Raw genomic sequence first — 288,358 nt, forward strand, 5'->3', positions numbered from 1 at the left:
TATCTGCCCTGTTTGCCTTTCTCATCTTGCTTTGTTCATACATAGCACAATTGAAATATACTTATTGAAATCTAGTACAGAGTGATGCCTACTCTCTGGGGGTGGGGATAAGTGTATATGAGTATGTCCTGAACCAATAAGTCAGACCAAAACATGCCTCCCAAGGTCTAAGAAATTGATACTTGATTAATAATATCTAGAATATCCTTTCATATACTCCACCAACTAGTGTAAGAAATACTCCTCTGTGCATTGGTGTGGTGCATGCTTTGCTACTCAGAGTGAATTCTATCAATCAGCAACATCTGGGAGCTTGCTAGAAAGGCAGAATTTCAGGCTCCAGTCCAGCTTCCCTGAATCAGAACCTGCAGTTTAACAAGACCCCAATGTGATTTGCATGCATATTAAAGTTTGAAAAGCATTAGTGCAATTCATAAAGTTAAGGCTTTGCTCAGCTAGTGTCACAAGCTTTATATGAGACACACTGTGCTATTTCCTGGTTTAGGGAAATTTTGTCCGAGTTCTCATAGTATAAGCTCATCCTGCTCGCTCTCTCTCTCTCTCTCTCTCTATCTCTCTCTGAGACAGGACCTTGCTCTGTCACTCAGGCTGGAGTACAATCATGACTCACTGCAGCTTTGACCTCCCAGGCTCAAGTGATCCTCCCACCTCAGCCTCCCAAGTAGCAGCTGGGATGACTAATTTTTAATTTTTTTTGTAGAGAATAGTCTCACCATTTTCTCAGGTGGTTCTGAAACTCCTGGGCTCAAGCGATCTTCATGCCTCAGCCTCCCCAGAGGGCTGGGATTACAGGCATGAACCACTGTGCCTACCTGCTTTATCTCTTTAACAAGCTAAGAAATTGGACAACTGGAACATGCTTTTAGTATTTGTAATAACAGAAAGATGCAAGAAAGAAAAAGAAAAGGAGAGAGAGACAAAAGAAAAAGAAAGAAAGAAGAGAAGGAGGCAGGCAGGCTGGCCAAGTTCATCTAGCCAGAGTGGGACCTGGGCCAGAAATTCCCAAACTGTCCAGAGATAGAACTCACTGGGCAACTTCCCTCCTCTGAGGTCAACCCTTTGCACAAAGCTAGTGCAGCTCTGGGCTCTACGCTTAAGTAACTTCAAACTGCCTATCTCTTGCTGCCAGATTTGGGCTGTGGGCCATGGGCCAATTCTTGCCCATCTCTGAAGCTGTCAAAAATTCTGATTTTAATTTCTTCCTGCCTTCTCTGCCTGCATGCAAAGTCCTACTTATCTTTTAACTTAACCTAAAAGCCGACTCTCTTGTGATTCTCTGAATCTAAAGCTTACCCCAGGCCTTCAGTACCCTTCTAAGTTGACTTGGCAGGGCATGAACCTCTGATCAGTCTTCCACTGCTTGTCTCCTCTGCTCCTTCTTTTTTTTTTTTTTTTTTTTGAGACGGAGTCTCGCTCTGTCGCCCGGGCTGGAGTGCAGTGGCCGGATCTCAGCTCCGCCTCCCGGGTTTACGCCATTCTCCTGCCTCAGCCTCCCTAGTAGCTGGGACCACAGACGCCCGCCACCTTGCCCGGCTAGTTTTTGGTATTTTTTAGTAGAGACGGGGTTTCACCGTGTTAGCCAGGATGGTCTCGATCTCCTGACCTCGTGATCCGCCCATCTCGGCCTCCCAAAGTGCTGGGATTACACGCTTGAGCCACCGCGCCCGGCCCCTCTGCTCCTTCTTATAATCCAGGCTGGCCACTCATTCTTTCCCCTCTTTGCAGAGAGAAAGGTGCCAACCAGAATTCACCAGATGAATGCACCGCTCTTAGGTGCTGTGTAGACAGCATAAAAGAGGGTCTGAAGAAGAACACAGGTGCTTTATTAGAGGCTTTTTGGAACCCTTAATGAAGTTCAGTAAGTACTTCGAGGAAGGCTTCCGTACAAGTAGAGAGAAGCAGTGAGCAATGAAGCAAATAATTCCATTCTTGTGCTGCTAGGCAGCCACATTCTCTGCCTGTGTGCAGTACTTTGTTACATGCAAGATTAATTTGGCAAAGACAGGATTCTTTCCTGGCCTGTGTCTCCCGCAGGTGGCTTGGGGCAATAATACATTTATCCTATGGCTGTGTACATGAAAGATAAGGAAGAGCTCTAAAAATTGTAGCTGTCAATTCAGGGGATGGGGTTGGGGGTAAGGCAGCTGTGTGTGTGTGTGTGTGTGTGTGTGTACGCGCGCGCACACACATGCGCACACACCCACAAGTGCATTCCAAATCTTATGGGCTAGAGCAGGAGGTCTAATGGGCTTACATATTTCAAGAAAGATTCCTTTGTGTTTCTAATTCATTTGCCTGCTGATAACTGCCTTAAAATATAGTAAAACCAGTTTCTTTCATTCATTCCTTAAAACATTCATTTACACAGCAAATGTATTATGTCCTGCACACATAGAGATTAATAAAACAGTTCCTATCCTGCTTATAGACCTCACAGTCCTGCTTGCTTCAGCCTTACTCATTTATGAATTTGTCCAATTTTGCCTGTCCTGCCTGCATGCCACTCCTACCCTGTGAGGACTCTGAAGCCCCCTTTTTCCCTTAAATTAATAGACTTTATTTTTTATTTTTTGGAGAAGTTTTAGGTTCACAGAAAAATTGAGCAGAAAGAATAGAGAGTTCTCATATTCTCCTTCATTCTCTACTCAGGTTCTCCTATTATTAACATCTTGCATGAGTGTGGTACATTTGTTGCAAGTGATGAGTCAATATTGATGCATTATTATTATCTAAAGTCCATAGTTTACATTTGCATGCTTTGTCTTGTACATTCTGAGGATTTTGACAAATATATAATGTATCCAGCATTATAATAGCATATAGAACTTCTCGCTGCCCTAAAAATCGGTCTGCAGCCCCTTTGCTGTCTTGCTCTGTCTCCATGCCTCCCCTGTCCACGCAATAATAAAGGAAGGTTACACTCACTTGGATTGAAATCAAAGTCTAGCATATATTTAGGTTACCTTGCTCCACCCCAGGATCTAGGCTGACTTATCACCCAGACACCACTAAATCTTCACCGAACTTGAGAGGAACTCTACCCTGCCTCTCCAGTAGAAAGACCCAGAAGGAGATGAGAAGCTGTGTCTCTAGGCTCAGAAAGTTACAAAGAATTCACTTCGCTAACAGGGCAATTTAATTTCCTGCTGAGCTGCCCCAGGGAATTCAGGATTTTAGAAATGGCCTTTCTTTAATCTTCATGACTCCTTCCTCCTGAACAAACCTAAGTTCTTTAATGGAGCGTTTTGTGTACATAATTTTACTGGTGCTACAATGTGTCTAATAAAGTGGTAATTTGTGGATGTACAAGGTATATGAGGCAACAGCAGGGGCCAGTTTGGCAAGCACCGAAGCCAAGCCAGACATTAACCTGATTTAGAAGCTGCACATTTCCCAGGCCTGGCTCAGCTAACTGCTGCACGCTGGGCACTGGGAAACCTGTGGTTGGTTGGGAAGAGCCCTAATGATACATTTTATTTCCTTTTAAAAAAATCTTTAAAATCATTGTTCCAGGAAGGTCATAGTAATCATTCCAGCTTGCAAAATTGTATCTGAATTTGCTGACAACAGGTACTTCTGAGGTTAGGAGTGGAGAAGCCCTTCTGCAGAAGGGCATTGGTCTTTGGAAGAAAATGATAAAGCAAGATTCCCCATGGTCTGCAGGGCCACCCCTGGTGACTGTCTAGGATGCCAAGACTGTCCTTGGTTCTCATCCAAGAGCTCCTCTGATGATGTTCCGCCCCCATTCCAGATGCCAGTGAGCCACCATCTGATCCCTTCTCCGTGCCTCCCCTACATGCCCCTGGCAGTAGGTACTCCCCCCATCATGGAGCTTGTTGTACTGATTGCAATCGTCTCCTCACTTGTTCATCATCCCCACTGCACTGTAAGTTCCTTACTTACTCACTGAGTTCTTGTCAGTCCCTACAACAAGACCAGGTAAAGTACACAGGTTAGACGAATGAATGAATGAACTGAATGGTTGTGGTTGCTCTTTATCTCCCTCAATGGCATCCCTTGTGAAACAGAAGTCTCAATGCTATTCTTACTTCTTCCCTCTTCTGCATGTGCTCATTCTAGTCACCAAGTCCTATCTATTCTAATCCTAAAATGTGTGTGGAATCCTCATTGTTTTTTTTGTCCCTTCCTATGTTGAGACTTGGGCATCTCTTGTCAGGGTTGTCAAATAAAATACAAGATGCCGAGTTACATGTTAATTTCAGAAAAACAAATAATTTTTTAGTATATGTCCCAAATATTGTATGGGACATTCTTATGCTAACAATTATTTGTTGCTTATTTGAATTTCAAATGTATTAAATTTTTGTATTAAATTTTTTTATTGTGATAACATATTCATAAAATAAAAACTGACCATTTTAACCATCTTTAATTGTATAATTCAGAATTCAGTGGCATTAAATATATTCACAATGTTGTACAACAATCACCACTATCCATTTCCAGAACTTTTTTTTATCATCCCAAATAGAAACCCTGTGCTCTTTAAAAATAATTCCTCACTCTCCCCTATCTGTATCTTCTAGTAACAGCTGTTATATTTTCTGTCTCTATGAATATGTCTATTCTGATACCAATAAGGTATTCTTAATAGGAATCTTTGATGTCACTTAATTTGGCAAAAAAGAAATCTCTTCTCAAGGGAACTTTAATACTATTTTAATATTATTTTCCATGGATTTTATTTTCACAAACACCAAATTATAGAAATTTGCCAGCAAATAACTTTCATCACAGGAAATAACTTTTATTATATGAGAATATTGGCCTGGGAATATCAAAATCTATGCATGGGCACTATAAGAAAACTGTAAAATGATTTATATGTAAAATGACATTATATGAAATAAAATAAGCCAGCCACAGAAGGACAAATACTACATGAGTCCACTTATATGAGGTATCAAAATAGTCAGACTCATAGACACAGAGCAGAATGGTGGTTGCCAGGGGCTGGGGGCAAGGGAAAATGGGAAGTTGCTGTTCAGCAGGCATAAAGTTTCAAACAGACAAGATTATTGAATAAGTTCTGGAGATCTGCTCTACAACATTGTGCCTATGGTTAATAGTACTGCATTTTGTGCTTACAAACTTAAGAGAGTAGATCTCACGTTGTGTTATTATCACAATTTTAAAAAACGACCAAGAGGATTTTAAAAAGAATATATTCCTCCTCTAAGTAGACTATGGCTAGATGAGAGGCATGTAGGTAGAACTGTAGACAGTGACACAAAAGTTGTATAGAGTGGGAAAAAAGACAAAAGAGAGCTCCTCCCATCACTCCCTCCCCATATTGTGGATGGGAGAATAAGGAAAAGGGACTCTTGTTGTACTGGGTTGGTCAAATGTTTAAGCAGAGGCCAAACGGTCATCTATCAGAGATACTGGAGTAGGTTTACTGCACAGGGTGAAATGATGAAAAGATCCTATCAGCCTGGATGGATCCTGGCAGAGGGTTTGCATGCACAGACTTTAATGAAAGGACTGCTTACAGCGGCATGGCAAGATAAGGAACAAACTAGAGAAGCTGAGGCACCAGAGACTAGCAATGTGAGAAGCAATTACCTCTGTCAGAGCCAAAGAGATGGTAGAAAAAATAATTACCGGAGCCCAGGAAGAGCTGGGACTGAGTATGAAGAGTAGAGAATGAATTCGGTGTGGGCAAGCAGACAATAACAGCCTCAGCTTCTAGGAGTCTAACTCTTAAGTTTTAAGGACTACACATTCCAAGGCAAATAATTTATCCTTAGCTTTCAAGCTTAAAATGGGGCCAGGAATATTTCGTGAACCATATTAGAGTGTGACAAAAGTTGTAACCATAGATTTAGGGTTATTTTGTGGGTTAACCTCATTCCTGTCTGTAAGCATATGATAAAGTCACAATTTCAAGTCTCAGAAGGAATGGAGGCTCTAGAACCACAAATGTCAGCCACATATGTAAAAGTTTAGTAGTCACATTAAAAAAGTAAAAACAAGCAAAGTTAATTTTACTAGTATGTGCTCTTTAACATAATATAGCTAAAATATTACCATTTCAATATGTAACCAATGTAAAATTATTAAGATTTTTAAAAAATCATTCTTATTATTTTAAAAAATTTTCAGCACACCAGGGTTGCCAAGTAGATATTTTATATTCTTTTTTCATACTGAGCCTTTACATTTTATACTTACGGCACATCTCAGTTCAGACTAGCCACATTTCCAGTGCTCTAAAGCCACATGTGGCCAGTGGCTACCATACTGGACAGAGAAGCTCTAGATCCTGCCTTCTCTAGATTCCACAGAGAAGCTATGAGCAGGATTCTAAGAAGTTAGAGCTCAGACCTCAGACATTTCCTAGTGATCGGTTTGTTTTAATAAACTTTTTATTGATGTATAACATGCATGCCGAGAAGAGCACAAACCATGAGTGTGCAACTAGAATTTTCACAAACACACCTGTGTAATCAGCTCTAAGATGAAGAAAAAGAAAATTACCCACAGTCCAGAAGCGTCCCTTATGTTCACTACTGGTCACTTCTCAGGTCACTTCTCACCCACTTCCGCCAGGATAAGCACCACTCTGACTTCTAACACTATATATTTGTTTAGATTGCCCTTTAAATTCGTGTGTAATGGAAACTGAACATTGTTTTCTTTCTGGCTTTTTTGTGCTCAGCAATATGCTTGTTGTTGTGTATGTTCTATTGCTGTGTCACATTTCATTGTATGACTCTACCTCCATGTTTTTACCCATTGTATAAAGAGCATTTGGGTTGTTTCTGGTACTGCCATGAACATTCTTACATATGACTTTTGGAGAACATAGGTAGATCCTGACTGCTTTCCTGTTACAAGAAATGGAGCCTTGCCATTGTCTGCTCTTCTGTCTTTTCTCTTAGGGTTTAAAACTGCAGTTAGTCTTTGTTAAGGTAATGGCAGCAATACTTGTTTTTGTAGAAAGTAACTGTGTCTCTCATGTTGTGTATATTTTCTTTCTTTTTTTTAGGTGGTAATTGTTTTGGAATTCATTAATTTGTGTTTAAAAAGAACTGCCAGGGGAGTCAGAATAAGTTTTATTATATTTTATAGGCAACTTTCAGAAAAATAAATAAACAAAATGAACTGCTGGAAAAGGTTCACAGTAATAATCTGAACAGCTAGGAAAATACAGTTGACACTACTGAAACACTACCAAAATAATTCCAGGACGTACGTTTACTCCACAAAACAAAACCTGTTAGATGCTGTCACTGATGTGAACACTTAACTGCTTCTTACTTTTCTAAACACATAGTGGTATAATTAACAATATTTAATCACTTCTGTTCTTTCCTGAATATATATGTGTGTGTGTGTATATATATATATATGTATGATACCATTAAAAACTAATATATCTTCTCCTTAAATGCTTCTTACAGATACAACTTTAATATTTTCATTCAATAGTAGTGTAGTTTAAGAGATTTTTTCCATTCACAAGTTAAATGACAATCCACCCAAAGGAAATGATAGGTGATAGACGTGTGGTGCAAGTAAAGAGTTCGGGAATGCAGCAATGGACATTTTTAAAATACAAAACAAATCCCAGCACTTTGGGAGGCCGAGACGGGCGGATCACGAGGTCAGGAGATCGAGACCATCCTGGCTAACACAGTGAAACCCCGTCTCTACTAAAAAATACAAAAAAAAACTAGCCGGGCGAGGTGGCGGGCGCCTGTAGTCCCAGCTACTCGGGAGGCTGAGGCAGGAGAATGGCGTAAACCCGGGAGGCAGAGCGTGCAGTGAGCTGAGATCCAGCCACTGCACTCCAGCCTGGGTGACAGAGCAAGACTCCATCTCAAAAAAGAAAAAAAAAAAAAAAAAAAAAAAAAAAAACAGATAAAATTCTTAGGAGGTGCAACAAAAGCTTTACTAAGCCGATAGACACAGAACTAGAATGTTTGGTATTTTACTGGTGATATCAATGGGACTCTAGATGTTTTCAAACTGAACTTGAACTCTCATTTTAGGCTTTGTATTCTGCTTTTTCCCATTTCATTAATGACGCAAACATGCTTCAGATCCCTGAAATATTCATTATAGTGATAACCTACAGGTCACACTTAAAACACTTCCAAATTTACTGCTGGGGAAGGTCTTATGATTCATGGCTTACATCCTGTTCCCAGGTAAAAAAAACTTACAATTTTCTCAAACTGTTGATGTACTGATTAATACATAACCTACTGACATGGAAAAGGACACTTATTTGTTTTTAAATCATGAAATTTTACTGAGTGTAAACTTCATGATTCTATGTGAATGTCCTCCATTGCACATAGAACATTTTGGCTTGTATGTTGTCATCTGTAACCAATGAACATAACCTCTGAATTATACCTTCCAATGAAAAAGGACAATTGTGATATGAGCAGCCCCCTTCTCCTAAACTTTCTTATTAAAACATTTCAAGTTGTTGGTCTGGGTGCTGTGGCTCATGCCTGTAATCCCAGCATTTTGGAAGGCTGAGGCCAGCAGAGAGCTTGAGATCAGGAGTTCAAGACAAACCTGACCAACATGGTGAAACCCCGTTGCTACTAAATACAAAAGTTAGCTGGGCATTAGCCAGGTGTGGTGGTGTACACCTGTAATCCCAGCTATTCAGGAGGCTGAGGCACGAGACTTGCTTGAACCTGGGAGGTTGAGATTGCAGTGAGCCAAGATCACACCACTGTACTCCAGCCTGGGTAACAGAGCAAGACCCTATTTCAAAAAAAAAAAAAAAAAAAAGAAGTTGTAACAGACTTCAGAGTGTGCCTAACTTTTTTGGTGTGTCTTCCTGGGTTGATCTTCACATTTGACTTTCCAATAAACCTTAACCAAGTTATTTCTGCCCTAATAGCCTTAATTTTGATCAACAAAATGGTATCATGGGAAGGATTTTGGAATGACCTCCCTGGACCACCCAGCCAATTTGCAATCTTTGTGCAGGTAACAGAAATGAACTCATTGCATTTCCAAACTTGGATTCCCTTGCTGGATGCTACAGATGAGTTCTTCCCAAAATTAATGAACGTCCTGTCTTAGCCAAAGCTCTGGTTTATTGAAGCTAGTTTCCTGTTTGGCTAGGAAGTACAATGACTCTCCCGGAATGAGAGTTACTGCTGCAAATTCAACCTAAGGGTTTTTGTTGAATTCTAAGACAGGCTAAAATAGTCTGTAAATTGTTTTCCAGGAGGCTTGGGGCAAGATGCCTTTTCCTTAATGGTCACATGAGGACACTTTTGCTCCACTACATAGCTCGTCTCACTCAAAACAACCAAAATGGAAAATGGGTCATAAGACTGAGGATGTACCAGCTGGGTTTACATAAAATATATACAGTCCTTCTACTTAAATCAGTGGATTAACCTAACCCGGGATGTTTATAAGCAATAATAGCCAGAGTAGGGATCTTTTAGATATGCCTAAAACAACTTCTTTACATACAAAATTAAAAAGAAAAAACGTGGTTTTAGAACAACACAAATTATATGTGAGACTTATTTCCAATAGCACCTAAAAGCCTCTAAACTTCCAACTGTTCCCCCTCCTTCTATGTATTATCTAAACTCATTCCTTTCAGTTTATTCCCTTGGCTACTATACATCTCTTAGGCAGAAACTTTGAAATTTCACAATGCACACATTTTCTTCTCTGAAAATCGCAAAGCACATTTAAATTTAAAACAAAATGAACAAAGAGAACAAAAATCTCTTGTTAAATTGTAACTGCCAGTGTTGGAAAAATGGCCTGGTGGGAGATTATTGGATCGTGGATGTGGACTTTCTCCTTGCTGTTGTCATGATAGTGAGAGTTCTTACAATATCTGGTTGTTTAAAAGTGTGTAGTACCTCTTCCTTCTTTTTCTTCCTCTTGCTCCAGCTGTGTAAGACGTGCCGCCTTCCTTTTCCCTGTTTTCCATGATTGTAAGTTTCCTGAGACCTTCCCAGCCAATCTTTCTGTAAAGCTTGTGAAACTATGAGTCAATTACACCTCTTTTCTTTATAAATTACCCAATCTCAAGTAGTTCTTTATAGCAATGCAAGAATGGACTAATACAACATGCTTTATGTTATATGTCATGTCTATATGGTGCCAAGTTGACTAGGTTCATGCTATAATCCCAGCACTTTGGGAGGCCAAGATGAGAGAATCACTGGAGCCCAAGAGTTTGACCCTAGCCTAGGCAAGATGGTGAGACCCTGTCTCTACAAAATATTTAAAAATTAGCTGGGGGTGGTAGTGTGCAATTGTAGTCCCAGCTACTTAGGAGGCTAAGGTAGGTAGATCTCTTGAACCCAGGAGTTCAAGGCTGCATTGAGCTATGATCACACCATTGCATTCCAGCCTGGGTGACCCTGCCTCTAAAAACAATTAATACTAATTAAATGAATGAATAAATAAATAAATAAATGCTCATAAACTAGTAAGCCCAAATATTTTCCAGGTTCACATGACTTAAACCTTTACTAAACTAATTCTAAAACTTTTGGTAAAATAAAAACGTCTTTAAAATTGTTAACCTATATTTTTGCCTGGATTTATTAGTCAGATAGTTTTATATTTGTCTCTACTAGGTATTTTAAGGTATCAGGGTTTGACATAAAAGTTACAAAACCATAAGCCCAGAAAAAAAAAAAAAAACAAAATAATCTTTGTGTAATTTTTTGGTAGGTAAGACTTATTTAGAATTGTTGGTTTAATAAAAACAGCTGTATTTTCTAAGTCATTGACAACATGCCTGCATATTTAAAGTTCTTACTTAAGTAAACACCTGATATTTACAGGCTATAAAATTGGCTAACAGAAAAATAAAATAATGACTAACTTTGTCTAATATTTCAGTTCTTATAAGTAATCTAGTTAAACTATTAAATTAGGTAAATATAAATGGAGCAAATGTTTATAAACTTTTAATGTAATTTTAAATCTTAGAGTTATGTTAAATTAAATAAGATACTCATTAAATGTCTGGGTCATTTCCAGTTAGAAATTATGTTATAAGGAAATATGTTTCTAAAAATTATAAAATGGTTCTCATCTATAAATACCAATATGTGATGATAGACAAGTCAAGATTTCTTGCTTTCCTTTCTAGGAGTTGAGGTTTCCTTCAGAAGAAGAAAGTCTTTGTTTTGAGACAAAGTAATGGAGTTTATCAGATAGACAAGTGGAAGGAAATGCATTCCAGGCTGGGGGATCTTCAAACCCCATGTGAAAAGCTCCTAAGCCCCACTGTACATGGTGGATTTGGAAACATACAAAGAGCGCTTCGTGGTGGAGGATAAAGTTGAAGAGGTGTGAGGCTGGTTAGGTCCTCAGGGGCTGGATTAGGAAGGGTCATTTATGGCACAAAGACGGCTGCAGGAGGTGGATCATCAAAAGATTTGTGTAAGAGAAAGATTACTCAGGAGCAGCATGGAGCCATGATGGAGGGGACTGGAGGTGCCATGAGACCAGTGAAGACATGGGGGCCATCTCCACACATGAGATAATGGCTGTCTTGATCAGCAGCTGTTGCAGTGAAGAGAAATGGAGCCAGAGCTGTCAAAGGAGCTAGCAATGATGAATGTGGCAGAAATTAAGGGGAGGGCATGTAAGAGGAAGCCAGGTTTCCAGCCTAGGCTCCTGGTGGTGGTACCCATTACTAAGATGGACACAGGAGGAGCAGGTTTGGGAATTGAGATACTAATTTAGGTAACATGAACCCCAATGTCACTCTTTGATAACCCCAGTGCTAGTGTTACTTATGCCAGTCTTTGGTGGTGGAACAACTCAAGTCAGACCAATCCTTGATGCAATATGAAGGAGTCACATCTCAAGGCCCCACTTTCCAATTTTTTCTAACAAGTAAAAATGGTGCCCATTCACTTTTTTCTTTTTTAATTACACAACTTATACATGACTATATGCTTGTTGGAAAAATTCAAGTAATATAATTTACCCTTGCTTGGTTTATTAAATTAGCAATTCTCAAACTTTTGAACTCAGGACCTCCTTATACTCTTAAAAATTACTGGAGACCCCAAATAACTTCAGTTTATATACAGCTTTTGATATTTATCACTTTAGAAGTTAAAATTGAGAAGTTTAAAAAATACTTATTAATTCATTTTAAAAGACGAATAATGTTAACATAAAACCCATTAAATGTTAGCATAACATTTTTATTTTATTTTTATTTTTATTTTTTCCTTTCTTTTTTTTTATTATACTTTAAGTTCTGGGGTACATGTGCAGAACGTGCAGTTGTGTTACGTAAGTATACATTTGCCATGGTGGTTTGCTGCACCCATCAACCGATCACCTACATTAGGTATTTCTCCTAATGTTATCCCTCCCCTAGCCCCCCACCTCCTGACAGGCCCCAGTGTGTGATGTTTCCCTCCCTATGTCCATGTGTTCTCATTGTTCAGCTGTCACTTGTGAGTGAGAACATACGGTGTTGGGTTTTCTGTTCCTGTGATAGTTTGCTGAGAATGATGGTTTCCAACTTCATCCATGTTCCTGCAAAGGACATGAACTCATCCTTTTTTTTGGCTGCATAGTATTCCATGGTGTATATGTGCCACATTTTCTTTATCCAGTCTGTCATTGATGGGCATTTGGGTTGGTTCCAAGTCTTTGCTATTCTGAACAGTGCTGCAATAAACATACGTGTGCATGTGTCTTTACAGTAGAATGACTTATAATCCTTTGGGTATATACCCAGTAATGAGATTGCTGGATCAAGTGGTATTTCTGGTTCTAGATCCTTGAGAAATCACCACACTATATTCCACAATGGTTGAACTAATTTACACTCCCACCAACAGTGTAAAAGCATTCCTATTTCTCCACATCCTCTCCAGCATCTCTTTCCTGACTTTTTAATGATCGCCATTCTAACTGGTGTGAGATGGTATCTCATTGTAGTTTTGATTTGAATTTCTCTAATGACCAGGGATGATGAGCTTTTCCCATGTGTTTGTTGGCCACATAAATGTCTTCTTTTGCGAAGTGTCAGTTCATATCCTTGTAAATTTGTTTAAGTTCTTTGTAGATTCTAGATATTAACCCTTTGTCAGATGGATAGATTGCAAAAATTTTCTCCCATTCTGTAGGTTGCCTGTTCACTCTGATGGTAGTTTCTTTTGTTGTCCAGAAGCTCTTTAGTTTAATTAGATCCCATTTGTCAATTTTGGCTTTTGTTGTCATTGCTTTTGGTGTTTTAGACATGAAGTCTTTGCCCATGCCTGTGTCCTGAATGGTATTGCCCAGGTTTTCTTCTAGGATTTTATGGTCCTAGGTCTTAGGTTTAAGTCTTTGATCCATCTTGAGTTAATTTTGTATAAGGTGTTAGGAAGGAGTCCAGTTTCAGTTTTCTGCATATGGCCAGCCAGTTTTCCCAACACCATTTATTAAATAGGGAATCATTTCCCCATTGCTTGTTTTTGTCAGGTCTGTCAAAGATCAGATGGTTGTAGATATGTGGTGTGATTTCTGAGGTCTCTGTTCTGTTCCATTGGTCTGTATCTCTGTTTTGGTACCAGTACAATGCTGGTTTCGTTACTGTAGCCTTGTAGTATAGATTGAAGTCAGGTAGCGTGATGCCTCCAGCTTTGTTCTTCTTGCCTAGGATTGTCTTGGATATGCGGGCTCTTTTTTGGTTCCACATGAAGTTTAAAGTAGTTTTTCCCAATTCTGTGAAGAAAGTCAGTGGTAGCTTGATGCGGATAACACTGAATCTATAAATTACTTTGGGCAGTATGGCCATTTTCACGATATTGATTCTTCCTATCCATGAGCATGGAATGTTCTTCCATTTGTTTGTGTCCTCTCTTATTTCCTTGAGCAGTGGTTTGTAGTTCTCCTTGAAGAGGTCCTTCACATCCCTTGTAAGCTGTATTCCTAGGTATTTTATTCTCTTAGTAGCAATTGTGAATGGGAGTTCACTCATGATTTGGCTCTCTGTTTGTCTGTTACTGGTATATAGGTATGCTTGTGATTTTTGCACATTGATTTTGTATTCTGAGATTTTGCTGGAGTTGCTTATCAGCTTAAGGAGATTTTGGCTGAGATGATTGGGATTTTCTGAATTTAAAATCATGTCTTCTTCAAACAGAGACAATTTGACTTCCTCTCTTCCTATTTGAATACTCTTTATTTCTTTCTCTTGCTTGATTGCCCTGGCCAGAACTTCCAATACTATGTTGAATAGGAGTGGTGACAGAGGTCATCCTTGTCTTGTGGTGGTTTTCAAAGGGAATGCTTCCAGCTTTTGCCCATTCAGTATGATATTGGCTATGGGTTTGTCATAAATAGCTCTTATTATTTTGAGATACATTCCATCGATACCTAGTTTATTGAGAGTTTTTGGCATGAAGGGGTGTTGAATTTTGTCAAAGGCCTTTTCTGCATCTGTTGAGATAATCATGTGGTTTTTGTTTGTTCTGTTTATGTGATGGATTATGTTTATTGATTTGCATATGTTGAACCAGCCTTGCATCCCAGGTATAAAGCTGACTTGATCATGGTGGATAAGCTTTTTGATGTGCTGCTGGATTTGGTTTGCCAATATTTTATTGAGGATTTTCACATCAATGTTCATCAGGGATATTGGTCTGAAATTTTCTTTTTTTGTAGTGTCTCTGACAGGCTTTGGTATCAGGATGATGCTGGCCTCATAAATGAGTTAGGGAGGAGTCCCTCTTTTTCTATTGTTTGAAATAGTTTCAGAAGGAATGGTACCAGCTCTGCTTTGGACCTCTAGTAGAATTTGACTGTGAATCCGTCTGGTCCTGGACTTTTTTGGTTGGTAGGCTATTAATTACTGCCTCAATTTCAGAACTTTTTATTTGTTTATTCAGGGATTCAACTCCTTCCTGATTTAAACTTGGGAGGGTGTATGTGTCCAGGAATTTATCCATTTCTTCCAGATTTTCTAGTTTATTTGTGTAGGGGTGTTTATTGTATTCTCTGATGGTAGTTTGTATGTCTGAGGGATCAGTGGTGATATCCCCTATATGATTTTTTATTGTGTCTATTTGATTCTTCTTTCTTTTCTTCTTTAGTAGTCTGGCTAGCAGTCTATCTATTTTGTTGATCTTTTCAAAAAACCAGCTCCTGGATTCATTTAGTTTTTGAAGGGCTTCTTGTGTCTCTATCTCCTTCCGTTCCTCTCTGATCTTAGTAATTTCTTGTCTTCTACTAGATTTTGAATTTGTTTGCTGTTCCTTCTCTAGTTCTTTTAATGTTAGGGTGCCAATTTTAGATCTTTCCTTCTTGCTCTTGTGGGCATTTAGTGCTATAAATTTCCCTCTACACACTGCTTTAAATGTGTCCCAGAGATTCTAGTATGTTGTGTCTTCCTTCTCATTGGTTTCAAAGAACATCTTTATTTCTGCCTTCATTTTGTTATTTACCCAGTAGTCATTCAGGAGCAGGTTGCTCAGTTTCCATGTAGTTGTGCGGTTTTGAGTGAGTTTCTTAATCCTGAGTTCTAATTTGATTGCATTGTGGTCTGAGAGACTGTTTGTTATGATTTCCGTTCTTTTGCATTTACTGAGGAGTGTTTTACTTCCAATTATGTTGGCAATTTTAGAATAAGTGCAATGAGGTGCTGAGAAGAATGTATATTCTGTTGATTTGGAGTGGTGAGTTCTGTAGATGTCTTTTAGGTCAGCTTGGTCCAGAGCTGAATTCAAGTCCTGAATATCCGTGTTAATTTTCTGTCTTGTTGACCTAATATTGACAGTGGGGTGTTAAAGTCTCCCTCTATCATTGTGTGGGAGTCTAAGTCTCTTTGTAGGTCTCTAAGAACTTGCTTTATGAATCTAGGTGCTCTTGTATTGGGTGCATATATTTAGGATAGTTAGCTCTTCCTGCTGCATTGATCCTTTTACCATTATGTAATGGCCTTCTTTGTCTCTTTTGATCTTTGTTGGTTTAAAGTCTGTTTTATCAGAGATTACAATTGCAACTCCTGCTTTTTTTTTTTTTTTTGCTTTCCATTTGCTTGGTAGATCTTCCTCCATCCCTTTATTTTGAACCTAGGTGTGTCTTTGCATGTGAGATGGGTCTCCTGAATATAGCACACTGATGGGTCTTGACTCTTTATCCAATTTGTCAGTCTATATCTTTTAATTGGGCATTCAGCCCGTTTGCATTTAAGGTTAATATTATTATGTATGTGTGAATTTGATCCTGTCATTATGATGCTAGCTGGTTGTTTTGCCTGTTAGTTAACTAACAGGCAAATGGCTGGTACCAGTTGTTCCTTTCCATGTTTAGTGCTTCCTCCAGGAGCTCTTATAAGGAAGGCCTGGTGGTGACAAAATCTGTCAGCATTTGCTTGTCTGTAAAGGATTTTATTTCTCCTTTGTTTATAAAGCTTAGTTGGCTGGATATGAAATTCTGGGTTGAAAATTCTTTTCTTTAAGAATGTTGGATATTGGCCCCCACTCTCTTCTGGCCTGTAGGGTTTCTGCAGAGAGATCTGCTGTTAGTCTGATGGGCTTCCTTTTGTGGGTAACACGACCTTTCTCTCTGGCTGCCCTTAACAATTTTCCTTCATTTCAACCTTGGTGAATCTGACGATTATGTGTCTTGGGATTGCTCTTCTCGAGGAGTATCTTTGTGGTGTTCTGTGTTTCCTGAATTAGAATGTTGACTTGTCTTGCTAGGTTGGGGAAATTCTCCTGAATAATATCCTGAATAGTGTTTCCAACTTGGTTCCATTCTCCTCATTACTTTCAGGTACACCAATCAAATGTAGGTTTGGTGTTTTCACATAGTGCCATCTTTCTTGGAGGCTTTGTTCGTTCCTTTTTATTCTTTTTTCTCTAATATTGTCTTCTCGCTTTATTTCATTAAGTTGATCTTCAATCACTGATATCCTTCTTCTGCTTGATCAATTTGGCTATTGATACTTGTGTATGCTTCATGAAGTTCTCATGCTGTGTTTTTCAGCTCCATCAAGTCATTTATGTTCTTCTCTATACTGCTTATTCTAGTTAGCAATTCATCTAACCTTTTTTCAGGGTTCTTAGCCTCCTTGCATTGGGTTAGAACATGCTCCTTTAGCTTGGAGGAGTTTGTTATTACCCACCTGTTGAAGCCTACTTCTGTCAATTCATCAAACTCATTCTCCACCCAGTTTTGTTCCCTTGATGGTGAGGAATTGTGATCCTTTGGAAGAGAAGAGGTGTTCTGGTATTTGGAATTTTCAGCTTTTTTTTTGTGCTGGTTTCTCCCCAACTTTGTGGATTTATCTACCTTTGGTCTTTGATGTTGGTGACCTTTGGATGGGGTCTTTGAGTGGACATGCTATTCCTTTCTGTTTGTTAGTTTTCCTTCTGAAAGTCAGGCCCCTCTGCTGCTGGTCTGCTGGAGTTTGTTGGAGGTCCACTCCTGACCCCGTTTGCCTGGGCTGCAGAACAGCAAAGATTACTGCCTGTTCCTTCTTCTGGAAGCTTCGTCCCAGAGAGTCACCTGTCAGAAGCCAGCCAAAGCTCTTCTGTATGAGGTGTCTGTCTGCCCCTACTGAGGGGCAGTCAGAATACACGGGGTTCAGGGTCCCACTTGAGGAGGCAGTCTGACCCTTAACAGAGTTCAAACGCTGTGCTGGGAGGTCTGCTGCTTTCTTCAGAGCCGTCAGGCAGGGACGTTTAATTCTGCTGAAGCTGCATAGCCACAGCCACCCCTTTCACCAAGTGTTCTGTCCCAGAGAGATGGGGGTTTTATTTATAAGTCCCTGACAGGGCTGCCACCATTTTTTCAGAGATGCTCTGCCCAGAGAAGAGAAATCTGGCAGTCTGGCCACAGGAGCCTTGCTGAGCTGCAGTGGCCTCCACCCAGGTCAAACTTACCAGTGACTTTGTTTACACTGCGAGGGTAAAACCTTCTACTCAAGCCTCAGCAATGGCGGACACCCCTCCCCTCACCAAGCTCAAGCGTCCCTGGTCGATCTCAGACTGCTACTATGCTGGCAGTGAGAATTTCAAGCTAGTGGATCTTAGTTTGCTGGCCTCTGTGGGGGTGGGACCCACCAAGCCAGACCACTTGGCTCCCTGGCTTTAGCACCCCTTTCCAGGGCAGTGAACGGTTCTCTCTCTGGCATTCCAGGCACCACTGGGGTATGGAAAAAAGAACTCCTACAGCTAGCTCAGTGTCTGCCTAAATGGCTGCCCAGTTTTGTGCTTGAAACCCAGGGCCCTGGTGGAGCAGGCACCATAGGGAATATCCTGGTTTGTGGGTTGCAAAGACCATGGGACAAGTGCAGTATTTGTGCCGGAGTTCCTCAGGCTCAGTCCCTCATGGATTCCCTTGGGTAGGGGAGAAAATTCCCCAACCCCCTGTGCTTCCCAGGTGAGGTGACACCCCACCCTGCTTAGGCTCGCCCTCCATGGGCTGCACCCACTGTCCAACCAGTCCCAGTGAGATGAACCAGGTACGTAAGTTGGAAATGCAGAAATCACCTGCCTTCTGCATCTATCTTTCTGGGAGCTGCAGACTGGAGCTATTCCTATTCGGCCATCTTGCCAGCAATCTCCAACTAACATTTTTTAAATTAAAATTTTCCAAAAAACATTCAGTGAGAAGAGTGACACAGTTAAACAATGGTGCAAACCTGTCCAAAGGTTTACCTCTGTCTTCAGCTTCTTGTGATGTCACGTGTCATGTGCCTCTGGAAAACTTCAATGTACATTTGTGAGAGAATGAGAGTAACAAAAGAAGCAAATCATAGCTTTGTATCATTATGAAACTTTTTCTATGGGGGACAGGGTCTTGCTTTTTTGGCCAGGCTGGAATGTAGTGTGACTTCGACTCACTGCAGCCTCAACCTCCTGGGCTGAAGCAATCCTCCCATCTCAGCCTACAGAGTCGCTAGGACTACAGGCCACCATGCTCGGCTAGTGTTTTTTTTTTTTTTTTTTTTTTTTTTTTGTGTGTGTGTGTGTGTGTGTGTGTGTGTGTGTGTGTGTATTTTTTGTAGAGACGGTGTCTCGCTATGTTTCCCAGGCTGGTCTTGAGCTCCTGAGCTCAAGAGATCCTCCTGTCTCAGCCTTGCAAAGTGTTGAGATTATAGGTGTGAGCCTCTGCGTTGGGTCATGAAACAGTTCTGACTTTCCATGTCCCCTGAAAGGATCTTGGGGACCTCAGGACCCCTGGACTGTACTTTGAGAATCATTAAACTGTTTCATTAGGGGAGTGCTGTGGTCAGACTTCAGTAATTGGATTTCCATGGGATGCAGGGCAGCCTCAAGTGAGACAGCCAAGTCTGGCCACCTGGTTCCTCACGAAATGTAGTTCTGCCTTGGAGCAGCTTTGTGGTGAGCAAGTCAGGCAGCTCTCTGGACCTCAGTGACATCACCTGGGAAATGAAGCGGTCAGACTAGAACATCTCCAAGTTCTCTTCCTGCTCTAAAATTCTATGCATTTATGAGCCTACTTGTGGTACATGCCCAGCACATATTTTTTTAATGAATGTATGAATAAATAAAGATTACATAATGTTGTTGAAAGGGCTTTTGCATTTTATGGAAAACTGGACTAGAATGCAGAGGTCAACAACTCACATACCTGCAGGCTGGGTGCCCTGAACAAATGCAGCAGACTGTTGTGAGACTGGACTGTGGGGTCTGCGATTAACTGGAGGGATCATAGCCTTATTAAGGAAATCAAATTCAGATTTTTGTTTTTTATTAGATACTGCTTTAGACCAACAAAACAGGCTAGAGTTGGCCTGTGGGCTGTAAATTGGAACTTCTAAACTAGGTGGTTGCTTAGGTTCCCTCTGACTTGTAGCAGAGTCTTACTGGTATCTATTCCTGAAAGACCAGGTGCCTCATGCTCCCTCTGTTCCTCCTTCCAGTCTTCACCTATTCATGGAAAAGCACCTAATAAACTCATCCATTGAAGGCAGCTGCAACCAATGAGACCAATGCCATGAGATACTTGCATTTTTACAGGGTTAGTCTTAAGCCAAAATTAGGACGCTATGACAGTGGAATTCAGGCATCAGGGATCAGGCCAGAGCAAGGAGCCTTGGCCATGCTCCAAAATCCATACTACATGTGTACATGCCCAAACCTGGGAGCTGAAGCTACCTATAAAGCTCTTCTCTGTAGCATGGCTGGGTACTTTGATCATCAGAAGCATTGCTTCTGGGATTCTATGCCCCAGGGAAGTCTCACCTAAGCAGCTCCCACCTGGAGCCAGAGACCTCATTTCTAACAGGAATTCACCTCCTGCAGCTTCCCACACCCAGAAATTTGCTACAGTTAATCAGCATCGTTGATGCCATATAACAAGATTTCCCAAAGAGCTCTGCTCCTCAGGGTGGGATTTTAAAAAAGTACTGGTGAACAGCCTGGTACCTTCCCAGAAAACAGGTTGGGAGTCTGTAAACTCCTTCCTGGGTGCCCTGTCCAGCTCATCTGAGTTCTGCCAGTCTAGGTCACTGAAGTATACTAAGCACAGCCCTATTGAGCCATTAGTAAAAGAACCATAGAAGGCTGGGAGAAAGAAGAGGGGCGCTTTCAACTTCAAAGGGATGATCTAGAGTTTGGATTGATCTTCAACCAACCAGTCCTAGAGAGCGCCCTGATTTGCCAAATGCCTCCACACAGACATCACACTGAAACCTGCAGGTCTCAAAGAGAACTCCCTTTGTCTTTAAGACTTTTTCTCTGGTCACTAACGATAAGCAGAAATGGAGATGTCTCCACTAGTACAAATGAATGTGAGTACAACCAAGGTCAATACAAAACAAGCTTCAAGGATCAGGGAGGACCCACCTATTTTAATAGAGTATTGGATACACACACAAAATTCTAGGTTCAACAAAAGAATTCTGAGAGTTCTAATGCAATGGAAATTGACCTGTACTGATCACCCACATATGCCTTCTTTGTTTCTGATAGGAAGTTTCAGGAGCAGTTTTTTGTTTGTTTTGTTTTGTTTTGCTTTGTTTTGTTTTGAAATAGGGGTCTCCAACTCTTGGCCTCAAGTGATCCTCCTGTCTCAGCATCCTATAGTGCTGGGATGACAGGCATGAGCCACCACTCCTGGTCATCTCGAAAACTTTTGGTTACTGGATTTAGGAGAAGTTATGACTATATGTCATGTACCCAAGTAACAGCACAGCTGGTTGTGAGGTTTGAGCATGGAGGGTGGCAGGGCATATTTAGGGTATGAGGGGGATCATGAAGTGGATCCCTGTCCAATGGAGGAGTGAATGAATGCCTGACCCTTTAGTCATAGAAAGAGGTAGTTGTGAGTCTCTGGGACCTTTCCTCCCCTTTGCTCTGGTTTCTCTCTTTGAATGAGAAACACAGAGTGCCACCCTAAAGAGTCCAGAAGTGTCACCCATGAAACACTATGGGAAAACCCTATGTCTCGACCACAGTGGCCAGATTGTGCCCACGTCTCCCGTTTCTCCCCCAACAAAACCCCCAGACTCTGGAGCCAAGATAAGAGCTAGATGCCTGAACCCAGTATTGTCCTGAGACCTGGGCAACAGGGCCCCTGTGCCAAGCCACAGCCCTCAGAGGGTCTTTTGTTTAAAGTGCTGCCCTGAAAGATGGTTTCCTTCTGAGCTCTGGGACTGTCTGGGCTCCTCTGGGCAGATTACCCTGAGATCAGACAGCAACCTTCCTAGGCCTTTGAAGATCTCCAGTAGCATTTTCCCCCTTTGGGGTGCTCTCTAACCCTCTAGCTTGTGCATGGGGAGGTGGTCATCCAGATGTCCTAGAAGCTCTAGGACTTGTGTTATTGGGTTGTTCAAGGGCCCTCTAGGCAGCTCCAGTTCCAGGAGGGTGGCCTTGTTGACGGACTATTACTACTGGCAGACATGATATTTCTTTTGTAAGATTGGGCTACCAGAACTGTGCTCAGGTTGCTTATATTCACCTCCCACTCCTAGAGGTGGCTCTTCCAAGATCAAGGATCCTATAGTGCTGGGATGACAGGTATGTCATCCCAGAATAAGATCCACAGAACAAAGAGCACTGGGGGCTTGAATCACCTCCTGGGCTGGGAAGGGAGGGGAAGACAGAGGAGCATGAGGAGAGAGTGGAGGGAAGCCAGTTTCCTCTGTTCTTCTTTTCACTCTATCCATGATTGAAGGCTGGCTTTTCTGAGTCTCTGACGCCAGAGTTCGCTTCAGGCTTGTGGGAGGTGAGGCATCATCAGGTACTTTCCAAGTGGAGGAAAAAAATGGATGCCTGAGAGTGGATGTTCCCCCTGGGCAGAGATGTGGCTTCTTAACTTTTCTCAGAGAACTCAACCAAAGTGTCTTTCAGGACCACCGAGTTGTCCTGTTTTTTGTTGTTGCTGTTGATGATGACGGGTGAGGTTTCTAGGGATGGGACTTCTATACGCTCTATTTCACCCCGTAAAATATAAGCATGCTTCAGAACAGGCTGCTGGGCCACCTCCCCAGACGCCTCCTGGGTGCGGTCTTGAGGTTCTCCCCGCATCATTCACCGTGGGTTTAACTTGAACTTTGCTGCACTCATCACAATATGTAATTAATCTAGAAAACTTATTTGTGGTTTACAATTTATGTTCTTCACTAGATTATGAACTCTTCAAGGACAGGGACTGTCTGTCTCATTACCAGTTGACTAGAACGGTGTTTGGCACAAGGCAGATGCTTGGTAAATATTCTCAAACAATTAAATACATTATTTCATCACAGCACTTTTATTTGTTGGGTGTTTGCCCATGTGCAGTCTCTGTGCTGTGCCTTTACAATTCTTAGGTCCTGGTTATGTTGGAGGAAACCTCTTGTATGATGCTTATGTTTCCTTCCTTGAAAGGGCCTCCTGAGCTGGCACTGGCTTTCTGGTTAGCCCAGTTCCACTAATGCCCGCCAAGTGTGGCGCTCTGGTGTGTAGGCTTTGGAGTCAGAAAGACCTGGGTTTGAATCCTGGCCGACCATTTTCTAGCTGTGTGACTTCAGGCAAGTTATTAACCTTCCCAAACCTTAGTTTCCTCATCTGTAAAACAAGGACAATAACATCTACCTCATAGGGTATTCTGGTTACAGAATAAAAGTGATACTATATGTAAAACAGCATGCCTGCTGACGTACTGTAAATGCTACAGTTGTTAATATTATTTCCTCAGGGCCTGCTGAGCACCTGGTTCTATAATAACCACTACACAAAGAAGAACAAGATAATCCCCTGATCCAGATAAGAAATGGCTTAAGCTCCAGACCTGGGTGTGATGGTGAGGCAGCCTGGCCCTCAGACCTCAAATCTTGGAGCAGAGGCTCTTGGTAAGAGCAAGAGTTTAAAAACTGGGGATCCAGGGTACAGGCAACAGAGGCTAGAGCAGCCCCTGAGCTGCAGATTCTTTTAATAAATTCTTGAGACAGATGTAGTGGGAGGGTGGTGTGGACACCTGGTCAGATGCTATTCTCAAGGAGTTTAGGATCTTTTAAAGGAGACTAACAGATAAGCAAACAATAACATAAACAGGGATAGGCGTGTGGGCAGAGTACAGAGGAAGCACAGAGAAGGGAGTGATTAATTGCCAGGGGCTGGGAGGAGGGTGTGGTAGGTGTGGCAGGAACCAAGGAAGGCTTCAGAGAGGAAAAGCCCAGGATGATTTGGCAGGATGAGAAGGAATTTAGTGGGGGTGGAGACTGGGGAGCATGTGAGGCAGGGGTGGAGGGTTGGGACACAAAATGGAGGAATGAAACAAAATAATATGTTTGGGTGTTTTAAGGTTCTGTAATTAGTGTTTTATCTGGACTGTCTGGGTGGATGGGCTAAGCTGGAGGGGCATTTTGGAATCCTCCTCCAGTAAACCAGTCCTTCAACATCCCTGGCCCATATTCCTTTGCAGAGCATGGGTCCCACTCTGCAGCATGAAGCAGGTGACCTGCTTAGGTCTCTAGGCCCCCCACCAATCCCCATTTTCCTCGTCTGGACGGGTTCTGTAGGGATGCTGGTTTTAGAGTCTTACCTCCACTATTTGCCAGTTGTGGGGCATTGAGAAAATAATCCGAATTTTCTAAATCTCAGCTTCCTCATTTGTAAAATAGGGGTAAAACTTGTGCACACCCTGAAAGGGCTGTTGTAATAAGAAAATGAAATAAAGATCTAGTGCAGAGACTGCTACATAACATAGAGCCAGTGTACATTTGCAAGCATCTTATATTCATTTGTTCATTCAGTCATTCATTTGCACTTGCCTTAGTTCGCCATTTCTCCAGTGCCTTTGATGTGTCAGATCTTGGGGACACAAGAGTGAACAAGACCCAGCCCCCGTCCATGAGAAGCCTGTGTTGAGTGTGTAGGGGAGAGCAGATGAAGAGGTGGTCACTGTACTGTGTGATGGGCTATGGCAGAGGCATGCACAGCACTGGTGGGAGCTCAGAGGAAGGGCACAACCATGATGATGACTAAATGTTGAGGAGTGACCCCAGTTCCCAGAAGTCAAATCAGGACCAGCTCTAAAAGTTAAGTCAAGACCATTAGTCCTTACCCTAAAGGCCAGAGAAAATCACTGAAAACTCTCAAGCAGTGGAGAGACCTGGTCCTGTCTATAATTGGTAAGGTCACTCTAGCACCAGTCAGAGCAGTAGAGAAGCCACAGGGCTCCAGGTAGGGAATAACAAGGTACTATCAAGGGACTAGGGGCCCCAATGAGGTTTGAGAGCCATGATTTACTGTAGCAGGGCAGGGAGAGTGCTGGGCTGATGAAAGCTTGCAGTCACAGTTTGGGATATCAGAAGTCTTTTAAGGAGAATTGAACATATCTCTCAAAAAAGCAAAAAGTCTGAAGAATAGGAGAATCAATTTTGTCTCTTCCATTTTACTTATTTTAGAAAATGACACTTCAGCTAAGGCTAAGTAGAATATTATTCATTTGAATTGACTTCTCCCAGATCTAGCTAAGATAAATTTTTATTTAAATAGCCTGTATATAAATAAATTGGGAAAATGACACCCTATCCAATAAATGGTGCTGGGAAAACTGGTAAGCCACACGCAGAATAATGAAACTGGATCTTCATCTCTCACCTTATATAAAAATCAACTCAAGATGGATCAAAGACTTAAATCTAAGACCTGAAACCATAAAAATTCTAGAAGATAACATTGGAAAAACTCTTCTAGACATTGGCTTAGATAAGTAATTCATGAATAAGACCCCAAAAGCAACAAAAACAAAAATAAATAAATGGACCTAATGAAACTAAAAAACTTCTGCACACACACAAAAATAATTAGCAGAATACACAGACAACCCACAGAATGGGAGAAAATATTTTCAATGTATGCATCTGACAAAGGACTAATATCTAGAATCTACAAGGAACTCAAACAAATCAGCAAGGTAAAACCAAATAATCCTATCAAAAAGTGGGCAAAGGACATGAATAGATAATTCTCAGAAGAAGATATACAGACAGCCAACAAACATATGAAAAAGTGCTCTAGGCCGGGCACGGTGGCTCAAGCCTGCAATCCCAGCACTTTGGGAGGCCGAGATGGTTGGATCACGAGGTCAGGAGATCGAGACCATCCTGGCTAACACGGTGAAACCCCGTCTCTACTAAAAAAAAATACGAAAAACTAGCCGGGCGAGGTGTCGGGCGCCTGTAGTCCCAGCTACTCAGGAGGCTGAGGCAGGAGAATGGCGTAAACCCGGGAGGCGGAGCTTGCAGTGAGCTGAGATCGGGCCACTGCACTCCAGCCTGGGCGACAGAGCGAGACTCCATCTCAAAAAAAAAAAAAAAAAGAAAGAAAGAAAAAAGAAAAAGTGCTCTACCTCACTAATTACCGAAGAAATGCAAATTAAAAGCACAATGAGATACCATCTTATTCCTGCAAGAATGGCCATAATTAAAAAGTTAAAATAAAAAAAAAAAAGATGCTGGTGTGAATGTGGTAAAAGAACATTTATACACTGCTGATGGGAATGTAAATTAGTACAGCCTCTATGGAAAACAGAAAGGAAATTCCTTAAAGAACTAAAAGTAGAGCTACCATTTGATCCACCATCCCACTACTGGGTATCTACCCAGAGGAAAACAAATCATTACATGAAAAAGACACAGGCATATGCATATTTATAGCAGCACAATTCACAATTGCAAAGATATGGAACCAACCTAAGTGTGCATCAACTGAGTGGATAAAGAAAGTGTGCTGTAGATACACCATGGAATACTACTCAGCCATGTAAAGGAATGAAATAATGTCTTTTGCAGCAACTTGGATGGAGCTGGAGGCCATTATTCTAAGTGAAGTAACTCAGGAATGGAAAACCAAATACAGTGTGTTCTCACTTATAAGTAGGAGCTAGGCTATGAGGATGCAAAAACATAAGAATGATATAATGGACTTAGGGAATTGGGGCCAGAAGGTTGGGAGGGAGGCGAGGAATAAAAGACTACATATTCAGTGCAGTGTGCACTGCTTGGATGACGGGTGCAGTAAAATATCAGAAATCACCACTAAAAACTTACCCATGTAACCAAAAAGCACCTGTGTCCCCAAACCTATTGAAATAAAAATAGAAGTTAATTTAAAAACATAGCCTACACAGGCCCACCTTGTCCTATTGCCCTTCGTGTCATTGCACTTCACAGATATTGCGCCTTTTGCAAATTGAAGGTTTGTGGTAACCCTGAGTCGAGTGTGAGCTGACAGAAGTTTGCAGTCAGAGTTTGGGATCTCTCAAAATGTATTTCTCAGTCTATTTGTGCCATATTTCCAACAACATGTGCTTACTTCATATCTCTGTGTCACATTTTGTTGATTCTCATAATATTTTAAACTTTTCATTACCATTATATCTGTTATGTTGATCTGTGATCAGTGATCTTTGATGTTACCATTGTAATTGTTTGGGGGCACCACACACCATGCTCATATACAACAGCAAACTTAAGTGATAGATGTGTGTGAGATGACTGTGCCACTGTTGGGAACAGGCCCCCAAATTTGGCCATAAACTGGCCCCAAAACTGGCCATAAACAAAATCTCTGCAGCACTGTGACATGTTCATGATGGCCATGACGCCCACGCTGGAAGGTTGTGGGTTTACTGGAATGAGGGCAAGGAACACTTGGCCTACCCAGGGCGGAAAACCGCTTAAAGGCATTCTTAAACCATAAATAATAGTATGAGCGATCTGTGCCTTAAGGACATGTTCCTGCTGCAGATAACTAGCCAGACCCATCCCTTTACTTCAGCCCATTCCTTTATTTCCCATAAGGAATATTAGTTAATCTACAATCTATAGAAACAATGCTTATCACTAGCTTGCTGTCCATAAATATGTGGGTAAATCTCTGTTCAAGGGTCTCAGCTCTGAAGGCGGTGAGACCCCTGATTTCTCACTCCACATTCTATATTTCTGAGAGTGTGTCTTTAATTCCTCTAGCGCTACTGAGTTAGGTTCTCCACGACGGAGCTGGTCTTGGCACTCAATTGACTGCCATTCTCCTGTCACTCTCTCTCCTCGGGCCTCTCTATTCCCTGAGACACAACAATGTCAAAATTAGGCCAATTTAATAACTCTACAAAGGCCTTTATGTGTTCAAGTGAAAGAGTCGCACATCTCTTACTTTAAATCAAAAGCTAGAAATGAGTAAGCATAGTGAGAAAGTCATGGTGAAAGTTGAGACAGGCTGAAAGCTAGGCCTCTTGTGCCCAACAGTTAGCAAAGTTGCAAATGCAAGAAACATTCTTGAAAGAAATTAAAAATGTTACTTCAGTGAACATATGAATGCTAAGAAAGTGAAACAGCCTTATTGATGATATGGAGAAAGTTTTAGCCATCTGAGTAGAAGACCAAATCAGTCATGATATTCCTTTAAACCAAAGCCCAATTCAGAGTGAGGTCCTAACTCTTTTCAATTCGTTGAAGGCTGAGAGAGATGAAGATGTAGCAGAAGAAAAGTCTGAAGCTAGCAGAAGTTGATTCATGAGGGTTGAGGAAAGAAGCCATCTCCATAACACAGAAGTGAAGATAAGGCAGCGAGTGCTGATGGAGAATCTGCAGCAAGTTTTCTGGAGGGTCTAGCTAAGATAACTGATGAAGGTGGCTAAACTATACAATACATTTTTTTTTCTTTCTTTTCATTTCTTTTTTTCTTTTGAGACAGGATCTCACTCTGCCTCCCAGGCTAGGTGCAGTGGCAGGATCTTGGCTTACTGCAATCTCAGCCTCCTGGGTTCAAGTGATTCTCCCAGCTCAGCCTCTGGAGTAGCTGAAATTACAGGCGTGTGCCACCACGTTTCGTGAATTTTTGTATTTTTTGGTAGAGATGGGTTTCACCATGTTGGCTAGGATGGTCTTGAACTCCTGACTTCAAGTGATCTGCCCACCTTGGCTTCCCAGAGTGCTGGGATTACAGGCATGAGCCACCACACTAGGCCAATAAATTTTCAATGTAGACCAAACATCCTTATAGTAGAAGAAGAGGACAAGTCAATGCCTGGTTTTAAAGCTTCAAAGGATAGGCTCACTCTTGTTTTTGTTTTTACAAGATGGGGTCTCACCATCTTGCCCAGGCTGGTCTCAAACTCCTGCACTCAAGTGATCCTCCCACCTCAGCCTCCCAAGGTGCTGGGATTACAGGCATGAGCCACTGTGCTTGGTCCAAGGATAGGCTAACTCTCCTAGTAGGTGCTAATGCAGCTGGCGACTTGAAGTTGAAGCCAGTGCTTATTTACCATTCCAAATATCCCAGGACTCCTAAGAATTATGCACAATCTACTCTACCTATGCTCCCTAGATGGAATAATAATGCCTGGACAGTGGTATATCTGTTTGCAGCATGGTTTACTGAATATTTTAAGCCCAGGGCTGAGACTTACTGCTAAGAAAAAAAAATTCTTTCAAAATATTGCTGCTCATTAACAATGCACCTAGTGACCCAAGAGCTCTGATGGAAATGTATAATGAAATGAATGTTGTTTTCATGTCTGCTAACACAACATCCATTCGGTTTCTCATAGATCAAGGAGTAATTTTGAATTTCAAGTCTCATTATTTAAGAAATACCTTTCTTAAGGCTATAGGTGCCATAGATAATAATTCCTCTGATGAATCTGGGCAAAGTAAATTGAAAACCTTCCAGAAAGAATTCACCATTCTAAATGCTATTAAAAATATTTGTGATTCATGAGAGAAGGTCAAAATATCAACATTAATAGGAGTTTGGAAGAAGTTGATTCAAACCCTTATGGATGACTTTGAGAGGTTCAAGACTTCAGTGGAGGAAGTACCTGCAGATGTTGTAGAAATAGCAAGTGAACTACAATTAGAAGTGGAGCCTGAATATGTGACTGGCTTGCTGCAATCTCACAATAATATTTACATGAATAAGGTGTTGCTTCTTATAGATGAACAAAGCTAGTGGTTTCTTGAAATGGAATCTACTGGTGAAGATGCTGTAATATTGTAGAAATGACGACAAAGGATTCAGCATATTACATAAACTTAGCTGATAAAGCAGGAGCAGGGCTGGGAAAATTTATTCCGATTTTGAAAGAAGTTCCTTTGTTGGTAAAATACCATTAAACGGCATCGTGGGTTACAGAGTAATCTTTCATGAAAGGAAATCAATTGATGTGTCAAACTTTATTGTTCTTATTTTAAGAAATTGCCACAGCCACCTCAACCTTCAGTGACCACCATCCTGATCAGTCAGCAGCCATCCACATTGAGGCAAGACCCTCCACAGCAAAAAGATTGACTCACTGAAGACTCAGATGATTGTTAGCATTTTTAAAAAATAAGCTGTTTTAAATTAAGGTATGTACGTTTTTTAGACATAATGCAATTGCATACAAACTTACTAGACTATAATATTGTGTAAACATAACTTTTTTTTTTTTTTTTTTTTAGATAAGGTCTCACTCTGTCACCCAGGCTGTAGTGCAGTGGTGTGATCTTGGCATACTACAGCCTCGACCTCCTGGGCTCAAATGATCCCCCCACCTCAGTCCCTTGAGTAGCTGGGACTATAGGTGCACCCCACCATGCTTGGCTAATTTTTTTGTATTTTTTATGGTGACAAGGTTTTGCCGTGTAGCCCAGGCTGGTCTCAAACTTCTGACCTCAAGTGATCCTCTCACCTTGGCCTCCCAAAGTGCTGGGATTACACCTGTGAGCCACTGTACGTGGCCTAAGCATAAGTTTTATATGCACTAGAAAACCAAAAAATCCATATGATTCAACTTTATTTTGATATTCGCTTTATCGTGGTGGTCTGGAACCACACTTGCAATATCTTTGAGGTATGTCTGTACCATAATTTCAAATAAATATGATTTAACCCAGGATTATCTTTCTCTGCTATTGATGCATGGCATCAAATTTACCATATCTGAAAACTGGTGAATGTTTTGAGGAATGGAGTGAATATCTAGAACTGGCCATCTCACATAATAAATGCTTGATAAATGGGTTTCTCAACTTTAAAAAACATGTCAGAATAGTGTTCAACGGAGTTGGAAGTATTTGTTAACATTATTACTTACACAGGTTACTTAATCAAATTTTAGACATTGTCAAACATTTCTTGTATGTAACTGCGCGTTTTCAAAAATGAGGGTTGACATTATAATTCATAGGTTTCCTAATAAAATTTAGACACTATCAAACACATTGGGCATGGAACTGTGGACTTTCCGAAATGAGTATTACAGAACACTGCATTGTCTCATACCAGTTTCTTTTCTTTAGCTCCTATGGCATTCAAATGCTCTTTGAGTAACACCTTTATTGTCCTAGGATAAGGAAGAATTTGAGAGAGCTTTCCAGAACCCTATTTCCTTGTTTTTGATAAACTCTTTCCCTCCTTTGGCCCTCAGTAAGGAAGTTCTCTGCTACGAACAGAGTAAATGCATTGACTTCATCTGTTACAGTGACTCAGATTTCTTGACCTGATCTATTCTGCAGATCTAGTTTTTGAATCAGAAGTTAGGTAATGCCTTCTTCTGGGTTTTAATTACACGCCTTCAGTATCTTGGGCAGGAAAGTTAACTCTTTTGTCTCTTTGAGCTGTATCACTTATACCTTTTTTTTCTTCTGTGCAAAAAGGGGGGAATATGTCCTAACAATGCTTTTGATAGGCCCAAAATAGCCAGCTTCTCTGGGATATAAGCAACAAGATATTTGATTTGGGACATTTCCAAATTCCCCAAACTTTTTTTTTTTTTTTTTTTTTTTTTTTATGTGAGACAGTCTCGCTCTGTCATCCAGGCTAGAGTGCAGTGGTGTGATCTTGGCTCACTGCAACCTCCACCTCCCAGGTTCAAGCGATTCTTCGGCCTCAGCCTCCCAAGTAACTGGGGTTACAGGTGCCTGCCACCACGCCCGGCTAAATTTTTGTATTTTTTAGTACAGACAGGTTTTCACCATGTTGGCCAGGCTGGTCTCGAACTTGTGACCACAGGTGATCCGCCTGCCCTGGCTTCCCAAAGTGCTAGGATTATAGGCCTGAGCCACTGTGCCTGGCCTATTATTAATTAAGATGAATGTTAATACAAACTGTGCTATGGGACATTTATAGGGTAGCTATAGTTTAAAGAAAAAGAATTCTCTTACTTGAGACAGGTAGAAGGCATGCCAGATAGGACTTTGGCAAAGAATAGTGGCAAGAAAGCCGAAGACTGTGGGGAAATGCAAGTCTGTGGATACACAGGTTGATACAGTCTCTCTTAGAGGGCGTGAATGAGGAAGAAGGACTTTAACACTTATTTAGTACCTACCCTATGCTAGGGACTGGGATAGGCACTTTGCAGACATCATCATTTAAAAAGTTCCTTAAGAATCCCTCAATCCTTCTTCTACAGTCTCCAGCTCAATGATGTTAAGTGATTCCTCCATGCCACTAAATTAGAAAGTGGTAGGAACTCACATTCAAACCCAGGTCTGACCAACTTCAAAGGCCAGGAGGCTGTTTCCTTCATTCCATGGCTGCTCCCTCAAGAGTAACTCTGCATGGGGATAAACCTCTCTTCCAAGGTTGATCAAGGTCTCTATCAATACTGAGACTCTGGGACACAGATTAGAAGACACAGAAGAATGGCCCAGCCTTTTTCACCTGTTACTGAATTTTGTCTCCATGTGTCTGAAGGGTACTCCCCCATCATCATTTTCATTTATCCCAAGAAAGGCAGCTCCCTGTGTGGAGGTGGTGGCCGCTAACATTTTGGCTGAACTGAGCAGTCAACCTTCTCATTTTTGCTGGTAGGATTTGAGAGAATATGGGGGAGATGGTACACGAGCCAATGAAGGATTAGTAGGGTTTTATGTTGTTGTGATGAACTTTGTGATGTTAGTTTGTGGTTTCATGTAGCCTCATAAAACAAGCTGGATGGTGATTATGTCACTTCCTCTACCGTCCCGGCAGAGATGAGGCCTTCTTTAGTGCCTGGAGTATTTCCTGATGCTCCACTCAGGCCAGCTCACTTTTCAGATTTTAATGTGCTCCTGTAAGAGGTGTGGAAAAGAAAAGAAGAAGAAGGGGTGGGGGAAAGCCATCAGCCCAAGTTGTCATACTGTCATCCTGGCTGACAAATGACTGATGTCAGAGCACGGTACCGAAACTTACAGAAACAGGCCTGTTGGCTTGGGCAGTAAATAAATAAGCCAGTTACACATTTCTTGGATGGCTGGCAAAAGTGTTGTTGTCAAAGCAACACCCCCATCGAGCTTGCTTTGCTTATGCAAGTCCTCAACCTCTGCCTCTACCCCAACCCCAAGCTACCTGAGGAGGAGGAGCTGAGTGAGGGGGAGGGACCAACAGATTTGTCCCCTGTGCAGGCTGCCTGCCTGCTTGAGTTACATCCACAAATGCCTCGGAAGCAGCCGGCTGGCTGCATCTTTCTCCTCACATTCCTGGGTCTGTCTGGGCTGGTTGGCGCAGTTACCAGAACATACTACATTGGGATTGTGGAAGAATACTGGAACTATGTACCCCAAGGGAAGAATGTTATTACTGGGAAAAGTTTCACGGAAGACAAGTGAGTGAACTTAGGGTCCTTTTTGACTCCCAGGTTTGGCCTCTTTTTGACTCTGCATGGGGAAGGTTGTATTTCTTGGGTACTTGTAATTGGGGTGAGTTTATCTAGACCAAGAGAAGATGTTTTGTTTTTTTTGCTTGAAGAGCCCTAGTATGGATGGGTATGAAATTTGGAAGAGATATTCATAGCTCCATATATTTGTTGAGCCACCTATTAACAGCCTTGCCTGCGAAGAGGCATATACACAACCAGGTGTTTGACAATTTTCACCAGGCACTATTAGTAACTTCTGGGGGATTCTGTTTGTTTATTTGTTTTTGTTTTTAAATGACAACACTTGGGATGAAGATTTGAGAAATTTCAAGAATTCCTTACTGTTAAAACACAGTGTTTTCTTAGTTTGTATTTTTGGAATGAAACATCATAATTGAAGATAAGTATGCTAAGCCATGTTTTTCAATATTTAAAAGAGAGGGAAGTCACAGGAGATTTGCCTGCTATTTTCAGAGTTTCCTTGAGTCTACTTAGAGATAGCTCTTTCACTGGTAAAAAGTTTATTCCAGCTCCAAGTCATTCATACTAAGGGCAATCTCTTATCCCAGAACCCATAGCATAGCTAGGTGAGATGGCGCCACGGTATTCTATGTTCCTGATTTTTAATTTGGGGCAGAAAATAACCCTTGTTCCCTGCCCCCTCCAGGGCCTAATATCTTAACTATCTAGTTTGTTTCATGGATCTCCCTCTGAAGTCACCTCCTGACTCCAGAAGCTGCCATGCTATTTTCAACTTTGTGGTTAGTAGAACATCTTTTGAGATATTTTGGCAACCTCTGCTGGATATTTGAATGCCTGCTTCTTTTCTGATAGGCAGAACCCATTGCATTCAGCATCCATGTTCCATTTCCTAAAGATGAGTTTAGTTGATAAAATTCCGGAACAGCACAGGGCCTACCAATAAGTCTTTAAGAGCCAGGGCCCCTTGTCTTTGAGGAAAGACCAAAGATCCAGTTGGCTTGGAAATACAGCTTCCAAGTTTTCTAACAACACAAAGGTGGTATAGTCATGTTTCGTTTACCAAAGATAAGCCTATGCCAGACAAGCTGCCAAGGAAGACTTTTCCTCAAGCTTTGTACCAGGAAATATAATGTCTGCAGGGCTATTTCCAAAGGAAACTCTTGTTTGCTTTCAATCCCACATCTGCTGACCATTGGTGGTGGTGTCTTTACTGTGATGAATAACTATGGGATTGAAAGGGTACCCAAAATGCCAGGAGCCTTCTCTACAAATAGAGCTCTGCTATTCTCAGAGATGGCTCAGTAGGAAACGGTCAATGTGAGCAGCTACTGGGGATAAGAATGTTGAAAATGTGTACACTGAGTGTAATGAATATAGCGTTTAAATGTGATACTGGATTGCCTTTCCATAAGATTAACATGCACAGAAATTCTGTCTTCTTCCTAAAATGCCCATGTCACTATAACTGTGTATGGGCATTTGTTTTGACCCAAAAATTCTATGAGGGATTTTTCAATTCATTACTGCTTGCAGATATTTTTCTCATTTTATGAACCAGGAACCAAGGCTCTGAGGTTAAATACTTGCCAGAGTTTATAGAGTAAATGGTAGCACCAAACTCACATTGCTTTGGTTCCACAGCCCATATTTCTTTTCACCACACAACCTGTTTCTTGGTAAAGGTGATCCTTCCCCAGTAAATTAAAGCAACTTTGAGGGAAGCCAGGGATCACAGTAATAAGAACTTTCCAGAAAGTCCTAATTTTTGCCAAAGGCACATTTAGTCTCTTTTGTCACTCTTCCTAGAAGCATATTGAAAGGGATCACTGGCAGTCAGTGACCAAACAAGTTATCTGGGTTCATTCAAAACACCAAAGAATCATAAATACTCAAATACCACAATGCTGTTTTCACAAAGTGGGTTGCTGGAAGAAGTTGGGGCCTCTTTTGATCATTGCAACCAGAAGATGGTGCTTTGATGAAAGTACAATAAAACATAAAATTTGCTATGGTGAAAAAGAAAATAGGCATGATGAAAACAGATGGTTTGGCATCAGATTTGAGTGAGATGATGTCAAAATACATGGTCCCATATGAGAGTGCATTTGTTCTAAGAGGCGACTGGTATGCTAAGGTGTCATATCTAGAATGCCAAGGTTCCCAAACATTTCTTTCTGGTATACAAAGGGACAGAGTTTGTGTCAGACTGACTGCTAACTCTTGGAAGGGAAATCCAGGTGAGTATGCAGTGGATATTGGTTTTATCAGTGATCCCATCAGGATACTTGTTTTTATCAGCAATCCCATCAGTGCTAGTGGTCGTGTTAGGTGGCTCAGGCAAGTTCCTAAAAAGGTAGGGCTGTCATAGGTGGCTGACATTGCTTGTGGACCACAAGATACACATCCTGGGTGTATGTGAAGATGCTGTGACTGGGACATAAGTGGAGTTCAGTGTGTGTGCTCTGTGTTGTGCCATTTCCTGAGGAGCAGCAAGGAGCCATCGTGGATGATGTAATCATGCCGCTCACTCAGCCTCCTGGAGGGTGAATAGGCTGCCTTTCCGAGGACAATCTACTGTTTGGGATATTCACACTTGGACAAATGTCTGATATTTAAAGGACCAGGAGAGCCAGGTGCTCAGAATTCCACCATGAGTGGAAAGAACCTGAAATAGAAATCTGGAGACCTGACTTCTAGCACTTACTTTGCCCAACTTGGTGTGTAATCTTGAACATGTCACATAATCTCTCTGAATATCACTTTCTTTAATCTGTGTAAGAAGGGAGTTGAAATGTAATCCATAGAGTCACTTGAGAAGTGTAACGCCAAAGCATTAGAAATAATTTTGAAACTGAATGAAAAATATCTTACCTGACTTGCCAGTTCTAGAAAGATTTTTGCAATGGTGAATGAAAGGAGAGAGATGATTTGCAAATGTTCAGTCCTAGAAATTAGAGTTAGAGAAGACATGGGACTGATTGTGGACCTATGTGACAACTTTTGAAGTAATCTGTATTTTTCTTTCTCCATTTTTTCCCCTGTCCTTTAAGAATCTCCAATTCCTCACTTCATACATGAAGCTTTCCCCCATGACCCTGGCTTGTTCTGATCTGTTTCCTTCCTAACCACTCATGGAGCTTGGGGTCTTTATCATGAACTTAGACACTGCATTTTCTTCCCTCTGCATTGCCCTCTAATTGCTTGATGTACATCAGTCATGTCTGCAGCTACAGTAAAACACCATGATGATAGATAAGAAGTTTGGGCATAAATTTAATAATCCCCCTTCCCTACATGAGCTTTGTCATTGACAGTATCCCTTGGAGGATCTAGCACAGGGCAGGCATTCAAAATCATTGAAGTAAAAACGAATCACCTTATCAGATGAGTTGTTCTGGTTGCTTCATCTTTGAATAAGGGGAATGGGCAAAAATCTGGGGAAAAAGATGGTGGGTGCCAAAGTTTCGGTAATGTAAAAACATTTGGAAACCAAAGTTACGCACATCCTGATGCACAAGGATGAGATCAGAAATGAATTGAAATCATTTCACTGAGACTCTGTAGCCCTTAGATGGTGCAATTTAACTTTCCTACTTGGCACCTTTGCTTGATTATAGGGTTCAAAAATATAATTGAGTCTATAATCACTAATGTTTCCTAGAAAATATAGGATTTAGGAGTTAGATTCTATTTAGAAATATTTTCTCCAGATAAATATACTTCTCCTCCTCCCTGGAGTAAATGGGGGCACCAGGCTCCTTTGAGTTGCCTGGGGATGGTGTCAGTATTTTGATCTATTTATACCAGTCCTGCTCAGGCTCATAAAGTGCTTAATTAAGGTGTGCGTTTGGTGGTGAAACCTGGTCTTTAATGGAACTAGAGTGGGGTCATCTTATTTAAAGCCACAGTTCTTACCATAGACCCCATTAGACAATCAACACACATTCTGGCATTTTCTTCCCAGTGAAATGCAGGGTTTTCACAGATGCTAACTCATGGGTGGAACTGCGCTTAAACATAAATGAGGCTAGCCCCTGTTCAAACCCCAAGTTTGTAGGGTCTGTTAGTTGACCCAGCCACATCACTGCATCAGCCCAGTGGGTGGCAAGGGGCTTTGACTATTCTAAGAAGCAGGCCCTAGGACGGGTGTGAGAGAGAACTCACACATCTATCTGAAGAAGGACCAACTGAGGGGAAGCAGGGAGGAGACAGAGGTTTTTGTGAGCTTTGAAATAAAGAAAAGAATATCATCTGGTTAGTGCATAGTCTAAACAAATGGTAACTTTCAAACCTCAACTTCTGTCTTATCAGCACCAAAAATATTTTGTTTAGACTGATGCCATATGAATCTCTTGGAGCTGCTGTTATACCCTATATCAGTGAGTGATTGTTTCTAGCTGCCACTAGAGACTGGAGTATAATGTCTTGAACAAATTAGGATTTTGTATTCATTTGTAGAAGAATCCGGAGGTGGGCAGTCCAAGGCTGGTGGGATAGATGGTATAATAGGATCTCAGGGGCTTTCTATATTTCTGATCCACCATCCTTAATTTATGTGCTTTAAACCCTATGTGGTTTCCCTCCTCAAGCACATTCATGGTCACAAGATTGCTGCTGGATCTCCAGCCGTCATGTCTATATTCCAGGGAGAAAGAGAGGAAGGGAAAAGGTAGAAGCAGAACAATTTTTGCTGCATCTGCCTTTTAAAGGGTTCTCACTGAAACCCTACCCAACTGATTTTACTTACATCTCATTGGATATACATAGCCACAAAAAGAACTTGAAAAAATATAATCTTTCAGCTGTGTGCTTTTCTGCCTGAATAAAGATAGAATTTGCCTCTGACACTAAGAAAGAAGAGGAGCATGAATATCGCAAGGCAGCTGGCAGTCCCTGCTACCCTCCTCTACCTCAGTTCTCCCCTGTTTTCCAGGATTCACAGGCATCCTCTTAGTCCCTGTCTTCCTTTTTCCACCTCCATATGATGGGCCCCCAAGGCCTGGTTAGCAGGATCTGAAAGATAACTCATTGACAGTATAATAAGTTAGCTAAGTGTCACTGAGTATTTACTATGCTCCATGCATTGCTTTAAAAGGTTAGCACACCATGAAGTGGGGTGACCAATCTTCCGTACCTGAGAGGGAGATCAGGGGGCATCGGGAGGATTTCCCCAGCCAAGTGTAGCCCAGCCTTGGTCTGAGGGAGATGCTGTGGCAGACCAGTTTGCTGGTAAAGTATAGGGCTCTGGCATCAACTGTTACATTTAAAATTCTTGTCCTACTTTATGGGTGAGTAATTCAATCACTCTTTGCCTCAGTTTTCTCATCAGTAAAACAGGGATAGCGATAGTACTTGCTTTGAGAGTGTATTAGTTTCCTGTGGCTGCTATAACATATTACCACAAACTAGGTGACTTCAAACAACAGCAATTTATTCTCCCCCAGTTATGGAGGCCAGAAGTCTGAACTGAACGTGTTGGCAGGGCCACACTGCCTCTGGAGGTTCTAAGGGAGGGGCCATTCAGTTGACTTTTCCAGGTTCTGGCATCTGCCAGCATTCCTTGGCTGTGGCTGCATCACTCTGATCTCTGCTTCCATTTTCATATCATCTTGTTCTCTGTGTGTGTGTCTAGCCTATCTTTGCCTCTTACTTATAAGGACACTTTTGATGGCATTTAGGGCCCACCCAGCTAACCCAGGATGATCTCCCCATCTCAAGATCCTTAACTTAATCACATCTGCAAAGACCCATTTTTCCAATAAGTTTCTGTGGATGAGGACTGTGGAGTTATCTTTGGGACTTAGGATCTACAGATACTCAGACACAGTGCCTGCCGCTTGAGAGCACTTGATCAGCTCTCATGGTAGCTCTGCTGTCTCACAGGGTTCTCTGGAGAGCAGGTGCCCCGGGGGAAAGATGTTGGTTAGTCACATTTTCCTCTTTTCTAACAAAGCTTTACACTTGACCAGAAATAATCATAAATGTCATTGATTCAGCACCACTATCCCCGTTGCTGCGTCTGGGGCTCCACTTCTTCTCACTGAATCCTTATGATAGCTCTACCGCGGTCACCAGTTTACAGCAGAGGAAACTGGGTTCAGAGAGGTTAAGTCTCTTCCCCATTTTACAACCAGCAAGTGAGAGAGTTGGGATTCAAGCTCATTCTCCTTCCCCCTCATCATGCCATTTGTTTTGAAAATGCCTTGTGTATGCGCTGAAGGGCTTCTGTGGAAATGAAGAGTGAAAAGCAAGGACCCAAGACATAGGTGGTGCCAGGGGACCCAGAGTGAAAGAATGTATATAGAAGCACATCATCCAGATGCTATTAAAAATTGTTAATCTAATAGGGAGGGTGCAGCTTCACCAAATTGAATGTGCAATCTCTGTCTCCACCCTTCCTTTTGACAAGTGGCACTTGTCTCAATCTCATCCTTTTTTCTTCTTGGTGAAGAATGTTCCTTCTCAAGCTCAGACAATATTTCTTGTCCTTATTGTGACATCTTATGATCTCACAGGTTGGCTCTGACCACACTCTCTGCTAACGTTATTTTGCAGTTTATCTTCATCCTGTATTTCCCTGCCCTCTCCACAGACATGTGGGCTCTGGACAGTAGAGTTGGCAGTTAACATTGTAAAACTGTGTGTTTATTGTCAAATGCCTATGTTTTGTTTCCCAACTAGATGGTAAAACTCTTGCATGCAGGGACTGAGATTAATACATCTCGGCCCCAGCTTCTAGTTTTATGTTCCAGACATAGTAGATGATCAGCAATTGCTCCAAGGAAGCGATCGGAAAACATCCCTCTAAAAGATGCAGGGGTCATGGGATTGCTGGTGTGGTTTACACCCCTGCAAGCTACGAACTCCTGAGAATCTAACCTGGATGTCCAACTCTGCACTGTGTAGGGGATTCCCAAGGGCAGGTTTGTTCTGATAATGATTAATGTCCCCTGCTTTTGGAAGATATCTCCCTCCACAGGATTTGCCCCAGGCACTTGGCAATGTAATGTTCCAAGTCCCCATCTTGTCTTTAAGGCAGTTGCTAATGTTAACCTTCCTGGACTCACTGGATTCCTTTGCAGCAGGAAGTAGACACCTCCTTAGCTTGAGTCAAGATGTTAGAATGCAGATTGAAAATATTCTTGAGGGATAGTGATTGCTCAGCCCCTCGCTATGGCTACGCAATGAACAACTGATGGCTCACCAATGTGACATTCTAATGAATATACTCCATTTAAAATGGAGGCTGCTTCATGGGGATGGCTCCCTTGAAGTTACTTCCTTACTTTGTTTCTCGGGCAAATTTGCATTTTATAGAACTCAAAGGAGCTGGAGTTTCTGTTCTACTGTTACAAATGCATAATATGTTCTCAATGGCTGGTTTGCTGTGTAGACACTAAAACAAACTGCTTTCTCTTCTCTTACTTCTATCCCTTCCCACTTCTTTTTTTTACTTTCAAGGTTTTTTCTCCTATTAGTTAAAAAAGAATAGAGACAGGATCTCACTATATTGCCCAGGCTAGTCTTAAACTCCTAGCCTTAAGTGATCCTCCTGCCTTGGCCTCCCAAAATGCTGGGATTAGGCGTGAGCCACCACACCCAGCCTCAATAAATTTTTATCAGTTACTGTAGTTTTTGTTTTGTGTTAAGTATCTTCCTAGGGCACCTTCACGGGTCAACCCTGTCCTACTCTTGATGTGGAGTCGGTGAAGGGGAAGAAGTTCTGGGACAAGGAGGAAGCTATGGGTTCTCTTCACTGTCTAAGCAGGAGGCTCCTCCCGCAGTAAAGGAGGACAGGGTCTTGCAATAATAATTAAATGCCCCGACCCAGAAGTGACACATAGCATTTCCACTCACAGCCCATTTGCCAGAACACTACGGCCCATCTAACTTGCAAAAGCAGAATCATTGTGGTCTTCTTTGGTTAGGAGGAAAGAAGAATTAGAATAGGCAAGCCCTGAAAAGTTCTACTACAGGAATCATTTAGTGATCTTAGGAAAAATACAGATGCCATGGTCTTGCCAGTAGAAAGTCTGATTCCATCGCCTGAGAATAAAAATTTGGCAAATGTTCCAAATGATTTTGATGCAAGTGGTATATGGGTGGACATTTGGGAACCACTGCTTTAGAAAACCCAACCCCAGGCCGGGCGCGGTGGCTCAAGCCTGTAATCCCAGCACTTTGGGAGGCCGAGACGGGCAGATCATGAGGTCAGAAGATCGAGACCATCCTGGCTAACCCGGCGAAACCCCGTCTCTACTAAAAAATACAAAAAAACTAGCCGGGCGAGGTGGCGGGCGCCTGTAGTCCCAGCTACTCGGGAGGCTGAGGCAGGAGAATGGCGTGAACCGGGAAGGCGGAGCTTGCAGTGAGCTGAGATCCAGCCACTGCACTCCAGCCTGGGCGAAAGAGTAAGACTCAGTCTCAAAAAAAAAAAGAAAACCCAATTCCCCCTTGGGGTGACTATTGGCTGTATAGGTGATAAGACTGATACATGTCCAGGAATATGAAAAACAGTCAATGTATAACTCAGTGCCAAAATATGAAGCATATATAATAAATGCTGCAGTCCCTACAGGGACTCAGCAAACACTTCACTGCCCCTCCTGATACTTATTTTGTCTCTTATTTGGGTGCCTTTGCCAAATAACTCATGGTAAGACCTAGTCTTGTGGAGGTGATGGAGAAAGGTCTTGGGCAGAGGTGGGGTCAGGACATTTTAGCAGATTAAAAGCAGCAGTACGTATGTGAAGATGTGAGATGCGTGCTCCACATGCATTTGCATGTGTGTGTACTTTTGTGTCTTCATGTGCGTGGTGGGAGAATAGGGTAGAGAAGTAGAGTCCAATGTCCATCCTTCCCTGCAGGGCCTGTTGGAATGATAAGATCCTATGAATAATAGTTTTATATTATAGCTTTTTACACATCAGGCTGAACCCAGAGAGCATACCAGAGATTCTGAATTAATCCTTGCTGTGCCACCTTACTGGGTGACCCATTGTCAGCTATAAAACTGGGCAAATCTGAGGCTTATTAGCAAGCTTGGGGATGACTCAATTCTTCCTCTGCCTCTTCCTCTTCCTTCTCCTTTTGAACAGCCTGTTTAATCAGAAGTTGTATTCAGGTACTTGTTAACAGAATCCTAAAAAACAGAAGTGGTTTAAATCGATTAAAGATTTATTATTACTGCTTACATAAAAGAGAGCCAGAGGTTGGCAATCATCTGGGTCCCAGGTTCCTTTTGGCTTTCACTTGACCATCCCTAGGGTGTGATCCTCTTCCTCATTATCTCAAGATGGCTGCTGGAGCTCCAGTCATCATATCTACATTTCAGGCATGAATAAAGGGAAGAGAAGAGGATAAAAAGGGTGTCTTCCAGCTACACCTGGAGAAGTATCATTGAATGACTTCTGCTTACATCTGATTGCCTACAATTATGTCACATGACTATTCCAAGTTGCAAGCAAGGACTGAGAAATGTAACAGCCTCTATTATAAAGGTCCAGGGTCAGGCATCCCAACTTTTATATCCCATTCTCTTGCACAGAGAAGTGTAAGTCTTTGCCTTATAGAATGGGAGAGGGCTAACTCTTGCTCCTGGGTAGACACATGCAGGCTTGGTGGATGCTTGGATACAAGAGACCCAAAGTGTTGATAGACAGGCGCAAGGCTTCAGCCTCAATGCCTGAGAGGAGAGTTGGCAAGCCAGAGACTGAGCAGGGATTCTCTTCCCTCCAACTCAGTGAGCAGATGCCATGCTCTCTGCTCCAGAGGCCAATCCCCTTGCAGAGCACAACTCAATCCAACAACACCCTTTGTTGTGGCAGTTTTGTTTTTAGAAATAGAAGGCATGCAAGAGAATGTTGGCCCCTTGGTGGCCAAACAGCCTGGGACTTCTTTTTTTCAATAAAATATGAGCTTGTTTTTAGTATTGAATTTGTAGGTACAGAATAACTGCCTCTCCCATCACAACAGTATAAAAGAGAATGAATGAAAGTAAAATTCTCATCTGTCCTCCTTCCTACCTGTGGCTTCAGTCTCATAATCTGGAGGCAACACTTTGTTTCCCTGGTCACTTTCCAGATGTATTGTTTGCATATAGGTAAATGTGCATCGTTAAACACACACACACACACACACACACACACGGGATAATACTTTACATTCGGCTCTGCAATTTGCTTTTTTTTTATTAGCGTCTTGGTGATCATGCCATATTAGTACTTGTAGACCACCTTATTCTTTTCTTATGGGTATGTGGCATGAATGCCATCATTTATTTACCCAGCTGCAGTTGAAGAACATTTTGGTCTTTCCAGGCTTTTGCTATCAAAACCATTCTCTAATTTTTAAAACAGGATTCCTGTCTTGATCACATTGTTTGGATTGGAAGCTGAACCTAGTAGTTGGGGGAGAGAAAGCATTGCTGCTGCCTCTGGGAGGTCTTGCCCCATGATTCCTGGGGTTCTTCTCTAGTCAGGCCCATCTCTGGCTTCTCCATGGGGGTTCTACACCCATGGGTTCCTTCTTGTCCCAGGACCTCCTCCCTACCACGGACTCCACATCAAGGGTGGGATAGGGTTAACCCTGGGAAGGTTAATAATCGGGTGCTTTGGGCAGATAAATAGCATGGATCTCCTTCATCTATAGGAGAGGCTGAGTACTGAGGAGAGGAGAAAGTGGCCTGGTGGTGACCGTTCTTACCTCCCTTTGGCTGCAAGCAAAAAGCGGTCCACTCTACAGTTCACTGGACCAATTATCCTTGGAACAGATTTTTGTGACCACCTGTTAGTATTCGAGCATAACCTTTGGGGTCTCTTTCCCCACCTCCCAAACCCCATCTCAAACAGCTAACCAAAGCCTCCTTTCCAATGACATACAATGCTTACCCCACAGAAGTTCCAGAGGTTGCAATTTTCTCCACCTTCAATGTCATTCCCAGTGAATTTTATTCACCCTGCAATGCTTCCAGCTCCCCAGTCATGTTCCAGTGCCCTTTAGATCTAAGACCCAACTGCTCTACCCCTTAATCTGGCTCAGCTGAAGACCCTGGGGGATTCTCCAACCTCTGAGGCCAGGGCCTGCTTCATTAAAAGAGGCTTTGTTGCTGATAGTTTTGACCTGGCTTATGGTTTTATTAGGTGGTTTGGGGCAGGCTGGATACCTCAGCTGGTTAGAGAGCGGGAGTGATAATCACTTTTTAGCTTGACTTTTAAACCTTGCTGTGCTCTCTTTAAATTCTTTTCTTTTTAATTTTGCTGTGCTGTAAGCTTCAGTTTACAAATTAGAAAATGTCAAGGTGGCTGTAAACCCCATTTGTTAGCAGGTCCCAACAGTTTTTGGGAGGCATACCCAGCAAACTGAAGCCTATAAGATTGTTATAATAGCTGGGTGCAGTGGCTCAAGCCTGTAATCCCAGAACTTTGGGAGGCCGAGACGGGCGGATCACGAGGTCAGGAGATCGAGACCATCCTGGCTAACACGGTGAAACCCCCGTCTCTACTAAAACATACAAAAAAACTAGCCGGGCAAGGTGGCGGGTGCCTGTAGTCCCAGCTACTTGGGAGGCTGAGGCAGGAGAATGGCCTGAACCCGGGAGGCAGAGCTTGCAGTAAGCTGAGGTCCGGCCACTGCACTCTAGCCTGGGCGACAGAGCAAGACTCCATCTCAAAAAAAAAAAAAAAAAAAAAAAAAAAGATTGTTATAATAGGTAGCTAGTCAGGCATGAGCAGGGCAGGAGAGGGGTCTGCCTGACCAGGAATGTTAGGTAACCATCAGGCAATGGGCAGGCAGTTGTTAACTGTCTCTCTAAAATAATAATTGGTCACAGTCAGTGCCAGGGAAAGGCAGTCTCCATATAGATAGAAGAAACCTGAAACTGGTGATCAGCAGCTTCCTGATAAGATCTCAGGAGTTAGGCAAATGGGCTCAAGCAAGTTCATTGAGGGGCAAAATAGCAGAGTTTAACTGGTATATGACCTTCCAGGGACATTCCACCGGTAAGGGAAGAATGCCTCACGTGAGCATGTGTACAGCTCCGGCAAACACACTGCACATGCTCATCTCCCAAGTGCTGGCAGGCTACTGCACATACGGACAACCCATGCCAAGGGAAGAATCAGGGGAGAAGGGACTCAAGAGCCCGGAAGTATGCCAACGTATAAAACCCCAAGTCAAAAGGTCAAACTGCGTGCTTGTCTTTCAAGTTGCCCGCTTGGCCCTCTTCCAAGTGTACTTTCCTTCCTTTTGTTCCTACTCTAAAGCTTGTTAATAAATTTTCATTCCTGCTCTAAAATTTGCCCTGGTCTCTTCTTCTGCGTTATGCCCCTTAGTTGAATTCTTTCTTCTGAGGAGGCAAGGATTTAGGTTGCTGCAGGCCCATATGAATTTGCTGCTGGTAACAAGGTTCATATGTTGAATTTCTGAGAGATGTTCACTGGATATTTTCTGATGGGCATAAACTGTACCCTGGACCCAGGAATCATTAGATAAATACTTTATGTATTTTGGTTATAAGGAGGGCCTAGTAAATGAATATGGGTGGCTTATTCCCTAACCATTGCCACTATGAGAAAACAATTCAGTGTGTGTTCTCCCAGTAGTAAGATATGGTGTCATCCAGGTGTAGAGAGGACTCGAAGACTCTGGAGTACTGTGTGGCCTGACCATTTGTGTAGGGCAAGAAGAGCAACTATATGCCTGGAGTGCCCCCAGCCTCATATCCACAGGAGACATCTAGTGTGGATCATGGCATTCTTCTCTCATTGAACTCAACCTTGACTTCTTTTCTAAGCAATTGCCACCAATCAGATTTGGTGCACAAAGTAAAATTTATTGGCTATCCTGGACCTAGAGGGTATTCAAATATGGCAATCTATGCTTTTCAGCAAATAGAGTTTGCAACACTATCCCAGCTTTAGCTTGCCAATATGGGGACAAACTCACACTTGTTTGTTTGCTTTTGAGTGCCAAAGCCATTAAACACCAACTCTGCCAGGCAAGTTGCTGGGGCTTAGGAATAAAAAGGATGTTTAAAGGGGTTTTGTCTTCAATGAGCTCACAAACCAGAGATGTGCATATCTCACTGTAACACACTTTGGTGAGTACCATTATTAGCACATGAACAGAGCACTGTGTATGTAGACAGGCGGAAAAGAGGAAGAGTGTGAACCTACCTCAAAGGGTGCTTGGCAAGTAGAGAATGAGGAAGACCATGGAGGCCCAGGAAAAAGAATGTGCAGAAGTCTTAAAATGCTGAAAGGACATGGTGTGTACCAAGAAGAAAGTGTCTGATCTGGCAGAAGCACAGGGACCTGGGAGTTGGGGCAAACAGGGAGGAAATGAGGCTGGAGAGAAAAGCTGTTGCTTCAAAGAGGACTTTTTCTGCTTTGGTTTGAACCTGTGGATCCTTCTCCCCGGCTTGACTCAGGTGCCCTTTCCTCTGTCTGCCTAAGTGATTCTTCCACCTTCTAGGGTTGTTCCCGTCTTCTGCTCCACGCAGGGATGGATTCCAGGCTACTCCATATGTTGACCTCTAGCTCCATCATCCCAAAAACCTGCAGGGTGGGAAAAGCCACCATTTATTACTAAGACTGCTTAGGAACTTTGGAGTAGCAGCTGCTTCGGAGTTTGTGCCTGAGTCATTGTATACTAACGTGATCATCTCTTTGAGGAAATGCAGATGAAGCCCTGAAAAGATCTCTTTATCTTTTGGATCTATAGTGTTTTTCCCAATCTTAATGAAGCTAACAAAGATTCATTATTTAATACAAGGGCTATCAGACCTGGCGTGACTCCATCAACAGAGGAATGTGGCTGTAAACCCTATTTGTCAGCAGGTCTGCACCTTGTCAGAAAGAAGGGAGAGAAATGCAGAAAAGATGACATTTAGGTAAAGAAAGATAATAAAACTTCACCAAAGAAAGTCCCAGACTAGACAGGCAAGTAGATGCCACCCTGGGTCACTGGGAGTAGGAGGCCCAGCTGAATCAGATACTAAGGAATAACACCCTCCCCCTGAAATCAGGCATGAAGTTAAACAGAGCCCTTCTGAGCACACAGATGTAATGACTCAGTGTTCAGAGGTGGAGGGGAAGGAAGGGGCTTGATCCAGTGAGCAGAAGCAGATGAGAAAAATCATGTGGGCAGGTATGATGAAGAGGAATCAGATATGGGATCCTTACAAAATTGTCTTCCCAAGACACAGATCTGGTCAAATACATCAGTTTAAGAATCTTCAGTAGCTCTTAGTTGAAGATATAATTAAATCTAAACACCTTAGCCCAGCACTCAAATTTCTCCACAGTTTCACTCTTAGCAAATTTTCTGGTCCTATAAAGCTGCCTGTGACTTCCTGAACTGACCTCTAATTCTCTCACTTCAACACCTTTCTCAAGCTGTTCCTTCTACTTGAGCAAGGTATTGAGGTGTCTCTCCCTCTGTCCTAAATATCCATAACATGTTCTGTTCCTACAATTCTTAGCGTTTCCTTTGTGCAGGTAACGAAGGCTTTGTTCCTCTTGACTACAAACATACTTATTTAGAGATTGTACCTTTTTCATTATTGCACTCAAAACATCTGGCCCAGTACTCTGCATGCTATAAATCCTCAATCTGTACTTGTTGAAAGTCAGCAGAATGGTTTTCCAGCTTAACCAAGACTGAGGCAATGCCCATGGGATCTTCTGGCAGAGTTCTTAAAGGAGTCATGCAGGGTGATGGGGGCAGCCAGAGTCTATGACAAAGGTAGGCAGAGCCTTCCCGTTGGTCCCTCTCCAGAGTGGTCATGAAAGTATCTTTTAAATCTAATTTTATTTATTACTTTTCTTTTATACCACCACTGAAATGCCTGAAGTTCACGGAAGCCCTTAAGGGCTTGTTTCATTAGGGTGACACAATCATACATGAGTACAAACTTTATATACTTTGGTCCAGGAAATATGTCCACCTCAGAAGGAGCACTGTCCCTGGGTCTGTCTCTGGACAGAATAGGAATGCAACTGAGGTACAGTTAAAGGCTGAACCCCAAGGGTCAATGAGTTTATAGCTCCACCTGCTGATGTCTGAGGCTGGGGCTTGGGACTAGACAAGGGTGCCTGACCAAGGCATCTGCCTAGGATTCTGACTTGGAGAAGGGAGAGAAGAATCAGAGAGGATCATTGTGCCCTATGCTGAGGGAGGTGAGGGATGGGAAGAGTTGGTGCAGGACACTCTAGAGGAATTTGGGAGGCCTGAGTCATCTCACAACTTTTCAGGCTCCAATGCCATAGAATAGAGCTTCTACAGTCTTCTAGATCCAACGGTCTACCCACCTTAGAATTACCCGGACACTCACGGTGGACCTGGAATGAACAGAACTGCATGAATTGCTCATTCTGGCCCAGAGTGGGTGGCTTGAATACTCTGTTAGACATTAATTCCTTTGGGAAAGGCTGGGATAGGTTTCCTTTGAAAACAATTGGGAAGGAGAAAAGAAAAACAGAAAAAATATTAGGGGCACAGAAAAGTAGAAAAGAGAAGAGCTTCCCGATAGGTGCTTAACACAGTTTTTGAATAAATTATACGAATGATTAAATTCTTGGAACTGAGTGAAAGAATAGAAAGTGAAAGAAAATAAAATAAAAACAGAAAAAAAATGAAAAGAAACAGTCATACGATGATGAAAACAAGTAGGAGTTGATTAGAAGGGAAAAAGTCAATAGCGAAATTTAAGAGATTAGAGAAACAAACAACTCTCAGATAAACTTCCTTCTATGGTGACCTGAAGCTCCAGACTCATGTCCCAGTTCCAAGTACACAAGAAAGAGATGCTTCACAAGTCCCTAAATTTTCTCGGATTTAACCAACCAGACACTGTGGCTGTCCCTGAACTAATCATGGTGGCCCAGAGTAGGCTGGCTGGGGGATGAATGATATCAATTGGCCTGGATCACAATTCTTGCCCTAACAACAGCTTATTAGAGAAACTTGGCATGCTCCTGGGCTAGCATGAGGCACTTGCTCCATCAGTGGGACTGGGGGATGGAGCACCACCCAAAGCACAGAGAACGAGAGTGGGAAAGGTGTGCTCTCCCGCTCTCGGCACACTCCTCACTCCTCAAAGAGTGGAGTGTGGGTGCCAAGTTGCCAAAACTTTAAAATGTCTTCTACATCAACTTTTTCTTTTCTTTTATTTTCTTCGGTCAGGGACGGCAGTCCGAAGGTCATGCGTCGAGGCCGTAAGTTCCTGACTCTTGCCTCGTTGCTGTCGCGGATGTCGTATGGGGTAGGTGCGTGGCTGGCGGTCTTGTCTTTCTTTCGTCATTCATTCTGTCTTCACTTTTCTTCCTTCCTTCCTTCCTTCCTTCCTTCTTTTCTTCTTTCTTCTCTCTTCTTCCTCTCTTCTCCTTCTTCCTTTTTTCTTTTTCTTCTGTCTTTTTCTTTCTTTCTTCTTCTTTTCTTTCTTTCTTTCTTTCTTTCTTTCTTTCTTTCTTCTTACTTTCTTACTTGCTTGAGTAACTCTTCTTTGAAAGTATACTGAAGCATTACTTCCTTAAGGAAACCTCCCCTGACCTATCTTTGACTCCAGATTAGAAGCCCCAGAACGTAATCTGTGTTCTCATAACTCTCCCTTCCAGAATAGGGGCTCCTTCAAGGCAGGGCTTTGTCTTTTTTCCTCCATATCCCTAGTACTGAGGTCAGGGCTTGATATAATTAATGTTTGTTGGATAACTGAGAGAGACTAAATGCACGGACACTTGCAGGAGTGTGTCTCAGAGTAAGATGTGGCCTTTTGCCCCCAAAAGGGACACAGCTACATTGGGATGACTGCACCCAGGAGTGCTGGAGCTTTTGCTCAAGCAGAAGCCAGTATTTACAGAGCTGGAGCTAGGATGGGAGCTCCATGCTAAGCACATAGACTGAGAGTGGGGAAGGGGGCTTCACCTCTCCAGGAGAAGATTGTCTGGCAACTCCCAAGCAGTGCTATTGTTTCACGCTCCCAGACACCAGAGACTGAGTCTGCCCTACATCCAGGTTCTCAGGAGGGCATCTGGTCATCTCAAGTCTTAGAATTCTGTTTTTCTCATGTCCACTCCTTTTCTTCTATTGCACCACCCCCTTCTGGTCTCATAACAGTCTCTCTGCCCCTCAACTTTGCTCTGCCTTTTGCTCAACTCCTCTAAAACTTGCACTCCACTGCCATAGAATGGTCCTTAAACACGTGATTATCTTGTCACCCATTTTGTGAAAAACCTCAGTGCTTCCAAGATAAATTTTAAATTCTCCAACCCGGAATTAAACTTGTCAGTCTATCTCCGGAACTTACATGCATCCTTATCTCTCATTCCTCACCTCCTAGACCTGTGCATCAGCCTATAACCTGCTCTTCCCATTCCATCTGTACTGCTTCCTCCTCACTGTACATCCGTTGTCCCGCTTAGTGTCCTCAGTTTTCCCTTTTGTTATCCAATCCTACTTCTCCTTAATTCTTGCAATTGTCTGACCTCTTGTACCCATAGCATTCTTTTCCTTCTCCAAACCTTTTTTTTTTTTTTTTTTTTTTTTTTTTTGAGACAGGATCTTGCTCTGTCATCCAGGCTGGAGTGCAGTAGTGCAGTCTTGGCTCATCGCAGCCTTAACTTCCCGGGCTCAAGTGATCCTCCCACCTTGGCCTCCCAAAGTGGGATTACAAGCATGAGCTACTATGCCTGACTTTCTGCTTTTTTTTAAAATGGAGTCTTGCTCTGTCACTCAGGCTGGCATGATCATGGCTCACTGCAGCCTCGACTTCTCAGGCTTAAGTGATCCTTGTGCCTCAACATCTCAGGTAGCTGGGACTACAGGCAGCCCACCACAATGCCTGGCTGTTTTTTTGTTTTTTGTTTTTTCTTTTTGTTTGTTTGTTTTTGCAGAAACAGGGTCTCACTATGTTGCTCAGGCTGGTCTCAAACTCCTAGGCTCAAGAGATCTGCCTGCCTTGGCCTCTCAGTGTGGGGATTACAGGTGTGGATCACTATGCCTGGCCTCCCTGAGCTATTATGTTCCTAGAAATGTTGAGCCTATATCTGTTGTATCAATCATTCACTTGATGCTTAATCATCTAAGCCCATTATTTGATTACAAACTTTTTACACCCTCTAGCCACATGCTGGGAATGCAGTAAATGTGCAATGAGTGTTAGTTAAATGAAAAAACAAAGGGGAACACGTTGAGTGGAAAGCGGCAAATGTGTAGTGCGGCTTTAGAGTTCTTTGGATTTGTTTTAGTTTGGTTGTGAATACTACTCGTGCCCTTTGGCGTGCCACTTAATTGCTGAATCTCATTTCCACATTAGTAAACTGAGGATAATCTTTCCAGCCCTACAGAGATTACAGGTTATGGGGAACACCAAATGAGAGGTCATACATGCAATGCTTTATAAACTCCTAATGGTAAGCTATTAGGGCTTCTCTTTTCATTTCCATTACAAAATATTTTTCTTCTTACTTTTAGACTTGCAACCTTATTTCTTGAAAGAGGGCCCAACAGGATAGGTGGTATTTACAAGAAGGCTGTTTACAGACACTTCACGGATGGAACTTACTCCATAGAGATCCCCAAACCTCCCTGGCTTGGATTCCTGGGCCCCATCTTGAGGGCTGAAGTGGGTGATGTGATTGTCATTCATTTAAAGAACTTTGCTTCTCGACCTTACTCTCTGCATCCACATGGCGTTTTCTACAACAAAGATTCGGAAGGTAAATATCAATCCTCTATTATTGCGGTCTTGTTTCTATTTCATAAGTAAGGTAACTGTCAGAGTTAAAGAGATTTTAGGAGCACAATGATTACATGGATATGTTTGCCTCCTCTCTGTCTCCTGCATCCATCTCTGTCTACCTATTCTGTCTCACTCCTTTCTTGTTTTTTTTGTTTTTTGTTTTTCAGAGGTAGTCTCACTCTGTTGCCCAGGCTGGAGTGCAGTGGCATGATATCAGCTTACTGCAACCTCTGTCTCCCTGGTTCTAGATATTCTCCTGCCTCAGCCTCTGTAGTAGCTGGGATTGCAGATGTGTACCACCATGCCCAGCTAATTTTTTTTTTATTTTTAGTAGAGAAAATATGGTTTCACCATGTTGGCCAGGCTGGTCTCGACCTCCTGACTTCAAATGATCCGCCCGCCTCGGCCTCTCAATGTGCTGGAATTACCGGCGTGAGCCACCGTGCCTGGCTCCCCTTCATGCTTTTTCTTTCCCTTATTTCCTGTCTCTCCTCTTCCTTGCTCTTCTTTATGTTGACACAAAACTCCTCAGTACCTGCTCCACCATGCCCCAGAAGCACACCAGCTTTCTTCCTTGTCACTTACTCATGCCTGATTTGCACATTGGATAAAGGGCCACATGCTCCTTTCACCCCATAGCAGCCTTGGCTGCGGGTACGGTTTTATCAACAGAAGCTGATCCCCACTCCTTGCTTCAGGCTGCTATTTTTGGTGCTGCCTTTGTGAAGCAGTCCTGTCTTCCTTCTTGTGTGTACTTTAGGAGTTTCATTAGGGCAGTTTCTGGATTCCTCCCTAATTGAAAAATATTAAACAACTTTCTTAGACTTTTGAGACACAAGTATTTCTCCAACATCAAAAATAATTTTTGCATCCTGTATTTCATTCTTGCTCATGACCTGGTGGAATGAGTCGAAAGGTGCTGTACCTGCTAGGTGACTGCTTCTGGGAAATGTGCCAGCACAGTGTCATTAACTCTGAGGCAAATCACATTATCATCAAAGGGGAGTTTCTGGGCATTAACAAATATTCCAAGGCAGCCTAACTTGTGTGGCAGCTGCCCCAGCCATGTCTCTGTAAGCAGCCAGAGGAGAGAACTCTGATGGTGAACATACAACTGGGATTGCCCTTTGTTCTGGACTCTCTTTTCCTCCACCTGGAGTGCAGCCAAGATTTGGTAGTTCTTAGTTATTGAGGATGAGCACAAAAATTGTGTCAGGTGAACTTTAAGGTGTAACTGTGAATGCATTTTCTTTAACACAGTTTTTTTAACTTTTATTTTATGTTCAGGGGTATATGTGCAGGTTTGTTACATAGGTAAACTTGTGTCATGGGGATTTGTTGTAAAGATTATTTCATCACCCAGGCATTAAGCCTAGTACCCACCAGTTATTTTTCTGGATCCTCTCCCTCCTCCAACCCTCCACCCTCTGCTAGGCCCCAGTGTGTGTTGTTCCCCTTTATGTGTCCATGTGTTCTCATAATTTAGCCCCCACTTATAAGTGAGAACATGCGATATTTGGTTTTCTCTTCCTGTGTTAGTTTGCTAAGGATAATGGCCTCCAATTTTATCCAAGTTCCTGCAAAGGACATCATCTCATTCTTTTTATGGCTGCATAGTATTCCAAGGTGTATATGCATGACATTTTCTTTATCCAGTTTATCACTGATGGGCGTTCAGGTTGACTCCATGTGTCTTATTTATACTGCAGGTAGAAAGTAAAGCTGTACCAAGATAGTTGTTCCTGACTTTTCAAATATGGAGAAAATAGGGGCATCTTTAAGTCTAGTGGTTGTCTTCTTTCCTCCGTATGTTTCTGGAGAGCATACCTTAATAGAGCTAATGGTGTCCTGAAAAATCATTTAGGCCAGTGATTCTAAAGCTTTATAGTACCACAAATTCTTTTTTCAAAAAAATTGTGATAAAACATATGAACATAAAATTTACCATTTTAACCATTTTCAAGTGTTCAATTCAGTGGCATTAATTACATCCACAAGATTGTACAATCATCACCATGATCTATTTCCACAACATTTTCATCATCCCAAACTGAAACTATAAAGCCATTAATCAGTACCTCTCCATTCCTCCCTTTTGTTGCCCCACTGGCAACTTCTATTCTAATTTCTATGTCTATGAATTTGCCTATTCTAGGTACCTCATATAGGTGGAATCATACAATATTTGTCCTTTTGTGTCTGGCTTATTTCACTTAGCATAATATTTTCAAGGCTTAGTCATACTATAGTATGCATCGCAATGTAATTCCTTTTAAGGCTGAATAATATTCAATTGCATGTATATACCACACTTTGTTTATCCATTCATCTGTTGATGGATGCTTTGGTTGTTTCCACATCATGGCTATTGTGAATAATACTGCTATAAACATTGGTGCACCACAGATCTTTCTGACCATCTGTGAGAGCCATGAGCCCTTGCACCAGAAAAATATGTATGTGCACAATTTTCTTTTTGAGATGGGGTCTTGCTGTCACTCAGACTGGGGTGCAGTAGTGCAATCATGGTTCATTGCAGCCTTGAACTCCTGGGCTCAAGTGATCCTCCTGCCTCGGCCTCCCAAGTAGCTGGGACCACAGGCACCTGCCACTACACCCAGCTAATTTTTCAAATTTTTTTCGTAGAGATGAGATCTTGCTATGTTGTCCAGGCTGGTCTCAAATTCCTGGCCTCAAGCAAACCTCCTGCCTTGGCCTCTCAAAGTGCAAGGATAACAGTCATGAGCCACTGTGCCCAGCCTGTGGACAAAATTTTGAACCCACTTTAAAGAGGTTCTCAGGGTCCCTGAAAACATTCATAGGTCCTTAAATTAAGAACATTTCAAATGTTGCTTACCCAGGAAACCTTCTCTCTATCCTGTCTGTAGGACTCTCCCATTTCAGAAGTGTGTTGGTTTATCTCATAACACTTAATACTGGCCAGGCGTGGTGGCTTATGCCTGTAATCCCAGCACTTTGGGAGGCCAAGGTGGGTGGATCACCTGAGGTCAGGCATTTGAGACCAGCCTGGCCAACAGGCGAAACCCAGTCTCTACTAAAAATACAAAAAATTAGCCAGGAGTCGTGGCACATGCCTGTAACCCCAGCTATTTGGGAGGCTGAGGCAGGAGAGTCACTTGAACCTGGGAGATGAAGGTTGCAGTGAGTCGAGATCATGCCATTGCACTCCAGAGCAAGACTCCATCTCAAAAAAAACAAAAAACAAAAAACAAAACAAAACAAAACAAAAACAAAAGCAAACCCCACTTAATACTGGTATAGTAGACATACAAATGGCCAACAGGTATATTTTAAAAATGCTCAACATCACTAATCATTGGGGAAATGCAAATCAGAACTACAATGAGATCTCATCTTACCCGAGCCAAAATGGCTATGATCAAAAAGACAATAAAATGCCCTCCCCCAAAACACAAAACACAAATCATCACCATGATCTATTTCCACAACATTTTCATCATCCCAAACTGAAACTATAAAGCCATTAATCTGTATCTGGTTAGATACTGGCAAAGACACAAAGAAAAGAGAACACTTATACACTGTTGGTGGGAATGTAAATTAGTATAGTCACTATGGAAAACAGTATGGAGATTCTTCAAAAAATGAAAAATACAACTACCATATGACCCAGCAGTCCCACTACTGGGTATTTATCCAAAGGAAAGGAAATCAGTCTATCAAAAGGATATCTGCACCCCCATGTTTGTTGCAGCACTATTCGCAATGGCAAAGATATGGAATCAAACTAAGTGTCCATCAGTGGATGAATAGATAAAGAAAATGTGGTATATATACACAACAGAATACTATTTGGCCATAAAAAGCATGAAATCATGTCATTTGCAGCAACATGTATGGAACTGGAGGTCATCATGTTAAGTGAAATAAGCTAGGCACAGAAAGACAAATATAGCATGTTCTCACTCATATATGAGAGCTAAAAAAAAAGTGGATTTCATGAAGACAGAGAGTAGAGTGATAGATAACAGCAGGTTGGGAAGGGTGTGTGTGGTAGGGGGATGAAGAGAGGTTGGCTAATGGGTACAAACATATTGTTAGATAGAAGGAATAAGTTCTAATGTTCAATAGCGCCATAGGGTGACTATAGTTAACAACAATGTATTGTATATTTCAAAATAGCTAGAAACGAGGACTTGAGATGTTCCGAACACAAAGAAATGACAAATACTCAAGGTGATGGATACCCTAAATACCCTGACTTGATCATTTCACCTTCTATGCATGTAACAGAATATCACATGTACCCCATACATATATACACACATTATATATCAGTTTTTAAGAACTGGTACAGTAAAGGGGACCTTTTCTGTTTGCTTCCTCGTCTGTGTCTGTCTCTAAATTAGATTGTAGGGTTCCAGGAGCAGGGACCATCTTGGATCTTGCTGGGCATTGCTTCCCAGTACCCGGCCTAGTGCTTGGCATGTGGTAAGTGCTCTCTCAACACTTTTTGTGTGCTTCCCAGATCTAGCCCAAGATCATCAATACTCAGAGAGGAAATGTGCTTGGACCAAAATCTTACAGTTGATTAGGAGCTGAGTTGGGATAGACACAGGCTATTCATTACTATTCTATCTACCATTCTAGGGCTCTCTCCACTGTTCCACACTGCGCCTTTGCCTGTGCAGGCAGTTAAGCAGCACTGCCCATCCTGTGTGCAGATCTCAGCAGGCCACTGGGAAGTCTTGATTTTCAACCTTCCTGGGTCTGCCAGAGGGTTTCTTGTGAAAGTTTAGAGCAATGGCCAGGTCTTTAGTTACAGGCATGAGGGACCCTTGATTTGCTTCTCCTCACCACCATATATAGTTTTTCAAAAGGTCTGTATGTATTCATTGATAAACCTTTCATTGAGCACCCACCAGGTGCCAGACACTGATTCTGGGTCCTGAGGATAAAAGATGAATGAATCATAGGCTGTAGTAAAAAGAAAAAAATCAATAACCATAAGTATAAGGAGTTAATTTCAGTGCTCTTAATTCTGCTCCATTGATCTATATACTTATCCTTGGACCATTGCCACAATGTCTTGATTACTGTGAACTTCTAGTTAGTTTTGAAATGCAGTCGCATAAATCCTTCAACTTTGTTATTCTTTTCAAGGCTTTTTTGCTATTTAGGTTCTTTGCCTCCATATATATATTTGATCAGCTTATTAATTTTTACCAAAAAAAAAAAACAGCTAGGATTTTGATAGCACTTGCTTCGCATTAATTTGGTTGATAAATTGTAGGAAAATTCCATCTGCATTTAAAAAACAAATGGTCATCTTGCCAATATTGAGTCTTTCAATCCATGAACATGGAATTTAGGTCTTTAATTTCTCTCAATAATGTTTTAGTTTTTAGTTTACAAGATTTGCATTTCTTTTTTAAAATTTATTCCAAAGTATTTTATTTTTTCTGTTGATATTATGAATGGAATAGTTTTCTTAATTTCATTTTTGGATTGTTTGGTGTTAGTGCATAGAAATAGAATTAAGTTTTGTGTGTTGAAGTTATATTCTACTTCCTTACTAAACTTGTTTCTTAGTAGATGTTTAGTAGATTTGTTGGAATTTTCTGCATATGGACTTACACCATTGTGAATGAAGAGAGTTTTAATTCTTCCTTACCAATCTGTATACCTTTAATTTTTTTCTTTTGACTCATTACATGGCTATAACCTTTAGGAAAATATTTAATATTAGTAGTGAGACCAGATATTCTTACCTTTTTCCCAGTCTTAGGAAGAAAGCATTTTGTCTTCTTCCATAAGCATGAGGCTAGCTGTGCATTTTTTCCAGATAGCTTTTTATCAGAAAGAAAGTTTCTTTCTTTTTTTTAAATTTTGAATTTTTGTGGGAACATAGTAGATGTATATATTTATGGGTTGCATGAGATATTTTGATACAAGCATGCAATGCATAATAATAACATCACAGTACATGGAGTATCCATCACCTCAAGCATTTATCCTTTGTGTTTCAGACAATCCAGTTATACTCTCGTTATTCTAAAATGTACAATTAAATTATTTTTGACTATTGTCACCCTGTTGTGCTAGCAAATAATAGGTCTTATTAATTCTTTCTGTTTTTTATATCCATTAACCATCCCCACTTCCTCCTACCTTTCCACTACCCTTCCTGGCCTCTGGTATCCATCCTTCTATTCTCTATTAGTTCAATTGTTCTAATTTTTAGTTCCCACAAATAAGTGAGAACATGTGAAGTTTGTCTTTCTGTGCTTCGCTTATTTCACTTAACATAATGACCTCCAGTTCCATCCACATTGTTGCAAATGACAGGATCTCATTCTTTCTTGTGACTGAATAGTACTCCATTGTGTATATGTACCACATCTTCTTTATCCATTTGTCTGCTGATAGACACAGCTGGCTTCCAAATCTTGGCTGCTATGAATAATGCTGCAGTAAACATGGAAGTGCAGATATCTGATTTCCCTTTTGGGGGGTACATTAAAATGGGGTGTGTACCCATACCAGTGGGATTGCTGGATTGTATGATAGCTCTAGTTTTAGTTGTCTGAGGAAATTTCAAACTGGTCTCCATAGTGGTTGTACTAATTTATATTCCCAGCAACAATGTACAAGGATTCCCTTTTCTCCACATCCTCACTAGAATTTTTTATTGCCTGTCTTTCGAATAAAAGTCATTTTAACTGGGTTAGGAGAATATCTCATTGTAGTTTTGATTTACATTTCTCTGATGACCAATAATGGTGGGCACTTTTTCATACACTTGTTTACCATTTGTATGTCTTCTTTTGAGAAATAGCTATTCAGATCTTTTGCCCATTTTTAAACCTGGTAATTAGATTTTTTTCCTATAGAGTTCCTTGTATATTCTGGTTATTAACCCCAGATAGGTAGTTTGCAAATATTTTCTCCCATTTTATGGATTGTCTCTTCACTTTGTTGATTGTTTCCTTTGCTGTGTAGAAACGTTTTAACGTAATGTGATCCCATTGATCCACTTTTGCTTTGGTTGCCTGTGCTTATGGGGTATTACTCAAGAAATCTTTGCTGAGACTAATGTCCTGGAGAGTTTCCCCAATATTTTCTTATTGTAGTTTTATAGTTTAAGGCCTTAAAGTTTTTAATCCATTTTGATTTTATTTGATTTTTGTTTATGATGAGAGATAGGAGTCTAGTTTTATTCTTCTGCATATGGATATCCAGTTTTCCCAGTACCATTTATTAAAGAGATTGTCTTTTCCCCAATGTATGTTCTTAGCACCTTTGTTAAAAATGAGTTCACTGTAGATGTATGGATTTATTTCCAGGTTCTCTATTCTGTTCCATTTGTCTATGTGTCTGTTTTTATGCCAGTACCATGCCATTTGGGTTACTATAGCTCTGTAGTATAATTTGAAGTCAGGTAATGTGATTCCTCCAGTTTTGTCCTTTTTGCTTAGGATGGCTTTGGCTATTCTAGTTTTTTTGTGGTTCCATATAAATTTTAGGAATGTTTTTTCAATTTCTGTGTTGACTGTCCTTGGTATTTTGATAGGGGTTGCTTTGGACAGTAGGAACATTTTAACAATATTGATTCTTCCAATCCATGAACATGAAATGTTTTTCCATTTTTTTGTCCTCTTCAATTTCTTTCATCAGTGTTTTATAGTTTTCATTATGGAGATCCTTCACTGCCTTAGTTAAGTTAATTTCTAGGTATTTAACTTTATTTGTAGCTACTGTAAATGGAATTAATTTCTTGATTTCTTTTTCAGATTATTCACTGTTGTCATATTGAAATGCTACTGATTTTGTATGTTGATTTTGTATCCTGCAACTTTACTAAATTTGTAAGTTATAATAGTTTTTGGTGAAGTCTTTAGGTTTTTCCAAATATAAGATTATATCATCTGCAAATAAGGATAATTTGACTTTTTCCTGGCCAATCTGGATGTCCTTATTTCTTCCTCTTATCTGATTGCTCTAACTAGGACTGGAGGAAATTCTTTTCTGTTCCCAGTCTGTTGAGAGTTTTTCACTAAGTAAGTACTGGATTTTGTTTATTACTTTTCTATATCTGTTGAGATGGTCATGTGGCTTTTCTATATCTATTGAGATATATTATTACATTAACTAATTTTTGGATGTTAAGCCAACTTGGCAATTGTGAGATAAATCCCATTTGGCCATGGCATACAATCCTTTGTATATGCTGATGAATGCGATTTACTAATATTTTGTTAAGAATTTTTGTGTCTAAGTCATGAGGGTTATTGGTCTGTAGTTTTCTTGCGATGTCTGTATCTGATTTTGTTGTCAAGGCAATACTTTTCTCATAGAATGAATTGGAAAATCTCCACTCTTCTATTTTCTGAAAGATTTTGTAAAGTATTGGCATGGATTTTTCTTAGTATTTGATAGAATTTTTATATAAAACCATCTAAACCTGAATTTACTTTCAGGGAGGATTTTTTGTTACTAATTCAATTTCTTGTTATAGGTATATTCCAATTTTTTATATTTTAGTTAGTTTTGGTAACTTGTGTCTTTCTAGAAATTTGTGTGTTTCATCTCAGTTGTCTAATATTTTGGCAGAAAGTTGCCTATATTTCCTTATGATACTTTTAATTTCTTTATGGTCAGTTATATCACCTCTTTCATTCCTGACTTTGGCAATTAGTGTTCTCTTTCTCTCTTGGCCAGTCTAAATAAAGTTGTCTTAATTTTGTTGATCTTTTCTAAGTACCAACTTTTGGTTTCATCTATTTTGTTTTTTCTGTTTTCTTTTTCATTGATTTCTGTTCCAATCTTTATTTCTTCTTTCTGCTTGCTTTGGATTTGTTTTTCTCTTCTTTTTCTAGTTTCTTAAGATGAAAGCTTAGGTTATTGACTTGAGAGGTTTTTAAATTTCTGAGATAGATGATTTAAAATCTAAATTTACTTTTTAAGCATGGCTTTACCTGTATCTCATATATTTTGATATTTTTGTCTTCATTTTAATTCAGTTCAAAATATTTTACAATTTCCCTTGTGATTTGTTCTTTGACCTATGGGTTACTTAGAAGTGTATCATTTTATTTCCAAATATTTAGATGATTTCAAAGATTTTTTTCTGTCGATATTTAATTTAATTCCATTGTGATTGAAAAATACACTTTGTGTGATAGTAATCCTTTTCAATGTATTGAAACTTACTTTATGCCTAGCATATGCTCTACTCTGGAGAACCATCCATGTGCTCTGTAATGAAGGTATATTCTATAGTCATTGGGTGCAATGTTCCAGAGACATCATTTAGGTATAATTGGTTCATAGTGTTGTTCAAGTCTCCTATATCCTTGCTGATTTTCTGGTTAGGTGTTCTATCAGTTATTGAGAGTTGAATACTGAAATCTTCAACAATTATTGTTGAGTTGTCTATTTGTCCATTTTTTGGGGGGAAGGTCTGAGTGTCACTTATTAACAGCAGTTTATACAGATCTGTTTTCAAAGTTCAGGCACAGAACCCTGGAGAAGAGCAGTCTCTGAACAAGGAAGCCAGGAACACAGGATGTACACATCTTTGGCAGGCATGTTTAGCCCCAGAAGGATTCAATACTTCAAGTTAGAATTCCACTGGATATTTGAAAGGGACCAAAGTTGAGGGTAGAAAGAAGTCTTCAGCAGGACTCAGATCTCTGTTTAGGGCTCCTCTTGCACTGTCTAAGTCTATCCAAGTATTAGGACCCTGGGGGGCAAGAATCAGGCCAACCCATTTCAACAGAAGCAGATTCTTCAATCTGTACTCAGTTCACACTTGTTTCCACTGGTCCCACAGTTAAAGAGAATTGGCCTTATAGTAAGAGACAGACCACTTTCTCTCTGACCCTCTCTAGCACCTCTCTTCAGCTGCATCTGTGCAGGAACTGCTGGGAAAATTGAGGCCTGCCTTTTCAATTCAGCTGCATGTGCCTTTACCCTCAAATCTTCAATCAATGACAGGATGGAGGCTACCTGTGAACTTAGGCTGACAACTGTTCTCCCGAGTCCATCACACACATTGCCCTACCTTAGTTCTGCCAATTGCAGTACCTAGGTTGGAGCTACAGTAGACCTCAAATTGGGACCTAAAGCCAGTCTGCACAGGCACTCGGGAATTTTTCGTAGCAGGTGTGGATAAAAAAGTAAATGAATGTGATAATGTGAGAAGAGTGAAAGAGCTTCATTTGATAATTAGACATCTGAAGTGATTTTACTTTTATTTTATTCACTTTAAGCCAATCATGAAATTTCACAGTGATTTCTCAGGTAGGAGCAGAAGGAAGACAGTGTTAAGAATCATTGGGGCTGTGGCCCAGTTGGCCTGAGGAGGTACAGGCAGGGTGGGTCCTCACTGGGGCAGCTGGAGGGGCACAGACTGGATGTTATGAGAGTGTGAGAACTGGTATGCAATGTCATCTGCAGCTTCCGGCTTGTGCAGCTCAATCTGGCCATCACCTGTGGTGGCCAGTGAGTTGGCACTCAGCTCAGCTGCCTTGGAGACTCCCTTGGCAGAGAAGATGGCCACCTTTTTCTGCTGCTCAGACTTTTCCACCACGAATCTGGCCCTCTCTGATTCCTGCTGAGCCACTGGTTTCACTCCTACCACTTCTGTGAACTCCTTCCCAAAGGTCAGATGTGTTAAGGATACATCATCCAAGATGAACTCAAAGGTGGTTGCTTAGTCTGTAAGGTCGTTGCTAACCTGCCTTGGAGACCAGCTCTCTCTGAGTGATCAGTTCTCCAGCATCAAAGTAAGCCATCAGTAACATGAGGATCTTTTCACATCATCTAGGATGAGCTTAAAGGTGGCTGCTTGCTCCATAAGGTCGTTGTTAACCTGCCTGGAGACTAGCTCTCTCTGGGTGATCAGTTCTCCAGTATCAAAGTAAGCAATCAGTAATGCACGGATCTCTTAGTGATGTACAGCAGCACATGTTCATCATAGTCCTCTCCAATGCCGGTGAAGATGTGAGGAAGCTGGCTAGTGACAGGCTGGAAGACAATGTGCACTGTAATCTTGACATTCTGTAAATCTTCACTACCAGTGATGACTGGTGTGTTATGTGATCAAGAGTAGCAGTCAATGATAATTGGTTTCTGTACCAATAGGATGAGAAAGTGAGTTCCTTTCCCTACTGCGATGTCCTGTACTCCACGGAATCTGCCAGAGATTTAGCTCTGTGCTCAGTATCCACATAATATAAGGCAGAGCTCACCATGCCTCCTGTAACAGCTAAGACCAGGCTAAACTTGCCAATGGACTCTAATACTTTGGCAGCCATGTTTCCTTCTGCTGGACTCTTTCACAGCCAGCTTCTATTCCCTGTTCTTTAAATTAAGTCAGTTTTTCCTCCATGTATTTTGATGCATGTTTGTTAGATATGAATACATTTATAACTGTTATATTTTCCTGATATATTGACCCTTTTATCGCAACAAAATATCTTTGTCTCTAATAATATTTCTTGTCTTAAAATCTATTTTGTCTGTTATTGATACAGCGTCTTACTTTTGCTATTTCAATTTTTTACTTTCAACCTATTTGTGTCTTTGAATGTAAGACACAATAAAAGCAGCATATAGTTGAATCTTGCTTTTTTCCCCCAGTGTGACAATCTCTGCATTTTGATTATGGTGTTAGACTTTTCACACTTAATGTAATTATTTATTAGTTTGATTTATATTTGTCATTTTGCTAATTATTTTCTATATGTCTTATGTCTTTTTTGTTCCTCTGGTCCTCTTTTACTGCCTTCTTTTGTGTTGAACAAATATTTCTTAGAATAATATTTTAATTTCTGTTTATTTTGTAGCCTATATATCGAGTCATTTTCTTATTGGTTTGCCTCGGGATTGTAATATGCACCCTAGTTGATCACTTTTACCAACTAAATTCTGGCAAAATGTAGAAGCTTTGCTCCATAAAGTTCCATTCTCTCCCCCTCCTTTGTGCTTTTATTGATATCTATCTATCTATCTATCTATCTATCTATCTATCTATCTATCTATAAGTAACACCCTTCTCTAAATAAATCCAACAATATATTGTTATATACTTGGTGCTTTATATTACTTTATGACTTTTAAAAAATAAAGAAAATAAAGGAAAATATATTTATAGAACCTCTTATATTAAGTCACATATTTCCCATTCCTGGTGCTTTTCATTTCTTCCTGTGAATTCAAGTTACTCTTTGGTGACATTTCCATTTATTATGGAGGTTGATTGTCCTTTAGTATTCCTTGTAAGGCAGTTCTGCTAGTAACAAACTCATTCAGTCTTCATTTATCTAGAATGTCTTGCCTTTAGTTTTGAGGGATAGTTTTGCTGGATATAGCATTCTTGGCTCACATTTCCTCTCTGGCACTTTGGGTATATCATCTCATTGTCTTCTGGTTTCAAATGTTCAGATGAGAAGTCAACCATTAATCATGCTGATGCTCCCTTGTATGTGATGGGTCGTTTTTCTCTATCTGGTTTCAATATTACCTTTTTCTCTTTCTTTACACTTTCCATAGTTTAACAATGATGTATCTGTTTGTGGACCTCTTTGTATTTACCAAATTTTGACTCATTAGGCTTCTTTGATGTGTAGGTTAATGTTTTTCATCACATTTGGGAAATTTTTGGCCATTATTTCTTCAAATATTTATCCCATACTTTTTTTGTTGTTCTCCCCTCTTTCTGAAGACAACTGTTATACACATGTTAGTAAATACATTGTCCCACTGGTCTCTGGGGTTCTATCCATTTTCTTCTATTTCCCCCACTCTCTTTTTCAGATAGGATAATTTCTATTGATCTATCTTCAAGGTCACTGATACTTTCTTTTGTCTTCTTGAATCTATTGTTGAGCTCCTCTAGTGAGTATTTTATTTAACGTATTGTGCTTTTCAATGCCAAAATTCCAATTTGATCTTTTTATTATTTCTATTTGCTTATTAAGATTCTCTATTTGTTGAGTCGTCTTTCCCACTTTTCTTTAACCCTTTACACATAATTCCTTTTAGTTGTTTGAATGTATTATAGCTGCTTTGAAGTCTTTCTCTGCTAAATTCAATCTCTAAGGACATAAAGAGAGATAGTTTCCACTGGCTGCCTTTTTTTCTCTGACTATTAATCACACTTGCCTGTTTCTTTGTGTTTCTCATATTTTTGTTGTTCTTGAAAACTGGATTTTTTAAAGAATGTAATGTAGCAACTCTGGATTCTCATTCCTTCATCAACTCTAGGTTATTTGTTGTTGTTTGCTTGCTTCTTTGTTTAGTAACCTGCAGGCTCAATCTGTGGATTATCTTTCCTATGGTGTGTGGCCACTGAGATTTCCGCTTTTTTTATTATTTATTTTTATTTTTAAGTCTGGCTTCTGAGAGGTCATTCCTATGTCTGCTTAGCTCAGTGGTCAGCAAATGATTGGAAGCAGTTGTGCCTAAGCATCTTGAGCCAATAAATCTTATGTTCTCTGCTAGTGGATCTGTGAGTGGTTAGAAAAACAATGCTGTAGAATCCTACTCTTCTTAGCTGATGTTCAGCAGTTTCAAGCATAAACATTGCTAAATGTTTTTATTCAATTTCTAGATACCAGAATGGTTTGTTATTTTTTAAATCAATTTTGTCTAACTTTATAGTTGCTTTTTTGGGAAGAGAATTTGCTGACTTCGTTGCTCTCCTTTAATGAGGTTTTGTCTTTGCTATAGCTATAAGCTTGAAAGTCTTAAAGTCTCTGCTTAATTCAGCTTAGTGTTTGCTGTGAGCCAGACACAATGCTGGGTTGTGAAGAAGAGTAAATATACAGTTGTTGCTTCCAAGATATCATCCTAGGGAGGGGTAGAGAATGGAACTTAGAAGTAGGTTGAGCGGGTGGGGCTAACATTAGTTGAGAAACTATTTTATGTTAATGCCTGTGCCAGAGGTCTTATATACATTCCTTCATTTAATGATAAAATGAACTAGTGCTTTCTTGACCTACATCTGAAATATGCTTAAGTATTAGGAATTATTTAAAAATAAATTTTATTGGTTTTTAAATTTTATTTTTTATTTTATTTGTTTTATTTTTATAGAGATGGGGTCTCGCTATGTTGCCTAGACTAGTCTCAAACTCCTGGCCTCAGGCAATCCTCACACCTTGGCATCTCAAAGTGCTCATATTACAAGTGTGAGCCACTGCATCTGGACTGGTTTTTGCTTTAATATAAAAAAGTATAAAGCAGGGGAAAATTGCACACAATCTGATTCTTTACATACTCACTAAAATTAGTTCAAAATAGAAAATTAAAGAGAAAGTATCCTATGAACATGGTTAGAAGTTCTTGGCTGGGCGCGGTGGCTCAAGCCTGTAATCCCAGCACTTTGGGAGGCCGAGACGGGCGGATCACGAGGTCAGGAGATCGAGACCACCCTGGCTAACATGGTGAAACCCCGTCTCTACTAAAAAATACAAAAAACTAGCCGGGCGAGGTGGCAGGCGCCTGTAGTCCCAGCTACTCGGGAGGCTGAGGCAGAAGAATGGAGTAAACCTGGGAGGCAGAGCTTGTAGTGAGCTGAGATCTGGCCACTGCACTCCAGCCTGGGCCACAGAGCGAGACTCTGTCTCAAAAATAAATAAATAATAATAAATAAATAAATAAATAAATAAAAAAAGAAGTTCTTAAGAGTAACGAGGTATAAGAAGAAAAGTTAAAGCCCTGCTCGCTTGTCTTTCACTCCAAAGGCAATAATCTTAAACAATTTCTATAAATTTTTCACAGACTTTTTTTCTATACATATATTAGCATGTATGTATGTGTATATTCTTGCTCATTTATATAAAAGGGATTATGCCATAACACTTTCTGTTTTTCACTTTTTACTTTGTCTTGGAGATTTTCTCATATTAGTACATACAGTGAGACTTCCATTTAACAATTGTGCAGTATCCCATCATATGAACGTATCAGTTCAATATTGATAATTATTTAGGTTGCTTCCAGTTCATGTAATTTGAAAAAGGTTTTCAAATATGTTTCTACAATACATTATTACAAATAAAATTGCTGGTTTTATATACTTTCTTTGAATAGGAATTAGCAAGCTGTCTTCTGAAAAATTGCATATTTTACTCTTCTGCCGTTTGTTTACGAATGAGCTTCATTCTCCCACGACCCCATCAATCCTCAAAATTCTCAAACCTGATGGGTAAAACAGTTGTGTGAATTTTAAAAGCTCACACAGCCTAGAACATATATAAGCAAATAAATAGTGTTTTATACTTTCATACTGTTGATGTTACCATTGGTCAAAATCCATAATAAATTCTTTTGAAAATGACTTTCAGAACAACTTAATATGCTACCTATCTCCAAATCACTTCTTCCTTTCTATTTATACTTTATTTTTGATTCCCAATGATATTCTTCAACTTGAGTAGTGACACAAAGGCTCTGTTTGGGGATTCTCTCTCCTCATTTCAATAATAGCCTTCAATAACTCCTAATAATAATAAAAACAAGACCCATTAAGTACATTGTGAACATAAGAATTTCTAGAACAATTGTTATTTATATTGATTTGTATCATATAATCAATTCAAAATAAGTGATCTCAATAGAAACTTCAAGACAAGTCCACTCTCACTCAACTCCTGACCCTCCGTATATAAATCTCTCCATATAGAAAAGAATCTTCCAAGACATGCATTGTATTCATAGGGCTTTGAACAAAGGCAGTGTAACGTAATGCCACTCAGTCATATTTTATGGGGTAGGTCTTAAAGATACAACCATGAGCAAAAAGAAGCCTGGTATTTGCTTTAATGCAGCTTACAGTCTAACATGAGATAGAGACATTAATCAAGCAATCATACACACACACACACGATATTTATATATGTGTGTGTATATGTATACACATATACATACTATATATGTGTTTAAATATATATATAGTGTGTGCATATATACACATACATACATATACACATGTATAATTAAAAACCTAGGTAAATGCTATAAATAAATAAAATAGCTTACTAAAAGGCTACTATATATCAGGCACTGTGATAAGTGCTTTATAGATATTATATCCTACAAGTCTCAACAACTCTTAAGAGGTAGGAATTTATGATTATCACCACCTAACAGATAAGAAGCTAAGAGTCATAGAAGAGAAGGAAATTGCCCAAGCTGCGTACCTAACAAGTGATGGAGGTAGGATTCCTTTCCAGGCAGTCTAATTTTAGTGGCTGTGAGCTTAACCACTGGCTCTACTGCCCTTCTCTCAGAGTGAATGCATTTTAGAAAACTGACCCAGTCCAGGGAGTTCAGGATTGCCTGAGCCAGACCATGCTGGACCTTCTAATCTACATTAAACACATTTGACCTTCATCCCAACACTGATGGGAAGCCATGAAATGATTTTAAACAGGAAACAATAGAATTATATTTAAGATTTGAAAAGATCACTCTTGTGGTAGCTTGGAAAATGGATTAGAAAGGCAAGAGGAAGGGAAGCCAACTAGGAGGTTACTACAAAGTCCAGGTGAGAGACGATGGTAGTTCAGACTACGGATGTGATGATGGAAATCAACATAAATAAATGGATGAATTTGAGAAGAAGCAGATAGGACCCTGTGGTATTTTGGAAATAGAAAGAGAGGAGGAGGAAGAAAAATGCTTCCTTTGTTTCTGGCTTGTGGCTGAATATTGGTAGTGCCTTTTACTGGGAGTAGTGGCAGTGGCTGAGGACCGAGCTTGGGAGAGGAGAGCTAATACTCCCTGGGAAAGGTTGCATTTGCAATCTTCTTGAAGTTTACAAGTAGGGATGTCAAACAGACAGTTGAATATCAGTGTAAAGTACAGAGGTGAAGTCCTGGCTGGAGATAAACATGAGGGTCACTTGTGTGTGGCTGATTGGTGGCACTGTGGGGATGAGCACTATCAGCTGGGGAGAAAGCACAAGGCATGGAAGGAAGAAGCCAGCATTATACTTTGAGGATTTCTGACCAAAAAATGGCAGATACAAGAGAGTGAACTGGAAAAGTGGACTGAAAAAAAGTGGTCAAAGCGTATGGTGTGATGCCACATGAGTCAAGGAGGGAGGGAGCTGACAATAGTATCAAATGCCGCTGAGATAACACAATTGTTTTAAATGTCATTTGAATTTAATGGATGAGGGGCAGCTCTCTGGAGTTTTTTTCCTATGTCCTGTTCCTCTATCACATTAGATAAGTATCAAGTTAGAAAGCAGCAAACTACATTAATTTAACTTTAAGTACAAAGTTAGTTCTGTTCAAAACACTCTGTATACATTGCCTCATTTAGTTATTATATATGCTGTAGGATAGATATCAACATTTCAGTTTTACTGATAGACAACAGAGACATTGAGAATTTAAGTAACTTGCCTCAAGTCCTATAGCAAATGAATTTTAATTCAGTTATGTTTGATTCCAAAGCTCTGGCCCTCTCTACTATAGCATGTGATCTCTGTGTTTTAACTACGTTTTATCTTTTTTTTTGGAAGGAGCCCTATACCCAGATGGAACATCTGGAAGGAACAAAAATGATGACATGGTTCCTCCTGGGAAAAACTACACCTACGTCTGGCCGGTGAGAGAAGAATATGCACCTGCTCCAGCCGATGCCAACTGCCTGACCTGGGTGTACCATTCGCACATCGACGCCCCTAAGGACATCTGCTCTGGGCTAATTGGTCCCCTGCTGGTCTGCAAGGAAGGTAAAGAACTTTGTTTCCAGGTAACTAGGGAGTTGAAGTGTGAATAAGATTCAGGTCTTATTTTGCCTACCTCCTTTGCTCCACACAGAATGTGCCTCTTCTTCCAAATTTCTTTAGAAATTCTAACATGGAAGATTAATCTGAAACCATAGCAGAGGGCAATAATTCAGATTTTTGTCTAAGAATCATCACAGCATTCTGAGACTTTATAGTTATTTTTTAAAAATGATATTTCATAACACAATATATAGAAAAGTGAGAAATTTAGTCAAATGACCAGGGATGCCTTTTGCTTCATTATTTCACCCAAATAATCATTTGCTATTTTATACCTTATTATTTGACTTAGCATGTCTATACTTTGTCAATAAAATGAACTCCCTTTAGAGATAGCCAGGCTTCCAAGTATGCGATTATGAAGATTTCTGTTTTATGACTTTTCTATGGCTCTGTCATTTCTGTTAAAGCCTTTTGCTGATTTTATATTGTGGGTTATCCTTGTAGGTATAGGTCTTCACCAAACTTCACACTTACCTGACACTATTGGAAGGAAGCAAAGCTCATCTTGATTTATTTCTTTCTCTCTACTCTTTTGAATGTGCCTGATAGGTATCTTGAATAGATATTCAGGGACACGGAATGATGTGGATCGAGAGTTTGTTATAATGTTTACTCTTGTGGATGAGAATCAAAGCTGGTACCTCGATGAAAACATCAAACATTTCTGCACGGACCCTGATTCAGTTGACAAGAAAGATGCTGTTTTCCAGAGGAGTAACAAAATGCATGGTGAGTACCTCCCATGTTCCCAAACATATACCAGGCCTTTTATACTATAAGGTACTACAATGGATACAAAATACACAGAAATGTTGATCTGAGTTTGGCAAGATTTATAACTCAGTGATGACCATGATTAGAAAGTGATACAATACATGGCACATGTTTGAACCTGAAACAATCTGAGGGGGACAAAGCAGTGGATACATGCTAAATTGGGCATGCAGTGTGGACAAAGCCATAGAGCTTTGGAAAAAATGGAGGGATCAATGTTATATTGTAATTGGAAAAGAATTGGTGCCTGAGATGAGCCCAGAGCATGGGTGGGCTTAGACTGACTGGAAGGAAAAAGGAGAATGAAATCATCATCCTATAATAATCCTCTGTTTTGCAACATTGTGCTTTATCCAGTAACCATTTTCTGAGCCGCTGCTAAATTTTAAGAACTGAGTTATACATGGGGTTTAAATAAGCACTATGAATTCATTACATTTCCCAGGCATTCTTTACATCAACAAAATTTATTGAGCCTATACTATACATTGGACTCTGTATTTGTTCAAAATAGTGAACTTCTATAGTTACTTCATTAGTTGAGACAGGGCACTTACTCATGCCTGTTTTGCAAAGCAGTAGCTTAATGTAGCATTTTAAGATTTTCTTCGAGAGTTCTAGTGAACATAAAGGAAATAGTCAACCTACATATCCCACCTTATTTACTGACATATCTTCTCCTTCTATGCTTGTCTCTCTCTCATAATTGTTCTAACCAAGTTATCCTCAATATAGTCATAAAATCGTAAGAGAAATAGAAGGAGCTGACGATCATCTGACATCTCCATTTTACAGAGGAGAAACTGAGGTCAAGAGACTATCTATGACTTGTTTAAGGTCAAAGTGATCATTAGTGCCCGACAGTTTCCTGAAAGAAGTCCCATAGCAAATAAATATAAATTTGGCCATGTTTTATTCCAAAGCACATCAAGGCATGATTGTCAGTATGTTGACTATTTCCATTGTATTGCATGCCTTCTCTTTTCCTTCTAGTGGTATTTTGGCAACCTTGTGTGTAGTGATTCTACGAAAATATTTTAGGAGGAAAGGAAGTAAGGGAGAGAAAGAAAGAGGAAGGCAGGGAGGCAGAGAAAACAATGAAGGATGGAGTCAATGAAGACATAAATTCAAATCATTGCTGTGACCAGTTGTAATTCATAACCTTTACAAAATGGGAGTGATGATCTCAAATATTACAGAAAACTACTAATTGTGATTATTTAAGACTCACCTGCCCAAATAATTCCTGTTACTCTGTAGTTATTCTTTTGAAGTGAAAATGTCCAACAAAATGAAATGAATTACATAAGCAAACATAGATTATATGTATCATAAAAAGAAGCCTGTCCAGGCACAATGGCTCATGTCTATAATCCCAGCACTTTGAGAAGCAGGTATGGGAGGATTGCTTGAGGCCAGAAGTTCAAAACCAGACTGGACAACATAGGGAGATCTGTTCTCTACAAAAAAAAAAAAATTCAAACAACAACAAAAAAGTGAGCTGGGCATAGTGGCACATGCCTGTGGTCCTAGCTACTTGTGATGCTGAGGTCAGAGGATTGCATTAGCCCAGGAGTTTGAGGCTGTAGTGAACTAAGTGCCACTGCACCCCAGCCTGGGTGACAGAGTAAGATCCTGTCTCAAAAAACAAAAACAAAAAACCCTAGTCTGTATGCTGAAGTAGATGTGTGTTTGCAAACAATCCTTCAAGACTGGAAAAGGGTCAGGTATGGTGGCTTACGCCTGTAATCCCAGCACTTTGGGAGGCCGAGGTGGGTGGATCACTTGAGGCCAGGAGTTTGAGACCAGCCTGGCCAACATGGCAAAACCTCTTTCTACTAAAAATACAAAAATTAGCTGGGCATGGTGGTGGGCACCTGTAATCTCAGCTACTGGGGAGGCAGAGGCAGGAGAATCTTTTGAACCAGGAGGCAGAGGTTGCAGTGAGCCTAGGTTGTGCCACTGTACCTCAGCCTGGGTGTGACACAGCAAGACTCCATCTCAAAAGAAAAAAAAAAGAGAGAGAGGGCCTGGAAAAGGAGACCTAATCAAGTAAAGAAAAAAATTTTATTAAAAAAAATCTAGCCTATGGAAGATAATTAATATGTACAAGATTTATTGATCAATTTATTTAAATTTACTAAAATAATTTAGAATTAATTTCAGCAACAATTGCCTTTTAACTCAGTTTGAACTTAAGAAGGGATGTTGTGACTTTTTAAAGCCCTGAATCAAGTTCTTTTCTGAACTTGGTCAAGTCCCAGCTGCCATTTAGATGGTTTTAAAGTATTTGGTCCTGGACTTACGCCATAAACTTAATAAGATTCTGCCCCAGCAACATGTAGTAAAAACTGTTTTTCTCTTGGCTTTTTAAAGTAAACAAACAAAACAGTTCTCATAAATCCCTTTTAATCAGTTCCTTTTCTTTCTATCTCACTACATGATTTTGACACTTCATTAAGTAGATACTATGTGCCAGTTTTTTTGCTAGGTCCTGATAACTGTTAAGATGAATAAAACAGGGTTTCTAGTTCCAAGGAGCACAAAATCTGGTGGAGACAGCAGATATGCCAGTGAAGCATTAGGACAGAAGGTGACTGAGCCTCCTGTAAATATGAGAAGCACTCTGTTTTCTCCTGACCTCATTATTGCGTTCTCACAGCAGCTTCGAGGCTGTTTTCAGTGTGTGCTGATCTTCGCTTTCATTGAGTGTTTTTTCTGGAAAAAGGCCAATAAAAACATTTCATTTCTCTTTTGGACAATATATATTTCTAAGAGCCAGGTTTTTCTGCACCAAAACCTTACAACAAATGGTCTGCACTGGTTTTCCAGCCATACTCAAGTACGTATTACCAACATTTCTGGTCCTGGTCACCTCTGCAGGGGAGTCTCTTCCACTAGTGTGTTTCTATTTCCAGCCCTCAATGGATACCTCTTCGGAAACTTCCCTGAGCCTGATATGTGTGTTGGTGAATCCGTGTCCTGGCACCTATTTGGAATGGGGAATGAGATAGACATCCATTCCATCTATTTCTATGGTAACACCTTCATCAGCAGAGGGCATCGGACTGATGTTGTCAACCTGTTCCCAGCCACCTTCCTTACAACAGAAATGATAGCTGAGAATCCTGGGAAGTGGATGATAACCTGCCAGGTCAGCGACCACCTACAAGGTAAAAAGGACAAAGACCAGTTGATATGTTTAGAATGGTACAATAAAACCACACAGTCACCAGTGCTCATCCAATGCCTACTGTTAAATAGAGTCTTGTATGTATTGTATTTAATTAGGTAATAAATATACAGGAAAATATAATGCTCATCTCTTTGATATTCTATCAACAGGTATTTATTGACCACTCTGTATGAAAAAGGTGGAGAAGTGATTAAAAATTGATGAGACCTTCAAGGAACCTATAATCTAGTAGTTAGACATAGTTAGACACTCACAAAATGAATAAAATTTAAGGCAGAATGAGACAAATGCTCTTTGGGGGTTGTAGTCACTACTCTGGAGCAATCACATGGGCTTCCTGAGGAGTTGGCTCCTAATATGAGCCTTGAAATATGAGTAGGAACTGAATAAATAAAGAAGGAAAGACTTTCAGATAGAGGAAGCAAAATGAACTGGGAAAAACACATGTTCTCTTTGAGCAACTGTAAGTAGAGTAATAAAGTTTTAGCACTGGAAAGGACTTTCTGAATAATAAGGACCAATCGCCCCTCCAATTATTTAATTTCCTTTTGAACATCTCTTGTGAGTAGTTATAGCAGCTCACCTCATCTCTGGACTGCTCTATTGGAATGTTCTTCCTCAAATTGAGATAAAATCCATTGACCTGTAGCTTCCTTCATGGCCTATCACAGGTGCATGATAAACATTTGTTGGCTTAAATGCCTGTTGAATGACCTGGTCCTGGTTTCTTGGGACACCATACACTATGTCCTTTCTTAGCTGGACCATAATGTTCCTTACAGAGAAGTGATGACAGAAGAGCCTGGGGAGGCTCATCAGGTCCCTTAGCAAAGCTAAGAAGGTGGGGCTGTGTGATCCTTAGCTCTTTAGGCATACTAGTGACATAATCAGTGCAGTTATTTAGGAAGATAAATGTATGCATGCAAAAAGGACTTGATAGAGGAATTCTGGTCACTGGATGCTAGTTAAGAAGCATTTGACAGCATTAGAGTTCTAACATATAAAGGGTCTGCCCTCAGATGGTGAAATCAAGACAAAAAAATATGTTAATGGAATAGACACAGAAGAAACAATGTCTGATTAAATTTGGATACTAACTTCACCTAGTCACTAATAGGTACAAAGATCCAGCTGCTCAGGGCTGCTTTGATAACACATTCTTGTTCCTGTCCACCTTCCACAGTGAATCATAGCATTAGTCAACTGCAGTATCCCAATTACATTCAACTGAAAAATTAATCAGTTAATATGTACTAGATGCTCTTCTGGAAAAATAAAGATTAACAAGACAAGGTTTGTATTCTCAAAGAGTCTCATGCTGTTAAATCTGGGAAGAAACTGTAGATTTAAAATCAAGGTATTAGCAGCCATTTGAGACTAGTAAGACTGCTAAATTAGCCCAATAGTTGTGGACATAAGCTGGTATTTATATGTTCACTGAAATACAATATTTCTAAATTGCCCATGCCTTCAGAAAAAAGTTATTCTAAAAAATTAGAAAATATATATAACTGGAGGTTTTTTTAACAAGTAGAGACAGAGTCTCACTATGTTGCCCAGGCTGGTCTCAAACTCCTGGGCCCAAGCAATCCTCCTACCTTAGCCTTTCAAAGTGCTGGGATTATAGGCATGAGCCACTGGATCTGGCCCCTATACATTGACTTTAAAATCAGTAGTCCCATAATAGATATATTTTACATTCACATTTTGGTGAATATCTTCCCTATTTTCTATTTCTTAATATGTAAATATGTATGTATTTTATAAAATGAAATCAGTCTATTGATACCGCACTGTAGCTAACTTTTCTCATTTACAAATATATCAGAAACACATTTTCATGTCGATGAATATACAGCTTAGGTCATCATTGCTAATACTTTCAGTGTCCATTATAAGGAGATTACAACTTACTAAATCAACACTCCATTGCTTAACGCTTATGTTTCCCACCAATTTTTTTGCTATTATAAACAGTACTGATGACTATTATTTATAGATGTTTGCACTTTTGTCTGAAGATTTCCTTAGAAAAACTCCTAGATTTAGAATTCCTGGGTCAAAGAGTTTGATTTTTTTTTTTAAAGCTATGGACACACATTGCCACATTCTCTTTTGGAAATTGTTATTCTTCTACCCGAAGTGTACAAGTATGGCTCTTTCCCCATTCATCTACCAACCTGAGAATTATTAGTCTTTCCAATCTTTACTAATCAGTGAACATAGTATCATTTGAATACTGTTAAGGTTTGAGTACTATTTGAGTACTATTAAGGTTGAACTTTTTTTTTTCCATTTGTTTATTGGTCAATGTTATTCCTTTTGTGAATAAACATTTCTGTTCCTTGCTCATTTTCTACTGGAGATTTACTTGTTTTCATCTTTATTTGTAAAAGTGATTTACATATTAATGTTTTGTCATATGTGTCACAAATATCCCTCCTGTTGCCATTTATCCTTTTTAAAAAAACTTTCTTTATGGTCTAATTTTCTGTACAAAAGTCTAAATGTTCAATAGTCAAATCTATCAATGTTTTCCTCTATGATTCCTTTTGTGACATTTATGCCTCAGCTTGTGGTTTTCCTCTGTTCTGCAGCTGGTATGCTGGGGCAATACAACGTTGCTAACTGCAAAAGTGATATTTTCTACCCCAAGATGAAGGGTCAACAGAGGCGCTACTTTATAGCAGCTGAAAAAATTCTTTGGGATTATGCTCCTCAAGGCTATAACAAATTCAGTGGTCTTCCTCTAAATGCCTCTGGCAGGTAAGCACTCTTTGCTGGTGTTTCTAAGCCTCTGGTCAGAGAAGCATGTGTTAGGCTTTCTTTGTGATCTCATTTGCATTCCAACCACTGCTCTGATGAGCTCATACTGCATGGATGGCATAGTGCTGCAAAAGCACTGCTGAGAACTGGTAGAATATTTCTTGTTTTGTGACTTGCTGGCTAAATCAAAACACTAGATCATTCATTCATTCATTGATCAGAATTTCTTAAGTAGGTACTATGTGCAAACTCCAGTGCAAAGTGCTGTTAGAAATCCTTTGACTCCTGATTTGAATGAATCATGTTCTCTCTGCGCTCCCATAGAATATACTATTTAAAAAATTGAATATAGCAATTTATTAGATGGATCTGGACTCCTGTGACTTGTTACTATATAACCATATGCAAAGATGTCTGTGAAGATATTAGGAAATGTACAGTATGATATTAAGAATCCTTTTTTATATTTAAGTGAATGTTTTAAAAATTCTCTTTGTGATCAATCAAACATCATTTGCTTCCTTAATTGTACATTTTATTCATTCATTCATTTATTCATCCATACATTCACTAATTATTCCACCAAACTGATGCACTTGAACCCTGCCTAAAGAATTTGTGTGAACCATATGTGAAAGACTCTGATATCAACATTCTCTGTTGACTAGTATTTCTCCATAAACAGAGTAATGAGAATTAGCATTCAAAATTGTCTTAGGGGCCTTGTAGAATTCTGAAGTGCCTTCTGAAATATGAAAGATTAAACTATATTCAATCAATATTTAATGTGATATATGAAAGCACGACGTGCAAGATGACATGAGGGATACAAGGATATCTAAAGCAATAAAAAGCAGAGGGAGAAGTTGGGTTCACAGGAGTAGAGAAGTAACTGCAAGTTACAAATAAGAATGGGGTGAGTTGTCCTGGTAGTGAGTTATCTGGGTGTTCAGAGAGAGCTAAGCTAGTCATAGAGGAACTGAGACTTCAGCAAGATCTTGAGGAGTGATAGAATTTATCTAACTGAATAGGGAAGAAGGGAATTTTAGATGCAGGGGTTGATGCAAAACACCTATGGCATGGGGGGAATGAACAGATGAGACTGCAGTAACAATTTGCATAGAAGAACGGGCTTTTGCACAGAGGAATAGAGAATTGGGGTAAACGGGGTATCAATTGCAGAGGTCCTTTAATCTTTTTGAACATTATTTGATTGGCAATTGGAAGCAATTGAAGATTTTGGAGCAGGTAAATGGCAATTAAAATTACCATTTTGGAGATTAATATTGTATTAAGTGAAAAAGTAAGTGCAGTCTTGGCCATTAAAACTAATTTGTAATCACGGTCTTGGACATTATGACCATTTGGCTTACTTTTGCACTAATCTAATAGTTGTGTGTGTATATGCTGAGAAGAAAAGTAAATGAGCCAGTATCAGATAGAGGATACAGTTCAGAAGTTCATATAATGGGCCACACCCAGTGTGATTAGGACATGAACTGGGGTCATGGTAGTGGGAAGAAAGGAAAAGAAAAGATGCACAAGGAGAGTAGAAAAGGAAGAGTGCCAGAAAATTTTACAAAGTAAGGATGAATGAGTTAGGGGAATGAAGGAGAAAAAGAAAATCTACATGGCTGTAGGAGTGATGGTACCATTAACAGAAATAAGGTAGTATAAAGACAGTATTAGTCAGAATTTATATTCTCATATTCATGACTTGGAAATTTGGCATTTCATGTATATGGTTTATATGGTAGCTCTCCATTAATTACACTATTTGATTGACTAGACACTCCATTTCTTAATAATGCCAGATGTCAAAGAGCTTACTAGATGCAGAGACTATTCATATTAACATCAGGAAGAGAGAGAGGGATGCTTATTCTGCAGAGAAACTGGTTAGCTCTTTGTTACTCTGTAGAACACCATTCTGGGACTCTAATATTGGTAAACAAGGAGTTTATTTGTGCCTGCTTCAGTTGCTGGACCTCTGGGGAAGAAAGTACAATGGCTAAGAGAGAAATGAGCTTGAGTATCATCCAGCCTCTGAAGACCTTTAGGGCTGGTTGACTATTCCTGGGAACTCTGTCGAAGCCTTTACTGTCTTTTCTGGGGAGAAGGGTGGGTGAGTGGACTAAAAGTGATAGAATGAAGCTCCATAATTAAAGCATTTGGTGGATATGTTGAGAAGTGTCCTCAATCGGGTTCCTATGTCTTTTCAGTGACTCTGGTCTCTACTTCACACAAGGGGACAACAGAATAGGAGGAAAATACTGGAAGGTTCGGTATACTGAATTTGTTGATGCAACTTTTACTAAAAGAAAGAGACTGTCTGCTGCAGAAGCCCATCTTGGAATTCTTGGTACAGTAAAACCATCCCCCATGCATTGAACCCAGGGAGATGTTTTAGCGGGGCATATACATCTGCACAGAGTGACTCTTCTGCTCTACTTCTTTCTGTCTCTATTCATTCTCTTCTCTCTCTTCTACTTGATATTTTTCAGGCCCAGTCATCAAGGCAGAGGTGGGTGATACCCTGTTAGTGACCTTTGCCAACAAAGCTGACAAGGTCTATAGCATTTTGCCCCATGGCGTGATCTATGACAAGGCATCTGATGCAGCCCCAAACCTAGATGGTAAGTCTCACTCTGGACTTAGGGAGCAAACAGGATGGGTTAGCAAAGCACTTAGAAATAAACAGATCTGCTTCAAATCCTGGTCCCTTCCCTTACCTGTCCTGAGTGCTTGGGCAATCACTTAAACTTTCTGAACCTAATTCTCTCCTGTCAAATGCAGATAACAATACTCACCTCACAGGGCTTTGGAAAGGGAGGGAAATAATTTAGGACAAGGTCTGGCCCATAGTAGGTTCTTAGGAAATGTTCATTTCTTTCTTTTTTTCTCAATAATATAGTAAATTGCAAAAGTGAGCTACTTTCACAATCACTTCTTTTTCTCTAAGATGGAGAGCTTTTCAGTTGCAGGTTGCATAGGATTTTACAGGTAAAGGCTGAAGGGAAAACCTGATTTCTAATGGTTTGTTGACATCAACATCTTACACATGGTCTTTGCTCTGTATCAAATAAACAAATATATTTATAAAAAACAGTAATATGTGCTTATCATCTGATATGGCCTCTCCCCATCACAGAGTACATGGCACAGGTTCTCTAAATGTAAGGAAGGTAGCTGTTGCTCATTGGCTGTGGGAACTCTAATCCATTCATGATACTGCTCTTGGGAAACTTCTAGTTCCTTGGTACTCATCCCTGTCACTGCAGCAGACACCCTGGATTCCTGCGATACTCTTAACACTCGAGTGTGATGCCAGTTGCGAATAGGTTTTGTGGTGATGGTGAGGGGACAGAGGAGAAAGGAATGGAAGAGAATTCCCTCTCCCTGGACCCATCCTCACCCTCTCTTGCTGCGGTAACAATTCCTATACCTGTCCTCTCCTCCTTCGTCAAAATACTCAAAATGGCTGGGTACAGTGGGTCATGCTTGTAAGCCCAGCAATTTGGAAGGCTGAGGCAAGAGGATCTCTTGAGCCTGGGAATTCAAGATTACAGTTATAATCATGCCAGTGTACTCCAGCCTGGATGACAGAGCAAGACCCTGTCTCTTAAAAAAAAAAAGAAAAAAAAATGCTCAGAATGATTGTGTGTTTGTGTGCGCAGAAAGAACACTAGAACAGACAAAATGCTTGTGAACTCAGCAAACGTATTCGGCACCTTTTTGCAGAGCACTGGATAAAATGCAGAGTGAGCCTCTGGCCTTGGCTAGTAGGAAAGATTCAATGTGTTTTTTGGCAGTATGGTGTAAGGGTTAAGTTCACAGTCTTTGGAATCAGACAAAAACTGAGTTTGAATCCCAGATTTGCTATTTATCAGCTTTGTAACCTTGGGCATTCACTAAACTCCTCTATCTTGTAGTTATTTGGATGATTTCAGAGTTCAGTCTCCTATATTTCAAACTCTTTAAAGATAGGTTTCTTGCTTAATTCTTTTGGGTATCTTCTGCAAGACCAAGTATAATATATTCTACATAGAAAGCATTCCAGTGATATTTTATGAATTTTCACTAATTGTTGAATGGGCCACTATCAGTCTTTTAATATTTGTTAAGGCTGGCATTTGAGTCAGAAACTGTATGGGATTTATTAAGAAGATAATCCTTTGATTTAAACTTTCATCTCATAAGCCAGCAGATTGTGGCAGTGGCCTCCTCTGGTAGGATACACAAGAGAAAAACACTCTCCTGGTACAAAACTCTTCATCATCAGAGGGAGACACCCAGGGTTGGAAGACCCAGTCTGACCAATATAATGTTCTTGCCTGTTGCTTTGAATAATTGTTTTGTTTATATCCTCAGGATTTGTGAAACCAGGGGCGCATGTTAAACCAGGTGAAACCTTCACATACAAGTGGACAGTGCCTGAGAGCGTAAGCCCAACTGATGGTGATCCTCCCTGTCTGACCTATCTTTACTTCTCAGCAGTTGATCCAATTAAGGACACCAGCTCTGGCCTGGTAGGGCCTTTGCTAGTCTGTAAAAAGGGCATCCTCAATGCTGATGGGACACAGGTAGGTAGGCCATTGAGTGTCACCAGTTCTTCTCAGGGCTGTATGTGGGAGAGATCCGCAACAGAGCTAGAGATGAGACAGGAATAGTCAGTTACAAAAAGTGATTTATCTTTCTTCCTCTTGAAGTAGACTTCTACATAATGGAGATTTTATTTTATTATCTGGTGAAAATTTAAGATCTAAATTTGTAGTTACAAATGCCCACTCAGGAACCTAGAATCTCCGCTTCTTGTGGTTAGGATTTGGCAGGCCTCTTTTTCTGTGTGCTGCTTTTATTACAGAATCTTTAGAGATCCACATGGGACACTAATTGGAATTATCTTCTTGAACAAGGTTTCTCAAACTTAGCCACCATCAGAAATACTTGGGGACCATTTAAACATCCATTATTCAGATACTACAGACTAATTAAATCAGAATCTCCAGATGATTCCAATGTGCAGCCAAGGTTGAGAAGGAACAAGCAAGCATTTAGATGACTTCTTGCAAGTCCCAACTTAGAGATTTGAATGGATCAACTGATTAGTGTAGTGAAGCAGAGCCTTTCAAGCTATGTCTACATGACATTAAACATATTGATGAAAAGAGAAAAATACAGTCATTTAACCATCTATTTTATCCATCAGAAATAGCAAGGACATTTATTTAAATGGTATATTTTATAATTTTTGGCATTGTGCGACTCCACTTCTGGACTCAAAAGAATTTCCAGATTTAAAAAACACAAAATATCTCGATCCTATTTGGATTTTCCTTTTTCTACATGAAGGAACAATTCCAGAAATGTCTATTGCATGTGTTATAAGACAATGTTTATACTGTGCCTCAACAAGCACACAAGGCAAAGCAGAGTGATTATCCATATTTTAAAGCTGAAGAGGCTCAGAGACATTGAGTGGAATTCCAGGAAATATACCTAGTAAGTAGTGAAAGTTGGCAGTAAAACACAGGACCTTGAACATCTAGCTCTGTCCTTTTTCCAATGCATCCTCTTGCTTCCTCTCAGCTAAATACCTAAGCCAAGGAGATTAAGTGCCAGAAAATGTTTGAAAGGTAGTTCTGATTTTGCCCCTGCTGTATCCATTTAATAGTACCTTTGAGGTTTGCTGGAAGCACCTCATAGTCTGTGGGAGTTGTTGCCTAAGCCAAATACTATTCATGGTCAGTCCACTTACACAAAATTCATGAAAAAAAAAAAGTAACCTGAAACATCCTATACCCATAACTTGGCTGAGAGAGAAAACCATTTGGCCAGATGGAAAGGTCTGTTCAATTCAAGAGTTATTACTTATGAAATACCTACTATGTGCCAGGCCCTCTATAAGCAAAATGGTCAGTCCTCTTCTAGGCATGTGGAGAGATGAAAATGGAAAGAAGTGTTTGCATCTCTTTGCAGTAAATTGTCATAAACTCTCGCAGTGGTGAATGGTCAGGTGACAGAATGTCGCTTACTAAGACCCCTGGTCCTCCACAATAACCATTCAGTCAAACTCCCTACTCCCATGCTGTTTCTTTCTTTGAATCTACCTCTCTATATATCTCACACTTTAAAAAAAAAATCTGACTTATGAAAAATTAGAAAAAATTTGCAAAGAATCCTCATATACCCTTTACCCAGATTCATTAACATTTGATCTCATTTGCTTTATTATTATCTCTCTTTGTTTTTATGGGTGATTTTCTGAACTGTTTGAGAGTAGGTTGCAGACATAATGTCTTTCAGTGTGTGTTTCCTAAAAACAAGGACTCTCTCTGACATAAACAAAGTAAAATTATCTGAGTCAGAAAATTGACCTTAACATTGTCAAATCTACATACATTTTAAAATGTTGCTGATTGTCTCATTGATGCTCTTTATAGCAAAAGAAAAACATGTTTTTCCTGGTCCCAGGTCTGATGTAGGATCAGGCATTGCATTGAGCTGTCTCCTCTTTCCCCCATGATTAATTTCTTTTTCTTTTTTTTTTTTTTTTTTTTTGAGACGGAGTCTGGCTCTGTCACCCAGGCTGGAGTGCAGTGGCCGGATCTCGGCTCACTGCAAGCTCCGCCTCCCGGGTTCACGCCATTCTCCTGCCTCAGCCTCCTGAGTAGCTGGGACTACAGGTGCCCACCACCTCGTCCAGCTAGTTTTTTGCATTTTTTAGTAGAGACGGGGTTTCACCGTGTTAGCCAGGATGGTCTCGATCTCCTGACCTCGTGATCCGCCTGTCTCGGCCTCCCAAAGTGCTGGGATTACAGGCGTGAGCCACTGCGCCTGGCCTTAATTTCTTTAAATTTTTTTATTTTTAATTTTTGTGGGTACATAGAATATGTATATATTTATGGAGTACATGAGATGTTTTGCTATAGGCATGCAATGCATAATAACCACATCATGGAGAATGGGGTATTCATCCCCTCAAGCATTTATCCTTTGTGTTACAAACAATCCATTTATATTCTTTTAGTTATTTTCAAATGTACAATTAAGGTGACTATAGTCACCCTCCCCATGATTAATTTTATCACAGGGCACCAGGCATGATTTTTCTAAAGTGCAAATGAGATCAAGTCACTTTCCTGTTCTACACCTCCGGTGGTTTCCCATCACACCCAGAATAAAAACCAACACTATTTAGACATGCCCCAGCCTCTTGGTCCCACAAGTGGGCACCACACTTCCTCATGCCCACTTATGCTCCACCCACATTCTGTTCCTCTCACAGGTCAAGCTTGCCTTTGACTTTGGGTCTCTATACTAGGCTCCTTATGCCTGGAATGTCTTCCCCTGACCTTTGCATGGCTAACTCTTCTTGTCACTCCTCAGAGAAGGCTTCTCTGATCACCAGGTTAAGTCAATCTCTTTTATATCACCTGATTTTGCTATCACTTACCACCATAAGATAGTTTCCTTGTTTATTTATTTGCTTATGTGTATAGTATGCTTCCTCCTACAAGAAGATAAGTGCAGTGGAGCAAGGACCTTGCCTATCTTATCTTCCTTTCCTAGAACAATGCATGGCACATTGTTGACATTCAACAAATATTTCTGCTTGAATAAATGAAATACAGGGTAAGTACTCTTATCCCCAAGGTTAAGAAGTTTAGTTAGCAGAAAATGCCATATTACACACATCTTAAACATTGTGTGGCCTGCAAACAAACACTGAAAATTCCGGTACGACCTCATTTGCAAAACTAATTTTCCTTATCCACATTTCAATACTCAGAGTTGTGTGATGGGTTATGGTTTAGACCTCTCACCTTTCTTCCCTGCTGCTGTGGGAGCCTACTATATACTAACTTATATGCTTTTCACAAAATAGCTGTGTACTGCAGACACCAGCCACTACTCAGATGTTCCATATATATATATATAGAGAGAGAGAGAGAGAGAGAGACACACATAGATATTTATTATGAGAAATTGGCTCATATGATTATGGAGACTTGTAAGTCTCAGCACCTGCAGGCTGAGTCAACAAGCAGGAGACCCAGAAGAGCCAATGGGGTGGCTCCAGTTAGAAAGCTGACAGGCTCGAGAACCAAGAAGAGCCAACATTTTAGTTTAAGCATGAAGGCAAAAAGAAGACAATGTCCTAGTTCAAGGGCAGTTGGGCAGGAGAAATTCTCTCTTACTTAGAGGAAGGTGAGCCTTTTGGTTCTCTCTATTTAGGCCTTCAACCAATTGGATGAGGTACAATCATGTCAGGAAGTACAATCAGTTTTATTCAGTCTACTGATTCAAGTGTTAATCTCATCCAAAAACATCCTTCCAGAAACACCCAGGATAATGTGTGAGCAAAAATCTGGGCACACTGCAACCCAGTTAAGTTATACATATATTCACCATCACACAGGGTTCTGTCACCTTCCTTCTAATGTTTTCTTGGGCTAATTTCACACCCTCATTAAACCCAGTTACTCTCCAAATACCTGTCAACCAATGAGGTTCTTCAATGCAACTCCTTTCAATTGTTCACTGTACTGTGGTCAATTGCAGTCACACCTAATAATAACAGCACTGAGTACTTAATATTTGTCAGTTGTTGTGTTGAGTGCTTTAGCAAAGTCATCTCATTTAATCTTCACAAAAAACATGATGTGGGGACTACTATTGCCCTCATGTTGCAAGTGAGGGAATTAGGGCTTAGAGAGGATAAATCACTTGCTCCAGGCTTCACAGTGGGTGAACAGAAGAATAGCATTAGAACCTAGGTTTTTCTGTTCACATAGCCCATGATCTTTTAAAATACATTTTGATCTTTTATGTTCTTCAAATTTTTTACATTTTATTCCGAAAACTTTCAAGTCTTCATTGTTTTCTTCTGTAACTCATGCTCTTACACCACTGCCTTCTAAAGCATCATGTAATTAAGGAAATAACTATATGTAAGGGATAGTAGGAGCAAGGAGTACTCACATCGTTGATGAGGAGTTAGGAAAGCATCACAGAAGTGGGCAGCTAAGCAGAGCCATGAGGTTGCTTAGTGGTTTGCAAGAGAAAAGAGTGGCAGACTATGAAAGCTGAGGGAATACGTGCACGAAGGGCAGAGGGATGCAGAACATAGCAAATGCAGAGGGCAACAAGGAGCTTGGCCTTGCTTCAAAGTGCCAGAAGGAAAGAGTCAAGAGATGACGCCAAACAGGTAGGCAGGAACCAGAACACCATGAGGTGAGACTGTACTGTCCAACATAAGGAGAGAGATATGGTCAGATGATATTGTTGAGGGTCCCTCCAGAGCATGCAGGAGGATGAAGGTGGCTTGGGTGGGGAGCATCTTAGAGACAGGAAGGCCTTGAGGGATGGAAAGGATGGTCACCTCCATTCTTCACAGAATTAGAAACAACAACTTTAAAATTCATATGGAACCAAAAAAGAGCCCATATAACCAAGACAATCCTAAGCAAAAGGAACAAAGTTAGAGGCATCACAGTACCCGATTTCAAACTATACAACAAGGCTACAGTAACCAAAACATCATTGAACTGATACAAAGTCAGACACATAGAGCAATTGGACAAAATAGAGAACTCAGAAATAATACAGCACATCTACAACCATCTGATCTTTGACAAACCTGACACAAGCAAAAAATGGGGAAAGGATTCCCTATTGCATAAGTGGTGCTGGGAGAACTGGCTAGCCATATGTAGAAAATTGAAACTGGACCCCTTCCTTACACCTTATACAAAAATTAACTCAAGATGGATTAAAGACTTAAATGTAAAACCCAAAACTATAAAAACCCTGGAAGAAAATTTAGGCAATACCATTCAGGACATAGGCACAGGCAAAAATTTCACGATGAAAATGTCAAAAGCAATTGTAACAAAAGCAAAGCATGACAAATGGGTTCTAATTAAACTAAAGAGCTTCTGCACAGCAAAAGAAACGATCATCAGAGTGAACAGACAACCTATAGAGTGGGAGAACATTTTTGCAATCTATCCATCTGATGAAGGTCTAACATCCAGAATCTACAAGGAACTGAAACAAATTTAAAAGAAAAAAAAAAACCATTAAAAAGTGGGTAAAAGACATGACCAGACACTTATCAAAAGAAGACATTTATGCGGCCAATAAAACTATGAAAAGAAGCTCAATGTAACTGATCATTAGAGAAATGCAAATCAAAACCACAATGAGATACCATCTCACGGCATTCAGAATGGCAATTATTAAAAAGTCAAGAAATGGCAGATGCTGGCAAGGCTATGGAGAAATAGGAACACTTTTACACTGTTGGTGGGAATGTAAATTAGTTCAACCATTGTGGAAGACAGTGTGGTGATTCCTCAAAGACCTAGAACCAGAAATACCATTTGACCCAGCAGGCCCATTACTGGGGATATACCCAAAGGAATATAAATCATTCTGTTACAAAGATACATGCACACATATGTTCATTGCAGCACTATTCACAATAGCAATGACATGGAATCAACTGAAAAGCCCATGTCTTTTGACAGACTGGATAAAAAATTGTGGTACATGTACACCATGGAATACTATGCAGCCATAAAAAGGAATGAGATCATGTCCCTTGCAGGGACATGGATAGCGCTTGAAGCCATTATCCTTGGCAAACTTAGGGCAGGAACAGAAAACCAAACAATGCATGTTCTCACTTATAAGTGGGAGCTGAACAATGAGAACACACGAACCTAGGGCAGGGAACAACACACACTGGGGCTTGGGGTAGGGTTGGAGGGAGGGGGAGCATCAAGATAAATAGCTAATGCATGCTGTGCTTAATACCTAGGCGATAGGTTGATAGGTGCAGCAAACCACCATGGCACATGTTTACCTATGTAACAAATCTGCACAGACTGCACCTGTATCCCAAAATTTTAAATTAAATTAAAAAGAAAAGAAAACCTAGTCATCTCTCTTGGTGAGCTCTAAAGGAAAGCATACTGCAGCAATCTGTGATGCTGTGTGGTCAGATAAGCTCAAATAGACTGTTTAGGAATACACACAGTGGGAAGTCATATCCACCGTCCCCTCACTGCCCTCTCAAGTTAACATAATTTAGCTAAGTCTCATCAGTTATATGAATTCATTATTTCACTCAGAAATGTATACTGAGTGCCTGCTTTTCCAGGCATTTTTCTTGGTGATGCAGGTACAGAGAGGAATCTAAGGTGTTTCTACCTTCAGGAAACTCACATTGCAGTAGGAAAAAGTTAAAAAAAAAAGACTTCATAAATAAAATACAGTTTCAGGTGGAGATAAGTGTTATGAAGAATAAAATAGGGTAAAGTGAGTGAGTTTCTGGGCAAAAGATGGTGATTAGTTTAGAAGGGTGATTAGGGAAGACCACTCTGAGAAAGTGACATGCAGAAAAGTGAATTGAGGAAGGGAGTTCCTCAATTCATGTTCCACAGCACACGGAAAGACCCTGAGGCAGGAATGAGGTTGGTGTGTTCATGGAAGGGCAAAAGGCCAGGGTGCCTGGAGCAAGCTAGGAGGTGAGTACAGGGAGATGCAGTCAGAGAGAGAGGCTGGGCCAGGGCTTGGAGGTCAGGGTAAGGAGAAAAAGTCAGTGAGGACCAGCCTGGTAACAGAGGCCAAAAGAGCAGAAAGTCTTCTGAGCAGGGGCTGATTTCCTTGGAGGATGGATGTAACCAGAAAGACACGTTTTCTGGATGGGGAACAAATTCATCAGAGCAATATTCAGTATCCTGATTTAAAAATGACCTGGGAACTCTATAGCTGATGTTGATCTACCCTAACGTATTAATACTTTGTGTAGGGCCGGGCGCGGTGGCTCAAGCCTGTAATCCCAGCGCTTTGGGAGGCCGAGACGGGCGGATCACGAGGTCAGAAGATCGAGACCATCCTGGCTAACATGGTGAAACCCCGTCTCTACTAAAAAATACAAAAAACTAGCGGGGTGAGGTGGCGGGCGCCTGTAGTCCCAGCTACTCGGGAGGCTGAGGCAGGAGAATGGTGTAAACCCGGGAGGCGGAGCTTGCAGTGAGCTGAGATCCGGCCACTGCACTCCAGCCCGGGCGACAGAGCGAGACTCCGTCTCAAAAAAAAAAAAAAAAAGAAAGGAAAGTAATTCCGTGAATTCCTCCAAGCTGCACTTTTTATGTATTCATTTCTTTCTTCTCTGTAGAAAGGAATAGACAAGGAGTTTTACCTACTGTTCACAGTCTTTGATGAGAATCTGAGCAGATATTTTGATGAAAACATTCAGAAGTTTATCTGGCATCCCTTCAGCATTGACAAAGAAGATAAAGAATTTGTGAAATCCAACCGAATGCATGGTATGACAAATGACTTTCCCTCCTGTAAATGAAAGGCTGACTTGCATTCGAAGTGAAAATGATTGGTGTGTTTTAATTATCTTAATTTGGGTTTCTTGGGTATTGTTCTTGGTCACAAGTAAGTTATTTCATGCCTTCAGCTTTAGATGGTATAGTGAAACCTCCCTATCTCTCAGAGATGTGAAATTTAATACTTCTAGAACACTTTATCAGCCTTAGATGAAGGAACACAAAATTTAAACTAGCGGCCCTGCGTAGTGGCTAACGCCTGTAATCCCAGCACTTTGGGAGGCCAAAGTGGACAGATCACGAGGTCCAGAGACTTAGCCTGGCCAATATGGTGAAACCCCGTCTCTACTAAAAATACAAAAATTAGCTGGGCATGGTGGCACGCACCTCTAGTCCCAGCTACTCAGGAGACTGAGGCAGGAGAATCGCTTGAACCTGGAGGCAGAGGTTGTAGTGAGCCAAGATCGTGCCACTGCACCCAGCCTGGGTGACAGAGTGAGACTCTGTCTCAAAAACAAACAAATAAATAAATAAAATAAAATAAAATTTAAACTAGCCAAGTTCACAGTACATCATAAATGTATAAAATTACTGACAAACTACTCTCCCTTGGGTTCACAATAACATCAAGTTGGAAAACCAAAGTGATAATAGGAGATAATCATTACATAGCAAAGTGTCTGTAATTAAGTAGTATGAATGACTTAATCAAGTAGTATGAGTGACTGGTGAGTGTTAATTTGTGAAATACCATCTGTTCCTATCCCAGATCTTCATTTGAGAGGAATTACTTAATTCTCTCTCCCTGTCTCTTTTTATCAAGTGTTACAATAGCAAACCACCTGCTAATTGCTTGTGAGTAACACAGGATGCTCATTACTCTTAGGCATATTACCTAAGATAGCAGAGTAATGAAAGTCCAAACTCAGTGCCTGCAAGAGTGTGCAGTCAATAAAAGTGCCTGAAGCAAGTAACATAAGACAACAGGTGCTAACCTGCTTGTTTTAGGACCCAGCATAAAATCCATTTATTGCCTTTTAAAGCATTATGGAAGAATAACAAAATAGCCCTTAACCTCCTTTCCTTGCATGGAAGTGAAAAATAGTCCAAGGTTACAAGTGCCCCATGGCAACCAGGTCACAGACCCTATGGTCCCAGATGCTCATTTCCAACAGAGTCCCCTGTTGTGCCAATGGAAAGCACAGAGTAGTGCATTTTCAGTGTCATCTTCTACAAAAGGTTTTGCTGTAACTGAATAGGAATATTGCTTCCAAACTTCTCAGTAGAGAACAAAAAGGGGAAATTAAGGTAGAAATAAGGAAATATAGCAGTTTCTTGGTGGAGAGGCTAAATTGTAAAAGAAATTTATCATGAGAGGTCTTCATTTTAAAAAATAGTAAACAACTGAATGAACTACGTCAAATCCAGCCCCACCCTATTTTGGCAATGTGAAACTACTTTCATATTTAGAAATACAGTATGTAGTCCAGGCACAGTGGCTCGTGCCTGTAATCCCAGCACTTTGGGAGGTCAAGGTGGGAGGATCACTTGCGTCCAGGAGTTCAAGACCAGCCTGGGCAACATAGTGAGACCCCATCTCTACAGAAAATACAAAATTAACCAGGTATGGTGGTGTGCACCTGTAGTCCCAGCTGCTACTCAGGAGGCTGAGGTAGGCGGTAGGAGGTAGGAGGATCTCTTGAGCCTGGGAGGTTGAGGCTGAAGTAAGTATAATGGCTCCACTGCACTCCAGCTTGGGCAACAGGGTAAGACCCTCTCTCTCTTTCAAAAAATAAAATAAATAAATAAATAAATACAGGATATATCGTTAAAACAAAGTTCAAGGAAAATAATGCACCTTAATTCAAATGTCACATTGATTATAAATTAAGTTCTAGCTTCAGTCTTGCTTGCAGGGAGTGGAAGGAAGAGAGCAACAAAGCCAAAAAGAAAGGGCCTGACATGGTACACAATGCTTTGTGTTGTGTTTATTATAGAGCCTGTATTCAAAACATGTTTGTTGAAAGAAAGAAAGGATGAGTGAATGTTGTAGAAAAAGAGGCTTTAAACAAGCATTCCAAGGCAAGAGAAGATTCTCCACCAGCCAGTCAAGGACTGAATTTATTAGCACCTTGATTTATACTCAGATCTCATTAACATTTGATGGACAAGATTTAGATCATTCATTTGCAAAGACATTATCAAAGTTTTTTTTGTTTGTTTGTTTTTTTCCCCCAGAAAATGTGGTGGTGTTCTCAGAAGCACCAGAATTTCTTGAAATTTCTACTAATAATCCCAGATCTGAGTACAATTACCAAGCACCACTGGTTCTGCAGGCACAGAAATATTAGGATAGTACAAAAGTAATTGCCGTTTTTGCCATTACTTTCAACGGCAAACACTGCAATCACTTTTGCACCAACCTAATAAAAAGTAATTTTATTTGATAATGGGATTATAACAGAAGGTCATTCATGTGCATGATAATAGTTTTGTCCTACTATAGGCTTAGTAGAGAGTAGGAGGGGGGTAGAAATATTTATTTCTCCAAGAGACATCAAGCATGAGACACAGTTATGTGCATTCACCCGTCGGACATTGCTGTTATATCATGGCATTCATCCCCATAGGGTGAGAATGTGGTTTCTAAGTTCTTCTCAAGGCACTGCTTCAGATAGCCACTATCAATGGATTGGGGTTGATGTCAAAGATAAAAACAATTTGCCACTCTGGAAGCACAGAGGGTCTTCATATCTAACTAATCATTGTTTATTAATAAAGTCCCTCCAGTAATTGTGTTGGGGTAAAAAAGTGCAAGTTATCATAAAGCAAATTTATTTACTCAAAGGCTAACCTCATATAAGCTTAAGTACCCCCTTAAAAAAGCCCTCTCCACTGAACACACATGCACATATACTGTCAATTGATTAAAAAATCTTTCAGATAATGCTGAATCCGTGTAATCAGTAAAAGCATGTCTGATAACTTCTAGAATCAAATGCAAAGCCCACTGGCAAATGAGGGTCTTGTAGAATTCAATGAATTAATAATGAGGAAGAGACATTTAACAAGGGAGATCATAGGAAAATAACCTCAAAAGAAAAAGATTTTCATATCAAGAGCCTTAGAGAAGAGTACGGGGAAATTATTTCATAAACAATCTGATTTATCCCTTAGTCATTCTTAGAACTAGTGTTCTTGCATATGTGTTGTTAAAGACAACATTTTAATAATTTCTGTATATTTTCATTATTCATTGTTAATTTTGGTCTCCAGTTTAAGTGGATTCACCATGTGGCTTTTCCCTGGTACTGTTTATTCTCTGAAAACAAGGATCTTTTGTAAACAGTTGACATATTTGAAGCTCCCCTGCCCGATACACACTGATGATTTTTCACTATCTTTCTTCTTCCATTTAGCTGTTAATGGCTACATGTACGGCAACCAGCCAGGCCTAAACATGTGTAAAAAGGATAGAGTTTCCTGGCATCTGATTGGATTGGGCACTGACACCGACATGCATGGAATTGTTTTTCAAGGGAACACCATCCACCTACGAGGGACTCACCGAGACTCCCTGGCCCTGTTTCCCCACGTGGCCACAACAGCATTCATGCAGCCGGACCACGCAGGTAAACTTGCTGGGTCCATCTCAGGTGACCAGATTTCTACCTTCAGGCTCATCCACTTACAGTGCTTCCGCAGAAGAAATTGGCAGACTTTGTGCACTTCAAGTGGTGTAGAAATAGATATAGTCTTGATTAGAATCAGAGAATCCTGAATTATTAGTCCAAACACACAGTATAAGGGACAGAAGGGAAATATCTAAAATAGCATCCACAAAACAGAAGTGGAAGCCCTCTAAAGTCTTTGGTGCATAAATCCTAGGAGAATGTTTTTGATTCACAGTCCATAAAAATTCAGCCCTGATAAAGTGGACATGTTTTGCTCTCATTGAGCATGAACATAATTTCAGTTGCTTCTCTGAAGCATCTACCAGTTATGGACATCCCAGTGGATGCTTCCAGATTATAGATGTAGGCATAATTGCAGCCTGGTCTCTCTTCCATAGGTACTGATAACTGCCTTTTGATTGGGGGGCTTCTCTGTTTTCATTCTGTTGGGCACCCTTGGTTTTCCCACAGGGCAATCTGCATTGGATCTGGAATTTATGGAGACCCCTGTATAATGCCAGTACCTGGAACTTCTTCTCTTAGAGATTCCAAGTTGATAAGATAATTGGGGCGTTTTCATAAAAGATCTAGAGCAACACATGGTAGCATACGCTAATCATGCATGAAAAGTGAGGAGAACAAGCCCTATAGACATTGAACGTGTTTTTCCAATCCCATTTTTTCATCAGTCTTAGCAAGAAACCAATATGCTACCTAAGATGAGTACTTGCTGTTTACTAATGGATGTTCTACTTCTTTGCTTTCCACTGGAACTGCAGTTTAGATGTCTCCATGTCATCAGTTAAGAACTTAAGGTTTGGGCTTCAAAATCTTTGCCTAAGGACTGCCTGAGACTAGGAGCTCCATAGTCTTTTCTATGTGAACTTTTCCTAGTGTCCAATCTCTGTATATTAGTATAGTTGATCAATTATGAATTACTCAAATCAAGGGATGCCTTGGACACAACTTTTTTTTAAATACACTCTTCAAGACCAAAGAGAGGAGGGGATTGGGAAATAGCCAAATCATTTTAATCCATAGAAATAGGCACTCAAAGTTAGAGCTGCCCAGAATAATTTTAGAGATGGAGCTACTTATTCTAGTGCTTTGATTATTACTCCATATGTCCTATAGGTTTCTAAAGAGCTTCACAACAATGTTTTCCAGTTTATGTTTGGTGATAAGCATAAATCTATTACTGCTTAAAAGCTTAGCCATTTTACCAAATTCCTGTCCCTTACCTATAAGTCAAGAAGGAGGGTGTTCAAAAGTGGGTAGAGTAGACTATAGGCTGCAACTCAAACATTTCCATGTTCTTCTATTTTTATTATCATTATTATTAATTTTCTTTTCTTCTTCATGCTACCTTGTGTAAGATCCTCTTTGTTCTTAGAGGAGACAATTCCTCAACTATTGAAGTGCCATGATCAACACATAAACAATAGGCTGCCTGGAAAAAAACAAATGCAGAGACAGTCTTTCCAAGTCTGTCTTCAAAGGTGTCTTCTCTGTGGTTTCGTATAAAGACCCTTCCTCATGTGTCCTCATCAGTGCCTGGGTGTGCGTGGGTACACTTAATCAACCCATTGAGTATTCACTCATCTAAAAGGAGTAACTTGGCGATGGTTAGACAACAGACTTACATGTATAGCAAGATAGAAGATACCTCTGTACATTGTAGAAGGTTAAAGAAAGGCACACTCCTCCCTCACCTCTAAAAACAGAGGCTACTAGAGAAAGGGAAGGAAGAGTTATTGATCCGATATTTTCATTGAGAGTGAATATCTTCAATAATTTTATTTGTCTTATGTGATTTTTATGGTGAGTTCAGTTAAGAAATATCTATCTGATGCCAATGCATCTAGAAAATTCAATCTAAAAATTACATAACTGTTGGTAGACATGATTGTTGGTATTATGTAGAAAAATTCAGTTGATTGATTTTCTGTTTTCTGTTTCCTTTTCATTTAGCATTACGTAGATCTACCACTGGAGATGAGAAACTTCTTTGCCCAAGGGCTTAATGAAGTAATACACTTGGCTTTAATGATAATAATACCTTACATATTTATTGCACTTTAGAATTTATGAAATTGTTTAGGGCAAAATACTCATCAGAAACGTGGCTTAATTTGAACCTTGTCTAGGATAATCATCTTACTGGTAATTAGTTGTTTTTAAACTGGGCTAGGTTAAGATAGTCATTGGTGGTTTTCCAGGAGTGACTATCTTCTAATAGGTGTGTATTACAGGGGAGACCCAGAGAAGTCATTTCTTGGTAGCAATATTGTAAGTTTCTTTTTTTATTACAAATGAATTTTGGACAGGATCTTTCTCCCCACAGAAGTAAATATATTCAAAGTAATTTATTCCCCTTGGGGTCTGATTTTAAACTACTAGGCAACTGGTATTTTAAAAATCCACCTAACTGGTTATTTTGGAATAAAATATGCAGGTTTGCTAAAAACAGACCATCACCAACAAAAATACCGAGCACCACACTCAATGCCGAGCCGTTTCTCTTGCAGGTATTTTTAAGGTGTTTTGTGCCACCATGCACCACTTCCTGAGAGGCATGGGTCAGATCTATGAGGTCAACAGCTGTGACAACAGGGACCCTTCTGAGCAGCCACACGGGATGATAAGAACTTTTTACATCGCCGCTGAAGAGGTAGAATGGGATTATGCCCCTAACAAAAACTGGGAGTTCGAAAAGCAGCACTTGGACGCAAGAGGGGAAAGGTACCACAGGCGCCGCCGCCAGGGCTCTTCAGTGGGATCGCGCATGCTCCGCAGGTCTTTAGCAAGTGTGGCTCCCTACAAATTCCCAGGTTGTGTCTGCGCTGGTCACTATCACATGTAATTGGGACTCCTGAAAAATGAAAGTAGAAGAAAAGTTCCCTTCCCTTGGAAATCATACAGTCTAGGGTGGAAGTCTACATGCATTTATTAAATACCTACTATATGCTAGGCATTGTGCAATGTGCTGGTAAAACAGTGTGGAGGATAGAGAAGGTCCTTTCCCACACAGAATTCCTGGTCCACGGTAAGACTTTAGAACAAGTATATGGAGTGAGGCAGTCACTATGAGAGGGGAAGGGTAGAGTGCAGCAGGAGATATGGCAGAAGCACACAGCCCTGTCTTGAGGAAAGGTAGGGAGAAGGTCGGTAATCAGGGGGTGCTTCTGGGAGGAAGTAGTCTGTGAGTTGGGACATGAAGAGTAGTCCACTTGAAGAGGAAGGAAGCATGTTTGTGGCAGAGGGAACAACCTATGTAAAGGCCTGGAAGTGAGGGAGAGCACATCATGTTCAATAGAGTAAATGTTTAGAATGACCAGAGCACAAAGCGTAGCGGGCCAGTGATGGGAAGTGAGGCTCAGGAGGTGGCAAAGGCAGATAGTGAGGCTTGAGAGTCAAATTGAGGAGTTTGGCAGCGGGAAATCATAAAAATGCTTGAAATCAACATGATTAAATGTATAGCTTAGGATCCCTCTGACTGCAGTGTGGAGAATAGAGGGCAAGGAGGAGTACAGGTGGCAGGGAGAATGGTTAGGAATAATTCCACCCAAGAAAGGTAAGTGATACAAGTGGCTGAGATGAGAATGCAAGCTCCCTCAGTGGAAGGAGACGGAAGGGGTGGGTCTCACTGTATTTTAGAGATAAAATTAATAGATTTTAAAAATCTGTCTTTTGTGATGATCTGCCTTGGCAATAGATGAAATGTACTATACATGTACGGTACACATACAATCTATCCTCGCTATTTGTAGATTCTGCTTTTGCAAATTTGCCTACTTGCTCAAATTTATTTTTAACCCCAAAATAAATTCCTGTGACATTTTTGTGGTCATTTGCAGGTACATATAGGGTGGCAACATTTTATGTTGCCTGATGCACACATTTTCAGCTGAGGTCAAACAAGGAGTCTCTCTGCCTTCTTGTTTCAGCTCTCATACTGTAAACAAAATCCTTGTTTTCAGACAATTTAGTGCCATGTTTTTTGCATTTGTGTGCTTTATGTTGATGCTTTCACTGTTTAGAATGCCACCCTAAGCAGAGTGCTGAAGCAATGTCCTGAATGCAAGAAGCCTCTGATGTGCCTCATACATGTGAGAGGGACTTTGTTCCTGCATGAGTTATAGTGCTGTTGGCTGTTGAGCTCAGTGTTAATGAACTCAACAGTGTTAATGCTGTTGAGCTCAGCAATATATATTAAATAAAGTGTCTTTAAAAAGAAACAGACATAAAACAAGGTCATATGTTGATCAGTTGATGAAAATATTGTGACCAGAGGTTTGCAGGAACCTAACCCTATATTTCCCCTAGGAACAATGGTTCAGTCTTTATTAGTCCAGTTATCACAATGACTTCTAGAACATAACTAGGGTGAAGAACAAGTATCAACTGTATCTATCTATATATGTATATGGGTGTATGCACAATATATGACTACAGTCCTTCTTGAGATCTTTCAAAGTGGAAAAGTATTACCACGTACAGAAAGGTGCAAATGAAATCTGGAGAAACTCAGGGTGGTAGAGGGTGGATGTGTGTGTGTGTGTGTGTGTGTGTGTGTGTGTGTGTGATGACACACACAAGCAGATGCATGTGTGTAAGGTTAGATGGTCCCAGAAGAGAGGTGCAACCTCAAAGGATCCTTAGGAGTCTCTGAGGTTGGCCCTACTCAGTGCTTCGCAGAAGATTACAACAGTGATTTCCAAGGGTGGGCCATGAACTGGTGCTGGGCTGCCCATATCAGAACTCAAGGAGCTTTAAAGTGCAGATTCCTGGCCTCACTCCCAGAAAGTCTGGTGCAAAAGGCCAGCTCCCCAGGGAGCACTTGATCACAGCCAGGTTTGGGGAGCACTTCTCCAGAGTACCCCTGAATCACTTAGAAGCACTCAAAGCTTTTCTGCTTTCTGACAACTTTAATTTCTGATGCTTCTGATTTGCAGACATGGAGATATATTTATGAACCGCACTGAAAACTGGATTGGCTCTCAGTACAAGAAGGTGGTTTACAGGGAATACACGAATGGAGAATTTGTGGAGATCAAAGCCCGACCACCACGAGAGGAGCACTTAGAACTCCTGGGTATGGCACAGATTTCAGGCGTGCACTGTCAGCCCCAAGCATGTGCATACACACACACTCATGTGTTCTGTTAGACTTGTGGCTGAGAAAGGATAGAAGAAACAGAGTAGCTTGACTGCATTCCTCCAACTGCAATATTTTCCTGCTCTACAATTATCAGGGAGTGTGCTGAGTGCTCAACTCATATAAAAAATAGTCATAATAAGACTACCAGATAACACACAAATAGGAATCCATGACATCGGGGCAGTCTAACTTGTGTATGATACCCTAAAGCTTCTTTCCAACCCCTATACTGTGCCAGGAAGTTTTAATTTGAAATAGTTTGATGTGTCAGAACAGCAGGCAGAATGTTTCCATAACTTCTTAAGGTCCTGGGTTATCCATGCACAGTGCTATTGCAACACACCATAAACATATTTATGACAAAAGAAGAGCTCCTATGTGAGATGGGGCCAAGGGAGAAAGGTCTGGCTTTCTCCTTCCTGAAAGGTCCCTCTCAGTTCAGGAGGCCCTTATTCATGGCCTTCTCAGAACCTGAGCTGCCGGACCTGGCAATGAGATAAGCTCTTCCTGCTTTCCTTCTCCACTTTTCTTCATGGGAAGTCACCAGCTCTGACCCCATCTTGGGGATAAGACCTTAAAGCAGAGGGCAAATCTAAGGGACTTTTGGAAATCCTGCTCCACTTTTGAATGCACAAGGTAACTTATATAAACAGTATGGTCTTACACAGTGCTTTCCAATATTAGAATGAGGCCCTACAACTCCTAGCTTGATAAATTGTTAAATTAAATGCCCCATCCATGTAATACATGTGGAGGTGTAGTAGACCCCACACGTCCACAGTCTACTAACATTCACAGATAAGCTTGTTTGTCTCATCAAATGAGTGAGTCAGCCCTGATCGAGACATTCATTCATTTGAGCTGTGATGTTGACAGAGCTTTAAAGACACTGAGGTGCTGGTCCTGCTGAGGGGTTTGAGGTGTGCCTCTAAGGCTCTTTGGTTTGGTTCTTCTCAGCAAAATGACACAAATGAGTTGAATTCATGAGAGGCAAGCCCATCAGCACTTCAACCAGGGAAATGTGAAGCCTATTTACTCATTTTCTGCAGCTCAGGGAGAGGCTTGGGCTCCTCAAACTGGGTGCATGGCAGGCACACTTCAGTTCATTACTATTCCCTGATAGCGACCTCTCACGCTCTGAATCAGTACCCATTCGCTCTTACTCATCAGTAATCATTTGCTCTTACCAACCAGTATAGCAAGGCATGTGCAATTCAGGTGGTAATGAGTACACAAATAATGATTTTAACATACACATACATAGGCACTTGTTTCTAACTATAACCAAATGTACTGTTTAAGAACATGCAAAGCATTTTCTTCTTTTTTTCAGCCCAGTCCACTTGCCTTCAGGTTTTCTTTTCTAATTTTGCCATTAAGGGGAAAAAAATGAGTGATTTTTAGAACTTCCTGATTCATGTTAAATATTTTAAGAAAATTTTATTTATTTATTTTAATTTAATGTATTTATGTTTAAGAAATTGAGAGAAAATTGAAAATAATAACAGTCCAACAAATTTTAGATTTACATATACCTTTCTCAGAAAAACAATTAAAACCATGGCTTGAATCAGCAAGGAATTGATATGTGTGGCCAGACCACCAACTGTGAGTGTATCTCCCTGTGAATGTAGAATGCACCAAATACCCAAGAGAGAGCCATAGGGATCAGGCACTTCTGCAATGGGAGTCTACTCACCATGTAGCAGTGCACAAGTCATGCTGCTACAGGCCCTCTCAGCCAGGTGTAGGCTCATCTCCATTGGCACACAGCCTGGTTGCTTCCAACAGAAATGCACACATCAGAGGAGCTGAAGAGTGCTTGTCTCCTTGGGTAAACAAAAATTGAGAAACAGAGTTAGACGTGCATTCATGAAGTCACTGTATTAATCATAAATCAATACATAAATGATTTTATTTCACTCTAATCTTTCAAATTCCTTTTATACACATTTCACTGGATCTTCATTATTATTGTCATCCATTTACCAGATAATGAATAATTTCAGACTTATCAAAGGTTATACACAGGGAGAGTACAACCGAAAGTCACCATATCATGTGGATATGGCTTTTCCTGGAGATGATTTCTCAGTAGTAAAAAGTTAAGCATTTACTGAGTACTTATGGTGTATCGGTGCACTGAAGTAAACACTTTTACATACATTATCTTATTCAGTTCTTACTATAATCCCACACGAAAGTTATTACTAAACCAATGTTACAGATGAGGAAACTGAAACTCAGACAGATTACATCACTTACCCAAGGCCCCTCTAATAAATGAAGGAGGCAGAATTTAAACCCATTGCTAAAGACTACATGATATTTAATACCACACGATGTTGCTCTCTAAAACAAAGTAGATTTATATATGCCTTTCTCAGAAAAACAACTAAACTATTTTATTTGGCTCACTACTGCCTATATTTAAATTACACTAATGTTGAAAGAGCAATAATAATGCATACAGTCCTGTGTTTTGCCTTTAGGCCCAATGATTCATGCCGAGGTGGGTGACACCATCCTGATCATATTTAAGAACAAAGCCAGTAGGCCCTACTCCATCTCAGCCCAGGGTGTGGAGGAGATGGATAGTGGAAAGCAATTCCAAGTGCCCATGACAAAACCAGGTAAGTTGCGTCAGAGATCTGCTCCGTCTTGAAGAAGAACACTGGAGTCAACTCTTTTCTGACCTCAGAGGGGTCTTAAAGAGCTCATCTTAATGTCAATGTGTTTCAGCCATCATCTAGTCACTCTGGTATGAGATCATCATTCATCCAAGGACCAAATGTTTAGGAATTTCTAGGGCTCCATTAGGAACCTCCATTAGGGACCCCATTATCAACATCCCCCACCAGAGTGGTACAATTGTTGTAACTGAGGAACCTACACTGACACATCCCCTAAAGCCCATAATTTACATTAGGGTTCAGTCTTGGTGTATACACTCTAAGGGTTTTGACAAACGCACAACCACATGTATCTACCATTGTAGTCCTACAAAGAATAGTTTCACTGCCCTAAACATTCTCTGTTCTCTGGTGTTTGTTTTTTCCTCTTCCTTAACCCCTGACGACCACTGATCTTTTTACTGTCTCCATAGTTGTTCTTATAGTAGCTCCCCCTTATCACGGTTTTGCTTTCCTTGGTTTCAGTTACCTGAATCAAACTTGGTCTGAAAATATTAAGAAATTTTGAGATAACTTCAATTAGAGACTATAAAAAGATATTTTGAGAGTGAGAGAGAGACTACATTCACATAGCTTTTATTATAGTGTACTGTTACAATTGTCATATTTTATTATTAATTGTCAATCTCTTACTGTGCCTAATTTATAAATTAATTATAGGTATGCACGTATAGGAAAACACATAGTATATATAGGTATGGCACTGTCTGTGGTTTCAAGCATCCCCTGGGGGTCTTGGAATGTATCCCTCCTGGATAAAGGGGGACTACTGTAGTAAACATAAAAATTAACATATTAACTGCCTTCAAAATGAAGCATTATCCTGTGTATTTAATTACATTATTTCATTTAATCCTCACAACAATTAGAAAACTATGATGATCAACCCACTTTACAGATGAGGATACTAAAGGTTAGTGAAGTTAAATAGCTTGTCAAATGCAGGAAAAAGGAAGTCATAGGGTTGAGATTTGGAACTACGTCTCTCTGATTCTGGTTCTCACCAAATCTCATCTGCCCACTTGAGAAGCTTTTAAAAAACACTAGCACCAGAGTCCTAGATCCCAGACGCTCCGATTTCACTGGTCTGGGGTGAAGCCTGAGCATCAAGAGCTTACAAATATCCCTGGTAACTCCCATAAGAGGTCAAGGCAGAGGTCCTTGATGACTAAGATGTGCTCAAGGATGGTTCTTGGGAAGAAGATACAACATTTAAGGAGGAAAAACAGTAAGGTATAAAATGTTCTTATTTCCTGAATACACACCAGTTGACAATAAAAAAGGGAAACTAGAGGGAAGGCTGGAGCCTGACATGACAAATCTGCCATTTCATTTTGAAATAGTAGAAATCGAGATGGGAGTTTAATAAGAACATTTGTAATGAATGAGTAATTCTCTCCAGCAATAAACATTAATGAAATATGTAAAGACCTGCTTGTATTTCTTCAGATAAATCATCTGAAACACAGGTAATTCTAATAAATTTTTTCCATTTCATGTATTACAGGAGAAGTAAAAACTTATAGATGGAATATCCCTAAAAGATCCGGTCCAGGGCCTTCTGATCCCAATTGTATTCCATGGGTTTACTATTCAACAGTAAACTTTGTGAAGGTAAGGTGGAGAGAGCAACCAAAAGGTTTAAAATAATCTGGATGAAAGTTCATCACAGCTTGGGTTGGTATATGTGAAAGCGTGTAATGATTAAGAGCAAGGGTCTCACACTATGGCCCATTTACCAAATCTAGCCATGCTGGATTTACGTTTACATTGTCAGTGGTTGACTTGAGTGGCTGCAACAGACTGTATGGCCCACAAAATCAAAAATATTTACTATCTGGTGATATTCTTTTTCCAAACAAACAAACAAAAAGTTTGCTGACCCTCGACTTAAAGTATGGGCGATAAAAACAAAATCCCGATGTTTCAGTTACCAAATTTAGAACTTCAAAAGATAAAAGGTTTGAAGCAAAAGAGGATATGTAAATATATAACAATAAAATAAATATAACTTAGAATACAATTTATGTATGGTTTTGGATGTGTGAAATCTGTTCATTTTAAATGCATTACCAGGGCTACTAGGGCTCAGGAAAAGAAAGTTCACTTTAAACATAGTAACTGAAACTACAAAACTATTTGAATGATTAATGATCTAACTTTGAAATAAAAGGCAAAGATTCAATATTGAATTTGAACCAGATATGTGTATGTAAAACAACCACAGTCTTTAATTACATGCCATAAACCAAAGTCCAATCTAAAGCCATTATCTGATGTAAAATGTAAGCTTTGCCTATTAAAGAAAAAAAGGAGGGATTATCTTAACCTCCCTCTTAGGTATTAGATGGCTTGTATTAATGTCCTTGAGTTGTACTGGACAGTTCTAGAGTTCAGAGACAGATATACAAGGCACTTGAATAAATAAACTTACATATGAGAATTATGGGAAAATCCATATTTATTATTTTATGCATCACAACAAATATTTATTGAGCATGACCCCACCAAATACTATGAGAGATGCAGATACTCCTACCTTTTTTTTTTTTTTTTGAGGCGGAGTCTCCCTCTGTCGCCCAGGCTGGAGTGCAGTGGCCGGCTGGAGTGCAGTGGCCGGATCTCAGCTCACTGCAAGCTCCGCCTCCCGGGTTTACGCCATTCTCCTGCCTCAGCCTCCGGAGTAGCTGGGACTACAGGCGCCCGCCACCTCGCCTGGCTAGTTTTTTGTATCTTTTAGTAGAGACGGGGTTTCACCGTGTTAGCCAGGATGGTCTCTATCTCCTGACCTCGTGATCTACCCGTCTCGGCCTCCCAAAGTGCTGGGATTACAGGTGTGAGCCACCGCGCCTGGCCGATACTCCTGTCTTGAAGAAACTTATAACTTTGTGGGGAAAATAATACATGTCCACACTTGTAACTGTAATAGAGCTCTGAATCTGGTGAATTCTGTAGGAGTGGCAGACTAACTAAAGTACTATAGAAGGTTTTGGAAGGAGAGTCTAGGAAGAAAGAGCATTATGAGCACAGCTGAAAATAGGGAAGTAAAGGGAGTGTTTGGGACATGTTGAGAGTCCCATTTGGCTATCATAAGGGGTCCAGTAGTAAATCAAGGGGTAGCTTAAGCCAGAAAAATTCATTAGGGGAGCACATGGAGGGCTCACGGACCTGCGAGGATTTATATTTAATTCTGCAGGCCATGGAAAATCACTGAAGACTTCTAGATACGGGAGTATAAAGATTACTGTGATGGTGTTTAACAGGATGGTCTGGAGGTGGGGTGAATCACAGCCAAGAGAGGAATCAGTTTCTAGTCCAGGGTGAGGTATTATGACCCTATACTAGAATGGTGGCAGGTGGAATGAAATATTATTAAATTACTTAATGACTCTTCTACTAAGTTTACTTTTCTTCCAGGATACGTATAGTGGTTTGATGGGTCCTCTGATTACATGCCGAGAAGGAGTATTGAATGAAAAGGGAAGAAGAAGTGACATTGATTATGAATTTGCTCTCTTGTTTCTGGTATTTAATGAGAATGAATCCTGGTATCTGGATGACAATATTAAGAAGTATCTCAACAAAGATCCACGAGATTTTAAGCGCACTGATGATTTTGAGGAAAGCAACAGAATGCATGGTATATCCAAAGTTTAAAAAGAAGAAGCCTATGTTGAGATAAGCTCATAGGAATTCCTGTAAATGTAGGAGGCTCCCAGCATCCTTCTCTGAGCCTTTCCCCCTTCCCAGGGGCACGTGGACTGAAGAAAGTCCTCTAATGCTTTCGTTCAGACTGAACCAGCCTAGCCACTGATTGGCTGGCAACGAAGTCATTAAGGCCTTGAACCAACTTGTAGGGACATGTATTTCTGAATGCTGGGATCTCTAAGCTCTAAGACTGTGAAGTAATTCTTTAAAAACAAATAATGGCTTATTGTCATATTTTTATAAGAATATGCCATAACTTCCATTTGATTAAATTTAAGGGCCAGGTTTGTCTCTGGGATATGAAACACTATCATCAAATTTCTGTTTTAATGTATCTGTGTTACTTAATTCTGTATAATTTAAGGTAGTTTGTTGGTGGGAATAATGTGTTTGAATTGACACATCCAGTTTCTCACCAACTGCTATTTTTGACCAAAGTGCACAAAAAGATAGGCCTTGCCCAAAGTCACAAAGCTAGTTATTAATATAGATTAGAATATAGTAGCCTGATTCCCATTCAGCTACTTTTTCCCCTACCAGTTTTGCTTTCTTCTCCTAAAGATTTTTTAGTATGGTCTCCGTTTTTAATGAATGCAGGTCATTTGGTTGTGCCACAATGCACAGAATCAAAAGTCAGTAGACAGCAGAGTGGAAGTCACCATCATGCAAACTCAGTTTGCTTTGGTCATTATTTGGTCATGAGCTCAGCCCGTGTGAAGTTCTCTTTTATTTTCGGAGATTCAACCAGGCTTAAACTATTCTCAACAAGTGAAGTATTAAGAAAATACCTTCTAAGTCACTCAATTTTGATTTATTTAAACTTGTTTATGCCTCAGTTTATTCTCTGTAGAGTGGTATAAATCTGGCTACCTCTCCAATGAGCCTGTAATTTCCTTCATAAAGAGATTATGCTGAAAAAAACAAAACACTGCCACCAAGATATGGCTTTAAAACTGCTATTTCTTTGCTCTCGCTCTCTTTGTAGAAGGATTTCTCAGTAATCTGAATTTTGGGTCTAGAATGGTGGGACACTGCTAGGGGTGAGTGAGATTGTTACATGTTTACTAGACAGATGAAAATATCAGTGACCTAAAGATCTTCTGGAAACATTTAAAAAATCAGCTTATATTTTAATTAACCAAAGGTTATTTTCTTATCACCCTTTTAAAGCTATTAATGGAAAGATTTTTGGGAATCTCCATGGCCTCATAATGAACGAAGATACAATGACAAACTGGTATTTGTTAGGGATAGGAAGTGAAGTGGACATACATACCATCCATTATCATGCAGAGAGCTTTCTCTTCAAAGTAAGTATAAGTAAAGTGCTTTGGTAAAGACTTTTTTGAACTAACAAATTCAATGTATTTCCAGTGGAAAATAAGAGTTACTTGGCAATAATGCTTGTGAGGGGAGGTGAAAATGGAACAGAATAATGTGATTGTACCCTTTCCCTGGTGTATATTTCCTTTTTTTTTTTTTTTTTTTTTTTTTTTTTGAGACAGAGTCTTGCTCTGTCGCCCAGGCTGGAATGCAGTGGCGCGATCTCCGCTCACTGCACCGCCTCCTGGGTTCACGCCATTCTCCTGCCTCAGCCTCCTGAGTAGCTGGGCCTACAGGTGCCTGCCACCATGCCCGGCTAATTTTTTTGGTATTTTTTAGTAGAGACGGGGTTTCACTGTGTTAGCCCAGGATGGTCTCGATCTCCTGACCTCGTCATCTGCCCGCCTCGGCCTCCCAAAGTGCTGGGATTACAGGCGTGAGCCACCGTGCCCGGCCTGGATGTTTCTTAATATGTGTATGTATATTACTGTGCTTATAAAAATCTCTCCAAGCCTCAGGTGAGAGTTTTTTCATTAGTGATCTGGGGATAACTCTGACCACCCTGGAATATACTGTTAATATTGTATATGAAAGTACTGACACTGACAGCATTTGTCCCTTTTCCTCACCCTTCTTTTTGTCTTTCCCTTTCCTTCTCCCTACCCTTTTCTTTTTCTGTGTGATTAGCTAACAGAATAGCTCTGTCTAGTAAAGGAGCTGTTTTGAGCTCTGGCCTGAGCTCTCAAACTTTACCTTGACTTTTGTCCTAGTGAGCTGGGCTGGACCATGTGTGACCTTCTACCCTCTAGCATCAAGCTATACCATTTGGGTGGCACTCCCTGTATAGCAGAACCATCTGGGGAACCATGTAAAAACCCTATTGCCAGGCCTTGCCCCAGACCTGCTGAATCAGAATCTCCAATGGATAAGGTCCAAATAGTCTGTCATCTGAAGTTCTCAGTGCTGTCTAGAAGGAAGTGGAATAGAAAAGAACAATCACATCCAATGTGTGGAGAAAACTGGAACTGGTCTTTCCTAGTTAGACAGGAATAAATGGTAACTTTAATAAAACATCGAATATCCTTTCTCCTCTGTATATTTCAACATTGTTTAGGACACCAAGTATTAGCCTGCTATGATTAGAGTTTCACATATTAAATGGCTATGCTGCGTTTCAGAATTTGGCTTTTTTAAAGTTACATTTTTAAAATTATATTAAAAATTTATAAAATTCAATAACATATATAAAATGACAAATTTACATATATACTTTAAAAATGAGATATAATTTACATTGAACACAATTCGCCCACCAATTTAGTGTGTAGTTCTCTTTTGATAAGCACATACAGTAGTGCAACCAACAGCAATCAAAATACAGAATACTTCTATTTCTCTGGCAAATTTCCCCATTGCACCCTCTAGTGTCAACTACTTCCCCATACTTAACACCTCGCAACCACCTGTCTCTATAGATTTGCCTTTTTTGAAAGGTTATATGGAAATCATAGTTTGTAGCATCTTGAATCTGGCTTGTTTGATTTAGCATAGGCATTCAAATTGCATCCATCTTGTTATGTGTATCAGTGGTTTGTTTCTTGTGATTGTTGAGTAGTATTCCATTGTATGGATATAATGCAGTTTGTTCATCCATTCTCCTGTTGAGGAACATTTGAGTTATTTCCAAGGTTGTTTATTACAAATCAAGTCATTACAAACATTTGTGCACATGTTTTTGTGTGAACATGTTTTCATTTTCCTTGAGAAAATACCTAGAAGTAGGATTGTTAAGCCATGTGATGTGTATGTTTGATTTCAATAAGAAACTGCCAAACTCTTTTCCAAAAAGACAGTATCATTTTGCATTTCCAAAGAAATATATGAGAGCTCCATATGTTGCACATCCACATATGCAGTTGGTATTTTTAGTTTTTGTTTCCTTTTTTTCCTTAGGCATTCCCTCGTTGGGGAGGGGATATAGTGGTATCTCATTGCTTTTCATTTGCATTTTCCCAGTGACTAACAATATTGAGCATTTCTTTCATGTGTTTGCTTACCATCTATCATCTGTAAATCTTTGGTGAAGTGTCCAAATTGCAAGGCCATTTTAAAAAATTGGGTTATTTGTTTCCTTATTGTAGAGTTTGAGGGCTTTACATATTCTGGATACAAATCCTTTTTCAGCGATGTGACTCACAAATGTTTGCTTCCAGTTTGTGGTTTATCTTTTCATTCTCTTCACAGCTTTCAAATAGAAGTTCTTAATTTTTGATGAAGTACAATGAAGTGCAATTTTTCTTTTTTTTCTTTTACAGATCATACTTTTGGTGTCATGTATAAAAAATTTTGGCCTTACTGAATGAAGGTCACAAAAAAGGTCCTTGTTTTCTTTTAGAAGTGTTATAGTTTTAGATTTTATATTTAGGGCTCTGATACATTTTAATTTTCATATGTGGTTCAAGATATGAAATAAGGTTCATTTTTTTCATATGTATGTCCAAATATTCCATCACCACTCATTGAAAAGATTATCTTTTTTTTCCCCACAGAGTTGACTCTTCACTTTTGTCAAAATCATATTGAACACATATATGTGGGTCTATGTCTGGGCTGTCTCTTCCATTACACTGGTTTATAGTCTGCCCTTTCTTGAATGTCACAATGTTTTGACTACTTTAGTGTTACAGTAAGTCTGAAAATCAGATGGTGATTGTTTTAGCTATTCTAGATGTTTGCCTTCCCAGATCAATTTTAGAAATACCTTGTTGATTTTGATTTTTAAAATCCTGTTGGGATTTTGATTGGTATTGCACTAAATCTATACAATGGGTTGGACAGAACTGACATAACCACATTGAGGCTTCCAATCCATGAACATGGTATATATATCGTTTACCTCTTCTTTGATTTGTTTCATCAGCATTTTGTAGTTTTAAGTATAGAGATCTTGCATATATTTTCTTATATTTATTTATAACTAAGTATATAAAAGGCTTTAGTAATAGTGTAAATGATAGTGTTTTTACTTCAATTTATAGTTGTTTATTGCCAATATTTAGAAATATAATTGATTTTTGCATATTGACCTTGTATCCTGCATCTTTGCTAAACTCACTTTAGTTCCAATAGTTTTCTGGTAGATTTTAGGGGGATTTTCCATGCTGACAATCATGTTGTCTGTGAACAGACATGGCTTCATTTATTTTCAATCTGTATGTCTTTTATTTCTTTTGTCTTATTGCACTGGCCAGGGCTTGTAGTGCAATTTTGAATATGAGTGATGAAAGTGGACATCCTCACTTTGTTCTTAATCTTACAAGGGGAGCATTTAGTCATTCACCTTTGAATACAAAGTTAGCTGCAGCTTTTTTGTGGATCCCATTATCAGGTTGAGGAAATTTCCTTCTAAATTTGCTCAGAGTTTTGATCATCAACAAATGTTACATTCTATCAAATGGTTTTTCTGCATCTATTGAGATGATCAGATGCTTTTTCTTTAATCCATTGCTGAATTACATTTATTGATTTTGGAGTTTTAAAACACTTTTTCATTCCCCGGATAAACCTTACTTGGTCGTGATGTATTATTCCTTTTTATGGAATTGATTTGCTAGTATTTTGTTATGAATGATGGTATCTATGTTCATGAGGAGTATTGACTGTAGCTTTTTTCCCTTGCAAAGCATTTGTTTAGTTTTGGTATCACAGTAATGCTGGCCTCATAAAATGAGTTGGAAGTGTTCTTTCCTCTTCTATTTTCTAGAACAGTTTTTTTACAATTGGTATTATTTCTCCTTTAAATGTTTGGTAGAATTTGCAAATAAAGCCATCTGGAATTTAATTTGTTGGAATATTTTGAAGCACTTGTTTCTTTAATAAATATAGTGCTATTCAGGTTATCAATTTATTCTTGAGTAATCTTCAGGAGTTTTTGTCTTTTAAGGAGTTTGTTCATACCATCTAAGTTGTAGAATTTATGGATAAGAGGTGTTTGTCCAGTATTTCCTTTTTAATGTGTGTAAGATATTAGTGATGTCCTCACTTTCATTCTTGGTATTTCTAATGTGTCTTTTTCCTTTTTCCCTTGGCTAGTCTGTCCAGAGATTTGTATTAGTTATCTATTGCTGCATAACAAATTACTCTAAACTTAGAGTAATTCTTGCATCAGGAATCTGGGAGCAGTTTAGCTAGTTGGTTGATTCAGAATCTTTCATGAGGAGGCAATCAAGATGTTGACTGGAGCTGCAGTTCTCAAAGGTTTGACTGGAGCTGGAGGATCTACTTCCAAACTTACTGATATGGTTGTTGACTAGAGGCTTCAACTCCTGATCATGTGGATAAGACATGAAAATTAGCTTCCTCCAGTGAGTAATCCAAGAGAAGGGGGCGAGAGAGTATCTAAGACAGAAGTAATGATAACCTAATCTTGGAATTGGAATGCCAGCACTTCTTCCACATGCTATTGATTGCACATACCAACCCTTACACAATGTAGGTAGGAACTACAAAGGTTATGAATACCAGGAGGTGGGGATCATTGTAGGCCATCATGGAAGCTGGCTACTACAGAGTTTATTGATTTTATCGATCTGTTCAAAGAATCAGTTTTAGATTTCTTTGACTTTATTGTACTTCTATTCTTGATTCCTGCTCTTTCTTATGTCCTTCCTTTTGCTTACTGTGGGTTTTATTTGTTTTTGCTCTTCTTTCTCTTCTTGCTGTTCTGAGCAAAGAAGGCTACTAGCTGTTGTTTTTTAAAACGTTTTTACAGATAGATAAATCTTACCGAGAAGATGTGTATGATCTCTTTCCTGGGACATTCCAAACCATTGAACTGTTTGCAGATCACCCAGGGACATGGCTGCTACACTGTCATGTGTCTGACCACATCCATGCTGGCATGGAGACAACCTACACGGTCCTTCGTAACATAGGTACTGTTGTCTGTCAGTGATGCCAGATTATGGCACCAAGCTTCCTGTAGACCCTGAAAACAAGAGGCATGACAAAAACCCAGATATAGCCCTCAACAAGCTCAGAGTCAAGTAAGAGAGACATATATGTAAATATGTAACTATAATCAAGTATGCTATGTGCCGTAGCAGAATGCAGAGTACAGGGCTTACTGGCAGCAGTAGGAGGGAATGGGTAACAGTTGGAGGATATGAGCCAAAGTTTCACAGAGGCCATGAGGCTCCAGATAGACTCAGTGGGTGAGCAGAAGTGGGAAAGACAGACGGGACAGGAAAGCATGTACATGGGAATGAAGTAGCACAGTAAGAATCCATAAATGATTGGCAGATGCTGATGGAATAAGTCCTTGCTGGTGAAATGAAATGACTCATGTCATGAAAAGAATCCCCTTCTGTTGTTAATAAAACAATCAACTTGTTCTCTTTGTGCAGACAACAGGATTCCTTACTCCACCACATCTCCTGGAGGGGCATCTCACTCAGCCACAGTGCCATCTAACGGTAATGATACCCTCTCCCCATGTAAATGAGTCAACATTTCACTCAAGAATGGCAGGGGCCTGACAACTTTATCTTTTTCACAGAACGACCTGGCAAGGAGCAGCTCTATTTCTTTGGCAAGAATCTGGGTCCAACAGGAGCTAAGGCAGCCTTGGTCATCCTTTTCATCATTGGACTCCTCCTTCTAATCACCACAGTGATTCTCTCTCTTAGACTCCGCTCGGCAATGAAGCAGAGAGATTACCAGCAAGTCCAGTCCTGTGCTCTCCCCACGGATGCTCTGTGAACCATCTGGTCTCCCTCAACAGGAAAGAGTGATGTCACACAGCTGGCCAGATGGCAGCCAACAGGGAAACTGGACCAAGGCATCACTCACAAGGAAGGTTGACACTGTATCCTGGATCAGCCTTCTGATCCTCTGAAACATCATCCAAAGCAATTTGCTTTTATTTATTTATTTTTAAATGGGCTGTGAATAATCCTCAGGTATAAAACACAGAAAAAGGAGAATGGGCATGGCTGAGAATGTCAACTCTTAGTCTGTTCTCTGGATGGATTCACTGAATGGGAGACCCTCTGAAAGATATCTTTATATTCCATCTTTTATAATTCCTGGATTAAACAGTGCTTTCTTAGCTAACCACCAAAGTTTCTAGATGAAGAGCTTCTAGAAAAAGTTAGAGTGCCTCAGACATTTAACTGGAAGGGCACTGCTTTTTCAACATTGTTGCATAACATGCGTCCCTTTGTTGTTCTATGGAAAATATCTTTCTTAGGAGTTCTTGGAAATGTCTAAGTCAGTGTCTGCTGATAGAATTAGACCAAGTAAATTTTTTGGAGGCTTTAACCAGCTCTCCTGGCCTTTTCCTCTTTGATATAAATAGCCTGTGCACTGCTTGTTATAAAAAGCAAAGTTATAAGCTTTTTTTTTTTTAATTGCTGCTGTTTTTATTCAAACCTGTAGAAATACTTGAATATCTACATGTTTTTACAATATGTTTTTATGTTTGTACTTTCAAAAATCAAGTAGAGAAATTGTATTTCTACTTCAGACTGTGGGAGGGCTGAAAGTTGTAAAACAACATGTTAGGCTCTCCCTTTATGAAGCAGGGACTCCCTGAGAGTTTACAGCAAGTTCTCTATAAGGGGGAAGCTTTGCAGGAGGCAAGTCCAGGCTTGAATTTGGAGTTTGATTTTTCAGTCAGTTAGAGGGAATCTTTACAAGTCTCCATCTTCTATGAAATAATAACATTCTCATTGTATGAGAAACACCAGAGGAATTTATCAATGTAGGTGACTGGATAGGAGAAGGGACCTCTGAAGATCCTACATTCCGTGCCTTTTAAAGATATACCCCTTTATGGAAGGAGAAGAAAAGGAAAAGGAAAGGTGAGAAAAGATAATCTTGGTGGCAGATTCTCTTAAACCATTAAACCAGCTTTGAAAATTAATAAATAATTTCCAAGGTTTGAATGCAAAAAAAATTATTGAACAACAAAACTCAACCCATTATGAGCAATCTACACTGTCCTATGCTTAGACATTAGGTGTAAGATTGATAAAAGCATTATTTATTACAAGACTGAGAAATTGCTTTTAGCTCTGGGTGAGATGCCCTGAGATGCCAATGCCAGTGCTAGATGAGTGATACTGGTATGCCTGCCTTAGCAGTGGGTCATTTGAATGTCAAAGTGAATGACAAGGAGCTAAGAAATATTCTGGTGGAGGGGCCTTTCATACTGTCTCATCTTCATCTTGATGAGGGGAAATGGGTAATTGGATAGAAGCTATAGTCTTAACATAAAAAGATACAAATGCTAATAGTTCTGTTCATAGTTTGCTTGAATGTCATATCAAACAGCATACACAAAAGATTTTGAATTTCAGTCTGCTAACCGTGGACAATGTGATTTCATAGTACATGTTCTACAGTTTTCATACATGTGTAGGCTGTAATTTCATAATAATTATGGTAAATGCCTTATTTATTGCCCACCTTAGTAAGACAAGTTGTTGTGTTTTTTTCTTTTCAGTTTATTTTTTTAATGAAAACAAAACCACAAAGTAGTTTGATTGCATCATTTCTCGTTTTAATAAAGTTTCATATAACGTGGCTATTTGCATGGTTATTTTCACTTAAAATTATCTATCACTGAACTAGGGGAGGTGGTTAAAGGGGAATTAATTTTTAGATATTTAGGGGCTATGACTATGCCAATGATACTTGTTAGAGGAAAAGAAACCAAATAATGTATCTCCACAAATAATATGACTTCTCAAACATTGTTTCCTCAAACATAACTACACTCGTTCTCAGCCTCACTCTTGAGAAAATCAACTCAGCCTTCACTTACACACACCTTTCCCTCCTGTTAAAATACAAGTGTCCCTGCTCCTAGCAGGGCAGTCTCTTCATTTGACTTTGGGCCTCACTACTTCTTGCTTTCTCAAGGACTTCATTACCTTGGGTATCCATTTTTCCTCCTCCATCTTTCTATGAAATCATCAGCAATGTCCGCCACTAAAAACAGAAAACAATGAGCTGTCTTCTTTAACTCTATAACCCCCTCCGACCCAGTTTCTCTCTTCCTTTGATAGCAGACCATGGAGGTATTCACACTTGGTGCCTGTACCACCTCACCCTATGAATTCCTCAGCGCATTCTGATGACTTTCAATCCAGCATGCCCAGCCCCCACACCCCAATCTGCTGTGGTAGAGATCACCAACCATGATGCCATTTCCAGTGGCTTCTTCTCCATGTTTATCTTACTCAACCTCTCAGCAACAAGAAACAGCTCCTTCCTTCTGAATACTCAGAGTCTCTAGTCCCTTGGTTCTGCAACGTGACTCTCTGCCAGGCTTCCTTCTTCCTCAATGACTTCCTTCTCAATCTCTTTTGCTAGTTCCTTCTCCTCTGTCTGACCTAAATGTTAGCATGCCTCAGAACTTGACACTGGGTTCTTTTTTCTCTTTTTTCCCTCTGTGGTAGGCTGAATAACGCCCTGAAGATGTCATGTCCTAATCCCTGAATCTGTGAATGTCACCTTATGTGACAAAAGGGACTTTGCAGGTATGATTGCTTTAAGGACCTTGAAGATAGGAAATTTATACTGGATTATCCATATTGACCCTATATGTAATTACAAGTGTCCTTATGAAAGAGAGGCAGTGGGAGATTTGATTACAGAAGAAGAAGGCAATGTGACAACTGAGGCAAGATGCTATGCTGCTGGCTTTGGAGATGGAGGAAGGGGCCATGGGCCAGGGAATGCAAGGAATGCAGCTCCAGAAGCTGGGAAAGGTAAGGGAATGGATTTTCCTGTAGAGCCTCCAGAGGGAGGTTGGCCTTGCAGATATCTTGAAACTGATTTTGGACTTCAGAGGTCCAGAACTGTAAGAGAAGAAATGTATGCCACTAAGTTTGTGGTAATGTGTCACCAGCTACTCCATAGTTTATTTTATCCATCCTTATGATTGGAAAACCATTTTTCTGTGAATAAATTCAAAATGTGTATCTCTAACCCTGACCTTGGGCTGCAGATTCACACAAATCTTGTTTGAGTAGGGTCACTGCAGTGGTCCCCAAACCAGCCTCTCCATCATCACTACTGCTCCTTTCAACCACCGTCCACACATTGCCTCGTGTTTTTCCAAATTTCATCCCTTTTCTGGTGGCTACCCTTTACTGTTTTCCCATTGCACTTTTAATAACATCCAAACTCTTTACCTTGGTCTTTAAGACCCAGCTTGACTTGGCCCATGCCCACTCCTCCAACTCTGCTCAAGCTTTCATCTGCTCCTATACCCTGCTAGTTCTTTCTTGCCTCAGGGCCTTTGCACATGCTGCTTTCTATGCCTGGAATGCTCTCTCTCTCTAGCTTCCTCATTCCCTCTCTGTATTAGTCAGGGTTCTATTAGAGGGACAGAATATATATATGTGTAAGAGGATAATAATACGGGTCTTGTGCTTTTAGATGATTAATCTGCCAGTCATGTGTAGAACGGATGCAGGAATGGGGTATATGGGAACTCTCTGGGGTGTATGTGTGTGTGCGTGTAGAAATAGAGTCTGGCTCTGTCACCCAAGCTGGATATATATCATTATATGTATAATGATATGTAATATATATATTATATAAATATATATAAAACATATATAAAATATAATATATATAATGATATATAAACTCATATGTGTGTGTGTGTGTATATATATATATATATAAGTTCATTAAGTATTAACTTACATGATCACAGGGTCCCACAATAGACTGTCTGCAAGCTGAGGAAAAAGGAGAGCCAGTCCAAGTTCCAAATCTGAAGAACTTGGAATTCGACTTTCGAAGGCAGGGAGTATCCAGCATGGGAGAAAGATGTAGGCTGAGAGGCTAGGCCCGTCTCTCCCTTTCACATTTTTCTGTCTGCTTTATATTTGCTGGCAGCTGAGTAAATTGTGGCCAGTGGGTTACGGGTGGATCTGCCTTCCTCAGTCCACTGACTCAAATGTTAATCTCTTTTGGCAACACCCACACAGACACACCCAAGATTAGTACTTTGTATCCCTCAATTAAATCAAGTTGACACTCAGTATTCAATATCATACTCTCCTAGCTTTTCTAGTTCACCTGTGGGTTCCCCTGACTTCCCTCTCTAAAGTGGGTCCTTCCCCCTGTTATTTACTATCTTCACTGTTTTCCTTTGCAGCACTTATTACAGGACATAATCATTTTATGTCTGTTGGCTTAAGTTTTGTCTGCCTCTTTGGCTGGAATGTAGCTCTGTGGAAGCAAGGACCCCTGACCTGTTTAGCTCACTGTTGCATCCCCAGCAGAGATCATAGTACAAATACACAATAGTTTATTAGCAAATATTTATTGAATGAATGAATGAATATATAAAGAGATTAGGCAGTCTACTGAACTTCACTATTTTGACTTAGACTATTTTGGTTGCAAAAGCTCTCATATTCAAATGTCAAGGGTCTCCAACAAGTAAAACAGAGTTCTGAGAGACTGGCTATGAGGTTCACAACCTACCTTGGCTTCTTTGTTTGTTTGTTTGTTTTTTTGAGACGGAGTCTTGCTCTGTCGCCCGGGCTGGAGTGCAGTGGCCGCATCTCAGCTCACTGACTGCAAGCTCCGCCTCCCGGGTTTACGCCATTCTCCTGCCTCAGCCTCCCGAGTAGCTGGGACTACAGGCGCCAGCCACCTCGCCCGGCTAGCTTTTTGTATTTTTCAGTAGAGACGGGGTTTCACCGTGTTAGCCAAGATGGTCTCAAACTCCTGACCTCGTGATCCGCCCGTCTCGGCCTCCCAAAGTGCTGGGATTACAGGCTTGAGCCACCGCGCCCGGCCTTACCTTGGCTTCTTTTTTGTTTGTTTGGTTAAGACAGAGTCTTGCTCTGTTGCCCAGGCTGGAGTGTAATGGCACAATCTTGGCTCACTGCCATCTCCACCTTCTGGTTTCAAGCGATTCTCTTGCCTCAGCCTCCTGAGTAGCTGGGATTACAGGCATGTGCCACCACGCCTGGCTAACGCCTGGCTAGCTTTTGTATTTTTAGTAGAGACATGGTCAGCCAGGCTGGTCATGTTGGCCAGGCTGGTCTCGAACTCGTGGCCTCAACTCATCCACTGGCCTCGGCCTCTCAAAGTTTTGGAATTATAGGCGTGAGTCACTGCACCTGGCCTCCATCTTGGCTTCCTTCTAACAAATGATACTGGACAAGGGGAGAGGCAGGGTGGACATGGGAGGAGGATGCGTGATTTAATCCCTAAGTGTATGTTCTAATTATAAAAAAGTGATTTCATCAAAAATAAAGCATGAGAAACAGCCAGGAGGAGCTAAGAAGACATGCTGATGAAAGAACCATACTATGGTATTCTAGATGGGCTCCTGGAACAACGGATATTAGGGAGAACTAAGGAAATCTGAATAAACTATGGACTTTAATTAATGTACTGATATCCCATTTCTTGTAAGAAATATACCAAGCTAATGTAAGATAACAATAATAGAGGTCTTGTGCTTTAAGATGATTAATCTGCCAGTCATGTGTAGAATGGATGCAGGAATGGGGTATATGGGAACTCTCTGGGGAGCGTGTGTGTGTGTGTGCATGCGCGCACGCACGCATGTGTAGAGATAGAGTCTGGCTCTGTCACTCAAGCTGGAGTACAGTGGTGCAATCATAGCTCACTGTGGCCTCAAACTCCTAGGCTCAATCAATCTTCCTGCCTTTTCCTCCAGATTAGCTAGGACTACAGGCACACACCACCACACTTGGCTATTTTTTAAATAAAACTTTTTGTAGAGATGGAGTCTTTCTATGTTGCCCATGCTTGTCTTGAACTTCTGGCCTCAAGTGATAAAGTCTATGTTTTAAAAAAACAATGTTATCTACACTCTCATTTGACATGTTAAAGTCCTGTGGTTGGTAATAATAGCTATCAAAGCTAAATGCCACCAATGTGGCAGGCACTGTTACATATATTATCACATTTAATCCTTAGAACAACTCAAGAGGTAGGAAGCATTATCCCTATTTGGAGAATAGGGAAATTAGGCTTACAGATTTCCAGGGACACAGCCGTAGTCATATATCAAGTAAGTGACAAACCCAGGAGTTGAACTCAGGGTCTTACCTTCTCACTACCCCCAAAGAATGTTGGCACATGTCAGATTGTCTGATTTGATTTTTACAGTAGGAAGAATGGCTCCCTTAGCTACCACACCCTTCTGTGCTACTCATTTCTATCCTCCAGACAACAGCACCAGTTTGGGCCCTTGTTACTTCTCCTTTGCAAAACTTTGACAGCCTCTTACCCAGCCTCTCCATCTCCACTCTCTGCATTCCAGTCCATTGTACACATGGCTGGCAGATTAATCATCTTAAAGCACAACATCCTTTATATTCCTCCCCTCCAGAAACCCCCTAATGCCTACTGAAGAAAATCCGAACTACTTCCTCTGACCCAAATTTTCATCTTTGACTTGGCCCTACACCAGTGTCTGGTGGCTCTACACCCTGTTTCCCAACAAGTTCTCCATCTGGCTTCTATTTTAAATTCATTGAAAGTAGAATGCCATCATACTGAAAGCAAAAAATTGCCAAAACTGAGGGCAATTTATGCAACTGCTGAGATTCAGCCCAGATCCTCAGAGGAAATTGATATGTAATGAAAAAAGAGATACGCAATCCACCATCCCATCACAGAAGGCAGAATGAACTAACTGCTAAGCCAGAGGAAGAGAGTAACAAGGGAGGGAAGGATTCATTACAACTGGAGGATCCTGGAAGGCTTCCTAAAAAGGGGCCATTTGAGCCTATCGGATGAGTAGATTTTGGCAAGCAGAGAAGGGAAATGGCACCCATGATTTCCTCACTCCCAGAAATCTCCTGTCCCAGCTCTGAATGTCCCAACTGACATATTCTCCCAGGCCCTACTTATTCTCTGCACCTCCCTTGGTATACCCCACTTTTCACAATAATCATTCTTTCTACCTTGCATTATAGTTAATTGTGTACATGCCTTATTTCTCTAAGCCATAAGGTCCTTGAGGAAACAGAATGCATTCATTTCATTTCTGCATCCCCATCCACTCAGCCTAGAACTGGCCCATCACCAGCCTCTAATATATGCCTGGAATGTATGGATAAATGAGTGTGAATTGGGCCAGCTTTAAAAAGTGTTCATATGCCTTGAGACATTTATTTAATACTATGAATTAAAACATCAACTCTGTGCGAAGCATTTGTGCTAAGTGATGAGGATAAAAATGGTACACATGGGAATGGAACTACCCTCAAGAAGTCGATCATGAGGCAGAGCAAGATGGCTGAATAGGAACAGCTCCAGTCTCCAACTCCCAACGCAAGCGACACAGAAGACCGGTGATTTCTGCATTTTTAACTGAGGTACTGGGGTCATCTCACTAGGGAGTGCCAGACAGTCGGTGCTGGTCAGCTGCTGCAGCCTGACCAGCGAGAGCTGAAGCATCGTCTCACCTGGGAAGCGCAAGGGGGAATGGAATCCCTTTTCCTAGCCAGGGGAACTGAGACACACAACACCTGGAAAATCGGGTAACTCCCACCCCAATACTGCGCTTTAAGCAAACGGGCACACCAGGAGAATATATCCCACACCTGGCCAGGAGGGTCCCACGCCCACGGAGCCTCCCTCATTGCTAACACAGCAGTCTGCGATCTAACTGCAAGGCAGCAGCGAGGCTGGGGGAGGGGCGCCCGCCATTGTTGAGGCTTAAGTAGGTAAACAAAGCCTCTGGGAAGCTCGAACTGGGTGGAGCTCACAGCAGCTCAAGGAGCCCTGCCTGTCTCTGTAGACTCCACCTCTGGGGACAGGGCACAGATAATCAACAACAACAACAACAACAAAGCAGCAGAAACCTCTGCAGATGCAAATGACTCTGTCTGACAGCTTTGAAGATAGCAGTGGATCTCCCAACACGGAGGTTGAGATCTGAGAACGGACAGACTGCCTGCTCAAGTGGGTCCCTGACCCCTAAGTAGCCTAACTGGGAGACATCCCCCACTGGGGGCAGTCTGATACCCCACACCTCACAGGGTGGAGTACACCCCTGAGAGGAAGCTTCCAAAGTAAGAATCAGTCAGGTACACTTGCTGTTCAGCAATATTCTATCTTCTGCAACCTCTGCTGCTGATACCCAGGTAAACAGGGTCTGGAGTGGACCTCAAGCAATCTCCAACAGAACTACAGCTGAGGGTCCTGACTGTCAGAAGGAAAACTATCAAACAGGAAGGACACCTATACCAAAACCCCATCAGTACGTCACCATCATCAAAGACCAGAGACAGATAAAACCACAAAGATGGGGAAAAAGCAGGGCAGAAAAGCTGGAAATTCAAAAAATAAGAGCGCATCTCCCCCTGCAAAGGAGCGCAGCCCATCGCCAGCAATGGATCAAAGCTGGTCAGAGAATGACTTTGATGAGATGAGAGAAGAAGGCTTCAGTCCATCAAACTGCTCAGAGCTAAAGGAGGAATTATGTACCCAGCGCAAAGAAACTAAAAATCTTGAAAAAAGAGTGGAAGAATTGACACCTAGACTAATTAATGCAGAGAAGGTCATAAACGAAATGACAGAGATGAAAACCATGACACGAGAAATACGTGACAAATGCACAAGCTTCAGTAACTGACTCGATCAACTGGAAGAAAGAGTATCAGCGATTGAGGATCAAATGAATGAAATGAAGCGAGAAGAGAAACCAAAAGAAAAAAGAAGAAAAAGAAATGAACAAAGCCTACAAGAAGTATGGGATTATGTAAAAAGACCAAATCTACGTCTGATTGGGGTGCCTGAAAGTGAGGGGGAAAATGGAACCAAGTTGGAAAACACTCTTCAGGATATCATCCAGGAGAACTTCCCCAACCTAGTAGGGCAGGCCAACATTCAAATTCAGGAAATACAGAGAACTCCACAAAGATACTCCTCGAGAAGAGCAACTCCAAGACACATAATTGCCAGATTCACCAAAGTTGAAATGAAGGAAAAAATCTTAAGGGCAGCTAGAGAGAAAGGTCGGGTTACCCACAAAGGGAAGCCCATCAGACTAACAGCAGATCTCTTGGCAGAAACTCTATAAGCCAGAAGAGAATGGGGGCCAATATTCAACATTCTTAAAGAAAAGAATTTTAAACCCAGAATTTCATATCCAGCCAAACTAAGTTTCATCAGTGAAGGAGAAATAAAATCCTTTACAGATAAGCAAATGCTTAGAGATTTTGTCACCACCAGGCCTGCCTTACAAGAGACCCTGAAGGAAGCCCTAAACATGGAAAGGAACAACCGGTACCAGCCATTGCAAAAACATGCCAAAATGTAAAGACCATCGAGGCTAGGAAGAAACTGCATCAACTAACGAGTAAAATAACCAGTTAATATCATAATGGCAGGATCAAGTTCACACATAACAATATTAACCTTAAATGTAAATGGACTAAATGCTCCAATTAAAAGACACAGACTGGCAAACTGGATAAAGAGTCAAGACCCATCAGTCTGCTGTATTCAGGAGACCCATCTCACATGCAGAGACATACATAGGCTCAAAATCAAGGGATGGAGGAAGATCTACCAAGCAAATGGAGAACAAAAAAAAGCAGGGGTTGCAATCCTAGTCTCTGATAAAACAGACTTGAAACCATCAACGATCAAAAGAGACAAAGAAGGCCATTACATAATGGTAAAGGGATCAATTCAACAGGAAGAGCTAACTATCCTAAATATATATGCACCCACTACAGGAGCACCTAGATTCATAAAGCAAGTCCTTAGAGACTTACAAAGAGACTTAGACTCCCATACAATTATAATGGGAGACTTCAACACTCCACTGTCAACATTAGACAGATCAACGAGACAGAAAGTTAACAAGGATATCCAGGAATTGAACTCATCTCTGCACCAAGCGGACCTAATAGACATCTATAGAACTCTCCACCCCAAATCAACAGAATATACATTCTTCTCAGCACCACATCGCACTTATTCCAAAATTGACCACATAATTAGAAGTCAAGCACTCCTCAGCAAATGTAAAAGAACAGAAATTATAACAAACTGTCTCTCAGACCACAGTGCAATCAAACTAGAACTCAGGACTAAGAAACTCAATCAAAACTGCTCAACTACATGGAAACTGAACAACCTGCTCCTGAATAACGACTGGGTACATAATGAAATGAAGGCAGAAATAAAGATGTTCTTTGAAACCAATGAGAACAAAGATACAACATACCAGAATCTCTGGGACACATTTAAAGCAGTGTGTAGAGGGAAATTTATAGCACTAAATGCCCACAAGAGAAAGCAGGAAAGATCTAAAATTGACACTCTAACATCACAATTAAAAGAACTAGAGTGGCAAGAGCAAACACATTCAAAAGCTAGCAGAAGGCAAGAAATAACTAAGATCAGAGCAGAACTGAAGGAGATAGAGACACAAAAAACCCTCCAAAAAATCAATGAATCCAGGAGTTGGTTTTTTGAAAAGATCAACAAAATTGACAGACCGCTAGCAAGACTAATAAAGAAGAAAAGAGAGAGGAATCAAATAGACGCAATAAAAAATGATAAAGGGGATATCACCACCGACCCCACAGAAATACAAACTACCATCAGAGAATACTATAAACACCTCTACGCAAATCAACTAGAAAATCTAGAAGAAATGGATAATTTCCTGGACACTTACACTCTTCCAAGACTAAACCAGGAAGAAGTTGAATCCCTGAATAGACCAATAGCAGGCTCTGAAATTGAGGCAACAATTAATAGCCTATCCACCAAAAAAAGTCCAGGACCAGATGGATTCACAGCTGAATTCTACCAGAGGTACAAGGAGGAGCTGGTACCATTCCTTCTGAAACTATTCCAATCAATAGAAAAAGAGGGAATCCTCCCTAACTCATTTTATGAGGCCAACGTCATCCTGATACCAAAGCTTGGCAGAGACACAACAAAAAAAGAGAATTTTAGACCAATATCCCTGATGAACATCGATGCAAAAATCCTCAATAAAATACTGGGAAACCGAATCCAGCAGCATATCAAAAAGTTTATCCATCATGATCAAGTGGGCTTCATCCCTGGGATGCAAGGCTGGTTCAACATTCGCAAATCAATAAACATAATCCAGAATATAAACAGAACCAAAGACAAGAACCACATGATTATCTCAATAGATGCAGAAAAGGCTTTTGACAAAATTCAACAGCCCTTCATGCTAAAAACGCTCAATAAATTCGGTATTGATGGAACGTACCTCAAAATAATAAGAGCTATTTATGACAAACCCACAGCTAATATCATACTGAATGGGCAAAAACTGGAAAAATTCCCTTTGAAAACTGGCACAAGACAGGGATGCCCTCTCTCACCACTCCTATTCAACATAGTGTTGGAAGTTCTGGCTAGGGCAATCAGGCAAGAGAAAGAAATCAAGGGTATTCAGTTAGGAAAAGAAGAAGTCAAATTGTCCCTGTTTGCAGATGACATGATTGTATATTTAGAAAACCCCATTGTGTCAGCCCAAAATCTCCTTAAGCTGATAAGCAACTTCAGCAAAGTCTCAGGATACAAAATTAATGTGCAAAAATCACAAGCATTCTTATACACCAGTAACAGACAAACAGAGAGCCAAATCATGAATGAACTTCCATTCACAATTGCTTCAAAGAGAATAAAATACCTAGGAATCCAACTTACAAGAGATGTAAAGGACCTCTTCAAGGAGAACTACAAACCACTGCTCAGTGAAATAAAAGAAGACACAAACAAATGGAAGAACATACCATGCTCATGGATAGGAAGAATCAATATCGTGAAAATGGCCATACTGCCCAAGGTTATTTATAGATTCAATGCCATCCCCATCAAGCTACCAATGAGTTTCTTCACAGAATTGGAAAAAACTGCTTTAAAGTTCATATGGAACCAAAAAAGAGCCCGCATTGCCAAGACAATCCTAAGTCAAAAGGACAAAGCTGGAGGCGTCACGCTACCTGACTTCAAACTAGACTACAAGGCTACAGTAACCAAAACAGCATGGTACTGGTACCAAAACAGAGCTATAGACCAATGGAACAGAACAGAGTCCTCAGAAATAATACCACACATCTACAGCCATCTGATCTTTGACAAACCTGAGAGAAACAAGAAATGGGGAAAGGATTCCCTATTTAATAAATGGTGCTGGGAAAATTGGCTAGCCATAAGTAGAAAGCTGAAACTGGATCCTTTCCTTACTCCTTATACGAAGATTAATTCAAGATGGATTAGAGACTTAAATGTTAGACCTAATACCATAAAAACCCTAGAAGAAAACCTAGGTAGTACCATTCAGGACATAGGCATGGGCAAGGACTTCATGTCTAAAACACCAAAAGCAACAGCAGCAAAAGCCAAAATTGACAAATGGGATCTCATTAAACTAAAGAGCTTCTGCACAGCAAATGAAACTACCATCAGAGTGAACAGGCAACCTACAGAATGGGAGAAAATTTTTGCAGTCTACTCATCTGACAAAGGGCTAATATCCAGAATCTACAAATAACTCAAACAAATATACAAGAAAAAAACAAACAACCCCATCAAAAAGTGGGCAAACGATATGAACTGACATTTCTCAAAAGAAGACATTCATACAGCCAACAGACACATGAAAAAATGCTCATCATCACTCGCCATCAGAGAAATGCAAATCAAAACCACAATGAGATACCATCTCACACCAGTTAGAATGGCAATCATTAAGAAGTCAGGAAACAACAGGTGTTGGAGAGGATGTGGAGAAATAGGAACACTTTTACACTGTTGGTGGGATTGTAAACTAGTTCAACCATTATGGAAAACAGTAGGGCAATTCCTCAAGGATCTAGAACTAGATGTACCATATGACCCAGCCATCCCACTACTGGGTATATACCCAAAGGATTATAAATCATGCTGCTATAAAGACACATGCACACATATGTTTATTGCGGCACTATTCACAATAGCAAAGACTTGGAATCAACCCAAATGTCCATCTGTGACAGACTGGATTAAGAAAATGTGGCACATGTACACCATGGAATACTATGCAGCCATAAAAAAGGATGAGTTTGCATCCTTTGTAGGGACATGGATGCAGCTGGAAACCATCATTCTTAGCAAACTATCACAAGAACAGAAAACCAAACACCGCATGTTCTCACTCATAGGTGGGAACTGAACAATGAGATCACTTGGACTCGGGAAGGGGAACATCACACACTGGGGCCTATCATGGGGAGGGGGGAGGGGGGAGGGATTGCATTGGCAGTTATACCTGATATAAATGATGAATTGATGGGTGCTGACGAGTTGATGGGTGCAGCACACCAACATGGCACAAGTATACATATGTAACAAACCTGCACGTTATGCACATGTACCCTAGAACTTAAAGTATAATAAAAATAAATAAATAAATAAATAAATAAATAAATAAATAGAAGTCGATCATATAAAGGGGTGGCAAACACTAAATAAATGAATAAATATTTGTTGAGTTGTAATTGTGACTATTTTTTAAGAAGGAAAAATAGAGAGCAACAATGACAGATGATACGTACCTGGATTCACAAGTTGCCAGGCACTGGCAGTGGGCACTACCCACATGTTAACTCATTTGGTCCTTACCACAGTCCTAAGAGGTACAACCTTTTTACAGATGAGAAAACTGAGACACAGGAGAGTCAAAGAACTCCCCAAGACTCACAGCTAGTAATTAGTGTTGCTAGTATTACGAGAGAATTTCACAAAGGGACCTAATCTAGTCTGTCTACTTAGGGAAGGCTTTCCCAGGTAAGTGACATCGAGCTGAGGCCAGGAGGGTGAATAAAGGTGGGCCAGGCAAAGAGGCCACTGTGGGGAGTGTTTTGGGTGGGAAGGCCTGGAGGAGGCCAGGGGCTTAGCTAACTTGAAAAACTGAAAGCAAAGCAGTGAAGCTGGTGGTGAGGTAGGCAGAGGCCATGCTAAGAAATTTGTATTTTATGCTAAAAACAATGTATACTTTAAGTAGAAAAGATGATCCAACTGGAGCTTTGAAAAGCTCATCCTGGCAGCTGTAGAGAATGGATGGGGACCCTGTCGCACATATTTCCTGTATGTGGTTAGGAGGCAGGATGGTGCGTTGAATTGGGTATTGGGAGTGCAGGTGGAGGGGTGTCAGATTTGCTATATTTAGGAGAGAGAAGTAAGAGAATTTGACACTTGGTTATGGCAGCTGTGAGAGATGGAGTGTTGAAGACGGACTCCAGGATTCCAACTTGCGTGCACGGGTGGCTGGTGGTACATTTAGTAAGATGGGGAAGATGGAGTTCAGATTTAAGGCGAAGACGAAGACTAAAGTCCTGGTCATTGAGTTTGAAGCCCTATGAGCCATCTCTTGGATGTGTGTTCAGTGGCCAGGCTGGGGTGGAGAGGTACATGTGGGAGTTGAGGCTTGTATCTGTGGACCCATAGAGAAGAGAGCCAAGCCCTGCCCCAAGGTGCCCTCATGCTTGCAGGTCCTGCCTGCTTCAGGTGTTGCTGGTGATAACCTACATGTCACATTTGACAGGGCTTCCTAACTAAGCCATCTGAGAAAGGTCTTATGATTCATGGCTTAGATGCTGTCCCTGAGTAAAAAATCTGTGAGTCCTTGAAATCTTTTTGTCAGTTCCTCGAACTGTTGATGTACTGATTAATACGTAAAAACTGACATTGAAAAGAACACTGACTTGTTTCTGAATCATATAAACTTTGATTTTCTTGTGCACAAAACATTTTAGCTTGTATGTTGTCATCTGCAGCCAGTGACTAACCTGTGTACCGTACCCTCTGATGAAAAAAAACCCAACTCTGACATGAGGGGTCCTCCTTCCTTTGCCTAAACTTTCTTCTAAAACCCTTCCAACGTGTAACATATTTTGAAACATGCCCAACTTTGCTGGTAAGTCTTCTTGGGTGGATCCTCACATTTAGCTTCCGATAAGTCAAATTATTTCTACCTCAACAACCTTAATTTCCGTGGACACTTGTCAGAGTATTTCCTCCTGTCTTTCCATCATCCACTTCCTGTGAGCTGTTCAGAAGCAGCTCTCTGCAGCCTCAACACCCACCTACCTGCAGGCCGCCCCTCTGCTGGCTCCCAGAACAAGGCTCTGATTGGGATGGCAGAGGAAAGAGAAACGGGACCAGCAGCGCTACTCAGGCCTCAGACGGGTCATACTCCACACTCACCAGCGTTTCCACGCCACCATCTCACGCGGAGCTCCTGGAAGGGTCCAGTGCTCCGTCTGCAAGGGACCATCTGTCTACACCGCTCGATTGGCCTTTTACGGCACTGACTGTTCTTTGAAGTTTTTACAGCTCCTTCTAACTCATTTCACTGTGTTGGAAATGTTGGGGGTGGGGAGTAAAGGGGGCCATCCCGTCCACAGACAGTTGCTTGCAGAAATGATTTTCAAATTCCCGGGTGCCAGGACGTGAGGAGAATGCGGCCGGTAGGGACTGGAGAATTTTCAAAGGTGCCGCTCAGTGGGAAAATCCCTTTGTCGGAGAGAGGGCCCGAGGGGCGCGGGACGCAGCCGCGCCCACCCCGCCCCGCGTCACCGCGTCTCCGGAAGTTCCATGCCCCTGGGTACTCGGTTTCCCCGGATGGTTCCGGAAGAGCGCGGCGCGGCTGGTTGAGAGCGCAGGGCAGGCCCGGAGGCCGCTTCGGCAGCCTGGGCGACGCGTAGGCGCAGAGCCAGAGGGAAGCGCTTTGTTTCGCGTGTGGTTCCCGCGCCTGCGGGCGCGCGGGAGAGGCGCGAATCCGAGTGCCGCGCGCGCCCCGGGGACTTAAACCGACTGAGCGCGCGAGGTGGGACTGCAGGAACTGGAGCGCCCGGGTCCCCGCCCCGCCCCGCCCGCGGCGGAGGCAGTGAGCGCGAGAGCCCAGCGGGGTCGCTGGGAGCCGGAGGCACCGAGACACAAAGGCAGGCGGGATGCGGGAGCAGCTGGGGAGCAGGCAAAGGGAAAGCGAAAGCCGCGTGCCCGGCCGGTGACAGGGTGAAGGCGCCGCGCAGCTCTCCGGACGCCGGCAGTACCAGGTCCTGCTTGGCTGAGCCTGGCGCGCCGCAGCCATGGCCATCGCCCACCTGGCCACGGAGTACGTGTTCTCGGATTTCTTGCTGAAGGAGCCCACCGAGCCTAAGTTCAAGGGGCTGCGACTGGAGCTGGCCGTGGACAAGATGGTTACGTGCATTGCCGTGGGGCTGCCGCTGCTGCTCATCTCGCTGGCCTTCGCGCAGGAGATCTCGATTGGTAAGCCTCGCCCAGGACGGAGGGGAGTGGCCGCCCCGGTCTGGCCCGGTGAGCTGCGATTTTACGGCTCACAGGCCCGAGCCTGGGCACGCCCAGCTGTGATGGTAGTGAGCGTCAGGAAGGACAGTGGTCCCAGTTTTGTGGTCCAGAGCGTTCTTTGCCCAAGTGTTTGTTCCATTGGTACCCTGGTCTACTCTGCTCGCATCCCTACTCCTCAGTTCTTTTGTTCCTTATGCCCCACTGATCGGATTGTGGCTTACAGTTTATGTTCCACCCTTAGAATTGGCACCTTGCCACCAGATTTGCCAAGAATAGCTGTATCCCCGTTTTTCACCCCTGTCTCCTACGTACTTGTGCAGCCGCTTAAAATTTTGCACCAGAGAAGTTCCTGAGTGGTTACATGGAGAATGTGAAGACCGGTGCTCCATGAGAAGTGTGTTCTTTCACTATCTTACATATAATTGGTGTTTGCTGAGATCTTAGCTCTCTAGGGTTGTGCATGATGGGAAATGTCTGCACTTGGCAGGCATTAGAGGGATCTTCCACTTGGACGGTCTTACGAATGTGAGATGAACAAGTCCCCTTCCTGTAAATTCTCATTTGAGTTTCATAACTGTTGTGTGAGATTGGAAAATCTGGTGGTTTGGGCAGGATCATGTGGCTATGTGGCTTATCTTCCTTATCAGCTGTTCTGACTTTCCACACAGGAGAGAGTGTTTATGAACCAACAGGAAGGTAGTGCAGGAAGGTTTAATACCGTTCTGTGGCAGGGGGTAGAGAGAGGACCCAGTGCCACTGGACTTTGGGAAAACTTTTGTCAGAGGGTGAGTGGGATTTGGATAAGCAGGAGTAAGACCTTTGTTAAGGTTTTGAGATGGCAGAGAATGTTATATGTTCCTGGAAAGAGAGACACAGTGACCGTCCTAGCCAAGGCAGGAGGATAAGTCAGAGTTCCTGGAGTCTGAGAGTGAATATGGGCCTGGGTCAGCCAGGAACAGAAAAGTGTAGGCTGATGGTTTCAGAACTGTGAAGTTATTGTTTGAGCAGAGGACAGACTGGTTGAAAACAACATTAAGTAAATACTAGCCTGATGGTGGCATTTAGGGTCTGGGAAGAAGGTGAGAGGATGGGGCCCAGAGGGCTGGGTGCCAGAGAGCAAGGCATCAGTTGAAGTCTTGTGCAGAGAAGATGTGAAGAGTGGAAGAAAACAGGTGGGTGATTGCTGTGAGATCAAGGAGTAAATAAGCAGCACTTGAGTACCTAGTTTTTAATAGGCCATGAAGGGCAGTACTGGTTGAACACGCTGTGGAGGTTGTATGTCTGGATGATTGGAGTGTGGTGTTGGTGGGAATTGTGAAGTTGAGGGAAGAGTTGATTAGGAAAGAGTGACGGTGAGTGTGATTTTGCAGTCCGCAGCATTAAGAAGTTCAGTTTCGCAGGAAGTTGCCAAATTCATGGTGGAAAATAAGTTTTTAGTTTTCCTGCTCTTTGCATAGGCATAGTCATCGGGATTTTCTTTAACTTTCCATTTGACAGTGAATTGAGGCTTCCAGCTGAAAGGGAAACCACCAAATAGCATGAGTCATGGAGATAATCTCTCCCTTCAGTCAATTCCTCCTTCAGTACTGGTTGTGTGCTGAACTCGGTGCTGACCTCCAAGCACCCAGGAGTAAAAGAGGCATGGTACTTGTCTTTGTGGTGCAAGTCTTGGGTACCTGGTTGGGACAGAAAGGCAGGAGGGAGGAGTTAGTCACCCTCTATGACTAATCTCCACCTCTAGCGCATGTATTAGAGGGACTCTAAGGCACCTGCACCTGTAATGCCTTAGGTGTAACATCTAAGGTGTAACAACATTGGTGGGCTGAGAGGTATTTTTGGGGTATTGGGAGTGGTTTTACCTAGCAAGAGTCTGAGGTCGTGTTGTGTACATAGCACTGTGTGCTGAGGGAGATGGGAAAGGATTTTGAGACCTTGTTCTTGCCCTGCCTTCTCCCTGTCCTGTGGCAATTTACTATGCAGTTGCGCACTAGAACATATCTGTTAGCACGTAACGCCATTCAGCTGTGTGTAATTCAGCACCCAGACAGGTGTTGAGCTATGAGCTCCAGGCTGGTGAAGGTTGGCAGGCACCTGGGTGAGGAGCTATCGAGCAGACTCCCATGTTTTCTGAAGTGTTTTCAGGAGTTCCAGGGGAGGACAGACATGTGGGATGAAGCTAGCAGGACCAGGGAAGACCTATTAGATCAGGTATACATTTAGATAAAACCAGAAGAAGGGCTTTTGAGAAGAGGGGAGAGGTACATAGATTAATACATGGAGTTGGTACAGTGGGAGGGATCATGGTATGCAGCATTTAATTTTGTGTAGTTAGTAGTATGCACTCAGCCAAAAGAGATAAGAACAACAATAAAGGGAGAGTGAAGTAATTGAAATGGAGCTGGCACTTTGCCCACCATATTGGTCAATGAACACAAGCCCCAGGAAGACACTGAGATAAGGCCTGCAGACTTAAAACATGGCTTCATCCTCCCTCTGCTGATAATTACGCCTTCCCTCTCTGGTGCTTGGAATACTGTTTTGTTGAACTTAATACAGAGCTTTATAACCGTGTCTATGCGTGTTTTGCATGGAGATTGAAACTACTCTATAAACATTTGTTGAGTGAATGAAAGGTGATAGCTTTTGGCATCATCAGACGTTGTTGATTGATTCTGGTGTGCATGATGCTGTACCTTGGCAATGGGGTGTCAGACACACGTAGGACATAAGAATCTTTTCTCTGGAAGCACAGTCTGGTGGAGAAGTTCAACGCATAACCCTCCTAATGCAGGATTCATGAAACCTGGGCAGTGTCCGAAGTGTATACTAAAGCCTAATGCTGTGGGAAGGCAGAAGAAGGTTTTTTCTGACTCAGGAACGCTGAGAGTTTCAGGGCAGAGTTGGCCCCTGAGGCAGGATTCCAAGTGTGTGGAGCAGTGTTGGCCGAAGCTGAGATGTGCGAGACAACGTGTGGCCGCTGGAGCTTTAGCGGCACAGTCACATGGAGAGGTGGAAGCCAAAGTAAGGGTCCAGGGGCTCCACATGAAAGAGGGCACAACAAATCCCATTGTTTTCCTGTTTGTGTTGGGCTGTGTGTGTATATATATATAAAATCAGAAACGAGAAAATCAACTGTAATTACATGTTTTTCCTTTTTCCACCTGTATGACAAATTAGTATATATAAGAATTCATCTCTTGTGATATAAAATCCCCTCAAGCGTAAAATAAATTATATTTTCCATTGACTTCCCCAAAATTAAATTCTCTGTCAACTGGTGTTTGGTAAAATAGGATTCAAGTTGAAACGTTGTGGTGATTTTTCCTTTAAATAAATGATTTTTTACTTTAAAGGTAATCCATTAAATAAAAAATGTGCATGGATTGTGTTTTAGATTTAAGAGTAGGTCCTCTGTGGGGGTGGGAGTGTTGCAGGTCAGAGAGAGGGAATGTCCTCATATGATAAAATACTTGGCTTCGTATTAAAGGCTTCCCTTTAGTCTTTGGCCTGTTCTCTTAGTTGTTCAGCCCACTGGGCTCCTCTCAGAAAAGAGGGACTGAGCCTGCACGGGCCACAGAGACCCATGGGCATGGCAGCGAGCTGACCTTTATCAAGCCCTGCTGGGTGGCAGCATGGTGGCTGCAGGTGAAGCGTCCACTCCTCGGAGGTTCTGGCCCCTCCCCTCCCACAGCAGTTCACACAGGTCCCACGTGGTAGGCACTGGTGTGGGGCTGCCTAGGCTGGTGGGGACTGTGTTGGGGACAGAGAGCAGAAGGGACTCTGCCTTGCTCATTCACCAGATCTTGGTCTGTCTGCCCACAATCACAGGTTGAAGGGTCACTGCAGAAGTAATGTGGTCTGGAGGGGCATAGCAAGTTTGATGCCATGGTCAAGGTGGAGGGCAACTTTGGTAGTCTTTGTGGCAGCCTGTGATCCTCAGCCACTCATTGGTCCAGATCTGCCCTGTGATAGTGAGAATTACAAGCAGAAACACTCCTGAGGGAGTGGCAAGGAGACTCTTCTGAGTTGTGCCTGGGAGCATTTTGAAGGCTTTTAGACAGTGAGATACTAAGGATTGAATGTCGGAACTAAAATGTGCACCTGTCTGGTTAGGTCTGATACTTCTACTCAGCCTTTCTAAAATACTGCAGGCCTGCTTCCCCTGAGATTCAGTTGGATAGGGGGAAAATAAGTGATGCACAGCAAAAGGCAGTTTAAATTTAATTGTGACTTTAGGCTAGAAAAGCTGTGTGGTGGGAGCCAGAGGAGGGAGAATCAGTGGTTTCACCAGCCCTCATTTTTTCTTCCTCTTGCCTTCCATCATGTCTTGCCTTCAACAAGTGCTCCATAGAAATGTAGTGAAGGAAGTGCCAGAGCACACTAGGGAACTCTCCCAGAGTGGCTGTGCTGAGGGAGTGGACGGGGTGTTCTGGGTAAGGGTCCCAGTTGCTTGGAAGTGCGCCCTCTGAGTGCCATTTAATGATACAAGTGCTGTCCTGGGTCAGGCCTGTCCTGGCCACCTCCCAGACATCTGCCTCTGATGATAGCAGTCAAGGATGCACGTCATCATGACAGGTAAGTTGTCCCACTTGATTTATAAGCTCAGGTTATATTGCATGTGCCTCAGATTCTTTTTTGTGTTATTTTTGTGATGAGGAAGAATCTGTGTTCAGAGTGCAGAGTGACTATACTGTGGAAGAAGGATGAATGTGATCTATGTGGCTTGGATACCCTGTGGGTGTTGCCTTGTGCAAACTGCTGGGAGGCAGTGCCTTGAGGCCCTTCATTTCTAACACATCTGTTCTCAGGTACCTCTAGAGGTGCAGCACATTTCATTGAGGGGGAGAGGTTTAGGAAATGGCTGGGTGACAACTTGTGTAGAATGTAAGCATGATTGCATGACGTGACCTTCAAGCTCTGAAATTCTAGAAGTATTTCTCTAAAGTTATGAATTCCGTTAGTGTGCTACAGTTATGGACTGAATGTTTGTGTATCTCCCAACCCCAAAATTCATATGTCAAAGCCCTGATCCCCAGTGTGATGCTAATTGGAGATCCCTTTGGGAGGTAATTAGGTTTGGATGAGGTCATGAGAGTAGTACCTTCATGATGGGATGCCCTTAGAAAAAGAGGAAGAAATCCCTCTTTCTCTCTCCCCTCCCCCTTCCTCCCTCTCTCCCTCTTTCCCTCTCTCCCACTATCCCCCTTCCTCTCTTCTTCCCTCTTCCTCTCTCCACAAGTGTGGCCACAAGGAAAGGTGTATGAGCACACGGGGAGAAGGGGGCCATCTGCAAACCAGGAAAAGAACTCTCACCAGACACCGAATCTGCTGGCACCTTGATCTTGAACTTCCCAGACTGTGGGAAAATAACTGTTGTTTAAGCCACCCAGTCTGTTGGGTTTTCTTACAGCAGCCTAGATTAAGACAAAACTGCCAACAGACCAGACTCTGAATGGGATTCATGTTCAAGGGGTCTTTTGACAGGGCCTCCTGTGCCCTATGCTTAGAGCTGTACAAAGCCTGAGGCCTCAGGGGCTGCTTTGATTTCCTGGTGCCTCACGTGGCATGTATCTCCTGGGAAGGAGAGCCCCCGTCTCCTGCCAGGATGTTTCTTGCCCTGAGTCTGGCTGGCTGGACCAGGTGGGGAGCTGGGGCAGCCAGTAGTCTACTAGGGAAAGGGTGTCTGGTCAGCCGGGGACCCTGCCTCCCTCCCTGACTGACCTCCCAGTGGGCAACCACCGTTCTGGGCAGAGAAGGACTTGGTCTTTCTGAATTAGTGCTGCTCTTTTGCTATCATTACAGGGCAGGCATTGGGCCAGCCCCAGTGAGCCAAAGGACAGATATAACTGCAGCTGCTTCCAATATGGTTTACTTGGAGTTCTCCTTTCACTTCCTGCAACTGAGTCAGCGACTGGGTGGCTTAAGTTATCTGCTCTGTTGTGGCTGAATTTAGACCTGTTTTTGGGAATATCTTCAGGCTGCTGTTTAGCATGTACCAGATCGATTATTTTCACGGTTGTCTATCAGAGTGGGTCAATATTTAGGGTCTCATGGCATAGGTCCTATAATAGAACATCTTCAACTCACACTTAACCAAAGAGCCAAGAGAGACTCCTAACCCCTCCAGAAGGATGCGTGCTGTCCAGAGAGTCTACTGTTGGATACATGTTTTACTTTGTTAATGCTTTTCTTGTACAAGTAGTACCTAAATACATTATCATGGTAAAGGATTCATAAATCTCTTTCACCATGTGCTGAAGGTAGGTGGACACTTTGTGCAGCCTTATTGCTGTACTTTGTCTATATTAACATGAAGTGTACAGCTTATTTTGTTTTTCTCACTTAGTATGTTTGGAGAGCTTTCCGAGCCAGTACGTAGGTGTCACCTCACTGTTTTATAATAGAAGAGTATTCCATAGCTTAGAATATACTTATAATTCATCTAAGCAGTCCCCTAATGATGGACATTTACATTCTTTCAAAAGTTCTACTCATACATAAAGCTTGTTTGCATGAAAATCTTCGTAAATATTTATCTCCTCCCAACATTAAAAGGAAAGGAGACTGTAGCAGTATCAGTTTCCAGAAGGACGAAATCATTTTCCAGAATAGTTTTGCATTCCTGTGTTCCTATTTGAAATAAGTGGAAAAACAAAACAAAACAAAACACAGCCCTGTACACTATCCAGCTCTAACTCCTGCAAAATGTGACTGCATTAGAAGTTTGGAAGAAGCATTTTGATGTGCCCTTGGTTTTAAGAAAGAAAGGACCTCCTTCAGGGGGTAGAATTGCAACTTTAAGTTGAACTTCATGATGCATGTTCTCATAACACTCTAAGTTTCCTTTCTAACATTTACCACAACTTGAAGTTAGGTAATTACTTGCATATTTATTTGTTGAATACTGTAAGTTCATTTAGGGCAGGGACCATGTGTCCTTAAAACTTGATACATAGAAGTATTAGGTGGCTCCCACGTTGCTATGAAGAAATACCAGAGACTGGGTTATTTATAAAGAAAGGTTTATGTGGCTCATGGTTTTGCAGGCTGTACAGGAAACCTAGTGGCTTCTGCTTGGCTTCTGGGGAGGCCTCAGGAAACAGTCCTGGTGGAAGGCAAACAGGGAGCAGGCACGTCTTATATGGCAAAAGCAGAAGCAAGAAAGAGTGGGGGGAGGTGCTACACATTTGTAGTGGCTCACACCTGTAATCCCAGTACTTTGGGAGACCGAGGTGGGTGGATCATGAGGTCAAGAGATTGAGACCATCCTAGCCAATATGGTGAAATCGCGTCTCTACGAAAAATACAAAAAAATTAGCCAGGCATGGTGGCGCGTGCCTGTAGTCCCAGCTACTTGGGAGGCTGAGGCAGGAGAATCACTTGAACATGGGAAGTGGAGGTTGCAGTGAGCTGAGATCGTGCCTCTGCACTCCAGCCTGGCGACAGAGTGAGGCTCCATCTCAAAAAATATAATAATAATAATAGACAAATAGATAAAACCTGAAAATAGGTCTTAGGACCTTCGTGGACTCTAGGTTTGGATTAGCAACATCTCTAAAAAACCATGCAAACACCTTTTTTTTTTTTTTTTGCAGTGGTTGCTTCCTTGGATTGCATCCTTGTCAAACCCCTGAGGCAGTGAGAGCTTGATCCGCAGTAGAGAAGGGGAGGCAGTTTGGGGCCATTTGCCCTGGCTGAGCTAGGATCTCTGGGTGAGGCAGGCCCAGCTTCATGCCATGGGGTTTCTGAGAGCAGCAGGGAGACATTAGTTGCTGGGGGAGAAGGGGGCCTAAAGAGAATCTGCCATCTGCTTGCTACCAGGCACACCTGTAGGGGGTGAAAAGGGTGGTGGGGAGGGGACTCTGTTGTTTTTTTAATAAATTCTCTATATAGCTCACACTCCTTTTTAAAATATAAGTATTTATATATGTATATTATATGATTATAAAGATAAAACTTACTCTAGAAAATACAGAAGAGAAAATAGCGGTAAATCTATAATACCACCAGGGATAACCACTATTCTATCTTGGTCTATTTTCCCCCAGGAATATAAGTACAGGAGATATATATATATATATATCTCCGGTAACTTTTAAAAAGTTTTAAAAAAACCAGACACCTAAGTCAAGGCCATGTTACCATGTTCTTAAATTGTCGTACACTTGATTTTTTTGTTGGCAGTGATGTGGAATGTTGTGCAAATATGTCAAAATTTAACTGTTTCACAATTTTTGTAATATAAATAGCATTGTGAAGAACACTCCTGTACATAATAAACCACCTCTCTAAAGATCTCAGTATTTCAATAGATTGTATAATTCTAATTACAAGGTCAAAGTATACGTAGACTTTTTTTTTATTATTATTATACTTTAAGTTCTAGGGTACATGTGCACAACGTGCAGGTTTGTTACATATGTATACTTGTGCCATGTTGGTGTGCTGCACCCACCAACTCGTCAGCACCCATCAACTCGTCCTTTACATCAGGTATAACTCCCAATGCAATCCCTCCACCCTTCCCCCCCCCCCATGATAGGCCCCGGTGTATGATGTTCCCCTTCCCGAGTCCAAGTGATCTCATTGATATCATACGTAGACATTTTTAAGACTTGGCCGGTGTGGTTGGGTTGCCCTCTAGATAGACCCCCAATGGACACTTATCCCCAAAGCTGAGGGAGTGGCTTTCCTCACAGCTGGCAAAAGTTAGTGGATTATCATCCACAGTTTAATAGGTGAACAAAGGTGTGCCATTGTTTTAAGTCGCATTTGTTCAGTTACAGCATTGAATGTTTTTTCATATGTAATTTTTCCATTTATATAATTCTGTGAATTGTCTGTTCTTATCTTTTGCTTATTTTTCCAAGGGGATGTTGGTTTCTCAATGGGTTTTATTAACTGTTTCTATGTTTCAAATATTTTCTAGCTAGACTTTATTGTATTTTGTTTTCCAGTGGTCAGTCTCCTTTGAATTCTGTTTATGTTAAGCATTTTTGTTTTTTAATTTTTAATTTTCATGGGTATGTAAAGGTATATATTCATGGGATATGTGAGATATTTTGACACAGGCATACAATGTGTAATAATCACATAGGAGAAATTGGGTATCCATCACCTCAAGAATTTATCCTTTGTTACAAACAATCCAGTTATACTCTTTTAGTTATCTTAAAATGTAAAATTAAATTATTATTGACTACAGTCACCCTGTTGTTCTATCAAATACTGAATCTTATTCATTCTTTCTGTTTTTATGCCCATTAACCATCCCCATTTCCCCTGATGCCATCCCTCAGTAACCTTTTCAGTATAAGTTTTGATAAGCAGAAATTATTTTGTCGTTAAAACTACCTATCTGTTAATTATTTCTTCAGTTCCATTATGATTAGACTGTCATAGCCCATCCTTTGATCTATCAGTTTTTTAAAATGATCTTTAATGATTTTATTTGAACATTACCTCTACAGTCTGTTTTGTTCTTTTGGTGCTGTAAGTCAAGACTCTAGCTGATCATCCCCTCATTGTCATTTATTGAGGAACCCGTTCTTTATTCATTGATCTGTGATGATTTCCCAATCATATAGTCAACTCAAGTAAGTGAGCCTATTTTTGGGCTTTTCATGTTGTTCCACTGGTCTGTTAATTTTCATGAAAATACCAGACCATCCATTTTGTCACTGCTTTCATACTGGCTTGTTTTTACATGTGAGTAGATACCTAGGTAAATTACAGTTATAAAATATTAGAACTATGAGCAGGGAAACTGAAGCTCAGCAATCTAAGTGAGTGACTTGCTTGGCACCAATTGTCACATCTCCTTAGCAGATTAATTTCTCATAGTATATTAAATATTTAAAAGGCTCTTGAATTAATGGAAGAGCATCATTATCAGCAGGATCCTTACTGGAAACTTGTCAGGCTATCTAACTACTGGACTTTTTAAAATATTATAGTTATGAGGAACACTATTTTGATATATAATAAATATTTATTTGGTCTTTGGTTTCCCAGCACTCTGGTGATGAGGTCACTGATGGCAGTGGTCTCCTGGGTAGCCTTGTGAGCCAGGCTTGTTGCCAAGGGAACCAACCATGTGATTAGAGGGTTGAGACTCTCAGCCCCAACCCCTGACCTCATGGGAGGGGAGAGGGGCTGAAGCTTGAGTTGATTTCTGGTGGCTCATGATCTACAACCATGCCTCCATAGAAACCCAGGGAGAGGGTTCAGAGGGCATCCAGGTTACATCCACACTGGGAGGGTTGTGCATCCCAACTCCATGGGGACAGAAGCTCCTTCACTCAGGACCCTTCTGAACCTCGCTCTGTGTATCTCTTCACCTGTCTGTTCATTTGTATCCTTTAAAAGATCCTTTTTCGTAAATTGGCAGTAGTTAGTAAAGGGTTTGCCTTAGTTTGTGAGTCACTCTAGCAAATGAATGAACCCTAGGAAGCGGTTGTGGGACTCCTCAATTTATAGCTGGTTGGTCAGAAGTTCTATTACTGCTGTTCTTGTAATTTTGGGAAGCTGTAATAGATAATGGATGGGCTAAATAGAGTAGAAATGCTTTGAAAAAGATTACAACTTTGAGATCGGTTCAGAAGGTGGTGAATATTTTAGTGTGAAGGATAAATAGCCTATACAGGGACTTGGCACCTCAGCTAATGAGACAGACCCATTCATGGGCACCCCATGGCTGTCCTGGGGTGCTCACTGCATCAGTCCCAGCAGGTCCCCCCCACCTTACTGCTGGTATGGCAGTGGAGGGAATTTTCCAGTTTAATTTTTATTTGCCAAATGTCTATATATGTCAAAGTTCATACATTAAGAGGAAAAATTAAAGCCCTACCCTTTTTTGTGGACACACCTCAATCTCAGTTTCTTCCCCAGAGGTAACTACTGTTCCTGTTTAGTGCATATTCTTTTACAGTGCTAATTTTTTTTTTGCAATTTGCTCATTTATCTTTTGTATGTCCCAGAGATATCTTCATGTTAGTGCATGCAGATCTGCCTCATCTTTTTAAATGTGCCACAATTTTCCATCATGTGACTATACCTCAGTTCATTTAACCATCTGTTCATGGGCTAGTATGTTCATTCCACTTTTTCCTACTACAAACAGTGGTTCAGTGAACATCCTTGCATGTGCTTCTTCGTGCAGAATGTGTTTCTCTAGAGCCGTGGTTCTCAAACATTTTGGTGTTAGGACCCATTTACACCCTTAAAATTTCTTGAGCATTCCAAAGAGCTTTTGTTGTCTATCGGTATTTATCATATTAGAAATTAAAACTGACAGATTTTAAAATATTTATTAATTGATTTGAAGTAAACCCATTACATGTTCAAGTATAACATTTTTATGAAAAATAATTATAAAACAAAAACTTAGTAATAAGAGTAGCATTGTTTTCTATCTTTGAAAATCTACTTAATGTTTCATTTCGTAGTAGATGACTGGATTCTGGGTTCTTGTTCATTATGTTGTGATAATCCACCTCAGTAGCCTCTAAAACTGCACCGCCTACAGTCATGAGAGAACGAGAGTAGAAAAGCAAGTAACATCGCAGTATCGTGAACATAGGTTTAATGTCGTGAACCTCCTGAAAAGGTCTCAGGTTCCAGGGTTTCCAGACCACATTTTGAGAACCATTGCTCTAGTGGAGTTTGAAGTCAGAGGGACAAAAGTTGTGCACATTTTAAATTGAAAAGGCACTTTCAACTGCCTTCCAGAATACCAGTTTACACTCCCATCACCAACACGGGCCAGACCCTCTGCCCCGCTTCTTTACCAATGCTTAATAGTTTCAGAGTTTTAAATTTGCCATTCTTAATGGTTAAAATGGCATCTCACTGTTTTAGCTTGTAGTTCCGTATTTACACTAGAATTTCATGAGACACACATTTCTGGGCTCGCTGTGACACTTGGCAATGTCTAGTAACTGTCCCCTCCCTCCCCAGTGCCCACCCTTTGGCCTGGGACGTTTCATCCTAGAGAGACTGATAGGTCTCAACTTGTTTTGCTTGGCTTATGAAATACCCCTTCATTCTGAAATCCATCTTAACTATTTTTAAATCAATTTTTTTAAGCTAAAAGGTTTAAAAAAAAACCCTAGTTGTTTCACTTCTGAGCTCTCTGTTTCCTGTTTAAATTTAGTCAACTAGCAAATATTATTTATTAGGAAATGTGAAATTGTCTGCCAAAAAAATCTTTCTTTCAAATGTTAACATCTGCTCTACATTTCATGATTTAATGTAAGGGTTCTTAAGTTTTCAAAAAGCATAGCTGCTGCCCTGTGGGAAAGTTATTTTTTGGAGAGAGACATTCTTATTTGGCTGTACCCTTGGTTGGTGAGATTTACATTTCCTCCCTGACAACACCAGATGGTTCATTTGCAGAAACCCTTTTAATAAGATAATATGTAGAAAGAAGCCTGACACGTACTTGGTATTCAATAAATGTTGGTTGATGCTGAACTAGTGTAAATTAACCTTCTACAACATGAAGGTGCTTTGCAAAATTGTGAGCCTCCAACAAAGCTGAGACAGAGGCCTCACGCTTCTCTCCAGCTCCCACTCAGATTCAGGTGCCATTTAGCGGGCTCTGGAGGCTCCGCTGGGATGACATTGACTGATGGTAACTAGGACTTGCTGCCTCCAGTGTCCTTAGATAAGGGAGAGTCCAGAGGCCGATGATCTTGACATTCTTCTTAATAAGGCCTCATTCCTTTTCAATAAGCATTCTAAGCCTTTATGTTCTCAGCGGATTTTCTTTGTTGCACACATTGACATGAATAATGGAACAGAAAAATGATGCCCTTTTAAGAACTGAAGGCACATTCTTAGGATACTTACTGCTTAACAGCAAGGAAGAGCTGCAAGGAGCATGTGTGGCCAGAAGGCAACTCGCCTTGGGATCAGTGTTCCCTGTAACATTGGAGGGCATCGTTATCAGATGCACTCCAGTGCACTTCAGAGCTCATGCCTGCCTGATGGTAATGATTCTTTTTCATTTGTTGTCTACGTTCATTCATGTTCTCCTTCATCGGAAATGTATGCATTGAGCATTCTGCTGTACGCTAGGGTCCCATGGTGAAGAAGGCAGTCTTGGTCCTGGGAGCTCGTAGCCTCGCAGGGGAGACAGCTCCTCAGTCATTTCGGAACTCTGGCTGTGATCAGAGCTTTGGAACAAGTGCCATGGCGAGGAAGCCTCACCCGGATGGGGCCTTGGGGGTGGCTTGCTGAGGAAGCAGCACTCCAGCTGTGTCATCCCTAGCATTGTGAAGCCTCTTGGGGAAAAATGAAAATGCCTTCTTGGAGAATCTGAAAGAGAATCAGTGTTTCTGGAACCTCCTGAGTAGGGAGAAGAGTGAGTGGTATAAAGTGATTAGAGAGACAGTCAGGGGTCTGATCAAGGAGGGCTTTGCGGGATTTGGATTTTAGAGTTATCCAGTGAGCAGCTGTAGGGCTTCTAACTGTGAGTGACATGATCGAATACACATTTTAAAAATCTCACCCCAGATACTTCATGGAAGATGGATTAGACAGAACCAGAAGCGGATGTGGAAGGTGAATGAGAAGCTATTTCAGTAAGTTTCGGCTTACTGACTTGTGTGAGCTTGGAGGATCGGCACTGTCTTACACAGTCATGCATCTGTGATGGTTAATACTGAAAAAAGATTAACATTTGAATCAGTGGGCTGGGAAAGGCAGACCCACCCTTAATCTGGGTGGGTACAATCTAATCAACTACCAACAAGGCTTGAATATAGGCAGGCAGAAAAATGTGAAGAGAGACTGCCAACCCTCCCAGCCTTCATCTTCCTCCTGTGCTGGCTGCTTCCTGCCCTCAAACATCAGACTCCAAGTTCTTCAGTGTTGGAACTCAGACTGATTCTTTCCTCCTCAGCCTGCAGGCAGCCTATTGTGGGACCTTGTGATCGTGTGAGTTAATAAACTTCCCTTTATACATGTGTATCTATTCCATTAGTTCCGTCCCTTTAGAGAACCTTCACTAATAGAGCATTCTTTAACAATGGGATACATTCCGAGAAATGAGTCATCTCGCAATTTCATTGTTGTGCAAACACCAGAGCAAACACACAAACCTAGATGGCATAGTTTTGTTTTTAGACTGCAGACTTGTGAATACTGTAGGCAGTTGTAACACAGTGGTAAGTATTTGTGTATCTGAACATACCTAAACATAGAAAATATTTTTACTCTAGTAAAAATATGGCATTACAATCTTACAGGACCACCATTTTATACACAGTCCCTCATTGACTGAAACACTGTTGTATGGTGCATGACTGTGTATCTTGGAATCCATTGTGGTACTTTGTTTCCTAAAAATTTATCGGGAGCCTTTACTGGGAGCTCCATAGGCATGCCGGATTCCTCCCTCCTGTTTTTACATGTTTTTACATGTGAGTAGATACCTAGGTAAATTACAGTTATAAAATATTAGAACTATGAGCAGGGAAACTGAAGCTCAGCAATCTAAGTGAGTGACTTGCTTGGCACCAGGGATGCTGGAGCTGATTTGGGAGGGACCTGAGCTGGTCACATCAGTGAGTCTGCTCTGAGGCTTCATGACAGCTTTCCAAGCCAGGCCAGCCCGGTGTATGGTAAGGAGGAGGGCTGTGCCTGGCAGCCGTGGGTCAGGTCTGGTGTGGGTGCCTAGTCCTAGATGGGTCCTAGCAGTTGGCTTTTAGTACTGGCAGAACAGGAAGTCCTGTCTGCTGAGGGCCTGTGAGAAGTCCCTAGGGGCCTGGCCAGAGCCCTGGAGGTAGACAGCCAAAGCAGTGGGTGTCCCAAGGGGAAACACTGCTGAGGCCCCACTGCACGCAGGCATTCACTCTTGGTGCCTTCCCCTGCTGTCCTTAGGACCAGTGTTAACTAACAGCCACCGTATATTAGCCCTAGTCAATGAATGACCTTGTGGCTAGGTCCTTTAAGCATGATATTTTTCCCAGCACCAATCCTTCAAAATAGATTTTCATTTTTGAGAGACTGTGTGGAATAGTGATTAAGGCATGAGTTATAAAGCCAGACTTCCTGGGTTCCAGTTCTGGCACAGCACACATTCATTGTGAGACCTTGGACGAATTCTGGAATTTCTCAGTGCCTAGCCTCCTTGTCAGTAAATGGGGCAGTGATAGAATTCTCACCTGTGTCACAGGGTGAGAATTAAATAAATTAGCACGTGAAGCACTGGAACAGTGTCTGCTACGTAGGAAGCACTCACCTCAGGTTAGCTGCTAAACATCCCCTAATCCTGTTTTGACCCTTTGGCAGGTGAGGACCTGGGGCTGCTGAGGTTGGGGAATGTGTCTGGGGCACACAGAGTGGGGCTGGAGTGCATTGTTCTTTCCAGAGCCTGGGTTCTCAGGCACTGCTGTGTGCTCTCTGCCCCTTCCTGTCATATGTCTGAGGGAAACAGGACTGCATGGGGCAAGCTCACAGCCCAGCTCAGAAGCTGCTGGTTTGTCCTGGGTCTCCGGCTCTGCTGCCCTGGGATTATCTTCCCCATCCCTTGGATTCCTGCTGGGGAGGGTTCCTAGTCTGTTAAGTGTCACCACCAACCTCACCCTCGGTTCAGCACCACAGCCTCAGCTGGTCATTAGGAACGTGGGTGTATGGATTATAGCACCACTGGGGACTTGAAAACGTAAGGCACGGCTCCCCACCCTCACCTGCCAAACCCTCCTTGCCTTTACTCATAAATTTAAGTCTGGACTTACCAGCCTGCCACCCCAGGATGTCCTTTATCTGACCCCAGCTTGACTGTGTGCTCTGGGCACAGTGGTCTGCTTCCTGTCCTAAATGGGCTGTCAGTTTTAAAGACTCAGTATTTGCTTGTGCTGTTTTCCCAGCCTGGGTCCCCTCCTCTCCTCCTTTGAATATGAGCATTTGTCATGGTTCAGCCATTACCCTTATGTGATTTGTTTTCATCCACAATAATTGGTGGTTTATATCCTTGACCGCCTCCACCGGACTGTAAGTCCTTGGAGGGCCGGGACCATGTCTTCTTTATCTTTGAATCCCTTGCATTGCATATGGTACCATGTACATAGTAGGTACCCAGTGAATGCTTTTTGGGTTAAGCTCCACACTGTTGAGCTGAGTGCCTTAGGGAGAATACCTGTGCTCTGTTGCCCCATGTAGAAATGGGAAGAATGGAGCCCTGGGGAGGGCGTGCTGCTGGCACAAAGGCCGTGTGGCGTTAAATACCCATCTCTGATGAAAAAGTGTGGGTGTCCTTTTCTTTTTTGAGGTTCCTTGAAAAAGCATTTGCCATTCTAGCATCTGCATCTGTCTTGGGTTTTTGTCTATTTAGAATGCCCTTGTTTGCAAAGAGGTCTCATGACCAGTTGTCTACATAATAGTAACAGTCGTTGTAAGTCCTTTTCATGTTGCCAGAGTCACTAATCTTTGATTCAGTACTGAATTTAAACACTCAAGGCCTTGTCCTGCACAAAAGGATTTCTTTGTTGCAAGAACTACAAAACCCAGCTTTTAAAAGGCATCTTTGAAGGAGAGTTGATGCAAAAGGACTTAATGAAGTTGGATCTAGTTTCAGGCTGTGGCCGCTTTAAATCTAACATCCCGGTTATCCAAGGAGGCCTGCTTTCAGTGATGTGTTTGCTCTACTATTTTAGACGAAAAGACAGATGGGTAAACAAATAAATATGAAATTCATGATAAGTGCACGGAAGAAAATAATAGAGGATGCGACAAGGGAGCCCTCCGTTCTTCTATCTCCAGTGCTTACTATGGTCCCTGACAAAGAAATAAAAATACTAGTTCCTATTTACTGAAGTCTTACTGTGTGCTGGTACTATAGCAGACATTTTATTTAACCCTCATAGGAATTCTATGAGGTTTTACTAATGAGAAAACCTCAGAGAGGTTAAGTTGCTGGGAAGTAAAAGAGAAAACCGAATGTCTGTTGAATATAATAGAATCTTTTTTAAAGCAACATTCAGGAATAAAGACTCCAGAGAACCTCTATTTATAGAAGACTTACCTAACTTTTCCCCTTTAAGCTAAAAGTGCCTTCTCCGTATCTTTTTTTTTTTTTTTTTGAGACAGTGTCTCTCTATATTGCCCAGACTGGAGTGTAGTGGTGTGAACACGGCTCGCCGCAGCCTTGACCTCTGGGGCTCAAGTGATCCTCCTGCCTCAGAGTCCGATGTAGCTGGGACCACAGGCACACGCCACCACGCCTAGCTAATTTTTAAATTTTTTTGTAGAGACGGGGTCTCACTTTATTGCCCAGACTGGTCTCAAACTCCTGGCCTCAAGCAATCCTCCCAAAGTGCTGGGATTATAGGGGTGACCCATGGTGCCCAGTCCTCCTCACCCATATCTAACTGGATTTCCACTTGTATCATGCACATTAGGCCTTTGTGTCAGTGAAGACCAGCTGAAGAGTAATTTTGTTCTAACCCTTCTTCTGCTTGAAGAAATCTATTAAAGCTGCCCCTTGACCTTAAATAGTCTGTTCCTTTAACATTTTTCTGAAGTCAATCCCTCTTCCTCCCCCTCCCCATTTTTTTCCATCATTCATTTCTTATAATGCAAAAACCAAGACCAAGCACATTTCCTCTAGGGAACATGTGACCAGTCTGGGATTGCTGCAAGGATTCACTTCCCAGCTCTCACATGTCACATTCCTGTTGTGACATTTTTGATGATGTCATTTTTTTGATCTGGCCCTTTCCTTCCATGGGTCCAGCTTCTGTCCCCACCAGGTGAACGCCACGCTGCCAGTCCCCTCCACCCTGCCAGCAGTCTTTCCAACTCCACACAGAGTAGCCTTAGGTGCTCTGGGTAGGGTTCTCACACTCCAGCCATTGACTGTAGGTGGCTAGTCTTGTCAGCTCTGTGGTTTTTAATGAACTTGGGCCTAGAGCTCAGGACCAGGTTTCTGGGGAGATTGGTGCTGGCCCTTTCTTGCTGCTGCTTGTGTTACGGGCTGGCCTTGCATTCCACAGTGCCCATCCTTCTCCACTCCACCCAGCCCCCATGGCCTGTCTGCACCTTCTACCCCCGCTTTCCCCTTGGCTTTGTTTGACCATGTGCTCCATCTTAGAAATGCTATTATACAGTGCGCTCTGTTCTTTGTGCATTTAGTCCTTACGTGTGTAACTCGGCAGCCTCAACCTTTTTTTATATACCCCTTGATTGTGCAAGCGTGTTTTTATCAGGATTCTAGTGCTCTTGGTTAAAAAAAAAAATTGCGTAGATTTTCCGGCGATCTGCCCCAAACCTATATGCTCCATAAGCACTGTTATTTTCATGACTTTGCAGAACATGTTTGTGAACATATCAATAGTTGTGTAGCAGAGATATTTGTTTTTCTTTTATGCCTTCTATCTAGCTTTTTGCATTCATCTTCATTTCATGGAACCAAAATCTTCAGCCTGTGCCAGGCTCGGACCTAGAGGTGATAGAAGAGATTCCTTGCAGACATGTGCTGTGACTGTATCTTCATACCATCTCCTGAGTTATTGCAGTAGATTCCTATCTGGTCTCTGCTTCTGTTCTTGACCCCAGATAGTTATTGACATAGTGTCCAGAATAAACCTTTTAAAATGAAAAATCAGAAACTACCTTTGCTTTAAGAATTCTGAAATTATTTTGTGTACAGTTTGGGATTGAGTAAATGAATAACTATAGATACTGTTGGGAGCCAGGATTCTCACTGTGAAAGAAGAAAGAACGAACATGGGATGGGGGAAGATGAAGAAGAACCCAGTGGTAGTGGATTAGAAGTAAAAGTTTCTGTTTCAGTTTACAATTTTTTATAAAAGATTTCTTTTCTAGTTTCTGCTGAAGGGCCTAGGAACAATGACATCTTAGTAACAAGGAGCACGTTGAGCACCCAAATAATGGTTTTAAAATTTCTTTACCTACCAAAAGGAACCCAGAGCTCTTTGCGGAAATGGTCAATTGTGGAGTGGAAACAGAAAGTACACGACAAGCCCAGAACATTTTGTACCAGGATGCATGGGACTGCTCAGGAACAGGGGAACATGTCAAAGGACACAGGAGCTAGTTTGATAGGAACCATTTGAACATCATAGTGAATAACAGTAATGGATTATAAAATATTGAATAACAGAGGATTACATGAGTCCATATTGATAGTAAAAAATTAAGAGAAAGCTCCTCTTAATCCATTGCAACTAATATATGTAGAAGGAACGGATCAAGTTTGAAAAAAAAACTTTATTTTGCAACCACATCAAAGTATTTGATTCACCACTGGGTGAAAGTGTGTTCTGGGATACAATGTTGACCCTGTCTCCGAGGGTCCCTCCACAGACCTCTTACCATTGCAAAGGGGGAAAGACACTTTTACAGCAGAAGAGACCTAGCAGACAGCACCTTGACTAAGTGCCCACCATAGCTGACATTGCCTAGTTATGGGGGAAGGGTAATCCGATGCTCCTGGGGTGCTGTCCTGAGGACCCACAGCCCTTCCTCGGGATTCCTGCCAGCAATGCAGAACCTGGATTGGAGTGTGGAGAAACAATCAGACAAACCCAAATTGAGGAGCATTGCATTAAACAGATGATGCTCGCCACACATGTTAGGGTCACAAATGACAGAGAAAGACTGTGGAACCGTTCCAGGATAAGGTGACTCAGGACAACTAGTGCAGTGTGTAGGGCAGGACTGGATCCTGGTTGGATAAAAACAGTTGCTATAAGGCTTGTTTGGGAGATCTAACTATAGATAATTGCTTGTATCTGGTATTTTAAGAACTTTGGTAATTGCACTAGATTATTTAAAGAGAATATCCTTGTTTTAGAAGATACACACTTTTGAGAATAAAGGGTCAAGATCTCTGTAACAAACTCTTAAGTGGTTCAGAAAAGTAAAGGATATATTATAATATACATAGAGAGAGAGGGTGTGTGGCAGAGTGTTAACACTGGTTGAATTTAAGTGCTGGGTATATCAGATTTCATTGTAATAGTCTTGTAATCTTTTGGTAGGTCTGAAAAAATTTTCAAAATAAAATATTCAATTTTAAAAAGATGAGGTAAATAGAGCAAAATGTCAGTATTGATTTAAACTCTTAAGTGTCTGTTACATTATTTTCTGTATGTTTGAAAATCTGTATTTATCATCTGTAATCTAATGACAAAAGTAAAAAATATATATTTAAATACATCCAGTACTTTCATCTTAATATACCGTTGAGTTCTTCTGATGCCTTTTTTTCCCTGGTACCCAGGTCATGAACTTTTTTTTCCACTAGACAGTGGTGACATTTACATTGGAATTGTATGGGTTTTTTATGTGGTTTAGACCTTGTGGGTGTGCGAGGGACTGGACTTGCTAACACAGGGAGGAAACCCCTTAAACTGCTACTTAGTTTTCTTGTCTGTCCGTTCTTGTGGGTGTCATCCTGTCTTCGTGGTTGCTTGTGGCTGTAATCTGCAGCCCAGCCTCCTCATTTCTGTTCCTGCATGTAGCAGGCTGCTGTTGCTCACGCCATCATTCCCAATTAAATTAGATAAGCCTTGTAGGTTGCCTTCTGAGGCCCAGCAGCATGGTTGTTTGTTCTCTTTGGCTGTGGGGTTGAGTGGTCACACCCTGGACCATGTGTTTGGCAGGTACAGACTATTAATTCTTCCCTCCGTCTGGTGAGGGCAGTGCTGTCTTGAAAGTGCCATGTCTGATCTTTTGGACTCACAGGGGCAAACCATTCATTCTAAAATGCCCTGGAGTTATTTGTTGCTCTATTCAACAGGAATAGGGAGGGAAGCATCTGGGGCTTCTTGTAACTCATTTAAAAGGAAACATTTGATGATGCCCAGCTTTAGCTAAGGAGCAGTTGTTAGCCCTGATGTGTTTTCTTTAAAAGCCAGGCTTAGCTATGGAAAAGAAAGACCTGGTGAACCAACGTGGTTTAAAGGAAAAAAAAAAAAAAGAAGTATTTCAATTCCATTTTTTAGGTTGGGCTGCAGAGGGTACTTATATTTTCTCACTGGTTTAAAACATGCGTGTGCGTCAGAGTCAGTTCCCGCAGAGGAAAAGTGAAGGCAGTAATGGACAATTTGGGACTTCCGGAATATATTTAATTTCATGTGTTTGAAGCTAAAGATGGGTTTGGATTGAAGTCTGCTGGAAAGGTAAAAGGAGAGGAATTTGGCTTGTTTTTAGTAAGAGAAGTTATTCTGAGATTCTTGTAACATTACTGTATTTTATGATAGTTGGGAACTATAAGTATTGGGCCAGAATACCCTTCGGGGCAAACGTCATTTGGTCTTATTATGTTGGGGTTAGAGGTACTTTAAACAAATTCAGTACCTGTTTCATCCTTCTGAGTGCTTGTTGCTTTTCTGTGTTTTTGTTTTCAGAGCTGACCACTGTCTATCTCTTCTCTATACCACACATTCAGGATCCTCTTTGTATGATTGTTCTCACTGAGAATTTATAATAGAGTAGTTTTCAGATCTTTTGGCAACGTTAAAATATAGCCAGACCTTTCAAGTTTGGTGCTCTATGGGTTGTAATATAATCTACTTGGATCCCATATGTATGGGGTATGTGTGTCTACAATTTACATTAAGGTGAATTAAACCAACTTTTTGTTTTATAAAGTAAAAACATTTTGCAGACTTTTAAAGTAGTGTGTATATGCTAATGATTGTACTTGATGTAATCATTATCATATTCTCTGTTTTGCCGTTGTGCCTCCAGAACAGCAACCCCAGGATTTTCTCTCCTGGCTCCTTCCTTCTCATCCCTCCATCTCTGACCTGAATTTCTTTAATAATTTATGCTTTTCACCTCCTCTTCCTTGTGTTTAGAAGGTAGAGAGAGCTGAGTTGACATCCCAGCTTCACAACCCACTAGCCATGAGATCACAGTGCCTCACACCTCACTTTCCTCACCTGTATTATGGGGGTGAGGGGAGGTTCCAAGATGGCCAAATAGGAACAGCTCCAGTCTACATCTCCCAGCATGAGCTATGCAGAAGACGGGTGGCTTCTGCATTTCCAACTGAAGTATTGGGTTCATCTCACTGGTGCTTGTTAAACAGTGGGTGTAGCCCAGGGAGTGTGAGCTGAAGCAGGGCAGTGCATCGCCTCACTTGGGAAGCACAAGGGGTCGGGGAAATCCCTTTCCTAGCCAAGGGAAGCCATGACAGACGGCACCTGGAAAATCGGGTCACTCCCACCTTAATACTGTGCATTTCCAACGGTCTTAGCAAGCAGCACGCCAGGAGATTATATCCCATGCTTGGCTCAGAGGGTCCCACGCCCACAGAGCCTCTCTCACTGCTAGCACAGCAGTCTGAGATTGAACTACAAGGTGGCAGCAAGGCTGGGGGCAGTGCATCCGCCATTGCTGAGTCTTGAGTAGGTAAATAAAGTGGCTGGGAGGCTCGAACTGAGTGGAGCCCACAGCAGCTCAAGGAGGCCTGCCTGCCTCTGTAGACTCCACCTTTGGGGGCAGGGCATAGCTGAACAAAAGGCAGCAGAAACTTCTACAGACTTAAATGTCCCTGTCTGACAGTTTTGAAGAGAGTAGTTGTTCTCCCAGCACGGAGTTTGAGATCTGAGAATGGACAGACTGCCTCTTCACGTGGGTCCCTGACCCCTGAGTAGCCTAACTGGGAGGCACTTCCCAGTAGGGGCCGACTGACACCTCATACGGCCGGGTACCCTCTGACACGAAGCTTCCAGAGGAACGATCAGGCAGCAACATCTGCCTTTCTGCAATATTTGCTGTTCTGCAGCTTCGGCTGGTGATACCCAGGCAAAAAAGGTCTGGAGTGGACCTCCAGCAAACTCCAACAGACTTGCAACTGAGGGTCCTGACTGTTAGAAGGAAAACTAACAAACAGAAAGGACATCCACACCAAAACTGCATCTGTATGTCACCATCATCAAAGACCAAAGGTAGATAAAATCACAAAGGTGGGGAGAAACCAGAGCAGAAAAGCTGAAAATTCTGAAAATCAGAGCACCTCTTCTCCTCCAAAGGAACACAGCTCCTTGCCAGCAACAGAACAAAGCTGCACAGAGAATGACTTTGACAAGTTGAGAGAAGAAGGCATCAGAAGATCAGGTAGTAACAAACTTCTCTGAGCTAAAGGAGGATGTTCAAACCCATCGCAAAGAAGATAAAAACCTTGAAAAAAGATTGGACAAATGGCTAACTAGAATAAACAGCGTAGAGATGACCTGATGGAGCTGAAAACCATGGCACGAGAACTACGTGATGCATGCAAAAGCTTCAGTAGCTGATTCGATCTAACTGGAAGAAAGGGTATCAGTGATTGAAGATCAAATGAATGTAATGAAGTGAGAAGAGAAGTTTAGAGAAGAAAGAGTAAAAAGAAATGAACAAAGCCTCCAAGAAATATGGGACTATGTGAAAAGACCAAATCTACGTCTGATTGGTGTACCTGAAAGGGACAGGGAGAATGGAACCAAGTTGGAAAACACTCTTCAGGATATTATCCAGGAGAACTTCCCCAACCTAGCAAGGCAGGCCAGCATTCAAATTCGGGAAATACAGAGAATGCCAAAAAGGTGTTCCTCGAGAAGAGCAACTCCAAGACACATAATTGTCAGATTCACCAAAGTTGAAATGAAGGAAAAAAGATTAAGGGCAGCCAGAGAGAATTACCCACAAAGGGTTTACCCACAAAGGGTTACCCACAAAGGGAAGCCCATCAGACTAACAGCAGATCTCTCGGCAGAAACTCTACAAGCCAGAAGAGAGTGGGGGCCAATATTCAACCTTCTTAAAGAAAAGAATTTTCAACCTAGAATTTCATATCCAGCCAAACTAAGCTTCATAAGTGAAGGAGAAATAAAATCCTTTACACACAAGCAAATTATGAGAGATTTTGTCACCATCAGCCGTGCCTTACAAGAGCTCATGAAGGAAGCACTAAACATGGAAAGGAACAACCAGTACCAGCCACTGCAAAAACATGCCAAAATGTAAAGACCATTGATGCTGGGAAGAAACGCATCAACTAACAAGCAAAATAACCAGCTAACATCATAATGATAGGATCAAATTCACACATAACAATATTAACCTTACATGTAAATGGGCTAAATGCTCCAATTAAAAGACACAGACTGGCAAATTGGATAAAGAGTCAAGACCCATCAGTGTGCTGTATTCAGGAGATCCATCTTATGTGCAGAGACGCACATAGGCTCAAAATAAAGGGATGGAGGAAGATCTGCCAAGCAAATGGAAAACAAACAAAAGCAGGGGTTGCAATCCTAGTCTCTGTAAAACAGACTTTAAACCAACAAAGATCAGAAGAGACAAAGAAGGCCATTACATAATGGTAAAGGGATCAATTCAACAAGAAGAGCTAACTATCCTGAATATATATGCACCCAGTACAAGACCACTCAGATTCATAAAGCAATGAATCCGGGAGCTGGTTTTTTGAAAAGATCAACAAAATTGATAGACCACTAGCAAGACTAATAAAGAAGAAAAGAGAGAAAAATCAAATAGATGCAGTAAAAAATGATAAAGGGGATATTACTACCAATCCCACAGAGATACAAACTACCATCAGAGAATACTATAAACACCTCTATGCAAATAAACTAAAACATCTAGAAGAAACGGATATATTCCTGGACGCATACACCCTCCCAAGACTAAACCACGAAGAAGTTGAATCCTTGAATAGACCAATAACAGGCTCTGAAATTGAGGCAATAATTAAGAGCCTACCAACCAAAAAAAGTCCAGGACCAGATAGATTCACAGCTGAATTCTACCAGAGGTACAAAGAGGAGCTGGTACCATTCCTTCTGAAACTATTCCAATCAGTAGAAAAAGAGGGAATCCTCCTTAACTCATTTTATGAGGCCAGCATCATCCTGATACCAAAGCCTGGCAGAGACACAACAAAAAAAGAGAATTTTAGACCAATATCCCTGATGAATATTGATGCAAAAATCCTCAGTAAAATACTGGCAAACTGAATCCAGCAGCACATCAGAAAGCTTATCCACCACGATCAAGTTGGCTTCATCCCTAGGATGCAAGGCTGGTTCAACATATGCAAATCAGTAAACATAATCCATCATATAAACAGAACCAAAGACAAAAATCACATGATTATTTCAATAGATGCAGAAAAGGCCTTTGACAAATTCAACAGCCCTTCATGCTAAAAACTCTCAATAAACTACATATTGATGAGACGTATCTCAAAATAATAAGAACTATTTTTGACAAGCCCACAGCCAATATCATACTGAATGGGCAAAAACTGGAAGCATTCCCTTCAAAAACTGACACAAGACAGGGATGCCCTCTCTCACCACTCCTATCCAGCATAGTGTTAGAAGTTCTGGCCAGGGCAATCAGGCAGGAGAAAGAAATAAAGGGTATTCAATTAGGAAAAGAGGAAGTCATATTGTCCCTGTTTGCAGATGACATGATTGTATATTTAGAAAACCCCGTTGTCTCAGCCCCAAATCTCCTTAAGCTGATAAGCAACTTCAGCAAAGTCTCAGGAAACAAAATCAATGTGCAAAAATCACAAGCATTTTTATACACCGATAACAGAGAAACAGCCAAATCGTGAATGAACTCCTATTCACAGTTGCTTCAAAGAGAATAAAATACCTGGGATTCCAACTTACAAGGGATGTAAAAGACCTTTTCAAGGAGAACTACAAACCACTGCTTAATGAAATAAAAGAGTACACAAACAAATGGAAGAATATTCCATGCTCATAGATAGGAAGAATCAATATCGTGAAAATGGCCATACTGCCCTAGGTAATTTATAGATTCAATGCCATCCCATCAAGCTACCAGTGACTTTCTTCACAGAATTGGAAAAAACTACTTTAAAATTCATGTGGAAACAAAAAAGAGCCCACATTGCCAAGACAATCCTAAGCCAAAAGAACAAAGCTGGAGGCATCATGCTACCTGACTTCACACTATACTACAAGGGTACAGTAAGCAAAACAGCGTGGTACTGGTACCAAAACAGAGATTTAGACCAATGGAAGAGAATAGAGCCCTCAGAAATAATACCACACATCTAAAACCATCTGATCTTTGACAAACCTGACAAAAACGAGAAAAGGGGAAAGGATTCCCTATTTAATAAATGGTGCTGGGAAAACTGGCTAGTCATATGTAGAAAGCTGAAACTAGATCCCTTCCTTACGCCTTATACAAAAATTAATTCAAGATGGATTAAAGACTTAAATGTTAGACCTAAAACCATAAAAACTCTAGAAGAAAACCTAGCCAATACCGTTCAGGACATAGGCGTGGGCAAGGACTTCATGTCTAAAACACCAAAAGCAATGGCAACAAAAGCCAAAATTGAGAAATGAGATCTAATTAAAGAGCTTCTGCACAGCAAAAGAAACTACCATCAGAGTGAACAGGCAACCTACGGAATGGGAGAAAATTTTTGCAATCTACTCGTCTGACAAAGAGCTAGTATCCAGAATCTACAGAGAACTTAAGCAGATTGACAAGAAAATATCAAACTACCCCATCAAAATGTGGGAAAAGGATATGAACAGACACTTCTCAAAAGACGACATTCGTATAGCCAACAGACACATGAAAAAATGCTCTACATCACTGGCCATCAGAGAAATGCAAATCAAAACCACAATGAGATACCATCTCACACCAGTTAGAATGGCGAGCATTAAAGAGTCAGAAAACAACAGGTGCTGGAGAGGATGTGGAGAAATAGGAACACTTTTATACTGTTGGTGGGACTGTAAACTAGTTCAACCATTATGGAAAACAGTGTGGCGATTCCTCAAGGATCTAGAACTAGAAGTACCATGTGACCCAGCCATCCCATTACTGGGTATATACCCAAAGGATTATAAATCATGCTGCAATAAAGACACATGCACACGTATGTTTATTGTGGCACTGTTCACAATAGCAAAGACTTGGAATCAACCCAAATGTCCATCAGTGAGAGACTGGATTAAGAAAATGTGGCACATATACACCATGGAATACTTACTATGCAGCCATAAAAAAGGATGAGTTCACGTCCTTTGTAGGGACATGGATGAAGCTGGAAACCATCATTCTGAGCAAACTATTGCAAGGATAGAAAACCAAACACCACATGTTCTCACTCATAGGTGGGAATTGAACAATGAGAACACTTGGACACAGAGTGGGGAACACTACATACTGGGGCCTGTCGTGGGTTGGGGGTTTGGGGGAGGGATAGCATTAGGAGATATACCTAATGAAAATGATGAGTTAATGGGTACAGCACACCAACATGGCACATGTATACATATGTAACAAACCTGCATGTTGTGCACAGGTACCCTAGAACTTAAAGTATAATAAAAAATAAAACAAAATAATATAAAATAAAATAAAATAAAATGGGGGTGAAAGTACACAGCAAGGGTTAGTTCTCTTCTCCTGCCTAGGTGCAGGACCTAATCCCATGTTAGTAATGCATGAGAATGAAAGCAAGCATATTAAAAGAGAGGAACAAAAAAAAAAATGGGGGCGTAGATCATAGCAAAAGTAAGCCAAAGCCCTCCGCTGAAGTGGAACAAGAATGGGGAAGCATCCCGCTGTGGTGTCTTTGAGAAACCTCTGGCTTGCTTACCCCAGCCCCAGTCCTATTTCCCTTTAGGCTATGTTACTCTCTAATCAGCTATAGGTACAGGTCTATGCTACACCAAGAGCCACCTGCGCTGCTGCTCAGGCAGAAGGTGTGACCAGCACCCTAGGCTCCAGGTCAAGGCACCTGGAGGAGGGTGGATGGGGAGATGTCTGTGGCATGGATTGCTTATTTAGTGGATGTTGTGGCTACTTCCTCTGGGCCTTGTGAGCACATGTTTTCTCCTGGTGATCTTTTATTATATTTGGCCAGACGCACATAAATGTAAGAGTGCTGCCTCTGCACTCTCAGCCAAGTGGAAGTAGTATTCTTTGTTGTTCTTGGCGTAAACCTGACACTCTTTTCTTTCCTGTACAGTAATAAAAGGCAGTGCATATCTTGCAAAGTCTGTTCCCTAGAAATTGTAGCACACACTTGTTAAGCTGACACACCGTGGTAGACAGCATGGGGCTGTGGCTGGGAATCTCATGGGATTCTCTTTTCTCAGCTATCGAGTTGGACAGTGATATCTTTGGGGGATACTTTAACATTAATTGAGATAGTATTTATGATAGTACTTTGAAACTTTCAAAGCATCAGACAGATGTTACTTGGTACACGATGGTGCATGATGTTCAGAGACAGAGTATGTCTTGTCTCTAAAACCTTGAGCTAGTACTAGAGGAGATGGGACATACGTGGGTGTCTATGCAACATGGTTCAAAGTGATTATCTGCACATCTCTGATTTAAAGATGTGCAGAAAAGCGCTGTGGAAAGTCAGTGGGGAGGAAGCTTTGTGAAGTGGGTGATGCCTGAACAGCGCTTTGAAAGATGAGCCATTGAGGAAGGTGGTGTGTATGGGGCATTGACTTAACAAGCAGGTAATGGCGACAGGGCCTCCGGACAGAGAGGATCACGTCAGGCATAGATCTGAGTGCATATCAGGCCTGTACAAGCCACAGCCTTCATTGAGTTGGATTGGAGCGTTGATTTGGATTTGTAACCCAGACAGTGGGGAACCACTGAAAAATGTTGAGCCCCAGGAGTGGCAAGATAGAACTGAGCTCTAGGGTGCATAACTTGGCAACAATTTAAACAGGTAGAGAAGGGAGAGACTGGAAGCCCTTCTGACTCAGAGACTACGTGGAAAACACACGAAGATCTAATGTGTTTACCTCCCAATAGTATCTTGAAGAGTAAATGAGATAGAGGATATGGAAGTACATTTGAAAAAATGCATCCTGATGGTCCCTGTCCCAAGCTTCCTGGCCCCATGGCAGCAGCTGATCACCCTAACCTGCTGCCTTTAGGTGCCTTTAGGCAGCCCGGGTGAAGGTGTGGGCCCAGAGCCCAGCTGTGCCGGTCCCCTGTACCCTCCTGCTTTGTCCCCCTCTTCACTCCTGCTCTTTTCTCCCCATTTGTTGCCTGCCCCTCCCTGGCTGGCTCCTGACGTCCCTGACTTTGTTTCCCATTTCTGGCCTGGGAATACCCAATACCTAGGGATTGGTGTGTTCTTTTTCTAGGTATGCCCTTGACCCTTCCCAGGAAGCTCTCCCCTTCCCGGCCACTTGGAGGAACCACCTACTTAGACCACCCCCATTCCAACAAAGCCCTGGTCCCCAGGAGCTCCTCCAGGGTGGCCTTGCAGTGGTGACTGGCTTAGAGAGGAGTGCTGAGAGAAACTGGGAGTTGGATACAGATTTAAATGAATGCTGCTACCATTCACTAGCTTGGGAAGGGGATTACTGAACTACTTGGAGCTTTGGTTTACTCCAGGGGAAAAGGAAGATAATGATCTGTCTCTCCACTTGGTTGTGAGGCTTAAATGAGGTAATGATTTAAAGGGCTGGTTGGTGTCTAGTGAATATGAGTTGCCCACTGCCTTTTCTTCTGACTTTCCATTCCAGATGAAGACTTTTTATTAAGAGCGTCACATGTTTCTGCCCTCCTCTCTCTGTTATATTTTCCTTCTTCCTCTTTTGCAAAAGCTTTGGTATAAAAAGTATAGTTATGGCCGGGCACGGTGGCTCACGCCTGTAATCCCAGCACTTTGGGAGGCCGAGGCGGGCGGATCACAAGGTCAGGAGATAGAGACCATCCTGGCTAACACGGTGAAAACCCTGCCTCCACTAAAAATACAAACAATTAGTTGGGTGTGGTGGCGGGCGCCTATAGTCCCAGCTACTCGGGAGGCTGAGGCAGGAGAATGGTGTGAACCCGGGAGGCGGATCTTGCAGTGAGCTGGGATCGTGCCACTGCACTCTAGCCTGGGCAACAGAGCGAGACTCCATCTCAAAAAAAAAAAAAAAAAAAAAAAAAAAAAAGGGTAGTTATTTCTGCTCCAGGAGTTTCTACCGCTGCCTTGAGGGGGAGGTCCTCGAGATCCCAATATAGAACTTGAAGCACTCTTTCCTATAGAAAGAATGTTAATAAATGTTGGATACTTGCATTGTGAGGACTTTGCCTAAGGAACATTCTGGGCCAGGCAGGCTTTTGTGAAATCATAACAGCATTATTCATTTTCATGAGTAAGTACTCGGACAGATGTTCCCAAGCAAGCAGCTTATCAACAACCTTACCAGAAACCATCCGATTATAACCTGAGGACTGCCTATCCCCTCGGGTATTTGCTGTTGCCCTCACAAGCTTTGGTAGGTGGTTGGCTTAGGAAGCGTTTCACACTGATGCAGGAGCTGTGTGAGCTTAGCTCCAAGTCCTTTGCTGTCTGGACTACTCATTTTTTTTTTTTTTTTAATAAACTCTAAGAACTTAAGTGTAATGGGATAAGAGAGGCAGAAGGGACCTTGAGATATCTTACCTGTCCCCCACTCATATTTAAGCCATTCTTGAATGGCAAGAACTACCTCTTTATAGAACACTTGCTGATGTTTGTGACTTTTCATGATGATTTCCTGCAAAGGCTTTTGCTAAGAAGTCCTTTCTTGATGTCTGTGGCTGCACAAGTCCCTGATGGGGAAGAAGTGCTCATGGCCTTGCCACACACCACTCCTACCACAAGAATACACTCTCCTGACAACATCCCCACCACTTATGTCTTGTACCATGAGCATAAAGGCCACCCGCTCCCCAGGCAAAGATGAGTGTTGAGGCCTTTTATGTGCCAGGGATTAGGGAAGTCCAGCTTGGTATCTTTCCACTGTCCCTATCCCTGCTCCATAGGGTGGGAAGGGAGAATGGTAGGCACATCCCAGTCTTTAAGGCAATACGAGAATCCGCTTGTTACTTCATCTGGAAAATGTAACACTAATTCAGCAACTTCTGGGAACCAGACACCCTAGCAAGTGCTGCAGCAAGTTTTTTTTTTGTTTTTGTTTTTGTTTTTTTTTGTAGTCACCACAACAAATCTGTAATGTGGATACACTAGTAATGTCATTCTTATTTTAGAGATCCCAGGCTTTGGAAAGTTAGTGACTTACCAGCTGTGACTCACCCTGCTGAGAGTGGCAGAGTCAAATTTAAATATGACTCACGTCAGAGCCCAGTCACTGAGCACACTCCCAGGCTGTGTTGGATGTGGAAGAGAGTGTGCCTGTCATGGAGCCTTAGCTCTGACCCCTATGCCTGTGACACACACACCCTTGAATGTGCCAGGTGGGGACAGGGGATCAGGGCTGGGCCAGGCAAGGCTTAGCGCCAACACCTGTGCTACTACTGGTGGGAATGGGAGGACACGGCTCTGCCTGAGCCTTACAATCCTGTTGGTCAGTTTCCCTCCATGGCCTGTGTGTGTCAGGAGCACAAAGAGTCTTCCAAATGGTAGGTTTTACAGATGTGACAGTAGCATCTACAGAGAGATGTAGTCTTCAGTTTGCAGAGGAGAAAACCAAGTCCCAGAGTCCCTTCCCAGAAGAGCAAGTAAATGGCAGTAGCCCTGACAGGACCCAGGTCTTCCCATTCTCCATCTAGCGCCCATCTGCTGTTGGGAGGTTTGCGGTCTTGAGCATTTCCCTTCCTGATGTAAACAACTTGGGCTGCAGTTTAGGCCTGTTTCTTCTTTAGTGTTAGAGGAGGTAGAAAACCACTGATTTCCCATCCAGTGTTCCATTACCAAATGTTCCCTTCAGCTTTCTCTTCCTCAGGCTAATAGTTCTTTGCTTCTTTGTTCTAAAAGAACTTTTTTTAGTCCAATTTTCTGCATTCAGGTGCCTCACTGACCCTCCCACATAACCTTTCCTTTTTCTCAATCCTTACTCCAAACTAAACCACCTCTCTCCATGCTTGCCTCATGCATTTTAGGTCTGGTTCTTTTCCTGCTTCCTTTTTCTTTGTATGGTAGTTCTATTTCTTTTAAGAATTTTTCCCCAACTGAGGCCAAGCTGCCATCATGACCAGTGTTGGCCAAAACCACTCTGCGATCTTTTGTTTTAATAAGAACTTGGGTGTTTATTTTTAGTTCTGTCCTAATGTCTCCACCTCCTGTCCTGGTGCTCCCTAACTTAGACAAAACTAAAAAACTAAAAACATGTGACATGGGGACAAGGGTCCAGGTAGCTGTGTTTTCATTCATTGGAAACTATCTGTTTTGCTTCTCAGGTACACAGATAAGCTGTTTCTCTCCAAGTTCTTTCTCCTGGCGTCAGGCTGCCTTTGTGGATTCATATTGCTGGGCTGCTGTTCAGCAGAAGAACTCACTGCAGAGCGATTCTGGAAACCTCCCACTGTGGCTGCATAAGGTAAAGGGAGACATTTCCAAATAGAAACTGTTTGCTTTATAGATAAGGAAACTAAGTCCCAGGGAGACTGCCAAAGACCACACAGATATTGTAGCCAACCAGGGCTATATCGCGATGTAAAACTGTAGCACCTTATAGTCAAAAAGAACCTCTGAAATGACTTGGTGTAGGCACCGTCATTTAGCACAATGGGGCAACAGAAGTGTTCTTTGGGTTTTAGCTCTATAACAGCAGGCACCTTCTGGGTCTTGTCACCTTTATATCATAATGCTCAGCAGGATGTCTGACCTATAGTAGGTTCTTAGTACATTTTGAGTGGCAGAGCTAGGATTCATGCATAGCTTCTCAGCTAGTGCCTTTTATACCACACACAGGGTCTCTTGCAGAAAGTAAGGACTGACCTAGAGTTCAGTTGCTTCTAGGTGATATGTTACTGGAGCATCGAAAAGCCTAGTGATGAGGCCCTCTGGGGGTGTTGGCTGTATCACTGCTTTTGGAATGGATCCCTTTGCTTTTGATAGATCCAGATACTGCAGGGAAGGGGAGATTGCTACACAAGAGACACCAATGTCTGGGTTCCACTTCCCATAGAGAAGGGGTACAGTCAGGCGCTCTGTCGTCAGGGAAGTGGTGGTTTGTGCTTGCAGGTGGCAGGGGATGCGGTGAGGACTTTAGGCAGCAGTTGACAAATTTGTGCAGAAGAATGTTCTCTGAGTTATGAAGTGATTGCATTAGGTCTTCTCTGTGATTATGAAAGTAGGACTTTGTTTCAGCCTGTCATTAATTTCAACCACTGTTTCTTTTGTCCATTGTGAAAACAAATAGAATGTGTATCTTCTGGTATTCTTTTCTGCTGAAGAAAATACAGAATTTTAGCTTTCGAAAACCCAAAAGCCAAAGTTTGACTCTCTTCTGCTTTGACCTGCTGCCAGACACACCATCAGCATCCTTCCTCATAAAAGGAATGATTTAAGGGAGCTATGACTCAGGCTTGTTCTCCTTCTTGTTTGTTTACAGTTGACCCTTGAACAATATAGGGGTCAGGGGCACTGGCTCTCTGCAAAGTCACAAATTTGTCTGTAACATTTGACTCCCCCAAAACTTAACTACTGATAACCTACTGTTGACTGGAAGCCTTACTAATAACAGAAACAGTCAATTAACACATATTTAATATGTTATGTGTATTATATACTGTATTCTTACAATAAAGTAAGCTAGAGAAAAGAAAATGTTATTAAGAATATTATAAGGAAAAGAAAATATATTTATAGTTGGTGCAAAAGTAATCATGGGTTTTGCCATTAAAAGTAATTGCAAGGTGGGCGAGGCTGGCGGATCACCTGAAGTCAGGAGTTTGAGACCAGCCTGGACAACATGGTAAAACCCCGTCTCTACTAAAAATACAAAAGTTAGACAGGCATGGCTGGGCACGGTGGCTCATGCCTGTAATCCCAGCACTTTGGGAGACTGAGGCGAGCAGATCACTTGAGGTCAGGAGTTCAAGACCAGCCTGGCCAACATGGTGAAACCCCGTCTCTACTAAAAATACAAAAATTAGCTGGGCATGGTAGCAGGCGCCTATAATCCCAGCTACTCAGGAGGCTGAGGCAGGAGAATCGCTTGAGCCCGGGAAGTGGAAGTTGCAGTGAGCCTACATCGTGCCATTGCACTCCAGCCTGAGCAACAAGAGTGAAACTCCATCTCAAAAAAAAAAAAAAAGCCAGGTATGGTGGTGCATGCCTATAGTCCCAGTTACTCAGAAGGCTGAGGCAGGAGAATCACTTGAATGCGGGAGGTGGAGGTTGAAGAGAGAAGAGATCATACCACTATCACTCCAGCATGGGAGACAGAGTGAGACTCCAAAAAATAATAGTAATTAAATAAATATATAAAAGGAATAGCAAAACCCACAATTACTTTTTCTCCAACCTAATATTAAGTGGAAGTAGAACATCATAAAGGTCTTCATCCTCATTGTCTTTATGTTGAGTAGCTGAGGAGGAAGAGGAAGAGGAGAGGTTGTTCATGCTGTATCAGGAGTGGTAGAGGCAGAAGAGAAGCCCCATAAAAGTGGGCCCATGTAGTTCAAATTCATGTTGTTCAAGTGCCAACTTTATCGCTTGCCATTTTGCATAGTGGTACCCTATAGTGACTCTTTTCTTCATTTAGGTCGGGCTTTTCTCTTTATTTTTCAGCCATAGGTGGGTTCTTGTCAGCTTTGCATGGTTTAGTAGCCAAGGCAACATGTAATAGGACTTGCAGTGTGAATGGCCACAGTTCTAAAGTTTAACAGCTTGCTTTGTAAATCCAAATTTTTACTGTAGTTTCAGTTTGTTTGTTATAGTGTTCTCATGAAAATGGAGAGTTTTAGTGAGTCACTGGGCTGGCTTTGATGGATCCACAGGAGAATTGTCTAATGTAAGAGTTGGCAGGCGTGTTAGTAATTATTTTAGAGCAAGAATAAACTAACAGATATTTTATCCAGATGCCTTTTACATTGAAGGGTAAGGGAACTTTGAGGGATCTAGCCTAAAGGTCATAGGACCAGTTGCTTGACTAACACACCAGAGCTCAGATCTTCAGACTTCTAGCCCGTTGCTCTTCTAGTCAAGGAAGGGGAAATCTGGAAACAGTATGGGTAGCCAAATCTTAAGTTACGTGGTATTGATGAGAGGTTAAGAAGCCCTCTTTCTGGCAGTGGAGGACTGCTTGTTTGAATGGAGGTTCATCTGAGTTTCTCAGCAGAGCTCTTGCCAGATTCACAAGGCTGGGGACCGAAATTGAAGTCAGGACCTGCCATGTTGGAAGGACCCTTATTAGCACTCCTTGGCATTTGCTTGGGACTCTGAAAGGCTGTTCTTTGAGAATAAGGGGCAATCCAGAATTAATCTAGCTCCCATAGGGACTAGAGTCCTGATTTAAATCATTGCAATAGCAGTTGAATGACAGAGATCAGGGATTGCCAGTGTGTGGTCTACTTGCCTGCCAGAAGTAAAAATAAATCCTTTCTGGAGGATTTTCTGGGTGTAATTATCATCCATCTTCTTTTTTTTTTTTTTTTTTAATTGTTTTTCTCTTCTTTTTTTTTGAGATAGGGTCTCACTTTGTCACCCCGGCCGGAGTGCAGTGGCACAAACATGGCTCACTGCAGTCTCAACCTTCTGGTTGTAAGGCGATTCTTCTGCCGCAGCCCCCCAAGTAGCTGGGACTACAAACATGCACCACCACACCTGGCTAATTTTTGTATTTTTTGTAGAAATGGTCTCAAACTCCTGAGCTCAAGAGATCCACTCATCTTGGCCTTCTAGAGTGTTGGCATTACAGGCGTGAGTCACCACACCTGGCTTATTGTTATTTTTAATTTTTATGGTTGCATAATAGTTGTATATTGTGGAATACATGTGATATTTTGATATAAGCATACAATGTATAATGAGCAATTCGGGGTAATTGGGATACCCATCACCTTAAACATTTATCATTTCTTTGTGTTAGCAACATTCTGATTCCATTCATATAGTTCTTTTGAAATGTACAGTAAATTATGAACTATAGTCAGCTTGCTATCTAAACCTAGATCTTATTCCTTTTATCTAACTGTGTACTTACACCCATTAACCATTCTCCCTTTCCACTACCCTTCCCAGCCTCTGGTAACCTTCACTGTATTCTTTATGAGATCAGTTTTTTTAAGCTCTCATGTAAGTGTGAACATGAAGTACTTATCTGTGCCTGGCTTATTTCACTTAACATGACATTGTCCAGATCCATCCATGTTGCTGAATTTAATAGGATTTCATGTTTTTTTAACAGCTAAATAATATTCCATTGTGTATATGTACCACATTTTCTTTATTCATTCATTGGATGATGGACACTTAGGTCAATTTTCATATCTTTGCTATTGTGAATAGCTCTGCAATAAACATGGGGGTAAAAATAACTTTGATATTCTATTTCCTTTCTTTTGGATATATACCCAGCAGTGGGATTACTGTATCATATAGTAGCTCTGTTTTAAGTTTTTTGAGGAACCTCCATATCGTTTTCCATAGTGGCTATACTAGTTTACATTCCTACCAAGAGTATAGAATGTCCCCCTTTCTACACATCCCTCACCAGCATTCATTGTTTTTTGTCTTTTTGATAAAAGCCATTTTACCTGGAGTGAGGTGATATCTCATTGTGATTTTGATTTGCATTTCCCTGATCAATGATGTTGACCATTTTTTTCATATACCTGTTTGCCATTTGAATGTCATCTTCTGAAAAATGTCTATTCAGATTTTTTGCCCATTTTTAAGGTTTTTTTTTTTCTTGATACTGAGTTGTTTGAGTTTCTTATATATTCTGGTTATTAATCCCTTGTCAGATGGATAGTTGGCAAATATTTTCTCCCATTCTGTGGATTGTCTCATCATGTTAATTGTTTCCTTTGCTGCATAGAAGCTTTTTAGCTTGAAGTGATCCTTCTTGTCCATTTTTGCTGTAGTTGCTTGTGTTTCTGAGGTCTTACGCAAGAAATTGCTTATCCAGACTCACGTCCTGGAGTGTTTCTCCAGTGTTTTCTTCTAGTAGTTTCATGGTTTTAGGTCTTGTATTTAAGTCTTTAATCTATTTTGGTTAGATTTTTGTATATGAGAAGCAGGGATCTGAGTTCAGTCTTCTGCGTATGGATACTCAGTTTTCCTAGCACCATTTATTGAAGAGACGTTCATTTCTGTATTGTATCTTTTTGGCACCTTTGTTAAAATGAATTGACTATAAATGAGTAGATTTATATCTGGGTTCTCTATTCTGTTTCCTTGGTCTGTGTGTCTGTTTTTATGCCAGTGCTATGCTATTTTGGTTGCTATGGCTTTGTGGTATAACTTGATATTGTGATGCCCCAACCTTGTTCTTTTTGCTCAGAATTGCTCAGACTACTGTGGGTCTTTTGTATTTCCATATACATTTTAGGATTGTTTTTTCTATTTCTATGAAGAATGTCATTGATATCTTGATACATTTTGCATTGAATCAGTAACTTGCTTTGGGTAGTGTGAACATTTTAACAATATTAATCCTTCCAATTCATGAACATGGAATATCTTTTAATTCATTTATGTCCTCTTCAATTTCTTTGATTAGTGTTTTATAGTTTTTATTGTAGAGATCTTTCACTTCTCTGTTGAGGTTTATTCCTAGGTATTTTATTTATAGCTCTTGTTAATGAACTTACTTTCTTAGTTTCTTTTTCAGATTGTTTGCTATTGGCATATAGAAATGCTTGTGATTTTTGTATGTTGGTTTTGTATCCTGAAACTTCAGTGATTCATTTATCAGTTCTAATAGTTTATTGGTGAAGTCTAGATTTCTCTCTATATAAGATCATATTATCAGCAAGCAAGGATAATTTGATTTCTTCCTTTCCAATTTGGATGCCCTTTCTTTCTCTTGTTGAATTACTGTGACTAGGATTTCCACTACTGTGTTGAATAAAAGTGTTAGAAGCGGGCATCCTTGTCTTCTTCCATATCTTAGAGGAAACGATTTCAGTTTTTCCCCATTCTTTGTGACACCAGCTGTGTTATAAATGGTCTTTATTATATTGAGGTATGTTCCTTCTGTACTCAGTTTGTTGAGGGTTTTTATCATCAGGAAATATTGACTGTTACTGAATCCTTTTTTGGCATCTATGGAAATGATCAAGTGGTTTTTGACCTTCATTCTGTTGATGTGATATATCAAATGTATTGATTTGCATATGTTGAACTATCCTTGCATCCCTGAGATAAATCCCACTTGGTTGTGATGAATGATCTTTTTAATGTATTACTGAATCAGTTTGCTGAATCATTTTATTGAGGATTTTTATATCTATGTTCATCAGAGGTATTGGCTTATAATTTTCTTGTGTCTTTGTCTGATTTTGGTATCATGGTAAGACTGGCTTTATAAAATTATTCCCTCCTCAAAGGACAGTTTGGAATTATTCCCTCCTCAGTTTTTTTGAATACTTTTAGTAGGATTGGTATTAGTTCTTTTTTAAAAGTTTGGTAGAATTTAGCAGTGAAGCCATCAGGTCCTGGGCTTTTCTTTGATGGGAGACTTATTATTACTTATTATTACTGCCTCTCCCTTGTTACTTGCTATTGGCCTTTCCAGTTTTGTATTTCTTCATGGTCCAATCTTGGTAGGTTGTATGTGTCTAGAAATTTTTTTTTTCTTTTTTTTTTTAGGTTTTGCAATTTATTGGCATATAGTTGCTCATAATAGTCTTTAGTGATCCTTTGAATTTCTGTAGTATGAATGATAATGTCTCCTTTTTTGTCTCTAATTTTATTTGGTCTTTCTCTTTTTTTAGTCTGTCTAAAGGTTTGTTGATTTTGTTTATCTTTTCAAAAAACCAACTTAAATTTTATTGATTTTTGTATTTTTTTTAAGTTTCAATTTTATTTATTTCTGCTCTTTAATAGTCTACTGAATTTGGGTTTGGTTTGCTCTTGCTTTTCTAGTTCTTTAAGATCTATCATTAGGCTGTTTTGAAGTCTTTCTACTTTTTTGATGTAGGTAGGTGTTTATTGCTTTAAACATCCCTGTTGGTACTACTTTTGCTATATCCAGTAGGTTTTGGTATGTTGTGTTCTCATTTTCATTTGTTTCAAGACACTTTTAAACTTATTCTTAATCTCTTCATTGACCCAGTGGTCATTCAGGAGCATATTAATTTCCATGTGTTTGTGTAGTTTCCAGAGTTTCTTTTGTCATTGATTTCTGACCTTGTGGTCAGAAAAGATACTTTCATGATTTCAATTATTTTGAATTATTTGAGACTTGTTTTGTGGCCTAACATATGGTTTATCTGTGAGAATGTTTCATTTACTAAAGAGCAGAATGTTCTACAGCTATTGGATGAAATGTTCTGTAAATGTCTGTTGGGTCTATTTGGCCTACAGTGTAGCTTGAGCCTGATATTTCTTTATTTTCTGTCTAGATGATCTGCTCAATACTGGAAGTTGGGTGTGAAGTTCCCAACTATTATTGTATTGGGGTTTATCCCTCTTTAGCTCTAATAATATTTTCTTTATATATCTGAGTACTCAGCATTGGGTGCTTATATATTTACAGTTGTTATACCCTCTTACTGAATTGATCCCATTATCATTATATAATGACTTACTTTTTATCTTTTTACAGTTTCTGTCTTGAGATTTATTTTATCTGATATATGTATAGCTATTCCTGTTCTTTTTTGGTTTCTGTTTGCTTGGAATATGTTTTTCAGCCCTTCATTTTCAGCCCATATGTGTCTTTATGGGTGAAGTGAGTTTCTTGTCAGCAGCATATGGTTGGGTTTTTAATCCAGTGAGCCATTCTTTCTCTTGATTGATGAATTTAGGCCGGGCGCGGTGGCTCAAACCTGTAATCCCAGCACTTTGGGAGGCCGAGACGGGCGGATCACGAGGTCAGCAGATCGAGACCATCCTGGCTAACACGGTGAAACCCCGTCTCTACTAAAAAAATACAAAAAACTAGCTGGGCGAGGTGGCGGGCGCCTGTAGTCCCAGCTACTCAGGAGGCTGAGGCAGGAGAATGGCGTGAACCCGGGAGGCGGAGCTTGCAGTGAGCTGAGATCCGGCCACTGCACTCCAGCCCGGGCGACAGAGCGAGACTCCGTCTCAAAAAAAAAAAAAAAGGGATTAGTTCATTTACATTCAATGTTATTATTGATAGGTAAGGACTTACTACTGCAATTTTCTGGTTGTTTTGTTAGTTTCTCCTTTTTTCCTTTTTCTCTGTCTTCCCTTGTGTATAAGTGATTTTTTGGTAGTATGTTTTAATTTCTTGCTTTTTATTTTTTGTGTATCTATCATAGGCTTTTACGTTGTTTGCCATGAGGCTGCACACGAGGCTGTGATTGGAATTAAGTTATCTTCAAATTAAAATAATTGGTTATGCGGTTGGGCGTGGTGGCTCACGCCTGTAATCCCAGCATTTTGCGAAGCCGAGACGGGCAGATCACCTGAGGTCGGGAATTCAAGACTAGCCTGACCAACATGGAGAAACCTTGTCCCTACTAAAAATACAAAATTAGCTGAGCATGGTGGTGCATGCCTGTAATCCCAGCTACTTGGGAGGCTGAGGCAGAAGAATCCCTTGAACTTACCAGGAGGCAGAGGTTGCAGTGAGCTGAGATCGCACCATTGCACTCCAGCCTGGGCAACAAGAGTGAAACTCCATTTCAAATAATATAATAATAACTACTATTATTATTATTGTTGGTTATGTTATTAACCATTTATTTTAAACTGAAGATAATTTAGTTCCAATTACAATGAAAATTAAAAAACAAGCAAAGAGAAAACTAAAAAATTCTGTACTTTAACTTCATCCCCCCCTCACTTTCAACTTCTTGTCACTTTATATCTTTTTATATTGTCTATCTCCTAACAAATTGTTGTAATTACGATTATTTTTGACAGGTTTACTTTAGATTCTTCATTTTAAGGTATGGGTGGTTTACATACCACAATTACAGTGTTAGAGTATTCTGTATTTGTCTGCGTACTTACTTTTACCAGTGAGTCTGTAATTTTAGATGATTTCTTGTTGCTCATTAGCATCCTTTTCTTTCAGACTGAAGAACTCCCTTTACCACGTCTTGTAAGACAGGTCTAGTGTTGATGAAATACCTCAGCTTTTGTTTGTCTGGGAAAGTCTTTATTTCACCTTTATGTTTGAAGGATAACTTTGCTGGTCATGGTATTCTAGGTTGGAAGCTTTTTTTCCTTTAGTGCTTTGAATATGTCATCCCACTCCCTCCTGGTCTGTAAGGTTTCCACTGAAAAGTCTGCTGCCAGATGTCTTGAAACTCTTTTATATGTAATTTGTATCTTTTCACCTGGTGTTTTTGGGCTCCTTTCTTTGTCCTTCACCTTTGAGAGTTGGATTATTATATTCCTTGAGGTAGTCTTATTTGGGTTGAGTCTTCTTTGTGTCCTTTAACCTTCTTGTACCTACATATTATATCAGGCATCTGCCTGGTGCTTTATTTTACTGTGACTGAGCCTGATATCTAAGTTGCAAGACAGTATCCTCTGTACTCTTTCCTGTCCTTTCACCAAGTTGAAAGATCTCTCCCCAAGCTGCACTGCTTAAAGTTGGGAGAGGAGTGATGCAGGTGTTCCCCTGGCTGGTACAGTTAGTGTCGTATTGGGTCGTATCCCAAGCCCACTGTTTCTAAGACCAGTGCAGCACCAGGGCTTGTCCAAGGCCTACAGTTACTGTGTTCTGATTGGCACTCAGATTTACTTGGTGCCCTAGGTCACTTTAGTCAATTGGTGGTGAAGCCAGCAGGAGTCACGTTTCTCCCACTGGGGCAGAAGATTCCCCTCTGGTCCAGGCTGGTCTAAATGCTTCCTTTGTGGGACCTGGCAGAAGTCTGCCTGGTGTTGTGTGTGGCTATGACAAGGTAGCACTGAGTTCCAATGCAAAGTCCCATACTCACTTTGCTCTCCCTCCTTCAAGCACACAGATTCTTTCTCCAGACTGTACTGCCTGGTTTTAGGGGAGGGGTAGTGTAAGCAATGCAAGACCGTCCTTCCTACTCTCTTCAATGCCACTTACCATGTTATGTTAAAACCAGGTACAGTGATTGCTCATCTGATTTTTTGGTTCTTAGGAAGGTACTTTCTTGCATGGATACTTTATATCTTTTTATATTGTCTATCTCCTAACAGGGGGGTCAATCATTGGAGGGTTCAATTCAGCCATCTTGCTCTGCCTCCTCTTATGTGCTCTCAAATTCTTGCCCAGGTTTTTCATATATGATATTCAGCACTCACTAGGAAATAACTAGGTGAACAAGAAAACCAAGAGAAAAATCAGAAATGGAAACAAACCTGTTGGAGATTCAGATAGTAGATTGATCAACCATGCATTTTAACTAGTCATTAATAATATATTCAAAGAATTATGATTATATGGAGATTTTTACAGAGAACTGACTGCAAATTGCACCAAAAGAATCAAATAGAAATTCTTGAGCTGAAAACATTTAGTCACCGTTGATTTCAGCTAACGTTGATTGATATGCTAGAATGTATGTGCAGTGGCAGAGAGCCACAGATGACATGGTCCCTTCATCAGGGAGCTCGTTGTTTAGTGGGAAAATAACCATGGAAGAAGGCAGCGAAAGGGAATAATCAGCTAAATGGTGAAAGTAGAGTGTTTCAGACAGCAGTGAACTCTGTTAAATGCTGCTGCAGAGAAGCCAATGCAGTCTGGGAGAAATAAAACTTACTGGATTTAATGAAAACATTGGGGATCCAGCAGGAATGATTTTAGTGGAGAAGTGGGAGGCAGATGGCTGTGGTGAAGAGTGAATGGGAGGTGAGGAAATGAAGATGATTAGAGCAGTTTCTTCACAATTTTTTTTCCTTTTCATAAATTCTCTCTTCCTGATAACCAGAAGAGAGAGGAACAAGCTGGATGACAACTGGAAGGAAAATGCAGGCCCAACAAGCACAAAAAAAGCACTGCCTGGGAGGGTGGGAAGCACTTTCTGGGAGAGGCATGGCCTGCTGGGGAGCAGTGGGCCCTTGATTAACTATGCAGGGTAGGTTAGGTTACAGGGGACTTTGAACACTAACCAGATGGATGGGCTAAATGCTGGGGACAGCGGGAGCCATTGCAGGTACCTGAGCAGGATGAACTTAGTGATTCCAAGAGTTAAGCCTCAGTGATGGTGTGCAGAAGGGAATAGAGGCAGGGAGAGCCACTTGGTAAGCACAGAGTGAGGGTTCTAATTAGGGAACAGAAAGGAAAAGAAGCAGTTATGTCCAAGAGGGCAAAGAGCAAACAAAAAGCAATACTCTGTGTCTTATTGCTGATTAAAAGATCATGCAAAAGGATAGTCAAAAGTGACGTCAAGGGCCTAGACCAAGGGTCAGCAAACTTTTCTGCAGAGGGCCAGATCATAAAGTTTTTTGTCATTGCAGATCACATGGTCACTGTCGCAGCTACTCAGTTCTGCAGAGTAGACATGATCGCTTGTGGCCAGATTTGGCTCAGAGGCAGCAGTTTGCTGATCCTTGGTCTAGAGTGACAGCAGTTGAGGTCTAGAGTGACAGCAGAGGAGGTGGGAAGTGCATCTTTTCTAAGGCTTGGGGCATCTTTTCTAAGATATGGAAGTAACAAGATGTGCTGATTGGACGTGGGAAGATGAGAGAAAGATCAGGATGAAGGACATGACCAAGGTTTCAGGCACTGGATGGAATGACACCTTCATGACACTTGAAGAAGCAGATTTTGGAGGAAAATCAGAGTTCTACTTGAACATGTTGAATCAGATGCTCCATGGTCCAGAGGATGTGTCAGGTGGGCAGTGAGATATGGTATCTGGAGATTGCAGGCTAGAGTACAGCTATAGATATGGCAGATTGTCAGAAAATAGATAGTATTTAAAGCTATAGGAGTGGATGGGGTTTCTTAGGGAGTGATTATATGTAGATAGGGGCAAGGTCTGAGGGCTGCTCCAACATGGAGAGAGGGTGGGGTAGGACCAGTCAACAGAGGAGACACAGAGAGGTGGGGTGATGAGCAAAGTGTCAACAGTGTGCTGTATGCTTGAAACGCAGGGTATCTTGTAAAGAAAGATGGTGTCAATGTAATAACTTATGTCAAATGTTGCCAAGAGGGTGAGTAAGGTGAGGACTGAGACTTAAGTTAACTCTACATTTGGGTGGTGTCATGGGTTGAATTGTGTCCCCCAAAAGATATGTTGAAGTTTTAACCCAGTGTGCCCTAAACTGTGACACCTTATTTGGAAATACAATTATTGCAGATGTAATTAGTTAAGATGGGGTCCTGCTGCAGTAGGGTGGGCCTTTAACCCAGTATGACTGCTGTCCTCATAAGAAGAGGGGAAGTTGGACACAGACGTGCTCAGAGGGAAGACAGCATGAAGACACCAGGGAGAAAACAGCTGCATACCCACAGGGGACTGGATTGGAGTTACGCTGCCAAGCCAAGGAATGCTGGGGCGCCTGGAAGCTGGAAGAGTCTGAGAAGATCCTTCCCTGGAGACTTGGGAGGGAGGGAGCATGGTCCCGCTAGCGCCTTGGTTTTGAACTCCTCACCTCTAAAACCATGAAAGAACAAATTTCTGTGGTTTTAAGCCATCCAATTTGTGGGATTTGGTTGGTAATGCTGGGAGTTAGAGAGCAATGAAGTTTCAGCCTAATTGGAGAAATAAAACCTATACCAGATACGAATATTAGCGTGTGGCTTTCTTAGGCCAGATTCAGTAATCGCATCTGCTTTATTTCTACGTTGATCTCTGTTTCAAGTTTTTCTTTTTCTTTTTTGATAAAATATATATAACATAAAATTTACCTCTTTGTAGGTATATAGCCCAGTGGCATTAAGTACATTTACATTGTTGCAAAACCATCGCCATTATCCATCTCCTGAATTTTTCATCTTCGCAAACTGAGACTTGCACCTATTAAACAGTAATTTTCCATTTCCCCGTCCCTGCAGCCCCTGGCAACCTCCATTCTGTTTTCTGTCTCTCTGCATTTGCCTATTCTAGATACCTTATATAAGTGAAACCATACAATATTTGACCTTTTGTGTCTGGCTTATCTCAAGAAAATGTTTTCAGAGTTTGTTCATGTGGTAGCATATATCAAAATCCCCTTCCTTTTTAAGACTGAATAACATCCCATTGTAAGTTTGTACAGGATTTTGTTTATCCATTCGTCAGCGGACACTTGGTTGCTTGCACTTCTTGCCTATTGTGACTATTGCTGCTGAGAACACCTGTTTGACTCCTGGCTTTGCTTCTTTTGGATACATACCCCAAAGTGGAATTTCTGGATTCTCTTTCAAGGATAAAAAGGCTTTCTTGTGGCTTCTCCACACTGAGCAGACTCGGGACTGTTAAACTGTTAGGGTCCTCTCATTCAGACTCCGAGGGCCAGAGTGGTCAGTGCCTTTTCCAAGGTCCCACAGCCAGATGGCAGGTGAGCCTACAGCCTCCTTCAAATTTCAGGCATGTTTCCCATGTAGAAAGGTCCAGTTCTAACTTCTGTGGCTTCAGAACTCTGGACTGTAGCCTGTAGATGATGGTCACCTGCTGATGAGCTGCAGTTCAATACAAGGAGAGTCTTTCTGGCAGAAGAGCTGTCCAGCAGGGGAGCCCACTGTTGACCCAGGAGGTCCTTAGTTCACTGTGCTCGTGGACTTGCGTAGTTTCTTCCCATGCCTGTATTCCTTACCTTGCTACTGTTTCTTCATAGACAACTCAGTTCCTTAGCTATTTTGGATACTGGCTATGCCTTCCTCATGCCCTCCTCATTGCTGTCACCTTCTCCCAGTTACCCCTCATTCATTCACAACTCAGTCATGCTCATCCTCCTTCACCACTCCAGGGTGACTTCTGTGTCCTCCTGGATGGCACATCTAGCCTCAGTCTCTGTCTCATCTGGAGGAACTTTTACATCCTTTCCATTTCCATCATGAGTTCCTGTGGCCACCTCATTCTGAGCTTGCTGTCACTTGAAACTAACTTCAGACATCCCACTCCCTATCTCTACCTACTGCCCTCCAAGGCCTTACCCAACCACTTTCAAATAAAATGAAAGCTTCACATGAAAATATCTTGCCATAATTCTGCTTAATTAGTTCTTTATCTCTTCAGACTGTAAGCTTTATGCAGGCAGAGACCATGACCATGTCTTGTTTATCCCTGTACCCCTGAGACAATGCGTAGTCCATAGTGGGTGCTTGAAGAGTATATGTGGAAGGGAGGAGGGCAGTGAGGTAGCTGTGTGTCCTGTTCAGAACCAGATTTGGTTCTCCAGGAACATCCTGACAAAGGATGGGAGATTAGAGGCACAGGTTTTATTCAGCACTTCTCAATTTAATTCTGATGCTGAAGTTAGGAGAGTTCAGTTCCTCCAAAGAAGTTATTTAGTGTAATGTTTAAGTCAGCACTGGTATGACACTGGTATGATCAATGGTGTCATTTCTCCCTAACTGACTTTGATTTCTTCCTGTCTTCCTCCTCCCTTTCTCTCTCACTCCGTGCACTACTGATGGCCTCTAAGGAGAGACTGTGAGGCCTTTGCTGGAGATGCAGGTACAGTCAGGGGGGCCGGTAGGTGGTGCTCTAAGACTGCTTGAAAACTGGCTTTTTTTTTTTTTCTTTTGAGTGTTCTGTTCCCTTTGTTCAAGTTTAGAATGTAGGAGGCAACTATTAGTAAGATTTCTCTCTGAAACAGAAAGTCAGTTTTTAACTGAAAAAAAAAACAATAAGAAAAACAAGAACAAAATTAAGAGAGTGGGCAAATCTTTATTTCTCTTAAGTAGACTCATAGAAACTTGGTTGGAGGAATCCTCTGAGGCTTCCGGACCAGAGGCTTCCAAACCTTAGCATTGCCAGAGTGGCCTTGTGAAAATTCAGGATCCCGAGGCCATCCAGGCCATTAGGTTGGAGCTTCTGTGGTTAAGGTCAGGAATGTGGTTTTTATTGGCATCCCAGGGGATTCCGATGTGAGCCCGTCCTGCCGTACAATGTGGGGGTGGGCACCACCCATGTAGACCATTTCTCAAATTCTCTGTGCATGCAGATCACCTGCAGATTTTGTTGAACTTCAGGCTCTGATTCATCAGGTCTGATGGGGACCTGCAATTCGGCATTTATAACAGACTCCCAGGTGATAACTGAGGTTCGTGGTCTATGGACCACACCACTCTTTGAGAAGCAAGAACGCAGAGCCAGGGTTGGCAAACTACGGCACACATGCTTGAGCCAAATCAGTCCATACCTGTTTTTGTAAATAAAATTTTATTGGAACACAACTGTGCCCCATTTGCTCACACATTATCTGTGGCTGCTTTTGCACCGTAATGGCAGAGCTGAGCAGCTGTAACAGAGACCATGTGGCTCTCAAACCTCTAATATTTATTCTCTGGCACTTTACAAGAAGACTCTTTGGACCCTTGATCTAGAATACTCATGCTCTCCCAGATAATCACAAACTGCCTTGAAAGGGAGCTCCTTGCCTCATAGGACAATTCATTGCATTTCATAGATCGTGGGAAGGCTGTTCCTTGTCACTTGGTTCTGCTTATCTTGGTAGGCATCTTTTCCTCCTTCTGTGAACAGATACTTTGCTCACTATCTTCTCCAGGGCTCTCTCCATGATGGATTCCCTCCAGCTGCACTTCAGAATGTCACCCAGTGCAAACCACAGCACCTGGGGTGCAGAATAGAAGCCATGCCATCTGCATTTTCTGCCTTCTGTAAGCTTCTCAGGGAGTGCACATTAGCTTTTTGGGGTAACCATTCACTCATGACTCCCACTGTCTAGGATTGTCTGTAAGTGCAACATTACCTGAACAGCATATAGTCAGAACAGACATCCTTCATGCATCTTTTTACTCCACTTCCCCAGTGCAGGACATTCTTGGTTCACCTACTTCCTACTTTCTGACCACTTCTTCCAAGATTCTCTTTTTGCCCTACCCTTAAATGTTATAGGGTCTCAGGCCTGTCCATGGTCTTCTCCTTCTGCCCATTCTTCTTGGATTATCTTAACCATACAGTTGGCTTTGACCACATATGTGCTACCAAATCCTGAATTGTACAGCTAGATTATTTTTCTTTACTTTCAGTTATCTACTACACACCAGGGCGTTTTGACTGCAGGTATCTCATGTTCAAAATTTCTCATCTTCTCAGGTCTGCCTCCCACCTCACTCCCGTGTGCTCTGAGTCTGGGACTCTTCATTTATTTCACCTGATGGTTCCAACCCCCACAGCCTTGCATGAGCTACACACCCGGTGTGATCCTCAGTTCTTCTCCTTTTCCACCCCCTCTTCTGTGTGGACACTGAAGTGTCTTCCCCATCTGTTGCTGTCAGATCTGTCTTCTCTTTCAGCCTCTCTGCCACAGTGACCTCCTGCCTGGTCTCTCTCCTTCCCGTGTGTTTCTTCTTTGCCTCTGGAATATATTTGATTATACCCTCTACCAGTGGTACCCCATTGTGTATGGTGTGGGAATTTGTGGCCTTCTTAATTCAGTCTCTGCTTACTCTTTTTGTGAGTTTCCTACATCTGCTGTAACAAATTACCACAACAGAAATGTATTTCCTCCTAGTTTTGGAGACCAGAACAATCAAGGTGTTGCCAGAGTTGACTCGACTCCTTTTGGTGCATCCGAGGAGAATCTGTGATGTGCTTTCTTCTAGTTCCTGATGGCTGCTGGCAGTCCTGTGTTCCTAGGATGGTAGATGCATCACTCCAGTCTCTACCTCTGTTATCACAGGGCTTCTTTCTGTTTGTCTCTGTGTCTTCATTTGGCCTCCTGATAAGGATACAAGTCATTGGACCCGGGCCCACCCTAATTTATCATGACCTTATCTTAATTTAACTAATTATATTTGCAAAGACCTATTTCCAAACAGTATCACGCTCTGAGGTTCCCGGTGGTCATGAATTAGGGGTAGGGGGCAGTATTCAACCTGGCACACCCTTCTGGCCTCTGTTCTGGCCACTTCCTCACTCACAGGCTTGCTCATTTTCCCTGGTGCTCTGGATGAGTGAGAATTCAACAGACAAGCAAGGAGGAAAGGATTCCAAGCAGAGGAAGGAGGATTCCAAAGGGCCACAGAGGTGACATTTGTGCTGAGTCTTAACAGAAGGCTTTGTTTTATTTTATTGCCTCACTGTACTTTAAGACATATTTCAGGTGTTACCTCTTTTATGAAGCTTCCCTGACCACCTTCCCGGGGACTTTTCTGTTGCCTCAGTACTTAGTACCTACATGTTTTGATGATTTAATGACCAGCTTGTGTTCCCACCTGTCCTGTGTGATCTTGGGGTAGACTCTGCGCCTAGTCTGCGGGGGCCATGCATCCAGCCCCCTGCCTGGCACATAGCAGGTCCCCAGAAGATGTTTTCGAGTGAATTTACCCATCTGCACTGAATCTCGTAAGATGAGGTTACATGCATTTTGGAGGAGGAGTTGTTCAGTCTGAACTGGATGGTTCTTTGCCATCAATGAGGTAGAGAGGATTTGAATACGGAGGGAAGTTGTACTGGCTCACTCTCTAAGTTCCTTCTATCTGGAGGTTTCTGTTGTTCTAACTATCACCTCTTCCAGAAACAGCACACATTTTTAAGGCAGATAGACTGAAAATTGTAGTTGGACAGCTGCTTGTTTCCACAAGGATTTGAGAAGTTTCCCTATTCTTGGAAGAGCTCAATACTCACTCGAGCATCACGCAAAATAGTGCCGTCATGGCTTCAAGAGATGCTGAACATCCCAGGCCTAATGTGGAGTTGACACAGCTTAGGAACAAAGCTGTTTCCATCTGCAGATGCACCCTCAAAGTCCTGCAGCTTTTCCATATTTCTTACTTGGTCAAAAGGATTTCAAAGACTAATTTTATGGTTTTTTTGGATTCCTATTTCCTGTTTTACTACATTTTTATAGACTCACTGGAAGTTGCCTTTTTATTTTTGGTGGGAAAAAATAAATAAAAAGAGGTTTAAGTGTGGAGAAAACCAAGATATGGGGCATTAAGTGACGTTACTATAGTGGTGATCAAGGTACAAGGATTTAGGGAAATTTATACCCAATATGTAATTTGTTTTTCTAATTACAATGAGCTGTGCTGAGCTATTTATTGTACCACTTATTGTACCAAATTATTGTGCCACTTGGGCATGTTTAAAAATGCCACAGACTGTAAATAGTCACTTTTTAATTCAAGGGAACAGTTTGAGGTGAAATGTCATTATTCAAATAGCTTTGAAACAAAAGTGACTTATATTGATGTTTCACAAGCCCATTTTAGAAACAGTTTTCTCCCTGTGGTTTCCAGATACAATGGCTGGCTTTCATGGTTATAGAAGCAGCAGAAATTCTGTGTCATACAGTTATGTTTTTAAACTAATGGGCACCCTTCCGATTGGGCATGAATTAAATGAACATTCCTTCTCCCCACAGCCAGCTATGAATTATGCAGACAGAATTCAGCTAATCACAACCTGCTGTGTGTGTCATTGTGTAGCAGCCCTTTGCAAGTTGGGTTAATACTTTTGAAACACCTCATCCCATGCCAGAATGCCAAAGTAAAGCAGCTGTCTTGGTAAGAGGGCTTTGCAAAGTTTGGGGGCCGTTTTGTGCTTATTTCTCTCTTGCGTCCGGGCCAGAGATTCCTTATGTGGGTCTGTGATAGTGACAGGAGGCCTGCAAACTAGGATAGGAAAATATATGACAGCTTTATTTTTTATTCACTTCCAACTAAAATTTAGCTTAAAAAAGTTTTTATGTAGGCAACAATCCATAGTGATATTAGCAGTACCTGTGAGTTTGTCACCCACAGAAAATCACAGATATCCTGGAATATCGTTTACTCTTCACAACTTCAAAGTGTCAATAGCTGTTAGATCGTCTGCTAGATCCTATTTTAAGTATGAATAAAGAAGTGGATTCAAAATATTAGTGTTTTGATAACTGCATATCAATATTCTATTTCCTTTGTGAACCTATATATATTATTTTATGCACTTAAAAACAAGGAAAGATTGAAGAACTGTCACAAAACCAAGGAGTCTAGGGAGACATGGCAATTTAAATGCAGTGGGTACCCTGGATTCGATCTTGGAACAGGAAGAGGACAATAGTGGAAAAACAACCAGTGTACTTTACAAATAGAAGTCTGAAGTTTAGTTTCTGATAATGGCATGTGCCAATGTTGGCTTCTTAGTCTTGACAAATGTATCACAGAAATATGAGTCATTAGCAATGGGGGAAACTGAGTGAGGGGCTTATGAGAATGCCCTGTACATCTGAAATTACAGTGAGGGTCATGTTGTGGGGTCTGCCGTCCACTCCCGGAAATGTTTGTGGGGGAGGGTTTCATGTCAACTTAAGGCCATCATGGCCTCTTCCGTTACAGCTCTGAGAAATGGTGGAGATAGACCCATCCAAAAGTAAGGAGAAGTTTTCCAGAGGAGTAAAGTACTTGAGAGTGTGTTCAATTGGAAAAAGATGTCTCTGGGTTCAGAGAGGTTGGCAACATAGTCTGATTCTCACTTACCAGCTTTGTGATCTGGGGCCAGAAACTGCTCCCGGCTTTCTCTTCCCATTTGCGGAATGGAGCCATATATAGAGTCCCTGTCAGGGTTTCTGTGAGGACTGAGCGTAACATGTCCACCTAGCTAACCTTTTTGTGGTTACCTGGAGTGTTTGAGTGCCTATTCCATGCCAGGTCCTTTGCTAAGCATTTTCCATCAATTATCTCCTTTAATCTTCATGACACCTCTATTCCATGACCTTTTCATAGATAAGGAAACTGAGGGTCAGAGACTCGGTAACCTCATTCCCCAAGGCCACAGTGCTGAGCTTCAGTTCAGATCTGTGCTGACTGCCGTTTACAGTCTTCCTAAGTCTTCTGCTGAGGCTAAACCATCTCTGACCAACTGACGGTCTTGGTTACTGGGGTGCTCCTCACCCTCTCTGACGTGCGAATCCCCTCTTGTTTGGTGTGTGTCTGCACCCTGATCTGGACACTCTCCTCTTGATTCCCTTGCCTGTTGTGGATGGCCTTTCTGAGCCTCAGTTTATCCAACTATGCAATGAGGGTGTTGGACTGCCTTCAAAGTCTGTTCCACGTTCAGTCTGCATTCTGTTAATTCAACTGCTTATTTCAGCTGTCTTATTGGGATGATTACTGAATCACTGAAGTCAAAGCTTTTCTAATTTGTTTTGGGGGAAGTTATATGTTTCTTTGGCATTTTCCCAGATTCCAGAGGAGGGCAAAAATGGAGCCGTATGCCTTAGTTGCTTCTTGAAACCATAAAAATTAAACAACGAAAACCCAGCAGAAGCCTTTGTGATAGTTACAGGTTTTTTAACTGGGATTTTGTTCAGGGAATGGGAGTAATTTTATTTTTTTGTTTTCCTTCTGTGATTAGAACGTGCACACCATGTGTCACCATGCAATTGCCGATTACTTCAAATTAATACCTATGGAAGGAAAAAAAAATAGGTAGTTACCAGTGTCAGGTATTACCTGGACAGGGGAATTTAGCCATAAGAAGTAGTTATTAGGTAATGAGCCCAATTTCCACAATGCACATTGGTCTCAAGATGTGAGAAAATGAGAGCATCACTTGGTGCCATTAGGTTACTGCATGGGGGGTCTGTTAAGCCCATGATTTGTTCTCTTGTTTTTCAGTTTTTCCCCTACATCCTGTTGCTCTTTGCGATCCTCCTGTACCTGCCCCCGCTGTTCTGGCGTTTCGCAGCTGCTCCTCATATTTGCTCAGACTTGAAGTTTATCATGGAAGAACTTGACAAAGTTTACAACCGTGCAATTAAGGCTGCAAAGAGTGCGTGTGACCTTGACATGAGAGATGGAGCCTGCTCAGTTCCAGGTGTTGCCGAGAACTTGGGGCAAAGGTAACTTAGCCCCAGCAGGCAGCTCATCGGGTTTTGTAGGACAAATTCTCTGCCCTTCTACCGCCAGTCTGGGCCCAGAGTTCTGACTGCTAGGAGGTGGGGCAGGAGTGGAGGCAGGGGGATGTCATGCACCTAGTGACAGCCTGTAGGATCCAGGGATGTCCACTCTCCCCAAATCTCGCCCCGACCCATCCCACCCATTTGTTTGTCCTTCTGTCAAGACTCCTTCCCTTGATGAGTGAAACATTACCATCTCATTTTAAAAATGCAGTTCTTGTAGGGGTAACAGATTTAGGTACTATATGAGGCTTGCTTGCTTTGATCTGTTGAACTCCTTAATGGAGATGCACAGAGGATTTCAAGGCAGCTGAGCAAGGGATTAGAGAGAAATGGGGAAGGAGTAGGTTGTGCCCTGCCTTTTCACATTCTTCCTTTGGCTCTTGTTATTGAATAATTAGAATAATAATATTAAGAACCATCATTTTTTGAATATTCAATATATCCCACACACCGTATTGAGTTATTTAAGTACATTATCTCCTTTAACCCTCAGAGCAACGTTACGAAGTGCATTTGTTAACCTCCCCCTCCACTTTTATTCTGGATAAAAACACTATACTGTAGCTATAAGTAAGAGTGCTGGAAACTGAACCATGCCCTTTAGACCCCATAGTTTGTGCCCACACCCCCTGAGCTGTCCCACCCCTCGCCTGTAAGAGGCATATGTTTACACGTATTTAGGATTTACCAGATGCCAGACATCATTCTAAAAATTTCCAAATATTAACTCATTTAATTAACTAGGCCTTCTATTAAATATTAAGGGGAAAAGTATTTTATTGTTCCTTTTCTTCCTCCTCTTTTAAACGGATTTTATTTTTGACCACTCTACTGAAGTTGTAGGTAAAGAAGTATGGGTGTTTGAAATTTTTAGTGTGACATTGTTGAATGTGTATCTGCCTTTAATATTTGATGGTCTTGATGAATGCCTACGTTATTTTTGTTTCCTTTATGTTTTAGTTTGTGGGAGGTATCTGAAAGCCACTTCAAGTACCCAATTGTGGAGCAGTACTTGAAGACAAAGAAAAATTCTAATAATTTAATCATTAAGTACATTAGCTGTCGCCTGGTGACACTCATCATTATACTTTTAGCGTGTATCTACCTGGGCTATTACTTCAGTCTCTCCTCACTCTCAGACGAGTTTGTGTGCAGCATCAAATCAGGGATCCTGAGAAACGACAGCACCGTGCCCAATCAGTTTCAGTGCAAACTCATCGCCGTGGGCGTCTTCCAGTTGCTCAGTGTCATTAACCTTGTGGTTTATGTCCTGCTGGCTCCCGTGGTTGTCTACACGCTGTTTGTTCCATTCCGACAGAAGACAGATGTTCTCAAAGTGTACGAAATCCTCCCTACTTTTGATGTTCTGCATTTCAAATCTGAAGGGTACAACGATTTGAGCCTCTACAATCTCTTCTTGGAGGAAAATATAAGTGAGGTCAAGTCATACAAGTGTCTTAAGGTACTGGAGAATATTAAGAGCAGTGGTCAGGGGATCGACCCAATGCTACTCCTGACAAACCTTGGCATGATCAAGATGGATATTGTTGATGGCAAAACTCCCATGTCTGCAGAGACAAGAGAGGAACAGGGGAACCAGACTGGCAGAGCTCAAAGGTAGGGTTTGCTTTTGGCAGAGGCTACAGGAGCCCACCGAGAGCTTTTGCAGCAGCCTTGTGGGAATATTGACAGTCTTTACCCTTCCCATCATTTAAACCATTTCCAAGCATTAAAAACCTTAATACCAAGGTTGGGGGGAGGCGGTGGGAACCCCTCAGTATTAGGAGAGAGAGGAAAAGAATTGGTGCTCCTCTACTTTTCCAAAGAAGGATAACTTCTGTGCTTTTTCTGGTGTTTCCCTCTTCTCTCTCTGTCTCACACTCTCTCTTGCTCAGCCCTCTTCCTTGTCTTTCTTGCTTATTTTTGTCTTATCTTACTGCCTTTCCTCTCTGTACCTCTGATCTCCTTCTCTGTTACTCTCTGACTTTCTCTTTCAAAGGGGACTGAAAGTTTATTGATTCATTTTCTTGTCCTAACTTCACTGTGCTCTGAAGTTAGGTTAAGAAGCAAAACATGGTATAGACTGTAAGAGGAATTTTTGGCAGAAGAGAAATTGATTAGTATTGATAATTCCTGCTGTATTTCTGTCATAAATATTTGTTTTCAATTTTGACAGATATGAACATAGACAGTGAAATTAAAGCAAATAATGGAAAGAAGAATGCCCGACAGAGACTTCTGGATTCTTCTTGCTGATGATTTTTTTCCTTGAGCTGTAAATCTGTGACATCTGTGACATAGGATTTAATTTGGCTAAAGCACCCCTGTTGGTTTCACAGCTGATTTGCAATAAATGGTTCTTGGTGGAGATATTGAGCATGTCTTACTGAGTCCCTAATGGAAATGGTGATCAACAAAAGGTTATGGAAGAATGGTTTATGATCTTCCCGTTGGAAGCACCTGAGAGATAAGTAAACTGCAGCAAGTAACCATGTGTAAGTCCTCATCAAATGAAAAGCAGAAAGACAAGAACGATTAGTCAAGAGCAGTAGCCCTGTCAGAGCCTCGGAGCAATACCTTTCTGTACCTGTGGTGAGACAAGACCCAGAGCTACTGGAAAACAAGCACTTTGGGAGATTTGTTTTGTTTTCATGGAATAATAACATGTCAGGATATAATTTAACGTGAGTTTCTTATGTGCCCTTAAAGACTGTTAGACAAGAAAAGCATTCACTGGCTAGTGATCCATAGGTCGACCTGTGTCCTAAGTTAGGTGTAAGGTCCAATGCCTTGGCCTACACTCGAACTCTCTTTACACTGTTAGTTGTCAACCTTGTAAGGTTGATGGAAGTCCTGTCACCACTACTTGTTGCACTGTGCCTTGAAGGGCAACAGGCCCAAGCGCTGCTCTGACTGAAAACTGAGTTAACAAGATGAAATCTAAAGGATATTCACAGTGACTTCAATTCAAGAAGAATGCTTCCAAAAGAGCCCAGTGGGGAAATCTGACATCACAGAAGACATTAATTCAGTCACTTTTGGAGAGTTTGTCTACAGGATGTTTCTCTGTTATCAAAGGCATTTGAAACAGGATTTTACTTAAACAATAATGGAACACAGGAGTATTTAAAGTGAAGAACACTTTGCCTGAATGTGATCAGGGCATGTAAGTGACATTGGCGTGCTTCATATAGTGTGCTTGAAGCCAGAAAAACTTAGCAGTTTATTTTGTTTATATTTAAGCGCAGCTTTAAAAAATTCATTTTCATTTATTCAGTGTCCGAATTGAGGCCATTTGGGAAGAAAATTCTAGCACTGGAAGAGAATTATAGAATAAAGATTACAAATGGTTGGATAAGACAAATGTAAGCTTATTTCATAAACATTTAAAGCTGATTCAGAAAATGTTCAAAACTGTTGCCAATTCCAACTATGTAAATCCTATGTTCACATTTTATACACACACACAAAAATCTTTAACATCTGTGGAACTTCCCAGTTTTAGTCTTACAAAGTTAGCACGTTGCATAAGTTGAATAATCCTCAGGAACCTCCAAGTTTACTTTTGGCTCTTACAGACAGTTGTTTACATAATCTAATTACTGTTTTTGAAGAACGGAAGTTATATAAGCTGCTGTCTGCCTTTCAGAATATTCAGAAAAGCAGATTTTATTTGTAGTTCTATGATGTTTTCTGAAATGGAAAGCCGATGATAAATATCAAAGTAGCAATCAGTGCTTTAAATTACTCTGTTACATGATATTTATTACTGTTGAATTATGCTGTGACTTAGAAATGGCAGTAACCTAAATAATTGAATTTGCAAAATTATTATATTGCCATATCTGAGATGTTCCATCACAAATTTCTACACTGGTTTCTTTTGAAAATTTAAAAAGATTTATGAGATATATTTTCTAGGACATGATTTTTTTTTACAAAAAGCTTCATCTTCTGTAGACTATCCGTAATTTGTATTTTGAAATGGTAAAAATTGATATTTTAGGAGACCAGGAAGTCTCCAAGCCATTCCCACTCTCTGAGCTCTAGTAGGGTCTATGATGGCCCAGGCACCAATACCAGGTTGGATGTGCACATACGTATAGGCAGGTCCCATCCTTGAGGACTTCAGAGTCCAGTAAAAGGCAGCAGAGACATGGGCTGGTGCCTAAGAGGAGAAAGTGTAGCCACAGTAAAGGCTATGCCAGAAAACTCCTAGCAAATGCTCTGTGTTCTTGGGAGAGGCCACATTATTTTTGTTTTCTCTCCTATAGTTTCTGTAACTGCTGATTTTGAGAATATAGTTATCATTTTTCCCAGAGGCAGATGACCACCTTAAGGTTCTTTAGCTGCAAATCCTCTAGTTGAAATTTGTGCAAAATAGTCACCGTGATTTTGAATAGTAAAGGATCCAGTTGCCTTTTGAACCTTCCCTCGCAGGGATGAGAGAACAAGCCTGTGGAGGATGTGGAGCCACTGTTGAACAACTGTCAGGGCCCCAGAAGGCTGGTGTGGAGGCCTGGGGATACCTTTCAGCTTGGAAAAAAAAGTATTATTAGGACAGGTAAACTCATCCATCTACTGTGAGCTACTGGCTTGGAGAACGACGTTTGTGGAGTCAGTTTCCTGAGGAGAAATGCTTTTATAAAAGCACTCATTGCTTTGTAGAAGGAGACAAACAGATCCTAAATGACCACTCCAGGGTTGCTGATTTTGTTTCTGGCTCACGTCTGCCTAGTAAACCACCAGCAAGCTGCTGAACCAGGCTGGAAACAAGTGTTGCAGCTGGGAGGGACACAGAGTACTCTGAAAGCAGTGTTCCAACACATCTTCACTTTTACGAAGGGATAGGCAGATACTTCCATCATAGAGATTCTTAATCTTCGAGGGGTTATAACCCCCTTGCAACTATTTTTATAGCTATGGACCCTCTCCTCAGATCTACAGCCAGCATTTTCAGTGCACCTTAGGAGGTCATTGTAGTCTATGCCTCTGAAAAAGCTGTGCTCCAACGGCTGAGGAGCAAGCCACACAGCAGACAATGGGGCTCCCTTTGCCTTCATGAAAGCTGCTTCCCCCAACACTAAGACTCAGCTGTACGTTTGCTTAGCTCAGTCACATTTACATTCTTCTGGGTGAACTGTACCTTTTGAGTACCTGCCTTCATTTTCTAGAGTCAGACCTAACGAGGTCAGTAGAAGCCTGGGCAGTAGCGGGCCTAGAAAGACTAGGCAGCCGGCATGAACTGCTGTTCTCTCCCTGACCACAAGGCGTTGTCTTCCTCCAGGGTCAAGTAATTGTTCCTGTTGCACCTCACAGGAATGTGGGGAGGAAGCACATAACACTATAAAATGCTGTGTCCTACCTTACAGTTGTACTGTGAGAAAGCTGGAAACTTCCACCTGTTCAGTGGGTCTGGTTTGCATGTTTATGTTTCGTTTGTGGGAAATGCTTGTCCAAGAGAGAGCTCAGGTCAGGGCAGTTTGTGCCTGTGAGAATTATCTCAGCTATCAGAGGCAGATTTTTAGACACCTTTTTAAAATGTGCTCGTGTTTGGTTTGTTTTCCTTATTGTCAGTCCTGGGTCAATCAAAGGTTTGTAAGGTTGGGAATTTTTATGCACTGCTGTATCACAAGTGCTTAAAACAGAGACTGGCCTAGATGAGGCATTCTGTAAATGTTTGTTGAAATTAATGGACAAACTCTTAGGATAATTCCTAATTTGTTGGCAACTGTGATTTGATTTTAGAAGGCAAACGTGATTTTATTTTTGGAAAGGAGAAGGGGAGGGGAGGCTCATTAGCCTCTTGGTAGAGAGAGGAATATTCCTGCAAATGAATAGGTTTCCACCTTAAGTAGTGATGGTCCTTAACTTCTTATTATGGAGTGAGTCTTGACCACTTTCCAAATTCAGTACAAGTTCAAGATTGCCTTTCAGTGATTAGGGAAATTGAAGCTTTAAAAGAATAAACCTCTTAAAAGGGGATGTTGATGGAAATGTACAATTACCAGTAATTGAGGTTTTATCTGAGGGGATGGAGATGATGAAATGGTTCCTTCTGAGAAGTTGTTGGCATTTTGGCTTAATTTTTCACAAATAAAGTGAAACCATTTAAAACGATTGACAACGATGATATTGTGTCATGTGGAATACAATAGATATTAATTTGTGGTTGGTTTTTCTGCCTGCTTTAAATGAAATGTATTATGTTTCGGGGTTCCTCTTTTAGCTGCAAAAATACTTCGTCACTAAAGCATGAAATTTAATCAGCAATTGTTCTTCAAGTTCCTGAAAGCTATAAAAGTTTCTCATGACTTGAGTGGTTTTTTTTTCCCTGCCCACCAGAGGAGAAAGCCCTTGTAGAATTCTGCAGTGTTACAAGTGTTCCTATAAAAACTGAAACCATCAGCTACTCTTTAACAAGCTGGCTTTTTAAAAGCACATAATTACAATTTAATGGTATTCTGTAAAATGGTGCTCTAGGCATAATTTAAATTCCTTTTAATGACTGTATTTCTTCAAAACTTTGAAAGAAAAGTATGTGTTCTTTTTGCTGCATCCTTTGTAAGAAGACTGCCAACAGATGAAGAAGGACTTTCAAATTAAGGCCATCTTGGTTTCATTTCCACAAAGATGAGAACAAATCATGGTGTTAAGAAAGGATCCTTAGAAGAACACAAGAATCTTGAAAGCCCTTGGTGGTTATCACTGTTATATTTCATATTTCCACAGAAATCACTTAGCCAAGCTCTGCATTTTGAGCCTGCTGACTTTCATTTAAAGAAGAATGAACTGAAAATCCAGGCTGCTGTGTCTGTAGATAAAGGTCAAACCATGTTTGAGTTCTTCACTGTTGTGTCCACCTAAATAAAACTGAGTAAGTAATGAAAAATGTCTTAATATTTCTTGCCTTCCCTTTCGGGAGAGTCATTTCATGGAAGATGTAATGGGAGATGCATTCCAAAATGTCTTGAGGCTCATTCCTCTCTGCTGGAAACATAAAATTCAGTAGGCTTCATGCTACTTGCTAAAATCCAGCTGGTGGTAACTAAAGGAAGAAAATCCTTGATTATAGGCCCACAGATTCTGGAATTTCTAAGCACAAATCACTTGCTTTCTGATTGAGGATTGTTTGCCTGGGCTTGGGAAAAAAAGATCAGCAACGATGTGCTGCTAAACATGGGTTCTCCTGCTCACCTCTCTCAAGAGGAGGACTCCTTTGTACAATGGTCAATTAGTGCAGCTTGCTATTGTGGGTAATCAGAGCCATGTGAAATTTTAGTACCATTTCTGGCATATCACAAATACAGTAAATTCTCTCTAAATGCTAGCTTTGACTATCTTGCTCACCGGCTGTTCCCAGGGTGGCAACCCGGGACCCTAAGATGTTGTATTCGTTTTCTCTTGCTCCATAACAAATTACTGCAAACTTAGCAGCTTAAAGCAGTACACATTTATCATCTTGCAGTTTCTGGGTCAGGAATCTGGACACAGCTCAGCTAGGTCCTGTGGTCAGGGATTCACAGTGCTGCAACCCAGTTGTGGAAGGTTGTGTTCTCATCTGAAGCTCAACTGGGGAAGGAGCTGCTTCAAAGCTGCCTCAAGTTGTTGGCAGGATTCATTTTGCCTAACTCGGAATCAACTGATTTGGGACTTTAATCACATTTGCTAAAACCCTCCACCTTTGCTATATTATCTTGGATAGAATCAAGTCACAGGTCCTGCCCACGCTGTAAGTCGGAGTCATGGGGCCAACTTACACTCTGTCAGCACAGATAACCTAAATCCTACCTTGTCTGTCTCAGAGACTTCTAGCTTTACCATCCTTGACAGTCTTCTGAGGCCAGCCTCTGTTCCCAGTGGTGGATTGATAGTCTTACTGTATCTAACCCAGCTAACACATTTCATGTCTGTGGTCTTTCTAGAATGCAGTTGTGATTGTGCAAATGTTCCCTACCATTTCACCATCACCAGTTTTAAATCCCTCGGGACTCTGTGTGGATTTCAGGACAAAGAACAACCTTGTTTCTTAGACCATACAAGGCCCCACCTCTTCAAGATCATCACATACCCACTACTCTCTCTCTCATCTCTGACACAGCCTCCTGCACTGTTTCTTAAAAGTCTCTCTGCTTTCTCAGATCTGTCTGTCCTCACCTGCCTCATACCTTCTATTCAGAAGTCAGCTCCAGCCTCCCCAGCAGGAAGTACTCTTGACCTGCCCCTCCCATTGTCCTGACTTAGATGCCCTCTGTGCTTGCCATTGCTCCTTGCCTCAGTGCTTAGCACTCTGCACTACCTCGATAACTTTGTCTGTCTCCCCCTACCTTGGAGGCCCTTCAGGCAGGGTGGTGCCTTCCACATCCCTGTGCTCCCAGCACCTGGCACACAGCCTGATGCCCATGTGCTGAGGGATTATTTAGACCCCTGTCTGCCCCCATGAATGCCTTCTGAACATGTCCAGAGTGGATGACAGCATCAAGTTAGAAGTGAATTCTTCCCCCAAGCCTTATCCATCTCTATCACGACTCCTCCTACTTTGCCCAATTTGAAGTGGCCAAGTACAGCTCATCCTGTATTTCCTTCTCCTGTTTTGGTGATTGAGGGCTTAACTTGAAGGCTTTCTGAAGCACTTCTTAGAAACTTCTCTTGATGATGGTTTCTCCCATCTGCACCTATGCTAATTTACATCTGAGTAGCCTCACTTTTCTAAGAGTTCTAACATTCACCACCTTATTTGAACTCCACAGTTGGGTGTGCTATTGATCTGAGATACTTAATGCCATTGTAGTAAGAATAGTGATGCCTTTTCTGTTTATAATTTGTGTCTACCCAAGGAAGATGTTTATGAAGTTTTCCCTAACCTGCATCCCCCTGCTACCACCACCCAGTGCTGAGAGCAGAGGAGAAAGGAGAGAAGCTGAGCTGGAGGCTACCGACCTGTGTCCCCCTTGATAAAAACCAAATTACAGTAACTAAACTGCAGACTTGAGGTAATTTGCTGATCAAATCCTACCTCTTCTCCCCTCATATAATGCCAGTGTTCTGAATTCCCCTCTTTGGAAGGGGAGTGGAAAGAAAAGGCCCAAATCCTCCTCTGTGGTACACCAGAGGCTGTGGAGACCCCACAGGGGGAGGAGAAGCATGCCAAGCCCATGAATGAGGAAAAGTCAAAATAGATCTTCCCAAGAGCCCTGTTCCACTATTGCAATGTGCCTTTTCTCAGACACAAGGAAATGGAAACAACTAAAGTGTTACCAAAAAATCATTTCCAAATTCCCAGAAATGAAATTCACATTACCTCAGGAAGCGAAGAATCCAATAATAAAACCTAAGCTTTCATGGAAGATTCAGGAATGTAAAAGGAAATGTTCTCATGGTAATTTCAGAGGTAAAGAGACTCAAAGAGATTTGACTCATTTGTTCATTTTGAATATCGGAACTGTTAGAAAGGAAACATTAAGTACAGAGGCCTTTGGAGTTTCTTATGATATTTCTAAGTAACCCATGAGATAAGGGAAGCTTCATTTGAAATAAATTACCCAAAACTATGGCTGTGGCAAAGAAAGCAGAAAGAAAAAAAAGAGTAAACATTAAAAAAAGAATAAGGGGTCAGGTGTGGTGGCTCATGCCTGTAATCCCAGCACTTTGGGAGGCTGAGGTGGGTGGATCACGAGGTTAGGAGATTGAGATCATCCTGGCTAACATGGTGAAACCCCGTCTCTACTAAAAATACAAAAAAATTAGCCACGTGTGATGGCACGCACCTGTAATCCCAGCTACTGGAGAGGCTAAGGCAGGAGAATCGCTTGAACCCAGGAGGCAGAGGTTGCAGTGAGCAGAGATCATGCCACTGCACTCCAGCCTGGGAAACCGAGCAAGACTCTGTCTCAAAAAAATAAAAATAAGAATAAAGGATCGTCTAGACTGTCTGTCCAGTTGAATATGAGAGACATGTATAAGTAACTTTAAATTTTCTAATAACCACATAAGTGAGTGAAATTAATGGTTATTTTAACCTAATATATCCAAAAGACTCCAACTTGTAATCAATATAAAAATATTGAGATATTTTCCTTTTTTTATTCTACATTTTTAAATTTCAGTGTGTATATTTTACTTAGAGCACATCTCATTTCACACTGGCCTCATTTAAACAGCTCAATAGTCGCATGTAGCTAGTGGCTACCATATTGGACGGAATAGGCTGACCAGACTGTTTTATGCAAGTCTGTTCCCACGTAATGAAGTGTTCTTCACTGTCCCTGTGTCCTTGTCAATGTCTTTCTTTTGGCCTGGGATTCTCTTCCCTTGAGGTCTGTATCCTTTCTGCAAGATTAAGTTGCCCTCTAAGCAGAATTGGTTAACTGGATGCATATTCTCACCTGCTCACAGTGATGCACAACTACCTCCTCCCTATGAAGCTTTTTAATCTGAAATAAACTAGTAAGAACTGGGCTGCTTCCCCAACACCCACACTATCTTGCCTTAATTGTCATTATTGATATTTTTGTTTTGTTTTGTTTTGCTGCTCGTCCTTGTTCTCATAAAGGCTACAAGTCTGTTAAATTCAAGCATTTTAGTGCCTTCTTAGTAGTCTTTGTTAAAGAAAAATTATTCGATGCACTTGTTAAAGCACAGGACAGCAAACTTTATTTAGGACCATCACAATAGGTATCAGGACTTTCACTGTGGGAAATGGGATTTCGCAGTGGGAGAGGTTGGGCTCAGCTTTGAATACAGCATGGGAAAGTGGAAATTTATAACCAAGAAGCAGGGTAGGGGTCAGTGGATGGAAAATTACTAAGAGGAACCATCAGAAGTTAAGGAGATTCTGGCCAATTCAACCTAACAGTAGGAGCAAATAATCTGTCAACCTCCCCACCCCAACCTCAGTCTAGCAACATGCTGAGCACACAGCAAGCTGAGAGGAGATGGATGGAATCTGAAAGTCAGTGTGCGGGTGATGCAGTGTTTCACCCCTCTGAGAACAAACTGCAGGTGCCCATTCTTTAAGTTGTGACATGGAGAAAGCAACGTAATAAGGGCACATGGTAGAATCCCTCCAAAAGTTTTCCCATCAGATGATCTTTCTAAGTCATTGACTCCCACTGCCTAAGTGGAGAAAAATTCATACCCTATTTGCTCCCAGCCTAGTGCCCGCTTCACTATACTATGCCTTCCTCCAAGCCTGCAATCTGTGCCAGGTGATTCATCTCCCACTTGGCCCGACGATGGTCTTGTGCAGTACATCAGCTGAGAAGCTGGGCTGCTATTCAATCCAGTGAGTCATCCCTGAGCATTGATCAGGTTGGGGCAGGGAGCCAAGGTTGTTGGCTTTTCCCTAGATAGGAAGCTCCCATGAGGAAGTAGCCTTCATGACTTCAAACTCAGTTGCAGAGTGAGGTTGGTATTCATTCATTCGTTCGTTCATTCAATAAAGAGTTTTTCAAACACCTACTATCTGGTGTTGGCATATTAAGGTGAAAAATCCAGCAAGCCTCTGGGCTCATGGAGTTTGCTGGGAATGATGGTGGCAAAAGAGAGGAAGACTAAGAAAGCCTAAAGCTTTGTTTCCATCTATAATTCCACCTGTCTGAGCCATTTGCCCAGTGAGGGGCTCGAACTAAACAACCTCTAAAATCTATTGGTCTGTGTCTCTGGGGTTGTATTCTTTCATCGTGTCCCACACTAGATCCCTGGGAATCCAGATGGCAAGAAGGAAGGAAATTAGTATCTGTTGAGTGCCTACATGCCAGGCATTAAACAATGCGTATTAGCTCATTAAATCTTCACAATCCAGTGAGGATGTTGCTTTAGTTTTGGGGTGAGGGACATTAAGGGAATGGGTTCTCAAGCTGCCTGAGTTCTGGCCTAAGACTGCCCAGTGACCTGTGTGACCTGAGTTCTTGACTCCTCTGGGCCTTGGTTCTCTCCTCTATGACAGAAAGTCATGTGTTTTGATGAGGGCTGAAGTCGATTAAACAAAGGCAGTAAACATAATGCCAGCACATAATAAACACTCAATCCCTCAATCTTTTTTAAGTCTAGCAGCATTTTCTTTATTCACATCGTAAGCCATGTTTGAAAAACGAGAAATCCCAAACTATTGGAGCACTACAGAAAGGCAGTTTAGCATATTGAGAAAGCTCAATTTGAGTTTCGATATCAGAAAATCTGGTTTGGAGTCTTAGCTCTAATACTTCCAAGAGGTAACCCAGTGAGTCACTTCAAATGTTTTCTCTGTACCAGTGTCTACTTTTCAGGGTTGTTATGAGGATTCAATGAGAATAATGTACCTGGCACTCTACAGGAGCTCAACAAGTAGTAGCTATTTATCTTACCTCAAATAGAAACTCATTTACAATAGTTAAGTGAAAAGGACGTCATTTTGAGCTGCTGCTCAGAACCCAATGGAGGCAAATTCAGCTGGGAAAGGATAGTGGAAAGGCCATTGCTAAGAAAAAAATCCCGACCTCATCCAAGAGCAGCGAGACACCCTATCTGCAACCCCCAGGTTTTGTTGCTGGGCCCCGCGTGAGTGGCAGCAAAGATGGCAGAGTTGTGAAGGTGCCTTGGGCATTTTCAGAATGACTCAAGAACATCTTTGACTCAGCACGGGCAGCAGCCAGATGGACCCTGTAGGTGTGAACCTCCTGAGCATTTGGAGCGGAGGCTGGAGAAGCTACCCGGGGAACCCCAGCCCCCAGGCCCATTGCACAAACCCACGTGGGCATTGCCGGAGACACACGCTCTGCCTGCTTCAGCGCTCCTGTCCCCGGGCCAGGGCTGCCAGCTCATCCTGCCCTGCCTGGCTGGGGCGGCGGAAAGTGAATCCCAAAACAGACCACTGTCTCCTCTCATTTTCTACTACTCATCTCTTGTCATTTATTAGTTTTAGTTTTAATTTTTAAAGATGATGCAAGCTATTGATGAGTATATATTTGTTGCAAGAGAAAATCAGATAATATAGAAATATAGTCATGCATCACTTAACAATGTAGATACAGTCTAAGAAATGCTTCTTTAGGCGATTTTGTCATGTGAACATCATGGAGAACTTACCCAAACCTAGCTCCTATAACCTAGATAGTATAACCATATGATGCAGCCTATTGCTCCTGGGCTGCACACCTGTACGGCATGTTACTGTACTGAATTCTGTAGGCAATTGTCACACAGCGTTAAGTATGTGTGTATCTATCAACTCTAAACAGAAAAGGTGCAGTAAAAATAAGGTATGTTGTGTGTGCAGTCTGTCCTCAACCGAAATGTCATCGCTATGCAACACATGACTGTTTATGGAGTGAGGGTCCTCCATGCATTGCTGCCTTTCACAAGTCCAGTCTGGGCTGCCCAACAGAGTCACAGTTATCACCAGAGTGTCCACCTCCTCACTTGTCTTGAGGTCTGATAATCTGTACCAAGCTGCCTTGCTCACCTGCTTAATTATTTTAGGACTGAATTGTTTCAGAAGGGAAAGAGCATCGTAATTTTCTAACACATATTTAAGCATATTTTTCTTTTTTTTTTTTTTTTTTTTCTTTTTCTTTTTTTTTTTTTGAGACCGAGTCTCGCTCTGTCGCCCGGGCTGGAGTGCAGTGGCCGGATCTCAGCTCACTGCAAGCTCCGCCTCCCGGTTAAGCATATTTTTCTATCAACATGTAACATTTTGGTCAAGTGCCACTGATTTGAGGAATTCTTTTTCAAGTGGATTTAAAGAGGCTCCAAGGGCCAGCAGATGCGATTTTGCAGCACAACTTAAAGAACTTCCTCTATCTTCTAACAACACAATATTCAACCAAGAAATAGTGATAATATCACTTACTTCAGAAGACTCTTGTGAGGGTTGAAAGAGGGAACAGATGTCAACAACTACAATGCCTGGCACAGGTGAAACCTAATGTTAGTTCTGGTTATTTTATTAGAGTCTGTTGTTGGCCTTACAGACTCTCAGTAATTTTTTACTGTGTTTTCATGTATGTATGTATGTATGTATTTATTTATTTATTTATTTATTTATTTATTTATTTATTTTTGAGATGGAGTTTCACTCTTGTCGTCCAGGCTGAAGTGCCGTGGCGTGATCTCGGCTCACTGCAACCCCTGCCTCAGAAGTTCAAGTGATTCCTCTGCCTCAGCCTCCCGGGATTACAAGTGTGTGCCACCACGCCAGGCTAATTTTTGTATTTTTATAGAGACGGGGTTTTACCATGTTGGCCAGGCTGGTCTCAAACTCCTGACATCAGGTGATCCACCAGCCTCAGCCTCCCAAAGTGCTGGGATTACAGGCGTGAGCCACCATGCCTGGCCTATTTTCATGTTTTTAGTGGTCACCTTACAATAGGAACCCATCCAGTTGACAGTGTCTGAAATGAGCCTGTTGAACTTAGGCTTGTGATAATCCAGAATCCAAGTCTATAGGAGTCAGTTCCATTGCGCAGGACTTAGCAACGGGTACGTGCATTTTCCTGGTTAGACTAGTAGTATGCACTCGGGAGAATTTGGAGAGTACACACAAGTAATAAAAATTGTCTGAAATCTGTATGGCTTGACCAGGCCATTTGACAGGAGTTATGGTGTTGGAATTTTGTTAATTGTAAGGCACTGTGCCAAATACTTTTGGACATGGACTTAATTGATATCCATAACCACTGTGTGAGATAGATACTGTCAACCCCAGTTGTACAAATGTGGAAAATGAAATTTATAGAGATTAATTCAGACCAAAGCAAGCAGCTTTTAAGGGAAGAGTAGAATTTGGATTCTAAAGCTTGTGCTCTTAACTGCTGTGCCAGGCTGATTCTCTTCTTTGGAATGTGAGGACTCTGAGGTTCTTGTAGCAGAATCAGCTTGGTAGCATCCATTTACTTAATTATTGAACAAACATGTTGTACTTTGTGGCCAGCACTGTAGCAAACACTGGGGATGAATCAGACCCAGTTCCTGCCCTTGAGGTCTCACAGGCACTCTGAACTCTGGCCTGGGAGTAAGGGGATAAAAAGGGAAATGCAATACAGTTTGTTAAGTGCTCTCAAGAGGTATACAAAATATCACTGGAATACTTAGGGACACAGAGGGAAAACTTCACAGAAGTGGTTACCTTGTGTGTGGTTACCTTTGGGTTTAGCCTAGAAACATGGCTTCTGATTTACCAGATTAAGAAGCCAAGACAGTGGTGGCATTCCAGGCAGGGGGCAGCACAAGCTCAGGTGTGCAAGATGAGTGCATGTGGCCTGTGGATCAGGGAAGAGTTAGACGCCTCGGTGAAGAGCAGCAAGGGCCAAGGCTAGGCTAGGCCAGCTTTATATCTTCTTAGCTCACCTCCACCCTGGGGTCCCCTCTTTCTTCCTGCAGCCTCCAGAACAAGCTGGCAACCAACCTGCCCTCAGATAACTCCCCATCATGTCATCAGAAGAGACATACACCCAGGTGATGGTGCACAGGCTTAGGGGGCAGGTGGGAAGTCTCCTGGCCCTAGGAAAAGAGCTTCCTTCACTGAGCACCTGCTGCGGTAGGCGCTTTGCTAAAGCACACAGTCAAAATGAACTAGTTTACCCCTTACTATGTAATAATGAGTAGGTTGGCACCCTCGCCAGAGGAGTGAACAGAAGCCTGGGAGCCTCTGTGACCTGCCCAAACCACACTGCCAGGATCTAATCCTGGGCCAGCCTGACTCCAACACCCAAGTTGTGTCAGTGCTAACTGTGGCTGGAGGACTGCTCGCATCAGAACATGTGGATATGCTTGTTAAAAGGCAGATTCCTGGGCCTCTCCACAGACCCACTGAGTCAGGACATCTGGGGCAGGGCCTGGGGATGTGCATTTATCACACCTTCCTGGTGACTGAAACATACCAACATCTGAGAATCCCTGCCCTGTGCTGTACTGCCTACCTGTGCACTGAACTGGGGGACCCAGCAGAAGACAGCTAGGGGAATGGGAAGTTGTTCCAGGAGGATCAGAATCTGCCAACACCTGTTTATTAGGAAGAGCTAGTGGAGCTTTTGGGAACCAAGGGAACGATGAGGGTTCCTGAGGACACCCCCACTATAGGCCATGCTAGAAGCCTGGTGCCCTGCACACATGTCTAGCTCCTTTCACCAGTTCCAAGAAAAGACAGTGTTCTGAGAGGGCACATACATTCACGAAAGCAATGAGATAGCACCAGCTGTGGCCCACTGGACTATCTTGGCTGCCCACCCTGACTCAAGGGCTGGGCATCCCTGATGGCCCTGTGCACCCCAGCCCCGTGAGTGTAGCCCACCCTGAACTGGGGCTAAGTGCTGCCAATGTGGTTGGCCCTCTGATAGGGTTTGGCTGTGTCCCTACCCAAATCTCAATTTGAAATGTATCTTCCAGAATTCCCACGTGTTGTGAGAGGGACCCAGCAGAGGTAATTGAATCATGGGGGCAGTCTTTCCCATGCTGTTCTCATGATAGTGAGTAAGTCTCATGAGAACCGATGGGTTTATCAGGGGTTTTTGCTTTTGCTTCTTCCTCATCGTCTCTTGCCACTGCCATGTAAGAAGTGCCTTTTTGCCCTCTGCCATGATTGTGAGACCTCCCTAGCTATGTTGGACTGTAAGTAAAATTAAACCTCCTTTTCTTCTCAGTCTTGGGTATGTCTTTATCAGCAGCGTGAAAACGGACTAATATACCATCCTTAGTTGGAAGGGAGCCAGAGGAGTCAGAAACATCCTTTATGGTGGACGGGACACTTTATATTGGTTGTCTGAGTCAGTCTGGGCTGCTAGAACATGAACACCGTAGACTGGGTGGCTTAAGCAACAGAAATGTATTCCTCACAGTATGAAGGCTGGGAAGTCTAAGATCAAAGTGCTGGCTGATTTGGTTCTTGGTGAGGGCTCACTTCCTGGTTTGTGGAGGGATGCCTTCTCACAGTATCCTCGCATGACTGAGGGAGAGCTAGCTTACTCCCTGGCTGCTGCTTAAAAGACACTCATCCCATTCATGTGGGCTCTACCCTCATGATCTAATTACCCCCCATAGGTCCCATCTCTAAACACTGTCTCATTGGGGATTATAGCTTCAAAATATAAATTTTGGTGAGACACATACATTTGGTCCATAGCACTGACATCGTCTCATTTTATACTCCAATCGCAGGAAGAAGAGAGTCAATTCTCCCCACTTTACAGATGAGGAAGATGAGTTCTGAGACAGGGTAGAGAGGTAGAGTAGAGGGGGAAAGAAGCTAGATGAAGGGTGTCATATCCCCTAATTTGTCCTGAGGTAGGGAGGGGGAGAGCTGGTAGCTATCACATGAGTGGTCACTACATGGACAGATTGTGGGGCTCACTTCCAGGGCAGGACTCAGAAGCACTAGTGGAGGGTCCAGTCCAGAGAAGGGACTCCACAAATGATGCCACTGTAATTATTGTCTGATCATTTGTCGCACGTTTTCTGAGTACATCCTCTGTGGCAAGCACTGCTCATATGTTCTTTATTATCCTCATGGACACGATACCCCACTTGGCCTGCGGTGGCTGGAGATGTGGGGAGGAGTCATATCACAGCTTTAGACCCACTCTGGCATCGAGGTTAAATGCAACTTTAGGGCCAGCAAGTACAAGCCTTATTCTGCCGCTTACTAGCTGCAGGGCCTGGTGTGGCACTTGACCTCCCAAGGGAAGGTGCTCTTCTCCCCTTTTTACAATTGAGAGGACAAGATATGAGAGGTGAAAATACAGACTTCCCTGACTAGAATTCATTCTCCCGACCACCATGCACACTAGTGTTTCCCAGAGGTGGTCCTGCAGGCTTCAGAATCTTGTGGGGTGTTTGGAGAGTGATTCCTGACCCCTCCTCTTACTCAGTAAATCTTGGCAGTGAGGCCCCAAAATATGAATTCTTCACAAGCTCTGAAGGTGATTCCTATGTGTGTTGAGGCTTGAGAATTGGCTTTCCTGCCTCCTCATTTCCAGTCTTTAAGCAGGGATCTGCAGAGCAGCAGGCAGCAGAAGTAGCCAGCGCTCTGGAAATACAGTTGGCAAAGGCTCTGTCCCTTAAAACTAACAGGGAGAGAGTTACTTCCATGACTGGCATGACATCTGTGAACAAAGGAAGTGACAGGGCCACCAAGAAGTGCTGTGGGCCCGTGAGAGCAACAGAAGACCAGGTCCTAGCCTTCTCTGCTGAGAACTTTACCCATTGCCTAGTGAGAAGGAACTGGAGATGCCATCAGAGTTGTATCGTAGTTATGCTGGTAGATTTCAATATTTACAATTTATATTTGTTATGAATGTGTTAAATTCACCGTTCCTTAGAGTATGTTTAATTATCCTGTCTTTGTTCTGCTTTTAAAATCCCTATTGAAAAGGCAAAGTAACATGTGCTTAAGAGGTCTTTAAGAAATACTTTGGTCAAGAACAGGGAGGGGGTAGTTTAATTCCTCCTAATCAGACCCACCCACCTCCCAGCCATCCAAAATTTAAATTTAAGTAAAAGTCAGTATGCTTTCTAAATAAATGCAGTTTCACAACAAAACCTTTAGCCCATCCTCAAGCAACTATATGGCTGCCCCTAATTCCTCCTCTATTGACATTCAGGAGCTGCCAGGGTTTCTGTAAAAGTACCTGAACACAATGGCTCTGGGGTTTAGAGTTTTGAGCAGCAGCTCAGAATGATGTCTATCTGCCTTTCTGAATCACAGCCAACTTCTGGCCTCTCTGCACAGATTTGGTGCAAGAAACCAGCCATACCCACGCTCACACCCACAGCTTGCCCTGTGTCTCCTTCATCTTCGTAATTCTGCTCCCACCCTCTTCCCTCTTCCTTGCCCCTCAGTTGCAACACTGAACTGACTTTATGGATGATGCTCAACAATTTATTGTTGATTAACTGATTGATTGATTCTGTTGCTATGGAAGCCATCAGATTCTAGTGCAACAGTGGGATTCCTTCCTGACTATGCTCGACAAAGTGCTGACTCTGGGCTTGCTTCTCCCAGCTTGCCACCTCCGTCTGGGTCAGGAGGAGCAACTGAAAGCAGAAGCTCCAAGAGAAAGGTGGGAATGTTGAGAAACCCAGGTGAAAAAAAGCAACAAGGAGGGTGAGTGGCCCTGAAATGTGGAAAATTCCATCAGAAGCAGCCTACACAGTGATTTTAAGTGTCAGAGCTTTAAGATCAAGCTATACCTGGGTTCACATCTCACTTCCTCCACTTATTATGCTTAAGCTTAATTAAGCCTTTCAGCCTCCATTTCCTCATTTGTTAAAATTGAGATAATGCTGTCCTTTAGGTTGCCTGGAGAAATTATGAAATGATACAAGGAAGTTAGAAAGCAGAGTGCCTGGTACCTATGAGGTCCTTGCCCAGGCCAAGAGGGATGCAGGCCTCCCATTTTTTAAGGCTCTGAGATAGAAAATGAATAGCAACATATTACATAAATTGGGGAAGAGCTTTATGTATACTTTTTTGTGAATTAATAGTTTTTTTAGTACAAAAATATAGTGCAAGATTATAGGAATTCTAGAAAATATTAATTCAGGGGCCCTCATGATTCTGTGTCTGGAAGTTAGACACAAAGTGTGAATGGTGAATATCTTCTCAGGAAATCTTTGTGATTTTATTTAGAAACTGTTTGAACATGACATCATAGTCGAAACTTGTGGTCCTTTGTGAATGAGCTGCCCAACATTCTGCCTCAATAAACCTCCCTGGACACAGAGTAAGTGTTCATTTAGTGATGGCTCACACCTGTAATCCCAGCACTTTGTGGGGCTAAGGTGGGTGCATCACCTGACATCAGGAGTTCGAGACCAGCCTGGCCAACATGGTGAAACCTGTCTCTACTAAAAATACAAAAAAATTAGCTGGGCATGGTGGTGGGCACCTGTAATCCCAGCTACTTGGGAGGCTGAGGTAGGAGAATCACTTGAACCTGAGAGGCAGAGGTTGCAGTGAGCCAAGATCAAGCCATTGCACTCCAGCCTGGGCAACAAGAACGGAACTCCATCTAAAAAAAAAAAAAAAAGAAGAAGAAAAAAGAAAAAACAATTTTAAACATCATCATAATGTCTCCAGTGAAGCTGAAACCACCACACGTACTGCAGATGGAGTTTTGTCACTGCACACTGTACAATGATGGGGAGCCCTGGGGCACCTCCAGACAGCATGAAGGTGACTGACCTCCCTGTAGATTGACCTCCTAGACCCTGTGCATCAGTGTGACTAGTGCATGCATTTCATGACTCAGTTCGAATGGCAGCTCCTCTTTGAACAGGACCCCAGTTGCTTACTCATAGTAATGCCCTTGTGTGTACTCCAAATGCAGTTTGTTTATACATCTGTTTAATAATCACCAGATGCTTCCAGTGTTCCCTTTGCCCCCTTGGAGTTAAATTCCTCCCAACCCTTTCGGAGTTAAATATGGCCACATGACTTTGATGAAGCAAACGTGAGTGAAAGTGATATGCTCCTTATGAGCCAATGCATAGTGTGCTAGGGTTCCTTTCCCTCTGCCGCAGCAACCAGCAACAGCTGCTACGTCAGCCTGGGCCCTATTGTGAGAATTATATGAGTGGAGGACATGGAGATGTACCACAAGCTTTGTTGACTAAAAACACTGAAAGTTGTGGGTTGTTACCATAGTATCAACTGACCTATACTGATTGATACATTCTGTTTTAGACTGACTGTATTGTGAAAATTCTGTTTATATGTTTGTCTGTCCTCATAACCAAGAATTTTTTAAGGGTACAAGCTGTGTCTTACTCATTTCTGATTCTGGAGCTCCCAGCACAGTGCCAACATGCAATCATATATGCATAATGGATGCTTATTAATATGTGTTGGCTGGACAAATAAACTTTAAGTGCGGTCTGTTTGAGGTATTGCTACATTCATTGATGTCTTCATGCCATTGCCACATCTATGCTTTTATGGAATAAGGTCTTCATAATCCATTTCTTTATCACTTCTTGTTGTCCTTTGGTATAAGAGGTCATCTACCACCACATCATGGGTTATTCCCACATCTTCAGCAACTCTCCATCCATCCATCCATACATCCATCCATCCATCCATCCGTCCATCCAGTCTTCCATCCATTCCTTTATTCATTTATACATATCTTCATTTATTCATCAAATATTGTCTGAATGTCCGCTGTGCCAGGTACTGTGCAATAGGCTAGGAATATGGATATGCATAAAATGTATTTATCTCTCTCTTTCTCCTCTCTGTCTTCCCTTCCTTGTGAAGGCACAGCAAGAAGCTCCAAAAGAAAGGTGGAAATGGTGGTAAATCTGCATGAAAAAAAGCAATGGGGACAGGAGACGAGGGCACCTATGATGTGGAAAATTCCATTAGAAGCAGCCTACACAGTGATTATGTGTATTGGTACTTTAGGCTCAATCTAGACCTGTGTTCAAATCTCAGTTATTTCACTTATTAGGCTTAACTTTAGTTAAGCCTTTTACTTTCTATGTCCTCAATTGTAAAATTGGACCCATACCTGTGCCTTTAGGTTGCTAGGAGAAATGAATGAAATGATGCGAGTAAGGTAAAAAGTAGAGTGCTTTCTACAAGCCAAGAAGTGGCCCCCCAACAGATACCAAGCTCTGGACCTCCTCATGCCTTGATTTTGGACTTCCCAGCCTTTTTCAGAACTGTGAGAAAATGAGTTTGTTGTTTAAACCACCCAGTCTCTGATATTTTCATTATGGCAACATGAACAGACTAAGGGGGAAAAAAGACAAGCAAACAGATGTGAAAAATGCATTATATAACAAAAAATGTTTATGTCGATGCCAAGTCTAGGTTGTTTTTATGAACAAAACCTTTCAAGTTTGAAAAATACTTCCCTAGTCTAATCATCTTGTTTTTCAGACAAAGAAACTGAGGATTTGCTGGGCCAGGGAAGCAGCCTTTTACTTAGAACTCTGCTAGATGACCTAGGGTGCTTGAGAATCATGAGGGTCTGACCTAACCCAAGAAAGACAAGCAGTTAGGACTAGCTCTCAGCCTAACCTTGTCAGTCTGGCTTTCCAGATCCGCTTCCATGATACATCACTGAGGGTTTTTGTGGAAATTAAAAGTCAGGGGCAAAACTGGTACCATAGAATGTAACTAGAGCAATATCTATTAACAGACTACATGCATGTCTAATGAAACACTCCTGGGGGATTTGTGTTCTCTGTGTGTGTGTATCAGCTAATAGGAGCTCTGACTGTCATAGGGCCAGAATGCATGTGGATGTACCAGCGGCACCTACGTGTGTTGCAGTGGGAGAGGTTGTTAGGGCTTGGTTAAGCTGCATAGGCCATGACCTTCTTCCCTGTGAGGAAGACAGAGTGACCTAGTGGATAGAGTATGGCCCTTGTCCTGGACAGATTTGGGTCCAAATGCTGAGTCAGTCACTTAATATGAGCGTGCTGAATTTCCCCATCTGTTAAATGCGGATAACAATGTAAATTTGTGATAAGCTCCATTGAATAATTTACATAAAACACAGAGGCTAGCCTATGAAAACCCACACTATATGGCAAATTTCATTATTCCCAACATCATAGTTAAATAAGATAACATATAATCAGGCCAGAGGGTGCTCAAAACAAATTATTTATTATTTTTATTATCAATATTGTATACAAAGCATGACATTCTTAATAAACCAGCTTTGGGATGTCAGCAAGTCGGCAGAATAGAAGCTTTCTACTGTTATTCTTCTGCAGAGGCATCAGTTTGGACAAGTACTCATGAATAGTGGGAGTCTGGGAGTCCAGTGGAGAAGTTCCAGCACATTGTTGGAGAAAAAAATCTGAGAATAGATGCATGAAAAGAGTAAGAAGAACAGTTTTGGCTGGGTGCTGTGGCTCATGACTATAATCCCAGCACTTTGGAAGGTCGAGGTGGGAGGAGCACTTGAGGTCTCAGGAGCTTGAGACCAGCCTGGGCAACACAGTGAAACTCTTCTCTACGAAAAATGTTAAAAAACAAAAACAAACAAACAAAAAAAAAACTTAGCCAGGAATGGTGGCATGTGCCTACAGTCCCAGCTACTCAGGAGGCTGGAGCAGGAGGATCACTTGAGCCCAGGAGTCCCAGGATGCAGTGAGCTATGATCACACCACTGTACTCCGGCCTGGGAGACAGAGCAAGACCCTGTCTCTAAAACATAAAATATACAAAAAAAGTTTCACATTACACACATCACCTCTCTTCTAAGGTGGCATAGCTCGGTGCCAAGAGACACCCCCACCCAGTCCAACTCCTCCTATAGGGGAAAGTAAGAGCATAGTGAGTGACCATCCAGCTCTCCCAGTCATGCAAGGTGCTGCCAAAGAGGCCCACTTCTTTATTACCTCACCCATATTACTGAGGTGATCAGCAAATCTGACAGGTTGGGAGAGTCTGGGAGCAAGGAAGAGATGTTGTGTACCCTACTACCTTACTAACTGCTCCATAAATTCCATCAGGAAGATTGTCCATGAGCTGTTTGGGACACCTCATCTATGGACCCCCTCCACACCCAATCCACCATCATCCCAAATGCTCTGTGCACCTCATCCTCCCTCCCCAGGCCAGCTCCTCCTCAAGCCTATCCCCATGGATGGTAAGTGCATCCCATGCAGATAGCTGACTTGACTCTGCAGGATTAGCAGAAGGCATACAAAGTTGAGCGTTTCAGGGGACTACTCTGGAAAACAAATGGGAGGCTTTCAACACCTGATCTGGTTTTGTGGGATTGAGAGAGGCATACAATCTGAAGAATTCCCTGCCAAAAGGGAACAAGAAGTATGAAACAGGCACATTCATAAGAAAGTTTTGAGAGAGCCTCAGAATCCATAGCCAGGGTAACTGGTATAGGTATTTCTTTCCTGAAGTCAGTCAGTAAAGACTGAAGACAGTAATCGTTTTTTCAAGTGTGTAGACAGCAATACAAGACCACAAGGAACAAAAAAAATTAAGGAAACATGACACTACCAAAATAACACAATAATATTTCAGTAACTGATGCCCAAAAACGGTAATCTACAAATTGCCCAACAAAGAATTCAAAGTAATTGTTTTAACCATTGTAGCTCAGAAAGCTACAAGATAACCCAGATAAACAACTAAATGATATCAAGAAAACAATACATGAACTAAACTAAAAGTTCAAAAAGAGATAGGAGTCACTTAAAAAGAACCAAACAAAACTCCAGAGATACAGAATATAAGGAATAAAATTTTAAAATGCAATAAAGAGAACTAACAGCAGATTTGGTCAAACAAAAGAAAGAAACTATGAAATCAAAGACAGGTTACTTGAAAATGTTGAGTCAGGCTTCTGGGAGAAGATGGCCGAATAGGAACAGCTCCAGTCTCCAACTCCCAGCGCAAGCAACACAGAAGACCGGTGATTTCTACATTTTCAACTGAGGTACTGGGGTCATCTCACTAGGGAGTGCCGGACAATCGGTGCTGGTCAGTGCTGCAGCCTGACCAGCGAGAGCTGAAGCAGGGTGAGGCATCGCCTCACCTGGGAAGTGCAAGGGGGAAGGAAATCCCTTTTCCTAGCCAGGGGAACTGAGACACACAACACCTGGAAAATCGGGTAACTCCCACCCCAATACCGCGCTTTAAGCAAACGGGCACACCAGAAGAATATATCCCTCACCTGGCCGGGAGGGTCCCACGCCTATGGAGCCTCCTTCATTGTTAACACAGCAGTCTGCAGCAATCTAACCGCAAGGCAGCAGCGAGGCTGGGGGAGGGACGCCCGCCATTGCTGAGGCTTAAGTAGGTAAACAAAGCCGCTGGGAAGCTCGAACTGGGTGGAGCTCACAGCAGCTCAAGGAAACCTGCCTGTCTCTATAGACTCCACCTCTGGGGGCAGGGCTCAGCTAAAAAAACAACAGGGGAAGCAGCAGAGGCCTGAGCAGACGCGAACAACTCTGTCTGACAGCTTTGAAGAGAGCAGTGGATCTCCCAACACGGAGGTTGAGATCTGAGAACGGACAGACTGCCTGCTCAAGTGGGTCACTGACCCCTGAGTAGCCTAACTGGGAGACATCCCCCACTAGGGGCAGTCTGACACCCCACACCTCACAGGGTGGAGTACACCCCTGAGAGGAAGCTTCCAAAGTAAGAATCAGACAGGTACACTTGCTGTTCAGCAATATTCTATCTTCTGCAACCTCTGCTGCTGATACCCAGGCAAACAGGGTCTGGAGTGGACCTCAAGCAATCTCCAACAGACCTATTGCTGAGGGTCCTGACTGTCAGAAGGAAAACTATCAAACAGGAAGGACACCTATACCAAAATCCCATCAGTACGTCACCATCATCAAAGGCCAGAGACAGATAAAACCACAAAGATGGGGAAAAAGCAGGGCAGAAAAGCTGGAACTTCAAAAAATAAGAGCGCATCTCCCCCTGCAAAGGAGCGCAGCCCATTGCCAGCAACGGATCGAAGCTGGTCAGAGAATGACTTTGATGAGATGAGAGAAGAAGGCTTCAGTCCATCAAACTGCTCAGAGCTAAAGGAGGAATTATGTACCCAGCGCAAAGAAACTAAAAATCTTGAAAAAAGAGTGGAAGAATTGACAGCTAGACTAATTAATGCAGAGAAGGTCATAAACGAAATGACAGAGATGAAAACCATGACACGAGAATACGTGACAAATGCACAAGCTTCAATAACCGACTCGATCAACTGGAAGAAAGAGTATCAGCGATTGAGGATCAAATGAATGAAATGAAGCGAGAAGAGAAACCAAAAGAAAAAAGAAGAAAAAGAAATGAACAAAGCCTACAAGAAGTATGGGATTATGTAAAAAGACCAAATCTACGTCTGATTGGGGTGCCTGAAAGTGAGGGGGAAAATGGAACCAAGTTGGAAAACACTCTTCAGGATATCATCCAGGAGAACTTCCCCAACCTAGTAGGGCAGGCCAACATTCAAATTCAGGAAATACAGAGAACGCCACAAAGATACTCCTCCAGAAGAGCAACTCCAAGACACATAATTGCCAGATTCACCAAAGTTGAAATGAAGGAAAAAATCTTAAGGGCAGCCAGAGAGAAAGGTCGGGTTACCCACAAAGGGAAGCCCATCAGACTAACAGCAGATCTCTCAGCAGAAACTCTACAAGCCAGAAGAGAGTGGGGGCCAATATTCAACGTTCTTAAAGAAAAGAATTTTCAACCCAGAATTTCATATCCAGCCAAACTAAGTTTCATCAGTGAAGGAGAAATAAAATCCTTTACAGATAAGCAAATGCTTAGAGATTTTGTCACCACCAGGCCTGCCTTACAAGAGACCCTGAAGGAAGCCCTAAACATGGAAAGGAACAACCGATACCAGCCATTGCAAAAACATGCCAAAATGTAAAGACCATCGAGGCTAGGAAGAAACTGCATCAACTAACGAGCAAAATAACCAGTTAATATCATAATGGCAGGATCCAGTTCACACATAACAATATTAACCTTAAATGTAAATGGACTAAATGCTCCAATTAAAAGACACAGACTGGCAAACTGGATCAAGAGTCAAGACCCATCAGTCTGCTGTATTCAGGAGACCCATCTCACATGCAGAGACATACATAGGCTCAAAATAAAGGGATGGAGGAAGATCTACCAAGCAAATGGAGAACAAAAAAAAAGCAGGGGTTGCAATCCTAGTCTCTGATAAAACAGACTTGAAACCATCAAAGATCAAAAGAGACAAAGACGGCCATTACATAATGGTAAAGGGATCAATTCAACAGGAAGAGCTAACTATCCTAAATATATATGCACCCAATACAGGAGCACCCAGATTCATAAAGCAAGTCCTTAGAGACTTACAAAGAGACTTAGACTCCCATACAATTATAATGGGAGACTTCAGCACTCCACTGTCAACATTAGACAGATCAAACGAGACAGAAAGTTAACAAGGATATCCAGGAATTGAACTCATCTCTGCACCAAGCGGACCTAATAGACATCTATAGAACTCTCCACCCCAAATCAACAGAATATACATTCTTCTCAGCACCACATCACACTTATTCCAAAATTGACCACATAATTGGAAGTAAAGCACTCCTCAGCAAATGTAAAAGAACAGAAATTATAACAAACTGTCTCTCAGACCACAGTGCAATCAAACTAGAACTCAGGACTAAGAAACTCAATCAAAACCGCTCAACTACATGGAAACTGAACAACCTGCTCCTGAATGACTACTGGGTACATAATGAAATGAAAGCAGAAATAAAGATGTTCTTTGAAACCAATGAGAACAAAGATACAACATACCAGAATCTCTGGGACACATTTAAAGCAGTGTGTAGAGGGAAATTTATAGCACTAAATGCCCACAAGAGAAAGCAGGAAAGATCTAAAATTGACACTCTAACATCACAATTAAAAGAACTAGAGAAGCAAGAGCAAACACATTCAAAAGCTAGCAGAAGGCAAGAAATAACTAAGATCAGAGCAGAACTGAAGGAGATAGAGACACAAAAAACCCTCCAAAAAATCAATGAATCCAGGAGTTGGTTTTTTGAAAAGATCAACAAAATTGACAGACTGCTAGCAAGACTAATAAAGAAGAAAAGAGAGAGGAATCAAATAGATGCAATAAAAAATGATAAAGGGGATATCACCACCGACCCCACAGAAATACAAGGTACCATCAGAGAATACTATAAACACCTCTACACAAATCAACTAGAAAATTTAGAAGAAATGGATAATTTCCTGGACACTTACACTCTCCCAAGACTAAACCAGGAAGAAGCTGAATCCCTGAATAGACCAATAGCAGGCTCTGAAATTGAGGCAACAATTAATAGCCTACCCACCAAAAAAAGTCCAGGACCAGAGGGATTCACAGCTGAATTCTACCAGAGGTACAAGGAGGAGCTGGTACCATTCCTTCTGAAACTATTCCAATCAACAGAAAAAGAGGGAATCCTCCCTAACTCATTTTATGAGGCCAACATCATCCTGATACCAAAGCCTGGCAGAGACACAACAAAAAAAGAGAATTTTAGACCAATATCCCTGATGAACATCGATGCAAAAATCCTCAATAAAATACTGGCAAACCGGATTCAGCAGCACATCAAAAAGCTTATCCACCATGATCAAGTGGGCTTCATCCCTGGGATGCAAGGCTGGTTCAACATTCGCAAATCAATAAACATAATCCAGCATATAAACAGAACCAAAGTCAAGAACCACATGATTATCTCAATAGATGCAGAAAAGGCTTTTGACAAAATCCAACAGCCCTTCATGCTAAAAACGCTCAATAAATTCAGTATTGATGGAGCGTACCTCAAAATAATAAGAGCTATTTATGACAAACCCACAGCTAATATCATACTGAATGGGCAAAAACTGGAAAAATTCCCTTTGAAAACTGGTACAAGACAGGGATGCCCTCTCTCACCACTCCTATTCAACATAGTGTTGGAAGTTCTGGCTAGGGCAATCAGGCAAGAGAAAGAAATCAAGGGTATCCAGTTAGGAAAAGAAGAAGTCAAATTGTCCCTGTTTGCAGATGACATGATTGTATATTTAGAAAACCCCATTGTCTCAGCCCAAAATCTCCTTAAGCTGATAAGCAACTTCAGCAAAGTCTCAGGATACAAAATTGATGTGCAAAAATCACAAGCATTCTTATACACCAGTAACAGACAAGCAGAGAGCCAAATCAGGAATGAACTTCCATTCACAATTGCTTCAAAGAGAATAAAATACCTAGGAATCCAACTTACAAGGGATGTAAAGGACCTCTTCAAGGAGAACTACAATCCACTGCTCAGTGAAATAAAAGAAGACACAAACAAATGGAAGAACATACCATGCTCATGGATAGGAAGAATCAATATCGTGAAAATGGCCATACTGCCCAAGATTATTTAGAGATTCAATGCCATCCCCATCAAGCTACCAGTGAGTTTCTTCACAGAATTGGAAAAAACTGCTTTAAAGTTCATATGGAACCAAAAAAGAGCCCGCATTGCCAAGACAATCCTAAGTCAAAAGGACAAAGCTGGAGGCATCACGCTACCTGACTTCAAACTAGACTACAAGGCTACAGTAACCAAAACAGCATGGTACTGGTACCAAAACAGAGCTATAGACCAATGGAACAGAACAGAGTCCTCAGAAATAATACCACACATCTACAGCCATCTGATCTTTGACAAACCTGAGAGAAACAAGAAATGGGGAAAGGATTCCCTATTTAATAAATGGTGCTGGGAAAATTGGCTAGCCATAAGTAGAAAGCTGAAACTGGATCCTTTCCTTACTCCTTATACGAAGATTAATTCAAGATGGATTAGAGACTTAAATGTTAGACCTAATACCATAAAAACCCTAGAAGAAAATCTAGGTAGTACCATTCAGGACATAGGCATGGGCAAGGACTTCATGTCTAAAACACCAAAAGCAACGGCAGCAAAAGCCAAAATTGACAAATGGGATCTAATTAAACTAAAGAGCTTCTGCACAGCAAAAGAAACTACCATCAGAGTGAACAGGCAACCTACAGAATGGGAGAAAATTTTTGCAATCTACTCATCTGACAAAGGGCTAATATCCAGAATCTACAAAGAACTCAAACAAATATACAAGAAAAAAACAAACAACCCCATCAAAAAGTACACGAAGGCTATGAACAGACACTTCTCAAAAGAAGACATTCATACAGCCAACAGTCACATGAAAAAATGCTCATCATCACTCGCCATCAGAGAAATGCAAATCAAAACCACAATGAGATACCATCTCACACCAGTTAGAATGGCAATCATTAAAAAATCAGGAAACAACAGTTGTTGGAGAGGATGTGGAGAAATAGGAACACTTTTACACTGTTGGTGGGATTGTAAACTAGTTCAACCATTATGGAAAACAGTATGGCAATTCCTCAAGGATCTAGAACTAGATGTACCATATGACCCAGCCATCCCACTACTGGGTATATACCCAAAGGATTATAAATTATTCTACTACAAAGACACATGCACACGTATGTTTATTGCAGCACTATTCACAATAGCAAAGACTTGGAATCAACCCAAATGTCCATCTGTGACAGACTGGATTAAGAAAATGTGGCACATATACACCATGGAATACTATGCAGCCATAAAAAAGGATGAGTTTGCGTCCTTTGTAGGGACATGGATGCAGCTGGAAACCATCATTCTTAGCAAACTATCACAAGACGAGAAAACCAAACACCGCATGTTCTCACTCATATGTGTGAACTGAACAATGAGATCACTTGGACTCGGGAAGGGGAACATCACACACTGGGGCCTATCATGGGGAGGGGGGAGGGGGGAGGGATTACATTGGGGAGTTATACATGATATAAATGATGAATTGATGGGTGCTGACGAGTTGACGGGTGCAGCACACCAACATGGCACAAATATACATATGTAACAAACCTGCACGTTATGCACATGTACCCTAGAACTTAAAGTATAATAAAAGTAAAAAAAAAAAAAAAAAAAAAAAAAAAAGAAAATGTTGAGTCAGAGGAGGAAAAGGGAAAAAAGAATTAAAAAAGAAGAAGAAAGCCTAGAAGATTTATGGGGTACCATCGAGAGAGCTAACATTCATGTTATGAAAGTATCAGTAGGAAAAGAGAGAGAAAAGGTTGCAGAAAATTTATTTGAAGAAATAGTGGCTGAAAATTTTCTCAACCTAGGGAGATATGTGGATATCCAGTACACAAGACTCAAAGGATCTCAAATAGGTTCAACTCAAAGAAGACTTCACAGACACATTATAACTGAACTATCAAAAATTAAAGAGAATTTTGATAGCAGCAACAGAAAAGAGTCTTGTTACATACAAAGTAATCTCTATAACATTATAAGCAGACACTTTTGGCAGAAACCTTACAGGCCAGGAGAGAGTGGGATGATACATTCAAAGTGCTGAAAGAAAAAAATTGTCAGCCAGTAATACTTCCCCCATCAAAGCTGTCCTTCAGAAATGAAGAAGAAACAAAAGCTTTCCTAGACAAACAAAGGCTGATGGAGTCCATTCCCACTAGACCTATCTTACAAGAAATGATAAAGGGTGATATTTAAGCTGAAATGAAAAGATGATAGTAACATGGAAACATTTGAAAGTCTGAAACTCACTGGTAAAGCTAAGTCAAATTCAGAATACTCTAATAGTGTAGTGGTTCTTTGTAAATCACTTATAAGTATAGTATAAAGGTTAAAAGATGAAAATATTAAAAATAGCAATAGCTATAATAATTTGTATAGGATGCAGCAAAAGCAGTTCTATGGGAGAAGTTTATAGTGGTAAAATGTCAACAGGAAGTTAAAATAAGTCTCACATAAACAACCTAACTTTAAACATCAAGGAACTAGAAAAATGAAAACTAACAGCCTTAAGTTAATAGAAGAAAGAAAATAATGAAAATCAGAGCAGAAATAAATAAAAAAGAGATTAGATAAACAAAAGAAAAGATGAACAAAACTAAGACTTGGATTTTTGAAATGATAAACAAAATTGATAACCTTTTAGCTGGACTAAGAAGAAAAGAGAGGGCCGGGCGCAGTGGCTTAGGCCTGTAATCCCAGCACTTTAGGAGGCTGAGGTGGTCGGATTATGGGGTCAGGAGATCGAGACCATCCTGGCTAACACAGTGAAACCCAATCTGTACTAAAGAATACAAAAAATTAGCCAGGCGTAGTGGCCAGTGCCTATAGTCCCAGCTACTTGGGAGGCTGAGACAGGAGAATGGCATGAACTCAGGAGGTGGAGGTTGCAGTGAGCCGAGATTGCACCACTGCACTCCAGCCTGGGTGACAGAGCAAGATTCCGTCTCAAAAAAAAAAAAAAAAAAAAAAAAAAAAAAAAAAGAAAAGAAAAGAGAGAGGACTCAAAATCAGAAATAAAAAGAGGAGACATTACAACTGATACCACAGAATACAAAGGAGCATAAGAGACTACTATTAACAATTGCATACCAACAAATTAGATAACCTAGAAGAAATGAGTAAGTTCCTGAAACATACAGTCTACCAGACTGAATCACGAAGAAAGACAAAATCTGAACAGACCAATAATGAGTAAGGATATGGAACAAGTAATAAAAAGTCTCCCATCAAAGAAAAGTTCAGCACCTGATGACTTCACTACAGAATTCTACCAAATATTTAAATAACTAATACAAATCATTCTCAAACTCTTCCAAAAAATTCAAGAGGAGGGAACACTTTCCAACTCATTTTGCAAAGGCAAACATTACCCTAATACCAAAACCAGACAAGAAAACAAAATTATAGGCCAATATCTCGGATGAACATGATTCAAAAGTTCTCAACAAAATATTAGCAAACCAAATTCAACCACACATTAAAAAGACTGTACACCATGATTAAGTGGAATTCATCCCAAGGGTGCAAGGATGATTAACATATGCAAATCAATAAATGTGATATATCACATTAACAGAATAAGGAATTTAAACCATATAATCATCTCAATAGATGCAGAAAAGGTCTTTGGCAAAATTCAATGTCCTTTTTTAATGCCCTTTTGTTTTTATTTTTTTGAGATGGAGTTTTACTCTTGTCACCCAGGCTGGAGTGCAATGGCATGAACTTGGTTTATTGCAACCTCTGCCTCCCAGGTTCAAGTGATTCTCCTGCCTCAGCTTCCAGAGTAGCTGGGACTACAGGCACCCACCACGATGCCCAGCTTATTTTTGTATTTTTAGTAAAGATGGGGTTTCGCCATTTTGGCCAGGCTGGTCTCGAATTCCTGATGTCAGGTGATCCACCTGCCTCAGCCTCCCAAAGTGCTGGGATTATAGGCATGAGCCACTGCACCTGGCCCTTAATGTCCTTTTATGATAAAAAAAAAAAAAAAAAAAAAAAAAAAAAAACTCAACAAATTAGATGTGGAAGAAATGCGCTTCAACACAACAAAGGCCATAGATGACAATTCTGCAGTTAACATCATAGTCAATGGTGAAAAGCTGAAAGCTTTTCATCCAAGATCAGTAACAAAACAAGTATGCTCAATCTTGCCATTTCTATTTAGCATAGCACTGGAAGTCCTAGCCAGAGCAATTAGGCAAGACAAAGAAATAAAAGGCATCTAAAACATAAAGTAAGAAGTACAATTGTCTGTTTGCAGATGACATGATCATAAATAGAAACACTAAAGATTCTATAAAATCACAGTTAGAACTAATAAGCATATTCAGTATACTTGCAGGTTACAAGATTAACATACAAAAATTAATTATGTTTCTATATACTAACAACAAACTATTCAAAAACGAAATTAAGAAAACAATTAAGAAAAAATTTAACAAAACTATTTTTAAAAGTATCAAAAAGAATAAAATACTTAGGAATATATTTAACCAAGGAAGTGCGAGACCTATAAACTACAAAACATTGATTAAAGAAATTGAAGATGACTCAAATAAATGGAAAGATACCCCATGTTCATGAATGAGAATATTGTCAAGTGTCCTTACTACCCAAAGTAATTTATAGATTCAATATAATCCTTATCAAAAATTCCAATGACATTTTTCACAGAAATAGGAAACATACACCTAAAATTCATATGGAAATACAAAAGACCCCGAATAGCCAAGGTAAAAAGAACAAAGCTGGAGGCATTACACTATCTGACTTCAAAATATATTACAAAGTTATGGTGATCAGCATATGGTGATGAGCACAGCATGGTACTGGTGTGAAGACAGACACACAGACCAATGGAACAGAGTAGAAAGCCCAGAAATAAACCTATGCATTTATGGTCAGCTATTTTTTGCTAAAAGTGCAAGAACACACAATGGGGAAAAGACAGTCTTTTCAATAAATGGTGTTGGTAAAACTGGATATCCATATGCTGAAGAAGAAAATTAGACCCTCATCTCACACCACATAAAAAGTCAATAAGAATGGATTAAAGACTCAAACATAAGACTTATAACTATAAAACTACTAGAGAAAAACATAAAGGAGAGTTCCATGACATTTGTCTTATTTTTCAGATATAACTCCAAAAGCATAGGCACAAAAGTGAAAATAGACAGGATGGTATTAAACTAAAAAGCTTCTGAACAGCAAAGGAAAAAAATCAGCAGAATGAAGAGACAACATACAGAATGGGAAAAAATATTTGCAAACCATATATCTGACAAGGGGCTAATATCCAGAATATATAAGGAACTCAACTCAAGAGCAAGAAAACCAATAAACTGATTTTTAAAATGATCGAACAACCTGAATGGACATTTCATGAAAGAAGACATGCAAATGACTGACAGGTATATGAAAATGGTCATCACTAATCATCAGGGCAATGCAAATTAAAACCACAGTGAGATATTACCTCACACCAGTTAGAATGGCTATAATCAAAAAGACAAAAGATAACAAGTGTTGGTGAGGATGTGAAGAAAAGGGAACACTTGCACACTGTTGGTGGTAATGTAAATTAATACTGCCATTATGGAAAACAATCTGATAGTTTCTGAAAAAATTAAAAATAGAACTACTCTATGATCCAGCAATCCTACTACTGGGTATATATTAAAAAAATAAAATTGGTTTGTCAAAGAGATATTTGTACTCATGTTAATTGCAATATTATTCACAATAGCCAAGGTATGGAATTAACAAATATGGAATCCATTGTCCCTTAATGGATCAATAAAGAAAATTATATGTATATACACAATGGAATACTACTGAACCTTACAAAAATAAGGAAATCCTAACATTTGTTACAATATGGATGAACCTGGAAGACATTATGCTAAGTGAAATAAACTAGGTACAGAAATAAAAATAGCGTATGATCCCACTTATATGTATAATTTTTAAAACACATACTTAGAGAAGCAGAAAATAGAATGGTGGGGCTAAGAGCAGGTGAGAGTTGGGGAGATGTTGATCAAAGGATGAAAAATTTCAGTTAGATAGGAAGAATAAGTTCCAGAAATCTATTGTAAAATATGGTGACTACAATTAATAACAATGTATGATATTCTTGAAAATTACTCAAGGAAATCAGAGAGGACACACACAAATGGAAAAATGTTCCATGCTCATGGATAGGAAGAATCAATATTGTGAAAATGGCCATACTATCAAAAGTAATTTATAGATTCAACGCTATTCCCATTAAACTGCCATTGACATTCTTCACAGAACTAGAAGAAACTACTTTAAAATTCGTACAGAACCAAGAAAGAGCCCATATAGCCAAGACAATACTAAACAAAAAGAGCAAAACTGGAGGCATCATGGTGCCCAACTTCAAACTATACTACAGGCTACAGTAACCAAAACATTATGTAATGATACAAAAACAAACACATAGACCAGTGGAATAGAATAGAGAACTCAGAAATAAGACTGCACACCTACAAACCATCTGATCTTCAACAAAACTGACAAAAACAAGCAATGGGGAAAAGATTCTCTATTTAATAAATGGTGCTGGGAGAACTGGCTAGCCATATGCAAAAAATCAAAACTGGACCCCTTCCTTATATCATATACAAAAATTAACTCAAGATGGATTAAAGACTTAAATGTAAAACCCCAAACAATAAAAACCCTAGAAGAAAATGTAAGCAATACCATTCAGAACATAGGCATGCGTAAAGATTTTGTGATGAAATGCCAAAAGCAGCTAGAACAAAAGCTAAAATTGACAAATAGGATCTAATTAAACTGAAGAGGTTCTGCACAACAAAAGAAACTATCATCAGAGTGAACAGACAACCTAGAGAATGGGAGAACATTTTTGTGATCTACCCATCTGACGAAGATCTATACAGAGTCTATAAGGAACTTAAAACAAATTTATAAGAAAAAAACAAACAGCCCCATTAAAAAGTGGGCAAAGACATGAACAAACAGTTCTCAAAAGAAAACATTCATGCAGCCAACAAACATAAGAAAAAGAGCTCAACATCACTGATCATTAGAGAAATGCAAATCGAAACCACAATGAGATATGATCTCATGCCAGTCGGAATGGTGATAATTAAAAAGTCCAGAAACAACAGATGCTGGCGAGGCTGTGGAGAAAAAGGAATGCTTTTACACTGTTGGTGGGAGTGTAAATTAGTTATAAAAATACATGCATGTGTACGTTCATTGCAGCACTATTCACAATAGCAAAAACATGGAGTCAACCAAAATGCCCATCAATGATAGACTGGATAAAGAAAATGTGGTACATATACACCATGGAATACTATGCAGCCATAATAAGGAATGAGATCATGTCCTTTGCAGGAACATGGATGGAGCTGGAAGCCATTATCCTCAGCAAACTAATGCAGGAACAGAAAACCAAACACTGCATGTTCTTACTTATAAGTGGGAGCTGAATGATGAGAACACATGGACACATGGCAGGGAAACAACACACCTTGGGGCCTGTGGGAGGTAGGGGTGGGTAGGAGGGAGAGCATCAGGAAGAATAGCTAAGGGCTGCTGGGCTTAATACCTATGTGATATGATGATCTGTGCAGTAAACCACCATGGGACATGTTTACCTGTGTAACAAAACTGCACATCTTGCACAAGTACCCCAGACCTTAAAATAAAAGTTGAAGGAAGAAAACCAGAAAATCACTAAGAGTAGATTTTTAATGTTCTTTCTCACCACAAAAATTATAAGTAGGTGAGGTAATGCATATGTTAATTAGCTCAATATAGCCATTTCACAATGTACATATTTCAAAACATGTTGTTACATAGTAAATGTATACTTTTTTGTTAGCTACACCTCAAAGCTGAGGAAAACAAGAAACCAACTTTGGATTTGAGTGTGCCCAAACCAGTAGCCAAAACCAGATTTTTGTGTGTGTGGTTAGCTCTATGTACAATTTTTTCTATCTATACAGTTGAAACCACTAGGAAGACAGAGTGTTTGCCTCGAAGCTCATTGCAGATTCCAGCAGTTTAATTTGGATGAACTGCTTGGCTTCAGAAAGAGACATGGATTGCAGCCAGGCACCCCATGTGCACAGTTAACAGAGCCCATTCAAATAGTGAAACATTAAAATCTAGTGCAAAGGTCCTCTGGGCTTCATCCAGAATTTTATAGGACTCTAAAGCCCAAACTGACCATAGGAATCACTTTTTGTGACCCAAATGTGATCCATCAAAAGGATGTGATGAAGAGAAAATTCTGTCTGTTCTGAACCAGAGCCAGAGGAGACTGTGGTGGAAGTTATGTCTCAACTTTGAAGATATATGTAGCCATAAAACGAACGTAATATCCAGAAACATTCTTGCCAGAAGTTGGGAATTATTGGCAAAGGAAAATAACTGGGCATTGTTTGAACAAGCAAAGACATTTGAAATTTCCTGGTCCTCAAAATCACTGTGTTGCCCTAGGGCAGGTCCAAGGCTTCATCATGGCAGGAGCAGGGCAGGTGGAGACTGATGGTGGAGCAGAACTCTGTGTACTCTAGTGCCAACCTCAACCCAGAAGTGACTATCATTTGAAAGTTGAGGGAAAGCTGAGAATCTGCATGAGACATGTATAAGATAATCAGGAGGACCCAAGCTCTCCAAGGGCAATCAGAATCAAGCATCCACACAAGATGACACAGGCAACTTCTCACTTAGAGCCATTTTCCTAGAGCCATTATCTTTCTCTTGGTTCACAAAAACATGTGACTGCCCTCTCAAAGTGTCCTGTTATGAATTGAGCACAGTCTCCATTTGTAGTATGAAAGGGCAAAAATCCAGTGAAGGTAATTCTCGTGATCTGAAAACCATTGAGGTCATAGCATTTAAAGCCACTGGGTTTGCTCCACTCTAAATCTTTTCAATAGATTTTTGATGCTGTTAAATTATGCATTCATGCATCCATTCACTTCTTGGCAAATATATACGGCCACTACACGCCTTCCATCTTGAAATGTCATAACCCCAGCTCCCATCCCATATGGGACAGTTTCCTCTTTCATTCTTTGAAATTCCTCCTTTCTGCCCAGAAAAATTTCTTATGGTAAGCATTATGGTATAATTTATACAATGTCCATGATCTGTGTGATATGCTATGTATTTTCGTTCACATCTATAATATGATGTATATATAATAAGTATTATATGGAGAAAAAGCTAGAGATTTAAATTTGAAGGTTTGGTGATGCTGCATACAGAATATAATCAATAGCCTGTTCCCAGAGCCCAGACAATGGATCCTCATTACAACCTATAAACCGATATTGGAAACATGCTGCTGCTTTGACTACCTCCTCCACCTCAGCCCTCTACCCCATGTCTTAATGGGCATCACCTTCCTTGACTGTATATTATCTTCAAACCATTTTTCACCTGGAGTTCCTGGAGTAAGCCTAACTCTTAACATCTTTCTGGTGTCTTTCTGAGGGAAGAGGGGAGATGAATGCCTCCTGAATAATCTCTTAAATTTTAATTTAGGCCAAGTGACTCACTCTTTTAACATCATTCAGTAATTTCTTATTACTTTAGGGTAAATAAAGACTTTTTGCTTGACATTCCAGGAAAACTGGATTCTCCTTATCTCTCCAGCATCCTCTACTGCCCTGAACACACTGTTCATATTCTGTTTTTCTCATTCTGAAAATAGAAAACAGGAAATGCAAACAGTCAAACCAGTGGTTCTCAAAGTGTAGTCTATGAAACAGTAGCCACAACATTCCCTGGGAGCTTGCGAGAAGTGCAAACCCTTGGTCTTTATCCCACATCTACTGAATTAGAAACTCTGGGGTGAAGCCACTATCTTAACCAACTATTTTAATCATCCAGATGATCCTGAAGCTTGAGAACAATGAAGTTTTATGTGTGATGGGGGCAGGGACAGGAGCTTGCTCTCTCTCCCAGGCTGGCATGCAATGGTCCGATCACAACTCACTGCAGCCTCAACTCGTGGGCTTAAGCAATCCTCCCACCTAAGCCTCCCAAGTAGCTGGGACTACAGGCATGCACTACCATGTCTTGCTAACTTTTCTTGTGAAGGTAGAGTCTCACTATTTTGCCCAGGCTGGTCTCGAACTCCTGGGCTCAAGCAATCCTCCTGCCTTAGCTTCCCGAAGTGCTGGGATTATAGGCATGAGCCACCACACTGCGCCAAGAACAATGGATTTAAACCATTTCACATGATGGAAAGCACCAATTAAACACATATAACATGTCTGTTTAGCCTAGTCTAAACTAACAAGGATTGGAAGACTCTAATTTCCTTGGGAGGTCTCCCAGCAGGTTACTGTGGCTTTTATCCTGCCTTCTCACTTTTTGGAATCTCTCAGAAGAGTGAAGTCCTTCAGAGGAGAGAATATCGGTCTCCTTGTCCATGTTTTCATCCCTCCCATTTTCCCGTGCCTCTGATTGTGTGCCCTCTGTGCTACCTCCTCGTTGTTCCTACATCCATGGGAAATAAAAAGTAGTTGCATCCCACGAAAAGATGAGAAAGTTCTTCAAAGTAAAAGTGAAGTCTTTTAAAAGCCTGATTTGAGGTATTGTGTGATCATCCCATGATATGTTAACTGAGGGGAATGGAGAGGAAAGAGGCACCTTCTTTCACAGAGTAAATTAATGGAAAAGCTTAATATACACCCAACTGTGTCTTTACAGCGTCCACCACATCTTGGAAGGAAATTTCAAAGCTCATTTAAAGTCAGCCCCTCACATAGCCCTGCTTGTCTAACTTTTTTCTGAATGTGATTTCAGAAGTAAAACCAGGCCAGGGGCCGGGACCCTGCGGTGAGTCTCACTGACCGTGACCTCTGGAGAGTCAACTGAAATGGTAAGCCAGGAAGTCATGGAAATCTTACCTCCCCTGCAGTAATAAAGTCTACTCTCAAAGAAATGCCAATGGCACAGAAACCATAGGGGTTGTTTATCTCTTTCTTTTTTCTTTTAAAACATTATAAAAATAGCACAGCAATTTTTAAATGTCAAAAGAGAGAGAAATGAAGCTATCCAAAATTTCAAAAGCCTATCCTAGTAACTACTGTAGATTTTTGCCTGAGCTTTTTAGGTTTGGGTCATTTGTGCTCTGTGCTGATGCATTTTTGTTTTGAAGTTTATTTTTTTTCTTAACCTTGTCATTCATACATTTTCCCCAGATTGTTGCCAGGCAAACCATGCAGTCCAGAATTATGGACTGTCAGAGCTTTAAAGGGTTTTGGAGATAATTTTCTGAAGCAATTCTTAATTGGCTCTTCAAAGACGAGCTTTTGACAGTTTGTGTCACCCCTGAAATTATTTGTGAAATTCTACACTGAGTATGTGAATCTTACTACAGATAGCATTATCCCTGTATTTCATTAGATCTTCAAAGTGGTTTACACACCCTAAAGGTTGTCTATCCTTCTGATGTAGTTATTCTATGTGCAATCATTCAAGCTGTGTTTTACTCAACTTGTAGTTGGAGGGAAGGGGGAATAGCACATAGGCTATAACATCCTCTAGAGTTGTGCAGTACACAATTGCACAGCCATGGATGGTGGGTTGACATTCTAATCCATCCTTATTTTATGGCTGGCACCACAGAGCTGAGGAGTAATTTGCCCTGTTTCCATAGCTCTCTGCACACATTTCTTTAAACATACTTGCATTATATTGAAGTGATTTGAGAGGATCTATCTGTTTAATTATAGTAACTTAGTGTTAAGAAATTCACTGTTGCATACACTAATGCCATGTTTTCCAATATCAGCTTTATTACTAACAAAATTTACATTTTATTTTTCCTCTGCTTGACTTCAATTTTTCAATTGATTCCAAACTTAGATAGAAAAGAGAGATGCAATTCATTGTCCATGAAACCTTAAACATGTACAGGATGAGTCAATCAACAATTCATAAATAAAAGAACAAAAAAATTAGCTATATAAAACAGTGAGGACTAGAACCAAATGAAAAATTAATCGCTTCTCTAGTCCTAACCTATAGAAATGTTTCCCCTGAGGGCAATTTTGTACTTTGTCATTTCTCTATTTAGAAACCTCAGCTCCCTCTTCTATTAAATTTTGCAAGGGCCTCTGATAGTCTTAACAACTAATAGCTAGTGCTTACAGTTTTCAAAACACTTGCAATTACATTAGCTCATTTGAATCTCAACAGGAACAGGTGTCATCTCCATTTTACAAAAAGAGAAAAAATAACTCAGCAAGACTGAATGATTTGTCCCTGCAAGTGGCAGACCTGGGACTTGAACAGGGTGTGTCTGACTTAAATACATCATGCCAAGGCCCAATGCCAATGTGGTAGACCCTGCCAATGGGTACCAATATGTGGTACTTCTCTATGTCCAGACAAACAAGACTGTGTTTCCTTGCCCCCTTAATATTGGCTATGTTTGTGTTACCAGATATAGCCAATAAAATGAGAACAAAAAGGATGTGTGTTGCTTTTGGACCAAGTTGCTTAAGTCTTTGTGGTCAACTCTCCAGTTTTCCCTCTTCCCTTGCTACAGCTTTTAACACATGGAAGCACTTTTTAACAATCCAACTTTTATTTTAGATTTGGTGGTACCCGTGCAGGTTTGTGTTGTGTGATGCTGGGGTTTGGGGTACAATTAATCCCATCACTCAAGTACTGAGCATAGTACCCAATAGTTAGTTTTTGACTGCTTCCCTCCCCTTTCCCTTCCCCCTCTAGTTGTCTCCAGTGTCTGTTGTTTTCATCTTTATGTCTATGAGTACCTAATATTTAGCTCCCACTTATAAGTGAGAACATGTGGTATTTGGTTTTCTGTTCCTGCATTAATTCACTAAGGATAATGGCCTCTAACTGCATCCATGTTGCAAAATGCATTATTTCATTGTCTTTTATGGCTGTGTAGTATTCCTTGGTGTATATGTAGCCCATTTTGTTTATCCAATCCACCATTGGTGGGCACCAGGATTGACTCCATGTCTTTGCTATTGGGAATAGTGCTGCAATGAGTATACATGTGCATGTATATTTTTGGTAGAATGTTTTGTTTTCCTTTGAGTATATGCCCAGTATGGGATTGCAGGGTCAAATAGTTGTTCTGTTTTCAGTTCTTTGAGAAATCTCCAACCTGCTATCCACAGTGGCTGAACTAATTTACATTCCCACCAACAACGTATAGGCATTCCCTTTTCTCTGCAGCCTTGACAGCATCTGCTATTTTTTATTTTTAAAATAATAATCATTCTGACTTGTGTGAGATGGTATCTCATTGTGGTCTTGATTTGCATTTCTCTGACGATTAGTGATGATGAACTTTTTTTCATAGGTTTGTTGGCCACTTGTATATCTTGTTTGAGAAGTGTCTGGTCATGTGTTTTGCCCATTTTTTAATGGGGTAATTTGTTTTTTGCTTGTTCAATTCTTTAAATTCCTTATACATTCTGGATATTAGACCTTTGTTGGATGCATAGTTTGCAAATAGTTTCTCCCATTCCATAGGTCGCAGTTTACTCTGTTAATAGTTTCTTTTGCTGTGCAGAAGCACTTTTGTTTAATTGGGTCTCACCTGTCAATTTTTTGTTGTTGCAATTGCTTTTGAGTACTTAGTCATAAATTATTTCTCAAGGCTAAAGTCTAGATCGGTGTTTCCTGGGTTTTGTTTTAGGACTCTTAGAGTTTACAGCCTAACACTTAAATCTTTAATTCATCCTGAGTTAACTTTTGTATAAGTGAAAGGTAGGGATCCAACTTCACTCTTCTGCATATGGCTAGACAGCTATCTCAGAACCATTTATTGACTAGGGAGTCATTTCCCCATTGCCTATTTTTGTCAACTTTGTCAAACATCAGATGGCTGTAAGTCCACAGCTTTATTTCTGGGTTCTCTATTCTGTTCCAGTTGTTATGTGTCTGTTTTTGTACCAGTAGCCTTATAGTCAGTTTGAAGTTGGATAATGTGATGCCTAGGGCTTTGTTCTCGTGCTTAGGATTGCTTTGGTTATTTGGACACTATTTTGGGTCCTTATGAATTTTAGAATAGTTTTTTCTAGTTCTGTGAGAAATGACATTTGTAGTTTGATAGGAATAACATTAAATCTGTAGATTGCTTTGAGTGGTATGGCCACATTAATGATATTAATTCTTCCAATCCATGAGCACGGAATGTTTTTCCATTTGCTTGTGTCATCTATGATTTCTTTCAGCATTGTTTTATAGTTTTTTCTTGTAGAGATCTTTCACTTCCTTGGTTAGAAGTATTCCTGGGTATTTCATTTTTTGTGTGTGGTTATTGTAAATGGGATTGTGTTCTTGATTTGGCTCTCAGCTTAAATGTTATTGGTGTATAGAAATGTTCCTGAGTTTTGAACATTGGTTTTGTATCCTGAAACTTTACTGAAGTCCTTTATCAGTTCCAAAAGCCTTTTGGCAGAGTCTTTAGGGTTTTCTAGGCATATAGTCATATCATCAGTGAAGAGAGATAGTTTCATTTATTGTTTTGCTATTTGAATGCCTTTTATTTCTTTCTCTTGCCAGATTGCTCTGGCTAGAACTTCCAGAAGCACTTTTTGATATGTAGGTGCTATAAGACCAAAATAGCCTAGAATGATGAGTCAACATACAGAGAAAATTTTCTCTGGGAAGCTATCTGGTCCTGCAGAAGACTTTGCTTAAGCAAGAACTTAACTTTCACTGTGGTCAGCCAAGAAGATTTTGGGATTGTTTGTTGCCACAGCATAATCTAGCCTACCCTAAATAATACTGGCAGACTCCATACATGACTGGGTCTGTCTCCCTTAGATCTCAGACTAGTGTTCAGAGAGGCATATTTTGCCATGCACAACTGATCTTCCCTCACACAATTCAGCAATCTCCTTGGCTGTTTTTCTCTTGAATCTTTAGTAACCAAGTTTTAAACTATTGATCTGCAGGAGATACAGTCCAGAGGAGGAGAGCTGGGGAGGGGCAGATTCCTGAGTGGCTGGGGGTAGAGAGAACCTCAGATGTGATGAATGTTACTGGCACAGTAGATATTTGGGTTGGGTCTCATATGAATTTGCCATGATTGGGTGTAGTGGCCTAATGAGATGAAGTCAACCTCATTGTTCCAAGACTAGTGAAAATAGAAAAGATCAAATAGCAGAAGTCAGGGCCAAGTAAGAAAGGAGATGGGCTCACCTTGCTGGGAGCTGATTCAGCACCACAGACAGATCCCATGGGCCCTCTCCTCTAATGTTTTTTTTTCTGGGCAGCTCAGTTTTCTCAGTTTAGCTTTGCTGTTGAAGAGTCCTTTTTGGCCTCCAAATGCCTAGTTCCTCCTAAGTGAGGACTAGTAGTGCTATAGGCAAGGCACCATATCTGTATTCATCCAGTACAGTGCTTCCCAACTTATTTTTCTCTATATTATGTTGTGCATAAGAATATTTACCTGGCCTCCTGGGATAAATACTTGATGCCACTTCTGGCTGGATGTGAAACCTGTGAGCTTCAGTTATCCTAGGCTCTGCTTGATGGACTTAGGTAATCAATATACTGCACATTTATAACTTGCTCATGAGAAGCTCTGTTCCAGTCATCTCTTCCTTACCCTCTGCCCCAGTCAGACCATAAATGACCAGATCACATAGAATTCATTCTCCCAATAGGTGCACTACACACACCTATTACAGCACTGATCATACTCTACATCATATCTCTTGTGCCCCACAAGGTGCAGCATGAACACAGCAAATCCTTTTTGAGTAAGCTCATGCATTTGCTATTATGGAAAGACTCCAGACCACCCCTCCAGACCATAGGTCTTATTGGGTGACTTGGAGGCAAAGCTGGGTCTGAGTCTTCCATAACTTGATTTTGGCTCCCTTGTATGCTCTTCCCAAATCTCATACTTGAAGCCAGGCCAAGGGTGCAGAAGACAAAGGCAAAGCACTTGGGGGTGCCCACTCCCTCCTACCATCTTTCCTTTGATAAATATTGAGCACTTACCACAGGCTAAACCTATCCTAGCCTCTGGGAATGCAGTAGGGAATAAGACAAATATGGACCCTGCTGTCATAGCACTGACAGTCCATCAAGGAAGCCCAACAATTAGCCAGCAAGTATTTAAAAGTCTGGTCAGTGTTATGTTGATGATGTACTGGGATGCTATGGGATTACCTAGCTGGAGAAACAAAATTATTTGGTATGGGAAATGGGGGATTAGTTCAGGGAAGACTTTTGGTAGCTTTAATCCCCTTTTGAACATTCTCTTATTATATGTCTAACTATGTTTAACTGTAGGGAGTTAGGTATCGGGGGAACCAGCCCCCAATCAACATAGGTTCTTTTCTATTTTCCCTAAGTGTCGGCTGGTCTGAGAAATAATGAGAAAGAGTACAAAAGACAGAAATTTTACAGCTGGGTCTCTGGGGGTGACATCACATGTCAGCAGGTTCCGTGATGCCCCCTCAACTGCAAAACCAGCAAGTTTTTATTAGGGATTTTAAAAGAGGAGGGGGTACAAATAGGGAGTGGGTCACAAAGATCATATGCTTCAGAGGGCAATAAAAGATCACAAGGGCAGAGAGGCAGAGTGAGATCACAAGGCCAGGGTGAAACTAGAATTACTGATGAAGGTCCATGTCCCTCTGGGCACACATTTCATTGATAAACATCTTAACAGGAAACAGGGTTTAAGAGCAGACAACTGGTATGACTAGAATTCACCAGGCTGGAATTTCCTAATCCTAGCAAGCCTGAGGGTGCTGCAGGAGACCAGGGCATATTTCATCCCTTATCTTCAACTGTGTAAGACAGACACTCCCAGAGTGGCCATTTTAAAGACCTCCCCCGGGAATGCATTCTTTTCCCAGGACTATTCCTTGCTGAGAAATAGAATTCAGCCATATTTCTCCTATTTGCTTTCTGTAAGAAGAGAAATATGACTCTGTTCTGCCCAGCCCTGCAGGCAGTCAGACCTTATGGTTGCCTCCCTTGTTCCCTGAAAATTGCTGTTATCCTGTTCTTTTCAAGGTGCCCAGATTTCATATTGTTCAAACACACATGCTTTACAAACAATTTGTGCAGATAATGCAATCATCACAGGGTCCTGAGGTGACATGCATCCTCAGCTTACGAAGATGATGGAATTATGAGATTAAAGTAAAGACAGGCATAGGAAATTATAAGAGTATTGATTGGGGAAGTGATAAGTGTCCATGAAATCTTCACAATTTATGTTCTTCTGCCGTGGCTTCAGCTGGTCTCTCTGTTTGAGGTCCCTGACTTCCCGCAACAGTTAGGGTTTGATGTGTAGTATAGATTTTCCATGATTTTGAAATTCCACAAACATTTTCCACATACCATTTGGACATTTGTCCTTGCGTTACCTCCCAATGCCCTTGCAGCAATGCTGTGAGTCAGGGTTTTGTAGTGTTTCATTTTCCTTGCAGGCTCAGAGAGGTCCCACTGCTAGTATATGATGAACTTAAATGCTGAGTTCTTTCCCATTCAGGAACCCCACACGCCCTTTGTCCTACTCCTGGGAGTACACCTCTCCAAACTCTCGAAGGTCCTGTTGCCCTCCATTCTTCTATGTAAAAGCAGTACTAGAGCCAGCTGAAATGTATTCAAGATGTTTAGTTGCTTCAAAGAACTGTTCCCTGCACATTTTGGCTGCAGCAGGACTGCTTTCACTGTCCCCCTTTGTCAGAGGGTGGTAAATGTCACTCCACCACATCACAGAAGACGTCTTATCCACCAGATAAAAGGATTCCATCTAACAGAACAGTGATCCTTCAATCCTTAGACCACTCCAGCCAGAGGCCCAGACAATGCCTGAGGCAGAGAAAAATCCCCAGAGACACGGTGCTGATGTGTCCTGTTATGGTGAAGGTTCAGCTCTTCCTAATCATGAACACTGCAGAATGGTGAGATTTTGCTTCAGAGCTGGGTGAGTCTAGCTGAGTTGCCAGAATTCCCAGTCTTCCTCTGTATTTAACAACTGAGATACCTGTTTACCTCTTTTTTTATATGTTAGTGCACAGCAGTGGTTCTCAAGATAAAGTCAGGGCCCAGCAGGGCCCAGAGGAGCACGCCTGGGTGAGCCTCAGCTGGTTCATTCCTTACACTGTAATGTGAAAATGTCTGTGCTTTCCTTGTGGCCAGACCTTTCTCTTCTTACCTCAAACAAATCCTTTTTAAGGTCTCTGCTCCCATTGTTTCCTCTTTCAGTGATGGCTTTCTGCTCGCTGACTGCTTGGCCAATATCAGCACATTTTCCAAATCTCAGCTTTTCTTCTATCCTGAGGCCCTTTCTGACCCTACTCCTCTGCAAGGTAGAATTGACCTGCTTTGTGCCTCTACTGTGCACTACACACACCTATTACAGCACTGATCATACTCTACATCATATCTCTTGTGCCCCACAAGGTGCAGCATGGACACAGCAAATCCTTTTTGAGTAAGCTCATGCATTTGCTACTATGGAAAGAGCACTGTGCTGAGGGCCAGGAGGCCTGGGCATTGGTACCAGCTCTCTCATTGATAAATGTGTGAGCTTGGTCAAGCCATTCCACTGCTCTGAACCTCATTTCTCTCTCCTCTAAACTGTGGAAGTTAGAGTTGATAAGGCCTAAGGTAACTTCCTGCTCTAAATTTATATTTAGAAGGTAAAGTAGGAAGAACTTTGTGATGGTTTTCTGATATGTTAACTTGGCTAGTCTACAGTCCCAGTTATTCCATCAAACACTAATCCAGGTGTTGCTGTGAAGGTATTGTATAGATGTGATTAAGATCCATAATCAGTTGATTATCCTAGATAACCTGGGTGCGCCTGATTCAGTTAAATATTCTTAAGAGCAGAGCTGAGGATTCCTTGAAGAAGAGGACATTCTGCCCGTAGATAGCAGCATTGGCCTGTGCCCAGGAGTTCATTCCTGACCTGCAGATTTCCAGCTTGTCTAACCAGTCCCCATAATTGCATAACCCAATTGCTTTCATTAACATCTCTCTATATATCTCCCTTTGGTTGAGTTCTGACCCACACAAGCTTTATACTTTGGTTCAAGTATATACTTTATACTTGGTTCAAGCCCTGGCTCTACTACTTACTAGCTGTGTGATCTTAGGACAGCTAGTGAATGGCTCTGAGCCCCTGCTTTCGTATCTATAAATTTAGGGTAACAATAACTATTCCAGAGTTAATAATAAAAACTGTTCTTATTTTATTTGTTTTAGAGCACTAATGTTTTGATATTTTCTGTGAACCAGCTTCTGTGCTTATTGCTTTACATCTCGTTTACTCTTCTTTAAACCCTTGTAGTACTAAATGACATTATGCATATGAGTAATGATAAACACCATCATGCCTGGCACATTGAAAGTGCTTAGTAAGAGCTAATTCTGACTTTTCCTTTCCTTTGCCTCTATAATATTTCTGAATAAGCTATCTTAAGACAAATTTATTGTAAATAATGGTTTAGACTGTGTATGTGACTTAAAGGAACCAAGCTATGGGATTACAACACAATTAGTTCAGTTCACTCACTCTTGTCTCCAGGTTTGCATTAAACCAACATTAAATTGCCTTGGAATTCCATAGTACCTTTTGTATGAGGATTTATGGAAATAGTCCATATGAAGCAGAGAACAACAAGGGCTACTCCTTACTTGATGGAAAAAGTGAAGCAACCAGAAATGTTTTGCCGTCAAGTTGGAAAACATCAATTCTCTAAATGTACCAGAGATTTATTTCATACTATGAAAGTCAGATTTGAAAATATTATAGATGAAATAGTAACTGAATGTTTATAGCTGCGATAGGAATTGTGAGGGAATTTAGAAGTCTCTACTTGCCAGTAAGACATATACTGACTTCTAGAAACTCAACAGCATTTAAACACAACAAAGACCACTTGTTCATTCTTGAGCAGATATAGGCCTACCCACTGCCTCATGTCTTTGTACTCAAACATTGAGAAAGAGAAGGAAACAGAGTAGTGAATGGGGGATTGGTGAGTGGCACTAGAAGGTTATTGGGTACATAGCTTGGGAAGATAAAGCTTGGGAGTAAGGGTGGTTTGGCAAGCGGATGTACAGGAAAAAAATGTGTGAGCATAGGAGGAAAAGATTAGGCAAGTGACCCCGGGATGCAAGTTCTATACTTGAGTCCCAACTCCCATGTCAGCCTGGCTCTTTCTCCATGCTCACGACTTCTCATAGTTGACCGCACCAATGCCTACCCTCCTGCAGCCTCTGTTGTATGCTATTTTCCTAAGCCAGTCCTGACTGCTGTAGGTATATAAGTTTTAGCTGTTTATTACAAAAATTTAAAACATGTAGAGAAGTAGAGAGAATGGTATGATGAACCCCTATGTAACCACCCCTCAGATTCAACAATTCTTATCTCATGGCCAGTCTTGTTTCATTTATACTGCCTCCCACCCCATGGATTATTGTGAAGAAAATTTCAGACATAATTTCATCCATAGCTATTTCAGTATGTCTTTCTAAAAGAAATATAAAAATAGCTATAATGAATTTATTTTACCTAAATGTTAATCATAATTTTTAAATTTAAAATATTCTGTCCATAAATTTTCTCTTTAGATAGATAGGTGATAGATAGATGATAGATAGATAGATAGATGATAGATATGATAGATAGATGATTGATAGATGATAGATAGATGGATAGATAGATAGATAGATATAGATAGATAGATAGATGGAGCTTGTTTGAATCAGGTTCAATTAAGAGCCATTCATTGTTTTTTATTTCTATGAATAATATGTCTTTTTGATCTAGTAATACACGCTTCTTCTGTTTTCCTTTCCTTACAATTATTTGTTGAAGAAAACAGGTTGTTATTCCCATAGGATTTCCCAGTCTTGATGTTGCTGACTCATCCTCATGATGTCATTTTTCATTTGTCATGATGAACATGTTTCACTGTTCCCTATGTTTTTAGCAAATAGGTAGGTAAATCTAGAGAATTAATCAGCACATGTGTGTGTGTGTATGTGTGCAGACTATTTCATAAGTGGTGGTGAGTATTTCTATCAGGAAGCCCGTAAGTTCCGACCATCTCTCTTTCTGTGATGCCAGCAGCTGTTGCTGATCATGACTTAGATCTGTTAATTCCTTAGGGGTTACAAATGTTAATGCTCTTATTCTATCATTCCTTCTTTGTTTTTATACAGAGAAACTTCATTTCATTGACTATTTGTTACCCAAAAGAAAAAAGGAAATATGCTTATTTCCTTTTATTTACCAGTTTTCAAATAATATGTAGGGTTTAGAGCACCCTCCAAAGATGATCAATGTCCAATTCTGTATTATTATAAATCATGAATTTAAACATACTTAACATGTTTAAATTCATTTTAGTTTTTATCCTTATTGTTGTTTAAGCTGTTTCATTTTTGGCCAGTGGGAGGCTCCTCAACTTAGTTCCTGAGGTTTTTGGAAAAGGTCCTACTGGTTTTTGACACATTCCTTGCTTTCTGGCATGACAAGATGTTTCAGACTCCCTGTATTAATTTTATAGGACTGCCATATCAAAGTACTGCAAATGGAGTGGCTTAAATTTATTCTATCACAGTTCTGGAGGTTAGAAGTCCAAAATCAAGGTACCAGGCAGGCCATGTTTCCTCTGAGGGCTCTAGGGAAGAATCCTGCTATGCCTCTTCCTAACTTCTGGTGGTTACTGGCAATCCCAGGAATTCCTTGGCTTGCAGCTGCATCATCCCAGTCTCTGCCTCTATCATCTACAGCCTTCTTTCCTGTATTTCTGTCTGTTTCTGTTTTTTCTTCTTATCAGGACACCAGCCATTGAATTGAGCCCACTCTAATCATGTAGGAACTCTTCTTAATTTAATTACATTTTGCAAATACCCTATTTCTTAGTAAGGTCACATTCTGAGAATTCAAGTGGATGTGAATTTTGAAGGATAGGCTACCAATTTTGGTGAGGAGAAGCACACATTGTAAAGTTCCACCATTGAGGTTTGTAGTAAGCAGATGATGACAGGAAAAGAATCGGCAAGAAGAATCAGACCATCTTCAAAAGGAAACAAAACCAGTAAGTAGTTCAAGAGGAGAAACCTTGGTCTGGCATTGAGGTCTAACAAGCATTTCTCTCTATGGGTGACCACACACACAAAAAAAATCACACATTCAGGAGCAGTCCACGTTTTCAGCAGTAGGTACAGCACCTTTACGGCTCAGACCTCTCTCTTCCTTGTTGTCGTAAGGAGGTTTCTTTCTCAATAAGAGTGGAGGTTATTCCCCTCTTTGTGCAGATGAAGAAGCACAGGAGAAAGAAATGAATAAACTGGCTATAAGTGTGGTGTAGCTTGTAAGAAAGAGAGGAAAAAGGAGGAGAAAGATAAGGAAGACAAACATTGAGAAAAGAGGCTTTCTTGGATCGGGAAATTGAAGAATGAGCCTTGAAAGGCAGAGTTGAAAGAGTATAAAAGTTGGCATTAGAAAGGCCTCTGCTACTCACAAAACCTGTGACTTTGAATGTGTTTCATATTCAGTTTTTAACTGAAAATCAGGAATAATAGTATCCCTAATAATATGCTTGCATTTATTCATGTTTCTATTGAGCATCTTCTACATGTCAGGTACTGTTGTAGGTGCCAGGGATGTGGCAGTGGAAAAACTAGACAGAAATATGTGCCTCATGGCTTCCATTCTAATTCAGATAGTTATGAGATACAAGTAAAACTGCAGATATGAACACTGGACAGATAGCAAGTATTCTAAAAAAGTTAGATTCTCTTCACCTGTTCTAATGCTGAGCCACACATTCAGAGACTGGCAGAGCACTTAACAGCAATTTATGTGAGTGAGGACTCTCCTCAAAGAAAGAAACCACCACTCAAAGATCCCATCATGTTCTCAGAGAGTAGGGCAAAAAAAGGCCCACTTGGGATAAATGTCAGTGTTTGTTCTCTGGGAGTAGTTGGAGAGATTTGTTTTAACCTTAGGAATTTTTGTTTGTTCTTGTTTTACTGTTTTAGTATGATTGCTAAGAAGAAGGGACCAGGAGGTTCCCTAGTAAGATACTGTTACATTTTTCTCTCTCAAAAATATATTGGCTCCCATAAGGTGACTGGATATCGATTATTATCTGTCCTCAAGTTCCCCCCTACAAAAGCTGCTGAATCTCCCAGGTCCCTCCCTATGAAGCAGGCATTTGGAATTGGAGGACAGATTTTGTATTAAGCCCCCACCAGGCAGACAGTTGAGTGATCACTGGGGCTGAGGTGGGCCTCTTATCTGCACAGCCTTGATGTCTGGAAGGGTCTTCCAAGAATCCCTTAGGGAAGCATTTATGCTCACTTGGATTGGTGGCACCTTTGCACTGTTTTCAGTGTTGGTTTCCCAAATACTGAGCCCTTTGGAAGGATGCTGGGATAAAACTGTAGATCTTAACTTTTTGCTTCTAAGTGGAAATACACATTTTAGGTGCTGCACAGGGCAAAAGAAGGTTCTAGTGGAATTATTTATTTATTTATTTATTTATTTATTTATTTTTATTTTTTTGCCTCCCTGGAAGATTGGGTGATTACAGGAAGGTGTATTCACATGAGGAAAATGTGATGAACTTGTAGCATCAGTACCCTACAAACTTAAAACCCATCATAAAAAGCATTGATGATATAGCAGAAGGTACTTTGGTTGACACCAGGAATAGCCTTTGACTCTTAGATCAGATAAAATTCCTAACATGGCAGAGTTACAGTGGACAACTGCTTTTTTGTCTCTCTTTGAGCATGTTATTATATTCTGTTTAATTGCAGCAAAAAAAATTTACATTTAAAATCAAGAAAGCAAAGTCAGAGACCTAGTTATAACCTCTGGAAACCCAAGAGTTTACTGAAGATACTATTTCTCTGGGAATTTTAAGCCATCTTATGGGAGAAAAAGTTTCTAGAATGTTAGCCCAGTCTACTTTTGGGAAAACCAATCACTGGAAAAACACAATTATTGGGATGCACACTGCTGATATATAGGCATATGCTGTGCTTTCAATCTTTTTCCCCACAGTCTTATCACTCTGCTTCTGCCTTGAGGAAACAGCAAAGGGGTTGGCAGGACAACTAAGGCTTTTCCCTTGAGAACATTTAAGCAGGCAACTCAAAGACTCTCTTTCCTACTAGAGCAAGAAAGAAAACCACAGGAAAGTTGAAAACAGGCTGAAGACAGACCTCTGAATGTGTTTCTAAACATTTCTAAAAATTTATTATTCTAATAAAAAGACCCAGAGTAAGTTAGAAGAACATGTTCAGCTTGGCTTTGAAGAATAAGCAGTGATTACACTTAATTAATGAAAATTGTACTAGATTATATCATGTCATTTATATTTAATTATTGCTCTAAATTTTGTATCACTTAAAAATATAGTAATTGGGCATGGTAGATACTTAACTCATTTACTCAGTCCATATTTATTATGTATCTACTACACTAGCTACTGAGACAACAGTGGTAAACAGACATGGTTCCTGCCCTCGTGAGGCTTATAGTCTAGGGATAAAGAAAGTCTTAATAAAATCATCTCGTTAAAAATATGTAAATTTTCGGCTGAGACAAATGCTGTGAAGGTAGGAAGTATATGGTGTTTGAGAACCTATAACATTCAGATTGTACCTATCTGGAAGTCCCTGGGGAAGTGATGTTTTTGTAGAGAGGTAATAAATGAATGGATGATAACAGGGCTTAGAGGAAGGAGAAGGAGAATGGTTCCAGCAGAGGAAACAGTGTCTGCAAAGTCCTGAGCAGGAGGTAGGGGACCAACTTAGAGAAACTGAGACTACTGTGATGAAAACAGAGCAAAGAGGAGCTTGAATATTAAAGGATAGTAAGATAGGGAGGAACAGAGAAGATGATGCAAAGCACTCAATCTCTCCATGCCCCAATATCTTCATATATATAATGGGAATAATAGTAATATCTATATTTAGGTTCATTATGAAAATGAAATATTAATATGCATAAAGCACATAGTACCTGTGTACTTTGTGCTAGCTGTTACCACTCTTTCCCATATCCCACTGACAGTAGTCTAGCCATGTTATAATTAGAGATCTTGCTTTATTCCTAACAATATGATCAATTGCTTGAGGTCAGGGATTTTGTCCTGCTCATCTTTGGATTGCTTGGGTCTTAAACATAATAATGGCTAAATAAAATATTTTCCAAATTATTTTTTCCTGGAACTTACCATATGCAAGGCCTATCTAGGCACAGTGAAGCCTCAAGGTCTTTGAGACTTTCGTGGTTTGAGGATACTAATATTTAAAACAATTTCTTATCAAAATGTAACATACACACAGCAAAAGAAACATAAGTCAAAATTTTGACTTACTATATTTTCACAAACAAATACATTCTTGTAACCAACTGTCAGATGAAGAAACATTATCTGCACTCAGGAAAGCTCTTTTGTCCTATTTTGGTCATTATTCACCAAGGGGAGTCACTATTCTGACTTCAACTTGACTGTTTTGTAGTTTATATAAATAGGATAAAACAATATAGACACTTTCCTGTCTAACTTGTTTCACTCAACATTATAGTTGTGAGGTCTATCCACATTGTTGTGTATAGTCATAGTTTGTTCATTTTTATTGCTGTAGATCATACTATAAGTTATTTGTTCATTCTACTCTTGATGGGCTTTTGGGCAGTGCCCATCCCAGTCTGTGACTATTATAAATAGTATTGCTTTCAACATTCCAGAACATGTCATTTGGTGAGTAGATTTATACATTTTTATTGGCTACATGCCTAGGAGTAAAATGCTGGGTCATAGGGCATACATACATTCAGCTTTAGGAGACATGGCTGAGCTGTTTTCCAAAGAGGTTGTACCAATTTATACGGACACCAGCAGTCCATGAAAGTTGCAGTTCCTTCACATGTTCATCAACACTTGGCATTTTCTTTCTTTTTCTATATTAATTATGCTCAAAATTCATATTTGATCAGCTTCTCACCAGGTTGGAATGTAGAGACTGTAGTACATCTCCATGGCAGGGAAGCCATGGCTGTGTCATTCATTCAGATGATTCCCTGCCAGAAATCTTTTATTCAATAATCAGTGATTAAGAGCCTACTCTGTTCTAGCTGCTGGAGATTCCAGGGGAAAAGAATATGGTCCCAGGTCACGAGCCGTCATGGCTCAAGTCAAGAGAAGAGCAATGAAGTTGGATTCTTATATATACAAACAAGGGACACAACAATATAGAGAATGGGATTTTCTGACTACCTGGGGGCCACAGAGAAGGCTTACAGAGGAGAGGACATTTGCGTTCTGAGGCAAGAGGTTACCACAGGCTTAGGTGGAGGAGAGTCCTGTACTCTCACATAGAGGAAATGTACCAAGGCTCAGAAGTATGAAAGGGCATGGCACATGGAACCTTGTGTTTGGATAACCAAGGGATCCTTCCTCCCACCTAAAGCAGAAATCCCTTGTACAGCACCTCGACTGCAGCTGCTCAGTCTCTTCTTGGAACCCTCCAAGACCATCTCCTTGCTACCTCTGAGCAGATCCTCTTATTTTTATGGAGAATAATCAATAAAGTTAATAATAACAATCACTCCTTTCCGCTAACACTTATTATATGCTAGACATATCATGAACAGTTTTGTTTAGATTACTGTCTCTGCTCTTTCCAAGAGTCCTATGATGTAGGTACCATTGTTATTCCTATTCAATAGCTGAGGAAACTGAGATAAAGACATGTGCCCAAATCAGACTGTATAGATTTCTAGAGCCAGGAACTGAACCTAGATTTTTCTGACTTTTGAATTCATACTCTTTTCCTTATTTTGTGCCAAAACCATATTTTTTCCTTTTGCTTCATCATCATAATCTATAATCATTTTTGCCACATACAATCAGTTAAAAAATAAATTTAAAAAAACCATGACTCTCATACAAATATAAAAATGAGTATATGTGTGAAAGATTTTATTCTATTCATGTTATAACTGGTTCAAATAATAATGTGCAGATACACTTATAGATCAAAGTAGTTAAATTAATATACAAATGGAGGCAAACCTGGTTTTTCTACAGGGATTCTGGGGTCTCTTTAATAAGGACACTAATCCCATTGATAAAAGCTCTACTCTTGATCTAATTACCTCCTAAGGGCCTCACCTCCAATGTCATGCCATTGGGATTTAGATTTCAATATTTGAATTTTGGGGGGACACAAATGTTCAGACCATGGCATTCATTTTTTGATGCACCCCAGTATTTCAATGTCTCTATTAAAGTGTAGCATCTTGAATGGAACAATATACTCAAAGATTGTCTTTACCAACTTGAAATAAGTTGGGACATCATTAAAATTCTGAATACTTAATTTATATTAATGCATTTGTATTTCAGTTAGCTTTATGTTTTGGCTTGCTGCTTTGCCATATCCAGCCCATTTCCGTTTCCTCCTGGGCACACAACTAGACCACATTTTCCATGTCTCTTGCAATTAATTGTGGCCATATGACTGAGCTCTGGCCAATGAAACATGGCCAAAAGTGGTAGGTATCATTTCTGGGCAGAAGCAGGTGGGTGTACCTTTTTCTTTGTCTCTCTCTTCATTTATCAGTTAAATGGGAAAAACTCTGACCACCATAAGGAAGGCCAAGCCACAGCTGGAAAGAGACTGGGCCCCTGAATGTTGATGTTGAAGGCTGCTGGGCCATGCCACCACACCAGACTGTGTCCTAGGGAGAGGTACGTGTATTGTGCTAAGTCACAGAGACTATAAGGTTTAGCATACAGCAGCTAGAGCCATTTAACTAAAACAGGGTAACAGTGGTCTCCCTTGTCTTGACCTTCTCTTCCACTACTTCCCCAAAGTATTAACAAGAGATCCGCAATTTCATCTGCAACTTCTCCCAGCACAGTGAGAATTATTCTATCGGGGAGCCTCAAGGTCACTTAGATAAATTCTGAACTCTCTTACGGTCTTTTTTGCTCCTGGATCTCTATAGAGTCTGGCTAGTATGACCCTGCTTTTTCCAATCTGACAACTATTGATTCTTAAAAGAAGAGATAAACTGAGGCAGGATTTGGGCAGTTCTTCATTCTCTCTGTATTGGCAACACTGCAACATCTGAGAGTTGTTGTTTCCTTTGACAACAAAACAGAAAGCATGTGTCTTTCCTCCTGCCGAGTGGCAAAACAAGCTGCCCATCCCACACACTGTCCAGAACAGCAGGTCCTCACAGTCTTCTCAGAAAATCCAGGCAGAATGAAGAGAAAAAGGAAGGCCAATGCCAGCCAGTTGCATCTTTCATAGAGTAGGTTAAGCATTGGCCTGGCATAAGGTACACAGGCATGCTGATATGGCTGATGGGCTCCTCATGCCATATCATTAGTACTCTGAATGACTCAGATACTGTTATTTCCTGGTAGGTGATGTTGACTTGAGATCTAGAAGAAACACTGGTCCAGAAGTCACAATGCCTGGGTTTCAATGGATCCAAAAATAGCTACCACTTATGGGGTCCTTGCTGTGTTTTAGATCTTCCTGGACACTTTGTATGCATCATATCAAGCACCTCTTTTGGAATAAGATATAAATTTCCATGCCTATAAATTTTATAGATATCTCTATTTACAGATATCTCCATTTTACAGATAAAGACAGTGAAGCTCTGTCTGCTATATGCTCGATATAGTTAGTATGAGCATACTAACTATATGTTAGTATGTTAGTCCCTCCCGGAAATAGATTAGGACTCTGACTTGGATGAGTTTAAAATCTCCTTAAGGAAGTGAGACTGAGACTTTCCTGAAGTAATCTGGCAATTGCACCCAATAGCATACAAAGCTAGATGGAGTTGGAGTGTCCCGGCTGGAGGGAGTGGGAATGAGAGTCACACCCAGCCTGAGAGGCCTGGATTGCCAGGTGCCAGGCTTCAGGATGGACAGACATCAGGAGCTAAGTGGGAGTACAGCCAGCCTTGAGGTGTATACGGGAAGACATAGTTGAAACTAGTCTGGGAGACGGGAGACAGGATATTTGGAGTAAGCTTAGGATAGCCTGTTTTTATTCTGTTTGGCAACTGGACCAGGACCGTCCTTAGAGCAGTAATTCTTAACCTTGGCAAGACATAAAAGGTGCTGAGGAAAATTTTTTAAAAACATGAATACCTGAGCCTCATCCCTCAAGATTCTGATTTCGTGTGCCTGATTTAATGGGGTTGGGTCTTGGCATTGGGATTTTTCAGAGCTGCCCAGAAGATTCCAAAATGAATTCAACACTGAGATACCACTGCCTTTAAGGCACCACCACACACTTACCTATCATTCCTGAATTGTCTCAAAGGTGCTTCTCCACTCACTAGTTGTTGGTAACTCTTATAGATGTTTAGCAGAGAAGGAAACTATCAAAGAACCCTGGAGTTAAGAAGGGCAGGCTCTCTGGAAAAGGTGGGACTCCAGGGAGCCCTTGAAGGACTAAAGTTTCTCTCAGGACAGGAGGGCTGTAAAGCAATAGAGCCAAAGAGCTGGAGCCCCCAAATCCTGTCTGCCAGATCAAATCCTGCTTCCCTGTAAGGAAAGAGGCATGATAAACATTTTGTTTTTATTTTTCTCTCCCAAAATCTGCTTGTGTAAAAAGTAAAAAAGACACAGCTTCGAGGAAAAAAAAATTAGGCTTCTAAAGCAATCTACTGCTTGAGAAAATAGTAGCATCTCTATATTTTAAGTGGTGAGTTTATGAGACAAATTCTTTTTCGGGGGCCAATGAAAAGGATTGAAAATATAATTGAAATTCCAAGCAGATTTTGGGAGAGAAAAAGAAAAACAAAACAAAACAACCCTAAAGGCAGGCCTGAGCAAAGTGCTGGCAGGCTGAGAAAACAAAGATTCAGATGAATCAGCCTAGGAAGATGGAAGTTCATTCTTTCTGTGCTGCCCGAGGACGATAACACAGAGGCAGAATATTCTCTTGTACTTTGTCAGAATTTTTCAAGCTTCTGTGGTATTTGCACTCACCTAGCAGAATGAGAAGTAGAACCCAGAGGTCCTTCTCCCCACCATACCACACCTGGCTTAGAATCTTGAAAAGGCACATTTGATGTTCCTTCTGTTGGACTGCCACGTTCACTTTAGGATCCCTTCAGGGCAGCGTGTTTTCTCTAGGTCTTCATTTCTTTGACTTTCCTGAAAACAAATGGGAGGCCCAGGCTCCTACTTTCCCTTCTCAAGTCATCCTTGAGGATTTATCCTCAATGGTCAGAATGGCTGTGCAAGCTGTGGACCATGGAAATCCAAGCTGGTAATAAGGCTGCTACTGCTGGTGGGATTTGCAGGCCCAGTGGGAGCCTCCCAGGCCCTGGAAGTTTTTCCTTCAGCATTGGCCATATTCCCTCTGTCCTGTTGGGTTCCCTGCAGCATGTTTGATGATTGCTAAAGTTGGTTTTACCAATGAATACAGCCTCCATTCCTGCCTGCTGTTCCTCTCATGCTACTGAATTTTAAGTAGGACAGAGTTACCCAGGATCTTTTTCCTCATGTCTTTAAAAGCAACCAAAAAGCTGAATATAAAAATGGACAATGGCCATTTTTAAGTGGATAAGTGTCCATCACCAGACAAATGGTTAAAGAAAATGTAGTACATATACACAATGGAGTACTGTTCAGCCATAAAAAGAATGAAATCCTGTCATTGGCAACAACATGAATGGAACTGGAAGACATTAAGTGAAACAAGCCAGACACAGAAAGACAAACTTTGGATGTTCTCGTTTATTTGTGAGAGCTAAAAAGTTAAAACGATTGAACTCATGGAGATACAGAGTAGAATGATGGATACCAGAGGCTGGGAAGGGTAGTCAGGGAGGTGAGAAGTGGGGATGGTTAATGAGTATAAAAATATGGTTAGATAGAATGAATAAGATCTAGTATTTGATAGCACAACAGGGTGGTTACAGTCCACAATAATTTATTGTATATTTAAAAATAACTAAAAGAGTATAATTGGATGGTTTGTCACATAAAAGAAAGGATAAATGCTTAAGGTGATGGATACCCCATTTACCCTGATGTAATTATTACACATTGTATGCCTGTATCAAAATATTCCATGTATCCTATAAATATATATACCCACACAAAATATATGTACCCACACACACAAAAAAATCAGACTGAAGGATTCCATTTATATAAAGTCCACGAACAGGCACAATAGGTCTATGCTGGTGGAAATAAGAAAGTGGTTGACTCTGTGATGGAGGGGAGGGATGGTGGGGAGTGAGAAAGGAATGGGTTGAATTGACTGGAAAAGATCATCAGGAAACTTTCCAGAGGTTCAGAAATGTTCTAGATCTTATTGAGTGATGGGTACATGACACATACAGTTGTCAAAACTCATTGATCTGAATACTTCAGATCTGTGCATTTTATGATACATAAATTACATCTTGTATTCACACTCTTGTGGAATTCCCTCTCCTGGATTGTGCACTGGACGTAGCGACTCCCTTTCAACAAATAGATAATGGCAAAAGTGAGGCGTTGTCACTTCTGGGATGAGGTTACAAAAAGGCTGTGGCTTTCAGGTGCTCTCTTGCCGTTCTTGCCTCGCTTGCTCCCTATCGTGAACTGCTGTATGAAGAGGCCCGCATGGCAAGGAATTGATGACTCTGACCAACAGCCAGCAAGAACTTGAGACCTGGCAGCAGCTACATGAGTGAGTTTGAAAGCAGCTCTTCCCCCAGCTGAGACTTGAGAGGAAACCACAGTCCCTCCTGGTATTTTGATTGTAGCCTTGAATGAGACCCTGAGGCAGAGCCACCCAGTCAGGCTATGCCTGGATTCTCAACCCACAGAGACTAAGAGATAATAAATATTTGTTGCTCTAAGTCACTGCATGTTAGGGTAATTTATTCTAAGGCAATACATAACTAATGCACCAATGAAATCTGGTCTGTATTTAAAATTTGTAATGCCCATTAAAAAGAAAGTGAAGCACAGTGCCTAGTAGCATATGCTTCTGTTCTTTTCCTTGCCCAGAGGATCTTCTCTGACATTTGCAACAACACTGAATGGAACTCAGTCACCCCACCCAATTCTTCCCCTGGAAAGCCTTCTTACAGAATAGCAGTTTTACAATATTACAATGACTAGGGCATACAGACATACTCATAGAAGACCTTCTCCAAGGCATAGGAAGAGAGATTCTCCACATTCTCTTATGGGAGCACTCCTAGTTCTGAGCTGTTAGTGGAATTCAAACATCCTGACACCTGGGATGGAGAGAGGTGAGAGGAAGCTCTGTTGGATGGATGGATGGTCTCACTCAGATGGTTGGTCTTTACCTGCAAGTCCTCCCTCACATCTCCACCTCCCTTGGATGGTGAAGGTAGAGAGAGATGCAGCCTCCTTGGCAAGCATCACCTTTGCTGGAAGGACAACGCAGAGTATGTGAACTCTGGAACCACATGGACCTGGGTTCAAATCTCAGGTTCACTTTTATGAGCTGGGTGACCTTTAGTGGATCATGAATCCTCTCTGAGGCTCTTGGGGACCTCATCTATGAAATTAAGAGAACTCTCACCTTGAGGAGTTATTGTAAGAATTAGAGACATGCACCAACATGGATGAGTCTAAAATGCATTATACTAAGGGAAAGAAGCCAGATGCAAAAGACTACATTACATGACATTCTGGAAAAGGCAAAACTGCAGTAACAGAAAACAGACCAGTGGATGCCAGAGGTGAGATGTGGGAAGAGGGGTGGACTACAAAGGCCGCAAAATAATTTTTTAGGGCAATGGCACTGTTCTGTATCTTGATTACAGTGATGGCTACAGAAATGTATGTATTTGTCCAAAAATCACAGAACTATACACTAAAAAGTTCGAATTTTGCAGTATGTAAATTATAAACCTGCTTTTAAAATTAATGGAAGGGTGTAAAAGGTGCAGACTCAATAACTCTCTCAGTCTAGCTCACCAAGACGGCTGTACAAGCTTAGTCACAGCTCTGAGCTTGCTGAGGTAGTCAAGGTCTTAGTCACGCTCTGAGCTCCCTGAGTTAGTGAGGGTCTTATAAGCCAAGCTTGTCTTTCCCATAACCCTCCCTCCTCAGCCTCTAAGACTGTCTGCCAACTCCTCCCTGCCCTGGGGGGACTTGTTGCTTTAGGGTAAACAGACTCAGCCCCAGAGGCTGGGCTAGGTATGACCAAGTATAACATCCAGGCAGCTCAGAACCACCATGACCATCCACATCTATTGAAACAAAGGTAATGTTCTGCCCTATTCTTCAAGATCCCATTAGTTAACAAGGGAACCTTAAGAGTCCATCATTTTCATCAGCCATCAGCATCGAGGTAAATACATGTTTTTTACTCCAAGCCAGAAAATATGATGTTCGCACAACTCCAGAGCAGTGGCCTGCGAATCAAACGTGGATGTCATATGTAACCTACTAACAAAGTTATGTATTCCCCCTCCCTTGCACCAGGGAGGTAAGGAGCTGGAATTGGGAGTTTTTAATCAAGCCAGCAAATGAGAAATACATAGAATATGGCAATGGTGCCTATTAATCACCTTAAAGTTTCCATGGGAATGGTCCCAGCCAGAAGCTTTCATTTCTGTGGAAACCACAAAGGCAGTTTGGACAAAAGAAAATGAAACCAGGGCAAGGAAGGGCTAGGTAAGACTGAATTCCAAGGTTGGTCTGATGGAAGGCTTAGGAGTTTTCAAAGCCTGGACAAAGCCTTGTGTTATCCAGCTCTGGCAAAGGCATCTCAGCCTGGGCACGGGTGAGTAGCCCAGATGTCCCAACTTCTTTAGGCCTGAGGACTGCTAAGGAAACCCAGGGAGGCTTGTATGAGTAGTATACAGTGAAAGCATAGTAGGAGAAAAGAAAAAATGGCAGGGAAGAATGTGCACCCAATTGTGGGTGTCAGGAAGGAGTTTCTGACACCCGTAATTGGGATGGCACTCCTCCTTTGCAGTCCCAAGGGTGCCCTGAACTTGTCTCCATGGTAACACAGACCACTTTAAAGGAATAGCCTGCTTGCTTGTCTCCACCACCAGATTCCTCATTAAGAATAGGGTGTACAGAATTCATTATTGTATTAACAGAATCTAGCTCAGGGCTTAGCCTCTATAACAACTACAGTCATGCTTAATGATGGGGACGTGTTCTGAGAAATGCATTGTTGGGTGGCTTTGTCATCATGTCAATATGAGTAAGAGTATACTTACCAAACCTAGATGGTAGAGCCTACTATTAGGTTGGTGCAAAAGTAATTGCAGTTTTTGCCATTAAAAGTAATGTATTCCTAGACATTTGGGATAGCCTATTGCTATCAAACCTGTACAGTATGTCACTGTACTGAATACTGTAGGCAATTGTAACACAATGGTAAATATTTGTGTATCTAAACACATCTAATCATAAAAAAATATAGTATAAAAGTCAAGTAAAAAATACAGTATAAAAGATTTAAAATAGCACCACTGTGTTTATAAAACACTTACCATGAATGAAGCTTGTGTGACTGGGTGTTGCTCTGAGTGGGTCAGTGAGTGAGTAGAGAGTGAATGTGGAGGCTAAGACATTACTGTACACTACTGTAGACTTTATAAACATGGTACACTTAGGCTACACTAAATTTATTTAAAAATTTTTCTTTCTTTAAAAACAGATTAACCTTAACTTACTATAACTTCATTACAAATTTTAAATATAAGTTTTAAACATTTTGACTTTTTTATAATAACACTAAGCTTAAAAACAAAACACATAGTATAGCTGTACAAAAATATTTTCTTTCTGGCCGAGCACGGTGGCTCATGCCTGTGATCCCAACACTTTGGGAGGTTGAGGTGGGTGGATCAATTTGAGGCAGAAGTTCAACACCAGCCTGGCTAACATGGTAAAACCCCATCTCTACTAAAAATACAGAAAACTAGCCAGGTGTGGTGGCACACACCTGTAATCCCAGCTACTTGAGAGGTTGAGGCTCAAGAATTACTTGATCCTGGGAGGTGGAGATTGCAGCCAGCCAAGATTGACCCACTGCACTCCAGCCTGGGCGACAGAGCAAGACTCTGTCTCAAAACATTTTTTTTCTTTCTTTATTTGCTTATTCTATAAGCTGTTTTCTATTTCAAGCCTTTCACTTGTTTTTATTTTTTTAACTTTTTTGTTAAAAAAAAAACTAGCCCACAGGCCAGGCGCAGTGGCTGACGCCTGTAATCCCAACACTTTGGGAGGCCGAGGTGGGCAGATCACGAGGTCAGGAGATCGAGACCACCCTGGCTAACACAGTGAAACTCCGTCTCTACTAAAAATACAAAAAATTAGTCAGGTGTGGTGGCGGGCGCCTGTAATCCCAGCTACTCAGGAGGCTGAGGCAGAAGAATGCCATGAACCTGGGAGGCAGAGGTTGCAGTGAGCCGAGATCACACCACTGCACTCCAGCCTGGGTGACAAAGCGAGACTCCATCTCAAACAAACAAACAAACAAACAAACAAAAAACTAGCCCACAAACACACACATTAGCCTAGGGCTACACATCACTGTCTTCCACCTCCACATCTTGTCCCACTGGAAGTTCTTCAGAGGCAGTAACATGCATGGGGTTGTCATCTCCTATAATAACAATGCCTTCTTCTGGAACATTCCCTGAAGGACCTGCCTGAGATTTATAGTTAACTTTTTAAATATATATAAGTAGAAGGAGTATACTCTAAAATCACAATTAAAAGGTAATACATAAACCAGTAACATATAGTAAATACATAAAGCAGTAATATAGTTGTTTATCATTATCAAGTATTATGTGCTGTACTTTTATGACTGACAGCACAGATATGTTTACACCAGCATCACCACAAACACGCAAGTAATAGGTTGCACTATGACATTAAGATGGCTATGATGTCACTAGGCATCAGGAATTTTTCAGCCTCATTATAATCTTATGGGACTACTGTCATATATGCAGTCCATTATTGACTGAAACATCCAGTATGACGTCATGACTGTACTACAACAGGAATAGCGAAACCCTAACATAACAATAAAATCTAATGCAGACTGTACTTACAGTGTGTCAGGGACATAAAATGTTTCCATCTATTACATTTCTAAATTCTCATTGTTAATATTATACATATTTTATAGAGGAGGAAACTGAGGCAGAGAGAATTCAAGATGTTTGCCCAAGACCACATTGCTGATAAGTGGCAGAGCTGAATATATAATTACATTACTGTAATTTAGTTACAGTAAATCACTCACCCTAGCCCTACCCTACTGCCCTACCTACATTTCCCCCACCCCCACACCCCACACACAAGGTCCAGAAGTCCCTCCCCTACTGCCTTCTCCCCTGAAGGGTACAATTGATCAGAAACAGTATGTCCAGCTCCCCACTCTCCTGTCTCTCCATCTTCTCTCCTCAAAACTTCTGCATTAAAAATGAAATCAGATATACAGAACAATTTCACAAGGAAGACAGATTAGCAAAGCCATGATTTTAATTTCCTCTGCCACATAGAATCTTTTCTTAGTTAATTCAAAATAATCCAGTCCTTACTGGCATCTTGTATTTTTAAAGATTGACTATCAGTGCCTCAGGACCCATCGGCTAAAATGATAAAAGCATTTCCAAATAAGATTCAAATTATTAATGCCTAATGGAAAGGTCCCCTGATGCCTAAGCAGCCTCTCATATCACTTTTCTTATTAGCCTCTCTCACTAGGAGAAAATACTTTTGAGAATAAATGTTAAAGAATCCAGATAAGTGACAGAAACATTCCACTCATCCATGCCTAACCATCGGCTTCTTCCCCAGCATTCCTTGACATAAAAATTTCTGGATTGGGCTCATCCATATTTTATAAGTCATAAGCCCAAACTACATAAACTCAGAACGGTTTGTTGGTGACTGGCCTGTGTACTTTTCTGGAAGAAAAAAGATGGCTTACACTCAATGCAGCAAGCTTTCATTGTGAGCCCACTACGTGCCATGAACAGTACCAGGGGTGGGGGCAGAAGAAACACAGATTAGCAAAGTTATTATTTTAATTTCCTCTGCCACATAGGACCTTTTCTTAATTAATTCAAAACACTTTCCATGTGCTTTGCCCCATGTGCTTTCTATGTGCCTATAACTTAAAGAGATAGATATACCAAAAGCATAGTAAAACAATATGTGTTAACAGTAAGGACAAAGCAAAGAAATAATTCTGCTCTGGGAAGTACACGGAGACAGAGGAGTTTGGGAAATGTTTGTAGGGTTAAAGTCCCCGGAATTGAAACCTCAAGAATGAGGATCAGTCCCCTGCAATCATCAAACTGAAAATTTTTTACCCATTGGAGTGGTGAAAATATCATATGGTTGTTTTAAAGTTTATTTCTCTGATTACAAACTAGTGAGGATCAACATCTTTTCATGTTTACATGGTCATTTGGTTTTCCTTTGTGATTTCCCCACTTTTCTATTCTATTGAATTTTTAAAAATTATTATTTATTTGAAAGAGTTTGTCAGTAAATGTATTGAAAACAATTACTAGGTCGGTTTTTGAATTTCCTTTTCTTTATAGCACTCTTTGCCACAGAGGTGTTTCTTTTTTTTTTTTTTTTTTTTTTTTTTTTTTTCTGACACAGAGTCTTGCTCTGTAGCCCAGGCTGGAGTACAGTGGCGTGATCTCAGCTCACTGCTACCTCCGCCTCCTGGGTTCAAGCGATTCTCCTGCCTCAGTCTCCCAAGTAGCTGGTACCACAGGCACACTCCACCATGCCTGGCTAATTTTTGTATTTTCAGTAGCGATGGGTTTCACCATGTCGGCCAGGATAGACTTGATCTCCTGACCTCGTGATCCACCCCCCTCAGCCTCCCAAAGTGCGGGGATTACAGGCGTGAGCCACCGCGCCCAGTCCAGGTGTTTCAATTTTAATGTCATTAGATTTAGCAATTCTTTCTTTTATGGTGTATACCTTCTGTGTCTTATCAAAACTCTATCCATACTCTGATGTGATAAAGATGTTCTTCTATATGTTCTTTGTTACTGTTTCTGAAATTCCATTTTTATTAAATATAACAAAACATTATTTGCATAGCTATAAGGCGGAAAATGTTGTCAATCCTACTACTATTCACTGTCTCTTGCACAAATCCTTAAGCCTCTTACTTCTCACTGTCTCTTACTCCCTTAGCCAAACCAAAATCTGGTTATATAAAAAGTTTTGCTTCCATGATATCTTCACATGCAGAGCTGACCAATGCTGAAGAAAAACTCAATCATGACAACTGGTAACCTCTTAAACCTAAACACTGACTACACGGTTCCATAATATTGTCTGACAATTATACCTTAGTCTCTTCGTCCATCCACTCATCTTCTAAAAGACCATTTCTTCTCTCTAGTCAAATATTTAACACTGCCTTCTTGTACATCACTTGTAAAAATATTGTTAAAAAAAACACGTAACATTAAACTTATTATTAACCGTTTTTAAATGCACAGCTCACTAGTATTAAGTATAGTTCTATTGTTGGGCCACAAATCTATGGAAGCTTTTCATCTTGCATCACTAAAATTGCATACCCACTAAACTCTAATTCCTCCTCCCTCCATCCCTTGGTAACCACCTTTCTACTTTCTGGTTCTGTGATTTCGACTATTTTTAAAAAATTTTGTTTATAACTGACATACACTAATTGTATATGTTTATGGGGTACAGTGTGATGTTTCAATATATGTATACATTGTATAATGGTCAAATTAGGATAGTTAGCATGATTTTATCACCTCATCACCTCAAACCTTTATCATTTCTTTGTGGTGATAACTTTCAAGATCCTTTTTCCTGGTTATCTTAAAATATACAATACATTGTTCTTAACTATAGTCATCCTACTATGTAATGGAACACCAAAATTATCTTCCTATCTGACTATAACTTTGTACTCATTGACTGAGTTTCCCTATCTTCCCCTTATCCTTCACCTCCTCAGCCTCTGATAACTACCATTCTGCTCTATACTTCTATGAGTTCAACTTTCCTAGATTCCACATATGAGTGAGATCATGCAGTATTTGTCCTTCTGCACCTGGCTTATTTTACTTAATATTGTGTCCTTCAGGTTCATTGATTTTGCTACAAATGACAGGATTGCATTCCTTTTAATAGCCGAATAGTATTCCATTGTGTACTTATACCACATTTTCTTTGTTTATCTGTTGATGTACACACAGGTTGACTTCATATCTTGGCTATTGTGAATGGTGTTTAAATAAACATAGGAATGCAGATATCTTTTTAATATACTTAATTAATTCCTCTGGCTATATACCCAGTAGTTGAATTGGTGAGTCTTTTGGTAGTTCTATTTCTAGTTTTTTGAAGAATCTTCATACTGTTTTTTCCTTTTCCTTTTTAATAGATAAAATAGTACCATCAGACAAGAACATACTGTTTTTCATAATGGCTGAACTAATCTACACAACCACCAAGAGTGTATGAGTTCCCTTTCTTTGCATCCTTACCAGCATTTGTTAATTTTTGTCTTTTTGATTATAGCCATTCTAACTGGGGTGAGAGGTCAGATCTCATTGTGGTTTTAATTTGCATTTCTTTGATGATTAGTGATATTGAGCATCTTGTTATATATCTGCATGTCTTTTTTGATAAATGTTTATTCAGGTCTTCTGCCCATTTAAAAATTAGATTATGTGTTTTTGTTTTTTGCTATTGAGTTGAGTTCCTTATATATTGTGGATATTAATTTATTGTCCAGTGCATAGTTTCCAAATATTTTCTCCCATTTTCTATGTGTATCTTCACTCTGTTGATTGTTTCCTTTGCTTTGCAGAAGTTATGTGATCCCATTCATCTATTTTTGCCTTGGTTGCCTATGCTTCTAGGGTATTATTCAAGAAACCTTTGCTCAGACCAATGTCCTGGAGAGTTTCCCAAATGTTTTCTTATAGTAGTTTCATAATTTGGGGTCTAATATTTAAGTCTTTTATTCATTTTTATTTTTGTATATGTGAGAGATGGGGTTCTAGTTTCATTCTTCTGCATATGGCTATCCAGTTTCCCCATCACCATTTATTGAAGATACTGTTCTTTCCCCCAGTGTATGTTCCTGGCACCTTTGTCAAAAATGAGTTCCCTGTAGATGTGTGGATTTATTTCTGGATTTTCTCTTATATTCCATTGGTCTATTTGTCTGTTTTATGCCAGTACCCTGCCATTTTAGTTACTATAGCTCTGTAGTATAATCTGTTTCTGCCAACTTTGTTATTTTGCTCAGGATAGCTTTAGCCATTCTGGGTCTTTTGTGGTTCCATATAAATTTTAGAATTATTTTTTCTACTTCTGTGAAGAATGTCACTGGAATTTTGATAGGGATTGCATTGAGTCTGTAGATTGTTTTGCATAGTATGGACATTTTAATGATATTAATTATTCCAATTCATGAACATGGGATATATTTCCATTTTTGTGTGTCTCCTTCAATTTCTTTCATCAGTATTTTGTAGTTTCCATTGAAGATGTATTTCACCTCCTTGGTTAAACTTATTTCTAGGTATTTTGTTTTTTGTAGCTCTTGTAAATGGGATTGCTTTCTTGATTTATTTTTCCTCAAGTTTGTTATTGGCCACTAGAAGGACTGCTAATTATTATATGTTGATTTTGTATCCTGTAGCTTTACTGAATTCATTTAGTAGTTATAATAGTCTTTTGGTGGAGTCTTTGGGATTTTCTATATATGTGATCATTTTATCTGCAAAAAGAAACAATTTAATTTCCTCCTTCCCAATTTGGATGCCCTTTATTTCTTTCTCTTTTCTAATTGCTCTTGCTAGGACTTCTGGTACTATGTTGAATAACAGTGGTAAAACAGGGCATTCTTATTCCAGATCTTAGAGAAAAAGCTTTCAATTTGTCACCATTCAGTATGATGCTAGTGGTGGGTTTGTCATATATGACCTTTATTGTGTTGAGATATGTTATTTCTATACCTAATTTGTTAGAGTTTTTATCATGAAGGGATGTTGAACTCTTTTCTGCCTCTGTTGAAATGGCAATATAATTTTTGTCCATTCTGTTGATATGATGTACCATGTTTATTGATTTGCATATGTTGAACCATCCTTGCATTCCTGGAATGAATCCCACTTGATTATGATGATCTTTTTAATGTGTTGTTGGATTTTGTTTGCTAGTATTTTGTTGAGCATATTTGCATCTATGTTAATCAGGAATATTGGCCTGTTGTTTTCCTTTTTGTGGTGTCCTCGTCTGGTTTTGGTTTCAGGATAATGCTGGCCCTGTATAATGAGTTTGGAAGTAGTTCTTCCTCTTACATTTTTAAAAAGAGTTTGAGAAGAATTTGTATTCATTCTTCTTTTAAAAATTTGGTAGAATTCAGCCATGAAGTCATCAGGTCTTGGGCTTTTCTTTGATGAAGGAGTCTTTATTACTGCTCTAATCTTGTTACTCATTATTGGTCCACTCATGTTTTGTATCTCTTCACGGTTCAAACTTAGTAGGTTATACGTGTCCAGGAATATATCCATATCTTCTATATTTTTTCAATTTGTTTGTGTATAGTTGTTCATCATAGTCTTATGATCCTTCACATTTCTGTAGTTTCTGTTGTAATGTCTACATTTTCATCTCTGATTTTATTTGAGTCTTCTCTCTTTTTTTCTTAGTCTTCCTAAAGGTTTGTTGATTTTTTAATCTTTTCAAAAACCAACTCTTTGTCTTGTTAACCTTTTGTATTGTTCTTTAAATCGCTATTTTGCTTATTTCTGCTCTGCTCTTTGTTCTTTCTTTCTTTCTACTGATTGTGGATTTCATTTATTCATGTTTCTCTGATTCCTTGAAGTGTAACATTAGATTATTTGAGACATTTCTATTTTTTTGATGTAGGTGTTTATTCCTATAAATCTCCCTCTTAGCATTGCTTTTGCTGTGTCCCATAGGTTTTGGTATGTTGTGTTATGTTTACTTGGATAATTTAATCCATTGACATTCAAGGTTATTACTGAAAGGTAAAGGTTTACTACTGCCATTTTCTTACTTGTTTTCTGGTTGTTTTGTAGATCCTTTTTTTCTTTTTTCCTCTTTTATTATCTTCTTTTGTGGTTAAGTGATTTTTCTTTAGTATTATGTTTTGATTTCATGCTATTTATTTTTACTGTATCTATTACAGGGTTTTGCTTTATGAGTACCACGAGGCTTATTTAAAAACATCTTATAGTTATAACAGATTATTTTAAACTGATAACTTAACTTTGATCACAAAAAATTAACAAAAATAAACTATGCTTTAACACCACTTCCCCCCCACACAAATTTTGACTTTTTGATATTTTGATTTACATCTTTTTGTATTGCCTATCTCTTTACCAATTGTTATGGCTATTATTATTTTCTTAATAGTTTTGTCTTATAGTCTTCATACTTAATATATAAGTAGGTTACACACCACAGTTACAGTATCAGAGTATTCTGAATTTTTCTATATTCTTACTTTTACCACTGAGTTTTTTATACCTTCAAATGTTTTCATTTTGCACATTAGCATTATTTTCTTTCAGACTGAAGAACTTTCTGTAGCATTTCTTGTAAGACAGATTTGGTGTTGATGAATTCCCTCAAGATTTTGTTGTTATTGTTCAGGAAAGTCTTTATCTCTACTTTGTGTTTAAAAGAGAGTTTTGCTGGATACAGTATTCTTGACTGGCAGCTTTTTCTCCCTGCAGCACTTTACATATATCATCCCACTCTTTCCTAGCCTGCAGGGTTTTTGCTGAGAAATCAGCTGAAAACTGTACTGGGGCTTCATTTAATGATATGTTTCTTTTCTCCTGCTGCTTTCAGTTTTCTTTTTTTTTTTTTTTTTGGCCCGGATTTTTGATAATTTGATTATGATGTACCTTAAATAATTTCTTTTTGGATTGAATTTGACTGGTGACCTCTGAGATTCCTGTACTTCGATAATGTCTTTCTTCAAATTTGGGAAATTTTCAGCTATTATTTCTATAAATATGCTGTCTAGGCCTTTTTCTCTATTGTCTCTTTCCAGAACTCCTGTTAAGCAAAAGTTGGTTCACTTGGTGGTGTCCCATGATTCTTATGGGCCTTCTTCACTCTTTTTTATTCTTTTTCTCTTTGTCTCTCTGATTGGTAATTTCATGTTCTGTCTTCAGGCTCACTGATTCTTTCCTCAGTGTGAAGCAGTCTGCTGTTAAAACTTTTTAATGAGTTTTAAAATTCAGTTATTGAATTATTTATTTATAGGATTTCTGTTTATAAAAAACAAAATTTTTTTTGTCAATTTTCTTCCTGGATTGTTTTCCATATTTCGTTTAGCTTTTTATTCATATTATCTTGTGAGTCCTTAAACTTCTTTAAGAGCAATGTTCTGAAATCTTTGTTAGACACTTCATAGCTCTTCAGTTCTTTTGTGTCTATTATAAAAGCTTTGTTGGTTTCTTTTGGTGGTGTCATATTTACTTGAGTTTTCCAGATTCTTGCATCTTTACACAGATGCCTATGCACTTAAGGAGACAGCCACCACTTCCAGTTTTGCAGGTGTTCTCTGGTGGTGTTAGACCTTTACAATTTAATATTGGAACTTAATTGCTGGACTGCTATTGCTCCTCATTTTGGGAAGGACTTATAATAAGCACTGGAACTAAAACACTGCATTGGAACTAACTCATTGCTTGTCTAGTCTGGGGAAGACTCCCAGTAAGCACCAGAACTTAAGCACCAGAACTACATCACTGCCCTACCAGTTTCTAAAGTCTTAAGAAGACTTAAATAAGCACTAGAACTTGATTGTTTCCAGGTCAGAAGAAGGCTTCATGAAAGCACCTGGGCTTTGTGGGGAATCTGGCCAGGGATTTGGATCTTCCTGTGGTTTGTTTCCCTTATACTAGTATGCTCTGGCAGCAGTCAGTCTCCTCAACATGGTGTCCTCATTGATTTAAGCTCAGAGAAGCCACCAAGATTTGCATGCCAGTTGCTGTGATCAGTGCCCCTACTTTTTGTCCCCAATTCACCCCAGGTGGTTCAGCCTTCCTGGTACTCTCAGTGTTTTCTGTGAGATGGGACTGGAGTGGGCTTCCCAAGAAGATTCCCAGACTGGTAGGGATATTAAACACCCACCTCCAATTTTCTCCTACCACCTCAGAAATTTTGAGTTTAGGAAAATTTTTTGTGAGTGACATTGTGCCAGCCTGGGGTAGGGGTTAGTCCAGTCTAAAATGACTGTTCCCCTTACTAGTTGAAACATTTCTTGATTCTCTGGGTCCAGGTGGTTTTTCCATTCCCTTCCCCAAAAGACATGGCGAATTTAGGGTAGTATTCTTGTCTTTGAGTAGTTTTTAGTTGTACTTTGGTAGGAGAACGATGCTGAAGGATCTTCTACTCTGTCATCTTGCTGTGTCACTCTCTCGTCTGATTTTATCTACTACATATACTTCATATAGTGAAATCATACAGTGTTTGTTATTTTGTGACTGGCTTCTTTCTCCTAGCATGCCCTAGAGGTTCACTCATGTTGTAGTATGTAATAGAATTTCCTTCATTTTTTAGGCTGCATAATATTCCATCGGATATATATACCATAATTTCTTCATCTATGCATTCAACAATGGATATTTGGATTCCTTGCACCTCTTGGCTATTGCAAATAATGCTACAATGAACATGGGTGTGCAAGAATCCTTTGAGATCCTGCTTTGAATTATTACAGATATATACTAAAAAATGGGATTGCTGAATCATGTGATAATTCTGTTTTCAATTTTTGAGGAACCCCCATCCTGTTTTTCATAAGAGCTGCACCATTTTGCATTCCCACCAACAGTTCACATGGGTTCCAATCTCTCCACGTCTTCATCAAAAGTTGTTATTTCTCTTCTTTTGATAGCAGCCATCTTGATGGGTTTGAAGTGATATCTCACTGTGGCTTTTATTTGCATTTTCCTAATTAGTGATGCTGAGAATTTTTATGTGCTTATTGGTCATTTGTATACCTTCTTTGGAGAAATGTCTATCCAAGTCCTTTGCCATATTTTAATTGGTTTATTTGGCATTTTGTTATTATTATTAAGTTGTAGATGTTCCTTCAATATTTTGGATATTAACACCTTGTCTGATATGTGATTTGCAATTATGTTCTTCCATTCTCTCACTTTCCCACTGGTGTTTCAGTCTGTTGATTGTTTCCTTTCACACTGAGAAGTTTAAAGTTTTGCATAATCTCTTTTTAAAAATTTGTTGTCTATGCTTTTGATGTTATATCCAATAAATTATTGCCAAACCCAACATCCTGAAAATTTTTACCTTTTTTCTCATAGGAATTTAATAATTTAATAAGTGTTAAATTTAAATACTTAATCCATTCATAGTTACTTTTTGTATATGATGTAAGGTAAGGATTTGACTACATTCTTTTGCATGTGAATATTCAGTTTTCCCAACAACATTTGCTGAAGAGACTGCTATTTATCTGTTATGTAGTCTTGGCTCACTGGTCAAAAATCGTTTGGTCATATAGCAGAGGTTTATTTACGAGCTACCTATTCTGCTCCATTTATTTATATATATATCTTTATCCCAATACCACATTGTCTTAATTACTATTAGCTTTGTAGTATGTTTTGAAATAAGGAAGTTTGAAATTTTCAACTTTGTCCTACTTTTTCAAGTTTGCTTTGGCTATTCAGTGTTCCTTGAAATTAGGTATGAACAGTAGGTTTTTTTCTATTTCTGAAAATGCCACTGGGATTTTGAAAGGGATTGCGTTGACTCCGTAGATTGTTTTGGGTAGTATGGCTATTTTAACAATATTAAATCTTCCAGTCCATGAACATAGGATGCTTTCCCATTTACTTGTCTTCTTTAATTTCCTTCAGCAGCATTTTGTAGTTTTCAGTGCACAAGTCTTTCTCCATCCCCTCAGTTAAGTTTATTCCTATTTTTTAATTTTTCATTTATAGTAAATAGGATTGTCTTCTTGATTTCCTTTTCAGATTGATCATTATTTGTGCATAAAAATGCAACTAATTTTTGAGTGCTGATTTTGTATTCTGCAACTTTACTAAATTTATTAGTTCTAGTGTGTGTGTGTGTGTGTGTGTGTGTGTGTGTGTAGTCTTTAGAGTTTTTTATATATAACATTATGTCTTCTTTTACAATTTGTATTCCTTTTCTTCTTGTTGAGTTGCTATACTAGAACATCCAGTACCATGTTGAATAGTAGTGGCAAGAGTGGACATCTTTGTCTTGGCCTTATCTAGGAGGAAAGCTTTCTCTATTGAGTATCATGTTAGCTGTGGAATTTTTATACCTGACTATTATTATGTTAAGGTCTTCTTTTTTCCTAAATAAATAGGGTACCACTTTGTCATCAAGGCTGGAGTGCAGTGCCATAATAATAACTCACTGCAGCCTTCAACTCCTGGGCTCAAGTTGTCCTCTTGCCTTAGCCTCCTTAGTAACTGAGACTACAGGCATGCACCCTGTGTCTGGCAACCTAAAAATTTTTTTGGAGAGACAGTGTCTCACTGTCTTGCTTAGACTGGTCTTGAACTCCTGGCCTCAAGTGTTCCTCCCACCTTAGCCTCCAAAAGTGCCAGAATTACATGCATGAGCCTCCATGACTAGTCCAAAGGTAGATTTTTTTTTCTATTCTTTGTTGGTTGAGTGTTGTTGTTGTTGCTGTTGTTGTTGTTGCTGTTGTTGTTGTTTATCATGAAAGGGGTTTGAGTTTTGTTAAATGCTTTTTCTGTATTGAGATGATCACGTAGTTTTTTTCTTTTATTTTGTTAATGAGGTATAGTACATGTATAGATTTTTGTATGCTAAACGATCCTTGCATTCCAGGTATAAATCCACTTAGTCATGGTGTATGATCCTTTCAATGAGCTGTTGAATTCAGTTTGCTAATGTTAGGTTTAGTATTATTGCTTTAATATTCATCAGGAATACTGGCCTGTGGGGTTTTTCTTTTTTCTTGCTGTGTCTTTGTCTGGTTTTGACTACTATGTGTTCTTTAAAAATCTTTAAAGCTTTGATTTTCAAATTTAAGTTTTTATTATTATTATTATTATACTTTAAGTTCTAGGGTACATGTGCACAACGTGCAGGTTTGTTACATATGTATACATGTGCCATGTTGATGTGCTGCACCCATTAACTCATCATTTACATTAGGTATATCACCTAACGCTATCCCTCCACACTTCCCCTTCCCCACAATAGGACCCAGTGTGTGATGCTCCCCTTCCTGTGTTCAAGTGAACTCGTTGTTCGTTTCCCACCTATGAGTGAGAACATGCGGTATTTGGTTTTCTGTTCTTGCAATAGTTTGCTGAGAATGATGGTTTCCAGCTACATCCATGTCCCCACAAAGAACATGAACTCATCCTTTTTTTATGGCTGCATAGTATTCTATGTTGTATATGTGCCACATTTTCTTAATCCAGTCTGTCACTGATGGACATTTGGGTTGATTCCAAGTCTTTGCTGTTGTGAATAGTGCCGCAATAAACATATGTGTGCATGTGTCTTTATAGCAGCATGACTTATACTCCTTCGGGTATATGCCCAGTAATGGGATGGCTGGGTCAAATGGCATTTCTAGTTCTAGATCCTTGAGGAATCGCCACACTGTTTTCCACAATGGTTGAACTAGTTTACAGTCCCACCAACAGTGTAAAAGTGTTCCTATTTCTCCACATCCCTTCCAGCACCTGTTGTTTCCTGATTTTTTAATGATTGCCATTCTAACTGGTGTGAGATGGTATCTCATTGTGGTTTTGATTTGCTTTCTCTGATGGCCAGTGATGATGAGCATTTTTTTATGTGTCTGTTGGCTATATGAATGTCTTCTTTTGAGAAGTGTCTGTTCATATCCTTTGTGTACTTTTTGATGGGGTTGTTTGTTTTTCTCTTGTAAATTTGATTGAGTTCCTTGTAGGTTCTGGATATTAGCCCTTTGTCAGATGAGTAGATGGCAAAAATTTTCTCCCATTCTGTAGGTTTCCTGTTCACTCTGATGGTAGTTTCTTTTGCTGTGCAGAAGCTCTTTAGTTTAATTAGATCTCATTTGTCAATTTTGGCTTTTGTTGCTGTTGCTTTTGGTGTTTTAGACATGAAGTCCTTGCCCATGCCTATGTCCTGAGTGGTATTACCTAGGTTTTCTTCTAGGGTTTTTATGGTTTTAAGTCTAACATTTAAGTCTCTAATCCATCTTGAATTAATTTTCATATAAGGAGTAAGGAAAGGATCCAGTTCAGCTTTCCACTTACGGCTAGCCAATTTTCCCAGCACCATTTATTAACTAGGGAATCCTTTCCCCATTTCTTGTTTTTGTCAGATTTGTCAAAGATCAGATGGCTGTAAATGTGTGGTATTATTTCTGAGGGCTCTGTTCTGTTCCATTGGTCTATATCTCTGTTTTGGTACCGGTACCATGCTGTTTTGGTTACTGTAGCCTTGTAGTATAGTTTGAAGTCAGGTAGCGTGATGCCTCCAGCTTTGTTCTTTTGGCTTAGGATTGTCTTGGCAATGTGGGGTCTTTTTTGGCTCCATATGAACTTTAAAGCAGTTTTTTCCAATTCTGTGAAGAAAGTCATTGGTAGCTTGATGGGGATGGCATTGAATCTATAAATTACCTTGGGCAGTATGGTCATTTTCACAATATTGATTCTTCCTATCCATGAGCATGGAATATTCTCACACTTGTTTGTGTCCTCTTTTATTTCACTGAGCAGTGGTTTGTAGTTCTCCTTGAAGAGGTCCTTTAATCCCTTGTAAGTTGGATTGCTAGGTATTTTATTCTCTTTGAAGCTATTGTGAAAGAGAGTTCATTCATGATTTGGCTCTCTGTTTGTCTGTTCCTGGTGTATAAGAATGCTTGTGATTTTTCACATTGATTTGTATCCTGAGACTTTGTTGAAGTTGCTTATCAGCTTAAGGACATTTTGGGCTGAGAGGATGGGGTTTTCTAAATATACAATCATGTCACTGCAAACAGGGACAATTTGACTTCTTCTTTTCCTAACTGAATACCCTTTATTTTTTTCTCTTGCCTGATTGCCCTAGCCAGAACTTCCAACACTATGTTGAATAGGAGTGGTGAGAGAGGGCATCCCTGTCTTGTGCCAGTTTTCAAAGGAAATGCTTCCAGTTTTTGCCCATTCAGTATGATATTGGTTGTGGGTTTGTCATAAATAGTTCTTATTATTTTGAGATATGTTCCATCAATACCGAATTTACTGAGAGTTTTTAGCATGAAGGGCTGTTGAATTTTGTCAAAGGCCTTTTCTGCATCTATTGAGATAATCATGTGGTTTTTGTCTTTGGTTCTGTTTATATGCTGGATTACATTTTTTGATTTGCGAATGTTGAACCAGCCTTGCATCTCAGGGGTGAAGCCCATTTGATCATGATGGATAAACTTTTTGATATGCTGCTGGATTCGGTTTCCCAGTATTTTATTGAGGATTTTTGCATCGATGTTCATCAGGGATATTGGTCTAAAATTCTTTTTTTTTGTTGTTGTATCTCTGCTAGGCTTTGGTATCAGGATGATATTGGCCTCATAAAATGAGTTAGGGAGGATTCCCTCTTTTTCTGTTGATTGGAATAGTTTCAGAAGGAATGGTACCAACTCCTCCTTGTACCTCTGGTAGAATTCGGCTGTGAATCCATCTGGTCCTGGACTTTTTTTGGTTGGTAGGCTATTGACTATTGGCCTCAATTTCAGAGTCTGCTATTGGTCTATTCAGGGATTCAACTTCTTCCTGGTTTAGTCTTGGGAGAGTGTAAGTGTCCAGGAAATTATCCATTTCTTCTAGGCCTTCTAGTTTATTTGTGTAGAGGTCTTTATAGTATTCTCTGATGGTAGTTTGTATTTCTGTGGGGTTGGTGGTGATATCCCCTTTATCATTTTTTATTGCATCTATTTGATTCTTCTCTCTTTTCTTCTTTATTAGTCTTGCTAGCAGTCTATCAATTTTGTTGATCTTTTCAAAACCCAGCTCCTGGATTCATTGATTTTTTGGAGAGTTTTGTGTGTCTCTATCTCCTTCAGTTCTGCTCTGATCTTAGTTATTTCTTGCCTTCTGCTAGCTTTTGAATGTGTTTGCTCTTGCTTCTCTAGTTCTTTTAATTGTGATGTTAGGGTGTCAATTTTAGATCCCTCCTGCTTTCTCTTGTGGGCATTTAGTGCTATAAATTTCCCTCTACACACTGCTTTAAATATGTCCCAGAGATTCTGGTATGTTGTATCTTTGTTCTCATCTGTTTCAAAGAACTATCTTTATTTTTGCCTTCATTTCGTTATGTACCCAGTAGTCATTCAGGAGCAGGTTGTTCAGTTTCCATGTAGTTGAGAGGTTTTGATTGAGTTTCTTAGTCCTGAGTTCTAGTTTGATTGCACTGTAGTCTGAGAGACAGTTTGTTATAATTTCTGTTCTTTTACATTTGCTGAGGAGTGCTTTACTTCCAACTATGTGGTCAATTTTGGAATAAGTGCGATATGGTGCTGAGAAGAATGTATATTCTGTTGATTTGGGGTGGAGAGTTCCGTAGATGTCTATTAGGTCTGCTTGGTGCAGAGTTGAGTTCAATTCCTGGATATCCTTGTTAACTTTCTGTCTTGTTGATCTGTCTAATGTTGACAGTGGGGTGTTAAAGTCTCCCATTATTATTGTATGTGAGTCTAAGTCTCTTTGTAAGTCTCTAAGGACATGCTTTGTGAATCTGGGTGCTCCTGTATTGGGTGCACATATATTTAGGATAGTTAGCTCTTCCTGTCGAATTGATCCCTTTACCATTATGTAATGGCCTTCTTTTTCTCTTTTGATCTTTGATGGTTTCAAGTCTGTTTTATCAGAGACTAGGATTGCAACCCCTGCTTTTTTTTGTTTTCCATTTGCTTGGTAGATCTTCGTCCATCCCTTTATTTTGAGCCTATGTGTGTCTCTGCATGTGAGATGGGTCTCCCGAATACAGAAAACTGATGGGTCTTGACTCTTTATCCAATCTGCCAGTCTGTGTCTTTTAATTAACCATTTAGTCTATTTTCATTTAAGATTAATATTGTTATGTGTGAACTTGATCCTGTCATTATGATATTAGTTGGTTATTTTGCTCGATAGTTGATGCAGTTTCTTCCTAGCATTGATGGACTTTACATTTTGGCATGTTTTTGCAATGGCTGGTACCTGTTGTTCCTTTCCATGTTTAGTGCTTCCTTCAGGATCTCTTGTAGGGCAGGCCTGGTGGTGACAAAATCTCTAAGCATTTGCTTGTCTGTAAAAGACTTTATTTCTCATTCACTGAGGAAACTTAGTTTGGCTGGATATGAAATTCTGGCTTGAAAATTCTTTAAGAATGTTGAATATTGGCCCCCACTCTCTTCTGGCTTGTAGAGTTTCTGCCAAGAGATCTGCTGGTAGTCTGATGGGCTTCCCTTTGTGGGTAACCCGAGCCTTTCTCTCTGGCTGCCCTTAACATTTTTTCCTTCATTTCAATTTTGGTGAATCTGACAATTATGTGTCTTGGAGTTGCTCTTCTCGAGAAGTATCTTTGTGGCATTCTCTGTATTTCCTGAATTTGAATGTTGGCCTGCCTTACTAGGTTGGGGAAGTTCTCCTGGATGATATCCTGAAGAGTGTTTTCCAACTTGGTTCCATTTTCCCCGTCACTTTCAGGCACACCAATCAGATGTAGATTTGGTCTTTTCCCATAATCCCATATTTCTTGGAGGCTTTGTTCATTTCTTTTTACTCTTTTTTCTCTACACTTCTCTTCTTGTTTCATTTCATTCATTTGATCTTCAATCACTGCTACTCTTTCTTCCAGTTGATCGAGTCAGTTACTGAAGCTCGTGCATTTGTCATGTAGTTCTTGTGTTATGGTCTTCATCTCTATCAGTTCTTTTAAGGACTTCTCTACATTCGTTATTCTAGTTAGCCATTCGTCAAATCTTTTTTCAAGGTTTTTAGTTTCTTTGCACTGGTTATGTAGTTCCTCCTTTAGCTCTGAGAAGTTTGGTCGACTGAAGCCTTCTTCTCTCAACTCATCAAAGTCATTCTCCATCCAGCTTTGTTCCATTGCTGGCGTTGAGCTGTGTTCCTTTGGAGGGGGAGATGCGCTCTGATTGTTTGAATTTCCAGCTTTTCTGCCCTGCTTTTTCCCCATCTTTGTGGTTTTATCTGCCTTTGGTCTTTGATGATGGTGACATACTGATGGGGTTTTGGTGTGGGTGTCCTTTTTGTTTGTTAGTTTGCCTTCTAATAGTCAGGACCCTCAGCTGCAGGTCTGTTGGAGTTTGCTTGAGGTCCACTCCAGACCCTGTTTGCCTGGGTATCAGCAGTGGAGGCTGCAGAAGATAGAATATTGCTGAACAGTGAGTGTTGCTGTCTGATTCTTGCTCTGGAAGCTTCATCTCAGGGGTGTAGCCTGCCATGTGAGGTGTGAGATGTCAGTCTGCACCTAGTGGGGGATGTCTCCCAGTCAGGCTAGTCAGGGGTCGGGGCCCCACTTGAGCAGGCAGACTGTCTGTTCTCCGATCTCAACCTCCGTGCTGGGAGATCCACTGCTCTCTTCAAAGCTGTCAGACAGGGAGATTTACCTCTGCCGAGGTTTCTGCTGCTTTTTGTTTAGCTATGCCCTGTCCCCAGAGGTGGAGTCTACAGAGGCAGGCAGGCCTCCTTGAGCTGTGGTGGTCTCCACCCAACTTGAGCTTCCGGGCGGCTTTGTTTACCTACTTAAGCCTCAGCAATGGCGGGTGCCCCTCCCCCAGTCTTGCTGCCACCTTGCAGTTGGATCTCAGACTGCTGTGCTAGCAATGAGGGTGGCTCTGTGGGCATGGGACCCTCCAGGCCAGGTGTGGGATATAATCTCCTGGTTATATCCAAGATGCCTCACCCTGCTTCAGCTCTCGCTGGTTGGGCTGCACCCACGGACTAGCACCAACTGTCCGACACGCCCCAGTGAGATGAACCTGGTACCTCAGTTGAAAATGCAGAAATCACCCATCTTCTGTGTCACTCACACTGGGAGCTGGGGGCTGGAGCTGTTCCTATTGGGCCATCTTGGGCGCGTCCCCCTTATTTAGGTTTTTTATCTATCTAGTGTTTATTTTGTAGGTATGAGATAGAGATTGATATTATCTTTAGCTAAATGGTGTTATTTATTAAATCATCAAGAAACTCACCTAACACATAAGAACTCACATAAATTTAAGGCGAATGGATGAGAAAAGATATTTCATGCAAATGAAAACCAAAAGTGAGCAGGAGTAGCTATTCTTATGTCAGACAAAACAGACTTTAAAGCAACAACAATTTAAAAAGACAAAGAGGGACATTATATAATGATGAAAGAATCAGTCCAACAGGAAAATACCATAATTCTAAATATACATACACCTAACACTGGAGGTCCCAAATTTATAAAACAATTACTGCTAGACTTAAGAGATGAGATAGACAGCAACATAATAATAATGGGGACTTCAATACTCCACTGACAGCACTAGATAGGTCATCAAGACAGAAAGTAAACAAAGACACAATTGACTTAAATCATACCCTATAACAAATGGACTTAGCAGATACTTACAGAACATTCTACCCAACAACTGCAAAATATAGGTTCTTTTCATCAGCACACGGAACATTCTCCAAGATAAACCATATGATAGGCCACAAAACAAGTGTCAATAAATTGAAGAAAATCTAAATTATATCAAGTACCCTGTCAGACCACAGTGGAATGAAATGAAATTAACTCCAAAAGAAACCCCACAAACTATAGAAATATATGGAAATTAAAGAATCTGCTCCTGGATAGTCTTTGGGTCAACAATGAAATCAAATGGAAATTTAAAAATTATTTGAACTAAATGATAATAGTGACACAACCTATCAAAACCTCTGGAATAAAGCAAAAACTGTGCTAAGAAGAAAGTTCATAGCATTAAATGCTTATATCAAAAAGTCTGAAAGAATACAAATAGACAATCTAAGGTCACACATCGAGAAACTAGAGAAACAAGAACAAACCAAACCCTAACCCACCAGAAGAAAAGAAATTACAAAGATCAGAACAGAATTATATGAAATTGAAATTGAAAAAAATACAAAAGACAAATGAAACAAAAAGCTGGTTCTTTGAAAAAATAAACAAAATTGATAAACTATTAGTGAGATTAACCAAGAAAAGAAGAGAGAAGAAGATCTAAATAAGCTCAATTAGAAATGAAATGGGAAATATTACAACTGATACCTCAGAAATACAAAAGATCATTCAAGGCTACTACGAACACCATTACACAAACAGAAACTAGAAAATCTAGAGGACATGGATAAACTCCTGGAAATATTAAACCCTCCTAGATTAAATCAAGAAGAAATAGAAACTCTGGACAGACCAATAGCAAGTAGAGCTATTGAAACGGTAATAAAATAATTGCCAATAAAAGATGTCCAGGACCAGATGGATTAGTAGCTGAATTCTATCAGTCATTGAAAGAAGAACTGGTGCCAATCTTACTGAAACTATTTCAAAAGACAGAAAAAGAGGAAATCCACCTTAAATCATTCTATGAATCCAGTATCATCCTAATTTGAAAATCAGAAAAGGATATAACAAAAATAGAAAATTACAGACCAATATCAGTGATGAACACAGATGCTCAATATTTTTTTAGAACAAAATCCTCAACAAAATTCTAGCTAATGAAATCCAACAGCATATCAAAAAGAGAATATACCACGATCAAGTAATTTCATACCAGGGATGAAGGGATGGTTTAACATACCCAAGTGAATAAATGTGATATAGCACATAAACAGAATTAAAAACAAAAATCATACAATCTCAATAGATACAGAAAAAGCATTAGACAAAATCCAGCATCGTTTTTGATCAAAACCTTCTGCAAAATTGGCATAGAAGGGACATACCTCAAGGTAATAAAACCCATCTATGACAAACCCACAGCCAACATTATACTGAATGGAAAAAAGTTGAAAGCATTCCCTCTGAGAACTGGGACAAGACAAGGATGTCCACTTTCACTACTACTATTCCACGTTGTACTGGAAATCCTAGTCATAACAATCAGACAAGAGAAAGAAATAAAGCACATCCAAATCAGTAAAGAGGAAGTCAAACTGTCGCTGTTCACCAATGACATGATCATATACTTAGAAAACACTAAAGATTCATCCAAAAAGCTCCCATCTGATGAATGAATTTGGTAAAGTTTCAAGATACAAAACCAATGTACACAAATCAGTAGTAGTGCTATACACCAACAATGACCAAGCTGAGAATCAAATCAAGATCTCAACCCATTTTACAACAGCTCCAAAAAAGAAAAAAGCAAACAACAAACAAACAAAACCACCTTAGGAATATACCTAACCAAGGAGGTGAAAGATCTCTACAAGGAAAACTACTAAACCCTGCTTAAAGAAAGCATAGATGACACAAACAAATGGAAACACATCCCATGCTCATGGAGGGGTACAATCAATATTGTGAAAATGATCATACTGCCAAAAGCAATCTACAAATTTAATGCAATTCCCATCAAAGTACCACCATCATTCTTCACAGAACTAGCAAAAACAATCCTAAAATGTACATGGAACCAAAAAAGAGCCCACATAACAGAAGCAAGACACATGTTGGAGAATGAAGCAAGATATTTATCTCTCACCCTATACAAAAATCAACTCAAGATGGATCAAAGACTTAAATCTAAGACCAAAAACCAAAAAAATTCTAGAAGATAACATTGGAAAAACTCTTCTAGACACTGGCTTAGGCAAAGAATTCATGACCAAGAACCCAAAAGCAAATGCAAAAAACTAAAAATAAAATAATAATAATAATAATATATAAATAGATGGGACCTTTACTGCACAGTAAAGGAAATAATCAACAGAGTAAACAGACAATCCACAGAGTGGGAGAAAAATTTCACAAACTATGCATCCAACAAAGGACTAACAAAGAATGCAAACAAATCAGAAAGAAAATATCATAAACATAATCCTTAAAAAAATGGGCAAAAGACATGAATAGACAGTTCTCAAAAGGAGATATACAAATGGCCAACAAACATATGAAAAACTGCTCAACATCACTAATTATCAGGGAAATGCAAATCGAAACCACAATGAGATGCCAACTTACTCCTGAAAGAATGGCCATAACTTAAAAATAAAAAATAAAGTCTCAAGATACAAAATCAATGTGCAAAATCACAAGCATTCCTATACACCAATAATAGACAAACAGAGCGCCAAATCATGAGTGAACTCCCATTCACAATTGCTACAAAGATAATAAAATACCTAGAAATACAACTTACAAGAGATGTGAAGGACCACTTCAAGGAGAATAACAAACCACTGCTCAAGGAAATAAGAGAGGACACAAACAAATGGAAAAACATTCCATGTTCATAGACAGGAAGAATCAATATTGTGAAAATGGCCATGCTGCCCAAAGTAATTTATAGATTCAATGCTATCCCCCCATCAAGCTACCATTGACTTTCTTCACAGAATTGGAAAAACTATTTTAAATTTCATATGGAACCAAAAAACAGCCCACATAGGCAAGACAATCCTAAGCCAAAAGAACAAATCTGGAGGCATCATGCTACCTGACTTCAAATTATACTACAAGTCCACAGTAACCAAAATAGCATGGTACTGGCACCAAAACAGATACATAGACCAATGGAACAGAGCAGAGGCCTCAGAAATAATGCCACACATCTACAACCATCTGATCTTTCACAAACCTGACAAAAACAAGCAACAGGGAAAGAATTCCCCATTTAATAAATAATGTTGTGAAAACTGTACCCCTTCCTTACACTTCATACAAAAATTAACTCAAGATAGATTAAAGACTTAAACATAAGACCCAAAGCCATAAAAATCCTAGAAGAAAACATAGCTAATACCATTCAGGACATACACTTGGGCAAAGCCTTCATGACTAAAACACCAAAAGCAATGGCAACAAAAGCCAAAATTGGCAAATGAGATCTAATTAAACTAAAGAGCTTCTGCACAGCAAAAGAAACTACCATCAGAGTGAACAGGCAACCTACAGAGTGGGAGAAAATTTTTGCCATCTACTCATCTGATAAAGGGCTAATATCCAGAATCTACAAAGAACTCAAACAAATTTACAAGAAAAAAACAAACAGCCCCATCAAAAAGTACATGAAGGATATGAACAGACACTTCTCAAAAGAAGACATTTATGCAGCCAACAGACACATGAAAAAATGCTCATCATCACTGGCCATCAGAGAAATGCAAATCAAAACCACAATGAGATACCATCTCACATCAGTTAGAGTGGCGATCATTAAAAAGTCAGGAAACAACAGGTGCCGGAAGGGATGTGGAGAAATAGGAACACTTTTACACTGTTGGTGGGACTGTAAACTAGTTTAACCATTGTGGAAGACAGTGTGGCGATTCCTCAAGGATCTAGAACTAGAAATACCATTTGACCCAGCCATCCCATTACTGGGTATATACCCAAAGGATTATAAATCATGCTGCTATAAAGACACATGCACACATATGTTTATTGCGGCACTATTCACAATAGCAAAGACTTGGAATCAACCCAAATTTCTATCAATGATAGACTGGATAAAGAAAATATAGCACATATACACCATGGAATACTATGCAGCCATGAAAAAGGATGAGTTCATGTCCTTTGTAGGGACATGGATGAAGCTGGAAACCATCATTCTGAGCAAACTATCACAAGGACAGAAAACCAAACACCGCATGTTCTCACTCATAGGTGGGAACTGAACAATGAGAACACTTGGACACAGGAAGGGGAACATCACACACCAGGGCCTGTCGTGGGGTGGGGGTATGGGGAAGGGATAGCATTAGGAGATATATCTAATGGAAATGATGAGTTAATGGGTGCAGCACACCAGCTTGGCACATGTATATATATGTAACAAACCTGCACATTGCGCACATGTACCCTAGAACTTAAAGTATAATAACAATAAAAAAAAAAAACACTAAACATTGGATACTGTGCATACTGCTTAGGTGACAAATGCACCAAAATCTCAGAAATTACCACTAAAGAATTTTTCCATGCAACCAAACACCACCAGTTCCCCAAAAAACTATTGAAATAAAAAAATAAAAAAGTAATTACATAATTAGTATACAAGTCCATTGTCAGAGATATATGTATTGTAAATATTTTTTCTTAGGCTGTAGGCTTACTTTACATATTTTCTAAATGGTACCTTTCAAAGAATCAAAATTTTTATTTTGATAAATGTTAATTTATCAACCTTTTCTTTTATGATTTGCCTACCTAGGAAATTTTTGCCTACCACAAGGTTGCAAAGATTTTTCCTTATATTTTCCTGACAGTTTTATAACATGAGATTTTATAGTCTGGTTTGATTCATTTCAAAGTAATTTTTGTGTATGTTGTGAGATAAAGTTCAAAGGTTTTTTTTCTCAATATGTACATCCAGTCGTTTCAACACCATTTGGTGATAAAACTATCCTTTCTCCATTGTACTATATATCTTTAACTCATCAGTGTCTGTATCCAAGTGATATTATTATGGTATAAGAACCTTCCAAGAGAGTACTTCCATTTTCCCCTTCCCAGCCCCTTGTTATTGTTGTCATATTTTACTTCATCATATGTTACAAACTCCTCAGTGCATTATTATTTTTGCATAGACAGTTAATGATCTTTTAACAATGTTTTAAAAATGCATTTGTAGGTTTTTTGTGGAAGTCGATAAAGTCCCTCTCTGATAGCTTTCGATTTCCTCATAGTGGGAATAGAAGTGCTTTGGGGAAGGTGATGGAACCACTGATGGGGTTAATAGTTTAATCAGAATGGAACTGTGTAGTATAGCCACTGAAGCCACTAGGATTGTCAGGCCACAATAAGGGGGTCAGTTAATGTGAAATCTCCTGATATTTTTGTGGTAGTATCAGCCTCAATGTACAATTCTGCATCTCTATTTATAACTTTAGCCTAGTGCTCTAGACTCGTATTATCCAATACAAATATAATGTGAACCACATATGTAATTTTAAATTTTCTAATAGCCACATTAAAAAAGTAAAAGAGCTCTCCAACTCCCAGCGTGAGCGACACAGAAGACCGGTGATTTCTGCATTTTCAACTGAGGTACTGGGGTCATCTCACTAGGGAGTGCCGGACAATCGGTGCTGGTCAGCTGCTGCAGCCTGACCAGCGAGAGCTGAAGCAGGGCGAGGCATCGCCTCACCTGGAAGCGCAAGGGGGAAGGGGATCCGTTTTCCTAGCCAGGGGAACTGAGACACACAACACCTGGAAAATCGGGTAACTCCCACCCCAATACTGCGCTGTAAGCATACAGGCACACCAGGAGAATATATCCCACACCTGGCCGGGAGGGTCCCACGCCCACGAAGCCTCCCTCACTGCTAACACAGCAGTCTGCCGCGATCTATCCGCAAGGCAGCAGGGAGGCTGGGGGAGGGGTGCCCGCCATTGCTGAGGCTTAAGTAGGTAAACAAAGCCGCTGGGAAGCTCGAACTGGGTAGAGCTCACAGCAGCTCAAGGAAGCCTGCCTGTCTCTGTAGTCTCCACCTCTGGGGACAGCGCACAGCTGAAGACCAACAGGGGAAGTAGCGGGAGCCGGTGCAGACGCGAACGACTCTGTCTGACAGCTTTGGGGAGAGCCGCGGATCTCCCAACGCGGAGGTTGAGATCTGAGAACGGACAGACTGCCTGCTCAGGTGTGTCCCTGACCCCTGAGTAGCCTAGCTGGGAGAAATCCTCCACTAGGGGCAGTCTGACACCCCACACCTCACAGGGTGGAGTACACCCCTGAGAGGAAACTTCCAAAGGAAGAATCAGACAGGTACACTCGCTGTTCAGCAATATTCTATCTTCGGCAACCTCTGCTGCTGATACCCAGGCAAACAGGGTCTGGAGTGGACCTCAAGCAATCTCCAACAGACCAACAGATAGTCCTTCTGACTGTCAGAAAGAAAACTATCAAACAGGAAGGACACCTATACCAAAACCCCATCAGTACGTCACCACCATCAAAGACCAGAGACAGATAAAACCACAAAGATGGGGAAGAAGCAGGGCAGAAAAGCTGGAAATTCAAAAAATAAGAGCGCATCTTCCCCTGCAAAGGAGCGCAGCCCATCGCCAGCAACGGATCAAAGCTGGTCAGAGAATGACTTGGACGAGAGGAGAGAAGAAGGCTTCAGTCCATCAAACTTATCAGAGCTAAAGGAGGAATTACGTACCCAGCGCAAAGAAACTAAAAATCTTGAAAAAAGAGTGGAAGAATTGACAGCTAGACTAATTAATGCAGAGAAGATCATAAACGAAATGACAGAGATGAAAACCATGACACGAGAAATACGTGACAAATGCACAAGCTTCAGTAACCGACTCGATCAACAGGAAGAAAGAGTATCAGCGATTGAAGATCAAATGAATGAAATGAAGCGAGAAGAGAAACCAAAAGAAAAAAGAAGAAAAAGAAATGAGCAAAGCCTGCAAGAAGTATGGGATTACGTAAAAAGACCAAATCTACGTCTGATTGGGGTGCCTGAAAGTGACGGGGAAAATGGAACCAAGTTGGAAAACACTCTTCAGGATATCATCCAGGAGAACTTCCCCAACCTAGTAGGGCAGGCCAACATTCAAATTCAGGAAATACAGAGAACGCCACAAAGATACTCCTCGAGAAGAGCAACTCCAAGACACATAATTGCCAGATTCACCAAAGTTGAAATGAAGGAAAAAATGTTAAGGGCAGCCAGAGAGAAAGGTCGGGTTACCCACAAAGGGAAGCCCATCAGACTAACAGCAGATCTCTCGGCAGAAACTCTACAAGCCAGAAGAGAGTGGGGGCCAATATTCAACGTTCTTAAAGAAAAGAATTTTAAACCCAGAATTTCATATCCAGCCAAACTAAGTTTCATAAGTGAAGGAGAAATAAAATCCTTTACAGATAAGCAAATGCTTACAGATTTTGTCACCACCAGGCCTGCCTTACAAGAGACCCTGAAGGAAGCCCTAAACATGGAAAGGAACAACCGGTACCAGCCATCGCAAAAACATGCCAAAATGTAAAGACCATCGAGGCTAGGAAGAAACTGCATCAACTAACGAGCAAAATAACCAGTTAATATCATAATGGCAGGATCAAGTTCACACATAACAGTATTAACCTTAAATGTCAATGGACTAAATGCTCCAATTAAAAGACACAGACTGGCAAACTGGATAAAGAGTCAAGACCCATCAGTCTGCTGTATTCAGGAGACCCATCTCACATGCAGAGACATACATAGGCTCAAAATCAAGGGATGCAGGAAGATCTACCAAGCAAATGGAGAACAAAAAAAAGCAGGGGTTGCAATCCTAGTCTCTGATAAAACAGACTTTAAACCATCAAAGATCAAAAGAGACAAAGAAGGCCATTACATAATGGTAAAGGGATCAATTAAACAGGAAGAGCTAACTCTCCTAAATATATATGCACCCAATACAGGAGCACCCAGATTCATAAAGCAAGTTCTTAGAGACTTACAAAGAGACTTAGACTCCCATACAATAATAATGGGAGACTTCAACACTCCACTGTCAACATTAGACAGATCAACGAGACAGAAAGTTAACAAGGATATCCAGGAATTGAACTCATCTCTGCACCAAGCGGACCTAATAGACATCTATAGAACTCTCCACCCCAAATCAACAGAATATACATTCTTCTCAGCACCACATCGCACTTATTCCAAAATTGACCACATAATTGGAAGTAAAGCACTCCTCAGCAAATGTAAAAGAACAGAAATTATAACATACTGTCTCTCAGACCACAATGCAATCAAACTAGAACTCAGGACTAAGAAACTCAATCAAAACCGCTCAACTACATGGAAACTGAACAACCTGCTCCTGAATGACTACTGGGTACATAACGAAATGAAAGCAGGAAATAAAGATGTTCTTTGAAACCAATGAGAACAAAGATACAACATACCAGAATCTCTGGGACACATTTAAAGCAGTGTGTAGAGGGAAATTTATAGCACTAAATGCCCACAAGAGAAAGCAGGAAAGATCTAAAATTGACACTCTAACATCACAATTAAAAGAACTAGAGAGGCAAGAGCAATCACATTCAAAAGCTAGCAGAAGGCAAGAAATAACTAAGATCAGAGCCGAACTGAAGGAGATAGAGACACAAAAAATCCTCCAAAAAATCAATGAATCCAGGAGTTGGTTTTGTGAAAAGATCAACAAAATTGACAGACCGCTAGCAAGGCTAATAAAGAAGAAAAGAGAGAGGAATCAAATAGATGCAATAAAAAATGATAAAGGGGATATCACCACTGACCCCACAGAAATACAAACTACCATCAGAGAATACTATAAACACCTCTACGCAAATCAACTAGAAAATCTAGAAGAAATGGATAATTTCCTGGACACTTACACTCTCCCAAGGCTAAACCAGGAAGAAGTTGAATCCCTGAATAGACCAATAGCAGACTCTGAAATTGAGGCAACAATTAATAGCCTACCCACCAAAAAAAGTCCAGGACCAGATGGATTCACAGCTGAATTCTACCAGAGGTACAAGGAGGAGCTGGTACCATTCCTTCTGAAACTATTCCAATCAATAGAAAAAGAGGGAATCCTCCCTAACTCATTTTATGAGGCCAACATCATCCTGATACCAAAGCCTGGCAGAGACACAACAAAAAAAGAGTATTTTAGACCAATATCCCTGATGAACATCGATGCAAAAATTCTCAATAAAATACTGGCAAACCGGATTCAGCAGCACATCAAAAAGCTTATCCACCATGATCAAGTGGGCTTCATCCCTGGGATGCAAGGCTGGTTCAACATTCGCAAATCAATAAACGTAATCCAGCATATAAACAGAACCAAAGACAAAAACCACATGATTGTCTCAATAGATGCAGAAAAGGCTTTTGACAAAATTCAACAGCCCTTCATGCTAAAAATGCTCAATAAATTCGGTATTGATGGAACGTACCTCAAAATAATAAGAGCTATTTATGACAAACCCACAGCTAATATCATACTGAATGGGCAAAAACTGGAAAAATTCCCTTTGAAAACTGGCACAAGACAGGGATGCCCTCTCTCTCCACTCCTATTCAACATAGTGTTGGAAGTTCTGGCTAGGGCAATCAGGCAAGAGAAAGAAATCAAGGGTATCCAGTTAGGAAAAGAAGAAGTCAAATTGTCCCTGTTTGCAGATGACATGATTGTATATTTAGAAAACCCCATCGTCTCAGCCCAAAATCTCCTTAAGCTGATAAGCAACTTCAGCAAAGTCTCAGGATACAAAATTAATGTGCAAAAATCACAAGCATTCTTATACACCAGCAACAGACAAGCAGAGAGCCAAATCAGGAATGAACTTCCATTCACAATTGCTTCAAAGAGAATAAAATACCTAGGAATCCAGCTTACAAGGGATGTAAAGGACCTCTTCAGAGGACACAAACAAATGGAAGAACATACCATGCTCATGGATAGGAAGAATCAATATCATGAAAATGGCCATACTCCCCAAGGTTATTTATAGATTCAATGCCATCCCCATCAAGCTACCAATGACTTTCTTCACAGAATTGGAAAAAACTGCTTTAAAGTTCATATGGAACCAAAAAAGAGCCCGCATTGCCAAGACAATCCTAAGTCAAAAGGACAAAGCTGGAGGCATCACGCTACCTGACTTCAAACTATACTACAAGGCTACAGTAACCAAAACATCATGGTACTGGTACCAAAACAGAGCTATAGACCAATGGAACAGAACAGAGTCCTCAGAAATAATACCACACATCTACAGCCATCTGATCTTTGACAAACCTGAGAGAAACAAGAAATGGGGAAAGGATTCCCTATTTAATAAATGGTGCTGGGAAAATTGGCTAGCCATAAGTAGAAAGCTGAAACTGGATCCTTTCCTTACCCCTTATACGAAGATTAATTCAAGATGGATTAGAGACTTAAATGTTAGACCTAATACCATAAAAACCCTAGAAGAAAACCTAGGTAGTACCATTCAGGACATAGGCATGGGCAAGGACTTCATGTCTAAAACACCAAAAGCAACGGCAGCAAAAGCAAAAACTGACAAATGGGATCTAATTAAACTAAAGAGCTTTTGCACAGCAAAAAAACTACCATCAGAGTGAACAGGCAACCTACAGAATGGGAGAAAATTTTTGCAACCTACTCATCTGACAAAGGGCTAATATCCAGAATCTACAAAGAACTCAAACAAATATACGAGAAAAAAACAAACAACCCCATCAAAAAGTGGGGAAAGGATATGAACAGACATTTCTCAAAAGAAGATATTCATACAGCCAACAGTCACATGAAAAAATGCTCATCATCACTCACCATCAGAGAAATGCAAATCAAAACCACAATGAGATACCATCTCACACCAGTTAGAATGGCAATCATTAAGAAGTCAGGAAACAACAGGTGTTGGAGAGGATGTGGAGAAATAGGAACACTTTTACACTGTTGGTGGGATTGTAAACTAGTTCAACCATTATGGAAAACAGTATGGCAATTCCTCAAGGATCTAGAACTAGATGTACCATATGACCCAGCCATCCCACTACTGGGTATATACCCAAAGGATTATAAATTATTCTACTACAAAGACACATGTACACGTATGTTTATTGCGGCACTATTTACAATAGCAAAGACCTGGAATCAACCCAAATGTCCATCTGTGACAGACTGGATTAAGAAAATGTGGCACATATACACCATGGAATACTATGCAGCCATAAAAAAGGATGAGTTTGCGTCCTTTGTAGGGACATGGATGCAGCTGGAAACCATCATTCTTAGCAAACTATCACAAGAAGAGAAAACCAAACACCGCATGTTCTCACTCATAGGTGGGAACTGAACAATGAGATCACTTGGACTCGGGAAGGGGAACATCACGCACTGGGGCCTATCATGGGGAGGGGGGAGGGGGGAGGAGGGAGGGATTGCATTGGGGAGTTATACATGATATAAATGATGAATTGATGGGTGCTGACGAGTTGATGGGTGCAGCACACCAACATGGCACAAATATACATATGTAACAAACCTGCACATTATGCACATATAAAGTATATAAAAGTATAATAAAAAAAAGTATAATAAAAAAGTATAATAAAAAAAGTATAATAAAAAAATAAAGTATAATAAAGTATAATAAAAAAAGTATAATATAAAAAAGTATAGTATAATAAAGTATAATAAAAGTATAATAAAGTATAATATAAGTATAATTTAAAAAAGTATAATAAAAAAAAAAAATTCTGTCACATGCCATGACACGGATGAAGCTTGAAGATACTATACTAAGTGACATAAGCCAGACACAAAATGGCGAATATTGTATAATCCCACTTAGATGAGGTGCCTAGAGAAGTCAGATTCTTAGAGACAGAATGTATGAATAGAATGGTGGTTGCCAGGGACTAGGGGAGGAGGAATGGGGAATCAGTGTTCAGTGGGCACAGAGTTTCAACGGAAGGATGAAGAGGCTATGGAGATGGAGGGTGGTGATGGTTGTACAGGAATGTGAATGTATTTAATGCCACTGACCTGTACACTTAAAAATGGTTAAGATGGCACATTTTACATTATGTATATTTTACCACGATAAAAATGATACTGTAAAGCAATATATTAAAAAAAAAAAAAAAGTAAAAGAAAAAGATAAAGTTAATTTTATTTATGTATTTGTTTCAGAGATAGGGTCTTGCTCTATTGCCCAAGCTGGAGTGCAGTGGTGTGATCACAGCTCACTGCAGCCTCAAACTCCTGGGATCAGGTGATTCTCCTGTCTCAGCCTCCCAACTCACTGAGATTACAGGCAGGAGCCACCATGCCCCTCTGAAATTAATTATAATATATTTCACTTAATCTAATATATCCAAATCATATCAACATATAATTAATATGTTATTAATTAAATATTTTATATCTTTTTCATACTAAATCTTTGAAATCAGTGTGTATTTTATACTTACAGAGCATCTCAATTCAGAGCAATCACATTTCACATTCTCAGTGCTGCCTATAGATAGTGGCTATGGTTTTGAAAATGTATCTCTAGACAATACTTTTTTGTTTTTTAAGAAACTGGATCTAGCTGTGTCATTCAGGCTGAAGTGCAGTAGTGCAATCTTAGCTTACAGGCACAGGCAACCACGTGCAGCCTGACAAAATTATTTTCCCCATCTAACAGCAATGCGGTTCAGAGAACATTTTCTTAGTTTCATGGTAAGAAGATTAGGTCAAACCAGAATTGGAAGTCAGGCTCTATCATGTGTATCTTTTTTCACTGAGGCCGTACTGTTATATAATTAAACATGACTGATACAATGAGACATAATAAATACTTCAAGTTGCCAGGTGAACTGAAAGAATTATAGGAACTGAAAGATAGAATGTTAGTAAAATACGACAAAATGTGAGTCACACACATAGAAGTTCAGTGAAAGATCTTGTAAATGGAAGCAGGTTAAGCCCCTGGCTCCTTTGAAACTCTTGTTTTGTTTTCATTTCTTTGCTTCTTTTAAAAATTATTCATAATTCCCCTGGTAACTAAAGGATATTAACATTAATGAAACCGGTACATATAATTTCATTTTTCTACAAAATAGGTATTTTTAGATGTTAGCACTTTGAAAGAGAACATCAGGATGCTAAACCACGACCTATAAATAACAGGCTATATTTTAAAATATAAAACAAACTGATCACAGCTTCTGAGAGGCTTCATCTTCCTGACTCTCCAATTATCTTCTAGTTCTGTTTCTAAGAGAGTCTTCAAGAGGAAAAAATAATAGCCCCAGGCAAGCATGTATCCATGGAGATAAACAGGCTCATATACATATCAGTCAAGGTACATACTTGTTTTGGGTATTTATTGCTATATCATGAACTCTGAAACTTAATGGCTTAAAAAATACCACCATTCTAGTTATCTGCTCGTGATTCTGAAATTCGAGCAGAGCTTAGTGGAGTGAACCCATCTCTGCCCTACATTGATTGCATTGTCTGGCATGGCTCAACGGGCCTGGAAGATCAAATCCCAAGACGTTCTCACTCACATGGCAGGCAGTTGTTGCTGTTTGTTGACTAGGAACTCAGCTGCAGCTGTTGGCCAGCAGAACTAAGAATTATATGAACGGAAAGATAGAATGTTAGTCTATCTTAATATTAGGCTTTCTAAGGAGAGCCTTGGTTCTCTGTGTGGCCTTTTCACATAACTGGGTTGGACTTTTTATAGGATGTTCAGATTTCTTGAATAACAGCTGGCTTCCCTCAGAGCCTGAGCACCAAAGTAGAACTGCTGGCCCTTCTTAAGAGTTAGCCCTAGACTTTCAGAGTATCACAATCTCAGCATTTTATTGCTTAAAGCAGGTCACAGGGCCAGGGCAGGTGCAAAGGGAAAAACTTCACAAGAGTATGAATACTGGGAAATGTGATTCATTGGGGACCAATATAACAGCATTCACATTAGTGAACTCATTAATACAGCCCACTTCTCCTCTCAATAGATATTCTCATCCTTAAACCTCTGTTACCCCATTGGAATCAATAATTCTCTATACTGACGACAACCATGTTAGGATTTCAGCCTGTGGTTCCTGGTCAATACCCAAATTCTTATAACAAAGAGTTTCTTGGATACCTTTATCTGAATATCCTACTGATAACACTAACTCAACATTTGCAAACTGAGCTCCTGACTTATTTATTTATTTATTTATTATTTATTTATTTATTTGAAAAGGGTGTCATTCTATCACCCAAGCTGGAGGTCAATGGCACAATCATGGCTCACTGCAGCCTCGAACTCCTGGGCTCAAGCAATCATCTCATCTCAGCTGGGACTACAGGCTCACATCACCATGCCTAGTTAATTTTTTAAAATTTTTTTGTAGAGATGGAATCTTGCTATGTTGCTTAGGCCGATCTCGAACTCCTGGCCTTAAGTGATCCTCCTGCCTCAGCCTCTCAAAGTGTTGAGATTAGATATTAATTGCCTTCTGTCTGTAGTATAGAAGAAACATATGTCTGTTTCCTTCTACCATGAGCTTCCTTGGAGTTGGTGTAGTGCAGCCTGGGCTTTAAAAACAGGTAAACTTAGGCTGGAATTCCAACCCCATCATTTTCCAGCTGTGCATCCTGGAAAAGTTACTTAATGTCTCTGCGGTTCAATTTTTTTAAAATTGACAACTCAAGAATATTAACACAACTACCTTCCTGGGTTGTAGTAAAAATTCAATAAGATACATAAAGTGTCGAATTCAACATTTGGCACATTGTACAGAAACCTATTCATTTTTGTTTTCCAGTGCGGTAGACATAGGGTTGAATGAATGTATCATTACCCTTCTTTGGAAAATGCTGGGAGTGCAAGATTCAGTTGTTTCCATAACCGTTAGGCAGACCCAAAGTGTCTTTCCCCAAGATATGCATCCCTGAGTATGTTTTTCAGGCAGATCCTCCTTTCTTTCTGCTTACATGATAAGCATGCTACAAGCAAGTCGCATTCCCTGGCTCCTGTTGCATCTTTTCTGAGTTGCCATGCTTCCTAACTCTGTGCAGGGGATATAGGCACATGGCCAATGCCCATTAAGTCAGCACTAAGGCTGAGTCTCTATCTAGCTCCGTGGCTAGCTCTCCAGCATTGCTTCATATTTCCTTACGAAGCCAGCAAAGCCTGCACCTCAAAACTTCAATCCTAGTTGCTGACTCTACTCTCTGACCTCACCCCATGTGGGCACCCCATGTCTCCTTCTGCTGCTGAAGAAACTTCCAAATGTGATACCAAGTAAGTCTGCAGGACCATTCCAGCCTCTTCCTGGAGATCAGCATCCCAGATTTGAAAACGTCCAAACCCCACAGCAAAGTCTGTGGGAACTTGCTTTTTCCTTTTTTTTTCCTCTGCCCTACATTTTTCTATCTTTTAGAATTCCCAGGGGTTCAAAAACATACATTAGATTAGCAATACTGATAGTTTAAACACAGCATAGTGGTTGAGAAGATAGGCTTTAAATTTGGATAAAGCTAGACTTGAATTTAATAGCACAATTTAGCACTTGTGTAATGTTGGGCTACTTACTTAAATCTATTTTTCTATCTAAAAATGAGAATGACACTATTCTATATCACAGAGTTTGCATCATTTGGTTCCAGGTAAAGCAATATGACTTCAGTGGCTTAAACAGAAAGAAGTATAGTTTCTCTCACTTAACAAGAGCTCTGCAAGAGGTGGCTAACTGTGTAGAATCAGTACCTCAATGCTGTCTCCCAGTTCTTTTGGCCTTTGCCTCATTCTTATTGCCTCATGACTGCAAAATGGCTGATGTAGCTCCAGATATCATATTTATATTCAAAGAAACCATATGTTAGCTCCAGATATCACATTTATATTCAAAGAAACCATATGTTTCCCTTTATCAAGAAAATGGATTCTCTATAGTCTCTGTACTAGATTTCCTGTTAGCCAGAAACAGGGCATATGATAATTCTTATAGAAAGGAGCTGGGAAATTGGGGAATTGTTATCATTATTGGTTTAGACCAACCAGAACTCATATCCTGGGTTGGGAACATTGCAACTCAGAAAAAAAATCAGGCTTTTGTTACCAAGTAAGAAGTAGGTTATGGCTAAAGTATGGGTAACCAATAGAGGTTTGGTTTGACACAGGGTTGTAGTATTAAATTTAATAATATGTGTAAAGTCCTTAGTACAGTGCTGGACTTTTACATAGTGTTTAATAAACTATGGCCATTATTATAAATAAAATTGCCAAACCGGTTGGCCATTCTCTAGTGTAGTTATTCTTAAATACAGTATTTATAAAATTATAAAATTCATGAAACTCAGCTCTACTGATTTCTCGGAGAGTGTACTGCATCCTCATTAGCTCAGATTTTGCTTTCTTTTTTTTCTTTCATGGCACAAATATTCATTCAGTACCAACTTTATGCCAGGTGCAAGCACAGGCACAAGTCTAGCCTTCTCCCTGACACTATGGGATCCCCAGGCCTCAAAATGTAATTTCTATGCCATTTATGCCCATGTTTCCCCTGCTGGAGCCTCAGGCCCAAGCCCCTGTAGATCCATGGTGCTTCCTCTTTTTCCACAAAATCAGAAACCAAAAGGATGGTTTTTAACTTGGTTAAGCATAGCACAATAAACTATTATCAAGCTCACGACTTCATTTTGAGGTTCTGAGATCACCTGAATGTAAACTCACATGAAGCAGACATCAACAAATGTACCAGGGAACTCTTCACAAAGCTCACACTTCTCAGGGATACCAATTCAAAAGCTCCCCAGATTCTACCATCTCATCATTACTCTCATTAGACATTTGCTGAGTATGGGCTATGAGTCAACTGACCTTCCTGTGTTAAATCCAAGAATACTTTACATTCGTAGGGCTATTTCAAAGCATGTCCTCATTTTCAGAAGCATTGAGGTCCTCAAGGCAGGTTGTGTTATCCTGAATTTATTAATAAAGGTGCTAGGACCCATACAGGGGTCTGTTCACAGTGCCAGGCAATTTGTACACATTCTCTCGTTTAATCCTCACACACTGACAGGTAATACTATTGCCAGTTTACAGATGAGAAGTCTGAGGCCCAGAGAGAGTAAATTACCTGAGGTCACACAGATAGTCAATGGCAAAGCCACAGCTGGAACCCAAGTCTTCAATTTTCAATCCCCCATACTTCCTCCTGTGCCATACACTGTCTCACTGCATGCATTCTTTGGAATAGACAGCTATCATGAACCCTTTTATGTGGTCTGAGTAAAAGTTTTATAGAGAAAAATATAATTCAAGCTATAGTTGTTTGTGGATTTAAATTACCTATATTTTCTATAATTGCACTCGTAGAAATTACAAAATTCCGTATATACTATACCTATGCTACAATTCTATTTTATTTTTTTCTTTCTTCCTGGCAACTCACACCCTTACCACTGCCACCATCATCATTTTGTGCTTCTTTTTGCTACAGGAGAGGAAGTTATTAAAGGTAACATTAAAACAAGCTTAACAATCTTATTGCAAGGAATCACTAAAGCAATATTAGCATTAGTCCTAAGGGCTGATTACCTTATCTCAACTTTCTCCCCAAGGAGAGACAAATACCAAGGACATATCGGGAGGAATATTGTCCACAGCAAATACCAAGGACACATCAGGAAGGATGTTGCAGAGAGAGAGGTAAAGAATCAGAATGGAAATAGAGAATAGGCCGAACAATGGCCAAGTGTCAAAATCCTAAGTCAGATAATTATTAGGGGGAAGTGAAACAAAACACAACGTGAAATGGAGATGAGACAGGCTCCTGCTTCCCTTCACCTTGTCTTTGATATAGAGATTGAAAAACAAGAGTGTGACCTCTCTTGGAGCTCAGGAGGCCCTCTGCTTGGGATGTCCTAGAGGATCCTCTGCCCAGTGGAGGGTAGAGCAAGGGATGATAAATAATTGACCGTGTACTAAAGTTCCAGGCACTTAATAAGTGTTAATTTACAAAATCCTTGAATAATCCTTCAAGGCTAGAATAATTGACCAAATGTTACAGATGAAGAAATTGAGACTCATAGAGGTCTAATAGTTTGCTCAACACTATAAATGGTGGAAGTGAGATTCAAATCCAGATTGTCTGAGCCTAAGACAGCTCTCCAAATAGCTGTAATTTATAGCCTCATTTGTGCAACTGATCTTTGGATCTAAGGATAGAACTTTACATTGATCCCTCTTATGCTGTGGGAGTCAGTGTGTCAAAGTAACTTTGACTGGGCTTGTCAGTCATATAGGTAACTCTACATACTAGATTTTCATCATTTAAAAATCCTATAAATAAAAATAAAAGCCATTAAACTAACACAATAGTGAAGCACTCAACAGTTGACATACCACTTTGATATATAGTTATTGACAACTCCTCCTTTTCACACCTTGTGCTAAGTTATCACTTCCTCTTTGGCAGCTGTAAGAAATGACACTTAAGTATAGCAATAGGGTGTTACAATTGCTACAATTTGAATTCACTGTGTTCTATGCTCAACCGCATTGTTACTATCTACTTCTATCTGACCAAATTGCAAGCATTGCCCCTTTCCACTTCCAGTGTATTAGGAAAACTTAAAGGAAGTCCCTGTATCAGGTCACTCTGACAGGTTTCTGAAAATATATCCTGTACACTGTCTCATCCCACTAGAAAATGGTGCATTATGTCACTGCCATGTTAGAAAAAATGGGGCTTACAATTAGCTGAGTTAATACACAAGAGAAGTATCCAGCAGATATGCTAACACTCTGCAATCTCACATGGAAATTCTCTCCCTTTTGAAACCTGAGTCCAAGGTTTCTTGCCAGAAAATTCAGGCCTGCTACCCATGAATGTCCTAGTCTTCCTGTGACTATTAGTGTCCTCCAGTCTTTCTGAAAAGCAGAGCCACAAGGCACTGTGAGAAAACATTTTAAATGGCTCATTTTCAAGGCATGATAAATCTAAGTACTGTCAGCCAGCCTGCGGATGTAACAAAGAGCATGGCTCATGCATCTAGAAGGTCACGATATGCAAACAGAATGTAGAGGAGGGTTCAGCCCGTAAAAGGGAAGAAAGTTTCGTTATTGGGAAATCAAAGCTTAAGTGGGGAGGAGACCAGGGTATAACCTTATAAGGGGGATGACGAAACTTAGGCGATGTCCGGGAAGATTGTAACCCCATAGTACTCGACCAATGAGGAACTGGGGGAGGGACTTGCATGCCAGGAGGTAAATTACCTGCTGTAACTGCCCAGGGTGTATCTGTCTACCAGACACCTGATCTTGCAAGACCGCCATTAAAAGTCTCACTTCGGCTATTCTTCGTGTCTCCGAGTCCATTCTTTGGGTTTGGATGGGTGAATATGTGTTTCTTACAGCACTGTCTTTGTTGCTTCCCAGGACAGTGCTAGGACTGTCTTTTTCTATATCAGACACGTGGGATCCTGCTGTGCCTTCCTGGAAACCGAGGCCAAGAATGGAGCAGACCAAGAGGATGCCAGGAAAAATCACAAAGAAGCCCAGAAAGCACAGCTGGAAGCCAAGAACCCTATTTTTGGTTTGTGTGGGTGGAAGATGAGGGACAATATATAGTGAACAATAGGATTCTTCATTTGAAAGACAGTGGAGCACATCAGACCTGTGTATTTGGGTGAAGTATGATAAACTGAACATCAAAGACTATGGAAAGGAACATGACTTAGTTTATTCCATTACCAGTGATCTGCTTGTTTGTTCATTTGCTTACCCACTCATTCATTTATTCATTCATTCCTCCATCCATTCTCTTTCACTTATTCCACAATCATGATTGTATGCCTACCATATCACTAGAGAGAAGGTAGAAAAGATCCAAGGATGTGAATACAATCTTCCTGCTTCATGGTGAGAGCTAAAGGAATCTGTAAAGAGCCTGTCTTTTTCATTTTTCTCTCTCCTACATAGACCCTGGCAAATGTTTTATTTCTTATAATTTGCCTGAGATTTACTCATCTGCTACCAGAGCTCTGAAAACACTCTTCAGAACACTATTTTAAAATAATGATAATGACAATAATAGATAACATATATTGAGTGTTTTTTGTACACAAAGCAATGTAATAACCATTTAAAATGATTGTAACTATACTTTATAAGAGTATGACGAGACAGGCACTGTTAATATGCTCATTTTTCACACAGCTAATATGAGAGAGAGCTGGGATTTGGATGCAGGAAGTCTAGCTCTAGAGCCTCCATTCATAGCCATTACATGATCTGTCTAATGAATGAAATGTTTGGCCTTAGAGAAAATTTGAAATGTGTAGTTTTCTTTGCTGACTTAAATGATATAAGTTTAAAAATTTGATAGTGGTTGCTAGTTGAAAATTCCTGCTCCTTGGGAAACTGTTGAAAGTCTGCTTAGTACTCATCCCCATCATTAATGGCCATTTGCAAAGCCAGGTCAAGTTTAGTCTTCTACCAGCATTGAAGAAACACATTTTATCCAGAAGAAATGAGGGGGAAATCCTCTGATAACTGGAAGATTCTGGATGTTCTGGAAAGAAAAGTAATTTTTTTCAATCTCTGGAAATTGCTTTTTTTGTTTTAAGTAGGGGTGGCTCAGCAGATGCCAACAGGGAATCTGGGATCAGCTAATCTGGAGAAGATTCTGAGAGAATAAGCTGGGGAAGTTCAGACTGAGAAAATGAGAAGAAGATTGGTAGAAAGGGCGGTTTCTTGCTGTGTTCGAGAACAGGAACTGAGAAATGATATTAAGCTGAGGGTGAGAGCGGAACAAAGAAGAAGACTGTCAAAGTTTCATATAGGTTTGAAACAAAGTATACCACAAGGAATGGGAACATGTAGAGCTGTTTTAAAAATGTTTCTGTGTTTGTGTGTGTGTACTAGATATATATTTAAAATGACTTCTCTGAATTACATCATACTTTGAAGATCATCATAGGAAGTGAAGAAGGAACAAATATTCACTGAGAACACTCACTAAGGGCCAGGAGCTCCCTGAATACCACATATACCACTGCTCTCTCTTGTGATCCTGAAGGTTTGTGAGGCAGTTATCACGATGTATGGTATATTTTCAAAGAAAGCAAATAAAGCCCAATATGACTAAGAAAGATGCTAAAATCATACAACTGATTAGCTGTGGGTCCAGGATTCAAATCAGTGCACCTAGCACATGGTCTTCAATAAATATTTATGAGCAATGAATACATGAATGACTAAATAAGATGAAGCAAGCAAGCAAACAAGCAGGTAGGCTTGTCTAACCCAAATGTTTATGTTCTATCCTCTGTACTGGTGGTTTTTAAATTGTGTGCCACAAAGGCATTGGGTGACATGAGGAGGGTTAGTATGAGTGGCTGCCTGGCAGCGTGGGGTCCCAGGCTGTCTATCCCTGCTCCAACGAGGGCATCTCTGCTTCTGTTTGTGTTGAACATCGGGCTTTTGCCTGAGATTTCATTTGAAGAAGAGGGCTTTCTTCTAGAAAGTGTTTATTACTCCTGCCCCATACCATGTTCCCTCCTAAGTATGCATTATGAACTAGTTAAGTTTAATAGAGACATATATTAATATAAAGTTGGAATTTATACCAGTGTCTGAATCCCAGTAGCAGCCCCCATATCTTGGTAATTGAAAGCAAAATGTTTCTAATATCCTGCATGCTGCTGAGGCCATTAACAATAGATGAACCATCTAGGGCATTATGGCTAGCAGCCGGGACTACAACTTCAAGCTGTCTAGGTTCAACTGTGGCTCTGCCATAACCTGGTGAAATCTTAGGTAAATGATTTGACCTCTCCATGCTTTAGCTTCCTCATCTGTGAAATGTGATAACTACCTTATACAGCAGGGAAACTTTGTGCTCCAGTAGTATGAATGGGCTGACTGTAACCAAGTGCACTTAGTTTCCTTGATCTCACGTTTTTGTTTATGCTGGCTCCCAACTTAATGTGGTCTTCTCACTTTTCATCTGACTGTGAAAACTCCAACCAAAGGTACTTATATTCCTTCCACTCAACAAATACGATGGCCTTGGTGTCAGTAAAGTGACATGTGAAGAGAGATATCAGTCTGACTTGCCATACATTACAAGAATTTGCAGGCTTACCCTGATAGTCCTATTTCATGGGAGTGGGTGATGGGGTACTATTGTGTCACTGTCCAGGGTCCTGAATAATTAAAGGGCTCATAGTGGCTTTTACAAGAATACTAAGAATGATTTATTTGTTAAGGTAACACTATCTGCTGTAGTAAGCAATCCCCTCTACCCCCAAATCTGAGTAGTTTACCATATTAGAAGCCTTTTCTTATTCTCGTAGGGTTCCATTGGTGCTGGGGGTGAGGAGGGGAGGTGGTAAAGGTGTTTGTTCCACACAACCATTCAGATTCATATTGATGAAGACTGCCGTTTTCAACATATAGTTTCCCGAGTTGTTCTGGGTTCAGTATTTAAACTCCAGGTGGTATATCAAAAGAGAGAAGGAGAGTAGAGAACTGTGCGGCAGATTTTTATGAACCAGATCTAGAAGGGACATTCATAACTGTCACTGGTATGCTGTTAATTAAAACTTGGGCATACAACCATTCCTAAGAATGAAAGAGGCAGTGGGATGTTGCTTATTTGTGTGCTTATTGGAAAATGACTAGCTTGTTTTTGCCACAAACTATTTTTTATGTTGTTACCAAATACCCCCCCTCTGAGACACACACACACACACACACTCAACACAAATACAATTAGAGCAAAAAAACATTCATCTTCTATGTGTGATATAGTCTCATAGTTTATATTCTATTTTTTTGTTTTAAAGTGCTGCCATGACCCATTAAACTGTTATTATGGCTGAATGAGTTTTGACATATGGTTTGGAAAACTCTGCACTAAGGTATAACTGTTTATCCTACAGTTATAGGATATTCTCTTAGACAGTGAGATATTGCTAATGAGAGTAAAGCTTCTCTTTTTAAATCATTTTCAGATAATTACCATTTTCAATAAATAATTCATCATCATCTGTGGCTAAAATATTAAAATAAGGATGTTAATAAATGGAATATTAATTAATAGAAAACCAGGAAGACTTGAGTCCAATATGGACAAGCAAGATCTGCTGGCAAATGAAGAAAATCCTGTAGGGATTTTGAGACAGGCCAAATAAATAGCACTACGTTTTTCCCATCCGAGTTTGGAACCACTGAGAAATAGAGAAGAAAAAGCAGATGGACATTCAAATACTAGCTTTATTACTGATAAAGTTAATAATGAAAAATGTGGCTTCCTAATCCTAAATCTCAAACAGAGCTTACCTGCCCAGCCACAGGCAGTGCTAAGCAACTTCAGGCCTCCTGATTGCAGCCTGCCCCTGAAAAACTTACAGTGTGAAGGAGCAAACCAGAATGAGGAGTAGACCCCCCAAAAGAAGAGGGCAGGACTGAACACACTTTGCCAGCCCCTTATCCCATAATCACCACTTAGATCACTCCTCCTCCCCCTAAGGAGTTTGAATTCGAGGGTGGGGAAGTGTGACTGATCCCTCTCACAAGGAGAAACCAGGGGAGAGAAAGCTCTCCCCGATAAATACCACCAGGCAGAGACGGCATGACAGCAATGCCATCATCAAATGAAGCCTATCAAAGTACTGTTCACTTTTCTCTGCTGCTACTTTCTAGAAAGACAATACATTTGCAATTTTTAGGCCATCTTAAGCAAATGGAACAATGATTGTTTCAAAACTCACATATCTGATTCCATAGGCTTTTGTGGTTCTATGCCATTTCCGAGAATGGGACGTGTCATTCCTTAAGGAAGATAAGCAGCGTACATGCCACCTTCCCTCCCCTAATCCAGGTGCTGTATTTATGTCTTTCTTTTTCAGTTAGGGTTTAGGTTTTTAATTTAGGGTTTCTCATAATCTACTGGCTTACAATGATATCTCACAACTTCTACTAACCAATTCTTATGTTGGTATCTGTGGGTGTCAGGTTTCTTCTTACCTAACTCTCTGCCTCTTAATGTTCCCAGCACAGGGATTTGTACATAATAGATTCTAGAACAATCTTCTCTCAGATTATCACAGAACAGGGTTCCTCTCAATATTAAGCTCAAATATCACCTCCCCAGAGAGGCCTTTCTTGGCCACCCAAATGGAAGTAGCTGCAACCCCCAAAATTATGGCATCAATACTTTTATATGCTCATAGCATATCATAATCTTTTTTCTCTTTACTTATTTGCTTGTTTATTTTCTGGCTCTTCCCACTAGAATATACATGCAATGGGAGCAGGTACTTTGCCTGTTAATTCCCTCTTTTACTTTCAGAGCCTACAATAATATCTGGCTCATGGATAAAATTTATGAAATTTTAAAATGAATGAATAAATGTGTAATAAAATTGAAATCAGCATTTCCTCAACTTTTACCCCCTTCTGGATAGAGAGGGAATGTTAGGTGAGGACTCATGAGAGGCTAGTTAGACAGAGGGAGAGAAGAAGAAACTTGGCAAATGCTGGATGTTTTCCTCAAAAATCTCTGTTAGTTTTGGCAGCCACTCAAAGAAAGACACAGCACAGTGGCCCTGCAGCACTTGACTTTTCTGTAATAGCTCTTCAGTAATAAGAAGAAAACAACATGCTTGTTATTTGGCAGGCAATTCTTTAGGTCAGAGAGAAACAACCCTACATCATTCTTATTCCAAAAAGACCTGGTTGGGCAGGAGAAGAGGTCTCAAGGTCTATGGGGTTCTGACAAGCTACCCTTTCAAGCAATTTTGCCTGATTCAGTATAGGAAGTCCAGTTTATAAAGCTGATGAACAAGATTTGTTTAAAAACAGAGCCATGCCCTTATCCAATAGACCTGAATTCAGCTTATAAGCTTGCATGGGCCAGCTTATGTGGCAAGTGATGCAGAAAGAGCTTCAGTGATGGAGTATTTGCCACCTCTCCCACACCTCCACCCACTGGGTAAAGTTCTGTTTGCTGGTTGACCCTGGGATATTATTATTATTATTCAGATTAGGGACATTATTATTCAGATTAGGATGATGAATAGTGAGAATGACCAGAGAAACTGGATGGACATAATGTATTTACCTCTGAACTTGTAGAGAATTATAGGGAAAGGCATAAAGAAACAACAACAACCAAATAACAAAAACAGAAAAAAAAAACCAAAAACTGAAAAAAACAACCTTGCACGGGTTGTGTTTATGAG

The 288,358-nt window shown here is 40.7% G+C and overlaps 2 protein-coding genes, 1 long non-coding RNA gene and 1 pseudogene across 4 annotated transcripts; 2 read left to right on the forward strand and 2 right to left on the reverse strand.

Moving 5' to 3' along the window:
* The first annotated feature begins 32,863 nt into the window (after positions 1 to 32,863).
* HEPHL1 (hephaestin like 1) lies at positions 32,864 to 112,825 on the forward strand. Its single transcript, XM_010354847.2, has 20 exons — positions 32,864 to 33,042; positions 51,529 to 51,773; positions 69,321 to 69,533; positions 70,143 to 70,322; positions 73,286 to 73,540; positions 76,161 to 76,329; positions 78,552 to 78,691; positions 78,834 to 78,965; positions 80,701 to 80,912; positions 88,520 to 88,670; positions 92,099 to 92,311; positions 94,882 to 95,095; positions 97,309 to 97,448; positions 100,007 to 100,147; positions 101,715 to 101,821; positions 103,625 to 103,847; positions 105,086 to 105,225; positions 110,010 to 110,172; positions 110,644 to 110,712; positions 110,796 to 112,825. The coding sequence occupies exons 1-20, from the start codon at positions 32,873 to 32,875 to the stop codon at positions 110,996 to 110,998; spliced, it is 3,480 nt and encodes a 1,159-aa protein (XP_010353149.2). The 5' UTR covers positions 32,864 to 32,872; the 3' UTR covers positions 110,999 to 112,825.
* On the reverse strand, positions 42,253 to 126,725 carry LOC115893589. Of its 2 annotated transcripts, XR_004053647.1 has the most exons (5): positions 126,503 to 126,725; positions 99,214 to 99,343; positions 69,604 to 69,673; positions 46,233 to 46,613; positions 42,253 to 42,380 (listed from the first exon to the last, which is right to left on the reverse strand). It is a non-coding gene; the product is annotated as an uncharacterized LOC115893589 (long non-coding RNA). The 2 variants fall into 2 exon arrangements; XR_004053648.1 differs by lacking the exon at positions 69,604 to 69,673.
* LOC104655422 lies at positions 62,136 to 63,099 on the reverse strand (annotated as a pseudogene).
* A 182-nt stretch (positions 126,726 to 126,907) lies between the features above and the next one.
* On the forward strand, positions 126,908 to 187,362 carry PANX1 (pannexin 1). Its single transcript, XM_010354845.2, has 5 exons — positions 126,908 to 127,567; positions 159,803 to 159,942; positions 180,187 to 180,410; positions 181,431 to 182,087; positions 182,647 to 187,362. The coding sequence occupies exons 1-5, from the start codon at positions 127,387 to 127,389 to the stop codon at positions 182,663 to 182,665; spliced, it is 1,221 nt and encodes a 406-aa protein (XP_010353147.2). The 5' UTR covers positions 126,908 to 127,386; the 3' UTR covers positions 182,666 to 187,362.
* Positions 187,363 to 288,358: the final 100,996 nt, after the last annotated feature.

This window comes from Rhinopithecus roxellana, chromosome 15 (assembly GCF_007565055.1).
Source record: "Rhinopithecus roxellana isolate Shanxi Qingling chromosome 15, ASM756505v1, whole genome shotgun sequence".
NCBI classification, from domain to species: Eukaryota; Metazoa; Chordata; class Mammalia; order Primates; family Cercopithecidae; genus Rhinopithecus; species Rhinopithecus roxellana.

What these genes read in the sequence shown, in the direction of transcription:
- HEPHL1 (XM_010354847.2), top strand. Translation starts at nt 32,873, where the DNA reads ATGCCTCGGAAGCAGCCGGCTGGCTGCATCTTTCTCCTCACATTCCTG. An exon ending in CCTCTAAATGCCTCTGGCAG is followed by an intron (nt 76,330 to 78,551) that starts GTAAGCACTCTT and finishes ATGTCTTTTCAG; the next exon opens with TGACTCTGGTCTCTACTTCA. An exon ending in CATGCAGCCGGACCACGCAG is followed by an intron (nt 92,312 to 94,881) that starts GTAAACTTGCTG and finishes TTTCTCTTGCAG; the next exon opens with GTATTTTTAAGGTGTTTTGT.
- PANX1 (XM_010354845.2), top strand. Translation starts at nt 127,387, where the DNA reads ATGGCCATCGCCCACCTGGCCACGGAGTACGTGTTCTCGGATTTCTTG. An exon ending in CGCGCAGGAGATCTCGATTG is followed by an intron (nt 127,568 to 159,802) that starts GTAAGCCTCGCC and finishes TTTGCTTCTCAG; the next exon opens with GTACACAGATAAGCTGTTTC. An exon ending in TCCCACTGTGGCTGCATAAG is followed by an intron (nt 159,943 to 180,186) that starts GTAAAGGGAGAC and finishes CTTGTTTTTCAG; the next exon opens with TTTTTCCCCTACATCCTGTT.